The sequence below is a fragment of the Gavia stellata genome, chromosome 2, assembly GCF_030936135.1.
Source record: "Gavia stellata isolate bGavSte3 chromosome 2, bGavSte3.hap2, whole genome shotgun sequence".
Classification (NCBI taxonomy): domain Eukaryota; kingdom Metazoa; phylum Chordata; class Aves; order Gaviiformes; family Gaviidae; genus Gavia; species Gavia stellata.
Genome location: NC_082595.1, coordinates 45860154 through 46141636, shown reverse-complemented (window position 1 = coordinate 46141636; position 281483 = coordinate 45860154). Strand labels below are relative to the sequence as shown.

At 42.2% G+C, this 281483-nt stretch overlaps 1 protein-coding gene across 5 annotated transcripts; it reads left to right on the top strand.

The window, feature by feature from the left end:
* The first annotated feature begins 146572 nt into the window (after window positions 1-146572).
* Window positions 146573-274052, top strand: AIG1 (androgen induced 1). Of its 5 annotated transcripts, XM_059832908.1 has the most exons (7): window positions 146573-146724; window positions 184711-184866; window positions 192776-192877; window positions 260203-260318; window positions 268926-269009; window positions 270008-270171; window positions 273365-274052. In XM_059832908.1, exons 1-7 carry the CDS (start codon window positions 146584-146586, stop codon window positions 273400-273402), a joined length of 801 nt encoding a protein of 266 aa, XP_059688891.1. In that variant the 5' UTR covers window positions 146573-146583; the 3' UTR covers window positions 273403-274052. The 5 variants fall into 5 exon arrangements, with proteins under 5 accessions (XP_059688891.1, XP_059688898.1, XP_059688911.1 ...); XM_059832915.1 differs by lacking the exon at window positions 268926-269009; XM_059832928.1 differs by lacking the exons at window positions 184711-184866; window positions 268926-269009.
* The last annotated feature ends 7431 nt before the right edge of the window (window positions 274053-281483 follow it).

Genomic DNA, 281483 nt, shown 5'->3' with positions numbered 1-281483 from the left:
ACTTTTCTCCTTATTAGGCAATTTTGCAAATGGTGAAGAAGGAATTTCTAGAAGATGGGAGTATCTTTTCTGTTCCATACGCCCTCTACAGAGAGCACCTTTAGAGAAGAAATCTGCCAGTCACAGAAATGTGACAGCAATGGTTTTCTTTGAGCAAAAGATGATGCTAATATACTTCCAACAATTTTCTGTTCTGGACTGAGACCTCTGTTACAGAGTTCAAGCCATTCTGCGGTCCTGCTATTTTCAGAACGTTCTATATAATTTTTCAACCTACACTATGAAACAGGTATAGACTAATTACAGGGATTATTGATGGCTTAAGGTTGGTCAGAGTCACTCTCCTGGGGAAAATAAATCCCTTTCCAGAACCAACATAATAATTTCTGGTTTGGTTTGAGCTGCCATCCATCCTGTGTCAAAGATGGCTTTAATATTATTTCTTTTGGTTTCTTGGGTTTTTTTCTCTCCCTAATGGGAGACTGGCCTAACTGGAGAAACCTAAGACACTGCAAAGCTAGTTTGCATTCTGTCTGTTTTTTCCACTCAAGTTTCTACCTCATCTGCCTGCATCCACAGCCTTGCTTAAGCCAACAACAGACTTCCATTTTCAACTGATTAATGTTTCTCCTTTAGAAAACACTGTAAACATACTTTTCAATATTGCTCTTCATCAAACATATACTATTCAATAGACAGAAACTCCCTATATTTCAAGTACTACATATTTCAAAGTAAGGAACTAAGGATGATAAAAATGCACGTTTTCTTTAATACCTTTGGCACGGTTCGTCTCCGCTGGAGTGACTAAGAGGAGCCCACCTACACGGATCAGAAGCCGTACAGGAGTTGCGCTGAGCACGTCGTTTGACAGGAGCTGCAAAGTCCTGCCTGGCCGGGGGCCAAGCCAGGTTTCCCAGCAGGAATGTGGCCCGGGAGCCAGCTCCCCCAGCCACACTAACTGCACTATCTGCCCGTTTCAAACAGGGACATTTTACGTCTGTGAAAACTTTGAACATGAGAAGATTACTGGGACACTGGGAGCTGTATTTATGTCAGATGCACCTACTAAATCAAGACCTTTAAAACTTTCTAGAAAGGAGCATTATCCTGTCACTCCTTTTCCTAAGGTGCCTTTGTGAGCGGCATGCAGGGGACATATATCTGGTTGACTGCAGAGCTCCAAGATTATTCCTTCCTTCCCCTTTTTTTTTTTTCTTTTTCAGACCATTAAAATGGTTACACTCAATGGCTTTAAAATAAAATTTGGCAAAATACAACTTTTACTGCTTCTCAATTTGTAGCTCATATTACGGCTCTTGCAAGTGAACAAATTGGAAGCTTATGTCGTCCAGGCTCAATCCTGAGTGCACCATACAGAATAAATATTGACTCTAGCGTAAGGACTAAGAGTCAGATCCAGCCCTGTTTTAAATCTTTTCTGTCCAGCTCTGCCAGCACAAAGCCGGCCTAAAACCACAGTAACTGGCCCCCGAAGAATTCGTATTCTATAGGGCAAGCGTGAGCACAGACAAGCTGCAGTGGCTCCTATGAAATCCTTACACTCATGCACAGACCGCTGCCAAGACCCTTATTAGGCAAGTCTAGTTTATGTCTGGGATAAGCCCAGCAGCCAAGCAGCCTTACAAGAAACAGAGGCCACCTCTGAGCTCTTCCCCACCTGCAACTCAGAAGAAAATTGCCTTGGCCTTTCGGGAAGAAAGACAGCACACGTTTGGCCTGCTGTCCTACCCCACATTTCCCTCTGCCTGCTAATGATATTCCCCACAGAGCTGTTTGGTGTTGACAACCCAGTGAAAAATAAAGACTGGGAGCCCTAATAAAACATGGATTTACAGCTTCTACCTAGGTTATAGGTGGGCTAAGTCTGAAGAAGAGCTCTCATCCAGCAGTCAGTGTGCATCTCTGAACTGAAGGATTTAGCCGGCATGAAGATAGATAAGCATTTGTTCATCCTTCTTTGCAAGGTTATATATTTATTCATGGGTTGAGGACGTTACGTAGCAACATAACAAAAGGAATGGGGTATGTATTTTTGGCATTTTACACAAATGAAAAAAAAGATGACCAACTGCAAGCTTTTTTATACTACTTGACCCCACACTTGTGGTCTTTGAACTGCGCTTACTAAAAAGATAAGGAAGAAGAAACACTTCTTAAATTTCCCAGTTTTGTGAAAAGGCTTCCCATTCTTGACCAGAGAGATTCTCTTTGCATTTCCAACTGTCCCTGGTTAGGGGTCCCATCTGACTGTGGTTTTGTAGCTGGCCTTCTACCTGTCTATTTGAACACCTCTAGGAATGACTTTAAATTCCTATGTCAACCACTGGCACTTGGCAAAGTCTGGCCTTACTGGGGAACGCAAGGATGCCTGTGCTTTTGCTGCAGTTTGGCAGGAGTTGCAAGACAACCTTTTACACATGCAATTCCAAGAATGCAGCCCTTTTAAAACAGGTTAGGTGTATTTATTTTAATCTACCACTTTCTGTATTGTAATTGCTATTGTAAACTCTTCACATTTGAAGACACTACTCTAATTTGTTCATTCAATTCCACCCCAGATGTTCTGCCTGGCCTCTGGATTTTAGTGCTTTATTGAACATATTGCCATTCTCCAAAACCAGCCAGAGAATCACGGTTTTGAAAATGTCCTGAAACTAACTAGACTAACACACATGTTCTTTAAATTTGGGCAGCTGAACTAATCATTACACTGTGTTTTTTAAAATGTAATTTAAAATTACTAGCAAATACAAAACCAAATACTGCTCAGCAAGTACACATAGTACACTGTGGATTTACTATTAAATGATCAAACAAACTGTACTAAGCTTACGTGAGGGAAGCTACAGGGCAGAATCTGTTCTCCATTGCTATGTTAGGTAAACACTTGTGCTGACACGGATCCCCCAAGAAGCCAGGAACTGAGGGGACTGACTCAGAGGATGCAGTTACAGATGCATCAAAGGTAGACTGCAACCTCGCTGGGACCAAACACCAACTTCAGGCTTTTACTCTCAGGTTCCTACGAACGCACGTTTGTGCCCCTGGTAGTTGCTGGTTTCAAGGGACAGGATCTGTGCACGTAAACCTAGAAGTGGTATAAAACCTGGCATCCTGATTTGTGCAATTATTATTTCGGTGCTTGCACTAAATCTGGCTCATATTTTGAGAACTATTCTAGGATCTCAGCTGTTGAGAGATGGCATATAACAGCACATTTTAGTTAATTGTAGTAGTATTGATTATTTCCTTCATTTCAAGGCTTTACCAAACTCACATTAATCTTGTTAATTCAGATAATTCAAACTATTATCTGAGACCATTATCCCAGTATGTCGAAGAAAATAACTGGAACCTGTCTGCTTAAAAGCACACTGAAGCCAACTAAGAAAACAAATAAATAAATTAATCTGTTGTACTCTAACATCCGTTAACCTTAACTGTAGGAACTTATCCCTGTCTCAGACATTTCATATAAATGCCAATGGGCATATGCTGTGAGGAAGAACAAGACTCTCCTTCCCTCCTCTGAATGTGATCCGACTGAAGCAGAGGTCAGGCACACTCTATCCCTTCTGTGGTGACCTTACAGAAAAATCAGGTATGAAACAAGAGTCTCTCATTTGACTTCCAGGAGCTTTGAACAGATACAAGGTTTGACTCAGACCGTCTAAAAGGAGACAAATTATTCCAAAAGCAAGTAAAAGTAAGAGCCAAATTCTGCTCTACATTATCCTGGTATGAATCTGAAGCAATGAGTTGCAAATCCAAGGACATAATTCCAGATTTATTCCTCATAAAAACAAACAGAATCAGACATCACTTAGGTTTAGGCTCTTACATACCTACTAAATATCTGAGGTTATTTGTTACAAGGTGAAAATAAACTAATCTAACACCTCTAAGATGTCTACAGAGAAATTTGTAACATATATCGCAATAAATGTTCAATTACACGGTAGTAAGAAAACATGGGCGATTAAGAGATGCTGGCTTGCATCATAAATGCTTAGAGCACAGCTGCAGCAAAACAATCAGTTTTTGCTATGTTAAGTATCTCAAATATAATTTTAAATTGCCACTCTCTATAGAAAAATAGCACTCCCCAAAAAACTTAAATTCAAGTTGAGTGTATTTTAAGAAGCCATAGAAGAAGCCTACAGCAGAAATGCTTTAACACTGACCTTTTCACTAGCATGACAAGGATTGCTCACTTAAAGTACATCACTATTTCCTGTTTCAGCATCGTACACAATGTACACATTACTACCGGATGGAAAAAATGTATAAAAAAAGCTTTCACGTTGCCAAAGTCCAACTGAACACAGACTTATTTCCACAGGATGACTATTAAAAAAAAAAAAAAAAAAAAAAAAAAGAGAAAAAGCTACACAGGAGCCAAATTAATCTTAAACACTTCCTTTATAGGTAGAAGTTTGCAAACAAATCACAGTTCTTCTCCTTGAATTGAACAAAAACCTGCTATCAAAGAGATGCCAAAACAGCCAACAGGACAAACAATCTTGTCAGTCAACTAGCAGCTAATTGATCTCTCTGATCCCACTGCTTTTAATGGATCAGGTAAATATTTTTGTTTCTGGTTGCCTGACCTTGCTGTGCACATAAGAGTCTGTCGGAGGTGCTTAAGCATGTCAGAAAATACAAAATCTACCTGTTCTGGCTGACCGTCTTCTGATGTGGACATCCTGAATCTATTTCTATACAAAAGCAAAGGATTGGGATTATTCAGATATGAAGCTAAACAAGAGAACTATATAAACTGCTAATCTTCTCACACTTACTTATTTCCTTGGGGAACAAGTTAAAAAATGAATGAGTAAAATACCCATCACTTCCCATGTGGACCTTAAAATGTGATGGCAGAGCAATGGCAGATCTGACAGACAGCACTTCCAGTGTTATCAAAATTTCAGAAGGCAACAAAAATATCAGAGTCATTTTGCCCCCCCACCTTTTCTTTTGAATCATAGTACACAGTGACTTAGGAGAGTGAGAGCAGCTCCCATGCAGAGAACAGTCAGAAACAGATGCTCACCTCTAAGGTCCTCTTTAAACACTATTTCGATGGCTGAAGTTAGGTTTATATGATGGCTAACCCCATTGGTCCTAACGTGCACAAGAATGAGTTTGTCTCAAGGGTGAGTTAAGTAGTAAGTAAACAGTATTTACTAAATACACATTAACAATGTGCAGTAGTATCCAAAGCGGTGCTGAGATACAAATGGGCTCATTAATTCCTGGGCTGCTCTCTTCATCAGCAGAAACTCAACTCTCTCTCACTTTCTTCTGATCCACAGGTTACCGTGCCAAACTGAAAGAGCGTGAAATAGTTTCTGATCACTATTTGTAGGATTACTTTTTTTTTCACGCCTGCGGTGTAGAAAAGAAATGCAGCTTTGGCCCTGCTGTTGGCCCTAAACTACTATCATGTAAACAAATAGGCATTATGTAGGCCCCAAAAAGCTAAATACCTAAAAATCTGTGAAAAGCAAAGGCTCAGACACTAGCCAATGATGCTGTGTGATGCCATTGGGATTGCAATGGAAGTTTTGCATTTGCAAGAACTGGTGAAAACTACTGAGATTAAAGAACTTGTTATCAATTCAACACAAACAGTTAATCAGAAAGGGAAATTTCGCACCTTATAAAGGACAGATTAACTACACTATGAATTTAGCAGCACTTGTGAAAGGTAAAGTGTATGCAAAGAGCAAGATTCCTGTGTGGACATGGTTTGTAGTCATTTCTAAATTTATAAGACATCATCTATAGTAAGAAGGGTAAGAACAGTATCACTGGAGAGGTCAAACTGCTAAAGTTGTCAGATATAACAATTTTCCTAACTGAAATGACATGTGAAGTCTGACATGCCTTCTTGTTTTCACACAAGAACTGCAACCTTGGGCAGCAGCTGGGGAGAACAGACCTGTGCTGCTAAGTCCCTGCTAAGATACAATAAAGCCTTTCCCCACGTTTTCCCAGGAAAAAAAATAATCAAAATTTGTGTAAATATTGCATCATTTTTAGGTACAAAGCAATTACTATTCTGTTGCCAAATGGAAATATTAGGCAAATAACAGGCCTTTGCCTAACATTTTCATCTTAGAGAGAAAATATCTCTGAATTTTCTGGGAAGTGGGGCTTCTTTAATTTAAAAGTTAAGCAATCCTAATTATACAACCATGGCAGATTTTGTGAACAGCTATGCCTCCTTTCACACCGTGTCAGAAGAAGCCACTTGCATTTCACATGAAAATACCAGTGTCTTTCAAACACTTTCTTGAATGAGCAAATGCACTGCCTCTGACAGATGCCCTCACCCCAGGAAGAATTACACAGGAAGACATTTATAGTATCTGAGCTTGCGTTTGTTTTTCACTCACACCAATTATTATACAAGCTTATTTTAAAACCTGTCATTGTTTACTAAGCCCTGTGGTCACCACATGTCAAAACAAAAACAGATGTATGCTAAACATCAGTAGCGTGTTCTTACCATTTTTTTTCCATTTTTTGCACCCAAAGTAGAACGGGCCTTCGCGGCAGTTTTATTTCAACCCATTCTGAATACTTTGTTAAAGTTTAGCTGAGATCAGCTATTAAGCCCCAAATCCTATATATTGCACAGATGTCACAACAGTCATTACTTTGCAGCTAAAATGTTTCGTTTTGACTAGTGACTCAATAGAGGCATTTTGCTGTAGCAAATCTAGTCACTTAGCATTGCCTAAAGACTCTGACCACTACAGTGGTAATACAAGATACATTAATTAGGCTGCACATTTAAGGATGCTGCTTTCTTTACAGCCCTCAGGATGCCTAGCAGGGGAAAAAAAGAGAAAAAAAGCTCTTTAAAATTACTCTGGTGATATTTTACAGTATTTCCTTCCTTTTATTGCATGAAGAATTGAAAGTCAGTACGTATAATACCCAATTGCATCAGAACACCTCTTTAAAAAAATTGGTAAAATATGCACGCTCTTTCTGCTGCGTTTTGTAGGTATACATGAAATCTCCCTCTTTGCAGTTAGGTTTCTTTCTACAAAACACAAATCAACTGTGTTTATTAACACGAGCGTCACTTTCCTGAGCAAACACTTCTGAAAAGATGAAGGTCTACCAAACTGCCCAAATCCACATATAAAACCTCTGTTATTCCACAGGGTTGTGCTGATATTTGAGGGACAGGCCAAGCTGACAGCTCAGTTACAGATTCTCAACAAGCGCAACACAATAAAACCCAAAACATTTCTTGGGAAAGACACTGCTCGGGCTTCATGATGACTACGTCTCAGACAAGGTTAGACAAGGGTGCAGTAATACAGGGCAGTCCTAGTACAAACAGTACCTTAAAGTTTCATATATGCATCCCACATCAGACCAACTTTTGAAACTACTCCAAGGAAACCTGCAATATGAAACCATTACCCTGTACTTAGTAAGTGGCACAATTGGACGCCAAGTCACTCCCACCCAGGAAAAGCCAAAGTAAGGACAGCAAAAATCTCAATTTCAGTCACCAGGTGAAAGAGCAGCAGACTCTAAGAGGACATTTTCAGGGCTGATGGTATATTGAAAGGGAAAGCAACCACTGCTCAGCTCTAGAAACCCCCAGACAACTTCGCACAGTGTTCTCCTTCTCCTGCATCATGCTTAGCACATTCCACCAAATTTAGCTTTCTCTCCGTTGTCAGAAGTGGAAGTGAAATCAGGTAATGATCTGGCCCAAAAGTCTCTTGGGTGCTTGTGATACACCAATGTCACTTGTACACTGCAAACAAAAGAAAGCATCACCGACATCATACAATCATAGAATGGTTTGGGTTGGAAGGGACCTTTAAAGATCATCAAGTTCAACTCCCAAACATCCCCTAGTCCAGCCCACAACACCCCTTTTACAGACAAACACATAGAGTATACGCACAAGCATATAGGGCTTCATGTTCGCTAAGCTACACTTAAACTAATTAATTACTAAATGTTCCTTGGGATAGCTCCTCACAATCTGAAAAACTGCGTTGCAAACCAAAAGCACGTAGGCTATTTTCCTTGAGACTAAAGTGCACTCAGACCACCTAAGACAATTAATCAACTTGCTTATTCAACTGAACTCTTCCCCCTACTTCTCTCTTCCTACCCCCCTCGCAGGGTTTGAGGACACCCTGTTTGCCTGGAGATGGTGAATCACTACAAGCCAGCAGGCCCACTCGGTTCCTCAAAAGACACAAAAGGTGTAAAAATAGCTCGTACTAATGAAGCAAGTACAGCGTCAGCAGCCAGATGAGCGTGGGTGATCAGATAAGGGTCTGCTGTTGCAAAGGGCAAATTATTAAGAGAATGCTTCTCCCCCTTTCTCTCTTTTTATTAAGCTTTGTCTTCCTTCACTGAAACCAGCCCTCTGCAATGTGTGATAAATGACACCTGACAAGATTGACTCCTCCTGTAATTGCAAGTTTCATCCTGGCGCAGGAAGCGGTGCCTCACTACGAGCTGAAGGTACAGTGGAGGTGTCACTAGAAAAAAATAAATAAAGAGAGGCAAAAATAAACCCTAAAAATAGCCAGGACTACCCACTGAGTATGACTGTGTGGGTATATATAGCTGGTCTAACACCAACTTTTCTTGTTAAAAACACAATCTTACCTTTATGCAAAACAGCTTCCTGTTTCTAAACGTAACTTGAGAAACTTGAGAACATGAGGGGGGAAAATTCAGATTTGAAATTGTCCCTTTTTCACTGACGTTATGAAAAGGTTAAATGTGAAAAGACCAGGTAGATCTTCCACATGGGGTTTCGCATCCTGACATCCTGTAACAAATAGACAGGAGTTTGCTATTAAGGCATCCTAATACAGCCCATCGAACTAGCAAATAGATTCAGAAGCAAAAACAGAGCTGAACCAGCAAACTTCTCCAGGGACCAGCAATGAGACTCTGAGAGCTGAAGGAAGGGGAACATGTCCTATGCCTGGTCCACTGCCTGAGCCAGCACTGCACTCCAGAGAAGCCTGTGCCCCACCATAGGTAGACACAGAGACCTACAGACTGATGAGATGCAGTTGCACTTTTACAGTCCTGTTCTACAAGTGTCATCTACTTTGAGGCCAGTTTATGTCACTTTACCAGCTCAAAGGAGCTTTTAGGAAGGGTGTAAATATAACTTACCTCCATCTAAGGCACTCCTAGGCTGCCTAATAAAGTGGCACGAGTATAAACGACCGTCTGGCCAAGTGATAACAGTTTAGTATCTTACGAGCAGTATCAAGAAGCGCTTCCAATCGCACGTTTGAATTTCTGATTGCCAAATACCTTACTTACAGGAACTAATGAATGTGCCTTTAAAGTGCTGGCGCTGTACCTGTGTCCATCAGCTGGCACGCACACCGCAGTCAGTGCACATCAGTGCTCAGACACTTCACGCCGTATCTGCTCCACTCGGCTGCAGCCAAGGGGTTGCCTCACGCCCAGGAACAGGAGGGCTCGCGCCAAGCCCCAGCCCATATCCGCACTGCTGGCACCTTGCTCATGGTGCCACACTGACCACACTTTGAGCCCACTGCTCACCCCACCTTACTGTGTCAGGAGCCCTCAAGCCTTCACAGGTTTAATTGCAATAGGAATATCGACAACTTAGCGGTGCCTGTGTTCAGCAACCTCTCTTTCCAGGGCGACTTTGCACTTCTGCATGACGTGAGTTTTGCTCCCCCTAACCCAAAGGGAAGGCAAGCCCCATCCCAAGGACTCTCTTAAGAATGTCTGCAACTGTTTAAAGTACATTACTGCCACATTACTACTGGAAGTAATACACGTGCCAACTTCCTAGTGCTCTACATGAGCTGGGCAAGGAAATGGTCTTTTTTACAATTATGGTTTTTCTATTTAATATTGTGACTCCTTTGGCTGACGCTTCCATGAGGGTTTTGTTTCATTATTATGCAGCCTGCCTGTGTGGCTCCAAATACCTCACATCAATTGTTCTGGGGCCAGGGTTGAACAAAAACGCACAGGTTTACACCAGACCTTTTCTCTCATTTACAAGAGGGAAAAAAGCCCGCTGTAAGACATTGCCAACTTCACATGCAAGATTCAATGAAAATTATTATTCTGACATTATAATTTTTATTTTGTTCTGATTTTAAAATAAAAAAAAACTAATTGAACTTAATAAGATTGTATTTTTAACATTATATCCAGTGGGAAATCAAAAGCATGCTCTTTTCTTGATATGCTGTGATTAATTCCCATTGATACAACTATTCTTTGTTCAGCATCATGGTTTTGTCTTTTCATCCTATGCCTTAGCAGTAAATTTAATAGTCACTGATTTTTCTACTAGAATAGGTAAACATTGTGATGCAAGACAAATCAGCTGATGTTTTGTATTCTTCAGACAATTTAATTTTCATCTGAAATGAAGAGTAAATGTTATTATATTAGAGGAAATAGGAACGTAAAAATAATTATTAGTAGGCTTAAATACTGAAGACCATACTCTGGCAGTACATTTACATAAAGTTAATTAGAGACAGGACCACATACCCTAAACCACTTTTAAGTTACAAAGCTAAAAGCTTACTGAACAGAACCTCAGCCTATCCCCCCACTCAGATTTGGAGCAGAAATTCTGTTTAAGTGACAGTTATATATTACCTATCTTTTTAAGACTTTACCTATTTAAAGAAAAATGTACATAGGAGAAGACGAAATTAAAAGAACAGCAGGAAAGCGTATTAGAAAAATGAAAAATTACCTTCGCTTTACACTTAGGAAAATATTTGTTATTACACGGTATTGTCCAAAATCATGTAGAATAGACTGGCGCCTTTTCCCCAAAGCTCTGCACCCTGGGGCTGGCCACACGCGGCAGGCAGAACCCGGCAGCTACCCCCCGGCTCCCCGCAGGCGGGGGGCACCAGCAGTGCTGCTGCGCCGTCCCAGGGGGGCTGCGACGGCGAGGTGCCACATCAGCCCCCCTACACCCACACGGGCCTTTGGCCTCGGGGCTTTCAATGCCCCCACAAGAGACAGGTTTAACCGTGCACAAATGCAGTTTAGAACCAAGAAAGGGGCTGACTAGAAAATAATTTGCGGGAAAGAAATGGTAAATTTTCAGTCAGATCCATCCCTTGGTGGGTTTGCTGTGCAGTGGCACAGCCGGCAGACGGGGCGGGCAGGCGGCAGCCACGCATCATGGTGGAGAAGGGCAAGGGGCTGCCTGACCACATCCAGCCCAGCCCTGTTCAATGCCGCCTCCCTCCTGCCCTGGGGGACTCCAGGGCTGCTGGCTCGCCTTCTCCTTGCCTCCTCTGCTGCCCAAACCATGATGAGGATCTGCTGGACCAGTACAAAGCCCACCCGCGGGGGGTTCAAGGGTATGAAAACTTTCTGTTTTCATTGTCACATACCACAGTCACGACACAGGCAAGATAATGAGCAGAAGCAAAACAAAACAGGGTGGCAGCTCTTCTTTTCGGTAAGTTCCTGCTACGGGCTTTCTCCATTGGCCAATATTTAAACTGTGGGTGTTGGAAAGTTATTTCCCTGAGTGTAAATCAGTCCCTAACTTGTGCCTCCACAAGTAAGTGGCACAGGTGGGGTGAGAGACCAGGCACGGTGGCTGCCTGAACCTCAGGTGGGACAGTTGTTCCACGACGGCACTTTCCACAAGATGAAAGTCTACGCTCGGTGACGGCACCACCGATTTTGCATCCTGGGCAGGGGCACCCCACCGCGGGCAAACGGAGGCAGTGGGCGCCAGCACAGGATAGCAGGGGAGGCTGCAAGGGGAGGCACAGGAGGCAGTAAGAAGATACGGTGTTAAGCAACGAGGGGCTGTGCTATCTCACATCTTCCTACACCCTGCCGCAGGTCGCTTTTCCTGCCGCAGCCTTCTCCCTCCCACCCCTGCGCGGTGTCACTTTCACCGCGCGCGCTCCCCTCCCACTCACCAACATGTAACGCACACCATGATTTATGTCACCTCTCCAATCTGGCCCGGGATCTCTGAGGTGCGAGCAATAGATGCAGTCTACAAAAGGTTAGGATTAATGCTTTATTGGCAATTACAGCAGGCAAGCGGCTCAGCTCATACTGCAATTTTTCCCTGATGAAGACCTGTAGGAGGTGGGAGCAGGTTGCCACGGGCCTGGCGCTTGCTGCGCGCCGTCGTACGTCCTTGCTGCTGGGCGGAAGGGCAGGTCCAGTTAGGTGTCTTCTATTATTGACGTTCCGCTGCTTCATCTGTTGACCACGTATCCTTCTCTCAGCCCCTCTGCGCCCCAGCTTGTGCAACGCACCGACATCTGCAGAGGCACTGCTCTAGCTGGGAAAGCTCGAACACAAATCTGGTGGAGGAGATGGGACACCTTCCTTTTGCAGGCCCAAGCAAGGGGCGGAACGGCCAAGAAGTCGAACAGATCACGGTAACTAGGATCCTCAAGCTAAAAGATGAGAAATATGAGATATCTGCCCCACCGGCAGAAATAATTACAATGTATTATTAACAAAACTCAGGTTTCATCATTAACTTGACTCGGGTTTCAAGTGCCGATCTCACCCTCGTCATCCTCCAAACTACATCCAGCGTCTCCCTCAGAGCTGAACCAGTACCAGCAAGGAAGGCTGCTGGCAACTGTTACGCCAAAGAGAAAGCAGAGGTAAAAATGAGCTATAAATACCACAATCAAACAGGCGCAAAAATTGCAGACAGATTTTAAGTTGCCCAAACCCAGGGCGATCTCGCCACTCAGATCTGATCCTGCCAGAAAGACGGAGCCCGTAACTTCAAAGCAGCTGAGAGGAAGGGGTTCACTGTCAGCACGTGCTGCATACGGTACAGCTGACACAACCCTGTTCTGCAAAGGATTGACTCCACTCCCCTCAACGGTGTCAGTAAAGCCACAGCTCCTCTCTTGGATCTCAAAACATGAGAAAGGCCACCTACACGTTTGCTATAATGAAGTAGCCAACTGTCTCCGTCACGACCCAACTGCTGCAACAGAAGACCCTTGTTTGATTTTGTTCCTCTGCCAAGCTCATCATCAGAGCAACTAAGATCTTCAAAAGCTTCTTCTCAACCTCTAAGTGTGAGATGAAAATACCATTTTAATTGTGATTCAGTGAGGTCTGCTTGAGTAAAATAAGCCCGATCACTCAGATGCAACTGCATAACGAACACCGCTCTTCTAGCAGGGAGCCTAATTGCTCTGCTAGCTCCAGCAAAGAGCTGCCGGTTCACTACAGCAAGGTGGATGAGCTGCTGTTTGCATCTTCACAACCTGGGAGTATTTCACTGAAAAACTGCTACGGATGTTTGATCCAAAGTTCAGCCTCTGATTTCTGATCCGCAAAACTTAAAAGCAAAGCAGCTATCAGTCTGATATTTTTCTTCACAGCTTTTTTCAGGGTAACAATTTATTTTTCTCCTTGATCTGTTCAAGGATGTAAAAGCTAATCTTAAGATAGGATTTGGACTTTATATTCTATGTAAACCTGCTTAGCAAAAAAAGTAGCAAGAACAGAACTGATGTGAACCAAACTGCAGTTTCATGTGACATCTGGATGATGCTGGCAGTTACGTTGCTATCCTGCAGCCTGACTGCACCAGGACCTCGCCAGAAGGTGCAAAGGGCAGAGGAAGGCCAGAAAAAGGCCAGCAGAGGTCAAAGGCAGCCACGCTTCCTGCTGGCTGCTCAGAGCAAGTCTGGGCGGCAGGCGACCAGGCAGATGGCAGAGGAAGCATACTTCCGTCTTGTCCAACAGGGAAACGATTTGCTGAATCACCCTAAAGTGGAACATGACAGCTAGTCCCGACGAGACATCCAGGAGCTCCCTTTGCCTGCTGCAGTGGCCCCGAGGTGCAGTTCCGTACCCCTTCTGGGAGCCCACGCTGCTGTGCTCAGCTTTGTCTGTCCACCCCCTTCTTTCCTCATCATACAGCTCGGATAAACCATTGCCTTGCTTTACGCTTTAAGAACATGTATTTCTGTTTCTTCTTCCTTTGCAACCATCTTTAGACTGAACACTTTCTGAATGGAAAACATAATTTCAGGCAGATACCTGCCTCAGCAAGTCTTATTTTCGCAGCTTATTTTCGCCAACTCAAACTGCAGATGTGAATACGTCCACATACGGGCTCAGACATATCTGCACAAAGAGGTCCATTTGCCTGAGTGTTTGCTAATGAATGCTTGGCAGTCAGAGGGACACCACAAGTGCATCCAGTTGTCTTTCATTTTTTAAAGAAAACGTTACACCTCCAGGAACAAAGCGTTGCTGAGGTCGCTTATAAAATGCACCACTCATGGATTCAAATCCAAATCTTAACACTGACATGAAAATTGCAAGTGCAAAGAAGAGCAACTTTTTTTTTCCCTTTCCATGCAGTTTGAATCGGCTTGTGGGAAAGTTAATAGAAATATTCCACCAGTGAAACGGAAAGTGGATCAAAGCAGTACAGCATAAGCCTTCAGGATAGCGGAAAACTCCACATGGGATGCTCTCAGGAAAATCACTCTAATGCAGTGCTACCCAGTGTGCTGAGGGCTTGGGTAGGTCAGCTCTTTGCATAGCCAGGACCATGCTCTGCTTTTCACCCAAAGTACTCGCCAGGATTGGAAACCAAAACCTTCTTTTCTGACAGGTCATGAACTAAATAACTACAGCTGGTTTCCAGGATTCCAGGTTTCCTTCTGCTAGCAATCACACATAGAAACAATAACAGTACTGACACTGTAAATTGTAGAGGTATCTTTTTAATCACAAAGCTGCTGCAAGATATTTCTTCTCCGGTAGCAGTAACAGTGAGTTCAGGAAGCACAGAGCACCTGCCATCACTAAAAGAAGAGCACATCTAAAACCACAGGTCCCAGTTGTTAAAATGCTTCTTGTTACAGGCATTTCATCTATGCTAACACTCGGCTAGAGCAGTCCAGGTAATAACAGCAATAACAAACAACAAGGAAAAAGTTAAAGGAGCGCTAATATAAATGGGACAGCATTGTTCACGGACATTTTTAAGTCCCAGTAGTGTTGATCCACCCATGAGCAGGTCTGGATTTAGCAAGGAACATGTAAGTGCATGACTATCCCAAAGGAAGTTTCTATTTCAAAAAGTGTCTGCATTCCCTGAAAATCAAGATCACGCCACTGAAATTCCCACCCGTCCAATACTTTCTGTTTCTTCCTTGGTTTTCTTTTTCTCTCTATGGTGACCTGAGCTGCTCTAAGATTATTTTTCTGTGATTTTCAGCAAAAGTAGATACAGAAGGAACTGTGGACAAGCACTGAGGGCATCGAGCCCACAAGAGACTTAGCCTTTTGTCCCCCTTGAGAAATGGATACAATGCCAGGTTGAGTGGACTCTGAATCCTAGTTTTAATTAGAGAGAAGGTGAAATCAGGCGAACCTACCTCTTGCTTAAATACTATTCTTCCCTCAGTATCCCTCTGTTCTCGAGAAAAATGGTCTTCTCCCTGTTTGGTGAACATTTATGCAGGCACAGGATCCAAACTCTTTCCCACTGTGTCCTCACCATCTGCATGTTGTCTACCTCTCTATTGACAGCTTCCAATAAAAGCTTCCCTTAATAGAGTTGTCCTGACTCACAGGTGTGGGGGGAGGGAAGATGACCTTGCTGCAGCATCAAGAGTCTCTGACGCATTTTGGGAGGCTGTGGTTTCGGGTCTGAAAGAATTCAGCCTTGTTTTCAACTAAGTTTTACACGTTTAACTTCCAAAATATCACCCTATAGCTCCACGTCCATTTGCGACTCGATGTTGTTTAGTGGTTCCACTCAGCACTATTCAGGGCTTTAGCCATACGCTTGGCAAATTAGCAGTACTCACCAGCAGAAGAGAGTTTCTCAGAAACACAGCCACCCAGGCTTCTGGCTGGCTCCACCTCTTGTCCGCCCACTCCCAGTTTCAGACATTTCGCATTCCAAAACTGGAAGCGTCTATGCAACATAAGGTCACGTTATTGCACAATGCACTCCGCTCCTTCTACGAGCCACTGCATCCTCAAAAGTACATCAACTCTAACAGCAAGAGAGCTGTTTACAGTGAATTTCTATCTGAGTGGGAGTATTTCCTCCAAGAGTCTTATAACAAGGACATGAAGTGTATGACTCTTCCCTGCATTTGGTAAAATTGTTACCAAGATGGCATTTATTTAATACTTCCACATCAGCATTCCTTCCCCTTTAGGCTGCCTTTTGAAAAACTAAGAATTAATTTTTACACTTCACCAAAGTATTTCTGTGCTGGATAATTTTAGGACACGCTAAACAGAATGATTTCTGCCTATCTTAAATTTAGAACTGAGGCCATTCGTAGCTTTTGCAATGCAACTGTGAAATACAACTGATTGTCACCAATGTAGGTTTTGCCAATCTTTTCTTGCCAAATGGTCTGAATAATTCCTGTGATCCCTCCTTCACTTAGTCTTTAAATTCTAACAGATGAATGAAAACTCCAGTTTCAATTATAACTGAAGAACACCTTCTCCTTTAGTATAGGGGATTGTAAGTGAGGTGGGCTTTATTTTCTTCCCCACAGGACAGGACACAGGTGGAAATGGTGGTGTCACATTGTGTTATCTTTGAAACCCTGTTCAGCTTTTCAGGTACTATTAAGTCTTTGCTGCTCGCATGGAAAGCCTATTTGGTGTCCCCTTGAGTGCCAGTGAACTATGTTGGTATCTCCTAAAGGCAATTTTGGACATATTTAAATAAAGAATAAATGACCAGTCCTTACGTGCCACCTCTTCTTTCGATTCAGATCCGTCACTTTTGTCCTCAGCAACACTGGGGCAGCTGAGCAGTGGGGATGCAGAAGGGTTTGGGGCCGGGAGGGCTACCAGCACCCTCTGGTGAGAATGGGGATGCTGGCGGGGCTAATGGCTAAGGCAGCTCTCAAAAAGCCCTCCTGATTTCACAGTCAAGTGGCTTCTTCATAAGCTGTCGCTCCTGTCCTCTCAGAAGCAAGAAGGTTCGGATCCAGCAGTCAGCAATCAGAAACCTGATTCAGGCTACCCAGTGAAAATTATGATGGCCAAAACAAACCAGTGACAGAGTAAGACGGAGCGGGACATAGAGAGAATCCTATGAGAGGGGCAGAATGAGGGACAGAGGAGGACTTTTGCACTTATCTGTTTCATTAGATGCACTGGCACCGTGCTCTGCTGAAGGTAAGGGTAGCCCAGGATTTTCACTCTGAGTCATTCATTTGGAAGATAAACATGACTGAGAGTCAAGTGCCCTTCGTCCCATGGAAGAAATACTTAAAAGGGAGCTAATGGTTTAAAGTTACTTAGCTCCTGTTCGGTCTCTGAGCAAGTAAAAGGTTAGACTGTAATATTTAACCACAACTCCCATGCCTTTCTGAGAAGCACAGAGGAGGCTGCCTGAAGGAAAGTCAGACATCTGCCATGCTGCTTCCTGTGTGCACAAGGTGAAGAAATCTGCGCCAGCCTTCAGCCTCGTGTAGATAGTGAGCTTCCTCCGGTGCAGTGTCACGCACCACGCTTTCTGGTACAGCCCACTTCCTTCTGAGGGACACATTTCCCTCGGGGACAGCAGAGGCTGCTGCTCTGTGCATGCCACCAAGCCACAATCATCAAATCTGCCAGCTGGTCACCATGCAATATAGCCAAAGGTTTGGTGCTTTAAGTAGAACCGGCTGCATGTCTACATGAGAACAGGATGAAGAACCGACGACGGATAGCAAGAAAAAGATTCATAAAAGTCTGGAGACACAGTACTGTAAGGAGAACACAGCATCTACTACAAATCTTGGGGAACCATACAAACGGTTACTTCAAAAAGTAAAAGTGGTATGTGCATTCATTCTTTTTTAACGTTCATCCATAAGAGGTCACTGTGTGATCCACTGAACACCCTGGTGTCAGCAGCATTCCTCTCTCCCTTCCCACATGCTCGGCTCCAGGTGTCCAGTCACCTACAGCAACGTCCCAGCCATTACCCAGCTGACTTTTGTAGGGACAGTTAGGGCAGGCAATAAAGCAAGACATGTGGGAGTCCTTCACTTTGGTTGTGTGACCTTAGCCAATTTTACAATCACTTAAATGTACTTTTTATTCCCCATTAATCTCAAACGGAATTCAAGAGTTTTACAACCCCCACAGATGTTTTAAATAACCAGTAAAAACTACACAAAAATTTGGGAAACTGAGTTTGACCAGCAAAGGTATAAGCTCACAAATAGCAAAGGCTCCTCTGGTTTCCCAGGGTTTGCGGCCTCTATTTTAGAATCTGTTTCACTATGACATTGTTTTTTCAGTAGTTAGTAGACTTTTTCACAAGGGTGACTACAATACAGTGTGGGACATGGAGGACCGTCAAGGTGACCTGCCCACAGGAACTTCTTAAGCATAAAGTTTTTGTACTGCCATTCACCATGAGACAAGAGGGAATAATCGACAGATGCAACTTAATGGCAACTGAAACCGTTTTAGCTCAGTCCAGCTAACTGAAGATCTTCTTCATGGAGTAAGGTGACTTAAATGGAAGTATTTCATTCACAGATTTCCATGGGAAAACAAAACCAAAAAAATAAAAATAGTAATATGGAGATTTTCCAGTGGAAAACTTGTTCTTGTGGAAATTCCACTTTCAATTGACAAATTGTTTTTATGGGAAATTCCTAAGCAGCTGTAGGCACAGCCCTCATGCTGAGAAGTTTAAAAGCAGCTCATGTCTGACCCAAGCGCCCTCAGATTTCCCACATCAGAAAAACTGCAAGAGCAGAGCCCTCATCTCTCCCTTACTCCCATGCATACCCTGAAGCACGCAAGCGGTCCCACCATATTCACGACAGTGTATTGACTGCAGCGGCAGTACGCACGTGGTTACAGATGGGATGCTTGAAGAAGTAATCTTTTAATGTCCCAAATCAAGATTAATTACAGGCTTTTATATATAAGCTGTCCCTAATGCTCTGATACTGGTAAAGCTGTCATTGACTTCAGCAACATGTTTACCTGCACTAGGGACTGCAGGCTTGGGAGAGTCTTAAACAAAGCTCCTCATAGTAGTCTGCACCAGGAAGAGAAAACTTGGGGCTGACTTGTATGTGATTATGTGAATGGTCACAAATCATGGATGTAACTCCATTGTTATTAATTGTTTTACACTGGCTTAAACCCGTCAATAAGAACTACACATTCTGCAGCTAACATTACAGAGAGTAAGATAAACATTTTTAGTGAGCTTGGAAGGGTCTTCTAAATTTGCAGGAGGAGCACTGACTAAGCGTCTCCTTTATGGAGTGAAATTAGACAAGCATAAACCATTCGTTATAACGCATCTTCTTTCTATCAACCACTTCAGCATGAATCCTCATACTGTGTAAGCAGGCTAGAACTCATATTTATGGCAGGGCTCAAAGTATCTCAGAAAGTCAGAGGAAGAGCAGGCAGGCTTGTATAACCCCTCACAGTCCAGAAAGGTAGTGAGCACCTAAACAGTTCGCCTAAACATTTGCAGTGATTTACAGTATTTCTGTACCTGCCCTGTATTTTCACACTAATGCATTTTTAACACAAAATAAAATGTAGAACCCTGTGAGTAAAAAGTTAATTCTACTAACAGCACGGGACTGGTCTTCACAACTCACTCTCAAGAGTAGACCTTGCCTCTTTCCCAACTACCTTCTGTCCCATGTAGCCTATCCAACAGTAGAGCGGATCCCACATTCCCCAAACCTTGCTGAGCTGGAGCTCAAGCACAGTGGAGCTGTGGCCGAGGCGGGAGCCCCAAGGTGCCATTGAGGAGGCTGTCAGCAGCTGGCCGCCTGCCAGGCGCTGCGGGCTACGCGGTGAAGGAGTGGACAAAGGCCACTGCTCAGCTGCTACAGTGACCTTCAGCTATGCTGATCTGCGATGGGAATGTACCCCTGGCCACACCAGTGCTTCTAAACCACATGCTTTCTTGGCTATCTGCAACACCACATACACACGTATGATACCGAGTTTGCACACATGTATGGCCCATGTCCGTACCACACACAAGGCTGATGAGTTCCTCTCTACCCCTCACCACAAAGTGGCTACCCAGTTACAGCAAGGCCACTGCTGCTCTGCACCCAGGGAGCACAGCAACCACACGTGCTCACCAAGGCATGCTGCATGGCTGTGAAAATCATACACGCCGAGATCGAATTGCAAGCAACATGAATTTCAGATACCAGTTAAAAAAATCCTGCGTCTCTCCACCCAAAGGAGTTATTCCTGGGACATCACAGTAATAAAATGCAATCGCAATGAAAATCCTACTGACACAAACTTTGTTATTGAAGTGACAAGAAGGGCATTTATTTTCAGAGTCAGACACTCGAAGGAATAACCCCACGTGCTAGATAGAGTAAGTTGTCTTTTCCAGTATATAACAGAGATAGCTCTACTATACTGAAACACATGTGGTAAGAGAAGAGGGCCCAGGCTGTTCTCCATATTCTCTGCATACCTGTTAGTATCGCACAGCTGCTCTCAAGTCTACAGTTTCCTGTGCAGTACAAACTGCATACCACTTCCCCTACAGAAAAAAAAAAGCCTTGCTTGTTCTTAATTGACGATGGAAATACTGTCATATTTTCCACTAGCCAAGCTTGAAACCATTACTGAACGAACCTTCATTAATTTTTCCACAACATTTTGCAGAAATGTAAGGAAACAGCTGCACCAGACATTATTAACTGTTCTTATCACCAGAGCTTCATTGGCCAACTTCAAATTATATAGGTCGTCTTCTTTTAAAACTCTACATTCAATGATGGTTTTTGTTATTCTTTAGTTGACTGCCTCAATACACTACTTTCTCTTCAAAAGTATCCGATTGCACAGGTTCGGTGGCGCACAGACATTTTACGACCAATGGAAGAATTTGTACAGTTTGGAGCTGCATACTTCTAGGAAAAGATTGCTTCCTGCAGATTGCTCAGCTGTGTCTTTCTTGGATCAAATTCAATGGAATTCACAACTTGCAGTCAAATTGTATTTGCCAGTCAGACTGAATTCATTACACTGACATAAACTCTTCTTGCCACATTTTCTTACTCCTTTCCTCTCCTGTCCTACTCTTTTCCTTTCCCCTTTTTCTCTCCCCGCACTCTCTCTCTCACCTCTTCTTTGAGCTATACCATGTGTCAAAGCTTATCATACAATGTGCTGTACATTTTCTGGCAAAAACAAGTGGAGCGGTATACATCATCATTCCAAACGTGCAACCACCGAGATGCTAGAAGGCTTGGTACAAAATAAGAGTGCAGCCATCTGGAGATAACTGCTAGCGTGGATCTGAGACTCCCAGCTGGCTGAAACTTTGCAGTCTCAGAACTTTTTAGCGAAGTGTCGATGAGCAAGAGACTCCGCTCACGTGGATTTGCACAGGGCACTGGATATTATGTAATTTTTCAAAAATGTAAATTCTTCAAATTTCTGATAAGAACCCAGCAACAAAAAGCAAGGTTCACAGGCTTACTTTTAAAGACCGACACATGCTATTTTTAAATATTTAATTTAGCATGGCATGTTACAATAATTCTGCATATATGTCACTGGCAGATTTTAAATTGCAGTTGTTTACCCTATGTATGCATTGAAGCTGCAAGCCTTGAATGTGTAGCCTTAGGATATTTTTAGACAGAGGGAAACATGGATGCAAATCAGTATATACATGTATTGGAAGTTACATAAAATGAATCCTGTCAAGTGTGGTTCAGTGTTGATACTGTCATCACATCCTATCCCTAACAAAAGGCAGGTTACTTGCAGAAATGATACAGCCACATAAATGGAGGTTTATCTAGGTAATAGAGAGAAAGAATCCTTCCTGCTGCCTGTAATTCAAAACAATTTGCATTTCTTGCTGTTTAAATGGGTCCCTTCCACAGCAGCATGCATTGCAGCACAGAATCCACGTGCAGCTCTACGCAGAAGGAGCCGGCCACTGATGACCTCACCCTGTGCTCGGTCAACTCCTGAGCGTCTTCGTGGCTTTCAGCAGGTATGCATGCATACAGCTGGCAGATCCTGGCCCAGAATGCCTGACACAGGCCAGCATTGCTATTTAATCGGCGCAGTGCTGGCTACAAAAAAAAGATCTATTTTTAAATTACTCTACCAAGATATTTGCTTAGAGAGCAGAAATTGCAGTACACTATATTCTACTTTAAATACATATGGGTTCTATTTACGAGACATGAAATACTGCCAAAAGTATCCAGTTTTTTTCAGGATTCGATTTTATAATATGCAATGCCGAATTTCTCCTCCACAATATCTTTATCTGTCTCTGTTCTAGTTTGAAAGCAATCGCTTCTGGTGCCAGACGATTTCAAGGACCATGTCCTTCCAATACACGGCACGCTAATGCGCTGCCTGCTACCCTATAGCCGTCTGTGGCTGCACGGGAGACGCACGAAGCACATCTTCGCGTGGGGAAAACACGAAGCCAAGTTGTTAGATTTCACTAAACAAGTCCCGACTTTCGCTGTTTGGGGAGCTCTGAAACAGAAGGTAAATACTGCACCGCAAGCGCACCTCCTCGCCAGCAGAAGGGTGTCGCAGCTTCCCGAGGGGACAGGGGCTGGCAGGCGGCAGCCGCGGGCCTTCTTCGCCCACATCTCGTCCGGCACCGGCCCGCGGCGAGCGCCGCCCCCCCGCGCCCGCCGCCCCGCGGCAGCGCGGGGAGCGCCGGAGCCGCCGCCGCCGCCGCGCCCCCCCCGCCCCGCAGGCGCGCCCCCGCGACGGCGCGCAGCGCTCGCCCGGGCACAGCGGCGGCGGTGGCCGCGGGCCGCAGTTCAGCCTCGGCGGCGTTTCGTGCCGGGGGACTGGGAGGCTTCGCAGCGCCCGTTTCTGCCTCCTCCGGATGTCCTCGAGTCTCTCTCTCCCCACCCCAGGCCGTCAGAGAGGTAGCAAAAGGATTTGTTGTCCCGCCACCCTGCTCGGGCACCTCCTGGGCGTGGAAGAAGAAACATGTTTTTCCTCTTTTCCTCTCTCTGACTAATAGTGAGTGGGACAAGAAATGAGCGTTCTTGCTTCCCCCTGAGTTCGCACACCTCGAGCTCAAACCGCCGTGAAGACACAGCCCCCTCCTGTTCGTGCCGTCAGCACGGAGCGGCAGGATCTAGGGGCAATGCCATAACAAAAAGAGAGACCTTGAACTTGCTTCACCCCTTGCATAGTCATTTATATTTGGGCAAAGTGGATAACAGCTCCTTTAGCACTCGGGTGGTGGCATCTGATGCTCGCTCGGCATTCACTTTACCCAGGTATAAATAGCAAAAGGTTTCAGGCAGTGGAGAATCAGGACCAGCATCTTCAAAGGATTCTCAGCCAAAATAAAGCAGCTAGTCCACACCACAGCTTGTGCAATCGCTCTGCTGCAGCCCCTGCAGGGCGCCTGGGACTGCTGGTTTGGCAGCGTTGCATGCTCTGGTCTTCAGAGAAAATGTGCCTTCCTATCGCCCCATATCTAGCAGTGAATCACAGCAGCATCACTAAGGTTGGAAAAGACCTGCAAGGTCATCAGTCCAACCACCAACCCAACCCCACCATGCCCACTAAACCATGTCCCGAATTGCCACGTCCACATGTTCCTTGAATCCCTCCAGGGATGGTGACTCCACCACCTCCCTGGGCAGCCTGTTCCAGTGCTTCACCGCTCTCTCCGGAAAGACATTTTTCCTAATATCCAGCCTGAACCTCCCCTAGTGCAACTTGAGGCCATTTCCTCTTGTCCTGTCACTTGTCACTTGGGAGAAGAGACCAACACCCACCTCCCCACAACCCCCTTTCAGGCAGTTGTAGAGAGCGATGAGGTCTCCCCTCAGCCTCCTCTTCTCCAGACTGAACTCCCCCAGCTCCCTCAGCCGCTCCTCATAAGACTTGTGCTCCAGACCCCTCACCAGCTCCGTCGCCCTTCTCTGGACACGTTCCAGCACCTCAATGTCCTTCTTGGAGTGAGGGGCCCAAAACTGAACACAGGTTTTGTTTGTTTGGTTGGTTTTAGGTAAGCAGGCTAAGAAGGGACTAATGACAAAATAGCATCGTGGTAATCTAAAGGGAATCAGAAGTTCTCTGTATAATGAGGTGGAATCAGACTGCAAGCTTTCACCTGTGAAGTAGGCAGTAATAGGGTTCAATTTCTTAATGGGAGCCTGTTACTAGCTCACACAGCGTATTTACTACCCTACCAGTATTAAGTGCTTGCCTTAATATTCTTAGCACACAAGGCAGTGGTACATATTGTCATAGTTACCATAACATTGGTCTGAACTACATTAATTGACAGCATCTATTCTAAAATTCAATTGTTCCAAACAAAAAAGTAAAGCGTGCCATTACTTGGCTGACACATTATCGGGGAGAGTTCTCAGCATACAAGAGAGCCACAGCAATATGGGCCCAATGCACAGAAGTACCATTAAGTTACATGCTAATGAAACCTGAAAAATTTATGCTAAAACCCCATTTCAGAGGATGGCTGCCACACTCTTGTGTACCAAAGTTCTCAGTTTTCCACTTAAATCCTGCCTGGTGAGTCAGGACGTGGCTGCGTTTCTGTACTGCAGGAGTATTCCATTACTCCTGCTTATAAATTTCACACGCTGTTAATGCTTCCCGAACTGGCAATAGAGCTCAGGAGTGCGTGAGGACAGTTTTTTTTCCCGATGAACTTTCAACATAAATTCCACAGGACCTCTGGCAGGAATGATGCCTTGTTTTTGCCGACATGTTCGCTGGTAACATCTCTGCTGACAGCCATCAGTTTGCACCCCTCTCACCCACCCAGCTCTGATCCCAGGCTGCACGGAAAGATCTTGATTAGCTCTCAGAGACTGCAGAGGGGAAAGAGAGCCATGCAGATAGACACAACTTCCATTGCAGGGACTTGGAGAGGGATCCATAAGAAGAGATATTCCATATAGCACCGCCTTGGACTGCAGAATATTTGGATAGTTCCAGGTTTGAGCAAAGGTTCAAGGGATAGCCCACCTCAGTTTAACCCCCTCCATTCCTTCCTTCAATTCATATATAGAATGAAACATAGGTCCAGCACCATTTACATAGTTCTGAAAAACCTGGGGGTTTTATCTCAAAATATGTTCGGCGTTTTCTTTGAACACCTTCTCCTGTAGTCATGATATCACATGAGAGTCTCTGGTGTCTTCCTTATATACCTAGTTCCTATGGCTGCAGATAAATACTGGATAATTAAAGAAAAATAGAAGGTCAATGAGAAGGATCAAATTCTTTCTGAACTTTTCAATTTTTCAAGCCAGTCTCATTAAATTCTGAGGGCTTACATAATTCTCTGACCATCAAGGATGTGCCCCTACAGAGAAAGTAAAGAAGAGGAGCTTCTCAGTGCCTTAGGTCTCCTACAGCAACAACAGTAACTGTCTGTATTGCACACAGGTGCAGTTTTTGAGACAAAGTCAACGTGAAACTTGTCTAACCCGTGACTACCAACCCAAATAAACATGGACCTGCAATGAGTACCTGAAAACAGACCTCTTCTTGACAAGATAAACTGCCTTCTGAACTATCTGATGCCATAGTAAGACTGCTGTTGGGGATCGACTAACTTTAAGCTAGCTTGGGTGTCATTATACTACAGTGTCATCACTTTGTAACAGCAGTTTATATGTGCTCGGGTGTTCAAGACCCAGAGGAAAGAATAAACCTTGAGCAGTATCACCAGTGGTGCACTTGAAATGGCAAGACGGTCAAGCAGAAATCACCAACTCATACTTTAGGACAACTTAAAAATTAAAAAAAGCCAACCCTGTTTCAGATATCAAAACCCCACCCACCATTTCTTCTTGTATTTTTACAAGTACATTTTTCTGTTTATTTGGTTCAAAAAGTATGCTCCCTGGATGCTTGATGCAAGAACTGCAGAGAGAAGGGAAAGCGGCAAACCAAATATCTGGACAAAGCAAAGACAGCACTTCCAAATGAACAAAAACATAACCTGCCCCAAAAGAGAAATGCCTCTGATTTCAGCAAGAGCTGACTTCCGTTGTAACAGAAGGACGCGTAATCAGTATTTAAATGTGAGTGACATCCACATGAAGCCTCCTGAGAATGCTCAAATATTCACCCAGGCCCGCTCCCTCACTTCACTCAAACCCATCCTTTCTTTCCTCTCCTACCTGGCTGCTGCCATCAAAGGTGCAAGTGAGTAATGGTTCCAGTCAAGGCAATTTGGTTCACTGCTCCAGCGAATATGGCTGTTGACTCTCTCCTCCACCTATTTGGAAAACAAATATGAAAGATTTTTAAGGATTGTGGTCGATTCAGCCTGCTGTTGGATTTTATAACCTAATTGACATTACAGCATTGGCTACATCAATACGTGTAAGAACTTCAGAGATTCAGTCACAGTCCTTGCTGCTCAGGTCTTTTTACCTCAGAGCAATGTGGCACCAGCAATCGTAGCTGTCCTGCGGTTTCCAACTTGCTGTGGGCTAGAATACATGTCAACTAATATATTCTGAGGTGAAAACAATAGACATACAAGACCAAAAGGTGCATACAATGATGTATTTGCAAACATGATGTGTACAGCAAGCAGTGTAAACACACAAAGCACGGAAGTGCCTTTGTAGTCTTTTTACCTTTAGGGCTTGCAGTTCCACGTTTTCTGCCTAATTTTGAAAAGATCATGCCCGAATCAGAATTTAAGAGCACATATTTTTTAATTAAATGCAAATACTTTCCTGTTATTAAATCAGAGCAGCACAATTGTCTTTAATTCTTCAAAGTGAGATAACCTTGAAAAATTCCCTTTCCGTATCATGCTAGTCTGTTTTAGAAAATAAGTTATTCATGTACACTGTGAAAATTACTCTGGTACTCTGGGAAAGACCACAAAAAGGCACCTTCTGTATACAAAAGACCTGCTGTACGGGTGTATGCAGGAGGGTATGTACGTGTGTGTGTCCAAGGCACAGAGCACCAGGAGGCATGTTCGCTAATGTGTTAGACAGCTACAGGTTGCCCTGTTTACACCTGCAGGGAGGGGGTTATTGAATACATGGAGGTTACCCTTAATGAGGGCATATGGGCGATGCATCAGGAACTGGAGACTCATATCTAATTTGCACATGATAGAGCTGACTGAAATGCCCGCCTCAATACTGAGACAACAAACTTTCAGTGAACTTCTAGTGACCATATACTCCAACAGGCCTGGCTATTCTGATTTTGTTGAAGACCGGCGCGAACACACAGACAACCACAGTGCATAAGGTGCTTTCTTCCAGGCTTCCCTCTGTCCTCAAATGCCTATACATGAGATGCCACCCCAGGTGACGTGATAGGGATGGGCGATGAGTGTGGGCAACCCAGGGTGATGTTCCTGGACAGGATAGCACCCCAGGGGAGCACAGGGTCCCAGCAAGAAGTGCAGCTCATGTCGCCACTTCTCCTGCTCTTTGCCCTGGCCGTGATGCTGGCCACCATCTCGGGGCAGTCGGGTCGCCACAGCAGGAGGAGGTACCTGCTCCTCAAGGGTTTACAAATGCTACAGCAGAGGACCATGCCAGAGGACTTGGACAGGAAAGTATCAAACACAGCATGTTGAACTTGCAGATTTGTGCCCATGGCCCAACCTTACTGGCACTGAAGCCAACAGCAAACCTCCCTCTGCTTCCAGCGAGTGCGACAGCTGCCCACGCTGCCCCATACACAGGGCAAAGCCTGTTCACCGTGGGGGGGTGGGTGACACATGGCACTTCCACGGCTAGCCGAGTGCAGATGTGAGCTGGTGGAAACGAGGTGCCAAAAGCAGACGGATAAAGCAGGCCTGGAACCGGTTAGCAATAAAAGGCGTAAGCTTATGCTTTTTTTTCTTGTAATGTTTGCTATCAGCAAGAAAAACAAATAGCAAATGATAATGTGTTACTGACCAGCAATGTCAACAGTGGTCTATACAGGCATCTCAGTATATAAAATAACATATGCTCTGGCTCCAGACCCTGACGCTTTATCACATCAATATACAGCTTTCTAGGAAATGATCTGGATGTGGAGCCAGGAACCACTTTTGAACCTTTGAACAGACAGGGCCCAATACGGTTTTAATCTGTGGGTGAAACCTTGGCACAGCTGGACTCAAGGGCAAAACTCTGGTTTTAGCAGGGCCAGTATTTCACTCGCTACTTTTACAACTGGCCTGAGAAAAGTTCCAGTTGAAAAACAAAGCAAAGCAATAAAGAAGTCATGAGTCCTTATTCTCCCATCCTTCAGTAGGACCTAGGGGTGTTCTGGACTGTAGCATCCTCTCCCTGGTGTGGCATGGATACCTTCCAGCCCCCAAGCAGGTCACCCTGTGCTTTCAGAGGCCTTACTGGCTTTAGTGATGCTGGCCTCACTTGCACGCAGTTATTTTTAATTAACGTGCATTGTGAATCGGTTTATCTAATCCACAAGCCAAAGACCAGGGTCTTTCGTTATTCTCATTTACACTAAATCTTCTCTATAGCACCCTGGCAGGAGCAGAAGGGACTTTCATGAAAGGCAAGTGAAACCGTAAGTGAAAGATGTCATTTATGAAACAAAACCACACTGCTGCTGCTCCAGCTTCATAAAGAGTATTTAAACTGAAATCCATGAGGAACGCTATATTCTGTTTTCCCTAATTTCTTTTTTAGCTCTTAACTGACGGGAGCCAGCGTCTTCCCTCTCGCTGTGGTAACCTCACTGTCTTCAACGGTGTTCCTCAAAGGATACCTTAGCATCCAATCCAAGTGTGAAAGACTCCCCCTGCTTTCAGTGAAGGCTGGATCAGTTTCTGAGTCTTTAGGAAGCTTAATCATTACTTACAATTGGGCAAAATATTATCCAGAGCAAGATCTGGTTAAGGACAGTAAGATTTTGTCTAAGCAGTACTACTGCATCTCCTTACTACCCTACCATCTTACAGCAGCACTGGCGCTAGCAAAGAGGACGTGGTCTGAGGGAACAGCCAACCTGCAGAGTCTCTAACAACCCCAGATAATGCATGTGTCATCAAACAGGATTTTACTGCCCAATTAAAGCTCCCAGAGGCATCGTTGGGATACTAAACCCAGGAACTTTTAATTTGTTTTTATCACCGCATTAGTAAAAATTTGTGCAATCCTTGGTTCTTTGGCAGCATAAGTAAACGAGCATGCCTTCCAATGACTGCCCACCAAAGACAGACAGCAATGCAACCCCCTCTGCTGAGCAGTCGCTAGTATTCAGTCATATCTGGTCACGACTCTCCTGATCTGCTGCAGTTGTTTGCCAGCCATGGAGACTAAGATTAAACAAGCACATCACAAGGAAAATGACAGTATGAGAAGCGTGACATGTCATACTGCTTGGAAGAGTTTTTTTCAATTTGAACTTTGTATCTTGGACACTCAGGGATTAGCCTTTTACGCGGGACCTGGAAACACACAGGCAGAAGTGCTTTGCGAATGACTCTTCTACCATCTGCCTTTGAAAGACTGCTAGACTGTCCCTTGGCAACTCCCGTGATCATTTTGTAATTGTAGAACTACACCCTCAGTGGTGAAACAAATATGTAGCAGTAGGCATTGGCATCATCTGACCATACAGATTAATTCATTTCATGGATCAACAAGGACAAGGACTTTGTTTTATATTATTTCTTATCTATCTGTTACACCGACACTGTAAGGCCAGTTGGGGGTAGGGGGCTGACAGGAGGATGCCTGTGCACTTTACAAGGTAAAAAATACCAGAAATCTTGTGTGCATTTTAATCAGAAACTAAAGTTTAAGGAAAGCAATTGGATAATATTTATTTTACTGCTAATTATTCGAAGGTTCTGAAATAGCACAATAAATGGGTGGAATTGCCTCAAGAGTACAAAGGGCAAATAAAGCCATGCCCATGTTACTCCTTAACTGGCTTGCAGCAGATGATAGCGTTCCAGCACAGACTTCCCATAGTTTGGGAATTTACCTAAAGCCTCAGTTTGACGTGACCTAAGAAAGCCAGGTGCCATTTCAGTTGCGGCCAGGCTCCAGGATTGTATAGGATAGTTTGTAGCAAAGGAGAGCCAGGCAGCACAGGTAGAAAAATGTACACGCTTCTGTAGCATGCCACTCAAGGGCTTGAATTCACGGCTGGTAACTCAAAGGAGTGAGGCTATATGCAAATCTCACACTTCTCCATGGGATCAAATCCCCCTTTATAGATGTTTTCTTACTAAACGCAATGAATTGACCATGCAAGCTTCTGTACTGTAGTATGTAGAGACTGTGAACCCAGACTGTGTGGATTTTCTAATGCTTTCTTTGCCCCCTTTCTCCTTTACAAACACAAGAAAGTCCGGAGAACTCTGTGAATTACAGTCTGTAACGGGAGAAGTCTAAAATTTGCTCGATTGCAGCTATGATGCATTAAGCTCCAGGCATCAATCTCAATCTCAGTACTTTTTCTCTGAATGGGAAATATTTTACAGTTATCGCTTTCTAAACAAAGCACAATTTATTATACACACAATTTGATAGCTACAGCAGCTAAGACTAGAAGCAAAAATGTCTTCCTACTTGAGGAAGGTAAAAGCAATGTCATACTTTAAATTGACTTCATATGATCAATGGTAGAACACAATCATCTGAGACATGACGTTCATGTCCTGATCAAATGCAATCATACCGTAAGCAATTGAATTTGGAAAAAGTGGAAGAAAATTATTCCTATTACTTTACTGGTGTTCTTAATGTGTTCACACAAATCATCTGTGAATAGATGAATTAAAATATTTGCAGTGTCTCTACCTTCGCCTTCTTAATTCCAGGTCATTTTGGCAGCTCTTGATACTGCAAAAATATGTTTTCCTACAAGCAGTTTGATGAAATTAATGGATCAAATCTTGAACTACTTCCAAAGTTAAAGGGATATAATTTATTTTTTGAATCAAATGTGTCTATGCTGTAAACATTTTTGTCTTCATTACCAAAGCAGAAAGACATTTGAATCCTAATTTATTTTTTTGTATTTATGCTCTTTTTGTTTTCCACATTTTTCTCAATAGGAGTGTAATAGCCCATTTAAATTTTGTTTATTCACAGCTTTTCTTCATTTTGGTATTTTGGTTCCTGCACGCTAGCACCATGTTGCAGATCTGGATGCAAAGAGCACCAAGAAATCTTTGTAAACATTTTATTTGTTGAAATTTCTACATGCATGAATTCATATGCATACATAGATATGTGTATATACATAAATATATGTATGTATATATGTATAGGTATGTATGCATATGTGCATATGCATATGTGTGTATGTATACATATTATATAAATAAAATTAGCCATATTTATGAACACGTGTGTATGTTAGCAGAGCTGGTTTTATTGTCTCTCAGGCTCTCAGAAAGTTAGCAATCAGAACAAAATTTACCTAAAAGATGTATCGTGCCAAATGACTTTTGAAACATCACCTAAGAACTTACTTTGTTTACTTTACACATAGGTGATTCACTTTATTAAAATCAAGCACATCATTTCTTCTTTCGATCCTCCCCACATTATCTCCTCTATCCCCAGAGCCCACTCTGCACAGGATCTTATTTTGCTGCCACTGCTGGAGCTATGATTTTGGGTTACTTTTTTTTCACTTCAGCCAGGAGCTAAATTAGCAAGAGCACACCCCCTAAGTATAGGTCCATAACCTCACTGCAAATAACAGTTTAGACACTGCCAGCTGAGATCAGTGCCCTCACTAACCAGGCTTGATGCTTTTAGACAATGGTCAGGCTGACAATTGACACAGTGTCCATATACACACGTTGCTCAACCCATTTGCCTAGCCTGCTGTTGCCAAGAGAAAAGGGCTGTTTGTGCAGGCAGCTGGCAGCAAGATGCAAGTACATCTGGCAATCCTCTGAGAGTGGGCAGAGAAGGCAAAAACATCAGGTCTCAGACAAGCCCAAGATAGGATTCCAGGTAAAGCTTATGTTCTACGTGATCCAAATAGGCTTCAGCAAAATCACCACAAGGAGCCTCCTACACCGAGTGTCTTGGCTTTCCTTCCCTCTTTGAATGACTACCCTGCTATGACACCCATGCATTGAGAAAAACCAATACAGCCACACGCACAATGACGAAACTGAGGCAGAGCTGCTCGTAGCTGCCAAGCAGGCAGGCTGCAATGCGGCAGGTGTCCTACAAGCCCATGACAATCACTTGAGCTGTCAAAATTATCTCTATCTCCATGGAAAGACCATTGCAAGTTCAAGCCCACAGCAGAGTGATGGGCAGCACTGGACAATCTCAGCAGTACATGAAAGCTAACTCGCCCCTGAGAAGCTGGCAACTAGTCGGACGTACAGGACACCAGGAGGGAAGTGTGATGCCTGGGAGCAACAGAAATTTGTCAGCAGGAAAAATATTCTAAGGACTTGGGGTCTGTTTACAGAGTTTTAGTTGTTGTTACTTGGATATTAGGAAAAATGTCTTTACTGACAGAGTGGTGAAACACTGGAACAGGCTGCCCAGGGAAGTGGTGGAGTCACCATCACTGGAGGTGTTCAAGGAACGTGTGGACATGGCATTGTGGGACATGGTTTAATGGGCATGGTGGTGTTGGGTTGATGGTTGGACTTGATGATCTTACAGGTCTTTTCCAACCTTAGTGATGCTGTGATTCTGTGAAAATCTAAGCCAATGTTCTCTATAAAATAAAATGAAGACCTCAGTGAGACTGTTGTTAAGTCAAATCATAGACTTCATTCAGGGTTCTCTGGAATTACACCACATAAGCAGAGATCAGCCTCTGACACGATGCTCCTGGTTGCAAAGACAGCTTGTACAGCACAGGATACCCTACTGTCATTTCAGGTTGGCAGCCACAGCCATCACTGGTAGCATCACTGGCAGCTGATCGTTTGTCTTAAAAATCTGAATGGGCCACCAAAACACCTCTGACCACACACGTTGTTAGCACTTCTGCTGGACGCTGTGTGACTTGTTTACAAGAAGATGAGCGCTCTAGCTCACTATCCCTTGTTATTGCCACATCTAGAAAGGGACTGTTTAAAGTGCCCTCCTTCCCAGTACCTCCACACTGGTCCTCCAGGTGTAAAGACAGACAAGAGAAAGGCAGCAGGGGTCCTTTGGTCCTCCATAGTGAGGCAAGATCCCTCTGCACTGATGTCACTCTGCTCTTGGTGTGTGCTCAGTAAGTCAGTAATTTGTCATGAGCGTGGGCCCTATCCATACATGGCAGGCTGGAGGAGGAATGACCTCAAACTCCGCTTCTAATCCAGGGGGCGTTGCCAAAGCACAGTGTTTGAGTTTGATGCATGAAGCGCAGAGATATTTTCAGCTCCTGAATCACACTTTTGGCTCCACAGCTAACTTCAAGTTCTCCTTAGTTTTGTTTGCAGTTTTTCACCTCCTGCAATCACCATTGACTCTCAGAAAAAGAAAACAAGCTGGTACATTAAAGAAAAAAAACCAAAGGCCGTATATACAGAGATTTTTTAAGAATCGCTTTTATTTTAATAACTTCTGGTTTATTCTCTTGCACGTGTGGAGGAGTGGAGTTAAACAAATTATTAGTAGATTAGTGGTGCATCACAAATGTCTGGTTTCTTTATTTCACGTTCTAAATATATGCTATTAAATGCTGCCAGTGAATGTTTTCTAATGATTTTGGTGTCCAACATAAGAATGAAACAGTCTGAAAAATGAGGCAGTGCAGCAGCAAGCAGTTAGCCTGGACACAGGTATAGGAGAGCTTTTAGCTTTGTATTGCTATAAATGAAGCAAAAATGTTTTGCTATACTTGTCCCATGAAACTGTATTGACTTGCCCACAATTCATAACCATAATTTGAAGCTGGCAGTAATGAGAAAGCAAAACCTCATTTTACAATACAAAGGGAATAAGTTTTAATTGGCATATCCTGCCAATTACAACTGGTTCACCTTTCGGTCACTGTGGCCTGAGTCTATTCTCACTGAATTCAACAGGAAAGCTCTAGCAGACAAATTATGCAACCTCAGTCACAGCTAAGCAAGTCATTTAAGCCTATGCTTAATTTCATCTCTAATCAGTAAAACCACTTCAGTAAAGCAAAGCATGTGCTCAAGTCAAAAGTGAATAGGTAGCATGCATCTTTCTGAATATGGGTTTTTCACAGACTGAGGACGTTGCACAAAACTTGCCTTGATTTCCTTTAGAGCTCATCATCCTGGAAGAAGTAGAATTCAGCTGTTAATCAAACTGTCACTTATGCATGTAAAGTCCTCGTATTTTTAACTCATCCAGAGATTGGTTAAGCAAAAACAAATATTTAAAAAAAGCCATGGGACATAGCCTTGGGCTGGACACAGACATGCATACATAGTCCCCACAAACTGCAGGGGACCACAAAGGCAGAAGGAGGTAACACAGAAAAGATGAGGTAAGAAGCTACCATAGGAAATCCTCACCAGCACCAGAATTGCTGATGAGCCTCTCTTAGCCTTTTCACAGAATGAATTGGGACCTTTCTTACCCACTGGAAGAAGAGTGGAATATCATGGGCGTTTCAACCCCTCTGTTTCCATTTCCCTCCCGTGGGAATGAGGAAAGAGTAGGGATAATGAACACACTGCTTTGATAAGGAATGTGGCTTTCCTTGATATACTGAAGTAACTGGGCAGCCTCTAAAGTCCTCTGAAACCTCTTCTTTTCCTTTAAATTTCCTTTAGTCTTAGCAAGCAACATTAATCTAGCAGAGACAACTTCCAGGCAAGCATGGATCCCCAGGAGCATTCCTCGACTGCAGACAAGTGGGAAGGGAAAAGCCTGTTGCAAACAGCAGGGCTGTAACTGGTCACGGGGAATTTACTCTCAGCAGCAGGCTGCACTGCTCGCCTACCTCTGCCCTTCTCCCCCGATGAAGGGGCCTTATCTACCTTTGCGTTTCATCTCAGAGATCACGAACCAATTACAAAAGCCGCAGGGCTGCTCTAAATTATGCTCAGCTGCCCAAGGCCGCGTCCTCCCAAGCGGGTCCCCCCCGGGCAAAGGCTGGGGGAGCCGTGGGGAGGGGAGCACTGAGAGCCAGGCTCTACCTGTTCTCCAGCTCCTTCAGGCTGACGGAGACAGCCAGCGTGGGGTCAACCCTCTGATTTGTTCTCTGTTTGAGATTAGAATCTGTCCCTGCCCCAGAGGCACTGAGCTGTAGAGTATAAATGATTGCAGAAATCAAACAACTCCAGCAAAACACACATTATGCAAACATCTCCTCTCTTCCCAGATGACACAACACGGAGCACCAAGCACAAACAAAAACCGACCGAACAAAGCGCAGAGGCATTGTGGAAAAAAAATCATTTAGCAAAGAGCTTCTCTGCTCTCCTTACAGCCATTAGGACAGCGATAATGCTGAAATGGCTGGCCAGCCCTGAAAATTGGATAAACTGAGACACAGAGGAGACAATTGAAAGCAAGGAGACAGACAGCAAAAATAAGTGAGACAACAGATGGAAAGCAGAAATGCAATGTCTAAACTGCAGCTGTAATTCTGCTAGTAACAAGCACGTTACTACGTTTAAGCGTAGTTCAGCTTGCTTTGCTGTTTTGGAGAGGGGAAGAGTTTTCTTTTAAAAAAACCCAACTTGTAAGCCAAACTGTGGTGGGTTCTCCACAGATAGTTATTGGGACAGGAAAATTATTTCTCTCCGCACCCAGGAGTGAAACAACACTTCTAAGAAAGGGCAAAATTCTGACACCTTCTGGTGTCCTAGTTGTCCTAGTACTGTTGGGGGTGGAGCGGGGGGTCACATCATTAAAATCTATATCCACAAGTGCAAGAGCTGTGTTTTAGTTGCTGCTGGCCAGGGGTCAGGTACAGGAATTGTGAAGAGCTCTCCCGTGGCAGAGCAGCTTCCTTAGCCTTTCTCCTTTACTAGCATGACTGTTACAATTAGGCAGGAAAAAGGTAGTTAATGTTCTAGCAACATTTTACAGACGAATTTGGTAGGTTTTCTAGAAGGGTTTTAGTATAGTAGTGATTACACGGTAGTATGGGAAAGAAGGATTTCCACATTGGCCAAAGAAACAGTTGTGGCAAGACTACCTATTTTTAACAGGGTTTATTCCTAGCACTATTTCAGACACAGCATTTTCTCTCCCATCTGTTGACACAGTTGTTTTGTTTCTTTAAAGACACAGTTGTCTGTCACTTGGGGAAAAAAAAAAAAACCCAAAACTTCAATAGTTGCAGAGAAAAACATGAGACTGAAACCCAGTCAGTGATCTGGTCAAAAGGTAACGCTGGCAAAGCTTTACGACTGAAATATAGAGCAATTCTTCAGATGCCTCTTAAAATTTACATCAGGTTTTGGCCTCTGTGGTATTATAAGTGCGACTGTGGATTTTTAGAATTCAAATCTGATATACTCAACACCTAACTAAGGTGGTTTATTGATCTAAGGAGTCTGACTGCAAACCTGCCATCAGAGTGACATACCAGTCTGTTCAGGAGGAATGCTGTCACAAAAGCACAGAGCAAGATGCAAACACTTTCTTTAATAAAGGAAGGAAAATGTAATGAGAGCACCAAGGGGAAAAAAAACAAACCCCAAAGTCTGATAAAAATTAAACTGGTATAACAGGACAAAACATTAAGCAATCCTTCTGACACTTGGGTTGCCAGGCTGTTTTCTCTTGATTTTTGATGATAATTTTTTTTCCTCATTGGACTGCTGGAGTTCATGGTTATGATCTCCCAGGCAATCTGAAAACCTTATCTCCTCTCAAAGGCATTTCAGGCAGCTTGAGAGTTTGTAGGTGGAAGCAAATAAAACTGAAGCATGGCTGAGGTGGGACCTCTGCAGATCACTAAAGCAACCTCAATTCTTGTAGGACAGTCTATTTGCTAGGAAAGTTGCAATATGAAAACCTGATATATTAAAGGTCAAGACTCCAATACAGAGCAGACTCATCTGTATTGTGTTTTAATTTCTTTTTACGCTGAGAGATGCCTAGGGACCTGAAGAGGTGACAGAAAGATAAATCATGCATGACAAACTGGAACAGAAGACAAGGCTGTATCCAGAAAAGGATAGCTCTGCTGGTGCAGCTGTCCTAGCAAACTGTACTGACAGTGTGTTCCCAGCACAGCCTTCGTTCATACCAGAAAAATCATGTTATTTGCTGGCACAGCTTTTTCCTGAGGTCCCTCTTCCCTCATCCAGCAAGTGAAAAGCATTTCGGTAAAAGTAAAGGTTTGTCCTAAGTGTATCCATAGTGAGAGCTTTTGTGTCAGTCAGGGATCAAGTCAAGGATCAAGCCTCTTTACGCCTTTGGCCATGACAGCAAAAATCTGTAAAACAGGCATGTTCTTCCTTTTACTGGAGTGAGAAGTCCTTTGTAAAGACTTTGGTACTGGCCTCTGCCACTAACACAAATCTTACATTCTCAATAGCTTTTGCAGAAATGCAGAGATAAAATAGCTCACCACACGTGCCCTGATTGGAATAGTTATTGTATTTCCACAAGCAAAAGAGGTCTCCAGCATGCCTATGACTGACCCCAGCTGCTGCTCCACCACCGTTGTGGAGCAGAAGGCTTACTCTCCTGGCCCTGCCCATGTCAGCGAGGCTCAGCCTGGGCTGAGTGCCCTTTCCCAAAGCACGGGAAGGAGGAAGCGGACACGGGCTTGGTGCCACTGCCTTCCGCAGGCACAGCCTTCTCCATGGATGGAGAAGGGAGGACCATGATGTACAGTGACATGGGAAAAATTATGCCAAACCAAGTGCCTGGGGATAGGTGTGCAGCTTTAAGAAAACAACCTAATTCACTAAGATGATGAAGAACACAGCTGATTTAAGATGTATTTTAAAGGAATTTGTGGATCTGCTTTCAGGAGCTGTGTGAAAAGATATCTTCCAGGTGTGCTATATGGTATGACCTACTGGTCACAATCACCCAAGTGATTTAAGATTTTAACACTGTCATCTATGATTTTCATAAGAGAACAGGCAGTGACTTTAACATGCCCTTGAGGAAATTAAGATCAGCGAGGGATCTGGCAGCATAATCATACACTGCTTTCAGCCTGTTAAAAGGGCTTACCTGCTTACCTGCCTTTGGTTTGGCAATGTCTAGAGCTGTGGTCCTCAGCCACCCAGTATTATCTAATTTCTTTACAAGGCATGCGGTACGTATTTCTGGAAGGTTGGACCTAATCCAGGCTACTATGGTTTCCATGGACAGGAAGCTTGAAGGTTTGGAATTAAAACGGCAGGAGGCTGAAAAGAAAATTGAGGACCTGGAAATAACAACTGATGGTCCTGACGTAATCATCACTGAGAACACTGCAGCTCTGAAAAATGTAATCAACAGCCTGGAGAATAATCTCAGACAAAAGGCTAGGTTTTAGAGGACAGTGGAAGGCACCTGCAAGCACAGGTACCAGACAGGTTCTGGTACACTTTTCCATATGAATTTCAACCAGTTCTCCACAGTGTCATGTAGGAAAACACACAATACAAAAAAGCTTGTAGCTATCTGATCTACCCCAGCATGTCTCATTTAAAGGAAAACAGCTCTGGCTAAGGCCTATGACAGAAGCCTTCTTCTTCCTCTAGCTGTGGAAACTGAAGGTGCTCCTGTCCCCACTTGTTCCTGTCTGGATGGAGGCTCACGTTTCCTACCTCAGTCAATGTGAGCCCTCCACTGACCTTCAACCAAAGGTAACCCAGGTGGCTTTGTCTGGAGTAAGAAACAGAGCACTTCCACAGCTCTTTCAACAAGTAGAGTGGTGGAGTAGTAATTTCCAGCTAGTAAGTAATGATGATCCATGGGCAGATTATCATCTTCAACCTTTGTGGCCCCTTGCAAAGGCAAGACCTGTCCACTGTCTGAGATGAAGAGTTATAAAAAAGGCAAGAGGAAAAGTTTCAATTTCTGTACCACTACAGTACTAGCTAAAGAAATAAGCTTACCACCAACCCTACTGAACTTAAAAGCCCTAAGTAACAATTACCCATGATGCAGTACTTGACAGAAGACTCATTACTTTAGGGTAGACACACAGGTTTTATCCTGCATTTTCAAGACTCATGAATGTTGTTGTGGGCAAAGTACTACCCTGATATCCTTTTGTGATGGCCAAGACAACAGAGTCAGAATAAAATAAAGACTCAGAATCAGTCTACTAAACCGATCTGTCTCTGAACTACCTTTATTTACTATCCCTGGACAGGTCACTAAAAAGCAATATATTTTAAAGAAGAAAATTACTGACCTTTGGAACACAAATGGCAATGCAGGTGAGCACAGCCTCCACTGAATTTATTCATATCTGTGTCCAAAAGTCAGGTGCCAGCCCACATGGGTACCCTACCGCTAAATGACAGAAAGAGACCTTACAGCTGATTTAAAGAGACTGGCAGGGATTAGCTAAACCTGTTTTCTGAGGGTGTTTCCTATTAACATGGAGTATCTTCAAGGCCTGGTTGGTTGCCCCAAGAACCAGACAAAAGGAAAAACTGGTTTTAAGCTGCTTTTGCTCTCTCTGCTGTGTTCAGCAGAGCTTTAGTGCAGTTGCAGGCAAAAGACCAAGGACTGCAAAGCAGCGATTTCACCGAGACTTGTCCCCTTAAAACATCAAGTTTTGATTCTACATTAGGGCTTCTGCTCAAAAATTAATAAAAAACGAAAATGGTGAGAGGCCACAACGACTGTAGGAAGTCCAACTGAGGAAAAACTGCCCTAGGAAAGGAGCCAAGAAAGTGCATGGGACCTAAAAACGCTTTCAGATAACAGAGTCAACACGCTAGACAGCAAAAATGTTTCTGCCAGGAAAACATAATGCCACTGCTACGAAATATAAGAAATCAAGTTAAAGGCTTATCATGAGGAATAAAAGGCACAACAAACAATAGTGATCATTCAGAAACTCAGACACAATAAAAGACTAAGAAAGGTGATAAGTTAGAGAAAAAAAGACAAAAAAGACCCCTACTGAATTCTACATCTCCAAAGAGTTATTAAAATTCCCATTTGAGTGTTTCCAGAGATTAATACCCCCCATTCTGATTCAGGAAGTTACAACAGATATATTAAAATTCAGTCAATTATATCCCAAACCATTATCGTGCTGTTCCAGAATCTTTGTGACCAGCAGAAACCACTTAAATGATAAACGAGCAAGCACTCAAAGAAAACAAGCTATTTTGCTATCAGGACTACTTCACAGGAGACAAGCAGAATTAGGAGACCCCAGGAAGAGGCTCCAGGCAAGCTCACTGTACCTGATCTACCTAGTGTGCCCTTAGGATTACAGTAGAGCACTTCTCACCACTTCTCTAAGGATTGCTTACTAATATGCCAATCCTAAAGTAGTTTCAAATGGGATTTAAAGGGGGTAAGTAAATGGAGTCAGAATTACCTTTGCTGGGGCTACTTCTTTTCTTTCATTCTGACATGCCAAAGAAATCCTTAACTTGGACTGCAGATCTAGGTTTCGGCACCTACGTTCCAGTGTTTTTCATATCACTTCATTACAACTAGCCCTGGCGATGAGCAGTAAAGTCCCCAGTGGGTTTGCAGATCATCACAGCAACATGATTAGGAAGCTTGATCCAAGTATCGTAAAAGTCAATGGAACTTGGATTGATCCCAAAGAAAAATTATTTTCCCTGCTATGGGTGGTTAGCTATACATTATGCGTCATCTATTGATAAAAGTGAATCTTTCCCCATGCACCGACTTTAATTACTTAACAATAGAGCCGCTTTTGAACTCTATATTGTCATGAAAGAAATCATAACTTGGATTAGAAAATACATGTCTTCTGTGCCCTGGGATCAAGTAAAAATTCCACTGACTACAGTAACGGTTGAGTAAGACTATCACACTATTACACAAAGGTATGCACGTATGTATGTACACACACATGCATTGGCTTACTGATCTGTAGGTCCTCTAAACCCTTCCCTGGGAACCAGCACTACGATGAACACTTGTAGGAGGACAGATGTAGTTTGTGTGGTCATGGGAACACAGTCTATCTCACCTCCTGTATAATATTATTTTCTAAAATTTTATGCATTTCCCATCTTTAAATTATGGAGACATTTCTGTGAGAAGTTTTATTCTAAGGAAGAAAACAAAACGTTTCAAGAATAGTCTAAATATTTATATTTTAATTTTAACACAGATTTCAAGAGATTATTCATAAACACAAACATGCTATTGAGTTTATGTAATAATTATTTGGGATTTTACATCTGCTATAGCATGCAAAGTAGCATCAGTAATATCTCTAGCTTACATGCTGTTCTTAATGTAGAGGGCTTTTTTGTCGATAGCGCTGTAATAATTCGCATGCTAACTGGAAGAACCAGTCAATCTGACAAGAGTTGTACCTGAAGAGAACAAAAATCACAGAAACATTTGGGTTGGAAGCCACTTCTAAATGGGTCATCCTAGATCATCTATAATAGTCACTTATCTAGTCTAGCCATGACTCCACACCCTCCCACAGCAGTTTGCTCCACTGACCTAAATGTTGCATGGTAGTAACCCCTTTCCAATATCGAACGGTCTAGCCAAGTATTCACTGCTGTAGCTTGGCCACAGTATTTTTCCCCCTTTTCTCTTCAGTAACATGTGAAAATACCTTGCCATGTTCTTTCCAGCCCTTTTGCATATATATGTGCTATTAAAGCTCTGACTTACACTTTCTCCATACTCAATGTACCTAGGTTTCTTGTCTCAAATACTCTTTTATCTTGACTTTGAGCTTTTCCTTCTTCCTGAAGAGTCCTGTGAATTGAGGTTACCTTCTGGCTCTTGATTTTGTGGGCTGAAGGGGACTTGAAATGTTTGCACCAGGTCTAGTTAGGAATTTATTTTATGAGGCTTGAAGTTACAAATATGTCATTGCACATCTCCCTGCTTTATAGTGGCATTTGTTCTTTCAAATTTAGTATTGTTCTCCCAAGAAGCACCTTGAGAAAATCACACATAGAAGATCAATACGCACATTAATGAGATAGTTCGAATGTAATACTGCTGTTCTTCAGGATGTGCTCTGTAATTCCAGGGAAATTCCACCCAAACTTGAACAAGGAGTGTTACCTCCTTATATAAACATATGTCATCTTCATTAGGCATTGCTAGGAGTGAAGCCATGTCAGCACCAAGATTACCTCAGCGTTTAGGCAGAGCATCTGAAGGCTGTCGAGGCCACACTAAGTTGCAGTAGCAGGAGCTTACAAGCTGCTTCTGTTATGCCTGGTCAGGCTGCAGTCATGGCAAGGGCACCATATACTTTGATTTTTGAGTAACGCCCTTCACCTGATACCTATTAATGACTGTCACACCACTGTGCTCCCACCACAGAGGAGGTCCAGGAGCACAGGAGAAGCTGGTGGACTGCTCACGTTTCCAGAGAGAGTCTTTGGCTGAGCTGCCTGGAGTCACACACCGTGCGTGCAAGGCATGTGCTACCAAAAACCCACCCAACCTAACTCTGCCAGTGCCTAACACAGACCCCTCTGAGTGATTTCTGAGCAACCCATAAAGACAGACGCGGGTGGTCAAGTTCTCCATCCATGACAGAACACCTGCACCAGTTTCAATACCGAAGGATTCGCAAATATTTCCATGGTCGTGGATTTAAAATATAATATTCATTTAGTGTATTGTATCATAATGCACATGCACTGAAGTAGAATCTGGGACTTTAAATGAATTATTTGCCTGTAACATAAAACAAGTCCATTTTCCCAATGAAAATATATGCCTAAAGAAAGAGGTAAAGAAGGTGCTGTCACGCATGAAGAGGAGACTTTTTTTCTCTGTTTTGACAAAAAAACTGACAGAGGGTACCCAAATGGCTCACTCCACAGTTGCTTCAAATAGCTGCAATATAATACTCATCCAACTTGTTTTCCAAATCAATACGAGGAAGGTTTGGGTTTTCTAGTTTTTCACTGTTTCAGTAAAGAGAGGACACTGCTGCCGGGACTGCCTCTGCCTATTGCCAGCGTGAGAAGCTGAAAACACACTTAACAATAGCATGGCACGAGCAATTTCTATGTTAAAGAGATAGCTGTAAAGCCTGATACAAACAGACAAGCGTTACGTTTTCCAATATGCAGCTCAGAAGACAGGCTTATTGACCATAAAATGAATTATATAACCCAAGTGGTATTATGTCATCTGAGACCTTGGTTAGGCCACTACTTTTTTTATATCTACATATACGTAGATATAGTTTTTCCCCCCAGACATCTGTCAAGTTACATTCCTTATGTAATGCTGCTGCAGTGCCAACCTGAAGCATAATGACTGTGCTCATTATAGGGTTATTATGAGTTCTGAAATGAAGAGCTGTCAATAATTTGATTTGCTCCATATAAGGTAAAACATTGTCTTCGTTGTAAAGGGAATCCCAATTACAACTTTTTGAAACAGTAATTACAGTAATAAACAGATTAAGTGTGGTAATCACAGGTCTCCCTCCAGCAAGGCATGCGAGCCCATGTCTCAGTGGGTGCGCAGGACAAGGAGTCAGGGTGCTGCAATCTAAACTGCTGGATCAGCCCTTAGCATAAAGTCTTCTGCATCCTTGAACAAAAGATGGTACAGAATACTGCAGTGCTCATGGCCAAATAGATTCAATGTTTTCTGTATAAATGAAAAACCTGTACACAGTAAATTTTCTTGATTGTTCAGTCTAGCTTTTCCTTTTTGTTGTTTTTGCTGTCAATTCAGTGCAGCCTATTAAAGACTGTGAAAAGAAATGGCCTTCAGCAGGGATTTATATTCCAATCATACAATCTCAATTTCTTCCAGAAAAAGAGCTATTGAACTGGTTCTCCAGCTTTCAGATAAGTCAGGTCCAACTTTTAGATGTTGCCCTTATGTTGTGACTATGTATTGCCAATGAATTCCTATTTAATATACTGCAAGATAAACTGATACCCATGCAGTTAGGTTCCAAATATGTTACATCAATTTGATAATGACAGTACAAGTAGGTAAGTCTCTAACACCTTCCTGTCCATTTATACAGAAGCTTTTTTGGCCTTCTTTTTTTTTAAAGACGTCTGATCTAAAGGTCTTTTAAAGGCCTCACCTCTGGTGAACTGGGAGGGAGGCTTTTGTTGCTCTAAGTTCTTGTAGGAAAAAAGCAAAGGTGTTCCTTTCCCAGGATTTCAGTTTAGCCCTTACCATCAACATCCAACTGAGTTGCAAAGTATACACTGAATTCTGTTCAAGCCCTTATTGGTCTTCATCCTGGTTTATTACAGTTGTTTGCATTCGTATCCCCAAGCACCAGTAAGGCCCTACTCACTGCAGGCTGACAGATCAGTACAAGGTCACAGACCTCTGAAATGCTCCCGAGAGCTGCCTGTGTGCCTGCTCACTTGCCCTCTCCCCTAAAGCCTGTGGGCTACTTCAGCGCAGTCGGGGCTCAAGGCTCGGGCTGCAGGATCAGACCCCTCTGCTATCTGAAAGAGAAGTTTCGATGTCTAATGTTCACGTGTAAAGGCCAGTGAGGCCGAAATGAAAACCCCAGAAACAACACAGAAAGCAGGTAAGTCTGTTTCAGTGTGTTATTAGTGTTTTTAATGTTTTAACAAACTAGAAAAAAAGAAATTCTAAATTTAAGGCTTCTGCTCCATCCTCATCACCTTCTTGTGTTGAGGCAGTTCATCTGATGCAGCAAAATACAAACCAGACACAGTAAGATAGCCCTGTTTCACAAGCTCACTAATATAATGCACTTCCACTTCTTAGGCTCCGTCCCACAACCCACCGCCTTGCAGAGCCTCCTCCCAACCCTGGTCCCTGCGGGGCGAGCCAGCAGCTCGTACCCTCTGATTTCAACCAGCAACACGCGTTTACAGCTAGAGGTGGGAGAAAGGTTGCAAAGCAAGCGCAAAGCTTCTCATGACCACGGTGTCCCTACCCATCCCCGACATTCTTCCAGTGCTGCCCAAAGCCTCCTCTTCTGGGCTCAGCCCCCACCTCCATTGCCCCCTGAGCCCTTTTTCTGGGACCGGCACAGGCTCCACTCCCCGCCTGAGACACTGAGGAGTGATGACCAAGAGTCTGTTCGTGCACAATCCACCCCAAATCATGACTCTAAATGTCTCTTCCAATTCTGCTCGCATATTTATAGGCCCCTGCATGGGGACATATTATTCTTTTAAAAATGTTTCAAGAAAATGCTGCAAATGATTGTCATAAAAAAACCTCCATCATAATTTCATTAAAAATTAACAAAAAGAAAGCATTAGTGTGGTCCGACCAACTGGGGGTGGGGGGGGTGTCTCATATTATTGAATTGAGAAGGGCAGCAATGGAAAGCCTTTTTAGATTGGTGTTTCCACTCTTTCCTCTTTTGCTTGGCTCAAAAGTCCTGCATAATTAATACTGTAGTACTTAATAAATGCTTATGAACCTACTACCTCTCTGCTCTTTCCGTTTAATTAGGTGATTGACTTCAGGCATACTATAAATTATAATGACAATTTAATTACTTTTTTAATGTGCACACTTAAAAGATTTATAAACAGGAATAGAGTAGTACAGTGCACTGAAAACTAGAAATACCGTGAACTGGGGAACAGCACGAAGTAATTCCATCTAAAGTATCTCTCCAGTGTCTAAGCACCAGCAATGACTGGGAGATAAGGCATTTACAGTGTCTGGTACAACCACAGAGAATTGTGTATTTCTATCCAAACACCAGTGTACACCCCTTTTAACTTTTTCTTCTAGCACTTGCGCATCTCACTAGCTTCATGGCAGGAACCTAAAGTGCTTCCAAGGAAAAGTCAGGCTATGGACTTCAGCATCTCTTAGGTAAAATGTTCATAAAAAGTGGAAAACCCTTTCCCTTCTTTTAAACAAATTATAAAACTTCTGCCTCATTTCATCATAACACAGTCATTGTTAAGATTTGCAGGGGGGCAAAATCTCCCACGGTATTCCAGCTGGCACAGGCAAATCGGCAAAGACCACGTATTTCATCATCTCATGAACAGACCCTTCCTAGTCAGGAGACAGAAATGTCTGTCTCGGAGTATTTCATGCAATCAGCACCACATACTGCAACAATCGAAGTTAGCTCTTCTGATATTGTTGTTATGCCATCCAGGACTCATTCCCGTCACTTACAGGAACGTAAATTATAACTACATTCACAAAGCTAAGAGAATTGCATATGTAACAAATCGAATAAGAATCAGACTCTGGTTTTCAGTTCAAACCAGTGCTCAGAAAAATACAATTGATATAAACTAAAAATACTATTTTTAAATTTAAATAGTTAAATACTAGTTAAATAGTAAAATAGTTAAATAATATAAATACTAAGAGAAGAGTTAACCTACCTAAGTGTCCAGGCATTTCCAACCCCTGGCTGGTCATTGAAAACAAAGAAATCATCACTATTTTCTACAAGTTACCTGTCACCAACATAGACAGACGACAGCATTTGTTTTAAATCACACTGTATGCTATATTGGTGAAACTTTCTCATGCAAAAAAGTCATTAAAATTTGGGCTAGAGGAGATGCTTTCCCATCTGGGAGCTGAATCTGGTTTGGTGTGACTATTCCTGTCTGTTAATTTAGCAGTATAAAGTATAACTGTACATTCTTGGCATACTTACTGGGGATGCTGGCATCTCTGTAACCAGAACTGCTTTCAGAGAGGGGAAAAAAAAGACTGGGCAATTCACAGTGCGCTGGAAAAATGATGGGCAATGCAGTGTTTTAAGCATCATCTAGCAACAGTGTTGAATAGTCAAAAGGGAAATAAATTTAAATATATCACCAACGCACAGTTCTGTGATAATTGTCTCTGGTTTTCCTTTTTAATACAGAAGAAAAAATCCCAGATGCTCATCTCATTCATGCCCAATGAAGCTGAGTGGAAAGCAGATCAATCCCACAGCTTCCTCCTGTGTCTGTCCACCTCAGCCGGCACAGAGTGGGGCCAGAAAAGGTATAGGTAAAAGAGAAAACGCCGGGAGGCTGAGCGGCGCGGTGAATCACAGGGAGCCGCTTTGTCTGCAGCTTCCGTTCCCGGAGATGCTGCGTGGGGCTGAAACAATGGCTCTCCTATGGACGTGCGTCTCCTCTACCTCATCTACAGCCCGTGATGGATGGTGGGTCACGAGGGCAGCAGACTTTGGGTGCACAACCCTTAAATACTTTGTCAAAGATGGCAAAAGGCCATGTACTACAATAACAGAGCAAATACTTCCTTTTGCTGTAGAGCAGACAAATTCCTTCCTCTCTGCTGGCTAAATCTGAAGCTTTTGGTTCTCGGCTCAGAGTGCGTGCAAGTTCTATATTCGCAAAACATATGCATAAAAAAGCTGCGTTTTTATTCCTGAGAGTGTTCAGTCATAAACATTCTCACAGAAATGAAAAGTCAGCCCTATCTGTGCTGAAGTCATATGCAGTCATAAATATGTAATTCTAGGGATTTATGGGGTTTATAGACAATAAAAGAAGGCATGTTTCACTCATTTTAAAAATTGAAACTGCATAGTAAGAATTGAAAAAATTTGTAAAACTGTGTAACTAACTCATCCGAACTTTTCATACTGAAAGGGGTTCCTGAAAGAAAAATATACTGATTTGATAGGAGTGAAAAGTTCCGTTAAAAATAGAAATTTTGTCCCTGGTTTAACTGAAGATTAATAAGAGTAATAGGTCTTGTGATAATAACAAGATACGTCAATACTAACAGTTTAGCGGTACTGTTGTGCTACCCAGTGAATTATAATTTAACAAGACATACGAGATGAGTTGGAGTACCTTCAAGCCATCAAAATATCTTTATGCAAAATAAAACTGAAGCAACATTTAAGATATTCTGAAATACGATATCTTACTGTGTAAGAGTTGTCAAGGGTTTGTCCCAGTTTAGAGCAGAGGTAAGGTATCTCAGAACCTTCTGCCTTTTAAATGTCCTTCCAAGCAGTTTTGTCTTCTGTTCCTCCTTAGCTGCTTCTCTCTCTTTATCCCCCTAGATATCTTTAAAACTTGTTCTAACTGTTCTGAATTTGACAATATAACTTAATGCTCTAACAGGACAGAAAGCCGTGGCCTTACGTTTGGTTTCTAAAGGCAGCGGCAGAAAGGAATCTCCAAAGAAACCTCCAAATCAGTTGTGACCATTTCAGCTCCCTTACCAGCTGACTAGAGCATCAGCAACAGAAGACGACCACTTAGCTGCCCACACACACAGCCCCAGAAGCCAAGGAATCATTGATTAATGGCAACACCACCTAATACTGGCTCCTCCCTTTCCAGTTTTGGAGACTTTGAGGAGTCCGTTCACACCAAAGCCTTGAAGCGCCTGGCACGGGTTTTCCGGCAGCGCAGTGCAGGCAGCGAGGCAGCAAGCTGTGCCGTCCCACCACGCGCCTTGCAGCAACGTGGGAAACCTGCACCTTCCGCCTCCGGGTGTGTTAAGGCAGAAGAAACGGGTGGTTTCCCCCTCAAAGATCTTACAGCATTTTACGCTACAGCAACGGATTTGCATAATTTCAATCAAATTATGTCTTACAAATCTCACCATAGATTTTGAACTTAAACGCTTCAGAACTGAGCAAAATAAATGGTGCTTATGTTCAGAAAATGGAAGGTCTCCGGACGGAAGTGTCTCAACTTTCTTATAGCCCTATTGAACAGATTACAAGCAGGCCTGTCATCTCTAATTCAACCGAGTGTAAATTTCAGATTAAAAAATAAGTGATTTTAATTAATAGCCATAATGTGTACTGAAAAGCTTCTAAAGCAGTAAAAGCTTTGGCAGAGCCTCTAACACCCAGAAAGCAAACCTGCACATAGGTAACTCGCCCTCTGAGTATTTTCATTCCTTTTTCAGAGTGTGAAGCTAACATTGGCATTAAACCACATCATATTTTTAATGCGTTTTCCATCTGAACTGAGCAGCGCTTGAACCACAGTGATGTCCCAGAGAGAAACATTTTGAATATAACTTTTCTGCTACACCCACCTTCAGCTCATGGCCCAGCACGCTGCTCCCTTTTATTCATCCAGGTAAGGAGAAGCTGACAGCCGGGGAAGGGAAGAGATGGGGAGCCATATGGAGCTAGAGTCAATTTTTGGTACATATTTGTGAATAGACACAAAAGAGATAAATGCTGGCATGCATAAATTCATATTTTATCGAGATATATTCTGGTACTTACTGTCAGAGTAATTTATTCAAAAAAAGCTTTTAAAGGAAAACATCAGTTTAAAGAGAAAAACAAATCCTTCAAGAGACACATTCCAATCCTGACTTACTCCTTGCCACAGCAAGTCCAGGATCCCTATGGCGTGAAGCAGGAGGCAGAAGCCCACTCGCTGGGTTTATCTCCCAAAGCTAAAAGGGAAACCGGTGCGAATAACCAAGAACCCAAGAGGGATTTTCTCCAGGCTGTTGCCCAAAACAAGTCCCCTGAGAGCTGGGCCGCTTGAGCAGGGGTGGGCAACCAGCCCAGCACGCGGAAGCGCGAAGGGTCCACGTCTGCGCTGCTCACACAGAGGGCAAGCAGAGCTGATGGTTTTGCATGCAGTATCTTGTAATGACAAAGGCTATCAAAATTACAAGGATTCACTACTTTTTGCTGCCTGTATTTGCTGCACCTACAAATGCTCAGTTTCACTTCTCAGAGTTATTCAAATTATCCAGCCCTCATGGGTCTGAGAACCTGAGTTGTCAGTCTCAACACAGAAGGGGATTTATTAAAGGGCTGCTGGTGCATCTGACCGTGTCAAAATGCTAAAATAAAAAAGTAACGAAACACACTGAACATTACTGAACCCCAGATTATGTTTGGCCTGGATCCAGTAGACATGTTTGATTTCCACTGACTCCCCTATCACAGATTGTTATCTCCCCAAACTGTGATCTAAGGCCACCACACAACAAGAGTGGGAGGACAGTGGAGCAAAAGTATCTGTGAGAATCACTTATTCCTTTAGTCAGAAATCGAAAATTAAAAGAGCCGCTTCAGATGCTGACAGAGTGCAAAAACTGATCACGTCCTTCCAGAGGCAAGCAAAAGACCTTATTTGTAGGTATTGATCAGAACATGTGCCATGGTAGAAAACTTCTGGACTCTATTCACGGCTCTTAAAAAGCTCTGTGTCTGGACTCAGGCAAATGGTTTGAATTTTCTATGCTTTTTCAAAATAGTAATAAAAACACATACCCACCTCACAGAATAGAGGCTTCATCAATGTTTCTAACTCACTCTCAGCTTCTTAGGTAGACAGTCCTGCAAAAGTGCAGAGTACCATTATTTAGATTGAATTTCTTTTAAAAAATCTTAATCTTGTCTATTTCTTGGGGGGTTTTTTGCCAGGTAGGAACAATCGTGGGTGCAAAATCAGCGTCTCTGCCTGGAGGCTGGCCTCAGGCTCCTGCCTCACACGTACATGTACATCATATTCCTACATCTTCCACAATACATACCATGAGTCTACGAACAGGTCAGTAGGACACAAGCCAAGCAACGCACATCTAAGTCTGAATGCAGAACAAACAAAAAAATGTCGGTATTTTTAAGATCGAAACTTTTTCCTAAGAACCTCATTTCTTCCCGGTCACACAGTCTGGATGTGACATGTAAGAACGGGCTTTCTGAGGCACTGCGGTGTCTTCTGAATCACTGCCATTACCCGAGAAAACCCCAGGAAGTGGTTTGGATGAGAAGCTGGACCCAACTTGCGTAGGTATCAGCTGATGTCAGAGTACACACAGCACAAAGCCCTAACAATACAGACATTGTGAAACCAGGAATAACCATCTCTTATCTCCTGCAGTTTGGGAAATCATTTCTAACCTGGTGACTACAGAGCTTAGGAACAAGTCAAACAGTTAATTATTCACTGCGCGCTTCATAATTAATCTCCGTTTCAGGCCAAATCTTTGTATGCCCATAATAACATGAAGATCTCCAGTGAGGGAAACAACAGCATGAGCTTTTGGACCTCCTTCTGCAAAGCAATTCCTTTTTCCATAAACAGTTACTATTAAGCAAGGACAAAGCAACAAACCAGACAGCCATCTGTGTAAACCAATTTAAAAGGATAGTGACCTCATAAAATTTTTCGAACTAACGCTCTCCATTTAACTTCTGTCACCCCATCCTGCCCCAGCAGATGCTGGGTTCGAGCAGGTCCTTGGGTGAGCACAGTGCTTCCTCTTTAGGGAAACCTGGTACTTCAAAGCCACAGCAATTTCCAACCTGTGAAAAGAGCATGTCAATGAAAATACGGCAGCATATATGGAAGAAGGTTAACCTAACTGGCAGCCCACGTGCCTCAGAGGGTATTGCCACAAAGGTCTGCGCTACGTTTGCCAGCTGAGCTTCCTAGAGGTATGAGGTCAAGCGAGCACAAAGGTTCAGGCCACCGACAATAACACAATCCCTGCTGAAGTGTCTTCTTTCTTATGACCCGGAGAGAAGCCAGGACAAGTACAGATGGCAACCACATTAGAAAGGAAGACAAACCTGACAGCCTTAGAGCAAAACTCACAAATCCACGTACAGCGCAGCTATCCTGTACACACACGAGATGGCCACAGCATCCACAGAGCCTTCCGCCTCTTTAATCTAATGAAGCTTCAGGCAAAACAGGCAAAATAAAATACCAAGCAGAATACCTACAAATAGGTGCGAGTAATAAACACCCAAGGGTCCTGCAAGTGTCTTGCACCAGGTCACTTGCAGAACTACCCTTTATTCCATTTACTGAAGTCAGTCAGAGCCACACAAGAGCTGAGAGCAGGGTATATCAGGAGGATGTTGGTGATACCAGACGGTTGGTAGCACAACAGAAGGAAGTACGCAAACCCGTTTACAAAGGCACGTGGACTGCAAACATTTCAGTATCAAAGAAGGTTAAGTGAAAGAAATGTATATCCTCCTCCCATTTCCAAGCATCAGAACAACATAACAGTATATTAACTTTATTTAAGTTGTGGAAGGAAGCGTTTTCTTCTCCATTATATAAAGATGATTTTTCTAATCCATGCAGATTTACCATGGTAAAAATCACCTCCCACAACACCAAGGCTTGTTACATTGACTCTTTTTTCTCTTTGGCCTGCATTTTCAAACAGTCATTACTTTACCGTTCCCCTTCCGCAATGCCTGATACTTGTGCTCCTGATAGTTGTGTTTGCTTTAAAATAATGGCTGCGAGGTGAAGGTAACTTGCTCTTATGACCCAGCATGTAATTGTACAAGTGTTTGTGCAGTAATAACCCATTGTACACGTAAAGTGACATTTCTCTAATTGGCATTTGCAGAACGCAAGGGCACCCTCTGCAAACACAGTGGCTTTTTTTATTGGCAACCTCTTTAATTATCTCACTCTTCCTAACACAGAATCTCCTTTCTACCATTAGAGAAGAACAAACCGCTTCTCACCACAGCCACAGTAATACTATGTATTTCATACTACGTATGAGTGAATACTGTTAAAGATGAGTCTTAAAAGACAGAGTAGTATTAACAGCTGTCCTGGGAGTTCGTTACAGAAAAGGCAACAATTCTGACCTTTGAGTCCATGTTTCAGTGCCTTTTTGATACACTTCAGAACAAAAGTTCAAGCTGCGTCTCATTTCAGTTTGTCACATCTTGTTGCGGGTAAAAGGAGAGAAATTCGAGAGAAGCTGGACTGGCACTGCTTTCCCTTGCCTTCAGTTCTGCTGTGTCAACTGATGCTGGCACATGCAGCGTATTTCTCTACTTCCTTTGTTTTTGTCTTTCCTTGGTCACTGCTTTGAGTTCCTACCCAGCCATCTCCAACAGCTCTCCTGTTGGCTGCCACATTACATAAACACTCAAAAATGGCTTAGGAAACATTTAGATCTGTGCTGTCTTGGCAAGCAGTTAATCCTTGAAGCAAATGCTACTTAAACAATGGAGTGCCTGCGTTTCCTAGCCCACCGTGGAGATGTCATGCCTCATCTTGTGAGGCTGGAAGGAATGCACAACGCTTTGTAACATACCTCTGACTTGCCGTTTCTACTATATAAGCATCTTGTTATCAGCTTTTATAGGGAGGGAAAATGGGAAAGGAAATGCCTGGAAGAGATTACCATTGTCAAACAAGCTTTTGATATCTTTTAAACAGCTGAATCATTAATTTTTTGGCGGCGCTGTCAAAAGTCTATGAGGGCTTCCTGGCTGCAGTGGAAGAAATAGTACATTTAGTTCAACTACAAGCTGTACTTTTTAAAAAATCCATATGAAAACAGACTCATTATTCATTTTTCTGTTAATATGTGTTTTTGCCCTGCAGTTTCAATAACATTTTTTGTAAGACCTTGCAGTCTCAAGAAAGAACTGCAACTTAGAGCTAATGCTTTAATAAACTCTTGTTTATATTATAGTCAAACCAGAACAAACAAAATAAAGCTACAAATGACATTTTTATAGGAAGTCAAGAAGAAGATTCATGTGTCTGAATATTTTAGTTACAGTATAGTAGGCATGATTATTTTTTCCTGTAAAGCCAAACTGTAGCTTTAAAGAACTGGAAGAAGGCTACTCTGGGAATAGAGCACGGATATGAATCGGGCCTCTAAAGAGTAGCTAGATATAAGTACCATACAATTTTAATGCAAAACTCCCATCAAGTATTCTGGGAATTTTACAATGAAGCAATGGCAAGATATGGCCATGAAAAATCTGTTTGGAGCCTCCAAAGTACCACCATGTTGAATTTCTGCAAACGCCTCCCTTTGTGGTAAAACGTGCCAAAAACTTTCAGGAAGAAGGTCTGCAGTGAGACAGGCAAGAAAATGACCTTTTTTAAAAGTGATCATAGAATCCCAGAAATTAGATCAAAAAGGAAATGGCCAAAGTCTATTAGATCATCTCATACCCAAGAAAGAAAAATCTAAGTAGTATATTTTACAGTGTTTTGTCCAGGTCACTTTTGAGTTACTCAAACTCATCAGCTCTTCTGGTTTCCATCAGGAGAACAGACCTTCACCGTAATGATTTTTTCCTGGTAGTTAACCTAATACTCCTTTTGCTCATTTGCACCCTTTCACTCCTTTATACCTCTTTGAGACTGCTATTCCCTTCTAGGTGATCTTGGCTTTGATGCTTTTACCACTGTGATATCTAATTTAACAGCAATCAAGGTAGAAAATGCTAAACTAAAAAGAGCAACTGATCTTCTGATTTGCAACCTTGCTCTTTCTGTAACCAGCAGAAAGTTTCTGGTGGAATGAGACCTGAGCTTCTGGTCAAGAGTCAAGAGGGTGAAAAATCACCATCATCAGCATTTAAAGACAGGCTGTATTTCATCAGCACATGGCCCTGAGCTTTACAGAGGATGGAGATCTACTAGCAAAGTAACCTCAAAGGTTCCGATTCTCTTTAATCAACGTGATGCTCTGTGATTTGGTTACACTAAGAAAATTTGGTTACTTTTACTTCTCCCTGCACATTAGTGAAAGAGGGTTTACAGAGTCTTGTGACTCCTAGTTGTCATATCCCCTTTTCTTTCTCATTCCCAAATTACAGACTTCCAAATTAGGATTTCTGACTGGCCTTTGTATATGGAAATGGAATTCCCTGGAGGGTGGGAAGGAGTTTCACACTGCAGATTGTTATCCTACTTCTCAAGCAAGGGACAGCAGATGTCAGGACCTCACTTTGTGTCTCCTCTGTCCCTGAACAATGACGGTCACAAGCAGCATGCAGAGCAATCCCCAAACGTACATTCACTTCACTGCCTAAAGGTATAAATAAGTGTACAAGAAGGAAAGCTGCAGAGAGTCCATCCTTGAGCATGTTGGAGTAAGTTTGTGAAAACAAAATAACTACCTGATATGGAATTTCATTTTTTAACTTAGTTGCTATTATTTCTAATTAGCAGGGTAGCAACTGGTAATTGTGCTTGAGAAAAAGAGAGGCTAGATGAGTTTCTCGAAAACTCCTCAATGCTAAGGACCTGTCTGCAAAGGGACAAAGTCATGACATGAAACTACAGACGCTTGGCAAACTCCTCAGCAATCTTGAATTAGTGCCTCGTACTGCACTCATGTTATTAGCTATTGCAGTATCATGTAAATCCTTCACGACAGCGATATTTTTGAAGTACCGCTGTACTGTCAGCCCTGACATTATCAAGGCTCCTGGGGATGTCAGTGTGTGGCATTTCTTTCTCGCCTCCTTTACACCAAGTTTCCAAGCCAATCTGAACACCGTGCGAAGGGCCAAGATCTGCCTCGGCAAGATTTTAACCTGGGTTGGAAGGGAGCTTCTTCCTTCGCTGTCTCCTTAGGGTACAGGACCTCTTTACCAAGGATAACCCTGTTCCTTACATGCTCCTATCTCAGGATTCATGTATGGCTTTGCATCTGAGAACAGGAGGCTGGTAGAGAGTGCTTGCGGCTGCGAGCAGATGGACAGGGACTCCGCGCTGAGTCACTGGCAGCACACCACTTGTTGAGCGGTTTGAGGTCCTGCAGGAAAAATGCTCATTTTGTGGCACTAAAGAGAAATACTGCCAAGAGCAGAAGTTCCTGCAGGAACTACTGCGCTGTGTATATACAGGAAACAAAAGAGGAGACGAAGAAAAGACTTTGCCACAGTTTACAGGAGTTGGTGCCGGGCTACTGACATAAAAGGAGGTACCTTCCCATCTGCTGCAGTACACAGGCTTCATCTGCAGTATCTTCCTTCTCTCTTCTTCCCCATGTGCAAACAACTGGGTGGATTCCTTTCAAACCAACTCGATGCCGGGGTAACATTTACAAATCTATTAACTTACTGACAGCCTGGTCCTGGATCTCCAACAGTCTTATGGAAGTCACTGGCCGCTTGCAGGAAGGACTGAGCTGATGAGCAAAGGTTTCAGGACCAAGGTCATCAAGACCAGAGCATGCAGGAAGAGCTGAAGTGTTATCGGACTCCAGTCAGTCACAGTATTGTACACAGTAATATCAAAAAGATGGAAGGCTCTTCATTTATCTTATCAATTGGATTAAAAAATGAAATGCCACAAAAATGAAATACCAATACCTTTTTTCCCTTTTCCAACTTTTCTTTAAGCTGTAGTTTCCTTATACTATTTCACTGCATTGCTTTTCTTCCTCTTCGCTCTTTATTACTCCACTCACTACAAACATCAATAATGTTTCTGAGTAACTCCTTGTTTTTCCTTGCAGCAAAATAATGTCTAAATGAGGCAATGGCTAACCCGTATTTCCTCCACGACACCTGAAGAAACAAAACCCAAAACAAACCAATGAAACTATCCAAGCCCTTCCTCACAGAAGCTGACTAAAATTGGAGTTTCCTAGTATCTAGGAACTGCTTCAATGATTTCAATAGGACTTTATGGAAACACAAAGATCATCTTGAGAGATCAAGTATTTATGACTATAATAAGATGATTTTGAACTAACACAATCAAAAGATACTGTGTACCCTGAAGTAGTGAAATCACTACTTTGCCTCATATTTCAGAATACTTTTACAATGTATAGCTGGCTCACAATAGCAACATAACTCTACTTGCGTTAATGATTTCGTTAATGACTGAGCAGCACTGCCTGCTCCATACAGTCACTCTTCAAACAAAATAGTGCTGTCAGGAGGGAGGGCCATGGGCAAGGTGAGCTTTGCATTACCTTTGCTGTTCTTCCCATCCCAGGGTACCTCCTTATTCTCAAGAGTATTTAAGCACTGAGAGTACTTTGTCAAAACGACACAAAACTATTAAATACAAATTCATTGTTATGACCCTCAACAAATATCCAACATTACAGCAGCTGTACAGAGTGTGCAGTCATAGATTTAACAGGTAGGAGGAATTGTATTTAATCTTTAAAAAAATTTCAAAATTAAGCCCCTGATATTCCCGTGTCAGATTCAGTCTCCGTTTTTGCCTCCCAAGTACAGTAATTACCATCCTGTGCCCACTGGGAACTAGTTGCGCACTGAAACACCAACACGCTTCGCTGGAGGAGGGAGAGGTTTGCCGATGGAGTTACTACAAGATGCAGCAGCGGATGCTTTGACTTCCAGTGAATGTGCAGTATCCTCACAACACCTAATTATTTTAACTACCAAGATGAAATATCTGGTTAGCCGTCATCCAGGGCGACTGACAAGATTTTAAAGGTGGCCACTGAATAGGCGAAGGCTCTTCTGGAAAAACAAGGCTTTAGCCGCTGCGGTCATCATTCCTCAATTCAAACTGTGCAAGCAGAACTTGGTACCTGCACTTAGTCACTGAGGTCAACAGGTCATAGGCATATGGGCCCAGGCATCCACCTGGCATGACTTCACTGCCAGGTCAGCACCTAAATTAGTTTATCCCCAACGCGACACCTCTGTCACAGTGCACAGGGAGGTACCTACACACACTGCCACGTCAGTTTGGACTTCATCTCTCCGCCTTGCAGACAGCCCCGGTGCCAAGCATCAGGAAACGGCAGGCAACTTGCTAATGCTTTTTCCTAGCAAATGACGACCCTTTCTGAAATGTTTTGAAGGCCTGCGGAGTCTTTCTGGAAAGCTGGTGGTGCTGAGCTTTCGCACAAACACTGTAAATAAAAGCTACCCTAAAATACTATCACTACCCTAAAACACAAGCCCCCTAAAAATGGGAGAAAAGGAGGTCAATATTAGCCAAAAGATATTAATGTGTAGCCAGGCATAATGATTTCTAGAAAGCTGTGGCAAATAATACACATAGCAGCATCAACCAGTTAGCAAGCTTTACAGTACCCCAGGAAAATTCACTGAATTATAACGCAAATGACTCAAGATTCATAAAGCTTTTTGTGCTTAACCTTTTACAGATTTTGAATTATATAACCAGTTTGTCATGAATCACAAAGTCTTATTGAAGTGACTGCAAAAAAAAAAAAGATACAGAAACAAAGGAAGAGTATACTCGTAAATCACAGTTCAGTGAAAACCTTTGCGTTCCCTCCTCTCCCTCAATCTTCCAAACCTCTTTTTAATTGCCGCTTCTCTTCCTACTACTTCTGTCGAATGCAATTCTTAACCAGCGCTCTACTAGCCAGACAGCAGACGAGGAAACTTCCTTCAGATCCAGTGCGTGTGTTGCACCAGGCACCTGTGTGCAAGGAATGGAAAGGTATACATAACCTGTATCCCTCAGAGCGAGGACATCCACACTACGACAGCACACGCATTGCTACCGAAGGCAGCTTTATGTAAGCACTGTGTCAACAAACGCACAGACGTGGGTTAACTGGCTCCTGCAGGAAGCCTGGTTTCATTCATTAACTACAACCTCTGGGCTAGTCCATGTGGAGGAGGAGACGCACAGGCGAGTTACAACGTACCTCCTGTTCTCCCTCTGAAAGTTTTCAAGTCTCAAAATCCTGCACAAAACCCCATCTGCTGTCACCTGAGTGAAAACAATAGCAGGCACTCAAATAAGTAAGACCCGCGTGAGAGTTCGCAAGCCCAGCCCATGTGGAGGGCCACCTGCCAACAGGAAGAAGTGGTGAGGAGGAATTTGGATCCAGCTGCTGTCCTCCCTCAGCCAAACAATGCCGTGCCATAAACAGCATTAAGGACTTTTTTAAACCATCAATCACACCAAGAGCATCCATGTCTGTCATTTTTACTCCCTGGTTGCCAGGAGAAGGGCTGGAGAGACTTCCGAGCTCAAGTTCACAGAGAGCTGATCTCCTGTTTCCTACCACAGCTGTATCAAAGGGACTGAGCCTGGGAGAGATGGGAAGAACAGGGGGGAAAGAAGAAGAAATGACAAAGTGCCTGCCCGTAGGGCTGACTCAAGCTGCTAAATTCATCACAGGTGACACTCACAAAAATCTCGTAGCTGTCTTGCAGCCCCATTTCGCATGCCAGCTTCTGACAGAAAGGCAGAGTGGAAGGAGAAAGAGGGGATAACTCAGTATCTGCAGTCCTTATTTTCAGAATATGAAGTACTGAACACGAGGAAATGAATGACAACCGCATGCTCAGTGGGTCACTGTGGCAGGTGCAACTTAACCTTAAAACCATGTAGCCTACTGCACCTTCAGCTTTAGCCCAGATAGCACCTGCATTAAGCACTCCAATAGATCTGCTCGCTGCTCACGGGCAGTAACAAAAAGGGTTAAGAAAACAACCAGGCTGCAGCTGAAAATTCCACAGCACTTCCCTTCAGAGAGCTGCAAACTGCGTGTCTCTCTGGGATACCACGGATCGACGAGCTGCCCTAAAGATCAGCCAGTTAAACACATTGAAACGCCACTGCCACCAGCAGACACGTATGGCTGGAGAGCTCGGGAGAGTTAGTCAGAGCATCACGGTTGCTTGGTGGTCCTCCGGCACGGCCGCTTCCCCGGCGTCCAGGGAAGCGTACCTGTCAGCTATGCATCAGAGCTGGATTCACCGCCTTGCAGCCGAGGAACCCCCCCTCTCCTTCCTCCCCGCCTCAGCCCCCGGTGAACACCCAGTATCTGGGTACTACCTGTGTTTATCAGCAGAGCCATCCCGTGTCTTCAGTCATTCAAGGAATTTAACAGCCTGGAAATTCCTGTTGTCCATTATTTGAGGTCACAGATAAAAGCTAAACAGCAGCCGTGACTCCCATCAATCATAAGTCACTCACTGATAGAGTGTATGGTAGGAGACCTACTGATGTAAGCTAGTCACCAGAGAAAATACCCACTGATGACGCATATCCAGGCACAAAAATAGTTACAGGGCCCCCAAAGGGATTATTCAACAGCCTACATTTAGATATTCTTACAAGAGACCCGCAGTCAATTTGCTGCTATTAGATGGCTGGGGAACGTTGAAGTTTAAGTTTCCTCAGCAGACATAACCACAAATAGCTGGTTTAAATAAGCTACTGCAATTACAAGCTGTTTTCTAAATTTTAACACTGCATTATAGGGATTAAGTCTAAACGGAACCACTGGCTATAAAATGCTGTATAGCCTTTACTCTTACTATCTACCAATTCCTCTGTATACCAGCCAGCAATGAAAAGAACAATTTAAAATTAATTCATAAATGCTCAAACTAAGTCCTTTGTGCTACCCAAGAGCAATGTTTGTTCTAAAAAAAAAATCAATATATGTGAAATGGTGTGGGATATTTTGGTGACGCTTCAACGCTATCTGCATGAACTTCTTCATAAAATACTTTTGGCTTAATTTTTACCCCTCTTTGGCATTTGCCTCTCTACTACTCAAAAAAAGACCTGAATACTTAATTCTCGCACAAAACAAACCCATGTAAAGGTAAGTTATCGACGACATGCAAAAACATGCACCATGCACCTGCTTTGAGCAGGGGCTAGAAAGATGCCCCCCAGAGATCCTAGCCTAAATTACTCTATGATTCTGTGCAACTGGATTTTTTTTTTTTTGGTACTAATATCAAGTTAAAATCATAATCCTCTAAATTAACCGATCAACTGGTAATCCCACAATACTCCTGCCCCCCTTCAACAGTTTCAGGATCCTTCTCGTGCCCTCACAGCAACCAGACTTACTAGGATGTAACTGAGCCTACTAACACTGCTGATGGCAAAACACTGACTGTGCATTTCTGGCAAATCTTTATTTTTTTAATTAACTGATTTTAACATCCAAGCCCCCTTTTCAGAAGCAATTTTGGTGCTTAGGAGTCTAAAAGTTAATGACTTTCTATTGCATATTTAAAATCTAAATATGGGAAAGTATTTTATGACTCCAATGCCTACTTCATTGACATACTTTCGGAAAGCATTACCTAGCCAAACAAACACTCAAGGATTTATAGTGTTTACCCTGTAAAGCAGGAGAAAGAAATGTCCCAGGCTACAAACTTCTACCTCACCTTCTTCATCTGCGATAACATTATTAAAAAGAACACTGAAAATGATTTTTAGCACAACTGTTTCGCAAAGCCCTCATGTTTCTCTCATGCATCCATATGCTGGTAGTCCACATGGCCTAATTTAACAGCCCTAAGAAGAAATATTCATTGGTGCCCCCTCTAGCTGATTAACCTAACCAATTTGCTGCAGACACCCAGCGCCAGTCTCTCTTTTCTCCTCCTGTCATTCCCAGGTCTTTCACTGGTGCCCACTCAATGCAATGCCCTGGAATAAAACAATTCGCTTCCTACAGAAGGTGTGGGAGTCAAAACATTCAAATCCCCTAGTGCTCTCAATTGCAGGAGCTCTTAGAATAACACAAGCGTCATGAAACATAGGAGCGGTGTAAATGTGTATGATACCAAGTCACCAAGAACCGGTGAAGTACCTAAATATACTAAATAAATATTTGTAGCAAGTTTGCAAATTCCATGGGAAAAGACAACCTGCAATGTTTCACAAGAAACACACAAAGCTCCTCACCCGTTCAGAAGTGAGTATTATAAACCCCACCTTCGTCAGGAGCCTTTAAACAGCTTATAACCATATATTTTGTTTTGCCACACGTTCTGAAATTCATGTAACCTCAGCCAGTGATGGATCAGACAGTTTCACAACTCCCAGGCCGGGACCTCCCTTTTGCCATCGCGCAAGCCTGAGCGAGCGGAGAGCGCTTGCCTCTTCTTTCACTCTGACATCTGTGGAAGGGACGCACTCCCCGTTCCACCCGTCATGCTCCCCTCCCCTCTCCCTCCAGCCCCTCTCCACAGAGGCTGTATCGGGTACGATTGAGGTACACTGCCCCATCACCACACCGTTGCATGGCTGTGGCAGGGACGTGCCTGGAGCACTGCTGCATCTTCAAAGCTGTAAAAGCCGCGAGGCAGGGATGCTAACACACTCCCTGGACACCATCTCTAGTTTGACAGGTGAGGCAAACGAAACCGTGTCCAAATCCCAAACAGGAGATCCCTCGGCTGGAGGGAAATCCCAGCCAAGGAAGAGCTGCCCCAGGAGACACCGTGCCTGTGGTGTTCCCGGCCCCGGCCCCAAGGGAGGAGCAGCACAAGGTGCGTGCAGAGCGCAGGCTGCCAGGACAGCTCTTTGGCAACTCCACCAGCCGGTGCATCTGCTCTGAGTCGCACCAGCAGCCACCGGCCACTCAAAGGACGCGAGAGGTGGGGCAGCTGTGTGGAAAGCAGGGTTACAGCTCTGTTCTCTTCCTCCTCCCCCAGCTGCAGGAAGCAGAGGCTGGCCAGAGCTGGCCGTCTCGGTGCATTTAGTTAAAGCCATAGAGAAGTCCACAGCACCATATCAATCATTAATCAAAGTAAACGGGGGAGACTAGGATCTGAAGCTCAACATAAATACTGTGAGATTGACTAACTTTTAGTGCTGTGTTCATAATTCTCAAAAGGTCTGTTTATACCTTGATGGAGAAAAAGAAAGCTGCAGCATACACAGCTGTAAAGCAGTAACTACTCAAATGTTTGGGAAGCACCAGGCTGCTTCTGCAACATCCAGCTGCGCTTGGAAAGTTAACTTCACACATGCCATTTGCCTGTTGAAACACAGAACGGGTTAATCACAGTAGCCAGGCATTTTGGATGGGTCCTGGGGCTCTGTTTCTCTAGCACCTTACTACAACATTACAGCTAGCCTTACTTTCACACACACACCCCCAGGAAAAGGACACCACAGACTCGGTCAATACTCATTAAGGGGATGCAATTCAAATCTCTACATCATTAAAAGACCAAGGGGTTATTTGAACAAGGAAGAGTCAAACTCCCTTGTTCACGTAAAACAGGCATTTTGATCCATTTGGAAACTGAACGTTTTGGCATAGTTCACTTTTCTTCTTTCTTCTTTTTTCTTTTACAACCAGCTGTTGGTTCTGTCAGTTCTCATACAGGAGACCCAGCACAAGGCTGGTTTGTGCAACTACTTCTGGAAGCCAACACACTTTTGAAAAGCCTGTTTTCTTGAAACATAAAGGAATCCAGCAAACCCTTGTACAGAATAGGTACAGATGTGGGAATGTGACAGATGGGCGGTGAAGGTGGTATCTTTGGGGTAAAAGGAGATACGGAAAAATGAGGATCTGGTAGGAGCAGCTTTTACTGTTCCCAGTAGTAAAAATGTATTGCTTTTCAATATAGAGAAAAAAAAATGAAAACAGATAAAGGACAGAACAGGAATCATGATGGTCACTAAATGTACCCATCTAAGTAATTATGAAAGAGTGCAGAAATGTCCTGTTGTAACAAAGCTTCATGATAGTTTTAAAAATGCCGTGTTTGAAGTAGGAAGCTGATGAATTATCTCTTACTGACCCGTAAGTACCCAATTAGGAATATACATTGATGTGGTGTAGGAATATTGTTTATGAAAAGTAAAGAGACTATTAGCTTTCCAAACAGACAGTAAGAGAACACCCCAAATCAGCAAATTATTTTTTAAAAGTTTCTACAACTCTTGAAAGAAGAGACAATACTAGAAAAGATGTTTGGCTCACTGAGGATGGAATAGTGTGGAGCATCTAGTCACTGTGTCATACAACATTAGATAAACCAGGACACTGATCTCAGAAACATAAAAATAGTCATGCTATTCTCATTCCGCCTGCACATCAATCTCTTAGGGCTTTTCTCCCAATACTAGCATTGGCAAAACAGGTAATATTGTTTATAATTGAAAAACAAAATTAAAATATTATAGAAACAGAGGCTTCTGAGACTACATAATGATTTTTCTCTATTTGGAAATAGGAATCTGATACTTCCCTTTGCATGCAAACACCCCTGAAGGAATCTAAGACGAGTAACAATGGATGGTGGTGGTGGGAGTTGTGCTTATTTTAGATATTTAACATGAAAATTAACATTTTATTTTTGGAAATAAGTATACTTAAAGTTAAATTTCAAATTATCACTACCTATTATATAGTCTAAACTGGTTACATTTGGTAGCATTCTTAACAGTAAATTACAGGGTTTATGCCAAAGTTTTAAAGCAAATCAAACCACGAAACTAAGGAAAGCTGTTGCCTGAGCACCTGGAACCAGGTTTTGTTGAAACGAGAAACTAGCATTTGATAGCAATAGCCTCTTCTGCAGCTGCAGCAAAAGGATCTGAGGGTTCTTCCTTTCGCTGTACTCAGTTTGGGTCTGTTAAATAACTAGCTCGTTTACAGTTGAGTAACTGTAAGTTGAGGAAAGTGTACTTTCCTATTCCAAGATAGTAATTAAAAATACTTTTGAGATCTGTTCTTTACCAAAATTCTTTAAAAGTATTTTTAGAGTATGGTGATGAAAAATAATACTAGTGTCAGTGGTCTGTTCACATCATACGTATGCCACTTGACTTGCAAATAAAGTTAACCATCAAAACATGATGGGTTTATTATATATATTATTCTACAGTGACTGCATTGGTGGATAGGGGAAGAGAAACTGATGTCATCTATCTTGACTTCCATAAGGTCTTTGACACAGTCTCACACAGCATCTCTGTCTCCCTGCATTGGAGAGATACAGATTTGACGAATGGACTATTCAACGGATAAGGAATTGGCTGGATGGCCGCATCCAGAGTTGCAGTCAACAGCTCAATGTCCAAATGGAGATCAGTATCAAGTGGTGTCCCTCAGAGTTCCATATTGGGACTGATACTGTTCACTACCTTTATTAATGACATAGTGGGATTGAGTGCACCCTCAGCACGTTTGTGGATGATACCAAGCTGAGTGGTGCAGTTGATACACTGGAGGGAAGGGATGCCATCCAGAGGGACCTTGAAAGGCTTGAGAAGTGGGCCAATATGAACCTCATGAAATTCAACACGGCCAAGTGCAAGGTCCTGCACCCGGGTTGGGGCAACCCCCAGTATCAGTACAGACTGGGGGATGAATGGATTGGGAGCAGCCCTGCCGAGAAGGACTGGGGGATACTGGTAGATGAAAAATTGGATATGAGCTGGCAATGTGCACTTGCAGCCCAGAAAGCCAACCGTATCCTGGGCTGCATCAAAAGAAGTGTGGCCAGCATGTCGAGGGAGGTGATTCTCCCTGCCTACTGTGCTCCTGTGAGACCCCACCTGGATACTGCATCCAATTCTGGGGTCCCCAGCACAAGACAAACATGGACCTGTTGGAGCGGGTCCAGAGGAGGGCCACAAAAATGATCAGAGGGATTGAACACCTCTCCTATGGAGAAAAGCTGAGAGAGCTGGCGTTGTTCAGCCTGGAGAAGAGAAGGCTCCAGGAAGACCTTATTGTGGCCTTTCAATATATAAAGGGGGCTTTATAAGAAAGATGGGGACAGACTTTTTGCCAAGATCTGTAGTGACAGAACAAGGGGCAACAGTTTTGAACTGAAAGAGGGTAGGTTTAGATTGGACATAAGGAAGAATTTTTTTTACAATGAAGGTGGTGAGACACTGGAACAGGTTGCCCAGAGAAGCTGTGGATGCCCCACCACTGGAAGTGTTTGAGGTCAGGCTGGAAAGGGCTTTGAGCAACCTGATCTAGTGAAAGATGTCCCTGCCCACAGCAGGGGGTTTGGACTAGATGATCTTTAAAGGTCCCTTCCAACCCAAACCATTCTGTTATTCCATGATTCCAGTGCACAGTAAATAGGAGTACCTAGGAGATACTGTAAAGCCTTTTATTTCTTTGCAAAAAATAAAAACAATGACTGCAAACAAACTATTCTGAAATCACATTAATTTCAGTTTGAAGTATGATTGCAAATCTGCACAAACAATCTTTGATTGTTCACAGGTGCTGCCAATAAAAAAACAATTCTGAATGTATACCCATTTCTAACTCCATCTGGAAAGGGAAACAGAGGGAGTGACTTGAGTCACCAAAAGTGGAGAGTGGAAAAGGGCAGCATAGGAAACACCACTGTCCTTCACCATCATCATCTCAGTATCCATTCCTGACTACCGTGATAATGTAACATAGTACTCAAGTGTGAATGACCTTGCACGTACAAGATCTGATCTGCACGTTGAGGATGCAGTCTGATGCTCTGGCGAGGTCAGTCCAATGGCGAGCTGCCACCCAAGAGGAGGAGGTGCCGCTTTGCTTCTTCCCCCCACCGCCAGCCATGTGCTTCTGCCAGCTCTAGAGTTTGCCTGCGCCCATGGGTAGCCAATCCAAGGTGCTAACCCATTGGAAACCCCTGGCCGCCCAACAGCTCGCTGCCCATCCAGCCGCCCAAACCAGCCCAGCGTGGGCTCAAGCAGGCGGCTGCAGAGGACAGGTAGCACGAGCAGCCCCTCCGGGATGTAAAACCACAGCCAGGACAGTGGGAAACCCTTCCTCAAACCCCAACCACCTGCTTGCTCCAAGTTCTGGCAGCGCTGGAGAGCCCAGGCTGCAGAGAGAAAAGCTGGCCTCTCAAAGTTGAGGGGTGTTTCAGACGTTGCTGCCAACAGCTTCAGCGAGGACCATCAGGCAGCCAGCAGGACCAGGGAGGAGGCACAGGGGGAGGAGAGGGAAAGGTCCAAACCACCCCATGCAAAGAAGAGAGTCCCACCTCAGCTGCTAGCAGCCTTCCTGCTGGCCCCCGCCGCCAGCGCCCACTGAAAGGGGAACTTACCCCCGGAAGGTGAATTTAACTCTGTGTTGATTTGCTTATTAGGCCCATCCAAAACTAAGTATGTCCGATGTTTCAAAACTGTCCATTTCTGATATTTTTCAAAATGTATGTCCATTTTTTTTCCTTCATGACAAACGACGCAGCTTAAATCCATGAGTGGTTTCCTCTAAAAGAGGTGGCTTCTTTTCCTTTTGCAAGATTTTTTCTTATTACTCAACAATCAGGGAAAGAAAGCAAGGATCAAACTCAGAATGTGTTCTTCAAAAATCAAATTTATTGATAAAAGCACAATTACCAAATCACATTGCTTCACTTTTTTTTTTAAAAAAAAAAAAGCAACACAGATTAACAATATGAAATCTTGTAGAGACTCTCCAGGGACTTCTCCTCAAACAACAGTTTCTCTCGTTAGTTATATTCAAATTCCTCTCTTCCTGTGACTCCCTGAAACCATCAGCTATAAATGTTATCTCTGGAATATGTTAAACTAAGAAGAAAGCATTACCTTGCCTATTTGATGTAAGAAGAGGGGGATTTCTCTCTTTGCTCTTATGGGAATGCCTACTGAAATGAAAGGTTTTGGGTTGTTCATGCTTATGCACTCATAAATTTGACTCTTCTTTTACTGACGTCTCATTTTCTTATGAAAAGTTCAAAAGTTCAGTTAGCAACAATCTGATGTCTTAGCTTGCTGCACAAGCCTCTGGGTTAGTTAATCAAGAAATCAGAGGACTACAACGCATGGCAGTACATACACTGCATTCAGTATTATGAACTGTTGTTAATAAGCTTAAACAAAAATACCAACATACACTTATTTACGATTCTAATTATTTATAGCATACCTAAGCAGCCTATCTGTAAGAAGTTAGACTTAATCTCTAACAGACTTCCTGCTGCTGTGCTGCCAGTCTCTTGGTGCAACTGTGGCCGTTCTTAATTAAATAAATAATTTACCCGGGAAGATTTCATCGAGTGCCAGCCACAAGCACCGGGGCTGGGTGAAAATAAATCACTGCTGGCAGCGTGCCAGCACTCCTTCCTAGAATCTACGGAAAATGGTGATTTCCCCACAGCGAACATTTTGCATAACCATTCTGCACAGTTTAATTGACCTCTACCATGGCATGGTAAGTAAAAACCCCTCCATTTCTATGTATTTTAAGAGAGTACTTCCATGTTCTGTTGATTTCATTCTCTCTATATTTGGCTGACTTTTTGCATCAGTTGTGCAGCTTCTTGTATAGAATCATCTGCCTTTTTTGTTTTTTTTTTAAATTTAGGGTTAAAGTCCTCCTCATCATTATCACTTCTTGTTATGTCACTGACCCAAACCCATCCTTCAAAGATGGCATGTTACTGCTTTGAGTCTACAATCATCCCCCGCTTTGCTTTCCACCATACTCCCATCAGCTTTACCAACCAAACTCAAACTCAAGTTACTTCCTCCTCTACCAATCTACTCTTATCAGTACACACAAAACCAGCTTTTAACGTTTAACATTTACTGCACTATACTGCTATTTAGGCATTTTCGTAACTGCAGAAAAAATGAGGAAAATTCCCACTTTGTGCTGTGTATCGATCTAATTTTAAAATCCATTGCAAGATCCCACAATAAATATTATGGTGTGACCTCAGTACCTGACAGCAGTGTAAACATCAGCAAATTTTCATGGGCAATCACAGGCATCTCAATTATCCGAATACTGTCTCAGTTATCAAAAGGGCAGTCTGACCTACTCTATGGTCAATGTCTTTCTATGCACTAGTGATTTTAGAAAACCTACACAGAGAAAAGAAAGTCCTTGGGTGCTCCTTCATAGAAAGTTTCTCCTTACATTTTTGCATTCAAAATGAAAGACGTGAAGTGATCGCCCCCGTGCAGAAGAGCTCAGATGGTTTGGGGGTCTGGGGTCACCACTGCCTGCCCCGTGCCCCAGAGACGAAAGGTGAGCTCCTGGACTCCCCGCCAGGTCAGGTTCAGTCGCTGTTCCCCAGTCTTCAAAAAAATTTGGTTTTTCTTGCAAAGTTTGGCAATCGGCATGTAACACTTCTGGTGTAAAAACACGCCAACATTTCAAGAAAAAGCCAACCACCTTGATGGGGCTGCCCCACTGAAGAAATAACGAAAGAAACGTATTATTTTCTGCACACAAATTATCCTAAGGCACATAACCTCCCAGGTGCTACCAGTATTCCACAGCTCTCAGAACTCTGCTTGACTACCTACCACTTTTTGGCCAACTGGCTGACCCAGAAAAGCAGAAGAGAAACGATGGCCACTGCAGGGAGGAAGCGGCGAGCACAGCTTGCGAACTGGCACGCCTCCGTGCAAGAAGAAGTTGCTTGCTGGGCACAAAGAGCATCGGCTACAGCTTGCCCTGGAATGAGCAAAGCGACGGGGGCCAGACCACAGAGGTCATGAGAAGAAAAGAAAGGGAAGAAAGAGCACACCAAGGGAAAGAGCTTTCTACTTCTACTGCAGTTAACTCCCCTAAATTTCATCCCTCCTCCTGGTTCCCCAGTTTCCAAAAATATCCTATACAAAGGCAAGAACTGCAGAGGCAGGGAGCCTTAAAAGAGCTGCAGTTGGAAAATACAAAAAGGTGGCAAGGGAAATGAAAAAAAAAAAAAAAGACACGTTCTTTTTGGAAAAGAACAGTGACATCTTTTAGCGTGGAGGCATATTGGCAGGGATGTAGGTCGGCAGCTGGAACCAGCATCCGGGGGGTCTCAGGTCCTGGGGGCTGGTGCAGGCGGCTGCAGCAGCAGAGCAGCCAGAGGGGATGGGGAGGCTGTTCGGCCTCTCCCAGGGAGGCCGGCGAAGGCTTGGGCTGGCCTTGGCCGTTCCTGCCCTCACGTGCTGCAGCTCAGCGAATGGCTTCTGTTTAGGCAACCGCACATTTCGTACGTCTGGTATCAGAAGACACTTGACATTTTCCCTTAAAAGTAAAGGCGCTTTAATGTGAAAAACATCTCTTAATGACTAAGAAGAGAGTCAGCAGCGAACATTTGCACCCAAAGAATTCAGTTCCTCCCACATCAAAGCAACCCCTTCGAAAACTGATTATAAACAAATTAACAAACAACTAGTGTGCCTATCAAAAATAATTGTTTTGCTGCTGGAAAAGAATTAAAGACTCACAGGGCCTGAAACAAACACTGAGGGTTAAACCCGATTCCTAATTGCTGGACTGGACACCAGGGTGAGGGAAGGGAGAAAAACCTCTTCCTGTCATTGCAGAAATGTCTGCCCTGCTCACATGGCGTCGGCGGAAAGGGTGGTTTTTCTCTAACATCTGAGAAGTAAATTCAGGTACAGGTTGAGAGACTTGAGGTTACACAAACATCAGCCGTCCTATTTCCACCTCGAACTGGCTTTGATGTCAGGTGATTCAGCCTTGTATTACAGCACCCCAAAGCCACATACAGTTTTTTGCTTCTGTTTTTCAGCACTGATCAAAATAAGCAAGTATCAGCACATCTCTGCGTATCTACAGTGAGATACAGGAACATCCCTACTCACTCCACCAAAGGCAGCGAGACTATGCTCACTGTCACAAGGTCTTTTTTCACCAACATTTCCCTCTTGTGCCTCTTCACCGCTTGCTTGGAATTAGTAGGAAAAATAATTAAGGGAAGCTCAGGTCCCCATGCTTTTACCAGAAAAGCATTTATCTTTATCATAAATACTACCACATACTGGAGAGCATTTCAGACACAACTGCCCAGTGAGAACCATTCCCCTTCTTGTACAACAAACCCGCTATCCGAATGCACGTTTCTCCTCCTCTGCAAACATTCGTATCTTCTCTCCTAGACAACAAATTTCACTAAATTTCCATAATTACACTCTCACAAGCCTCGAGAAGATTGGTGGCTAGCTCTGAGGAGGAAAGCCAGACCGATGCCCTGAGCTCAGCCCTCGGGTGTTGCACAGCCACCCTGGTAGTGAGCAGGGGTGCACAGCTGCAGCCCGGCTGGGCAGCCTGCAGCCTCCCGCCTGCTGCCGGCAACATAAGGGAGGTAGGTGAGAAGTCCTGGGGAGGAAAGGGCCACGGGAGAACACATACTGGTACAGCTGCCCACAAAACAGTCTATTTCAGAGAAAGGGTATTTCTCACCTTTGTGGCTTTGGAGGAAAGTTGAAAAACATCATGCAAGCACAGTCCAAGTGTTTAGAAAACAGAAAAGGCAAAAATGATTTGGAGATTTGGGTGTTTGTGCAGGGTTTAAATCTCATAATTCCCGATCCTTTTCCTCTCTTTCGTGCTTAAGTAATGACTTTCAAATGGCACAGCTAGCGGTGCCCATGACCTATTCCACAGCAATCTTCTTCAGCTTCTTATCATGATGAAAGTCACCACAATCTGAGAAAGCATCCCCTGGCAAACGATGGCACTAAGAAGTGGGCAAGCCACGCCTCCTTCAGAGAAGCAGCAAAGCTGTTGAAGGAGAAGCATTTTTAGGAGCGAAGTTTAGGGGAGTGGGAAGGAGACAGCTTCACGCAGCCTTAGCTGCTTCTCCCAGTGGAGCAGAGATCGAGAAGGAGAAACACCACAAGCCTCTCATCTTCTCTGGCTTGCCACAAAAAGGGGTGTATTTTTCAGCAGGATCTGGTGAGTCTGACACCGAACTTAGCTCAAGTGACATGAAATGTTAATGTTTAGGAACAAGGTAGGTGGAGAGGAGGAGGAAAGAAGACATTCGTTATTTGATTTAGAATTCATTCAAAAGCTGCTTTTCACGGCCAGAACTAAAATTTCCATTCAGCTGTTTATTTCTGGTAGCCTAGATAGCTTAAACAAGTGGAAGAAGAGGAATCTAGGGGGAGTCCTTATCCCTGCCTGTGTGGCAACAGCCCTTCCTCAGATACCTTCAGAGAGAACCGGACACGTTTTTCTGACTGCCAGTCTTCAAATGCAGGATGGGCATCCTCGGGGATATTCGTACTGGCTTTAGGCTTCCAGCCAAGGTGCACAGAACAGATCTGCCTCCAACCACTCACTCTGGTGCCTGCAACACCCTCCCAATGTGGCCCCGCTGCTCCCCACCAGCCCCCAAAACAAGCTCTTGATGCTACAAATTTAGCAGCTACTATTTAAAATAGGCTGGACCACCGTACGAAATTAATCCGTGTGTTTTCTGTATTTTTTCTGTTCATGTCAATCTGCATTCTCCTGCCTCATCACTCTGATATCCTCTCCCACTTCATGTATTTTAATTTTCTTGCTCTTTTGTTGTTTTTTTTTGTCTACATTACATCTGAAAAACAGCTTTTCCCTCATAGGCACCAGAGCATCATCTCTTCCTGTGTTGTGCTCTTCCCAGCCCCGTGTTGTTTCTCTGCTCTCCCTTCTGCCTTTGCTCTGTTTCCTCACTCTTCCTGCCCTTGATTTCTCTCCTCCTTTTCTTCTTCCTTTGATGTTCCTCTTGGTGCTTTCTCTTCATCCTTCCTGCCAAGCTGAATGAGGTGCAAACAGCAGCTAGCCTGTTTGGAGGGTCATGCCAGGTCGGGACACCTACACAGGAACCCTTCACCTCCCTTACTACGCTGTTGCCTGGAGTGATTCCTCCTCTCATTCAGGGTTGTATGCACAGTCCCTTTGTCAAAAGTCCAGAAAATGAAGGTGCCACATAATTTGGGAAGCTATGCTAGTATTTCATGAGCTACGTCTGTTTTTTTGTTTTGGGGGGGCTGTGCAGAAACTAGAAACCACAACAACAACAAATTTGGGAGAGTGTCAAATGCAGCACCAGCAAGTGGCTCAGGCTTCCCAGGGCTGCTCTCCCTCAAAAAGTGGCTGTTTGAAAACAACACCACCTTACTTTGCAGTTCTGCTGCCTCGAGGGTGAAATCCACCCCTTTGTAGAACTCCAAGACAGGGTCATTTAATAATTTCAATTCTATTTATTCCCTTAGAAAAGATTTACCCATGTTGCACTGGTCTCCTCAACAGGGACAAATTTCCTCCAAGTAAAATCTCAAAGACAGGGTTCCCACTTCAATGAAAGCAAGCCTTGTTTTTAAGAAAAAAAAATATTCCTGTTGCTAGTTGGAAAAAAAAAAAGAAAAAAGAAAAGGATACAGATAAGAGACTAATTTTATTCCTCCTGGCACAGCAACAGGAGAGTGGTTGACCAACTTCCAACTGCAGAGCTATATTCTCTCCCCAGTTACACAGAGAAACCTCGCTGAAATCTATAGGCCAGATCCACTGATATGTTCTGGCTGCTTTGTCTGTTCTAGCAATGCAAAGCAGCTGTAAATCCAGTTTAACTTGCCAGTTTCTGTTAGCTTTACCGTGCCAGATTAGCACTGCTGTTAGCCTCAGAAATACCAACATCTGGAGGTTCCCTCACTGCCCAGTCTGACTTTAAACCTTGGAAGTCTGCAATTCGTCTACCCGCTGGCTGTCAGCGCAAGGGGCAGGACCAGCCTTAGGTAGTTCTTCACCATGAGCAAAATGCATTTGTCACAAGCCCCCATCCTACATTCACGCAACCAACCAAGCAGATCCAGCAAAATTCACCTAATGATCAGCTCTTGGTTATTCCCTGGCCGATTGCCCAGTTGCTCCGGAGGGTGACTCCTGACCCTGTCTGGGAGCAGGTGCCTCCCTAGTGCAGGTCTGTGAATCTGAGTCGTCTGGCAAAACAAAATATGCCGTTTCCTCATACTTTTATATTTATTCGGATGTCAGGAAACAGAGCTCAGTCTTGTTTCCTGCTCCTCAGCCAGGGGAGGCATAAACTGGAGGTGGATGTAGAGAAAGGCAGAATGAGGGCAGATCAAAAAGATCAAGGAAAATAAAAATAAAAAATCAACCCAAACACTGCTTCACTCTGCTCTGTAAAGCAGTACATCTTGGAAAAAATACCCCCCCGCAAGTCTTTCTCTCCAGGGATATACAGCAGCCTCAGGAATTAATAGTATTTTCTTGCAACATTTAAGTGCTGCTGCACTTACAGTCTTATAAAAAACCCAAAAAACAAAAAAAACCCAAACAACAAAATAGCCTTTTCATTTGCTTTTTGCCTGAGAAAAACACATTTAAACAAGAATTGAAGAGAATGGGGGGGGGGGTGTATTCATGTCAGTTATGATTTTCTAAGAACAAAGGCTTTACTTTATGTATAAATAAATGGGAAACATTCAGCATGTTTTATTTTTCCCCAGCTCGCTCCCAAACCCTCACTCTGAATGCATTAATACATACACCTTAAGCACAATCGGGTTCTTCATGTTGCCATGGAACTGAAACCTTTGCAGTTTAGATGGTGATGTACGCCAGGAAGCATACTGTTCTTACACTTCCTATAACAGAAGCAAAATCACTGCATAGCATTAACTCCCTTAGTATTTAAGGCATTCGGTGTCTTTCTTGTCTGCTCATCTTCACACAGAGTTTGCTTTTTCTATCTTGCCACATGCAAATGAAACACATTTGACAGCTATTCTCGTCTTCATGAAGTCAATAGCTCACATGCTGAGCACATTATAGAAGGTCCACAAGACTATGGACTTTCCCTTTTTAATAAGAGGCTGTTTGCAGGCATGCAGCAGCTGAGATGAGGGCTGAAGAAAGCATACATATATGAAATATATGTGGATACAGCAAAGTATTATATATCAAGGTAGCATGTAAGCAGGTTTTTGAAACCTATTTAACGTATTTATTGCTAACACTCTTGATGCTCCTTCTGAATATTCTTTTGTACCCATTTGTCCGGACAACCGAATTACAGTATGAAGCTCCTGCAGCAGGCACCAGATCTTTCCACACCTTTTTTTCATAACCTTGGCTGGTGGGCTTTCAATGGTGAGCACAGCTTTGGGCACTTCAGTTAGAGAAAAAAAAAAATCAGCCAGCACAAGTCTGTGTCATCTAAAGATTCAGCCTACAGTGATTATCTTCAGCAGATCCAAGTTTTTTTGCCAAAGCTTCTGAAAATGGCTGTACACATATTGCAAATACATAGATTTTTATGTTCAAAGTAAAAACAGGGTACACAAATATCCAAGTTCATTACAAAGAGATTACCATAATAAATAAACAAACAAATAACCATTTGTGTACGTAAACATTGGATCTGTACCTGCAGAAACAGCTGGAAGCCAGTCCCTGGTCTCAAGCTAGCGTGCGGCTTTTTTGTCCAAAGTTAAATATTTGCATAGTATTAAGACTAAAATGAAAGCATTTGCTAAGAAACTTGCTGACTTGCGTATACAGAAAAACAAGAGGGAATTTAGCTTCCCTGCACACAGGGGCAGATTCTTGGGATGCCTTCTCCATCCCATGAATTCCTGGACAGCAGAGAAACAGACAGACTACCGACTGGGGAATTCCCCTCTCGCTTTCCGGAGGATTTGGTACACGGGCTGGGCAGAAAGGCAATAACCCAGGTAGTTATTCTATGAAGAAGGCGTTTGTTACTTAGGTGCCTGCCCCTCGACCACCTGGTAACACTCCTTCCTTTTAGCATTGTCCCCAGCACAGAAAAGATCCATTCACCCAGCGCCTCCGTCCGAGCAGGTTTGCCTGGTCCCTGTGCTGCAAGCAACCTCCTCCTGGCCAGCAGCTCCCGGCGGCTGGGTCAGCCTGCCGGCCACCAGCGAGCTCCAGCAGCTCACTGGCCCGGGGAACGTGGGCTGGGGACTGCTCATAGAGGGGCTTTCCGAGGCAGGCTGTGGCCCCCAGCGACCCCCGCTTGCCAGCGGAGGACACAAAAGCACCGCTGTCTGTCTGTCTGGGCCAGAGCGAAGCGGCTGGTCCCCCGTTTCTGGGTGCTAGCAGGTGCAAGCTAGACCCCGCGAGTGCCTGCGCCTTCAGGTCCCCTCTCCTTCCCTCTGCCGAGGGAAGAGCCATGCTGGCAGATTAAGCTCCCACTCCGCCTTTCACCAGCAGCAAGCGTCTGACAGTCGCACGTCCCTATCACTGCGTCCACTACCTCGGGTTTACGTAAGTCTCTCACCATCAGTTTTCTAGTTACAGGAAAACGTATATTGTGCTATGATGAAAGGCCAGTGCAATGTCAAGAGCATTAAAAGGACTCCAGGGACTGATTAGAGTCAAAAGGGAAAGGATTTATGATGGTTAATAAAGTTAAATCTGCCAGAGTCCTGCTTATTCTTTCCAGTTGCAGGTAACCAGATCTTATAGGAAAAAATACTAAAATGTTGAAGTTACTACTGTCCCCTTTGAAAGAAACCCTATGTTTTGCCGTGAAGCGCCTGGCCAGGAGAAAGCCCAGCTCACCATGGCACCTATGCCGACCCCCAGGACAGGTAGAGGGGACATGTCACCTGCCTGTGCCTTGGGCGAGCAGCAAGGACCTCTGTACCAACAGATCTCTTCAGCACATGCGTAACCCCAATAGTCCCCAGCGGATCTGCACCCTGACCGCACCTGCGACACCAGCCTCCGGTCGGCGACTGCGGCGAGGCTGGGACTTCCACGCACCATCAAGCACCACGCTGCGCTTCGGCGAGGGGCATGGGCAGACAGGGAAGGAAAGCTTCCCCCTCTGTCAGCACTGCACGTCCACATGGGAGAAGGATGAAGCAAAGAAGGAAGCTCTTGCCTCTCATTCCCAGTCTGGTGTCATGTATGCATCTTCTGCTGAAGAATGCAACCTAACTGGACTCCATAGAACTGCTCTGAAGCTTGTTTTAAATGCTTTATAATCTAACATGCCCAAAAGCTGACATAATTTTACAAGACGTTAATGATCTTCCACATTGAGATAACAACACCGAGAGAGGGCAAAGGAAAATGGAGGGCCAAATTTTTAAAAAACTATTGGGGAATTTTGTATCCATATCTAAATCACATACACTTTATCAGATCTCAAGTTTTCATTTTTCTACCACTTAATAATCACGAATACGTTATATATGCCCTTTCCATTTTGTCATTCTTTTACTATATTACATCAAATTTAATTTCCTGTGGATGTGTGTAATCTTTTCAGCTGTGACTGTCTCAGAAGCTTTTCTGTAATAAGCAGAGCCTCGTACTCTGGCAGGCCTATCTTTTATGAGCTGTGCTCCTGCAGATTACCTTCCTGAAATGTTTGCAATGCTATATGAGAACTGGCAAAAGAGGAAAACCAAAATAACACCCAAAAGGAAAAACAAACACGAAAACCTTCCCTTCCTTATGACTCCTGCATTCACCGGTCAAAGGAAATTTCATTTCGATTTGGGTAGATGGCAAATCCGTGAAGGTTATTACCGTGTATCAGAAGAAGCCTCACAAGTTGCGAGACACAGCATCCCTTGCTCTACAGCTCATTAAAAGCACGGCAGCAAGACGGCTGCTTGCTCTTTGTGCCCAGGGAACAGAGAGATCTGCAAGCAGTCACCACTCCGACAACCGCCTCTTCCCACCACCCGCCCTTGGCTCTCTGAGAGGTCCCCTCCATTGGTGAAAAGCAGCATTCTGCCAAAAAAGTGAAAATGTCAACCAAGACACATTCATGCTTTTCATAACAAGATACCTGTGACGGCAGGAAAGCAGACCAGCTGGCCTGCTGGGTCCTTTCCAGACCTCTGCCCCTGCAGACCATAAAGCTCATTTTCTTCAAACCAGCTTTCCATTACCAATGCTCCCATACACACCAAAACAACTTATTTACAAAAACATATATCAACAAATGATCCTGAATGTTTAAAAATGAATCAACTCAGAAGAAACAAGAGCAACAGAGATTGCTATTCCTATATCCCTCCTGAAAAGGTCCTTAGATATAGATGACAGAGGAGACATCTGAACAAATGCACAGAAAGTCTGCAAAGGGTCCTGTTAATGGCATTTGGCCAGCAAGGATTACTGAGGGTGGCTACACAGGCGTGATAGAAGCCCTGTCAGCGCAAGCAGGATCAACGCGCTCTCACTTCAGTGGGAGATGCCACCTCCGGGAGCTTCTCTTCAAACTGCCCCGGAGTCCAGCCAGAATTGGAAATCTCCTCACCATTCAGCACACAAGTTACCCGAGCTGTCAACTGCTCTCCCAAAACACACTAAATTGATCGATGAAGCACGACCTTTCTCTCCCTGCTCCCTGTAAGACTTTTATCTTGCTTTCCCTCTCTCACATCACTAATGTAGCAGCAAACCATTCACGTTTCCGACAAACGTTATCTTCAAAATTATATACAAAAATACAGTGCATTAAACCCAGATATATACTTTTGGAGCAAACAGTCATCTCTCTTCATCACTGCAGAACTTTTGAAGCTAGATAAGCATTTTCAATAATTGAGTCCGCTTTTAGGTTATTTTGGCAATCTATTTCCTTGTAACTCTGTTTTATGCTTCTATCTTTTAATACTTAATCTCTGAAAAGTGGCTAATCAGTAAAAAATTTCCATACCCGGAACATTACTTAAACAAAAGTCTCAGGTGTTAGGTGCAGTGCAGTTCAACCCCCATCAGCATGAAGAAACGTTTTTCCACCAGCTTCAGCAGGAGTTGCATCGGGGCCATAAATCAGATGAAGATGTTCCATGCTAACAGTTATGTGGTGTGCTACGAACTGCTTCAGAACATAAAACGATGATGTAACCACTCTTATAAAACCAGTTTGCTCATGGTTTTACAGGACCTGAGTGTGTGTTAACAATTTCAAGCCAGAACAGTAGAAAAGAAAAACATGACAGCTATCAGTGACCTTACATTTTTGGCCTCGTAGGCCATAAATTAAATAGCCTCCCTTCACTAGATATGGGTCTCAGTCTCTAATTCCTTATACAGGGTGAGTTAAAAAGTCTGAATATATGGATATATGAATATATCAAAATCTTGGTCAAAGACGGAGGGTGATGTTAAGCTAAATATCAAGGGAATAACTGCCATCATCTGGCTGAGTTTGGTAAAATGGAGTTAATTTACACTTCTTTAGGGATTCACTGGTGTGTGAAATTAATCTAATTTAGATTGACCAGAAACTGAAAATGGAATGAAGGAGGAAAGCAATTAAAGACCTTTCCTAAATGCAAAAATAGTACTGCTTTAAGTGCAGCGATACAGTTAAAGTACAGAACCCTTCACACTACTGCTACCACCCCCTCCTGCTTGAGGAAGAGAATAATAGTCTGTGTATCTACATATCATCACTGTACCAGTATAACTTCGTCCAAAGGCAACATTGGTAGAACATTTCTACTGATATCTGTAAATAAATACACTTCCAAGTTAAAACAGTTCACTACTCTGCATACAGACAAGGCCTAGCAGATAAACATCTGCTGGAAGGGCTCGGTGTAATTGATTGTACATGTGGCTTAACATTTACTTCAATGACTTTTAGCACCTTCGTGTTATTGTTACCGCATTGTTCCAACAAGCAATGGTTAATGTAAGATGCAGACGTTCACATACCGTATACTTATGAATAACTGGTTCCCAGAGATGTGGCAGTGATAACATTGTCATCGTACGATTCAAAGTAGCTCTCTGTAGATTACATATCAGAAGAGGGTCCCACCTGAAAACATAACAAATCCAGATAGTAAGTTCATCATATTCAGAGGTTTCCATTCAGCTCTGCTAATAGATTTTTGTGTTTTCACATATTCCTCCTCTGCATTAACAGGGTCTGTGCTCTACCCAGGCTTACAGAAAACATTTTGCTGTTCACAATGGCAAGTAAAAGTTTCCTCCTGTAGACAAACTGTTTTGGCCCACTGCTCCAGACCAGATTTCAGGCATGCTATCAAAGCAATGAAAACTAGTTTTCAATGTTAATGCAGAAGCTGTAACAGTCTGGAGGACAGATACAGACTTTCAGATTTCCCATTTGCGGGGTCCTTGACAAGCACGTAATTCCTTCCACCAGTGCGTTATCAGTTTGGCTCTACCTTTCTTTTTTTCTTTTTTTTCTAACATTGAAAATCACTGGTTTAGAAGACGACATGACATTGGAGCTCCCTCATGAACTATTGAGATCAAGGGGTCTTAAGAAAGCATTTCTTTCCTATTGGTGACCACAATCACCTTATTCGTGATCATTCGATCACTTCAAATCACTTGATAGGTGAGTCTGTTTTGAAATATGTTGATATATATTGCAGGTAACCAATGCAGATATGGACAATGAGCTTGTACTAGCAGCGTTGTCTCCAATGACAAGACACATGGCAGCAAACAAACAAACTTTCCAATTTAAGAGCTAAAAAAGTTTTTTCTTACTAAAATTAATGGTAAAATCACAACTGATTGAAAAAAAGTTGGTTCAAGCAACCTAAAAAACTCTGCAGCATTAAATAAAGAAAACTCACTTGGACTGTGTATCCCCATAAATAAGTGTTTGAAACAAGAATTAAGAAACCCTTGCTTGCTAATTGTATTGACTCATCCTGCGATGCATGAGGATGTGGATAAAGCTATAAAACACAGTTATTGATGCAAAAGGCAGATTAATTGGGTTCTCTTTATTTTGAAAATATGAATAATATGACTTACAGGATACTCAGAAATATACCCAGACACACACACATACAGACACACCCACAGCGATGAGAAATCACATCAGAGATAAAGCTGGGGTGGTATCTTTTTAAATCAAGCCTCCCCAAACAGAAGCTGATCTTCCTCCTGCTCTACAAGCTGCATCTCATCCTAGGGTAAGAGGTTTTCAGGAGGGAAGTCTGGTAAGTAACAAAGAATTTTAAAGAAATTATGTTTTTAGATTTTAGCCACAGTTTACATTTTTTAAATTACTCTAATGCTTCTTTGACTCTTCATACCTCCGAAGTGGCTTGGCTCTTGCCTTTATTATGCTTCACTGGCCAGCCACAACGTCACACAGTTCACTAGCACCATGTACGTCTTCATCGGCTGCCGCCTAAGCAAGTCAGTGTCTCCTATACTCTCTATTTGGTCTTCAATAACAAGCGTAAAACTTTGTAAAGATTAAGTTAGGAAGAACATACTCTGTGGTCCAAAGCAAGAGAAAAACCAGAATCGGCACAGAGTAGAGGACATGTATTTAAGTATACGCATACTTCAATGCCAGATGCTGAGGTGAGCTGCTGAGCCACAGCACGGGACCCAGCAGCCGTGAGCGAGGTGGCGGAGCAGTGACTGCTAACAGCGCCCAGAGGCAGCCCCGGCTGGCGGAAGGCACGGTGCTCTGCCGCGCCCCATCGCTGGCATTTCAGCAGCGCTCCCCTTCATCGCGGAGAGGCCCGTCGCTCCAGGCAGGCAGGCAGCTCCTCTAGCTCTGTGCTGGGGCCAGCGGAGCTCCTACACTGCCCAACTGCGACCCGCTGCCTGAGGCTGAGGCACCATCGCACTCATTCACCTGTCTCCACTCTGTAACCCCAGCAGCGGCTCCTTCCCTTTCACTCACAGCCACCTCTGACTGCTCAAGCAACAGAAGGCTCATCGGGAAACTTGTGGAGGTCTGACATATGTGAATCCAGCTCGGGGCTACCGGTAAGTAAGCGCGCGCGTTGGCCAACACAGGGAGGACCAAGCAAACGCACGCTGGCAGGGCTGCTCCGAGAGACAGGCTGGGGACGCGGCGCGAGCCAAACCGGCTGGCTACGGGCACTCGCAGCATGGCTGAAACACTGCAAAACTCACAGCACTTTTGACCTAACAAACAGAGCACGAACGTGTGAAAACCACTCACTTGCCTGGGGAGTTCTGCCAGAAAGCACATGCAGAGGGCTCACCAGTCCCTCGTTTTCAGAAATGCTGAAAGATGACCAGGTATCTACATTTCCAGACACACATAGGTACAAAAGAATAAGCAGGCATTATCCAGATTTGGTGGACAGCTTTAACTTACGCTTAGAACTTTTAAGGAACATACACCCCTAACTCTTCACATCCAGGCTTGATGTTATAAAGGAGTTTCCCTAAAACAGACATTTTTCTGAGTGTTATATAGATCCATTCTATTGAACTGCTTAAATTTTGCTTCCTAATAATTCTGGTTTACCGACAAAAGCAGTTCTTTCTCAACCCACTGAAGGCTTAAAGAGAATCTTCCCTCCCAGAGAAATCATTTGTAGCATCCTCCCCACAAAAGGATGCTGCTAAACATGGCCAGCTATCTTCAACAGGAAAATACAGTAAGACATGCAACTCATTCTTTTTCTGCTTGCAGATTTATCTGGAGTCATTCAACCAATCTGTCCCTAATGACTGCACCTAATCATTTACCTTGCATCACTTCACTTACCTTTTAAAAAACTATCAGAACTTTTCAGGTGAATAATTTATTTAAACATTTTTCCTTTCTTTTTTCTTGCTGCCTGTTAGTGGTACTCTTGGAAAATGAATACTCTAATACAAAAGTCCTAAATCACCATATGAATCGAAAAGAATAACCACAAAGTAGTTTCATCATGAACAGAAATACATCGCAACACGTGGAACCAAGTGAAATGCAGTCTTCCATCTCTAGTGATTCACTTCAAACCTAATTCAGGTTGGTAGCCATCACCAGCTACCATTGGCTTCCTGCTGTTCAGTGTCCTGTAGGAAATGAGTTTGTAATTCTCCATTTCATTCCCTTTTGCTCAGATTCCTTCACTGAGTTTTTATCCTCTTCTCTGACTAGGTCAAAGCCATGGTCCAGATTTTCAAGGCCGTAAGTCATGCCCCATTTTCAGCGCTTACTGCCTCTGTGCTCACAGTTGAGATGGAGGGATCTCAGAAACCATGTAGGAGAAAGCCAAAACTGCTCAAAACAAACCACTTCTGCCAGAGCAGGAGGGTCTAAGGAGCAGCTGCTAAGAGTCAACTGAACTACTCGTGAACCTGACAACTTTCAAGATCTTTCACAAAGATCCTTCTGACAGAGACTTCCTATTGCCTTTCCTCCGGTGAGAAAGAAATGCCGAAGTCCCAAAAATACACTTCGAAACTGCAAGTCCTGGAAGAGCCTCTTTAAGGCAAAGGCAAAGCCTTTCTAGGTGAAGCAGAAGCATGGAAGCTGTTGTGAAATCTGAAAATAGAAATTATATGGGAAATATTTAAGTATGTGGTTCTGGCAATTATGGAAATAGCTAGTGCTGATAGGAATACACCGGGGACCCAGCACTTAAAATCTTGGTGGGAGAAAGATTGGGAACTAAACGTACAAATCAATATAGTCTCTACAGAAAGAGAGAATTGTAAGAAAATACACACAGTTCTTGTCCAAACTGTTTATCTTCTATGGCTAGACAGTGGTAATCTCCAGTGCCATCAAGATCTTCATTTTCACAAGCAATGTTTTAAGGAAATGCAAACATTAGGCACAGTTAGAAAAATTAATGGAAGCTGAAATGTAATTTTTGCTGCCAACATACTTGTGCATAAGTGTGCCATCACTTCTCAAAACTGAGTCTATCAGTCTTAACAACAGACAATCCTAAAACCGTATCTATACATGCTAAACTACAGATAAGTTCCTCTCTCACCCCGAAGAACTCCTTTCTTACAACAAAGTACAGCACTGAAGAAGCAAATATGCAATCTTCTGCATTATAAATATTCATATTACTGCACACAGCATATTCACACCAACAGAGCTGAAAAGGCCTTACAAACATGGGCATTTAGAAAGTGTCTATAAAACCACTGCTGTGCTCTAGGACTTAGCAGGATTAGGCAATTCTTTCTCCACCTTCAATAAATACTATTTGCTCATTTGAAAAATGAACAAGGACTTGCAAAATGGACAACGTATCTATTGAATCGCTTACTAAAATCAGGTCTAAGTATTAAGCTTAAAAAACTCCCCAGATACATATATTTTATTATGAATTTTTTAAAAAACTTATCGTTTCTAATTTCAAAAAGATACACCTGTGAATAACCTTTCAGAAAAATATATTTTAAGATGAAAGAAAAAATGTAATTAATGATCTGAAAAAACTTTCCTCTCAATAAATTTAAGGAATTAAGAAAGAAATTACAGTCTCAAGTCTTACTTTCCTGGCATCTGTCTTTCTCTTTCAGAATTTCAGCTTTATTTCAATAAAGGTGAGAAAGCTGGTATTTAGTTCTCTCTGACATCAGAAGCTGCATTACAGACACAACAGCACTTGTATATTTTACTATGCAATGCAAAAAATGGATGGATGAATCAACTGCCTGTAAAATATGTCAGACTAACATCCATGCAGACTGAAGCCTTCTTCTCCGTACAAAACAAGCACGGTGCACAACGACGATGAAGCTTCTTCTCAAACCACGTCTCCCCATACACTCCAGCTATACTCCAGAAGGAACAAGAGCAGTATTTTCTCAGTAACTGGGAATTACGTTGCTGATAACGGCAAATCAGTTCTGCGCTTGTGATATCCAAACACAAATAAGAGGCATCAACAAGTGGGAGGGGAAGCGGTAAGAGAATGAGAGAAAGAAAATGCAGCTGCAAACAGGGGGTAAACTGCAGCTGGAGGTTCCACGGTGATGCACACAGACCTGCCGTCCAACAGCATCAGGGGATTTAGAAACAGCAGATCAGAGTCATTCCCTGGCACAAAACTGCACAAAAGGAGTGATGGACATGCAGAGCTGTACGAAAAATAATGCATTAAAATCCCCAGCGAACAATATTATTTCTTTTACTTTCTTTGATAACCTGCACAGAGGGCATTTAAAATCAAAAAATACTCGTTGGATTGTCTCTGGCATGATACACTCCACCAGCACTACTTAATTAATCAAGTGTATTGTTCTTTTCTACACCATATGGCTTGCTTTGACCTTCCTCTTTTTTTGACTAATTTTTTTTTAATTCTGCCCCTCATTTTCATGAATGTTAGTGATCACAAAATATATTGAGAGTGACAGAGAGTAAACATTACTGGAGGCTGTTGCACATGGACTGCTATGTGGATGATCACCCGGAGGCTGGTATACGAGCTCAGAGTTAGAAGGTCACTCAAATACCCATCCCTCCAAAGATCAACACTTTTGAAAAACAACCTCTGAAATCAAAATCTAACACCAAGAGTATTTCACAATAGTTTCTATTTCTATTCCAGCAGCAGTAATGAAAATTTCATTCCAGAGAACAAAAGTCATTAAACAGACAATGTCGTCAAATGTGACAGTAGATGCTGGGGCTACGAAAGCCTGGGAAAAAACACCCCGTTCCCTAACATCACAAGTACAGGTGAGAGACACGCAGAAAAAGACAGACGGAGAGTCAGTCTAAAAAAGCACAAAGAGATTTGATCACTAATCAGAGACAGAAACCCATCTGAGAGTCACAACTGTCTCTGCAGGCTCTGAAAGACAGAATTAAATTGGCTTAGTACTATATTCAAAAACGAATTTAATTAGCTGAGATTAAGCAGAGTAAGTTTGCAGTACCATGTTGCTCTGACAAGCTGTCTCCAGAAGGGTAAGTGGAAGGTAAAATTTTACTTTTCAGGATGAGATTACGGCCGCGCACTGAGACAGAAGGTAACAGCACATCTGCTGTGGGCAACTCTAAAGTCAGTGCTGGACATTTCATCTCACACTATAAAAGGATGGTATGTGATAGATGAGCCAGAAGTGTGAGTTTCAGATTCTGCACATTTATTCATACGGATGTGCAGCTTCATCTCTTTCTGGTGTTGCCACTTCTGTGGAGAAGGGAGTCTCAGTATAACCTCTGCCAGGAGTTTTTTTCCTCCATCTTCTCTCAGTCAGAGCTGTTCCCTGGAAAGACTGGTGCAATTTATTTATTTTTGTCTGTATGAGAGCATGTTGGTCCTTAGTTGGAAAAATGAGGTCTGTGCAGGAGGCAGTTTCTGTGCTAACCTGGCAGGCTGCCAGATGTGCCAGCTGCTGCGCACCTATTGTCTGTTTTATGGGGTCACCCACAGCACCCCTGCTCTGCTTCCAGCATCTACCAAGACTTCTGCTGCCTTCTCTACAGGGCATACAACCTACACATCACAGTGCAGCCTGCAAGCAGAGTGGCAGTTGGTTGACAGAGAATAAAGAAGACGGAAACTATGGCCATAAACTACAGGCAGATAGTGACAACTGAAGAATCAGTGGTAAAATGCATAGGAAATCCAAATTAAGTGTTTCCCTGAGGAAGACTTGGAGGAAATGGAATAACACATTTCAAAGCAAGAGTCCCATGTATACGAGACTTAACAAGCCTCACCTTCTCATGCCTCCTTCTACTATTTAATGATAAATTCATTCTGGGGAAAGGCATCTCACTGTCAGTGCTAGAAATTCTGCTTATTTGCAAAGCAGGCGCATGCGTCCCAGGCTGTGACCAGGGAAGCTATTGCTCACATCACTTATACTAATGTCTCAGTTCTGTCACACCAGAGCCAAGTCAGATTTACCAGGCAAGGTGTTCCTCCATCACATGACACAACTGCACAGCAATATAAGCTCTCAATTTAGGCTGGCAGTGCCCTTCTTCCTCCCCTGACTCCTCTCCCCAGGACCGTATGTGGTCTGTGTGACCTTGCGTAGCAGTTCACAGATTTTAAGAGCAAGCACAACACGCCGCATGCCCTTCTCTGGCACAACATTAATCACCCTATTTTAATGACGACTTCTTCTGCTAAACCACCCCGTGTACCTAACCGTCCTCCCCAGCGGCTGCATCTAGAGCAATAAATTAAACATGCCCTTTCCCATACCCTGCCACTGTGCAATCCACTAGCAGAAACAAAGCCACTGAGAACATCTGCTGGAGTTAGGGGTGAAAACCGGCACTGACCAAGAGACCCCAGTTTTACTAGCCATTTGATGGGTGACCTTGAATCTCTCAGTCTATGTTTTCTCATATTTATAGAGAATAATTGTACTTCTTTTCGGCTACACTGAGAACCACTGATACAAGATACTACTTACTATTGGTGTATCTACACCACCTATTACTATACATAATTACAGATAAGAACTGCCTTCAACTAAACAAACGTAGCTACAGAAGACATATGATTTTGTAGTATTAATTCCTAATTATTTCACTCTCTTCCAGGAAACTCAAGTCCAGAGCTGAGCACGAATAAAGACACAAGATCTTTATGATAAGAAAAGCAAAACAATGGCCTGACATGACCTAACGAAAGCACAGGATACAATCCCCCCAGGGCAGAAATCTCCTATTCCAAAACTTCCTTTCAAGTGCTCTGACTACATTACTAGAAAAAGAAACAAGAAATTCACTTTTGCAAGGCAGTAACATTTTTAAAAATAGTGGAATCTAACTTTATTCCATAAATCTTCCCCAAAATCAATGTGCTTTATGTCTGATGGGACCTTTAAACTTCACAATAAAACAAATTTAGGTCTAAATCGCAACACAAAGATACATGTAATAAACTGTAAATATGTCAAAAGCTTCACTGGAAAAAGGTCTGCTGAAGGTTTAACGTGGAGCTAAAGGCTCACATAGTATCGCAAGATTGACCTCTGTGTTGCTAAGCGATGTATGGTGCTGGGAGTGCTACCAGCTCATAGGACTTGAGAAACAGACTGAGCTCTTCGCTGCCACAGATTTCGTATCTGACCATGGATGGCATCTCACAATCTGCCTCTGTCTTTGATCCCTGTGATAACATTTCCTTCCTCTTTTTATCTTCATCTATCAGATACTTACACTGTAAATTCAGTGTGTCTGAAGACATAAAGGCAAGGAAGCCTACATCTTCATAGAAGCCTTTCGACGTTACTACAGGGAAAATAATAGTCACCATAATAAAAAAATCACGTGTATCACACAATTCCCACATTTTACCATTTTCACACAGCTTCCTATCCAGAAAGTATTCTCAAAGGAATATATTCTGCCTTCCTCCCAAGATCTCTTTTGTAGCCTTGTTTCCTATGTAAAAAAAAAACCTGCAATCACACACTGTGTGTAATGTCACGCCTATGTCTGTCTGTCTTCCCCTAATAATTTCTCTAAAGACATTTAACAAAGAGGTAGCAATCTCAGAATTACTCAGTGGCCAGAAGCTCCTTCCAATTCCAACCTGTGCTCAAAGAGACAAGCAGAGACGATCAAGGTCCGTATTAAGGGAAAAACCTTCCATGTTGACTCGTAAGACAGCGCAGAATCTGCAGATAAAATAGATGTACAGAGATGCAAAACTGCGCTGAAAGCTGAAGTTCACAACTACAGGTGCACCCATATGGCTAAATAAAAGTGGGAAAGGAAGCAAGTTTGAGCACTGCAGCACAGTGCTCGATAGCTTGATTTCTGCGTGTTTTTGGACCGCTCCAGCCGCCTCCTCACAAGACAAGTCTGCTGTCAGGAGGGCTGCCTTAGCAGCGCAGATGTGACCTAGCCAGTGCAACCTGGCCGTCAGTTCAAGGGACAGTCCTTTGCCTTCTTTTACACAGCAGCCCAAACACAGCCAGGGACTGCATCCAAAAAGACAGGCATTGCAGGAAGCTGGGGTTCATGATTTCTGCTGCACACAGAAAAACTGGAGGCGTTTTCTAGTGCATCTGGTGGGTGCAGTACAGATGGAGCAGAAAACCAGGGAAGTGGGAAGGTTCGCAAATACACACACGTACCATTGCCTCACTGACCTTCTGTCCCCCCACTCTTCCATCTTTGACCTGAATTTGAATGTCGGTGCTGTAAGTCAAGACATATAAAAGCATCGACTGGGCAATATCCCCACTAGAGCTCTTTCAGGAGCTGAGCTTTGCTGCCCGGCACGTGGCTGCTTCAGACCGAGTGCCCAGCCCTCCCCACGGCCCCCCGCCTGCTTCCATGTCCCTCCACACCAGGCACTCCCAAACAATTTCTTGAGTCCTGTATTATTGCCACAAAAATCTACTACTGCAGACATCCGTTTCTTCCCTATACATCCTATACCCAGTACCCATTATACATTTAAAAACTGTAACCTGTGCATACTTCCAAACTTCAGAGCCTTTACATTCAGGGGACAAATCAATAAACAGCACATACAGATTATTTTATAGAAATACATATCACCCAGAAAGAGTTGTGAAAATGCTCACTGCTTTACAGTTCTCAACCCACAAATGTTCAAGACTGAACTTTGGTAACAGAAAGGTCTGTGACATCTCTAGGCTTCTTTGAAAGTATCAGGTAAATACCAGACAACATACTACCATACCAGAACTCCACGGCTGTACTCATTATATCTTCCTTTTGGTGGTCTGCCTTAAGTCCTCTTCATCCACTGTTTCCACCGATGCTTTATTCCGAGACCTTCCTCCCACATTCCAGCAGCATCGCAACAGGGGTCTTACCAACTGCTTGTCTAAAACTGAACTACTCTTATTTAATGTCCTGATAAACAGAGGAAACCAGTGTTGCCCTTTGACCCCAGCATTTAAATTCAGGAGCTAGTTATTCCCTCGCTGAAGTCTGAAATCTGTCAGTCGTTCTGTGTGGGGTTATCCCTAGTCCAAATCTTATCCTCAAAATCTTTCTATATGGGGAGAAGCCTTCCGTATCAGAACTTTCCTGAGTGGTTCACCTCCATTACCTAATCCCAGAAAGTGACCTCTGTAAGGCTGGGAATCTGTGAGCGGCCATCGATGGGATCTTCTTGGGCCATACATTAACCTGTTAAGGAACATCTCACCAGGGACCTTCAGTTTCCAAGGGGATGGTTTCAAGAGAGGTACCCTTCAACTGAATCCTTGGAAATCCTAAATCATTGAAGAGAGACTGGGATAAGAGTCTAGGGTTTAGGCATTGGAAAGAGAAGTCCTGGTAAGATGAGCCTTTAGCAGATAATTAACCACACATGGTGAAGGCTTTTGTGTTCTTCATACTGGGGAACAACTGAACAAGACTGGTCATCTCCCACCACAGACGCTGCTCTAATATTGAGCATGAATCCTTACAGGGGATTGACGAGGAACAGAGACAGGTGTCAGCACTGAATTTCTCATGAACAGAGGTCTATGGCCTACCGATTCAACCATCATGAGATGGACAGTTTGAGTTTGTGATCTGTATCTCACTGGGAAAAGGCTACAAAGCTCCCATCACCTGAGTGTCTCCCATGGAGTTTTCCAGGGAGGACGCAGTGCAGTATTTGAAAAATCCTGAAGCCCTCAATGAGAAGCTTCTGCATGGAAAAAGCCACGAAGCTGTAACAGACGTAAATATACACACACACATGTGCACACCCCTGAGTACTCATTACAGCTGCAAAGAAAACCTTGCAAACCTGAAACGATATGATACTGTCTCTCTAGTTCTGTCACAATTGGCTGTTTTACCAAATTGTAACAACAAAACTAAAATAAACAAGACAGATGAACTTCACTTCTGCCCTGTGGAAAAGCAGTGTATCTGCCAAGAAATATGTTTGTGCTACTGCCACTGCAACACAGAAAAGTGTGATCAGCAGCAGGTGAATTATAATCAGCAGCACTGGAATTATAATCTTATTTTGCTGCAAAAATTAAAAAAACAATGAAAATTTGCTATATTTTGTTACACATCACATATTTGTGTTACAAATTATATTAAAACACATATAGACATTGATGATACTTCAAATATACTATATGTGTAATAAAAAATATGAAGAAACAACTTTTAAAGTAATTTATTACTTATTCACACACTTGATAAGAAAAAACCTATTATATCAATTTATTTACTTTATACTATCTTGTTTTGAAAGTGGTCATTTCTTTCCACTACCTGGAAAGGTAGTGGATGCTTACAAACAGTAAGCACCCTGCTTCCACTTCTGCAGTTTAGGCAACTCAGAGTTTCATCTGTTGGTGAGAGGGAAAAGATTTGAGTGGCTAAAAGTAAGTACGACTACAAGAAATGCCTTGTAGTTGAAAGACAGATGACAGCAGGATGGAACACGTAACCAGAATATTTTAGAAGTCTAGAATTTTTCTTCCTATTGATATAATATGGACAACAGATGGGTTTTTAAATGCAGCTCTTGGTACAACTTTGCATGTGCGAAGGAAAATAATTTGGAGTTCACGGGAATAGGAGCAGATTGTTCTGTGGATCCAGTTGGTGTCATTCTACAGCCTTAAACTCTCTGCAAAATACTGTAAGCAGAACAACAGGAGTCCCAAAATTCCCCATGCTGGCTCCATCTCAATAAGCCATTTCTATTCACAAAGTATATAAGCATATACTTAACTTCAGGAGCATGTGTAGGACCCAGTGATTTCACTACGACTTCGGAATCTGCCCAAAATTAAAGCTGCACTTACGGGTTTTGCTAAGCAAGCACCAGACACATCTGGCAGGTATTTATGGGCTTCTGTCTTCACTAGGTCTGTATGTTACGTTTTCTACCTGCCATAGCATTTTCCTCATTTGCTAAGCAATGAGCGCACCAAACTGGCCAAGATGGGCCTAGCTGCATGTAGGAGGCATGCAAGCAACAAAAGCTGCCGGGCAGAGGACAAGACAAGCAGAAACGACTGCGAACAGGCAGGACATCGTCTCGAGTACACCAGAAGCATCACTGGCAACACAGAGGAAAACAAGACAAGCAGTATTGAAAGCGTAAGTTTAATTATATTAATTACTTAATTTTTTCCTGTTTAAGTCTTAAACTAGCAAACAGGGGGAGAAAAACCCTGGTGGTCTGCCTTCCCTTGCTGGTGAGGTCCAAGCCTGACCACTGCGACCTGGGCAGCTGGGAGCAGTGGGGCACTGTGGTCCCCTGGCATCCACTCTCAGCCATTGGAGTATGGTTGTGAAAGACTACAGGCTCTGTGCATGTAGCAATGATGATTAACATTTTCTCAGAAACATTCCTTAGTGAGAAGTGCATGTTGCTAACGAGTGGACGTGGTAAAGGTTACGTGTACTGTGTAAAACCATCCCCACCCGCAGTTCTCCTGAACACTCCCACCACCACCACAGACATTTACAGAGCTCAGTCACAACATCCTGAATCAGGAGGAAAACCAGAGCAACTATCCTCTCTTCAGATGCAGAGGGAGAGATCATCACCTGCCATAAATCGGGGTGGTGTTCGGGCTGTGTGTGGTGCTGAGCTGATTCATGTCTCCCAAAGGTTTAGTGCAGGCGAGGCTGAGAGCATCCCGGTGGGCACTCTGCTGGTTTAGGAAGTGCTGGTGTGCCCTATAGACCCCAAAACATTTTGTAGTGTTCCCAATAGCTACCTTAAGCAAGACTTTGCTCAGGCAGTTACCCTTTGAATTGCCCAGGTACTTCAACATGCAAATTTCACAAAGTTGTACAAAGCCAGAGTAAAACCAGCACATTCCGCATTGCCCACATACACCCGCCCAACAGCAGAAGTATCTCTTCGCTCCACTCTGCAAAGCTGCTACTCACTCTAACGCTCACCGCAATACCATGCCTTACATTACAATTTCCACCTTGAATTTTACCAATTTGCTTGGGAGGAAAATTTACCCTTTCTTCTTCTCAACACAGTATTTAACATCTGGATCCAGGTCTATGCATGCTGCCCTTCTTTAATGACTTAGCTGCTGACTGTATCTTAGTCAGGCTATTTTCGCTCTTAAGTAAAGGAGACAGGACTGGACTCCAAAGGAGCATGTGGCCTGACTTCTGCGATGACTTGTACAGTCTTTAATAGCATAAATACAATGAGCAGAGGTGCTCATAGTAAATAGCGCAACTATTGATCACTCTGAGAATGGTCACTTAAAAAAAGACACACAAACAAAAAAAAATTAAGGTTCAAATCCTGCAGTCAGTTTTAGCACAAAACCCCTACTGGCTCCCTATGGATCGATAGCAGAACACAGCATCTGTCTACAGGACATCTCCGGAAGATAAGGAAGTGAAACTGACATAAAGAGAACACTGCACAACAATGGTATTTTTGTGCCTAACTCATATTTATGAATCTAATTCACATGAAAATCAGTGTAAGGTGTTGTGAATCTTACCCCAAACTCATGACCTGTGTAGCAGAACCAGGAATTGAACCTATGGGTGTTAAGTCCCGGCCTAGCCTGCTAGTCAATAGACCGTATTTCCTTAGGTAGAGAATTACAGTAAATACACCAAGTCAGCTGTGTACTGTTGAGCTTGTGTGATCACACATCAGACAGTAAAACATGCCACCATAAACTAAAAGGTATATTCCATGCATATGACACTGTCATTTCTAGTTTTGATGCAAACCGTTCAAATTCCAAGTGCAAACGCATGAATTAAAAGCAGTTTTACAGATGAAATAAAATATACATTGAAGCAGGTAGTGTTATTCTCATTTTCAGAGTATCTTTAAAAAATGGTTATAAGAAACTGTCATTACCGTTTTGAATCTACAAGAATGACACATCAGCGGAAATGAAAAATTTCCTTTCTCACTAATGCAACCAGGCACCTTACTGCAGTACACCAGCAAAATGGACATGCTGCAGAAGGAATTGAACTGGCACAAACACAGCAGAAAGGATTTTAATCTACAAGCGCTGCACTGTGGAAAGCAACTGCTCAAGCAAGCATGTTCCATGCAGATAAACCGAATCTTTCATGCTGCACTTACAAATTCCATTCACGAAGGAAAGTCTCGCTACAAGCATCCCCAAAGTTTGGGAAGGTTCAAAGCCAGGGTCAGCTGAGGTAAAGAAAGACAGCACACACATTTTTGGATGGTGAAACTAGTTCTCTACGATACACAAGTGTGTTGTATTGGCGCTTCCAAAGAAACATGTACCACAGCAACACCACTATGATGTTAAATTCACCTTGGTAAGAGTGCATTCAACCCACCCCCATGGCTAGCCTTGTCTACTACTGCACAAAGGCTTTTGCTTCTCATCCCCACAAACAGGGGATCCATCATGACTCATGATCTGTCTCTCCCAAGGCAGCACCATGTTCACAAGGGACAGGCTGTGGGGTAGCAGGAATGCAACAAGCACAGCTAGAGGAACCAGGCAAATGTTCTGAAATCTGTTCCTGTGAGAAGGAGCTAAGACCATGTACCCGCTCAGGTTATGTGTTATACAAAGTTTGGTATTACCTAAGGGCTGATTTCATGTACACAATAGCTTTAGGGAGATAGAAACGTTTGTGTTTTCAGAAAGACAACCTGGAGAAAGTGTGGCCATTGCACGGCTCTGGAGATGATAACAAGGCACATAGTGTAACCAGAGCTAAGAGAAAGTAAACCTGCAATAATGAGAAGATTTTATTAAAACTCTCCCATCTTAATCTATTCAGACTAAAACTTTGTTTTTATCAGCCTAACTGTACATTTGGGCTTTTTCTTGAAAAAATGCTTCAATCTGCTAAGAGAAGTCTTCTTGCAGATGGACTGGTAATGAAATACAAATAGAACATTAAATATGAAAAATGTAATGCACAACGTATTTTTCTCCTTTACTTATTTAATCTTAATTTGCATCAAGTCATTTTCATGCTGAGCATCCCACGTAGTTAAATAATTATTGTAAATTAAATTTCACCTTTTTTTAACCGGTAAAAATGGTGAAACTGAGTTGGTAATTATTTCAAGTTTTGCTGCAATACGGGAACAACTTGGCAACCTGAAGACACTTCAGGGTTTGAGGGGACAAGATACATGGGGTTTTAACAAATGCAAGGAAAATAGAACAACTGCGTACAGCAACTCACAGGGCAAGAAATCCCTCTCTGCAGAGCGTTACGACTGAGACTATTAACCTCTGAAGATCTGTGCAAGGACCTCAGGATGTGAGAGTTTACTCCTGAGCAAGCCACTGCCTGCACACAGACACAGATACACCCCTCCCTGCCCGTGCACCAGTGTCACTCGCGGCAATTACTTTCTGTCATCTGGCAGCCACATGCTCGCCTGACTCTGCTCACTCAGATCACATGGATTTCAACAGAAATTCCACCAGAAATGAAGGGCAGCCCACACCTCTCACGGCAGATGGTGAACAACCCTCACTCCTCCCAGGCACCGAGCCCAGCAGTGCCCATCTGCGGTGCCTGTGCCCGCACAGCCACGGCTCACACGCTGGCAGCCCTCAGCCCACCCCTCTTCACCCCCCAGCAAAGGCACAGGCTCTCACCAGGCAACAGTAACGCAGCAGGCAGCTACAACAACCCCCTTTGCAGCTATGCCCATCCCATAGACTCTACTGAAAGGTGGGGTGAAAACTCCCGTGGGCCCTACGGTGCTCCCTCCTCCCTCCTGGCCTTACAAGTCTCAGCTCGTAACAAAACCATGAGGACTTCTCATCCAAAAGGGTAAGGGAAATTCAAGTAAAGGACACTCAAACCCTCCAAATTAACCACATCGGACAATTGCGCCCATGCTGCCATTGACAGTGTGCTCAAAAACTTCAACAATTTTATATGATGCCCCTACATAATATTCATCTGCGTTAAGAAAATCATGAGTTGCAGAAAGGACATCACTATTAGCCTGCCAACAAACACTACAGAGTCAAAAGTAAAGAATATTGGAGTTGATACAAATAGAAAGCATTTGATGAACTCTATATTTGGTTATAATCATGCAGGTTCTGGAAAAGGTCTTTCTCCACGTACAAGATCTTGGTGTCCTTATATGCCACTACTCTGCTCTAAACTTCTGCCGCTGTTAACACATGACTACACAAAGCTAACTCAACTCACTACGATAAATGAAAATTCTCCTGAAGACTGAAATTTAAGTTTTCATAAAAAGCAAGTTCCTTCTGAAGGATGTTGCACTGACAGTCCAAGAGAAATCCTGCATTTGTTTGGAAAATAAGGACATAACAAGAGCAACACGGTCCACTTCCTTATAGTGCCTTTTCGACATCCCTTGGCCATGACCTCAATGGCCTCCTGTGTGAGAAAATACATGTTTCCGTCCGTGCTTACTCATCTCCTCTTCTCCGTGCTGAGATTGTCAGCAATGGTGCTAGCTACAGAAGCAGCTTACAGATGTAACTGTTTCTCATTATAACATCTCAGCTGTTGTCTGTACTAACGCATAATCAGCCACTGTCTATGTATGCATGGTAGTATATGAGAGAAGACCATAAATATCAGCACTAATTTTTTAATGTTTGTTAATAACAATAAAATCTCAAAATACAGTAGTTAATAACCCTACCCTTACAGCCATTTCATCTGTAGATGAAAGGAAGAAAAAAATACAAAATTATTTGGTGAATGAGAGGGAGTAGGACAGTTTGAAGGGGAATTCAGGAGCAATAAGCCATTCCTTTCCTAATAAGTCATTCCCACTCCTTTCCTAAAGACCTGTTATTCTCATGCCTTTATTTCCTAATATTATTATTTAATATTTGTATCCATGCCACCAAAGCAAAAGGTCATCCCAGGCTTAACAACTCAGCATGACTTCGAAGATCAAAACTGAATAACAGCAGAGAAAATTGTCAAGGAAATATTATTAAAGGATGATTTAACTTAAAATCAATTGCTTTGATTCTAATGCATTCATATAACTACTTGCTTCCCCTTTTCCATAAGGGCTGTAAAGTCTCTTGAGACAGAGGACTATTGTAATGTATACTTTGCCTAATGACACTATAGGGGCATATTTAAAAAAAAAAAAAAAAAGAGATTTATGTAACACTTTATAGGGGCAATCACAGCTCATCAAGTTATTTTATTTTACATGTGTAATCGGTCCCATTTAAGAGACTTTTCCCATTTTTTTATTCTACAGTGCTTTTCCAGAGGAAAAACAACAGCCCGGGGCGGGGGGGCAGTGGAGGGGGATGGAATTTGGCATGCACATATACAAAACTCTCCCAGATTGCACATGCCTAAGCAAATTCACTCTTCTGTCTCTTAAATATTCCCATCCCAAGACTTTGTTTCAAGACATATCCTCATAAGGAATAGCTGGACCTTGTCTGTATGGCTGAGAGTACCAACACACAGTATTTAATTTCAAAACCCAGTCATATCCTATTCCACTAAAGGTTGAGTGCCGTTACTTCTTTGCCTATCTGGCTTTTCCTTGCTTGCAAGCATCTCCTCATGCACGATTCATGTTACGTAACTCCAGCTTGTTAAAAACAACAGTTATTTAGCTAGGTAGTGTGATAGATTAATGAGGTAAATCCAGACCTTGCTTATTGCAGAACCCAGACAAAAGCTGCTCCTCAAATAATACGCCTATGCAACATTAAACAAATGAATAAGCAACTGCACCAGCAGTGTTTATGTTCAAAGTTAATTAAATCTTTCAAACTCAGGATACTGTACTCTAGACTACTCAGTGCCTCTTCTCACGCCACAATATGCAAACACCCTAGTGCATATGCATTTTATTTTTTAGAAGAGTGACCAGCCCCCCCAGTCGTTAGAGAGTAACAGTTGAATATTGAACCAATTAATTTCACTCGCAAGAGCGCTGTATTGCTTTAATGTTTTGGCTGACTTTGATGAGACAAAATCCTCCTCCCTGAGTTAGCCGCAAAACGCTTGTGTTTCTCAATAACCATTCTTACCCATATCCCTGTTTTGGTTACGAAGTGTAAAAGCAGCAGCCAGAGAGGGTTAAACCCTGACAGGTTTCCTGTCAATGCTCCGCAAGAAGCAAGCCTCCGTATTCCAGCAAGGCAAAGAAATCTGTTCAGGCCCTGTATATTCAGCATTATTCAGCACTATTGGGACCATACTGCAGGATCCCTCAATGCCCACCTGACAGTGTGTGCTCTGTATTTCACAAGTGGTATGGTCTCCCCAAGGCAAATCATCACCTGACCATCCCGGTCTTTGCAGCTGAGCTGTATCCAGTGACACACTCTGTGGAGCAAGCCATCGCCACATAACTGTATTCTCTTCTCAGTCACTTCTCCAGGGGGGGGAAAAAAAAATTAGAACGCTCATATTTCTGGCATCGTCACCACAGCAGAGCAATCGGGAGGCGGCTGGCTGCCCCGGCAAGAAGGCAGCAGCAACGGGGGCCCTGGTCGAGCACTGGCTGGCTGCCGAGCCCGGACCCGAAACTAGGTATCAGCCCGGTCGACTGCAGGGGAAGGGAGGGGAAAAAAAAAGGCAGCACTTTCTCAGAGCAGGAAGAAGGGGAGGCCATGAGCGTTTCCTGTTGTGCAGCTGAAACAAGCAAAGACGTCATTACATTTACACTCCCTCAGGGTGTCAGCAGATTGAGGGCCAAAGTTCAGTCATTTCCAATGCACTGCGAGGAGGGAGGTTTTGGAGGAGAAACCAGCAGTGGCTTTATTGCTAACAGCGTTCTCTGCTCTTGCATAGCAAAACAGCTAAGCAGCGTGTTACCAGGCTCAGCTGCAAAGTATCGTATGTGACCAGAAACAATATTTGCTCAGGAGCCGTGCTGCTCTTATTTTCTTGTACAGCTTGTGTAAGAATAGTACTACAATATAGAAATGCACGAAGCTCTCACTACAGCCCATACTTCCGCAAGCATCTGGAAATCAACCCTTACATATTTTCGGATCCCATGGAGTAAAACATGTTTTCTGAATCCATTAGGGGCACAACTAGAGTGTAAAACTACAAGATTCCCTTGTCAGATATGGCTGACAACCCAGCAAAGTGAATACAGATGCTTCTTTTCAATTTTGCCCTTGCCTTTCTGAAGCAGATAAGGGCCCAGGTTAAGGAAAAGGGTAAAGGCACAGGAACTGGGTAGTGGCGTGTGAGAGTTCAGCATTTGGTAACTGGTTGTCTCACAGGCTGTCCATCTGACCCCAAATAAATTATTAGTATACTTACCTGACAAGCATAGGGAGAATGTGGATCGCAGCCCTTCTCACCATTACTACCTTCTTAAGTTAAACATTAGAAAGACTTTTTTAATGGAAAGCATTGTTAAGAATCCAAATGAGACCATCCAGGAGTCTCCACCACTGGAAGTTTTAAAGAGCAGACTGAACAACCACCTGGAGGAAATGGTTTGGTTATAGCTGATACTCCCCTGGGGCAGGGGGATGGACAGGCTTACAGTACACTCTCACTCATGAGACACATTCTAGACCCATTTTCATTAGTCTCTGAACAACATGTCAAAATACAGTGATAAATACAGTCATTCCACAATGAGCATGTCCCAGCAACAACCTCTGGTGTCCAGGACACTAGGCTTTTCCTCTGTACACTAAATGAGATTGGGTAGCAGTGTTCCACTTGCTAGAAGCTGATTTTCAAATAGAGGCATTTAATTCAACAACCCTCAGTGCAAAAAGGTTACAAGGAGTTTGGAAAATGCTTTTCTGGATTCTCATCTCATACTATCGTCACTAGCTGAAGAGGAGTATTTTTGCCATGTTTCTGCAATAACCACCCCGTGGTCACACTGGGAACTGAAGTCAGCCTTTCAGCCCTAGTAATTCGGAGTATTAGAACTGAAACTAGGCAACCACCCATCTGTATCTTGGAGTCATAAGAAATTGTGCCTTTTGCGGGACATATGCAAGGCCACTGCCCTACCAAAACTGCTCGTTTTACTAGAAGAAGGTCAAAGGTAATGTTTTTAATTATTTATGAACTAAACATTTTGGATATACTTTTAAAAACATATTCTTCTACAAAGATATGAGCTGGTTTAATTGTTTTCTACCCTTTGCTTCAGAGGTAAATTTTTCAAAGAACGCTTATCCTGAAGATTCACTGCCCAGTTAGCATGAAGAAACCTTTACTGCTTCTTGTTCTGATGTTAGCTTGAAGACTTAATCCTGAAGGTTGTCAGTCTGGCACTAATCATCAGGCCTTTTTTCAACATAAAAAAAGCAGACAAATGAGTCTTTGGTGTTGGCAATGATTTGCAGTACACAAAAACAATCAGAGTAAAGTGATCAGAATCTGACCCTTAAAAATGTGGATGCTGGATCAGAATCCGGCCCATACCATACACAGCGATGTGTGTAAGCTGTGATGTTCTCCTGAGAGAAGGAAAAAGGGGACAAAACCTTCAAAGTACTGTAAGAATGCTTCCACTGTGTACAGCATCCTAAACAACACATAATAGAGCCATTCGATTTTCTGAAATCTGACCGTAAAGTACCACACTCACTCAGAATAAGCTTGGTCAACTATTTTTAGCCCCATATCCAAGAATGAAAGAAATGCAGCCACAATTTGTCCTTTGACTGTACTGAGACAATTGCTGCACCCCACAACAGCAGCACGCGGCCAGGCTGTGTAGCCATTCAGCACCAGCACAGTGTTGCAATAGGCATTTTTCACTCCTCTATGGTTGACTGTTGCAATAGTGTCTGTTAAAGAGCAGAGAATATAATAAGGAACAGCAGTGTTTTCACACACCCATCCACGTCCTGAGAGTTAATCTTCAGGTAATTACATTTTACTGTTCCATTAGTTGAAGAATGGTATCAAACCATCTCTGCCATGGTTTGAGGTGAGAGAGTGCCGTAAGTTCTCTGCAGTATACTTTGTATCCAAAGATGACCCTAACATTTTAAAAAGAGCTGTATCTGTGGTGCTGGTTTCCTTCTTTTAAAGTTCAAAACGTAAAGCAAAGGGACAGATGCAAACGGTGAACTGGCCTCACTGTCAGTGCCCTTGGTATGCTGATGAAAACACCTGCTTTTCCACTCCAAAACAGAAGTTGGTTGCGGTAAGTACAAAAACATATGGAAAACAACTCTTAAAGTTGGCTACCTACAAAATATTTAACACCTTTACAGATTCCCACCAACTCGGTTATGCTTTTACCCTCTACAACCCATTTGTGTAATACTTGGGACAAAGCCACTATATTGTATCACACAGGAATTTAAACTATGTACAAGGTTTTTATAATTCTTTCACTTCCATTCGAAGGCACGTTTGAGAAGTGCAAGCGGAAAAGCCATTATCTTGAGATTTTTTTGTTGAACTGTCTCATCATTAAGGGAATTCTCTCAAGCAATGCTATGAACAGATAATTAAAATATCCTGTGCCACTTTTATGAGGAAAACAAGGCAAATAAAGATGACAAGGTCCAAGCTGCCAAACACCTGATAGCAGGTAATTATTTCTCTTCAAAATATATGTGGCAGAAAACAGAAGTGGGGGGCTTGGTTTTGACTGTGAACCTGGTACCCAGCCTAAGTATGGCAGCTTGCGGGATGCAGCATGAGAGACTGCCTGCTGCTGAAGGACACAATCCAACCACCAGCGAAGCGGTGGCAATCAGGAATTCCTGAAGTATCCCTTGACATCTGTCTCCTCATCCACAGCACCCGGCTGCCCTGTGCCGTGCTCTCACACCGCAGGAAGACTCCGCCACCAGCGCTGGTCTCTCCCCCCATGTACCTCAGGGGATCTCCAGACAGAAGGACGCACAGCCTCCCATCCTGAGCTACTGGATAAAACACTACATTGCAAAGAGAAAAAACACAACTGCGATTATGTGGTAAGGATCGGATTTAGGATGAAAACATAAACCTTACATTTCAAATGGGATGATCCCATACGTTTCAGGTGTGTGTGAGTGTCCATAGACATACAGTGTGAGAGTGTACATCTGTGTGTGTGTTGTGTGTGTATACATATGCACACACATACACCCGTGTGAGTGTATATACATATAAAATAATATACATGTATGCGTGTATATATAATGATATACACACACACACATATAAAAAAATAGAAGTTAATATATGAAAGTGATTTGGCTAAGTGGAACCAAAACCCTGCGATTGTAACTATCTTTTATAAGTAATGACTTACGGAGATTCTTTGGACAAAACACATTAAGTCCTGGAAACTACTTGGGGGGAAAAGGCAAGCCCTTGTTTTGGGGCTTGCTCAAGTACTTAGGTTTTATTTCAAATGACTAATCAAGACAAAGCAGATCTGAAACCCATGTTTAAGAACCTGCAGTTTTCAACAATAAGTAACCTAATTTTAAGAAACCAAAAGCAATTGCTAAAGTATTTATTGAAATTGCTTTCATGGAAACAATGAGAAAACACTATAAAAATGTTAAAAATATTAAATCAACTTGACTGCTTCTGTATCTCATGCATTCAACAAGATCCTAGGCAACAATAATATTTAGAATAAATATTTTTCTTATGGGAATAGCATTTTCACTCAAATTGACCAGATGATATCAACTGAAAAAACAAAGATTAGATACAGAAAACACATCTACTGACTTAAAAATGAAACTGTACTCCAGGGAGTACAAAGCTTGTTTAAGAAGGTGTTTACTTTTCCTTTCAAAGATCTTCTTTCATAGGCTTTTTTCCCTTAAAGTATTTTGAACTAATTTCAATTCAAATGACAAAACTGTGTTCACTAACACTTCAGAAAGCACACACTACTCAGTGTAAAATACTGCACACATACAGATATATAAAGATTAATATATCAAAGGCAAATCCAGTATCAATTCAAAATTCTGCACTTCCGCAATATGCCCACAAAAAAAAAGGGACAAACAGCGAAATAAATAAATAAAACAAAATCAATGATAAAAAAATACAGTAACTTTCTACGTAATATACCATCTGTTCCACCAGAAAACCCTGCTGCAGCAAGCCACAGGGGCTACAGCTATGAAAAGCCCTTGTAGAAGAGCCAAGCGCTGTAATGAGCAGTTTCAGAAGCTGTGGAAAACCGTACCAGCCGCCACAGTAAGGAGGCAGCCTGCGACGCGCTCAGTGGGAACTCACCGTCCCCCCGTCCCACAGGCTGGGGGGAACCCGGGCTGCCACAACGTCCTCAGAGAGCTCCCTGCATCTTGCAAGCCCAGGGTCAGAGGTTTACAGCATACCAGTAAAGCCGGGCAGTGCTGAGGAGCAAGCACTGGTTGTCTGAGGTTGTGGTGTTTTGCCACGGCTTTTTACGGGAAAGTTTTGTCTCCACAGTTACAGACACAGTAAACTGGATTTCCCCAACTCCTCCACAGACCACACCTCCACTGATGCTGCTCCCTGCTCTTGTACTACAAATCTAGTATCTGCACACAGAAATAGTTTCCGGAACATGGGAATGGGCACCCTAGTACGCCTGCTACCCCTGAGGCTCATTAAAAATAGGAGCTGCTGTTGCATGCCAGATGCTTGCTCACTGTTGTGTGCCTTACAGCAAATGAAGTGCAAGTCTTCCAGCCACTCGGGCAAAGAGGCAGGCAGCAGAGACCGAGATCAAAGAATTACTAAGGGGTGCTCTGTTATGCTCAGGAAGGCCAATTAAGGTGTGCATCCCTCTCCTTCCAGCTGGCAAAGTCTCAGGTACTCAGGATTATGTAGGAAGAATTTACTTCTGCCACTTCTATTATTATTCATTAGGTGTGTGTTAAAAAGGTATCCTACCCTTCCAGCCTTTGGTTGCAATAACACACCACATACAGGCTTTAGGGCAAGGTCTGAGTTCTTTAAACCATCCTTGTAAAGGCTCTGGCTTTGCTCTCCATCACCATCCCCGGAACAAATGATGGAATCACAGAACCCTGGGCAATTAGGAGGCAGTACCTGGACTGGAGGGAATTCATGAGCCAACACATTATCATAGCTCTCATTAATAAAATAATAAACTGTGCAATTACAGTGGGTTGTACACATACCTCAGGGTATGCAGTAAGGCACAAATTTAGAAATGGAATGTTTCCAACAACCAACAACTTAAACAGGTAAGGATCCTTATCAAACAATTAGGTTACTCAAGAAGTACTCCAATAACTGGCCCTTTTTGCCCAAGGTTATACATTCTAAAATCATGTCATAAGCATTGGTTGATCTGGGCTTTCTCCTCTTCCTTTTTTATTTTGTTTGTAGTATTTAAAAAAAGAAAATAGCTCATATCCCCTCTACTCAAACCATCAGGTGCAAGATTCTTTCAAAATTACACCTAAAAATGGGAAACTGCAAAGAGAAACCCTGTTATCAGTGATAAGTCAATTCAGTTCATTGCTACTGGGCTTCAGATGGAGGCCTAGATGCGTAGGACAGGTAGGTTACACTAGAATGAAACATCATACCAGAACCTTGCAAACCTATTGTAACTATTCTTTTCCTATGTCTTTTTTATGCTGAATCGTACCAGAAGCAGGAAAAAAAATAATTTCTAGAATTATGCCACTTGAAACAAGAAGGTATCAGACCTTATTAAAAACAAAACCAAACCAAAATGACATCATGCACAAACTGAAGTGAAATGCAAGTTTCTCACATCTTAACAAGCAGTTCCAAACCCAGGCCCAGATAGCAGGATTTCATTGGGGAAACAAGTGTACAGGACAGAAAGGTACAGTCCAGGCTCCAAGCTCACAAACTCTGCTGGAACTATGACACCCCCAGAAACCCAGCAAGTTCCTTTCTCAGATGGGTTATAACTACAAAAAAAAAAAAAAAAGCTAAAACCACAGCTCTAAGCCACTGTCAGTTCCAACACTTGTACTAAGACTGCATGCATTTTATATTCAAATCGCAATGAAAGCACCTTGGGGTAGATAATGTATCTTTACTCTTTCTTTCCAAATTACCTTATACCATCTGGCGATGTAACAATCATTTCTGTTGAGAGCGCATTTTGTTTTATATCCTCTCTGCCTGAAGTATCCAGAGGCTGTTTCCATGTAGACAGTTTTTCCAATATTCTCACCTGGTGTTACTATACCCAATGAAGAGCAAACCTCGCATGCTGCAGGCTTCCACTGAGGCTGAGACAGTCACGAGGAGCACTATTTCAGCAGTACAAGACCTGTCTACAGCTGATGGCAAAATCCTGGCCTCATGAAAAATCAGGAACAACTTGCCATTCTGCACTTTTATTGAAGTCAGGATTTGATCCAAAATGACAGCGTTTTCATTTTATTCACAAGAGACAAGGCAGTTCACACAGTAACACAAACGGCACCAAGCACAGTTTGGTGTCATCTTCTCAGCTGTGGGGCACTGATTAGAAAACTGTGAGATGAGGGCAAGATGATTTTGCGATTGACACCAGAGAAAGTGAAGGTCAAGCAACAAAGTAACGAGTGTTGGCATGATGCAAGTGGTTTTTGTGATATCTTCCATTTACATAATCTATTTACACAGGTAGTCAGTTCATGGATTGACTTTCTGGTCACATTTCTACAGCCATGAGACCTGGCACCACTAGTTCAGCCATGGTGCTGAAGTGGGTGTCCTACCAGAGGAGTGACGGTTAATGACCATCATGCACAAGTTGACTGTCATGCACCACCAGTGACAGGGCCTCAGAAACAATCCTTTAACCTTCTGACTAGACTAAGAGTGATACGATGATGTCCTTCAGAAACAAGAGGATATAAAAAGGAATTCAAAGAGCTTCAACTTCGAAGGCAAACATCTGCAGGGTCCAACAAGATATGATCTTGGCTCATCAGCCACAGGCAATAAAATGGGCCACCCTTAGTTACTGACTCTGCTGGCATCATTGTATCAGCAATGTACCAGGAACAGTGAATAACACTTTAGAAAGACCACCTGTGCAGATTCTGATACCCACTGCACCAAAGTGAAACCACAGCCATTCATCATAGAGAACCAATATGGCTTTTTACCTGTTTAACAAAATGTGGGTCTGTATATGCATCTATATACACACTTGGGAAATAAATGCTAATACACATAAATAATGCAAATAAGTTTATTTAGAATATTTGCTTTGATATTTAAATAATAGCAGAAGTTGAACCTACATTGAACCTAGGGCAAATCTTCCTCAGTGACAAACAAGCCAGACCTGCAACCACGAGCTCCCATGAAGTTATTCCAGGTATACTGTACTGTGAAGGAGACAGAACGTGACTGGAGGCAAAAGCTATCATCACGTAACTGTACATAAGTGTATATGTATATACTTACACATGCATGTTTAAATGTTTTTTCACGCAATATAGCAAAACCCCTCAATGTTCTGGTGTCATCTGTTTATTTTTATGGGAAAGCATCAAAGCAGGAGCCAAAAAAATGCATTTTTGGCTGAGATAAAAATACAGGTGTAATCCCATCATTTGGATGTGATGCTGTCTGAATTATGTAATGAAACTGGGAAGCATGGCTTTCTGTTTTCTAGTGTGTGAGTCTGTAAATAGCCACAAGATCTGTTTATTACACTCTTGGCTTCCCAGACAACCCACTTGACTGAGAAAGAGTTAGTCAAAATTGGTTTCATTTATTTCCCTGCTTGCTAGTTAAGTGGGTTGAACTATTGACCAGGATCAAATGACATTGCAACTAAATTAAATCAAAACAGTGCATAAGCAACATAAAGAGAAATACCTGCAAGCATTGAGCAAGATAAGAAGGCATTGTATTCTGTGTGTAAATTATCTGCAGAGATGTCAAACAATGGAAGCTAGAGGATGCTACCACTATATCCAAGATGGTGCCTTCTATCCGATCTTAGTTACTCATCAAGACATGCTTGAAGAACTTGCGACTGAACAGGGATTTTAAAGGCTGTAATATTAAAATTCTTCAGGTTGAGGACTTAATGTTAGAGAGAGACTTGATCGGCTAAAAACAACTTCTTGTAGGCAATTATAATCCACTGTCAGTAACATTCAAACCTCCTCTCCCCATCTTATTTATCTTGCCCTCCAGGCCTCATTCCCAACCAGCATATGTCAAAAAATGTGTATTTAGCATCGTTGTTTTCTTCTTCAATTACTAAGGCAGTGAGAGAGAAAGATAAAGAAAATTAAAAAGGTTTCTCTCATAGTCACTCCGAGTGTGGAAAATATGCTGCACTGAAGCTTTGGAGAGGTGTGCGTAAAGGAACTCCATCGTCCCATGTGTCTTTCTCTTTCCTGCCATGCAGAGGGTGATCTGGGGAGCAAGGGAAGGAAAGTCAGGGTACATCTACTGAAAGCTACTTCGCCATTACTATAGAAGAACAAGCAAAGACCCCACACACTCCACTATAAAGTATGACGTAGCAGACACAGACTAAAACTAAAGCACAGGTTCTTCTCCTTGTACACTTAGCTTTTACAAGTGAATGTGTCTGTGCCGACCTGCCATCGTGGAAGGTTCAGGTTTATCAACTCTGGATGCTGAAATCTGTACAACCCAGAAGCAAAACAAGCATTTCCAAGGTGCTTTATAAATGCACCTTGTCCTTGCTCCAAAAGAGAAGTTTTGGAGGTTCTGATATGCTTCCACTTCCTTGTCTACTACTTTCTCACCTCTCTGCCAAGCCTGTTCATAGAGCAACATACAGAGTGATGAATTTTGTCCACAAAGAGATCACTGACTAATTTAATGGAATCATTTAACAGCTATATATTAACAGTTTTCAACTATTAGTGAGCTGACCTAAAAACAAAGCAGAGAAAACGAAGGTACTGTGTGTCATCCTTTTGTCTCCTGATATTTCACAGACCAAAGTCCTGTCAATAACAAATAAAAAGAAAGGTGCTATGGGAACCTTTGTACTACTGTATATCAGTTCCAACTTAGAACCTTACTCCTTTACAAAAACATAGCTGACTCAAAACTGCCTTACTAATTACTCCAAATTATGTAGTAGTTTTACTAATGCATGGCTGATTCTGAAGTTTTTTCACCAATAATTAACATTACCCACTACAACAAATAAGGTCAAAGATGAGTACAATTTGTGTATTTTTTTAATTAGTAATTAAGTAAATCGGAGATTAAAAAACTAAAAAAGATGTGAACAATACATAACAACATGTATCAAATGTGACAGATAACTTAGTAGACCAACTTTACTGTCCTCTCCATCCCAACATTTTGCCCCCATACCAACCTACTGCAGAGGCAGCAACACCATATTTGGCACGACTCTAGCTCTAAAACAAACACCTTCCCATGAGTTTGTATTTCACTAACATCATGCTAACATCAGTAACATCATTTCACTAACATAATTTCCTACTCGAGCATATTATATAAATGACTCCTACCCTTACACTTATCACAAATTTCTTCAGATGTGTTAGTAACATCTTGCTAAGCCTGTATCGAAATTCAACTGTACCTCACAAAATTAAATACATGTAGCTTATCCATTATTTAAGCCTTAAGAAAACAAAGATTCTAGCCAAGCAGCACTGTGAAAATATCCACTAACTTTTAGAGGAATTTTACTAGTATTGTAGGACCAAGCACAAAATAATGGAACAGGCTGCAAGTTGTTTGACACAATTTTACTGAGAACGTTGGAAGAAATTACATTCACGTAGCTTCGCAGAGATTTTAAAGCACAATCTCTTTACTCTAAGAGCCTAGTATCATGACCTCTCCTGGTGATCAAAATAGACATATCACACAGCATCAAGATGTCCAACTTTACAGTCTCAAAGTTCATAGTTAAATCCTACCTTTACCAAAGTGTAGAAACTTTTATTACCTTAAACAGGACAGGGAATTTGGTTGTAGGAGTCTATGAATGTCCAGCCAAAGATAAATACCTTTTTCACTAAAGAACTATTTTATCTCAGACAAATGCAGGGAAAAAAGCTTTCATAAGCAGCTTCAGAAACTGTGTTCATAAACACAACTGATTTTAAATGGGAAAAAGTCAAAATTAGTCTATCCCTATTGTTACAGAAGACCATGAATTGTACTCCATTCTCTCTTCTACAATGTTAACAAAATAGTTTTACAAATTCAACTCTCAAGATGAATCAGTGTTCACAGGTGTCACAGAGGACTCAGTTAAAACCCTGTCAGCGTGCACCAATGTCAGTTAACCAGAGGCCTGCGTTACTCTCTAGAGCATCTCTTTTTCATTGCTAATGCTTGTACAGAAAGAAAGAAAATCACTTTCAAACCCCACATAAACTGACACAATTAGAGCACATAAAGTTATATTTTCCAGGTAACTGAACTATTTTAGCTGTCTTTGAAAGACAAGGAACATGAAACTCCGCATACTTTTAGGACTTTTGTGAACAGATTACACTCGAAATGAGCTACACTGCGCTATGAAGACTGTTAATAGATGCCAGCAACCTCGTCTCTGTTGAATACTGACTTTGGTCTAAACTAAATAGTTTTCGCTCTAACTAAATAGTGTCACGTCTTGTTGTCAAGAAAGGGTAACCCCAGTTATTATTTCATGCTATTCTTTCTTGACACACTACACATGTTTTGTTTTAATGCAAACCACAAATACAAAATACATAAATACAGACATTGGGCCATTTATCTTATTTAAATGAAAAAAACCAATATGCAAGAAAACCCCACTGTCTAATAAAACTAATTCTGATAATCCTGATCCTGCCCTGTTAGATTTTTTCAAACATAAAGCTCCTTTCTGCCTAAGCGCAGATACTACTTTATGGGAAAACTGCTCATTAAATAATATTATTTCAACAAAATTAAGCATTCTGCTCTACTAAATTTTCCGAGATTGTATCACGTCCTATGACGTGTAATTAGACATTTCTTTCAGCTTTTTAAATTGCTTATTAGAAAACATCCAGTATTACTCCATATTCATAAATTACTTGATAAGGAGCGCACCCAAGCTCTGGCAGTCCACCACCAAGCCCAGTAGAAGAAGATTCCAGGCACACCTCTAGGGTTTGGGGAGACAGGAAGGATTAAGTTAGCCCAGTCAGGCCAGCAGCAATACTAACCTCTGTAGCAAAAAAAGTCTAACTTCACTATAAACTACAGAAAATTATCTGATTTTTTTCTGCTTTGTTTCTTCATGAGAGTTTTCTTATGAAGAGGGTCAAACCCCACTTTATTGCATTACCTTTAAAATGTCACCTGACACTGTAATTTCCATTCCCTTTAGCCCCTATAGTTTTCACCTTTCTATTAAACTGAACTATACGTGCAAATTATCTAACTGCTTTCCTTTGTATGGAATTTCCGATAAACCACTGTACAAAAAAGAAACTTTCTGTAGCAATCAAACCTTGAGCTCCTCCTGTATGACACAACAGCAATTGAAGCATGCCTTTCAAAAGGTACTGTACAACCCCTTTTTTCCCCCCTTTGGCAGCTTACATAAAACAAAGATTTTAGCCAGGGCTGCAGCAGTTTACTACAACTTACTTAAGTTGCAATGAAGTGAACTTACATTTTTAAGAACAGAGATATTCTTTACAATTTTTTTTGCGCAGGCTGAAATTTCTTGCCCATTTTCAGACTTTGTAAGCATATTAGGACAGAACTGTCAATCACAAGAAAAAACGAAACGATAAAATAATTTTCTGTTAAACACAAATTGAGGTGTAACAAAACAAGCCCATGTGTGCATGAAGTGGCCAGAAACCCATTACCGACTATATTATTACATTACTTAGGGTTTCTATGTCATTTTTAGAAAGAACTTTTCTGTTGACACCAAGTCTACACTGACAGAGGTAGAGGGTGCATAAACAAACTCAGAAAAATGGATATAATCACTATACAAACTAGTCATGTCAGCATAACCATGTACCGGGGGAATTCATATCAGATAATTACATCCATATTGGTACACTGTATTACTTTAAGAATAATACCATCTAAGTGGTACATTTTTTGGTAGGTATGCCCTGAGACCTCCATCCAGAGAAAGCGGAAGAAAAAAACATGTATAAGTTTTTGCTTACTCATAAATAAATCTATAAAAAAGTAAAAGACAATATTCAGTTTCAAGAAACAGTAAATGAGGCATGCCCAGGTCAGAACAAGGAAATACAGAAACACAAGCAATGTTGTGACCATAAACAGTTGTGGTCCACACTCCACTACCCTGGCATACAGAGAACAGAGAGAGACCGTTTAACAGATGTACAAAATCTGCCTGAAAGACAAATGAAAATAAGGACCCAGAATCCACAAAACTTCCTCAAAGCAAGAAGAAACTCTTATGTCTAGACCATATTAATGATGGTGAGAAATTAATCACAAGACAATAAAAAAAAAAGGCAAGAGACTTTTAATTTGACAGGCAAAGTTGCATATGATACTTGTACGTCTTCTGATTATTTCACACTGGGGATTTGGAAACACCGCATCAGATTCTTTCCCCTACCCATACCCTCTCACCCCTTTTCCATGCTCACAGCTTTGAGCGAGAGATTTCTGGGGACAAATCTTACTGGGGGCAACCTACTACAAATGTCGTTAGGGTAAAGTTAACTGTTTAATTCACGAACAAAAGTTCAGAATGCTAAAATAAGACGTATGTGGTGCCTCCCACTTGCTATTTCAGTAAAAAAACCCTAACATCAGATGTTTCCAGAGATAAACACATTCTTTAAATTCACTGATTATTTCTTAAGGTCCAATTAGAGGCTTGCTAGTTGGTTATCACGGAAAAACTTCTAATACTTCTATTTACAATGGATTTTTGCTCTCAGGCTGTCAGACCAGCACTTTTACAAGTCCTAATTTCACTTGAGAACGAAAAATATGGCCCCAATGAATTGCTTTTTAGTATTTCCTGCTGAAACAGAACAGTTGTTGCAAAGTCTTTTAAAAAATTTTTAAGCCCCAAAAAGAGAAACAAAACTGTACAAAACTGCTATTTCCTATTAAAATGTCACAGCCAGATTGAAATTTTCACTCTTCTGTGATAATTCTGTGCTACTTTAATTGAATGTAGCATCCAAAATTACTGATTGAAACATGTGAAAAATACTATTCTCCATTTTCCATCTAGCTTACGCATCCCCTTGCTGTTTCTTCACTTCTTTAGGAACTGTTAGATAATTCCTTCTACTGAGGGAAAAAAACCCCACAGTTAAATTACAGGAGAAAACCAAATAACTTCAAAAATAGTTATTTTAATCTGTAACGTAGTACTTCAGAGATGCTGTTTAAGAAACCTGTTAAGAAAAAATAACCAGCCTCTTTAAATAAAAGAATTTTTAAAGCAGTTTCCTCATAACTTATCGGACCTTTTTCAAATAACAAAGGTATGCAGTCTCTGCACTCAACACTTACGTGGAGCTCCCAAAAGTATTAGCCATTAACTCTTGCTGAAGACTTTAACCCATCAGATCAAATAATAATTATGTATTCTTCCTGCTAGGAGGACAAATAATTTAAAACCTCGCACTGTCAGGTTCACCTCTTCTCAATGATTGAGGTAAGATGGATAAAACATTTTCCTCTTTTTACCCTGTGTGAAGGCCATTGACATGAAGAACCAACTTTTCGTGGGCCTGATTTATGTTAGGACCTAAGAGAGGCAGAGAAAGTTAGTTCTCAGCTCTGGCAATTTACCTGGAATTCTTACACAGATCAAGTGAGAACTACATGGAAGTAGTACTTGCTGAGCTCTACTTACAGAGCTGGATGGACAGCTATCAATATAACCAGCCACGGCTTATTACAAAGCCCCACCATACTCAAATTTGAAAGACAGCTTGCCATATTTCGTAATACAAGTCACATAACTGTGACTTGTATACTCTACAGTAATACTCTTAAATAGCAAGCATTCTTCTGCTTTGAGGGGTAAGTATGGCAGTATTTCGCTAACTAAACCACTTCTGCCAGACACACAGCTCCTATACTCCCTTTACCTTACCCGATATGGTTAAATTTCAAAAGTAGTAACAGTAACTGCCCCTGCTGATGACTCGAAAAAGATGAGGAGAGGAACATGCAAAATGGTACTCCCTACTTTCACTTTTGTTTAAATCCAATCCACCTTAATTCTTTTAAAAACAAGCCCCTAAATAAATGAATAAACAAAGAAGTTTGGCAAAATGCTCAACAATAGATGTCCTGCTTTAAAAACTTCCAGCTTAGTTACAAACATGCGGACCAGTGTCATAAGTTTACTCATATAACTGAGTCCAGCCAATGGTATTAGAAATAGTTAAAAGTCAAAAAAGAATGGCCTTGTAGGGTGCCACCACATAAACTAAACATGATCTACTGCCAAACACTCAAGCAGACACATGTACCATTATTCAGCAAGGACCACATGAATGCATATGGCTCTCTGTTTTGTCTTCATAGTAACAAGAAGGTTTGTAAACAGATCTCACATATGAGGCAATCTAGCCACTTGAGAATCTAAAAATCTGCCTTTGTAAAGAAGCGCCCTGCACTGTTGCCACACAATTGGACTCAGATACACAATTAAAAGTCCTCTACATTTGTGCTTTGGGACAAGCGCTGCTCAATTTTATTCTTATCCATAGCAGTGATGTTTTAACATGCCACCTCAGCCAGGACGTATAAGCCTGCTATGCCAAATAGCCATTGGAAAATAACGTCAACACAATAGCCTATAAAACGTTAAAAATTTGGATTGTTCTATCAACGAAAGTAATGACACCCTGACTTTGTACCATACCACTGCTGCCTTTGCACAGCTGAAAACCACAGTAACCTAATATGTATTTACAGATGACATTAGTAAGCTTTTAAAACTCACATGGAAAAAACCCTCTCAGCCTAATCTACAACACTAACATTTTTTTAAAAAAAAAAAAAATGAGGCAAAGCAAAAAAATCATGAAGAAAGTTTCAGATAATTCATACCTGAAGTTTCAGAAGTATCTCCTGACTGGAAGGATAAGGAAAGATTTAACATCTAACTGTAAATAAATATAACCCCCAGGTTACAGCGCATCTATCTAAATACGTCCACATGCTGCAAACCTAAATGGCAGAGACTCTCCTATCTTTAAAAACAGATGCACATTTTTAGCATGTCAGCATATAATTTTCACTATCAAAGTACCGAGGATTCTGCACTGCGTCCTCATAACCTAAGGAGCAACTTCCTCTAGTTGTTGTGAATTACCACTGACTACAACACACTCCAAAAACTGCGCCCACTGAATCTGTACCTTCTTAGACCAGTAGGTCTTTCAATTTAGTAATTACTCGGTGTCCCCAGAACTCCTAATGACGCCCGGAGCCCCCTTGTGCTAGGAGCTGCAGAGGCAGGGAACAGAAGGTACCGCCTGCGCGCACAGCTCCGCGGAGCAGAGCAACACAGACCTACCGATTAATGGTTTGCTTTTGCCACCCCGACCACTTGATTTACTTCTTCTTCCGTAATAATTCACAGTATAGATTTTATTGGGGGGAAGGAGGGAAGTAACACCCTTCACTAAGTAGGCATAAAGTGTTTTCTATATTATTTAATAACGTACAAAACCAGACAGGCTTTCTATTAAAGTTGGCTTCATTTTAAAATGAGAGGAGGGAAATCATTTAGCAAAATACTTCTGCTGAAACTCATTAGCATTTCTATTAGTTTAACTTAAAAGGTTATTTAAGAATTATTGTAATAAAAAACCCTTTAATGTTTGAGTAGAAGTTCTATTCCTGCAATTACCATACGAAGGGAAAAAAAAAAAAGAGTCGCCTCAAAACAACGTTTGACCATTACTGCCAACTAATAAGAAAAACGGGGAACTCTTTTTCTGGGAAATTAAGCTGGAGGACTTTTATCGTCGCCCTGGGGCGAGCCCCGGCCGCCTGCCCGCGGAGACAAGGCGGGCTCGCCGGCGGCCGGCCGAGACCCCGGGCCAGGCGGGCTGAAGCGGCGGGGGGACGGACGGACGGACTCCCGCCGCCTTCCCCACCCGCGGGCCGGAGCTCCTCGGGGCAGCACCTGGAGCAGAGACATCACCTCCCTCCCCTCCGCGTCGGGCTCCCTCCCACAGAGGGGAAGGCCGCGCCCGCCCGCCCGGCAGGGAGCTCGGAGCGGGCTGAGGAGGTGCGGGGCATCACCCGCGCTAAACCGGGGCTTTCCCCTCCCCCCGCCGCGTCCCCCCAACGGCGGGGACACGGCGGGGACGCGCCGAGGCAGCCCGCGGCGTCCCTGCCCGCCCCCCGCGGCGCGGTGCCGGCGTGAGGTATCCTGCGCGACAGGCGCGGACGTGCCGCTTACATAATCACCGCCGGCCGCACACGTACCCCGCGTTACATAAGGGACCGGGCCCCCGGCAGCCCCCGCGCCGCCGGCCCCCGCCCGCCGCCGCCCCCGCGGCAGCCCCGCCGGCGGGCGGGAGGAGGAGGGAGGGCCGCGGCGGCCCCGGCCGAGCCCCTCGTTAACCCCCTTCCTGTGGCGTTTACACGTCATGGAACATTCCCGGAACGGGCCAACGTCCCACCCACTTCAGGGAACAGTCACCGCGGCGCAGCGCGCACACACGCACTCACACACGCACGCACGCACCCCCGGCGCAGCAGCGGGTCTCCCCGCGCGCACGCACGCACACCCCCTGTGCCCGCCGACCCCCGGCGCCCCCCCCTCCCCGGGACGCGCTGGCAGCCGGAGCCACCCGGAGCCACCCCACCACCCCCCCCCGCCCCGCCACCACCGGCGCCCTGCCCGCCGCCGCCGCGCCGGGTGGCCCCGGGCGCCTCCCCCCGCAGGGTGCCCCCCCTCGCAGGGCGCCGGAGGCCGCGGAGAGAGCCCCGCCGGGGCAGCCCCCCCGCGGGCGCCTCTCCCCGGCGGTGACCGTGCCCATTCCCCGCCACGGGAGGGGATTACGCAAGGCAGCCTGCTCCTCATCTGCATACACTTACAAGCTGGGTATTCCCCACATTTCCTAACGGCGTGTCACCGACAAAGGCCCGGCCCCGGCCCCGGCCCCGGCCCCCTCCTGCGCCGGCTCGGCGGAGCGGCGGGCCAAGCCGGGCCGGGGGCAGGGCCGCCGGCCGTGGTGCCCCGGGGAGGGAGCCGGTGACCGCCAGCGCCCAGAGCCGCCGCCACAGAGGTGACTTACCGGTCCGGCGGTTTTACAGCCCCGCCGGCTTCCCCCGCCGGCGCCCTCCCCCGCGCCTCCCGCCGCCTGCCCTCCATTTACCCCTGCGGCCCCAGGGCCGGGGGCGCCCGGCGGCGGCCGCGCCGCCAGTTGCTCGGGCGGCACTCGGAGCGCTGGCGTCAGACCCCCCGCTCGCCGAGCGCCCTCTCCGCCGCGGCCCGCAACCCAGCCCCGCGGCGCCCCGCAGCCCAGCCCCGCCGCCGGAGTGCCCCCGGCCGCCCGCAGCCGCCCCCGGCCGGCGGCGCGGCGCGGCTGTCAGCTGGTGCCGGTGACAGGGGACGAGCGGCGGGCGCGGAGGAGGGGGCCGCCCGCAGCAGCGGCTGCTGCTCACCTGGAAAGTCACCGCGGAGGAAGGAGGGAAGCCCTCCCGGTGCCCTTGTTGTTGTTGTTGCTGATCCCGCCGGGCGCTCTTGTTGCTCCTTTGCTAAGGGCTTGCCGGGAGTGAGGTGGCTCGCGGTGCTTCTCTGTGTGTAAAGACAGACAGATATTCCAGCGGCCGCGGGGCGCCCGTTTCACGCGTTTATCTTAAGGCAGGTCATGTCTCTCCCTCTTTTTGGAAAGGACCATCACCCTGACAGTGGCGGAGGGGCTGGTGTTGCACGGGGGAGAGGCGGAGGCCCGGGAGCCGCAGCCCGCCTTGGCCGAGGCGGGAGGGAGCGCTCTGCGCTGCAGGCAGCTCTGCCGGGCTATTCCTGGCACCACTTCCCAGAACACAAGTTACAGGGCGGCGAGCGCGGAGCGAGCGCGGGGAGCGCGCCGCCCGTGACGTCACCGGGTCCCCCCGCGCGCTGGCGGGGAGCGAGCGGGGCGCGACCGGCAGCGCCCGGCCGCGGGGTGATGGGCGCTGCCCGCCCGTGTGTGTGCGCGCGAGGCGGCGGGGAGGGGAGAGGTGCGCCGCGCGGGGGGGGGCAGGAGGCAGGAGGCAGGGCTTCGGAGGGTGAAGCCGCGGCCTCTCCCCGCCGGCGGAGGCCGCCGCTCCCCCGCCCCTCCCCGCCGAGGGAACTCCCAGGAGAGCCGGTCCCGACTTGCCGTGCACCAGTCGTGCGTCCTCCGGCCTGAGAATTTCCTCCCCGGACGCGGGATCCTCCTGCCCCCTCCCCGCCCCCCGCTTCCTTTTTTTTCCCCGGACCCGCCGCCCCCCCTCGCTCTCGCCCGGCCAAGATCACGTTATCTGTCAGGGAGAACAATGCAACCCCGGGGCTCCCCGTGCCGGCCGCCGGCCCCGGCTTCGCAACCTGCCCGCCGGCGGCGCCCGCCCGGCCCCGGCAGGCGCCTCCGAAACGGGGCACGGCTCTGCCCGCTGGGCGGGCGGCCGCCCCGACCCTCGCTCACCACCGAGTACACAGCCCTTTACACGGGGCCGCCCAGCACACCGGCACGGCGGGGCTCGCCGCCGCCCCGGCGGGCAGGGGGCTCGCGCGCGGCAGGCACGCCGCGGGCGCTCCAGCCGCCCCGGGCTCTGCCGCAGCGACACGCATTGATTTTAACAGCCTCTCGCCGCCAGCGCCGCGGCGGAGCGCCTCCCCCGAGAGCGGCCCGTGCCACCGGGAGGACCCCGCCGGCGCTCCCCTCGCTGGGGGCGGCCGCCGCCGCCACCTCACGCCGGCTAAGAGCCGCCCGGGGCTCGCGCCCCCGCCTCCTCTCGCCGCCGCTCACGGGGCCGCCCGCAGCCAATGAGCGCCCGCAACGTCCGGCGGCGGGGCGGGACCGGCCCGGGGCCGGTCTCCCGCAGCAGCCGCCACCCGCCGCCGACCCCGGAGTCGGCCCCGGCCCGCCCCCGGCGCAGGGGCGCTGCAGGGGGAATACCCTCTCGGCGGGGCGAGGCGGTGCTTGCGCTTCCTGGCAGCGTCCCTCCGCGCTCCCGCGGCTGCGAGCCGACCGCCGGCGGTCGGCGCCGTCGCTGAGCCGGGACCCGGCCCGGGAGCCGCACCGACAGCCGCCCTGCGTCCTGCTGCTGGCAGCGGCCTTGAGTTCGCTAAAGCCGGGCGAGGTTGTGGGGAACGGCGTTTGTCTTGGAGTTGCCGCGGCTGCTGGGAGAGCAGAGTTAGCCGGCTGGTTCCCTGGCCTGGCCGCTGCGGCAGCGCGGCGGTCCCTGCGCGGGCTCCGCCTGGCTTGGCTGGGCTGCGGCACAGGGGCGTGCTGGGTCTTTGAAAGCAGGGCTTGGCTGCGTTTTCAGAGCAAGCAGTTTTCTTACGGGGAAGCCATTCAACCGCATTTGAAGGCTACCGTAAGGTGATTCGAGGAGATCCCAGCTCGCAGCGCTGTCACCGTGGCATCGAAGTCACACTAGCACCTGAGATTATTACTTGGATTCACATCAAGAAAAAAATCCAAGCCTCATGGATGAAAAGGAAAGAGTGTACGCATAAATCCTGAAAGCTGTCGTTCTTACAGCTGATGCCAGGGCAAATAAAACCATTTTTTCGTAATTTTAGTAGCTAAGAATTTTAAGTCATTCCTGCAGCTTTTAGGGACTGATGACAATTCAGTGCTTGGGGTTGGCGATACAGGGGCACAGAATCTATTAGCAAATACCCTGCCACCCTAATGTGGTCCTTGGCCCTTGTTGGCTTTGGTGGCCCCTCAGTCAGGTTCACAGGGCTTCCTCGTGCTCAATCCAGGAGGTACAGGAGAGTCTCAGGATCTCTTGTGACTCACCTCGAGGGATACGGGCACGAGCATCTCACGTGATCATAATTCTACGGTAACTGATGACTTCTGTTACATTAAAGGCTTGCTCCTGCCAGCATGCTCAACACCAAGAGGACTGAACCACAGCTAACAAGAGTTGCTTGCTCCTTGTTAAGTCCGTCAGCGTGTCTGTTTTCCTGGTTTTCAGTGTAAGTGATAGTGTCATTCCTGACACTGAGTATTGTTTGACTGGAATTATTCTGTCTGAGTAAACATATTGACCTTGGGCTTGTGATCTTTCTTTGACGTCATGTCAGAATAAGTCAATGGGAGACAGGAGTGCTTAGGATTTATTTTAAATTGAGGTTTTCCCATCCTGCTGCTTTCCACAGCAACTGCGTTTACCCCTGCCCCCAAAGGACGGCTGCCAGTATCTTCCCCTCTGGGAAGCTGCAGACTCCTGACCAGCACATTTGACTTCTTGCTGTATGCCCAGCACTGTCTGCTTCTCTCCTGCCTCTCCCAAGACTTCAGAAATTCATTTTTATTGTCACAGAGACCAGCCCACAAAAGCTAATGCAACAAGGTTCAATGTTCAAAATAATTTTACATAAGGTGTTTATTGACAATTATTCTCAAAGCAAAGTAAAATTGTTCTCTCCGTAATGCTTTTCAAAATAAGGGTCTTTTTCCAATTATGTTGGTTGTCTCAACGAGTTTTACTTTGTGTCTTTTCCCACATTCTCTTAGTATTGCAGCATCTGAGCCACAGCCATTTCCTTTTCTATGGCTCCGCGAGGTACACGCTGGAGTTACGACTCGTGGGCACCTTAGTGGTCCCAGGGAAGAGACTGAAGCTACGCATGTGCTCAGAGACAGAATCACAGAATCACAGAATCACTAAGGTTGGAAAAGACCTGTAAGATCATCAAGTCCAACCTTAAAAAAAAAAAAAAAAAAAAAAAAAAACAACAAAACACAAAAAACAAACCACAACACACCAAAAACTAACCCACCCAACACCACACAGCACCATGCCCATCAAGCCACATCCCACAATGCCACATCCACACGCTCCTTGAATACCTCCAGGGAGGGTGACTCTACCACCTCCCTGGGCAGCCTGTTCCAATGTTTCACTACTCTCTCAGTAAAGAACTTTTTCCTAATATCCAGCCTGAACCTGCCCTGGCGCAACTTGAGGCCATTTCCTCTAGTCCTGTCACTAGTCACTTGGGAGAAGAGACCAACACCCACCTCTCTGCAACCCCCTTTCAGGTAGTTGTAGAGAGCGATAAGGTCTCCCCTCAGCCTCCTCTTCTCCAGGCTGAACAACCCCAGTTCCCTCAGCCGCTCCTCATAAGACTTGTGCTCCAGACCCCTCACCAGCTTCGTCGCCCTTCTCTGGACACGCTCCAGCACCTCAATGTCTTTCTTGTAGTGAGGGGCCCAAAACTGAACACAGACCTCGACTGTCGTGCATAATTTGTTTGGCTCGAGCCCTGGGGCAGGTTTTGACAGGCCGCACAACTTGCAGCTGTTAAGAGTCCCTCGCTCAGAGGAGAATCCCCAGCCAAAGAGGCAGGGAGGTCTTTGCATGGTTCCTTCAGCCCACTCCCGCTTTGTGCACCATTGTAGAGGAATGGGTGTAACAGAGTGCCAACTTACCGGCATCCCCGAGCAATGCCCCTTTCCCCTCCCACAGGGAGCACGAGGCAGGAGCACCGTCCCACAGAGGGACTGCAGCTGGGATGCCCGGGTAGTTTTCTTCACAAACTCCTGCCAGTAGCTACACAGAGAGGCAGCAGACATCTGAATCACTTTCTCTCGCCTACTTGTGACAACAACGTAACTTACTAATCATGTCCTTGCATCATACCATCCTATCATTTCCCTCTAGATTTTTTTTTTTACCTTTACATCCAACATTTAATAAAACTATCACTCTAACTAAACTGAGAAAGGAACTAAGGGAGCTTTCAGGTGTGAGATTTACAGCTGTTATTTAAGTACAGATTTTGCAGATTAATCAGAAAAGCAGTCAATCTTGCTGCTTGCAAAGCACCTTGGCCATGACAGCTGCCGCGAGCAGCAAGCACAATACAGAATGATAATATTCAGCAATGATGTTCACAGTTTATTAAACGCTATAAATTATTCTGAAAACTTGGTTTGATCTCACAACATACAGAATCCATCGGTTTTGTAAACTGTGCTGGTCCCAAAGTAGATAATAGAAAGCATAACACAATTTTTCTATAATAGTACAGTTAAGTTGAAATGTTAAATAACCATTCCAAGATAGCTAACAACTTTAAAGCAATTCATCCTTTCTTACTTTGGGAAAAATTACTTGGTCCCTAAGCCTGTACCCACAAGCTCTTACCTATTTCTTCACAAAGTTGTTACAGATACAGCCACACCAAAAGAGACAATTCCTTTATATGAAGGGGTTGATACTATCTATTGATTTCAGTGTGAGTAGTGTAAAGCAAAATGGACCAAATGTACCCAATTTTCTGAAAGTCTCAGAGGGCAGGAGCGCAAATTAGAATTAGTGTTGGTGGTGTTATTTCACTGTTGAGCATCCTCTTTCTTAAGGTTTGATTAAGTGAGAAAATCTACGGGAAACTGTCTGGGAATGGCCTTCCTCATAAATAAACCAACACTAGTAGTTTCCTATCAATGTTGTTTAAAACACGTCGTGCTTATTTGCGTAGGAGCTTCCTTCCCTTTTTCTTCATGCCTTTTTCTGACTGCCCAGGCTGCAATGTCTCTCGCCATCCTTGCCCCTTCCACGCCCGCCACTGCCTTTTCTGACTCCCTAGTTACACTCAGTGCTCCTTACGCTTACCAGCAAAACAGCTGGCTTCCCGATACTGGAAGGGGGGTATACTCCCTCCTCTGTACGCAGAAAGGACTCTTTGGAGGATCTGATCTTTCTCCCCTCATGAGTGAGAGAAGGGCCCTGAGCTGGGTGCTGGGACAATGAATGGCCAGCGAGGGTGAGGGTCCCTGCCACCGGCCCCTCCTCAGGGACTCCTGGAGAGCCTGAGGGGGCACCCCCAGCGGTTTTGGGGCTGGGAAGGAGGGTGAGAAGGGAGACTGAGCTAAATCAGAAGACATGTTGCGCATTCTGAAGGGGCTGCATTTGTCTCCCGCTTTACTTTGGATGCTGAACGCATCACAAAATCAGCTTGTAGAACAGTATTAATTCGGGTAACTGCGGGGTTTTTTATTTTGAGAGATACCTATCTTCTACTGACCATCTCAAGCTCTTCTTCTCAGAGACAACTAGCATCTATGAGTTGCACATATCAGTCATTTAATACCATAAAATGTTTTTCCAGCCACAGCATTCCACTTTCCCATTTGTATGTGTTGGTTTCATTTTGCTCAAGTGCCGTCTCATAAGAAAAAAGACATTGCCGGGTCACCCTCCCAACACCTCTCCCTATGCGTTCCTTGAATCCAGGCTGCTGTATCTTGTTTATCTTCTGATAAAGCATTTCTTTATCCACAGCAGCTTCAAGCTCATACAGTATCAAATGGTGCGAAGGAGCAAGAAGCCAAGGTGGTTGCTTCAACAGGCCTGTGTGTATGTAACTCCGGCAGAGGGCCCAAAGGAAGGGCAGCACTATTTGCCTGGTAATGAACAAATCGCTCTATTTCCTGAAGGAAAAATATTTTTCTGCTATATTGAGCTTTTCCTCAAAAAAAAAAAAAAAAGAAAAAGAAAGTAAGTGATTTTCTCCACATAAAGTATTTCCAGATGCAGAACTAACATGCTGTTTGTATCAACAGCTTGATAATAACATGTCATCACTTGACCTTGGAAGGAAGGGGGGAAATGAAAAAGGCAGAATTTTCTGAAATTAGGCCCTTTCACGGGAACATTTTTTAAAGCCCATGAATTCTGGGAAAAGATTTTTAAATAAAATTTGATTTTTACTCATTTCCATTTTTTCACAGCTAATTAGCAAGCTGAATAGGAAAATCTACAATGCTGTCCAGAAACTCAGCCAAGTGATTAAGTGCACTTCTCATGTGAGATAAATGAACCCTGTAAGTGCTCTAGCCAGATTCTCTTTGATCATCCTTTTAATATTTATTTATCCTTTTTAATATTTTAACCCAATTAAGTTTTTGAAAGACCCTTACTTTAAGGCATTTTGAGAAAATATTTTGCCTTGCTAACAAGTGGGCCATGTTACCAAGCACTGGTTATTTTTCTCTTTAAATAAAAAGTAATAGCTTCTATGTATTTTGTATACTATACTTGGTTCTCTCCCTCTCCTTGCCCCACTTTTTCTAGGAAGAGCTGAAGGAAGAGCCTACCAAAGACATGGTGTGATTTAGCAACTTTTGAGTTATATATAACCTGAACAATTAAGTGGCTTAATTTTTAAAAGTTTACCTATTTGTATTTCCCATTAGACCTAATAGCATTTCGTTTAGCATCCTCCTCAGATAGGCAACTTACAATTTTGCATCATCTTCCAATTCAAAGAAGCCTTGAGTGCTTCATGTGTAGAGAATTTCATGTACGGGCTGGAGAGAGCCAGAGGGGCAGACCTCTCTTAGTAGTGAGTAGTGACAACTTGAAGACAGAGTAAAGGAGAATATCTTGGCATCTCAAAATGGCAGAGGGCAATTTGGATAAGAAAAATTACATTAACTAAGTTGCAGCTACCTAGAATTTGGCCATACTATCCTATCTATCTCCTTTACTCTTCTGGCACATGCTATGGGAACCTTCCTAACCACATTGGTTGCCCTCCTGGTTTTGCAACTCAGGAATCTTCCCACAGGCCAGCGCCCCAAGCATCCTGCAAATACCTTCCTTCACAACAGATCCAGAGGGAAGTGTGCCACCTACTGAAGGACCTCAGCCACTTTCCATAGGTCTTGGACTTTCTTAAGTTCCTTCCCATCCTTGAACTTTCCAGGCCTTCACACTACTGATTTGAACAAGGAATTAGTGTTTGGTTTATTAAAGTTTATACGCTCAGCAGTTGGAAGGTCATGAAGACGGACATGAGCAAATGCAATCCAGGCTAGTTCCATCTTATTCATGTGTAAGCAGCGTAATTTAAGAGAAAAATAAATTCTCTGTCTGAAAGCAAGTATAAGTGTTACCCCTACATCGCCACTTTTGCCAGGAGTGGGATAAATATCAAGAATTATCTCTGTAACTGTAAGAGAAGATTACATTCGGGGATAATTAGTACAACACATGGATGTGTTGGCAATACTGACATACAGAGTATTTGCAGTTTAGGTATTAGTTAGGCTTTTTTAACAAATGAGTGAACAACTTCCTTTACTGCCAGATAGTAGCTACCTTTGATAGTGCACTTCCTTCAGTTAATTATTTGGTTGAACAAGCTCAAAGGAAACTTTAGACAGTGGTTGTCATAACTTGTATGACACACCTAGAGAGTGTCCTTTGGTTACCTGTGTCTCATGCCATTGAGTTATTCATGCGTAGTATTGCATCATTTTTGCCGTCAAAAAGGTTGAAACAGATGTCAATGTTGTTTCAACTGTTGTAATAGTGGATCATAAATAAATATTTTGACAAGACCAATTGCTTTTGTTAAAATCTGTGGAACTGGCTAACTGAAAAACTTTCAGTTTTGAGGCTCATCAGAGCCTTTCACTTTGGAATCAGTGATTTAAAATTTGCTCATGTACATTACAGTAGATAATCAAGACATCTAAAATTGTGGTTCACTGAAATGAACAGATAATATATGTCTTTAAAGCTTATCACACTCCTGTATCGGACTTATCTCTTCCTAAGAAATACTGCTCTCAAAAGTTCTCATGAAGAATTTCATCAAAACTTCAACTGGAAAGTAAAGAAATAATATGTTTTAGAATAAACATCTTAATGTATTTACAGTTTTAAAATGTGTATAATAAAAGTTTGAAGTGTTTCTGCCAGTTTTGTCACAGTCTTAACCAACCTGTCATATGGTACATTAAAATCTCTGTAATACCTGAAACTGTACCATTCACAGTTTCACACATGTAGGAGATAGATAGAAGGGAAATAAAATTCATTGTCAGAAAGCACAAAACAGGGAGAGATCTAACTCTAGACTCACCATCACCAAGCAAAAAAAGGTCTGGAAGTCATTGTGGGCAGTTCTGCAAAACTATCATCAGCTCAGTGTTCAGCACTGGCCAAGATGACAGAGCAATTATTGGGAGTTATTCAGAAACAAAAGGGATAAAAAGGCTGTAGAGCTGTATAGATCTAGGGTGGCACATACCAAATGCACTTCTGGTCATTTTCTGCCCACCGTGCTCCCAGCGGGACTGCTCCGCTGGCTAAATCCTCGAGCAGGCAGGGCACGAGCCGGCGGTGGCTGCCGTGGTGGCAGCCCTTCGGGAGCTGGTTGTTTTTCCTAGCTGCAAACCACTCCTTGAGCTCCCTGCCATGCAACTCCAGAGGCACGCGTGCCAGCCGCCCGGGCTCTCAGGCGCAGGAAGGGTTTTGTGGATTACAAAGGGTGGCCATCCCTTTGGTAGTATCTACTAAATTATTAATCGTGAGGAGAGGGTGAGCCAGAAGTGAACACTCACTAATATTCTCAAAATCTAAAAACACATGAGGTACCCTTTCTCCTTCCCTCCCTCCAAGAGAACTACCAGATAGCAGATTTAAAACAAGCAAAAAGAACCCCTTCTTGACACAGCACATGGTTAAAGCATGGACCTGGGGCAGAAGAATGCAGTGGGGTACCATAGTATGAACATCTTCAAAACAAGATTTTCCTCATTAGCTGTGAGATAGTCCATTATCGGCTATTAAAGCAACGGCCCATATGCACACAGATGCTCAGAGAGTGAGTCCCTAAAACACTTGCTGACTGGCAGAAGAGGGTGTGTCACAGAAAAGATACAGGAGACAAAAAGAGGAAATTCTTGCCCTAAGCAATGTAACTGGCCACACGTTGAGGACAATAAACTACATGGAGCTTTCATCTGGCTGCAGCAGTGGCAGCTCTTTTCTTCCTACCAATTTATGGGGTGGTTTTTTCAGGCGCAATCAGCCTCTCTTTCTGTAAATGTGTGACTACGTTTGGGCTTTTTCATTATTTTCAGTTTCAAAGATTATATGGAGAAGAAGTCAATGAAAATTTCAGTTCATCCTTGCACTGTTTTTCTTCTTCATAATGAGACATTGCAGAGGATGTTACATTTTCTGCTTTGAAAACAGAAATGCCTTAAAAGATCTCCAGCAGGATACTGATTTGTCATGATGTAACCGACTCTAATAGTTAAAAGATCAACATAAACTCTATTTTCTGAATACCACAAGTTTATAAATGTGAAATATCGAGACAGCAAACTTTGTATTAACTGATTTTTTGAACTGGTAATATTTTTGAGCCATTGTCAGCCCCATTAGGTGTTCAGCATATGTTTTGCATTTCAGAATCCATATACCATTCATCTGTAATAAAGAGATATGAAAGGGATGCGAGTCATCAGTCATATTCAGGAAACATGTTTCTGAAAAATTAATACATGACCAGTTGCCAGTAAGTAGCAATATCTGCCACATATACGAACAAAGTATGTTATAAAGCTACGTATTTCAATGATAGTCTTTAAATGTTAAAATTGTAAACTGTAATGGAAACAACATTTCTCTAATGGAATATTTAATATCACTTAAGACCCACTAAGGACTGCACAATGATTCTTACATCAATGGGAACTGCGTAAAATTGCATAGAGTCAGTATAGTGCAGTGAAGTCCAAAGTCAAGCTGGTTGGTATGTAAAGGTATACTTACTGTTAAGCGCAAGAATAAACTTAGGTATTTCAGTGATGTTCTCTTGGGCTTAAAGTTAAACAAATGCTTAAGTGTCCTAGACTTTACAATCCTGTGCCCTCCATCCTTTCTCATAGGCAGTGACATGTATTACACACCGCTAGGAGGAGAAGTACGATTTGGCCCAAATCAGTGCACTAACACAAACACTTTCCCCTCTCCAGTGACTATTAGTATGCATGTACATGGTTTTCTTACTTTTTGAGAATTATTGGATTTTTCACGTGGGTGGACACTACTGAATTCAAACAGGTTGCATTCATTGGATGTTGTTTGTTAACAATTTTAGTTGTGGTCTCAGTATAATTATGAGGAATCACTGGAGATGGGAAAAGAAAAAAAAAAAAAGGAGTCAGATTGTCTTTTTGGTCAATAAGGACATTGACAACTCTTTAAAAAGCAATTTTACCCTAAATGTAAAAATTGCAATTGCTAGTGTAATAACAATATTTTGTTAAGGAACTAGCAAGAAGCCTGTTCAGCCAGGGAAAGTCAGTTGGTGTAAGTAGAGATTCATTCCTGGGCTTATAGCATGGCCACCCGCGTTCCTGGCTCAAGGTCCCTGGACTGTAGAAATTACTAAAAGGGCAAATTGAAGTCTGTGGCATCTTCATTTAAACTCTAATTATATTTCAACAATCCAGAAATTTCTGAAACTGCAGAAAAGTTGGCAGCAGCTAACCCTGTGTGCTGTGAGCAATGGGCACGGAAGCCTCACTCACAGCCATATAATAAATTAAAGGCCATCTTTTTGTCTTATTTTCTCTGGCCTAGGTAGGTGTAAAGGTCTGTTAAATAGTTTAGGCAAAATGCTTTTCTTTCAAAAAATCAGAATTGCATCTTTGGTTTCAGAGCAAGAAAACTGGCTAAACACAGTTCATGACTGTAGGCAACAGATGTTCCTGAAGTGTAAATTAACATGGATTTTGGTCAAAAGAATAAAATGCAAAAAATATTCTAGCAGCCAGATAGAGACATGGCGGGGGGCGGGGGGGGGGGGGGAATCGCTGAATCCATGAGGTCAGGTATAGCTTCAGAAAAATTAAAGGAAATAAGAGTAGAAAAGTCTATTAGAGGAGATAATACACAGTTCAAAATAGGTGGCTGTGTTGACAGTAAACCAGCCTGACAGATTTGCTAGTCCTCGTCAGTGCTAGTCCTCCAGTATCATCCCAACAGGACTTTGGAGACTGCATAGACATTACCCATTTAGTTGGATATTAATTATTGCCTGCATACTCTGGGCGATTCAAGCTACCACAACTGAAGAAGAACATTTGTGGAAAGCATAAGATCTAACTCCTGAGAAAACAGAAAGTTTCCAGTTTGACTTCAGTGAAGTGCCGTTAGTGCAATCAAGAATAAGACCTTCTTCTGATTAAAGAAATAGTTGGGCCAACAAATCAGGTAGCTGGTGACCTAAACTTGTCTACAGTTTGGGATCTTAAATTACACTGTCTTGGACTGACTAGCTGACTTACAGTGCAGTAGTTACAAGCTTTTTGATTTCCCTTACCTGCTTCTCCAAGGCCACAGGAGACAGTGCAGCAGTTAGAAATGGCACAGAAGTAGATTTTCCCTCTATACCATAAGTTCTGATGCCAGAACAGGCTGATATGGAAATCTGAATCCAAATTAATTTAAAGGTATTTGGACTTTTTAATTTTGTTCTTATTACTTTTCAACTAGACTCGTACAACACAGAAGACAACAAAGCTATAGCTAAGCTAGTCAATGAACCAGGCTAGGGCCCATTCTCTGTCCTTGAGGACGTGCATCTTTAATGCCTTGCATCTTTAATGCCTTCCCAAAATAGAGCAGCATCACACACAGTACCTGGCAGGAACAGCCCTCAGCCCATGCTATTCCCCAGACCGTGCTCAGGTGTATCTGACAGACTGCTTTTTGGCACAAGCCAAAACCCTGCCAGGAAACATGTTCACTGCTGAATGACATACATGATTGCATGCAGAGGGCTAAAACCATGCCCTGGCCCTGTGTTACATGTTAAGACAGAAGTAGTCTAAGAGAATGAAAATAAAAGCAATTGGTAAGTCGAGGGATTGCTGGCAATGTGCAAAGAGGGAAATGAAGTACCTATTGGCAGGTAGTGAAAAAATAAAATTATGCTGGATGGGAAGAGAAGAAATACTGAGAAGGAAATCATCTCAATTCAGGTTAAGTTAAAGCATATGCTTCAATATTTTCTTACCAATAATCTTGTGTGCCTTAAGTTAGGCATATATTTGAGCAGCTTGCTGAGCTGGGGCTCTGCTGTGAAGTTTCACAAGCTGCTTAAAGTGGTATAAATTCATGGTGTCACTGAGAGAGATGAGCTTCCCCATCCCCATGTCCCTAGCCCTGTTGTTCCACCACCGCTCTTCTGCTGCCATTAGTACTTGTGCAAGCTGCACTGTCAGCGGCACCAGCAATGCACTTGCAATGGGGGCTGGAGGATGTGAGCAGGAGAGGCAAGGGCAAAACTGGCTTTTTCAGCATCTGCAACTGAGCTGGACACAAGCTGAAAACACTTGTCAAACTGCACTTTGTGTGTCCTCATCCACCCCACTCCTTCTCCTTTAGCAAAGCTAAACAGAGATTTCAAACTTCTCTTGGATGGGCCACCTGAGCCTTCATAACCGTTTTCTGAAGTAGTTAAATAAGCCCTGCATCTCTGTGCAGGCATGGTGTAAGAAACAAATCCATCTACATGACTGGAAATAAATGAAAAAAAAAAATTAATTTGCATTTTCAGAACAAACATTTCTAAAAATTGTGGATTTTTTTTTTCTGAAGTGCCTGACAGATGGTTTGAGTGAGGAGTGGTGAGGCACTCAAACAGTACCAATTTCCTAGTGTTCTGTCAGCTATTTACAGTTTCTGTCGCACACATTAAACATTGGAGCACTTCTCCTTCATAAACTTCAACTTTACCTTTTAACGCATAAGAAAAAAACCTTTCAGATGTCCCATAGTGATACCACTGTAATGATATTGCTTAAATTATTGGTCTCCATCATTCCATGTACAGTGCATATATATACTAGTTCATTAGTCAGGAAGAGACAATAAAATAGCACTAACCATTTAAAACCTATTAATCTTAAAACCTATTAATCTGGATAGCACCATTAGCATAAGCAATACTTTATTACTACCAAATAAAATCCATTATAAGAATCCTCAGTATCCAATCAGGTTAGTAATAGACTGACTAAAGCTATCTACACGAATGACTGTACTGCTTGATGGAATACATTTTGTAATGTTGTACATTAATCTGACTTTTAGCGTGCTGTACTGTTATTTATAACTCTGATAAACTGACTTTTATAAAATGTAAAACAGCTAAACATTTTATGAAAGAATAGTTAAAATGTTTTCATAGGTTCTGTGACTGATTTTTTTTTCACTCTATAAGGACTACAAGATATTTTCTAACACATCACAGGTCCATCAGTTAGATAATCCTTGACCACTGTGAACCTTAACTACATATTTTTGCCTTCAGATTTTACAGGACTTAGGTTAAAGAAAACAGCAATGAAGACCAAACATAAAATATTTGAAAAAGTAGGATGCTAAATGGATATTCCAGATGACAACACTATCATGTTGTCATTGTTCCCACGGAGTCAGAGCCCTGCTAGTGCTGACTGAACATGGGTGTGCTAGTCTGTTGGGACAGACTGGGATTCAGACTGCTCCTCAAAAAAGACTTCAGATATTTAGAAGGGACAGACTAAAGTCTGAGATTTACTAAGGAGAATTTTAAGAAGAAAGGTAGTTTTTTACCTATTTAACAGAAATGTGTATTTTTGTCTTTCTAAGGACAGAGTTACGTTTTTTGTATCAGTTAACTGACAACTATTTTAAAAGCCTGCTATTTCTCTTAAATGCTACATATGCCAAGTATTGTATATATGTCTATGTAACGCATACTAAAATGTAGGATACAGCTAAAAGTCAACTCCAGGCTCCCCTGAAGATTTTGCCGGTGGAGGCTGTCTTTATTATGGCTACTGTTGCTGTAGTGTGCAACTGCTTCTAAAAAAGATTATTCTCCCAAGCCTTCTGTATAAGCAAGAAAATAGGCCTTTTCTACAGATGGGAGGCTGAAGCTAAAAGATTATGACTTCACTTTGTGCTGGCAGGCAAGAAAATCAGGAGGAGCAGACCTCCCTGGTGCTTTCTGTGACCTTTCTTATAGAGTGGCTGCAATTTCCTTCTTTTTGGTGCATTTCCACCACACATGGATGGGGTTTGTATATAGGACGGCAAGTGAAATCAAGAACTTGACTCTATTTATCAGAAGTCAGATGTCAAAAAATTGCTGTCATTGTCAGCAATTGCCTCCCATGTATATATATATATATATATATAAAAATAAAATTCTTTCCCAGTGTCTTCCTAGGGCATTGCAACTGGGCTTTCAAAGGAACAAAGATGGCATATGTTGCTTGATAACCAAAGAGGGGAGATTTCTATCACTGCCCTGGACTTTCCTCATGAAACTGGGGAAGAATGTGGTAGGAGCAGCATCAAGTTTAACTGGCCCCCAGTCTCAGTCCGGTATCTTACTCCATAGGTGAGGTTACAGGCAAGGAACCAGAACAAACACCCAGGGCCCCAGGACATCAGGAGTCCACTGGGATAAACTAAGATGCAGCACTGCTGGGCTGGTATGGGAAGGAAGGGACTGTGCCGCTCTCATTTGCCAACTGCTCCCATTTTTCTGGTATCAGCCACATCCTGCTACTCAGTGCAAGTTTTTTCTTAAGGCTGTTGTGATTTTCCCCTGAAGTAAGAGGATATATGACTGGGTCCTTTCCAATAAACTGGCAGGGCAGGAACTTATATACACAAATCAGATTAGCTGACAGTAAAGATAGATGGGATGTGTTGTTTGAAGGACATGAATAGTTGTTGCTGTTGTTCAGCCTGAAATAACTTTGCTTTTCTGAATGCAATATGAAAACCTGCCAAGAAAAGTAGACTATCATAGCTGAACGTGTTATAAGACTGACAATAAGATATGCCTAGTGCTTTAAGCTGGCCTTTTACCACTTTTTCCAAGGTTCCGCTGTAACAATCATTCTTCTGAAAGTCAGATTGTTTTGTGTAATTTTCCTATGTAGCACGACTCAGTTGGTTAGAAGTCTTTGAAATTCAAGAAGGAAAGAATCTAATGGAACCAGAAGCAAAATCTACTGAATTTTAAATCTCAGGGCATCTCTCAGGCTTGTTTTTTTCCCCTTACGCATGGGTAAATAAATTTAATTTGAAGATAAGAGATGTAGCTCTCTCCCACAAAATTAACAGATTAAATAAAAGTGAATCCTTTTCTGACAGTCCTTTGAGGAACTAGTTTTTGTTGGTTAAACTCAATGGATTTGTGTTCCAATCTTTTTTGCTACGTTTTCACTACAGTCAAATCAATTTGTGCATCTATAGAGACAGAGACATGCCTACTTCATTTAGTCTTTCACATTTTAGGTCTCTTTTTAAGCAAAAGGACATTCAGTGATCAACTGAATTACATTACTTAAATATACTTTATGTTCTATGCAGAAAAGATAAATACATTCCCTGGTTTCCTCTGGTGAGGTTGCCCTGGGGTTGAGCAGGAACCACGTAAGCTGTGGCTCACAGTGTGGTCCTGCACTTCTTTCCATCCGAATGGGAGGGGGAAAGTTGAAGGGACAGTGGGAGCACTGGTGCTTCTCCAGATTTACTGCAAGCAGGATCTTGACTCCCATGACTTACTCCAAGGCGCACCTCCAGGTCCTAACTCCCTGGGGAGAGGAGCTGCTCTGTTGGGAGTTGGTGCCCATGCCCCAGTGACAGAGCTGCCCCTGGAGCAGCCACGACCGGGGCATGCTCCTGGCCCCATCTGCTTTCTGCCTGCACGACCGCTCCGCAGGCAGCCTGTAGACGGCCGGCCAGCGGCCCGCACAAGCCTGTTTGTCTTTCCCCGGCAGGCAGAGCACCACGCGTTCTCAAGGCCGGCTCCAGCCATGCTTGCAGCCAGGCATGCAGGACCACAAAGTAGGAGTCTAGGCTGGGGCAGACCTGGCCAGCTGGTCAAGGGCCTGACCTGCTGGTGAGGAAACATCTCATGCAGTAGAAGTTTGCTGCAACCTAGATGAAATTCAGTCTCTCTAGGAAGCAACCATTAGTCGAGATACTGGTGGGGCAGAAACCTTCTGGCTTATCCGAACAGGCAGAGATTTTGCTCTTGGTGCTGTCAACAGCCTCAACAGCGCGTTTTTTCCAATTAGTCCAATCTGTATTTTCACGAGAAGGGAAACTGTTTCTCTGGACAAGGAGGTTCTTGTTACCAAGGGAGGAGATAGTGTCAAGTATCAGTTCCACAGGCCATGTCTGGGGACTCCTCTTAACCAGAGAAGAACATTATCATTAATGGGAACCCAAATCTTTGCTTGCATGGCTTAATGCAAGTGACCGGTGTGACTAACATGACCTATATCTTCAACCAAGGCAGCCTTTGTTTTGCATAAAAAAGTAATGTGAAATGTAGGTAGAAAAAGGTAGCTTCCCTGTATCTCTGTGGCATTAGCCAGGTTTTTTATTTCTTACTGAACTTTTTTTTAAGCCCTGCCAGTCAAGCTTTAGCCATACACACTGAGAATTTTCTGGTACTGCTGGTGAATTATGTTCTTCCGTCAAGCAATAATTGTCTAATTTTCAATAACAACATTCATCCCCATGTTTGGTTTAGTTCCAGAGGTACCACTTTGAAATCTTCCTCATGAACTTCAGTTTTAAAATCTAATATTCTTATATTAATAGTTCTGCAAGATGCAAATGCTGGCAAAAAAGAAGAAAGAGTCAGTTTTCTGACTAAAAGCCTTTCAAAAAACTTAATTTTCAATTGTGTCCATAGAAAAGACAAATGGACTTGGGAACAAGATGCAGTAATTCTTCCTGAATAAATACCTTCTAGAAGCAATTTTCCCTCTGAGGAACTGAATCTGGAAGAACTGTCTCAGAGTATGTGGAACTCAAGAGATGTATCAGATTGGATCCCTGTATTTCTGTTATATGTTTACACAAACCTGACTGTTCCACATGCTTAGCTCCTTTGGACTACAGCTATTAAGTGCTGGAACCTCCTGAAACCTCTGGCCATACTGCATTGTTCTTGGCTCTGGCATAATAAGACACAAATGAGCTTTTACTATGTTCTCAATAGAGCTATTTTTTAAAGACTGTTTTCTCTGCTAACAATCTTTCATGTGCTCAGGAAAGTCACATGTGCCCATCCAGGGGGAAAATGAGTTAGCTGTGCCTGTGCAGAATTAAGAAAGTAAAAAAGGAATACTGAATTCATGAAAATGCATTTTTAATAGTTCTGAAATTATTTGCAAATATTTGTTCAAATGCTTGAATATTTTTGACTGCAAGGAGCTTTTGGGAAGTGGGGAGGATTGTATGCACAGAACTGCAACAGGAATAATGGAGGTTTTCCCTGCATCCTTATTCCCCTTTCTCCCTCTTTTTTTCGTAATAACTTAAGGGTCAAAATGCTTACCCAAGATATACGCAACACAAGCTCAGTTCTTTGCCTGAGAGACTAACCTAACTACAAGTCTAAAAAGTCCTGGGTATACATGAATGAGGTAGAGAGTAGATTCAAACTAGCTCTCCCAGTATCTTTACGTGAGAGCCTTAACGGCTAAGCTATAGGGTAGTTGCATTTTCTACTGCTGACACTTTTTCCTTTACGTAAAACAAGCTGTCAGCAGTCAAGGTCACAATAAGCCCTCAGTCCTGCTTCAGAGGTGAAACCTGAATGTTAATCTCCAAAATAAAGTGTATTTTATTATTTATGCAAAATACACAGTCACCAAAAATAATTGAAAGAACCCTTCCCCACCCAAACATATCCTCTAGCATGTTAGAGAGAATAAGAAGTGGGAGCTACAGATTCTAGTCTGTTCTGCTACTGGGAAGAACTGAACAAAACTTTCTCATATGCTTGGTGATTGCTTTAACCCCTGGATTATTCAGGGAAAAGAGTTCATCTCCCAGTTGCTTGTGTCCATCCTTTCCTCTGCCTTCCCTCACCCATCTTTCCTACAATACAATGTTACAGATAGAACAAAAAGGTTTTTCTCATTTAAGTTATTTGTAAGTTATATCTCCTTACAGACCAAGAGTTAGATGGTAATTCACTATCCAGTTGCAGCCACAGACCTCTCAGTTTGAACACTAGGAATTGGGGGAACCATGCAAAACAGAATAGTCATAAAGAGATGAAATGCAATGTGCTATCAAAAGTAAGAAGCATCTTAGGAACACCACCCAAAGGCGCTATGTAAGGAAACAATATATCATTAGTTAGAGTGCTAGAATCTACAATAGAAAAATTTTATGTAACTGAACCATATACAAGTATTTGTAAAAAATCTGTATGTAAACACTGTTGGAGAATCAGTACATAATGAATCACATTACAATCACAAATTTCTACTTACGCATATGCAATCATGCATCTGCCATGGACATTCTTGCCCTGATCTATCACTGTGCCATATCTAACGCATTGTCACGGGTCAAAAATGTCCAAAGCACATAGAACAACAACACTCACATCAGTCAACTACTGTGCATCGACAATGCTGAGGCACTCTGCTGCATCATGCAGAAAACTTGTTCATAGCTATAACATCCACAGACCTTCGCGAGGCTAAAAACTGTGTGTTCCTCATCTCCTGTGTACTTCGTTTCCTGCCCTGGGCCTTTGACTTATTTATTTGTGGGACACACATTTGACTTCTGCAGCGCCTCTAGTCTGCTGATCTATCTTTGCATTGTATGTGTGAAGAAACACACTTTTTTCCATATTTTCCTGTTTTTCACTGAAAACTGTGACAAAGGTGTGCAAGTGGGGTGCCTCCTTTCCCAGGTTAGCCTCAAACGCTGAACAAGAATAAAAGAATAAAAATGGCCCCTTGTTTCAGAGTGGTGGTCCATTTAGCCCAACATTCTCTCTCCAATTGTGTCAGAAGGAGATACAATTTTGGGAGAGGCAACATTTTCCAGAAATTTACTACCTACTTTGTAAATTAGTACTTCTAAAATACATTGTAAACCAATTTTCTAGTTTCATTGACTGTCTCTTAGTTTTACTATTGTGTCCTCTTCATGATTTAGATCATACGTCCCTCAACCCTCTTCTTTCCTAAGTGAAAATTCCCAGGTTTTTTTGGTCTCTTATATGATAGCTGTTCTTCCTCCTTAACCATTTTAGCTGCTTTCTCCGTATCTTTTCCGAGTCCACCATGTCTTCTTGAGCTGTTGTGACTGGAGCAGCACATAGTACCTACAATGTGCTACAACTGTAAATTGCAAATTTTAAATTTACAATTGTGGTACCATTGTAAATTATAAATTTACAATTATAAAATGTCAATGTGTTTCCTGTCTTGTTCTCAATACCCTTCCTGATGATGTACATTTTATTGGCTTTTTTGGCTACCACCTCACATTGAACTGATGACTTCAAGGAAGTGTCAATGGTAACTCCAAGATCTTTTCTCTGAGCTAAAACTTTTCAGATCACATTGTGCAGGCATGGAGTTTAGATCATTTTTCCGTAGAGTCTGCACTGAAGCTAGTATGACACCTGCTTGCCTGCTCACCCAACTTAGCAAGTTGTTTCTGCTGTTCCTTATTATTAGCATTGCATTTCATTGCCCAAAAAGAAGTCTTGGAGAATTCACTGCATACATCCTACTACATGTCACTAATAAAGATGTTGAATAAAACTAGTTAAATCCCTGAACCCCGGTAAGTGACCCCACACTTAGTAGTAATCATGAAACTCTTTTGTTTGCCCAATCCTTTCACCAGTTTGCAGTCCATAAAAGAACATCTCCTCCATCCCCATGGAAAATTACCTTTTGTGATAAGAACTGGCATGGAATTGTGTCAAAGGTATTTTGAAAATCAAAAATATTAAGTCCCCTGAATACCCTTTATCCATGTGCTTGACTACCTTCACAGAACTTCAGCAGGTGATTGAGATAGGCTTTCCTTTTAAAGAAAGAAGCCATGCTGACTTCTTCCCAACCCGTGATGTTTACCCATGTGGTCAAGTATCTTACTCTTTAAGATATACTCTACTATCTAATCAGGAATGGAGTCAGTCATCAGTCTGCAGTTCCTCAGATCTCTTTTACAGCCTTTTTTGTAGATGGAAGTTACACTGGCAGTCTGGCACAGTGGCCGTTTCTATAGCTTTGTGAGACAACTTGGCCAGCAGTTCTGCAATTTCACATTTGAGTTCCTTCAAAATATTGGTTGAATGTCAACCTACCCTGGTGACTTACTGGTATCTAATTTGTCTATTTGGTTTAATTCGTATTTGAATCCCTGTTCCTACAGCTGAAGGAAAGGGGAACAGAGACTTGAAATAACTTGCCTTTGTCCCAGCCACTTGGCCAAAGCAGTAGTAATATGTTACAATGGAAATCTGTGGAAAGAAAATAGGTCTGCTGATTCTATCTCGTTATCCACAAGTAATCGATATTGTGCTAAAAACATTGGCTAGAGTAGTGATAGCAATCATGAAGGTAATAGTGAGGCACCTTCTGATTTGCACATCTGTCATAGTAATGCCAACCTACTTATGTGATAATAAAAATGAGCTAAATTAAGAATGATCAGGGAACCCCATTCGGACTATTGAAGCATCATACAGTAAGTGCAAAAGACAGGAGGCATAAGTGCTAAAACAAGGATGGAGAGTATGTGCTGCAGGGAATCAATCTACTGCATTAATGGCTAATGGCACACTCAGTGTTCATCCATTATTTATCACATAAATGAGTATGTACTGTCTAGACTGCAGAGGTGCTTTCATAACAGAGTGACACTGATTACTGAAAATTAAAAAATGAGAGCTGATCTTAATAAATGAATTGAAAAATAGCAAATGGTAACAAATGCCACATGGTATATCTGCTCAACCTAATAAGACTGGCTTTTGTTTTGGTTTTATGAAAATTATTTGATCCATCGCTATAATTTTAGAGAGAATGCAAATAATTTTAGAGAATAATGCAAAACCTGGAAAAAAGGCAGTGGACTTAGGATGCAATCACTTCCTGCCACTATCACATACGTTCATTTGCATGCACACGTTCATTCTGAGCTGCTTTTTGTTTTGCTTTAATATTCTGCTCAGTTACTTCTTTTCCCTTTCAATTTACTGGCACATTAGTGAAAACTAAGAATATCTGCTCATGCTGAGAGAAGAATGATGTTACTCAAAATGTATTGTGTACCATTTGTGGCATAGAAACTACACTCTGTGTTCAAACTACACTCTATTGTTCAAGGAACATGTGGACAAGGCATTGTGGGACACGGTTTAATGGGCATGGTGGTGTTTGTTGGTTGATGGTTGGACTTGATGATCTTACAGGTCTTTTCCAACCTTAGTGATTCTGTGATTCTATGCATTCGTTTTAATGATGCCAAAACACTGGCCTTGAATAAATATGTTACATGAGCTCAGGCTTGATCATGTATCATTATCAGTGGAAGCTGTATCATTAAATTCAGAAGAAGAAGGGTCAAATTTTAACCTCAGACCCACTGAAGGTGTTAAAACTGGACAGAAATTTAGATGGTTAGTTGAATCAGGAAACTGTTTATAGGCTAATTCCAACAAAAGTAGTACAGGGTTATTTAGGCATGCTAATTTATTCATGAAGGATAGAAGAACTATATCAAACAAGTGGAAATGACATAGTACTTAAGTGTTCCCAGTATATTAAATATCTTAAAAAGATTACTTCTACATTAAGATGATTCCGTTCATAAGGACTTAGGTAGCCATTTAAAATTTATACTAATGCTGAATGTTAGTAGTTTGCATTCACCTGCATTACACCCTATTCTCATCACTGACTAGTGATTCCCAAGAGGAGACATATCATTATATTGCAGTTAATACGGTATTAACTAGGCATGTTGGCCCTGAAAGAAAGTTGTGGATTTCTTCCATCTGAATCCATCATACTCTCTTCAGTTCTATCATAAGCAGCAAGCTGTTATCCCAAAGTGAATCCCTTACCAGCATAAAAGACACACTTGGATATGTTTTAAGTGACAAGGCAAAAAACATGAAATTTCCTCAGCTTCCATCAGGAATGTCTGAACTTTTAAAAATCTCTCTCTCCAATCATTGCTGGAAACATTTATGATGTGATTTATTCTGATAAGAAGGACATCTCTTGTATTAGGATACCACCAACAAACAAACAAAAAGACCCACAAAATAAAAATAACTCTCAAACTTTGGACTGCTAAGGTTCAGAAAACATAAAGAGAGAGGACAGTTTTGTGATTAATCTAAACCAGCCAAAATTAAAGAGAGTCTTCCAAGGATTTAGATTGGGTTCTGAATTCCAGTGTGCCATCTGGGCTGCTCATAAATTATAAAGCTGCTAGGTCAGTGGCTGCATAAGTACATGCAAGACTTGAAGATGCTTGAAAATAGGCTATATTTTTTGCAAAATGATCATAAACAGGATTTCTTGCACCCCCATTCACATGAATACTGAAGTCTTGTGCATTTTCAATTATGCCTAGCAATTGCCAATTACTACATTAACTAGTCATATTTACCAGCTAACATACTCCAAAAAGGCACCTAAAGACTTTCAAAGATATCCTAATTACCATATTTACAGTCTCCCACATTACTTCCAGCAAAGACATCCTAATTCAGTCTCCTCTTCTGGTTTATTCGATTGCACTTCATTAGCTAGTAATCAGACTGCTAAGCCTTGTAATAATGCTGCTTCACATCTGCTTAAACTGCGGTCTCTTCATGATACATCTGTGAATGTATACAATTGTGTTTCTCCTATAAACAGAAAACATTGGCAAAGTGACTTGTGGTTAGTCCATTTAGTTACTGAAACTGAGATTCAGGTGCAAGAGCTGTGGCAGACAAACTTTTCCCAAGGATATTAAGTACTAGTTTTTCTTTGCAAACATCCATTATTCTGATTATTCCAGTGTGTCCTCTGCAATGGTTATGTATATTGTACAACAGTGCTGTCGTTCAGGAAAGCAAGGATTATAGTTATTCCATTCACTTGTAGAGAAATTCCCATGATGTAGCTGATTTTTATTTCTGTTCCAGCAAGTAGGTAGCGATAATCTTAATACAGAAAAAGGTGGTTGTGAGAAAGTTCAAAGTAATTTCAATGTGTTCTTTTATTCACACATGTGTTTGTGGAGATTTATTTAAGAGATCAACTATGCACTACTGTACAGCTTGTTTCTTTCTGAAGGTTGGTCTAGACCTCCTGTTTCTCCCTTACTTTTCTGCTTTAAAGCATATTATCATTCTATCCTCTGCAATTAATCTCAAGTGATCATCAGACTATAAAAATATACAAAGCTGAACAAACAGTAGAGAAAATTATTCATGGTTGTTTCCCTAAACCCAGTTTGCAATTCAGTTTTTGTATCACACCAATATGTGTGTTTGTCTCCCTTTTCACTTACATTTTCAGGGTTTTATTGTGGATATTTTTTTTCAAGCTGATTTTTAAAAGAGGCTTTTAGTTATGGAAGTACAGACACATGGCAGATTAATAAATGAGGAAATTACAGGAATAGTTTTCTGTCTGCTATATCCACAGTGGCTTTGTGTGTCTAAGAACAAGTTTTGAAAGGAGGCTGGAAGAGTGCAAATGAGTGCAGAAGGAAGGGATTTAATCCATCAGCATAGCCATAGACCGCACTAAAATGGGAGAAGGCAGGAAAAACCAGGATACTCTGGAGTCATGAAGGCACCTTACCCGAAGATTTCTTGTTCATGTTCTACTTTTGCAGAATATGAATCAGATTTGACCAAACATTTATGATACATGGAGGAACAAAAAAAGCATCAGTATCCAGGAAAACCATCCTATGGATCCATCTGTAGTGCAATATCATCACAGTATGGTAGAGACCCCCTGCCATTGTTAGCCCAGAGAAATGTGAGCCTTCAGCAGCAGATTGTATCAAAGGGAAAGACACAAACTGAAAATGACACAGTTTCTACAAGTTGTGTAAAAGACATTTTGAGGATGAGCACTAGAATAAAAAATTAGATAGAACAACAGCTTCCAGCTGGTGATGGAGAAAGCCTGGTTACTGATGTATTGTCTGGCAGATAGTAAAAAGCCAGAAGTGTGGCATTCTGCTGAGAGTCACTCCTACCAAGAGAGGAGGAGTTGGCAAGGACAAGCATCTCCTGCAGGGGGGCTAGCAGATGACGGTAGGCACCTCCAGGTTTGCTTCACAGCCCAAACGCAATACAAACTTCTGCAAAGTCATCAAAGCCAAACTAGTTAAAAAAACTGGCTATGCCAAATCTTTGAGATGGGTATTTGGTTATTATCGTCCTTGCTAGCTACTGCTGTCTCTCTGCTACTGAATGAAATGCTCTCTGTATTCTGGCTGTTGTATTAGATATGTATTACCGCTCTCCCTTGATCAGTTAAACCTTACTGCAGCTGAGCCAGAAAATTATTCATCGATTCACAATAGAAGATACTTCACATTTACTCTATTTTCCAGTGCTGCCCATTAGAGTTAGTTGTCACAGAAAAGAATCTGTTGTTTAAGAAAATACTGTATTTTTTTATATCTCAGGTTTCCTCAGAAGTCCAAGAAGTAACTGGGTGAAGTATAATTACATATTTATAGCTTTAAAATAAATGAAGAAATAGTTCTTGCTGAGATAAACTTTCAGTCAGGACACAAGACAGGAAGTTTTACTAGTCCAGTTTTATGGCTGAGAATTTGGGGTAGAGATGGGGTGTAGATAAATAATTCTACAACTTTTGATCGGTGATTTAGGGGTAGAGATTTGTTCCAATTCAATTTATAATCTACACATACTAAGTTTCCAGTATAAATTAACAACAATATAGCTCTTTTATGCAGGCAATGATACAGAAGTGGTGTGGGGCACCTGTATCATTCCTATTCCTTGTTTCTCATCCCACCTCTAACCCCTTTGCCCAGGTGTTCAGAGGAGGTAGCATGGTGATGCACTTAGGGAATTTAAGCCACTAGAGAGCTGATTTTAACAAGATAATCTAGAAAGTTGAGGCAAACTTGGTGAGTTATACACTAGTCAAATATGTACCTCCACTTACACTACAGCATCACAGAATTGTTGAGGTTGGAAGGGACTTCCTGACATCATCTAGTTGATCCCCACTGTTCAAGCAGGTTGCCCAGGACCGTGTCCCAGTTGGGTTTTGAGCATCTCCACAGATGTAGAGTCCACAGCCTCTCTGGGCAACCCATTCCCATGTTCAACCATCCTGACAGTAAATAGTGTTTTCTTATGTTCAGATGGAATTTCATGTGTTTCTAATGTACCTGGCAACAATTGCTGTATCAGGACTGCCTTCTATCAAGAGGCTCTAAGAGAAGGCAGACACTCAGTACACAGTTACATGCAGGGTTAAATTTTCTGGCTTTACAATTATCTGTGGAAATTTTATTCATCTTCTTTTGCACATTTTTAATGCATAAGAAGCTGACTCATATTTCCCCATGGCAAGCAGTTCTGCTTTTTTACTGTTCACTGATATTCCTTACCAATACTGCATATCCAGCCTGTTCAAGAATTTGATGATAGGTAGATGTAGCATAAAGGGTAAGCTCTTAAACAAGGACAGCAGGTAATTTAAAACTGTGCACTGTGTGTACCTAAACTATGTCCCACAGGCTACATCCCTCTGTGAGATTGCATGCTACAGCAGAATGTTTGTTCTAGTTTACAGGGGGCCATATAATCTGTGCGCAGGTAGAATACTCCCGATCAGCATTGCACCTCAGAGGCCTGTTACCTGCCTTCCCTTCCTGCACTAACACTGATCGATGTAATCAGCAGAAAGCATATGAAATTAAGATATAAAATCCTTACCATGAAACAGCTTTGTTGCACACAATATATCTGATCCAAATGTGAAGAAAAGTTAATCTGCTTACGCAGTCCACGCTTCACTTACTTACATATTCAAAACTCCTGATTTGTACAGTAAGTCTTTTTCTTTATAAAATCATCACTTTGGGAAATTCTAACTTAACAGGGAAGATGGACGCAGCAAGTTTTATCTGCTCATTTCTCCTTTATAGCAAGAAAGTTCATGGTCTTTCAGGATAAAGCAAAGTTTAACTTGCAGAGAGGATGAATGCTGCCCCAAACTTTGTTCCACTTATCTCCCGGTCATCTCTGCTCCAGCTCTATTTCCCATTGTTAAATACATACAGATATATATATCGTAGAATACTCAGTACAAAATATGCCAAATTAGTAACTTCACTGTAATTCTTAAACCTAAACTTGAAACTAAATTGGCAATAACCAGTCATTATACAAACACGTAGCTCCAGAAGTCTTATTAAATACATTGCTCTTTCTAACTGGTGTAAATGTGGTCTTTTCATTTTTATTATCTTTTTTCCTCCATCCTTCAATTTTTATCATTTATATCTCTTCAAAGTAAATGAAGAAATAAAAACTTGCCTAAACTTTATCAGTAGTATTAACAATGAGCCCAGTTAGAGCAGATAACTGTCTTTACTGAAGATTTTGAGTTGAATCCTCCTCTGATATGTGGGGCTGTTTACTACCCAAGTGATAGTTCATCCGACTGAAGAGCTATATATTAAATATATACATATCAGCTGAGAACATTCCTAAAAGCTCTTCTCTTAGGCACAGGCAAGCTTTTTTCCAATAATTTCCTGTTGATTTTTAACTTGCAATGTTTTAATAACTTCACTTATGTCCGTTGCAAGAAAGCTTAATTTTTGCATGTCTGCTTATGTGGGAGTCAGACTCCCACACATCCAAGTACGCTTACCTTGGCACAGTTTGTACATACTGCCTCAGATGTTAGAAATTGCAGTATCAGGTGCACCACCATGAACACATTGTGATGAGGCAGTATTACCAATTTTCTATGAGTTCAAGCATGCATTATTATGCTTATTATTATTGCTTTGGAGGCAACTGCTTGTGGCATAATTCTTTCTAAACAACTCATTTGCATTTAAAGCAATTGCTTAAGAAAAGGCACCTCATGGGTCTCAAAACACCTCTCAAAGATCATTCGCCAATATTCACCAATATCTTTGATATTCACAAAATACAATGCTGTTCAGACATTCAAATGTTATTCCTTTAAAAAAGAAAAAAAGCAACAAAAACACGACCACCAAAAAACTCATGAGCATTCTGATCTGTTAGCCTTCACAGAAAAGATTAAAACTTGGATTCCAAGATGTTACACTTTATTCTGCCAAGGTGCCAAGTAGCAAAAACATTACACTACTCATTTTATATTAACAATTGTACGCAAAACCCACCTTTTTAGTTCTTTTTTCCACTCAGTTCTCTGACAGATCTTTAGGCATCTTGCTTCCCCGCCTCGTAGTAGACATTTATTAACATCTCCCATCCGAGACATAACCATGCTTTGGACTCTCTCGCCTTTCTAAAGCCGTTTCTGATCTCTACTGAATGACAAGTATGACCCATGTCAAACTCCCACTTTCAAATAAACTTACAGTATGTGACTTATGAAAACTCAGTTGAGGCTTTTCACAATATACATACAAACAAATATTTAACATCAAGACCTGAGAAATCACAAGCTAGCACTGAATATGTTTTACATGTTTATAGTCTACCTTACCATGATTCATGCATTTAATCAAAAACCTGAAATGTAAACATTTTACAAAGTAAGAAAAAGTTGCATTCATATAAAAAGTTGCATTCATATAAAAGGCAAAGTAGTAAACTTCTCATTTTTACTTTGCTGAAAAAAATTAAGACCAAATCCAAAGGAAAATAAAATCCACTGCAAACCCATTTCAACCACAGTCACAAAAAGACTTTGCTGCTTGTCTCTCAATAGACAGGGAGTATAAAGTCCACAGTAGCACATAAAGGCTAATGGCAGCCTACAATCTAATTAGCCCTTATTATAATACTGTCCAGAGATTCAACAGATACTTCTTTAGAAAGGAAACAGGCACAAAGAACCCACCTACAAAAGGAGTTACGTTTCCTTTCAAAGGTCTAGAAATGCGTAATAAGGAAGAGCCTTTGACCAGGAAGAAGCTTGGCTCAGCCTGGCATGTTAGTTCGCCTGCCTTGAGATTTTCTTGACTGAAAGAAAAAAAATGGGGAACAAGAGTGTTTAAACATTCTGCTTCATTTAGACTTTCACCTTGGCTGAGTGAAAGTTTTTCTTTGTATGAAGTTAAGATTTTCAGTGAGCTTTGCTGAGGTTTCTATGGAAGAGTGGAAAGTAGAACTGAAGAGCGTTCAAATGTGGGTCCAAAAAGCCAAGGTAGTTTTTCTGTAAGTTTTGAGGATGGTGTAACCCTGGAGGATGTTTAAATGGACGTGACTAAAAGGCAAACCGAGAATGGCAGTTATCCAGTTATGGCCAGTGAGTATTAATGTCTGTGATGTTGTATTAGTGACATAGAGGTGACCCAAGGCGTGAGTTCCTGTACATCATAGGAGGAGGTGCAGTTAGAAAAGTAGGGGACAGACTGCCTAAGGCTTAGGCAGCCTCAAACTCTTCCTGTCAGAGGCTGATCACAAGACACAAGGGTGTGCATGGGAGTGTAATCAGTCATGCTGTGGAGCTCTGCACAAAGTAACTTGCTTTTGAGAGCTTCCAAATCTCAAGTGCAGCAAGACTTGCACACTACAGGTGCCTCTATGGTAGCACCACAGTTCAAATGAAGAGTAAACCTCTTGATCATCTGGACTTATACTGAGCTTTGGTTTCTAACTTGACACAGTTTCAGAAAGCAAGCTGGATTCCTTTTGAATAAAACCAAACCAGAAGATGTGCTCCAGGGGTTCACTTAATGCACTCCAGCCACTAAATGAATATTCAATCCACAGCTCCAGATAAGAACTAGTCTGAAGTGAAACCTCCTTCAATACATACAGTACAGACATCAGGTACTCAGCAGCAACTGTGCTGCTCTACAGATCCACTTGTATTGGGGCACACTGCTAACATGAATAGTCTGGTCTCCCATTGTATTGCAAACCATTGCATTTCACCCAGATCTCTCTTACACTGAACCTTGAGCCTTCAGTAAGACCAAATCCTTTTAGTCTAAAATACATGCCATAAACAACAGAAGGGTCTGATGGCCCAATGTACTTGCTGGGGCTGTGAACTGATGGGTAAAATAACCTAAAGGATCCGGTGGGAAATTCATGCTCCATGCTCTAGAGGATTCTTTGTCCATGCCTGACATACAATTCCTCTGCATAAGCAGAGATCTTAAGCTGTGCTAATTTCATCTAGGATAGCTGCTAGCATGTGTTCTCCTAAGAGCCCTTCATTTTTGCAGAACCTGAACACAGTGGATACCAGATGAAGAGGCTTTGACTCCATGCAATGGAATAAAAGCAGGGAACGCATTGCACAGTCATTGATTCCTTTTGCCTTCCAGTAGCTTGACTATGGTGAACCACCTTATTGTTGAAGTATTTGTTTCAGAAGACAGATGTATGGAGATGGTGTTTATAGAAGTGGTTTGTCTATCCAAGCCCAGACATCACTGCTGGTGGTTTTTTTTTTTCCTTAAAATAACCTTTCCAGATGGTGGAGCAATTTAATATTTACCCGGCAATCAAGCACTTTAAGACCCTTTCCTTTTCAGGGTGTAGAAGTACAAGCACAAGACCCCCTCAATTGCTCCCAGCGTCAAGGATGCCTTTGGTGATCAAACCCTGCTGACAGAAATGGTCATTCCTTATAAAGCTGGTACTCCACCCAACGTTTTAATCCAGGGATAATGAGGTCCCCGTCTTACAGAAAGTGCACTTCGAGCGATCCTGTGTGCGCGACGAATGGAAACACTGAGGACTTGACTGTGCCTCAGAAACACACGTGAAAGGTCTAACGCTCTCCCCGGCGGGGCAGCTCTACGGACAGCGTACGGTAACCGTGGAGCGGCAGCACGGCCCAGGGCGTACAGCCAGAGCCCCCGTTTAACCCGGCGGCCTCTCTTGGGCGTCCGCGTAACACCCTCCCGCCGCGCTCGGCCCCACACGGCCCCGCCGCCGCCGCCGCCGCCGCCCCCCCGGCGGGCCGCGGGGCGGTGACACCTGCTCCAACGGCCGCCGCGCGCGCTCAGCCCGTAGCCCATTGGCTGCGGCGCGGTCAGCTGGGGGCGCGGGGGGCTGCCAGCCGGGCCGGGCCGGGCCCTGCGCCCCGCAGCCCCCCGGGACGCGCGACAGCGTTTCACGACATACCGATTAAAAACCGTGATTGCTGCTGCATTGTATTTTTTGCTTGAAAATGCGGGCAACCAGGTTCTGCAAATAACTTGCTGCCCGTGCTGACACTCGTGCCCTCCCGGGGGCAGCGCGCCTGAGGCAGGCGGGTCCTTCGGAGCAGGCCGCGCCGCACCGCCGCAGCCCCGGCCCCGCACCTGCTAGCCCCCGGCCACCTACCGCCGCCGGAGTGGCGCGGCGGCGCCGGCCTGCGCGGCGGAGGGTGATGGGACGGGGAGGGCATGCCCCTCCGCTCCCTCGGGAACGGCACGGCCTCTTCCCGCCCGGCCCCGCCGCGGAGCTGCGGCTCGGGAGCGCGCCGAGCCCGCCAGCCAGGCTGCTGCCAGCAGCGCCGGCACCGCCGCCGCCAACCACCTCTCCAACCCCGCCTGCCCCGCGCCGCTGCCACCCGCCGCCGCGCAGCGCAGCGCGGCCCCTCCGCTCCGCCCCGGCCCGGCCCGGGGGCGCTGGGAGTCCCGCCCGCACGGGCGCGCACACAGAGGCGCACAGACAGGCACACACACACGCGCGCACACACACGGAAGTGCACCCCGCGCTGGCTCGCAGCCCGCCGCCGCCGCGGAGGCCGACCGGGCGCAGCGTGCAACATGGCGCTGGTGCCCTGCCAGGTGCTGCGCGCCGCCATCCTCCTGTCCTATTGCTCCATCCTGTGCAATTACAAGGCCATTGACATGCCCGCGCATCAGACCTATGGAGGCAGCTGGAAATTTCTGACCTTCATAGACCTGGTAAGTGTCCCCGGCGCCCGTGGCCCTGCCCCCTCCCTCAGGCTGCCCGTTGAACGGCCGCGGCCCCGCGCGGGAGCCCCCGGAGACGGCGGCCCTGCTCGACGGCAGCGCCATGAGGTGACCTTAAAGCGGGGACGGCGACATGTTGTGACACCAGGGCCGGCCGTGAGAGGAGCCAGCCGGACACGGCGGCAGCGGAGCCGGGTGGTTGGAACGGAGAGAGACACGGACAAAGCCGAGGGGCTGCTGCCTGTAAGCGGCCGTAGGGACGGTGCGCCTGACGTCCTGTCACCGCAGAGCTTAGGCTGTGTTTCGCCTTTTTTAATGGCTGACAGTAAACACCAGAACCTGCTGGTCCCAGCATTTGGCTCCCGTGTGCTGTCAAAATAGAAAACATCTTGCTCCATTTGGCCCATCTGAGGAATCCATCCCCGACTGGTGCAAGCGTGTGAGAGTGACACAAAAATGCTGGGCAACTCCACTTGCCGGATCCAGTTAGTTTTGGTTGCAAATCCATAAACGAGCCTACGAAACAAAAGAGGTTTCATTTCACTTTTCTTCATAAGGGTCCAGATCTGCAACAGTCACTAGAATGCTGGCCTGCTAGAAGACACCAGGTGCTGGCCAGGGGCTAATTTTGCCCTGAGCTTCCTAGCCTTGCTGCCTCCACAACACTGTTCCCCTAGTGCAGGTGGGAGGAGAGGGGGTGGGAGGAAGAGAGGAGATGGGAGGAGAAACTCGGGTTCTGGTTCAGAAATATGGTAGCCGACTTACACCTAGTACCTAGATCAAAATAGGGTTTTTTTCTTTGAATCCACAGTGTAAATAGGCGAGAAATTTTGCAGTTCCTACTGAGTTACAGAAAAGCCCCAAAATGGAAGTATTTCAGTGCTTCCCAGTGATAAAACCTCTCTCAGAACCTCATTGTAGAGTCACAAGTATTGCTACTATTGCCTATGCGCTTCATATCCAGTCAGTAGGTTGAGTTTGTGAGTTTGGAGACTAAGCTCAAATACTATTAACCTGGTAGGTCAAGTGTGCAAATTTCTGTATCAGGATTAAGCTAAGGTTCACTGAGGTCCATATTTCATTTGGAGAGAAGAAGCACCTACTGTATTTTCATTTAGCTGGGATAATTTTTGTGTTGGGTGCCAAAAATTTGCTGGGTCTGTGAGGATCCACAGCCGTAACTAGTGCTTTTACTGCGATTGTAAAAGGGCATCTTAACTCTGGAAGGCAAACTAGACTCTAATTTTTTTTTTTCTTTTGGGCTGCTGAATAATACTGTCAGTAATGTTAAGTGATAGAAGTTAGCGTCAAGTCCCACTAAGTTAGGGGGGAGCTGTTGACTTCAGTGGCAGTTGAATTGGAAGTGAGCCAACTAGAGCTAAAAGCCAATGATCCTGCCTTTGAGTCTCCTTCACCTTTTTCTCTGTTCTCCTAGCCCTGACAGTTGCTTGAGGATTAAGTGAACTAAGGCTGTCATACAGTGAAAATAACATTTGACAGTACACGATAGTCATCATTTCCCAAAAATTACAGCCTGCTGTCTGTGGCAAGTTCATGTGGACTTTCCCATCAAAGCATGCAGATGGTTCAGGCTACTTCTGTCATGGCCCAAAAGGTCAAGGTAAATATGTAGTGCTTTCTAAAATGTCTAGAACAGTTATCAACTGCAGCTAGTCGTTCCTGTCCTTTAGCTAATAGTTGTCATGGGTTTCTCATAGTGAAGTCTAATAGTTGAGAAAAGGTTAGCAATTCCTTATAGTCTTCAATCCTTCCAAATAACACACAGTTCAATGACTTGAATGCCTTTCTCAGTGACTAGCCAGCACATAAACCTCTCCACTCGTTGACAATATTTACTTATGTCCAAATGGCCCTGGTAGCATCTTATGTAAGCAAATCTATCTTTCTGTCTCCTGGGGCAACTGGGAGACTTGAAGAAACAAAAACGGTTAGATTCCTGAGGAGGATACCAAGAGGCATGGTTGGAGGATGTTAGGCACATTTCCAAAATACTGTATGTTGAATAAGTCTTGAAAAGCTCTTCCATGAGTTTCAGTTTCCTCAGCCATGTGCGGTGTTCCCGTGTCAGTCACATTCAAAGGCTGTCTAGACAAAATATCATCAATGCCAGAGTCTTGGCAGACATGTGTTCTTGCTACAGATTGTACCTCCACAAGCAGAGATTTCATCTTTGACATCACAGAAGCGCAGAGAAGTTCTTTTTGTTTCCAAAAACTGCTACCAGTTTTTGAGAAAAATGAATTTATGACTTGAATCTGAAAAGTAATTTGGATTTTTTTTTCACCTGTCCATTTGTAAAGGGACATTCCTTTCCAGTCTCAGCATCAATAAATGTCTTGGAGATTTAAGTAGCTGGCTTTGCAGAGGTGCTGTGTGAAATGATTTACAGTTATCTGCAGGTAATATAATTTCGAATTGGATTATGAAAAACTAGTAGCTTGGACCCTAAAACACAAGAGACAGTACAGTATTCTAAATGTCTGCATTAATCTGAACAGTAGACTTTCAGCTCTCACACTCTTAACCAAAGTTGAGCATTAAGAGGAAGTTGTTTAATACAAACCTAAAGACTGTAATATCCCTGTCATCTGTAATATTCTGGAAGTTCGTACCTAAGTAAGATTTTCTTGGATGCCAATATTCATGCTTAATCTCTCCTGCTTTTGAATTAAGAAAGAAAATAAGCACAACTGATTACTTTTTTAACCGCTGTCATTCTGATGACTGACTGAGGTTTTTTGCAGTTGTAACTGTGGTGGCAACATTCCCTAAAACACTCATGTCAATGAAACATTTTTCTGGTTTATGATGCAATGTACTAGCAGTATGTTTTGCCATTACACTGGTGATGCTCCTCACTGTCGCTACTAACAATCATTTCTCCACTTCAGACTTTCTCCCTGGTATGTAGAGGTGGTAGATACTTATCCTGCTTACTCAAAAGATGGTAAAGATACCTGCCTAGTACTTGTGGATGCCAAAACACTTCAGAAAAATGAGCAGTATCCTTTTTGTCATTTGTAGAGTGGGAGACTGTGAGGTACGAAGAGGTAAAGAGTTGCTGCCGAGGTCACTTGGTGGGCCCAGCAGATCAAGTCATTGAACTGAACATTCAGGCTAGTTCAAAACTTTAACATACTGCTTTCATTTAGCCTCACAATACAAACCAAGCCCCAAAGTTAGTTCCTGTGAAAACGGCAAAGAACTGGATTCAGACCAGATATTTCAAGAGATGTGCCTAAAATTTCTTGTATAGCTGCCTTTACTAGACTCAGATTAACCATTTGGTGCTTTAGTAGTGGATTGCTGCACTGTCCTGCACCACAACCCATGCATTCATTGTTGAGCGTCATAGTTGAAAGTTAAGTCAGGGTGAAAATAGTGCCAGTACAAAATGATTCTTTGCAACACGTTTGTCGGCTGTGTAAGTCGCTCAGAAATTTTCCCTACTTTGCTGCTGTTTGTTCAGTTCTGTAAGTACTTGAAGTAGCTGAATTAAAGGTAATAGTACTTGAATTAAAGATGACTTGGTCATCCTGCATACACTGCAACCACACACCTGTTGTTGAGGGATCTTTTGCACCAACTTGTCTAAAATGGCAGGATCCTTGCTGTTGCAGGGGTTAAGTCTTGTTCTTCAGTTTCTCTTGGCTCTCTTGCTGTTGTTGTGAGAGCAGGCAAAAATAAATAGAGTTTGTATTCTGGAATAAAGTGGAGCCTGTGGTTGCTGAAGGAAGACCAGTTCTAGTTTTTGTGTTTGGGAGTGTGTGATAATTAGCAGACAAGTAGCTTGGAGTTAAAATAAGTATGTATCTTCTTAGTAAGGGGTGTGCTGGTCTAAATAGTCTCTGATTTTCATTGTGCAATTTCTGTGAAAACCTTATGCCTCAAACAAGCTAGAGTAAACCAAGATACTATTGCACATACATACGCATATATTAACAAAATACTGTTTGGGGTTTTTTTTTTTTTTAATCTTAAGGTCTTTCTGATAGGCTGAACAGGGTAGTTATAGAGACAGAAAGTAAGGCTAGATTTTTGGAAGCAATCTCAAGTGTTATGTTTTATGATTATGATTAATAGTCCTATTTTGAATAACAGAATGTTAATGTGGGTATTCATATGACTTGATTCTGGGCAGCCAAAGCTAGAGAGGAATTTATTTTGCTCATATATAAATTTGTCTGGCCTTATACTTTTATTATTCCTTCGAAAGAAATAGCAGGATGTCGTATATGAACTTTTATATGTTGTCTGACAGATTGAGTTGTACAAAAAAAAAGGTATAAGCTCTGTTCCCAGCACATTTTTTGCTAGTACGTGTTGTATTTGTTTTGCAGAAAATGCCTTTAGGTTTACTTTGATTAAGTTTAAATAAGTCATTAGAACTTAGTTTGTTTCTTGTCTTTGGAAAATTTCAGAGGAGCATGTTAACAGTATGACTAGAAACTAGAGTTGGTGGATTTGTCATTTACTTATTTAGTGTATTTAATTAGTTATTAAATTATATGACATACAGTTACTAGACAACAAAAAATAGATAGCAGCTTAACAAATTATGGCTAAAAGTTATAGGTGATTTGTGCTCAATTTGGATTTAGTCATGCTGATAGGAAATAAGATGACCAGAAAATGTCAGAGGCCAGAAGATTCAGAATTAAGGAATAATAATAAACTGTGCCATTGGCATGGTATCTGAAGTTGAGCAAGTTTCATTGCTAACTTACGGCAAAAGTGAAAACATGTTCCACACTCTATGGAATATAGCTATGATGGTTTTCCAGGGTTTCCTTTAGTAAAATGAATTTCACCTTCTGCTTTCCTCTTTTATCATCAGTGAAGTTACCCTGATATTCACCCACCTTTGTCAAGTATTTTATGGCTTTTAGGTGAAAAGATTTCAGAAGTGTAAAATATTATTATGTATTACTCCCAGAGGTAATTCATCACCATATCTAAATATCTCAGTGTTCTTACAGTCAACGGGGTGTTTATCAGTTTACAGAGGAAGAAAGTAAGGGATTGCTTTTTATGAATAACAAGGTGAGGTTTCTTAATGGTGCTTAATGTATTTGAGAGAAAAGGCAACAATATACGTAAGGGAGCCTTTTAATAAGAGTGTGTTTTAGAGCTTTCTTTTTCCCTCTCAGGCTGTAAACATGTCAGAGAAACAGTTATGTATAGTGCCGTCAATGCAGTAATAAAAATGTAATAGTATCACCATTTCTTATTCATAGACCCTTGTTTTCCTTTTGCTTTTGGTAGCGCTGTTACAAGTTGAGTGGACTTTGAGCACTACGTTGAAGAGTGCCATTTTCACATTGCATTAGCATGTCTTTATTTTACAATTGGACTTAAATATGTTGAACATTTAATTTGGGAATTCTTAGGAAGGTTATGGCTGTCTTGAAATATTTGTGTTGGCAGCAGGGTTGGCAGGGGAAAGGAGGAGAGTGGAATAGAGGACAAATTGGGATCACTTAATATGATGATAGATTTAACTAATGTCAGCAATATTATTTTATAACATGGAGTATGTAAGTGATAGGTAACAGTGCTATGTTTTAAACCAGTGTAAAGTCTGTGGAGTTTTGCCAGAACAATTTCAAATGATGACAACTTCAAGAAGTTGGTTTAGTAGTCTTTCTGTTCCCATTTGAAAAAAAATCCTATTTACACTGCATTACAGTTGAATGATTTTCTTTACAATTTCATTATAGTGGTAAGGATAACTCAGATAATCTTATATGCCTTCGTATGGTGAAATTGTTAAATATTTTAATCAATTAGTTTAAACAAGGACAACACATCTAGTGTTTTATTTTAGTGTTCTATGCTAGTGTTCTATGCTGAAGTCAAAGTTGGGGTTCTGAGTTGTCCTAGTTTGTTGTGAATATAAGTATATAACAAAATACTTAATTGATGTATTTTTGACATTACATTTGTGTTATCTTAATGAGGCCATATAAGCTTATACCAAGAAATAAATTTTGTGAAATCGACCTTCTTAAGTTGTAGTAAAGACCTATATAACCTATCAAATAATATTCTTAACTAATATAGAAAATTGCAAACTTAGTGTTTTAAATTAAAAACATTTTTAATAAAAATCAAATTCCCCTTGAATCTTTGCAGTTACATCAACCTGAGGATCTACAAAGACTTGTAGGATAGAAGTCCATGTGGGTTGTTACTTGTTTTGTCCTTAGGCTGAAAAAAAAAAAGAAACTTGATCACTCTATCTGAAAATGGGAAAACATTCACATGATAAAAATCGATTATCGGAAGATTCAAATGTGCCAGTATGTCACCATACAACAAAATATGAAGTTGTTTAAACCTATAAATAGCAAAAAGAAACCTTTATGAAATTACAAACCCCTGACATTCCACAGAAGTAAGTTTGCAGATTTGAAGCAAGTAAAACCACAGTAAAATGTAATAAAGTTGAAAAAATAAGCAATTCTGCAGTGTGTTAAACATGATATAATTAGATTCATTACAGTGGATTATGCCAAGTGTGTATTTACCTGAACAAAACAGTAAAAGAAAAGTATCTCAGATTCCTTCCATTACATGCAGTCTTTTCTGTGCTGCAACTTTCCATATTTAATAATTGGAGTTGTCAGTGCCTGCCTATCCTAACACGATATTTAGAAAACATTTTTCTAATTGCACTAATTTAGTATAGACTCTGATGTTGGGAGGAGTTCAGCATGGGTGGAGAATTCATTGGCATTTGGAGTTTTAATTGCTAATGCAACTCCAGTGAGTAAATATTAAAAAGATCAATGCCAGGTTTGTATGCTTTCTGCAGAATTCAAGAGTGAAACAAATATTGGTGTGTAGTAAGTTCACACTGGTCATTTCTATATTTGAAACAGGAGTGATGTTACCGCTCGCAATACACACATGAAAAACATAAAATTCCTGTCAATGTACGTTTTTTTCTTTTAAGTACCTGAATCTGAGGCTTGGTCCTCTTACCTTGCATGTCCAGGCATATATATGCCATATGAGGTAGAAACAAAATTGACAATGCCTTAGCTTATTTTGAAGATCCAAGTGAAGCACAAACTCCTTGTTAGCTCTTTGAGTGGGTGAATATGAAAAGCTTTCCTCCTTCTAATGAAAGCTTTTGCAAATTTTGCCTTATTTACTTGCATTTATTTGAATAAATACATTTTCTCCATACCATATTTTCCAAAGCTCTGAATTTGTTATTAGTCTTCAAAGCCTTACAGCCTTTGTTCTGTTACTCTTACTATGTATGATGCAAGATTTTTTCAACTCAACATAGTTAAATTTGGTGCCACTGAAAAAGCTGTGTTTAACTTTAGCGGACGGAAAAGTTAACCTAAGTCTGAAGAAAAAACAAAATCATTTGGAAGCTGAAGTAAAACTTCTAGCCTTCTCAGAGAGGAAGAAACTAAAGAAAATTAAAATTTATAAACATGTTTTGATAAGACTTAAAAACAAGTCCCTCTCCCAATTAGAACTGTGATTAAGCATTTAGAGGATTTTCATCAGCATTTTGCCAGTTACCTCAGGACATTTTACACTGTCTTGGCATATAGTTGCCATTGCTGCTTGGGGTTTTTTTCAGTATACTGCAAAATTCAGAGATTCTGTTGGTTGCAAACAGGTTAAGCTCATGTGAAATGCTAGAAGAAAATAAGAACCTGATTGTCATTTGTATGAAGGCTCCTTCTGGCAACTTAGGTGAATCCCTGTGATTTTCCCTAGAGAGTTTGGAAGCAACATTTGAATGCCTCTAGTTGCATACCCTGAATGTCTTGTCTTGACACTGCCCTTGCAAGCATCCTGTTTACAGTAAGATTTCCAAATAAATGCTTGCCAAAGGGTGCAGTTGTATAAAAATTTCCACTTAAATCTGTGTGCAGCTGACATAGCTCAGATATTTTTGCTGCAGTTGTCTGTCAGGTTAGTTGGTTCAAAGTGCTTGAGGACCCTCTACAGTATAGCTTAAAACAAAACTAGTACCACTGGATTTTCACTAGCTGAATATTAGGCGTCCCGGTAAAGATAAACTAGAGTAGAATGTGCAGAACAGCAGAATGTCAAATCCTTTGCTAATTCCTTGCAAACTTGTAAAGCAAAGCACAAGGGGTGGTTGGTTTTTGCAATGAATTAGTTTAAGTGAAACAATGTAAGAGGACTGAAGCTTACCTCTACAAATTCTGCTAGACACTTCAGACTGAGTTGGTTGTGCAGGGACTTCACAGAGAATTTCAATTTTACTCTGTTAGGAATTGGTTGGCTCATTTTTGGTTTTGGGCAGTGCTGCCTGTATCTGTATATTTTTTTAAACCTAGTTCCTTGGGTACCTGAGGGTAAATTTACTTTTTTTTCCCCCCCTCTATTGACATATATTTTATCAGGTGTCTTGAAGCCTTCTGGTCCTGGCAGCACATAAGTAATAAATCGTTATTTTTTATTATTGCTAGTATTATTAGAATTCAGTAGGAGTGGAAGTTCCACATGCAGAGCACAGGTGGCATATGTTCTTGAATGTACTTGATCAGATGCAAAAGGAAGAAAAAGAAGCTGCTGACTTTAAATGCTGCTATATAAATTGATAAAATGCATGAATGCAAAAGGGATGTTTTCTCTGTGAGATGCCTAACAAGCTTGTGTTTGAAGTGGTGGAAACATTTCATATAGCTAATGTTCAGGCTAGCGTATCTGTGTGATCCTGAGGCACTGCAATAGGACCCTTGACCCTAGAGAAGATGCAAGTTGTTTATGGCCAGTGCTTGCGCAGGCTCCACTCTGGAAAGGAGGCAAGTAGAGAAGGTGGGAGAGAAAAGGAAGATCCAGTAGAGGACAGCACTTTCTACCTGGAGTGAGTAGGAGAGAGTGCACCATGCTGATCAGCCTAGTGTTGTAACAAACTGGTATTTAGATGCTTGACTGCCGGGTATGAGGACAAAGTGAGGGAAGACAAGGGGTGGAGATACAAAGTGGCTGGTGTTTCTAGACTAAAACAGCGTGTGTTAACTCCCTCAGACCTCCTCCCCTTCCTTGTCCTCACCCCCAATTCTTCCTCCCACACACCCACCCAATCTCCCCACACATAACCCCCACACACACTGGTGGCACAGCACCACTTCCCTGCACGTAACTTGTTTGGCTTCGCACACTTCTGCTCAGCCGAGGGAAGCATAACTTTGTCCTTAGAAGCCGTATGCACTGACTGATGCAGAGGTCCTCATTTGCCGTTCACTTAAGCTTACAAACAAATGGAAACTCCACGCTGTGAAAACTTTCTTGACCTGAGTTTACACGTTATAGCTGTGTTCCAAGAACTGCGAATTTGCGTGTGCATTAGGCACAATTACCTGCATTCCTGTAGGTCCCAGGAAGTGAGTCCTAAGAATGTGTGAGTCATGAAGGAAACATCTACTGTGTGGACCTGCTGCTCAGCACTGTACTGTTAAACTGGAGGTTCAGGAGGCTGAAAGGGATTTGGGGTGTTTGGAGATGGATGTGCATCCTAGTGTACATGTTTGACATAATAGTTATTTACTTATGCTGCACATAATTTGAAAATATCAAACTGTTCATAAAATCTACTCTGTTCTATAGTCTTTCCATACGCTGTGCACATCTAAGAGTAAATTGGCATGCTACTACTGAAGTCAGTTTAGGTGACCAATTAATGAACCATGGATAGAAAATTACAGTGGTTTGAGGTACCAGACGCTGTTAAGTTTTTGAGTGTCAAAGAACTCTAGCTAACAAGAGAGAGCAGACAGCTTTCAGGTCAGCTGTCTCATGACCTACCATGGCTAGAAAGGGATATTCCCCTATTTATTAGGAAGCTAATGATCGTTTCTAATTCTAACATATGATTATAGAAGATTAGTATTCAAATCTCCTTGACTCAATGCCAGTATAATTCCAGAAGCTAAACACCTCTGAATTTCCAGAGATTATAGTGTATGCTATTAAGTCATATGGCATTTGAAGCTAAGTTTTATTTTCTTTTTCTCATGGTTTGGGGCAGAAACTACTAAAATGATATTCCCAAATTAATTCAAAACTGTTTTATTCCCCATTAATTATAAGGCTGAGTTAAGAATAAGAGATGTATTTTATGGGGATGTATTTTAGAAAAGGGTGGGTGGAGGGACCTTTTGTTACTTTGGGGATTTGAGCCTGTGGGATCTGAACTTCCTGATTTTAAAATTCAACGTACAACATATAAGCAAAACATGAATGTCTTTGAGGGTGTGCAAGGGATGATTCTGTTCATCCACTGCTGGCTCCCACTTTGCCCTGATCCGTTCATGCCCCTTATCACCCAGTCAGGCTCCTCAGTTACAGGTTGCTGTTAGCTATTGCTATATTTTCTGCCCTTTTTTCCTTATAGGAACCCACCTGTGCAACATCCCTTTCCCCATTCCTCCTGATCTTTTCTTACCCAGCACAGTTTCCATCATCTTTCAGTTCTGTATCTCAGTTCCAACTGCACACCCAGTCCTCTTCCAGAAGCCTGTGCTTTCCTGTCTAGGGCTGCTTTTCTTATCCCCACAGTACTCCTTATGCTATCTTCCCACCATTCACACATCCTGTCTTTTCTCCCAGTGCATTCACTGTCTTATGTTGTCTTCTGTATCTTTACCTTGTCCTTCCCAAATACTTGACCAGGAGAATACAGTGTCATTCTCTTGTCTTTTTAAAGCACCCTGTGTAGACTCAAAGCAATGAAGAATCAGTCATCTTCCATCAGAAAAGCTTGATTTTCATGTGGTGATAGCCTTAAAGAAACCACTTTTGGAATGATGTCATTACATAAGACTCTTAGCTTTGCTTTCTGTTTTTGAACAAGTTTTTAAGCATCCTGGTTACAGGAAAAAATTCCCATAAGTGTTAAGCATAATGAATCAAGATCGTAATATTTATTATGGTGTTAAAATCTTGTCACTTTTTGGTAGTCTGCCATTCACCTTTTTAGGATAAATTTTCCAATTCAGAAGCAGGTCCTTGATAGAAATTGATGTTTAAGTTGAAAAATCAAAATAATGTATGGAATCAGCAATCAGTATTCAGACATTTTCTATCTTTTCTTTTTTTGTAATTTATATATTTTAAATGAGATGCTGAAATGATTTAAATTGTATTTCCTATTTCCTAATAAGAAAACTTATAGTAGTCATTGTGAGGTTAGAAATCTGCTTTATTCAGTGAGATTAACAAAAATATTTTTAAACATTGCTTAGCTTGTCAGCAATTACTGTGGTTAATAGAAGAAGCTTTCTTTTTTTTCATGTGAACATTTATAAGTACTTATTCCTTGTTTGTGTGGGTGGATTGGGAGTGCATGTAGACACACCTGTTGCAATTTAGAAGTAGGGGAAGAGAGAAATCTGCATTTTAGTGGTAACTTTCTACTCAAACCTACATGGAAGCACATTCATTCTTGTTAGGGGTTGCCAAATACGGTAGCCTGATAGAGACGAGCCTGCCATGGCTCCGTGCCCCCACATGCAACCAGTAGCAGGGCTGAACACATGCCCAGTAGGCATATACAAAACCAGAAGTGTAAAATCAGGTCGCTAAACTGTAAGTTGATACAAATAAAATTCTGACTGGACTAGGTAGTTTAGATTCAAGAATGTCTTTTAAGATACGTCAGCCAAATAATCAAGTGATGGCCGGAACAAGGAGTGCTCAACATATGACCCACCTAGGATCTGTAGCCTGTCTGGTTAGCCTTTCTGTGCCCAGCACAGGGGTGGGCTGCGGGCTGGGCGTGGTGGTTTGGTGGGAGCACTTTGGTCTCAGTACCACTTTTTGCAGGGAGTCTGGCCCTACCACGGGGTTTGATCTGCGTGGCATGTCATTGGAACCAATGCTCACAACTGCCTTGTGATAAAATGTCACATAAGGTCTGTGGATCTTGCAAGGGTCTTGATCTACAGAGGTGTTTTGGCATTACTTCTGGCAGCTAATGGGAAGGTATTCTCTCTGTATTATCCACATTCGTTGGGCTTAGTTTGCACAGGAGTTGAGGTCGGACTTCCAGTTCTGGGTGATACCGAGTATCCACACCACACTACACGTGAGTTAGAAATATGAGAGTTTTCAGCACATTGCAAGGTAAGACCCTAAAGTATTGAAGGTTTTTTTTGTGTTTTTTTTTTCTTTAATGTCTCTTCTGGTGTGACTGTAAATTTAGAAATTATGAATTTGTTCCAGATGGGAAGAAAAAGTCAATCTTGCAATTTCTTTTGGGGGAAAAAAAGATTTAGAAGAAGTTTTTCAAATTCATGGTTTCAGTGCAGTTGGACTGACGAAGTGAAAACAAAACATTGGATGGTCTTATTTAAGATACTTGAACAAAATTACATTACAAAGGAATCAGCCATTGCAGTGAGAAATTGTTATTCAGAAATATTTTGCCAGCTGTATTAATTGAAAGCTTGTTTTATTTTCCTTTAGCAAGGGCAAGACCAATGTCATGATAGCAACATAATACTGAAAGTTGCGACTTATTCATAAATGTTACCTCTACTATATAGGAATTGTACCTGTGCTGTGAGAGCTAGTGAAAGCAAACTGAAATGTAAAAGTGAAAGTTGGGAGGGTGATAACAAGTCAAATCCAGAAAACAACTGTTTAATCTCTTCTTTTTTTTTTTTTATTAGGTACATCCTGATTGCAGGGATTAATAAGTATTTTGAAGAAGTAAATAAAAAATAATAATATGGTACAAGCAAAGTCCATTTTTGGCCAATCTTTCCCTCTTAGACCTGCTATTTTGCCTGTGTTGGGGCTTGTGCTCAATGAATGTGACTGAACAGTGTTTGCCAGACAAAGCAGTGCAGTGATGGAGGTAAACCTGTTTTATGAGATGCTTATTTGCGTGGTGTGCCCATATCTTGGTGTATTTTCAGACAGGGTGTTCTTGGCTAGGTTGTGGTGCAGACAGCCATGAGCCCTCGTTCTGAATCACTCCAGTGTCTTCTGTACCTTTCAGGGTGCTGGCCTCGAGGGTATATATCTTGTGTGACAGAAGACATGTCCTTGATATTCAGAATTCCATAGAGTAAACTGACCTTTCTAAAGGACTCTTTTTAAGCCAGGTAGATGGGGATTCAGCATTATGAATCAGACCTGGAACAGCACCATCTTTTATTAATATAATGTCTCCTGATTTACTGCAGGAAGCCACTGAAATGATTAAGTGTACCAGCAGTCTGCATAAAATGCCTGGGTGACCTCCAAAGCACTATGACAAATATCAAAGAAAAATTTTAAAACCTGTATGATCAGCTTAAGGAAAATTAAGGCCATATCTCAGTTTGTTGGAAATGCTGTTAAAGTAGGAAGACAGGTAGTAGCTGCAAAGTGGCAGAAGATCTAGGTCACATCTCTTTCCATATAACCTAAAATGAATGAATACTCTGTGTGGAAAGTATGTTTCCCCTGGTGTTTGCTTTGCAGTTTTCCTCCTTGGTGGTCTTCCCAAAAGAACACATAAGTAAATAGTATAAACAGCTGAAGAGTGCCTATTCCAAATAGCCAACTTTGTCTGTTCTCTTCATGGATACTTATTTTTGTACCATCTCCTTCGTTCTCCATCTTCCAAGAAAGAAGCAATGCACACGTAGATGGAGATCTTCTGATTTCTCTTTAGGACAAAATTAATAAATCCTGGTAGCAATTATCTTACTAAGAGTAAAATTGTTTGTAGTGCCATTGCACCTTTTATTACAAGATCTCAAAGCACTTAGGAAATACTAGCTAACTAAGTCTCACAACATCTCTCTGCAGAGAGGTATGGTTTAAACCAAATGCAAGCCCAGCATGCAAGACACGGAAATTGGCTGGACATTGAAGTCATTAAAATCCTTAAGGAATTATCTTAGTTGTTTAATCTGTATGTTAAAACTTTGTTAATCTCAGGTGGTCCAGGAGGTGATTTGTGGGACAGAGGCTGCTCACTGATTACTCCTATTCAGCCTTTGGGGGTTTTTGCAGGGTGGGGTGGGGCTGGAGTTGAGACTGGCTATTACAGGGGACTGTCCAGATAATCAAACATCACCTCCAGTCTGCCCTGTCTCACCCCGTGACTCACTTGCTGCTAGTGCTATCCACAAAGAGATGGGAAGTGTGTGGACGTTGCCATCAGGTGTGAATGAAGGCTTGTGCTACCCCTTGGTGGAGCAGGAGCAAACTGACTCCATGATGGCTCCTGTTTTGGCCCCACCTTCTTCTGCTCTCCAAGATAAGAGCCATATCCTATCTTGGCCTCAGCCCTTCCCAGTGTTGCAACAGACACTGTCCTCAACCCATGCCTGCCCAGCTGCTGCAGAGCAAGAGACGGGGAGAGGCAGGGTGCTTGTTTGCATGGTGGATGTAGGAAGGTGCATTTGATGGTATAGGAAGGGTGAGCTGAGTCCAGGCTGCTGATGAGGGAGAACGGAAGAGACACAGCTATTTAAATGGTAGAATGTAAGCTGCTGCCACGGTTGCAGGGGGTGGTTGCTGCAGCAGGGAGAGAGAGCATTAAGAGGGATAGCTGCAGCAGGGAGAGTTGACCTTCAGGAGAAAAAGAGGAGGCTCCAGACCGGAGATCTGGCCCCTGTGGGTGCTGAGTTCAGGGCATCCTCAGTCTGCAACAGCCGTGGGGATTATTGCCATATTTCTGGGCAGAAGGAGGTGTACCTGCACTGTGTAGCACATGGGGCACAAATGAAGAACCTCTGGGAAATGTTGAACCTGCTGGCTGTATACTGTGAAGTTAATCCTGCGTATGGTGTTTATCCATAAGAACCAGGCATTCAGCAGCTTGGACATGTACCATGAATCCTCACATGCTGCCTGGAGATAGTTTCTAGCTGGAAAGAGGGAAAAATAAATGTAGGGTAGCTCTAACCTACATGGTGAACATGTAGGTTATCATGGGGGCTTCCACCCACATGACCTACTTGTGGAACAGCTTCTTTTCTGAAATAAACAGCGTAATACCATCCATGCCTGTTTGAGTAGGACGTGTATTTCTGTTGGCTGGAAGGAAGGAAGGTACAGTTGTCAAGCCCAGATGGAGGCTTTGAAATATGCATGATAGTGGCAGCTGTGTGTGGGAAGAATGACTTGAAGTGTGTTGAGGAGGAGGAGACTTGTTTACTGTGCTGCTGTCTTCATGTAGCTGTGGAGTTGAATGGGGAGAGAAATGAGAAATGTGTTTCATGTCCGTGGATTATTGCTTCACTGTGCTGGACAGTTTTTTCTCCGATATGCATTATTTGTTGGAAAATTCATGAAGGATCAGTGAGTTGCAGTGAAGGAGATTGCAAAGAAGTACCGTCAGTATTTTGCCAGTCCCGGATCCTCATGGATCAAGGCCCTGTTTTCCTGAGCTTGGCCTTTCTGCCTGAAGGGCCCTTCTCAAAAGCTGGGCTGAGGTGGCTGTGTGCACGCTGTGGAGAGGCACACGTTCTGGCAGCCTTCCTGATCCTGAATTTTTTCTGTGCCCTTATTTATTAGCATATTTTGTAGTCTGTGGTTATGTAAACACTTACGCCTAGGTACCACTGGCGTTTGTGTGTCGGGGCCCTGTTTCGTTGCTGCTGGTTGGCAGCAGTGCTCGAGTGGTGGCCCACAGGCGCGACTCGGCCAAGGGGCAGTCTTGTGCAGCTCACCCTCTTCTTCCTGGGGGGAGACGGGGCAGTCGTGGGCAGATCCGTGAGGCCTCACAGCCAAGCCCTGCCTACAGGCAGCCTGCCGCTTGGTTCCAGGGCTCCTGCCTTCATGCAGGAGAGTGGGGTCGGGCTGCATGCCTTCCTCTCCCTCCTTGTAAACACAGCCTGCGGTCGTACAGCTGGGGCAGCCCATGAGGATGTCCAGCTTTCATAGTTGCGGAGCGCATCACCTTCTTTCAGGAAAAAAGGCAATGGCAACCCTAGCCCAAAGGTTTTGAGATACATAAGAGAGAATATGTGTATATGTACTTACGATTATATATAAAAGAAAGGAGGACATGGGATATACAACAAAAAGTAGCAAGTTTGCAGACGACACCAAGTTGGGAGGGAGTGTTGATCTGCTTGAGGGTAGGAAGGCTCTGCAGAGGGATCTGGACAGGCTGGATCGATGGGCTGAGGCCAACCGGATGAAGTTCAATAAGGCCAAGTGCCGGGTTCTACACTTTGGCCACAACAACCCCAGGCAACGCTACAGGCTTGGGGATGAGTGGCTGGAAAGCTGCCCTGCAGAAAAGGACCTGGGGGTGTTGATTGACAGCCGGCTGAATATGAGCCAGCAGTGTGCCCAGGTAGCCAAGAAGGCCAATGGCATCCTGGCCTGTATCAGAAATAGTGTGGCCAGCAGGAGCAGGGAGGTGATGATGCCTCTGTACTCGGCTCTGGTGAGGCCGCACCTCGAATACTGTGTTCAGTTTTGGGCCCCTCACTACAAGAAAGACATTGAGGTGCTGGAGCGTGTCCAGAGAAGGGCGACGAAGCTGGTGAGGGGTCTGGAACACAAGTCTTATGAGGAGTGGCTGAGGGAACTGGGGTTGTTCAGCCTGGAGAAGAGGAGGCTGAGGGGTGACCTTATTGCTCTCTACAACTACCTGAAAGGGGGTTGCAGAGAGGTGGGTGTTGGTCTCTTCTCCCAAGTGACGAGTGACAGGACAAGAGGAAATGGCCTCAAGTTGCGCCAGGGGAGGTTCAGGCTGGATATTAGGAAAAAGTTCTTTACTGAGAGAGTGGTGAAACATTGGAATAGGCTGCCCAGGGAGGTGGTAGAGTCACCCTCCCTGGAGGTATTCAAGGAGCGTGTGGATGTGGCATTGTGGGATGTGGCTTGATGGGCATGGTGCTGTGTGGTGTTGGGTGGGTTGGTTTTTTGGTGTGTTGTGGTTTGGGTTTTGTGGTGTTTTTTTTTTTTTTTTTTAAAAAGGTTGGACTTGATGATCTTACAGGTCTTTTCCAACCTTAGTGATTCTGTGATTCTGTGATTCTGTATTCATGTGGTGAAGTGGAACATGGGTCAAGTTAATTCACAAACTCTTTTGGGTTTTATATTTCTTTAGATTTATGTTTTATGTTTACAGTTTTCAGTCATCTCATTAATTAACACTTTTCTGTGGGTAGAATAAGGGTTTATGGTTTTACTCTTTTTCTCACAAGAATGTTTCCCAAGCATGTTTTATAGTAAGTACATTTTTCACATTCCCATCCCAGAGCATGAAATTAGTCTTTTCTGAATAATTCCCTACTATCTCTTTCAGCTATGTGGCCTAAAAAGGTCTTTGACTTAATTAAAGAAAACTGGTCTGAAAAGAAAGTCTGAAGAGGTAAAGTTGTCTGTTAGAGGAATATCAAAAAGGCATGAGTGAACCCTAATAACAAACTTCTAGAGTCAGAGAGTCAGTTTTAGTGTCAGCTGTTTTACTCTGCGCTACTGCTTGGTTCGTCCTGCGGTGGACCCAGCACTGGAAGACTACCTTTGCTTTTTACACTCAGATAAGGTTGTGTATCTGCTTCTGTAGAATGCCAGTTAGAGGTAGTAGATAGCTTCCAGGTACACCTAATTTTGAGAGTAGGTGCCATTTTACTCTGTAATCAAATGACAATGACTTTCAAATTTTTATCATTTAAAAATCTACATCCTAAGTCATTTATCTGATTTGAGCTTTAAGCTTAGAGCAATCAGACCTACTTCCATCATAAACATCCTTCCTTCCCTCTTCATTTTCTGGCAGGTCTGTGAACAAACCATGCTTTGGACCTTTTCCATTCACCAAGTGCGTCCAAGTATTTTATGAAGAACCACAGCAACAAAAGGAAGCAATATTGATACTCATGCTTAGTCTGACTTTTCCACAGCTTTATTTTTATCTTGCCTCAACTCTGACATGGACAACAATGTGAAGAGCCCAAGTTAGTGGTTATTGAATGTTTCATATGACCAGTTCTCAGGAAATTGAATAAATCTCTAAAAGCCAGATTTCCTGAAGTTGTGAAAGGAACTGAATTGATCAAAGTGTAGAACCATCAAAAAAGGAAATTTACAAGTGTTTGTTTCTGTGTTGGACAAACACAACATCTTTACAACACTTCAAACAGAAGATGTTGCTGCAAATGGAGTGTGAAAAAATTATCTATCTGCTTAATTAGTAGTAAACAATCATGGCAGCAAAAGAATTTTAGGTGTTTATATTCTTGATTAATCATAGTCCAAATTTGCTTCTGACAATTTTACTTTGAAAATTATGCTAGTTTTATTGTTGTTCTACTCTCTTCCAAATGAGGATTTAGCTTCGTTAGTGCTTGAACTTCTGTGCATTCTTCATCCGGTTTTAAGGCTTCTAGCTTGCACCCTGTGTTGCCATTTACATCTTAGTCATATGAATGCATATCATTGTCATTTGATATTGCTGGCATCTTGTCTTTGTTTTGTATGTAGATGTAGATGAGACTGAAGGTTCAAGGTATAAAAAATTAAACCTAGGTTGGATGAAGGCTTTCTTCCATGAAGCAGATGCCAATTAGAAATACATGTTTAATCTGATAAATAGACAAACTGAAGCACGGAGAAGATTCTTCTAAATTTGTAGTGCAACTTTTCCACTCATTGCCAGGGTCCGTAACTGAATATTTTTTTCCATGATAGACTTATCATATGGGCATAGCTTTATCAGCAAGAGGAAGATGCAAGTGGTGTTTATTTAGAAGTGTGTACATCTATATTTAAGTATGACCTTTCAAAGATTTCTATAAGGGAGGGAGGTATTCAAATCTTGAAGAATTTCTGCCAACTGTCTTCTCAAGGGCAAAAGGATTCTTTAGTGAGTCTTGTTCAGTCAGGAGTTTTGACCGTGTTCTTGTTCCAGAACGTCCTCAGCTTTAACATGTCATCACAGGAGAGTTAGTAAATTCTGTGGGCTTCAGTTTATCTATAAAATGTGACAATAAAATTAGCTATTGTTGCTTCACTGGATCATGTCATGAGGTATAATAAAATATGATTTTCCAGTGCTTTGTACCTTGTGCTTCTTTTCAGTTTCTTTTGAAGTCCTAGCTGTAAATGTTAAAAGGTTGTATAGACTGCTGTAATACTAGCTGTAATTTTTCTTCACAGTTTCTTCATATAAGCCAGTAGTACAATATTGTTTTACTGCACTAGAGAATATTTCTCATCTTAATATGTAGGATATGAAGCTAGCATCCACATATTTTATCAAATGTTCTGAACATCAAGGAAAAATTAAAAAAACAACACAACAGCAATCTAATTTCTCCTGACAGTGCATATAAGACTCAGTTATACACCCTCAGTGTGACTTATGTGAAAGTCCTTCATACAAGCTTTGCGTATTCATTTCACGCCACATATGATGAGAAAAAGTGAGATTTTTCAAAAACTGCTGCAGTTAAAGTTAGGTAGCTGCCAGCATCAGTAGAGTGGAGAGCTCAAAGAACATTGCATACTTGTGAGATCCAATCCAGAATGTACTACAGGCCCAAACAAAGGAGGGAAAAGTAATGGGATATATAATGAGAATGGCTGAATCTTGTTTGTGAGGTGGAGTACGTGTAGGATATGCAGGGTGGGATTTATTGTAAGAGGAGAGGTAGCAACAGTCCCTCCTACCACAGTCTCCTTGTTCTTGTTCTCTCTTCTACTGAGTATATCTCCTCAGACCACTGTAGATGTGATTATGGTACCATTAACAAGCATTAAGATACAGGGTTCTTCCTCTAGTTTTAGGGACCAGTGGTGAGGAATGGTAACTCCTTTTGAGGCTAGCCAGTTTTTGAAGTGTACATGTCTAAGGTGTTAAACTGGAAGACTCCAATATTCCAAGACAAATTGAAGCTTTGATTTCAGCCTTTACCAGCAACAGAGAAAATAATTGTGTGACTACATCCATATCTTGCCTCTTAACATTTTAATGGACAGAAGACTCCACAAAGTGAAAATAAAACATTTCCATCCTAGTTTGTTAGCGTCTTGTCTACGTTGCACACAGATGCCAATATAACCTATGGAAATACAAGTCCTTAAAACACTCCCCCAGTTCATAAGCCCTTTAATAATATACCGTTAGCTGTTGGAAAGACTACCTCCGTGACTTTAATAAGCCTTTTCAAGAAAATATATTAGTTCTGCATTTCACATGCAACTTGCCTTACAGATACTGAAGTGACAATTTTTTATCAGCATTGTGCATGTTGGTTAAGAGCTGAATTGGCGTTAGTTTGCTGCTGACACCAAGACTTGGAAAGATCCAGGAAAAAATACCATGATGAGGACCTCATCAAGAATGCATAGCATCAGTTTAATGTGAACCAAAAGTTGGACACAGGATGTGAGTAAGAATTCTTTGAATGACTGGGAAACAGTGGACTGTAAAATTACATGTAAAAGACAAAACTATATTTTTCAGTGTCTTTTGTTTTCATGGAGATAGAAGCAGATTTTGAACAGTCACCAGAGAGGTGAGAGATCAATCTGTGATGACATTTGAAAAATCAAACAGCAGCTTTAAAAGTCAGTACTGGTATGTAAGTGTGTATGTAAGAACTTCCTGACCTGTTTAGATAGCAAATGGCAATGAAATAACCAGCTACTTGTCTTTGCTCTTTCTGACTGTCAGTAACAGATACATGCCTAAACATGCACAAATAGCTTGTCTTTATTCTAATGGGTGAGTTGAGCCTAGCTAGTCTTTGCAGACGCTGCAATCACAGAATGATCTCCAGTTTTAGATGGATGACACAATTTGGATAGGGTTTTTTTTTTCTTTTTTCTATATGAACATACAAAATAGCAATTGGATGCTACCGAGTACATATTAGTTAGTGATAGTCTATTATACAAATTTAAGCTCAAATCTTCAGTTGGTCTGTGTGCCCTGACTCCTTTTTTTCCCCCCAAATTGAGTAATGCGTTTGAAGTCTTACTAGCAGGGAGACACTTGTGCAAGACAAAGTACTATTGCTACAGTGTCTGTGCGCCAGTATCCTCATGTGAAGCTTAAACCTGTAATGACTATAGGAAAAGTCCTTCAGTAAATTGTGAAGACATTTCAGAAGTGTTTTAAGATTTTGTGATCAGCTGGAGTCATTCTAGCGATACCTGTGTTTTGCAAACAAGGAAGAGATTTCACAGTCCTTGACAAGACTGAACACTTTCCCTTACATGAAGCCCCAGACTTGATGTAATCATAGGATCACTCAGGTTGGAGGGTGAGCCAGGAGGTCATCTAGTCCAACACCTTGCTCAGATCGTGCTCATCACTGACCCATGTTTTCTAGGACTTTGTCCACCTGAGTCCTGACTAATAGGTTGAAAACCTCCACTCTTCAGCATGTTAATACTCTTCTACAGTTACACATCCGTCTCCTTCTGTTGTATTGTAGAACTGCTCAATCGCATTGTCTGCTAAGGTTCTCACTGGGGATAATCCTGTTTGCTGGATGTGTGATGATGTAACACACTCATAATCTGTCATATATTCTGATACAACATATTTTTGGATACTTTTATCAGCATGGACTACACATCCAGGTTTTTCAGTAGTTCCTGTTGTTACATCTAGCTGGAGCATGTGTTACTGAAGTTTTTAAGAGGGGCCACACCACAGAACTTCTGAAGGTAATGCTTAAGCACCAGAGTTAGAGTTTGCTTCGGTATTAATTGTATTTTTGAGAACACTAGTCTTCTCTGCAGATGCAGAGAAAGTATTTCTTCCTGTTATTCATTAGTTCAGTTCGATAACTATTTCATTCACACAGAATGAGGATAAATCAATTCACTGAGAAACCAACTGGGAGTTAAAAAGTAGGAGAGCTGGTTTTCCTCCTCCTCACCTGTGAATAACAATGAGGCGTGGGAGGATGATATCTACTACCTCTAAAATCTTTTAGGGCATGGTGAAAAGAAACAATAAATTTGGTTTTACTTACTACAGAAAACATTTCATTTGTTCAGTATGTCAGATTTAAATGCATAATGTGTTGTTTTAAGCTTTTCTTTACATGTGCTACACATTTAAAGTAAGTTCATTTATTTAGTTAAAACAGTTGAAAATTCTGCTTGGAGAAATTTTAGCATATTCCAGCCTGTCACCAGTCATGATAATTATCTATCAGAAATAAAGTAAGTGCATGCTTTTATTTCTTTAGGGGAACTGTTTGCCATTCTGTTACTCAGCTTTGGCCCTTACAAGTCTGGATAACATTCCAGAATGCTACAGAGTCCTTTTTTCTGCCTGTGGTTGACTAGGCGGTTGCATTTAGTGTGACGTTTTTGCGATGCTCATGTGGCAGCAATGCCTTAAGCCTTATTTCTCTGCAGTTTTCTTCAGCAGGGGCTTCATCCAAAAATGGGAAGTTGTGCAGAATGCAGCAGTCTGCTTACTAAGTATATCTTGCCACAAAGAAGTTAATTTTGTTTTTGTTTTGTCCAGTTACAGTAGCATTTCCTGTATTTTTTTTCAAGCTGAATTTAAAGCACTGGTTTGAGTTACAACGCTGTAAATTGCTGTGGATTTGCCTGCTTTGCTCTTGGTTGCTCCTCCTGTGCTGTTATGCAATGATGAAGTTAACATGGACTATTCTCCCTTCTTATGAAATGGCCACTGATAGTGAACATCTCAGTTGTGAATCTTACTCCTCTCTTTGATCTATGTTGACCTATAAGGAAAATCTCTTTTATTAGTGCTTTAAAAAAGATTACTGTTAAGAAGAATGAAGAAATTAAAAACAGGGAAGCACAATATACTGTTTTTGAGGACTGAGCTGGATTTTATTAAATATAGCCATCAATCAATTGCTCTCTGCTTTACAATTTTCTGTTGGTTTTAAAAAAATTTATAGCTTGTTAGAAATATTACAGTATACAATCAATTTATACCGCCAAGTCATGTACAATGATACCATTAAATAGGCTGGTTTATGACAGTTCCATGTAAAACTCCCTTTCTGTGTGACATTTAGAATCATACAAATAAGAGATGGATAGAAACAAGTAGATCATCTCTTTGATCCCTTACCAGTTTTAAGTTTCTCTAAAAGCTGGTAAAGGTCTGATAACATCAAAGAGAAAGTCCCCATCTGAAGCTGTCTGTCTTTGCATCTAGCAGCAAAATACATGCAAATTGTCTTAAGTGCTATAAAGTGAAGGCAAACCTAGAATGAAGTATGCGAGAACCTTTAAGATTCCTTCTCTTGCTTTCTTTAGTAGTTGTTCAGAGAGGCAAGAGTCCCTCTAGTACTCTCTCCATCTTCAGTCTGAAAACCTGGGAAGTAGGAACAGCAGAAAAAAAAAAGGGGGTGGGAAAATGTCTGTAGGGAGACAATTATAATGCTGTAGAAATACTGTGATACGCAGATTGATTAATTTTTCTGAGCTGAAGACACAATATGGAAGTCATGATACAATGGTTTACCTTTTAGCATACAAGGTTGATAAAAGCTTGGTTAAAATATGACCATTTCTGCTGTAGATTCTTTGCACTTGCTTTTCAAGTCAGCTATATATTGATGTGCTGACCTTATCTTGGCATTGATACAAATGTTGTAACCATAGACATGAAATTCCCGAAGTTATAGTTTTATATTAATGATAATACTACTGTATTGTGATACTATATCATATTTTGCTTTTAAATGAAATATAGGTTTTGACTACATCCATAGCTGGATAAACCCTGCCTCTTTAAAAGAAATCCCTTCCTAGGGCAACAGAATGTGCTTGCACTTTATTCAGTGCATGTGTGCAGGTTAATGATTGGATGTCAAGCATTTTATAAATCAAAGCAGTATTTGATTTTTATTTTCGTCCAAAAGATTAGCTAATACAATTTCATTTTGTATACAATGTGCATTTTCTGGGTTATTGTTTTGTTTCAGTGTTCTCTCAAAAGAGGATGTTTTCCTACCCGTACTAGATTTGCCATACTTGTTGTACGGTTTATTACAGTTTTTTTATGGGTTTATTAACCAATATTAACCCACTTAAATGCCATTAGTTTTCTAACTTGGATATTTTGGAAGCAGATACAAGCAATGCCTTCACTGAGTCAAATAAAATTTCATGGCCCTCATAAAAACAGTCACTGTGTTGTAACTGTTACTGCACTAAGTACTAGGGTCTTTGAAATGTAGTACTGGTTTTGATTGCACTGTGGATGCACCTGCATAAGGAAACAAGTTATCAGAGAACTAGTTCCAGTAGAGTAAGTTAACACCCTTACTTCTCCGAGCGCACATCCATGTGGATACCGCAAGAGATCGCTGCTGAGTGGTATCTCGTTAGAATGAAGGTCATCAGCCACATTTTCCAGTAACTATTACTCTTCCTAAGTTGGCATCAGATCTAGTAACTAAGTGTAGTTAACCAATAGAAGGATTAACAAATATAATTTGTATGATCTGTATAGTCATTTCCCAGTTGTCTGTTTTTCAAAACTTTTTTGAAGTAGAAGACATTGCTGGAGCTATGATGGAATGGACCTTTGCAGTCAAAAGGCTAGGCACCCAGCCAGTTCGTAATTCAGTGAGACACAATACATTATCTGTTTTGACAGTCTTCATGGTTAAATAGTCTGGCTCTTGTAATACCTAACTGTGTTTATAAATAGAAATGAAGAAGTCAAATGGTCCAGTCTTGACAGCAGAGTAATATAGAGCTTTGGATGTGCCCAGAGCTCACATGTGCCTCTTCCCTTCAGTGGAGTGGGAAGAACAAGGTAAACTGATAGAGCTAAGTGGAAGTTGAAAAAACCTCTGGCATGTGTTTTCCTTGAGGTTTCAGTAATACGTGAAATGTGATATACCTGAGCTCTGCAGTGAGGTCTGTAAAATATATTGGTCTTCTGACCAAGAAAAACAATTCTTTTAAAAGCAAAATGGGAGACTGAACATTCACAAAGAGCTGTACTTAAAAGAGTGGCTGTCCAGTTTGCATGTTATGTGGAGAAGGAGGATGGGATAGAAGGAGGTATTCCTGGTTTCTGGTTCCTATTTCTTGCTCCAGATAAAGTATTTTAGCAAATAGTTTTCCCTGTGAAATCTAGGCAAAGGGCTGGAACCTCAGTATAAGCCTCCAAAGACATCTGTGGGCTCTCTCCTACACTAGCACAACATAACAGGAAGGGTGGACATCCGACCCTTTAGCATTGTCAGTAATATATGTCTTCTTGAAGACAGGCATTATTCTTTAAGCTCGTTTTGGGTTTAAATGGGTGTAGAAGGTGCATCCTTCAGCAAGTACTATACTTACTTTGATGTCGTATGAAAGTCGATACCAAGAATTTGTCTTTTCCTTCCACCATGTGTTACAGTAAGCAATCCCAAGAGGTAAGGGCTGACTCCTTAAACGCCTAGACCCTCTTCGGGCTTCAAGCTGTGAGCACCAGTCTCACAGAAGGAACTGACTGAAGTGACTTCAGTGCTGCATGTACATGCCTTGCAGGAGAGGGGTGAGATTCCAGACATAAACCTTTCCTTACTATACCCAGTTATTTTTTGCTTAAATACCACCCCACTTTATGGTCTGCTCCTTGGAAATTGAGTGTTGTGTGGGAGCTGTGATTTCCACTTTGGGAGCCAGGTGTCTAAAAACTATGTGCAGCATGACACCTGAACCTCCTGGTGGATACAGGCCTAATCCAAACCAAGCTTTCCTGGATGTACACAGAGCAGCCATGTGTGGTGGTCCTCAGGCAGCATACAGGTTGGACTCATCTCAGCTCTGCATCGAGTACTTCGCCGTGCTCTCATGACAGGGGGGTGGAGGGGTCCAGACCCCTGCTCAGGCTGCGTTGTGTGAAATTTGTAACATGTCTCTGAGCCAGGATTCCTGGCTGATCCAAAGCTGGAAGCTGAACATGACCTGGTCTCACTGTTAGTCAGAACTGAATGTCTCAGGACAGGCATGCTGACAGAGCTGGTCAGCAGCTCTGCTCCAGAACTCTGGTGTGAAGTTTCATGTTGCATGGTTACAGATGGTCTGGACAGGAGAGGCCCTTGTTCTGTTGCAGTGGTGTCTGTGCGTAGTGCTGCAATGGACTACAGCCAGATTATAAATAAATGGTCATGGCCCAGAAACCACCAACATTTATGAACATTATCTGTGTAACCAGCATTTTTGTGTTGTGAGGAACAGGGCAGAATACTGGAATGTACTTATTTACTAAGTATGTTGGGAAAAGAGTATGTATTCTGCAAGTCAGAATCAGAGGTACCTTACATAAAATCTGACAGTGGCATCAGATACATTTACTTGGACCTGTGCCCTTATACTCTGCGGTAATGTTTTAAATCTGTGTGTGATTTCACTGTGGCCAGCTTACGTGGTGGTAGGCTCTTGTTTTCTTAGAGATCATTCTTGTCCATGTTACACACACACTGGTTCAAGTGTTAGCTAAAGAAACTGATTTATTTGGATGTTCTGCATGAGGTAACACTCTTGTGTTACTGTTGTCACTGTTGTGATAGTACGAGCAGTTCCTGTCCAGGTGGTGATAGGACTCTCCATTGCAAGTGTCCTGGTAACAGCATTTTCAGCTGATGTGGATCAGACTCCCCAAACTGTGGTTTGGTGAATTCTTGTCATGCAGCTGCTCTGCGGTCCCACGTCAAAACTCCAGTGCATGCATGACGAGCTTCTAGTTAAAAACATGTGCAAAAAATTGCCCTATCCAAGGATAAACATACCTAAATAGATAAATAGTGTCTATCAGTTCACCATTTACTTCATGTGTGCAACACAGGACCTGCCTGGCTTGTTCCCAGGGCCGCCGGGAGCTCCCTGCCTCCACAGTCCCCATCACACAGTCGATTATCTTGTTAACACGGACTGGGACTGCCTTGGGAGTTCTTCTATCGATCCCTCCATCCTCTGGTGGAGCCGGGACTGCCCGGGGCGGGTTCCTGTAGCTATCAGTCAATTATCTCATCTCGACAGAAACTAGCTGGGGAGTTCCCGGGACTGCCCTGGGAGTTCCTACGGGTGACTCAGCACGCGGAGCATGTGCATGGGCACAGCCCTTGTCCCCAGCTGCATTACAATTACAGCTATAGTATTAATTTGGACTGCACGTGCGTGATACTTGGGCATTTCTGATGTGATCTGACCAGCTGACCAGGTGGCTATGTCCCTTGATAGTCATGGATAATTTTTTTTATTTTTTTTTGTACTGGGCTGCCGCATCTACAAGCTAGTACTTGTAAAGTGCTTTTCCTGCCATGGAGAATCCAAAACACCATGCTCACTGTCAATAGTAGTGGTCACCACTACCACGCTTCAGTAAAGGTCTCTTTTCTGGAGTCATCTGCTGCTTTCTTAACTTCTACAAAAGGTGTTTTCTGAGCCTCCTGTCTCTTGAGAAGAAAGGACAGCTTGTTATTGAACTTGTGGTGTTTACTGATAAAAAAAAATATATATATTTACTGTTTGTCAGTGAGTATGCAGTGGCCTGATAGAAAGCATCTAAATCTAATGAGTCTGGAACCTGGTATGATGCCAGGTAGCTGTCATAAAGTGGCTTCCCATAACATGTAGGGGGATGTACATTTAAACTTCCCTCCAGTTAATGTCTTTTTTCCTTTTGCAAGTGAAATGAAAAGCAGTGAGCAAAACAGAAATACAGTAAACAGCAATGTCTGAAAGACTGGTTTGGAAATTCAAGAAACAGTTAAATGTTTGTTAGAGTAAGAAAGAGTGACAGAGGTTTGAGCTGTGTCTGCCTTCATGAGCACGTAAGCCAAGATAGGGTTCCATGCCCTTTCTTTTTCAGGACACTCTCTCCAAAGACAGTCTCCAGGTAGCAGATAGGGTGGTTGTGCTTCTTCCACCCAGTGCCCTGTCCTGTGGGGGTGCTGGGAAGCCAAGTGTGCACCACACTGAAATTGCAGCTCATCGAATGTATTCATACAGAGCAGAACAAGTGATGGAAAAATCAAAAAGAATTATTCAGTGCCAGTGTTGCTCGAAATCAATTTTTGCTGTTATGAACTAAGGTGTAAAGAACAGTGAAGGTGGGGATGGTATAAGGGACAAGGTCTCCAAAGCTATTGTATTTGAGACCTTGGTAACTCTAGTTGGTTGGCACAAATAGATCAGCTAGTCAGAATTAGAGTATCTAACCACTGGAAAATTTTGAAAGACTCGTTAAAGCAAACAAGGTCTTTTAAAACTATGATTAGTATGAGCTGCATAAGAGGAAAAGTATTTGGATTTATGCTGACTAGTGTGGCTGGGTTTGGAGGGAACGAAAAGGTCGGTGCTGTTTCTCTGAGGAAGCCAGGAGTGCTTCTCTAGTAAGCAGTGAAAAAGGCTATCACTGTAAGAGCGAGTGCAGATGCATGGAAACCAGCCTAGTCTAATGCCTAGAGAACTGCCTAGGGATCAGGGCACCTGAGTTCATCCCCTGGGTCCCCTGCTGCCTTGCTGCCTGACCTTGGCCAGCTCACTTCTCCCTGCCTTGCATTCACTAACAGACGATCAGGAAACAAATCCTTAATTTCCTTATTTATGAGAAAGACAATGAAAGCAGGAAAGTGTTATCATTTGGGGTTGAAATGCCACACACCTAGTGAATGCTCAGCCCCCCTTGTATTATTTAATTGAAATGCAGGTAGCTTAAATCAGAATTTTCCCCATGTTTTCTTCAGAGATGTAAGATAATGAGAACTTTTTTTTTCTCTCCTGAAATGCAACCCTTTATAACACACAGTACCTTGCTTGAAATGTTATGTGAAGAATAATTTTGTTTATGAGGACAGTACCACATGTTAGATAACCTTCCATTGAACCACATGCTTTATAATTAATATACAAAATTATGTCCTCTCTGTTTTCTCAAGTGGAGCTTGAACAGCAGCATCCTTTGCTGTGGTCTAATTACAGAACATCCTTATTTTAGTAATAACTTTATGAATATACTTTACTTGCCCCTCATAATTTATCCTTCAGCTGCTGCAGCAGTGAGCCAAGGAAGAAAAGTTGCTTTAAGCAAAAGCTGAAGATGATCCTGATTGGAGACTTGAGCTATTTTTCACAGTGTGGGTTTGCAACTGACTTGGTTTGCCTGTTGTTCATAGGTTGGATGGGTGAAGAGGTGGGATAAAGCTTTCGGTGTTTCCTTCCCTTACCTTCCCTGGAGAGAGGGAGAATTGCTCAACTGAGACAATATCACTAATAGCCTACCTTGCTGGACTGGTGTGAAGACTCATTCATTACTGTTCTCACAGTGCTCAGGAAGGAGCTGGATTAAAACGTTTTATTTCCCACAGCCATGGTAGAGCAGCACTGAGACTGCTGTGTCTCAGAAGATTGTAGTGCCTTTCTCATTTGCATTTCCAGCTCTGTCACCATGTTGCTGAGATACGTCAGTCATGGCCTTTTCTAAACTCAGCAATTTAGAAGGCAGCTGTTATCTTATTCATTAAAAAGGGAAGAAATAAAAAGCAAAAACAGTCACTCTGACTTTGAAAAACTTCTATGTAGTTTTATTTTCAAATTTGATTTGTCAAAATTGCTTCCCTCTAGTGGTTTTCAAACTGTGTTTCTAAACATGAAAAAGTTGGTGCAATGCAGAAGTTTCTGAAGTTCTAAGAAAGCCATTTCTTTGGGAAAGTTCTGTACTTAATGAAATGTAATTTCTTTTTGGGGTAATTAACTTACAAAGTGCTAGGGACTTTCCAGCCATCGGAAACCCTATCCTAAAGCTCAGTTTAGCACAGACAGCTGCAGAACAAATCTTAGCTAGCTATCCCAGATATTGTGTAGAGAGCTGCCATTCCTGCCTGGTTGACTGCAAGGCCACTGCTGCAGAGAGCATACCAATCATCCTGAAATGTGTAAAATTAGTGTTTAAGCCAAAATAATGACATAACCTTCTGTGCAGTGTATAATCCTAATAAGATTAAGCTTTAGCAAAGAAAAACATAAAATATATAACCTAATAAAATCATAATCTATTCTGAATAAACTGTATTATACATGTTTGCTGAATGGATTATATAAGTTTAATGAAATTACACTGTCTTAATAAGCAGGATACAAAAAGTAGTAATGGCAGCTTTTCTATACACAACGCAAGAGAGTAAGGAAGAAGATGGGGATTATTAGAAAATTACTTTAGTCAAAACAATTTAAAATCAAAAAGATAAAGATAAAAATAGAATAATAATTTATTAAATACTGCAACAGGGAGTTTAGCGCTTCTTTGAGTGTGTTAGCTAAGGTCAAAGTAAGATACCCAGACATCTATAACTCAAAAGTATCCAGAAAATACCTGTAGTTTTCAGAGGAATAAGGAAGACTGCATTGACATGGTGTTGGAGAGGAATGACCCAGCTAAAAAGAATGCGAAAGATTTGAGAAAATTTAACACTTTCTCAGCATCTGGTCAAATTTTTGTTCATATTGCTTTAGTATATTCTGTATTTGTCCATTCTGTCTCTTCATCCGATACGTGGTAGTGGATTCCACACTGTTCGCACTTCTGAGCCAGATGGCATACACTCTGTCATGCTGAGATCATGTTGGAAATGTCATCTGTGCAACATAGCTGAGATACAGTAGCACTTTAAAATTAATTTCTCAATTGTTGTCCACTACAGCAGTTTTTTTGTTGGGGGTATTTTACCCATGTAAAAAGACTACATAAATATGCTTTTTTTGCCTTTAAAAATTAAAGCATTTCCAATAATTTATTATAGTTTACTAAATTTCAGCTTAGCTTGTTGCAGTAAGGAATAATATATTTGTCCTTATAGAAGTACTAAAAATATTAAGAAAACTACTTTTAAAACTTATGTTAGCACAACCACATGACCTCTCCAAGAACTGTGCTGCGTATTTTTGAAAACCGTTATGAGACAGTCAAGAATCATGTTAAGACAGAACGGTCTGAGACTTAAACTCTCCAGTAAGTGTAACAGAGTAAGGGTTTTTCCTGGGTTAAATGAAGGGAAGATGGAGGAGAAATGAAGAGGTGCAAGCAGTATGGTTACATGATTTATCAGATTTTTTTATTTCATGTGCTGAAAATTGTGAATTGTAATAGATGCTGAAAGGCAGTGCTATAAAGATTACATTTTAGGGCCCCACATCTGTTTTGGTTTTCTGATTTCTTACTTAAGTTGCTTAGTTTGCACAAAAAGTTGCTTTTCCATCTGTCCAGATAAAAACACACCTTGTGTTCCAACAGCCAGAATTTTAAAATGCATCTCTCCTCTCAGAAATACAAGGTCTCATTGGCTTACACAGCCTTGTCCCCTTTCCACAGCTCCATAGTAGGTGCTTAAGCACTTGGACTTAAACAGTGTAGTACCTATAAAAACTAGACCCAAGAGTCAAACGGGTTTCTTTTCCGTGCATAATAATTCCATAGTAAACTTCGTTCTTTTGTTATTTGATATTTAAAGGAGTCCCTGAACTTACATCATATGGTAAGGGATTAGGCAGTGTAAGGATTTACGCATGTTTTATAAACTGATTCATGTCGTATAACTAAATCATGAAAATGAAGTTAAATTTCCTAGTAAGGACTAGTCTTCATGTGGGACATCCTGGTTAGAGGAGCCTTCTCCCCACCGAAGGCTGTAAAGGGAGACATGAGTCATTGTTTTGGATGAGGGCAGTGCTAGATATTTATAAGGCTGTCCATCTATGCACTTACTGAATTTCTAATGGCTCTTCTGATAGAAATAAGTGTCATGTTTTTCTAGTGGAGTTTAAGTTCTAATTTACATAAGTGAAAGAGAAAGGAGGAATAGGAGAAATACACATTTCGAGATTCCTAACCAACAAACAATTCAAAGTAAAATAGTATTTTTTAGCATTAAGTATTCCTTTGGCTTATTCTGTTTTCGTTCCCTTGTCCCTTACTTTTCTCCTGTATGTTGTGTATTTGGTTTCTCAGGCTACTGGTTTTTGGTAGGCAGGGGCTGTGTTCCCTTTCTGTGTTGAAGTGGCCTATGACGTTGTTGAAACCTGCTTCAACAAACAAAACAAACTAAAATGGCCATGGCACTGCAGCCAGTGTGGAAGCAGATGTGATACGAGGTCTGACTGCATGCCCCGACTTAACGTCAGTCAATGAATCTCCTAGGGTGATGCTGCTTTTTTACCTCTGGCCTTTAAAATACGAGTCTTCTTCCCTATTCCTTGCACAGAAGTAATGATTCTGAGTAGCATGCAGTACTTTTTCATGGTGTTTGCACTTCAACTTTAATTACTTGTTGATTTAGTTATTAGACATATTACACTGGCTTGTATTTTAGTACGTAAAATACTGTTTCTTCTTGCTTTTATTTTTTTATGTCTCTCTCTCATTTGTTTGTAGACACAAAGATTTGCCTTTTCCTTATCTGAAGCCAGTAGCTTCTCTGATACAAAGAATTAACACTTGATTACATGTTGTCCAGCTTCTGCTTGCTATTATAACTAACAAAGATACAGCGAGGGGAGGAGAAGCAACAGGAATAAAAGCAATGTGCCTGTGAGTAACACTGGAATGGCGATGGACAGGAAGAATCAGTAGCTTCATGCAATCAAGAGCAGTAACAGATTTAATAAACAGCTACAGGCCATGGCTTCATTCTGTAAACACAGTGCATTTTCTATCAAAAATACCTTGTTATTCTCAGCTTAACCTGGACTTGCTCTGTATATTGCAATTATAGATAACTGAGCTGTTGCGACAGGATACAGGCTGTCCACGTGCGCCTGTGTACAGCCCAATACACTACAATGCAAACCAAGCACGGTCCCAAAACAGAGTCCAATCAGTCGGGTTTACAGAGAGCAGAGAGATAAAAACCTGACTTAAATTACTTCAGAGTTTTTTAAAATACAGTCATCTTAATTGCTGAAGGATAGTACATTTGTACGTCAAATAATAATGTCTAGAGGCTGGAGGAATGAAAGCTAAAGTGACACAAGGTGGCAAGGAGTAGTAACAGATACTCTGAGGTTATAAATCATATTCCTGTTGTTCGAAAAGGAAAATCAGACCACGTTCTGTATATGGCAGGTTGTAAAATCGGAAATACATGAGAAACGACAACTTTTAGCAATTTGATTTTGCATGCTGGTAGAGCTGAACTTTCATCTTCCTGTGGAAAGCCACGGGTTGTCTTAAGCGTGAGTGTTGCTTTCATGAGTCATGTTATGCCTGCCCCTCACCCGTGGGCTGGTGGCCCGTCCCCAGGGAGGTGCCCGATGCCTGGTGCTGGGGCTGCCTTGGTGCCCCTGGCTGCCCTGCTCCTGGCTGGGGGTGAGATGGACCCTGGCTGCCCCCCTGCTGTTCCAAGCACCCAGGAATAAGCCAGGCCTCCCTGACACCCTAGTGTGAATTAGTCCTCCTGTAATATAGGTTATATCTGCAGACTCTTAAGTCTCTTTCTTAAATGCAGTCTTACCTTTAAACGGTGGAAGCTTACGTGGTAAGTGAGGTACAGGTACCTAATACATGCGCATACACACACATGTGCCTGCACTTCGTGCACAAACATGGCATTTTGGAATGTTTAAAAGTTACTTAATTTTCCATGCTCTTTTGTTATTTCTTGCTGATTTCGTGACTATTCAGATGCCTTATTTCATGGAGGGGTACATGAAATAATTTGTAAGTGCTGTTAATCTCAAAAATGATAACTTGAGGACCATGAATTCTCCATTTTCAAAGGTAGATAGAGGAAAAAATACCCATGAATAATAGTTGTGCTTGCACAGACTTTTCCAGTTCTTCTGCCCTGAGCTCTAAGGAATGCTTCTGATTACGAGAGTGAGCTTGAAAGAGGATGAGTCCACAGGCAATGAAATCCTAGATTCAGTGAATTTAATCAGAGTTTTCTGCCTTGGTAAGAGTAGTGACAGAATTTCCATTGACCTCAGTTGTGCAGAGATTTTGTCTGCACTGTGGAGCCCCACGGCACAGGGGAGAAGGGAGTCTCCAGATCCTGAAGAAAGGTTTGCAAGGAAATATAATTCCTGTCTGACTTTAAGAAGTCAAATTAGGGGGAGTATGGAGAGGTCATTATCTGCTCTCCTGCAGTGAGCACCTTGTGGAAAAACTGTCCTGCTGAAGCAAGTCTTTATTTTGTTGTAGGAGACAGACATGTACAATTAGTTTACTTCATTCTAATCATTCGTAAGGAACAATCTTTTCTGATACATGATCTGACTAGATCTCGCTGTTTGAGAAGGTTTCTGGGCTGCTTGGTTTCATCATCTGTTCATAGCTGTTTTCTCCTGCAACAACTTAACAAGTATTTTCTCTCCTCAGAGTTTTGTATTACTAAAATACGTGTAGATGGCCATTTCCATTGCTTGTCGTTATGTTATCACAGCTTAAGGGTACTGTAGTATCAACTATAGTATCAGTGGCCCCTGTAGGCTTCAATGGAGAAAATGTGGTCAGCAGTAAGTTACTATTTTATACCTGTTTAAATGATTTTCTTGGTTTTGCATACTCTGTTACAAGTTTCTGCCTCTATCACTGTTACATGGTATAAGGAAGGTATGGCTGTTTTCTGTCAAATTTGTATTTGTCATTTTCTAAATCACTGTTTTCCTTCAAACTCATAACTAGAGGCAAAATTGGAAGATATTTCCTCTTAAGTGCTGTTATTGCTTACATTTCCAAGCATAAATAAAAAAAAATAAGTCAACTGTTTGTTTAACGTCTCGGGGATGTTTTATGTATAGATTCACCACCTACAGATTTTCAAAAGAAGGTCCTTGTTTTGAAAATGTGATCCTAAATCTGAGGTAGCACCAGGGCACTTTGGAGAATATTGTTTAGACAGAGTTTCTACTCCCTTGCTGTGAACTTTTCACATCTGTTAGGCAGCATTCACACCAAGGAGCATGGACTTCAGAAATTTGTTTCATACCATAAACCACCAGTAGCTGCATGCTACGCTTTTCCTATGCCAGACCCACAAAGGACATAAATCGTTGCTGACTCTGGCTGTTCAGTTTACGCTGCTGAGATTCATGCAGCTCTGGAGGCCGTCAGTCTAATCCTAAATATTGATAAGTGTCAGAAGAGTTTTCTTGCATGTTCTAGAAGGGAAAGGAAGTATTAGAGCAAATATATGTACATTATTTTTATGAATAAGCTGGAACTGTTCCTCTCTGAACACTATATGATTTTTTCATTGGTTCTGAATGTTTTCAATAAATACGTAGTTTTCTCTTTCCTATATTGATTTTTATTTGTTAATCTTTTTGTAGAATCGTTTACTTCATACCTACTCTCTGAAATCTTTGGGTACTTTATTTCCCTTTAGGAGTTTTAGTTATTCCCGATGATATCATTATATTTTCCCTTGAAGCAGTGTGTTCATTACAGGATAATGGGGAGAGAAGCTGTTCGGTTTGTGATTGATTAGCGGATGTACAATCTCAATTCCCTTGGAAAGTGGGTGTGTGATTGTTTGAGTCTGTGTTTCTTTGGAGAGAGACTGTTTCAGGGAATCGTAGTTAGAGCTGCAAACAATCCATTAGTCACTCGTCCAAGCCCTGCCAGCATAATACTGTTCTCTGTAGTACGTTATTGAGTGTTTTGTCCAATATTGGTTTGAGTGACTCAAACCATGAGGCTTCCACCACTTCCTCTGAGAAACTATTTCATGGTCTGACAGAGCTCACTGTTAGGAAATATCTCCTGGTACTCAGCCTAAACTTTTTAACACCCAGATTGATCTCATTACTGTTAGGTATACTTTTTTTTCCAGTCCTGTCTTAAATCTTTTTCCTTCTTTGGCATTCACACTTTTGAGTGAATAGTCGATAGTATCCTACCTCCTCTTAAGTCAAGCAAATGCATAATTAGTTTTTCTATTCCTCTCTCCAAATAGGCCATCTGTTTGGTGGAAAACAGGGCTGAGTATGGGAAGATTTTTTTCTACTAAGTGCTTGTTTCAAACAAATAACATGAAAAAGTGCATTAGGAGTTCATGTGATTGTGTAGCTCCAAGGAGCCCTAACTTTTATAAAAAATGTTTTTCAGAAATTATGTAGAAGATGGTAACTTTTCCAGGCAGTCATTTGAAGTGGTAATACCTTTAGCACAATATACAGCTCTAGCACTAGTAGTCTGTCACGTTTCATGGCTTCAGGGAATGTTTTGTAATGTTGCTTCATCTATTTATCAAACAAATTATATGTAGCTACAGCCCGGAGAGGGGAAAGCAATAGCAGCAAAATTGCAAGCAGATCCAGGGGCCATTTGAACGTCTATCATTCACAGCTTTACAGCCAGAATTTACAAGTATTTGGGTCATAGGAGGATTGTTGAGGAAGGGAATGTACTTTAATCCACCCAACTATTACACATCTCTGGATTTCCTTCTAGTGGCCAACATCTGTTTGGTATTCCCTCCCTCCCTCCCTCCCTCCCTTCCTTCCTTCCTTCCTTCCTTCCTTCCTTCCTGCCTTCCTATCTTCCTTCCTTCCTATCTTCCTTCCTTCCTATCTTCCCCCTTCCCTTCCCTTCCCTTCCCTTCCCTTCCCTTCCCTTCCCTTCCCTTCCCTTCCCTTCCCTTCCCTTCCCTTCCCTTCCCTTCCCTTCCCTTCCCTTCCCTTCCCTTCCCTTCCCTTCCCTTCCCTTCCCTTCCCTTCCCTTCCCTTCCCTTCCCTTCCCTTCCCTTCCTCCCACCCCCACCCTGCTTCCCTACTATAGTCCAGATCACTGTCCCCTAGCCTAAGGTTTTTTACATTACTTATTATAGTCTCAATTCTGCAAAGATGTGTGCACACAATAAATGATATTTTGCAAAATCTGGGTATGTGCTATTCTTATTTCTTATGGGTGGTCTGCTGCTTAGTTAGAGACTCCTAGTCAGAGGAACACTTAGATTTACAAATAAGACTTCTAAACTAGTACTCCATGCTTGCTTTGAAAAACATGTAGTATGTATTTTAAGCATATGTTTATGTTTTTTGATGAATCACTGTGCAATTTGGGAACCAAGCCCATGTTTTGTTAATTTTTTACCTGAGATTACCTGATGCATGTGGGTTTGTGACCTGGGCTTCTAGCTTGGGGAGTAAACAAGCTGCGTGCACTTCCTCTGAACTGTACTGGAAAGGATGCTTGGGTCCTCAGGCAAGAGCATTCCTGAGCTACCTTACTACAATTTTACTAAGCTAATTAAGGAAGAAAAATGCAGTGATCAAACTAAGACCAAGTCAAGTTTGAAACAAATCAGTGGGTTTCGGTGATCAAACTACCAATTTAATATAACAGATGAACTTAGGATACTGCACACAAATATTTAAATGCAAAAAAGGAAAAGGCAGGTAAATGACAGTCCGCCATTGTGAAAAGAAAGCTTGAATAACTCCTGCAGCTTGCTCGTTCTGTTGTTCACTATGTGAGATGAAGCAGTGGTAGATTTGCTGGAGCCTGGGCCATGTGCTGCATCTCTCGGGAAGTCTCAGGCACCTTCTTTGCCTTTGGGCGGGGTGTCTGGGGCAGGCAGGGTCTCCAAGGGAGGCCTCCTGGTGCCAGAGAAAGAGCCGCTTGTCTTTTTTCTTTCCTTTCTTTTTACAGGCAGCGTTCCTCACTTTTTCTGCCTCAGAGGCGAATGCTATGGCTTTGGGGCCAACTTGTATGGAGTGAAGCAGGAAGAGGTGGCTGTGGTTCAGCCCCTGGGGGGTGGCACATGTCTGAGGTGAGGGTGGGAAGTCCCATCTCTGGAATCATCCTTCCACTCGCATCGAATCCCCCCATACATGAGGAGCAAGGTGCATGCAGGGCTTTCAGTCTAGAAGCACAAGTGGCTTTTATGTGATCAAACTCTACTCATATTTAAGGGACTGATATTTTCCCACTCCCCGTGTCAACTCCATGGCAATATTCCTCACACGCACGTGTGTCTGACCTGCTCTCTGCCAAAGGTCTGGTCTTCTCTGTGTTCAAGAGTGTGTTCCCCTTCCGTGCAGGTTATCCAGGCTGTCTTCTTCGGGATCTGCGTCTTGACTGACCTGTCCAGTCTTCTCACTAAAGGAAACGACAGTCAAGAGCAAGAGAGGCAGCTGAAAAAACTCATTTCCCTCCGTGACTGGGTGATGGCTGTTCTAGCTTTCCCTGTTGGAGTGGTAAGTACAGTGTTAATCTGCACATGTCTTTACAAACTGGGTGAGCGGTATTATTTACTGATTGTTTTCTGACTGAAAGGCTTTCCCACCTCTACGCAAAAGGCTATGCGGAAAGGGAAAATGGTAGAGATTATTTTAATACTCTCTTGTTTTTCACAGGTGTAAGGGAGCACTGGTGTTTCTGAAATTATTTTTGGTTCATTAAAAAAAATGTGCTTTACAATAGGAGCTTGATTGTACAAGTCATTTCAAAAGTGAATTGTACCAGCAACATCTTGAGAGTCAATTTGGACTTCGGTGCACTGTGTGTCATTGTCAGGAGTAGTGAAAGTGCTAATTGTGGCATGTTTCACACCGCAATGACCTGACTGGAGTTCAGGCTGTAAGCCATTTTGTCACAGGCAGGAAGGGAAGCGAAAGTCCAGGTTGCTCCCTGTTAATCCCATGGGGGATTCAGAGGTGACAGAAGAAATGGGGTAGGAAAAAAGGGGTTTGTGAGTAATGTAAAAAAGCGCACAGAAGGTATGGAAAAATGTGGGGTTTATATGTCTTTTTCAAAAGGAAACCATTCTTTGGATCAGGTCCTGCTCCACTGGGACACTGCACATTGCTTTCAATGGCAAAAGGTGCTGAGTGTCTTTACATGTCTCATACCACACACTGAAAGCAGCTCTAAATCGAGAATGTAATGGTTTTTTACATGGAAGTGTGATATGTGTCAGTCTAATTCAAAGTTTAGGTTACATTAAAAAAATGTGTGAACCTTTCATCAAAGTATTGCTTTTATTGTAATTCAGGATCAACCTTTAATTCTAATTTTATATTTCAGTGTACAGTAGTTCAAAAGAATTCACTAGAAGCAAATTTTTTTTCATGGTAGGACTACTAGAAATCTGTATGAGGTCTCTAAAGTTGCACTGTTTTACAAAAGGTGATCACTTACTGTCAATTAACAGCAGTTAACATATCAAAGATGCTTCATTAAAATGTGATTTCACCATTTATGTGGGATTTCGCAATATTTGAAGAAATACAGAATGCTTTTGCAAAGTTAGAAAATGCAAAGCATATGTGAAACACTGTGCAGGTATTTCTTTCATAAAAACGCAGCTTGTAGCCTTCCCTTACTGTACTGTACAATTCATATTGGGGTAACAGACTGCAGTTCTCCAGTCATGGTAAAAGAAACTGTATCAACTAATACAGTTTTTAAAAAATCTGTGCATAAACAGGCTTGCAAATATGTATTTTATGGGTGCAGAGATTTATATGTTACATTTGTATTTTAAGGGAGGTTGGGACTTAGAAGTAGTTGTGATGGGCAACAGATCCTTTTCCTACCGTGTTGACAGTAGAATTGAAGAAGGAAAACAACATCACATTATTTGTCTATTTAAAGATTTTAAGTGCCTTTTTCAATCTAAAAGTACAAGCCTTTACGTGCATCAAAGCACACCCTCCTTAGCTCTCTCACGCCGCTCAGGATTCAGGCATTCTCTCCTGCCGCTGTTTTAGCTCCGTACTGTTGTCTGTGTGCTCCTCCACCCCTGCAGTGTTCCTCACCTTGAAACTTTTGAAGATGTTGGAGAACTTCAGCTTCATTTTGTCTTGACAATTCTGCGCATTTCTTTCAGGCGTTGTTTCTCTTGCCACTGGTACGCGAGGAATCCCAGCTAGCCATTGCCTGCACTAGAAGTACTGTTGCAACATTTACAAGTTAGCAGTTCCCGAGAGACGTGTTGCATACCTGGAGCTAGCTACTTACCCAAGGGTTTCATACAGAAACAACTTCTGTCTTAAACAAAGAAAAATAATCCAGAAAATAGTTAAGACATGGCCATGCTCATTGGACAGATGCTCTCCATTTCCAAAGGTGACCTTTCTGTGGTGATGGGGAGCAATTGATTACCACATATTATTTCACTTTACTTCTTACAAAGAAGGGCTAAAAGGGTTGTTTTTATTGTTGTTTCTTCTCCTGGCTGCTGGAAGACAAACAGCAGCACTTCATAACTTAACACTGGTCTCAGCTCCTTCCTGAAACCTGATTCTCTCCAGCAGTGCTCACCACACCGCAGCTACCACTTGCCAAAGCCTTGGCCAGTGCCTGAGGGACTACCAGCCACTGGGGACTCTTCGGTGGGATTACGGGTAGGAAGAGTTCAGGGCCCGAAAGTAGCAAACATCTAGCACTGGCTTTGTTTTCTAAAGAGCTATTTATGTGTAAGAAAATACCCAGTGAAATTTTGGTATGCTGGAGGTGCCTGTTAGAACAAAGTTATTAAACACCAGAGTGTCTGCAGAAAAAAAGTTAAAGTTCCCTCGTTTCCCATGTTCTTTCAACAGCTTCCTTACTCAAAAAAAAAAAAAAAAGAACAAAATAAGTTGAAATGCACACTTTCTTTCTTTGAGACTCACCCACCTAGCTCTCAATGGAGCTTCTCAGTCGTTTCCAGTAGCGACACAAGGGAACCTTCACACATAAAAATTGGACAGATGAGAATAAAATCCTTGTTGGATTTCTAATGTAACAGCGGCGGTCATGCTTAAGTACTTGTCAGTTAACTTAACATCTAAATTATTTTTATTGCTCAGTGTTTTACACAGGGTGTGTTTAGGGAATAATGCAAACACTAGGGAAACATTTTAAAGCCACTAACTGTAGTTTTTCTAGAGCAATTCAACACAATTTTTCCTGTATTTCCTGCTTACTGAAGCCCTTGAGATGACTTGTTCTGAAAAACAGATGAGAAAAGGGGTTTCCACTCCCAAGTCAAACAATGATGTGTGAAAAAAAAGTAACAAAATAAAATACTTCATTTTTAGTACTTCCTAAAATAGTATTACATATAAACCACCTGGGAAGTCTGACCACCAACCTCCTCCCACCTTCCAAAGGAGGGGAAAGAACCAGCCCAAGGGCAAACCATCTCCTTGGGTGGCTTTGCAACAAATCAAATCTTGCAAAATCTTTGCAGCAAACCACATCTCTCCAGTGTTGTGTTACGTATTTTGTATCTTTGAGGGCTCAGATAAAACTGAATTGCCAACCTACCATTTTGTTCAGGAGCATCAAGAAATAAACATGAACCTCTTTGAAGGACATAATGACTACTGTTTACCTATTGTTGCTCTTTTTAATATGACTCTTAAGAGAATGAAATCAGAAATCAACAGATCAATTTTCTATGCAGTAAAGTCTTATTCCACAAAAAGTCTGTGGGCAACACTTCCTAGCCCTTTTTTAGTTTGTTGTAAGCCTGGGATATTATTCAAATGCCTAAGAGATCAGGAAGCATCCACTGAAGAAAAATGTTTGCATAGACATTTTAGAAGTTCATTACCAATTGTTGCTGATACTGGCTGTACTTACCCCCCCCCCCCCCCCCTTTATCACTGTAAAGGAGATTTATATTGGGAATAATTTACACTGCTAGAGAAGTGTGAGACATGCTTAAAAGTCAGAGACTACACCAGTGGTTTAGACTATCCCAACTTTTTTCTATTTGTTTGACACAGATCATGAAGTTGCCGAGTTTCTGTGGTTAATTAGTGTTTTGTGTAAACTGTGTATGGTTTTATCAATATGTTTCTTGTAATTTGTACCAAACAAGGGGAAGAAGAGATAAAACAAGCATTTCTAATTGTTTAAGACTGTGTTTAAAAGAAATAGGAAGAAGAAAGAAAACTGATATTGTTACATATTAGAAGAGAGATTGCTGCCTAGAAAAACACAAACTCTACCATTGATATTTTTTATCATGTAGCTTTAATAGCTCCATTTGGGTCTGAGTCTAAACTAGGTAGAATGATCTCATATTCTTTATATTATTCTTTTATGTTTTTAAAAACCTGTGATATGAAAGAGAGAAAGCCAGGCATTCTTTCTTATCTCTTGTTTCGCTATGTTGATACAGTCAAAAGGAAAGCTGATCACCCTTCTTCTGTAGATCATCAGTAATGCTGATCTGGGATCTTATCCCAAGAAAAGATGTGTAGGCATTTGCTGCAGTCTTCTACTTACCTCGTTATTTGACCAGACTACAAAATACTTTTATTTCCATAACTGACTCGACCATGCCAAAATCGCTCTATTTTAGATTTTGTCCTCATCTGTGTTGACATGGTGGCTTGTGATGGGAACATGAGTGAGCAGTGGTGCAATTGCATCCTGAACTCTATTCTCCGACGGGAGTCTTCCCTGATTTTGAGTTCCCGCTCCTTGTGTTTTCCTTCATTGGCCCTTTTCAAATTCATTTGGTGTGATGCTGTGCTAGCGCTAGATCCCACTGAGAGCCAGTACCATGCCGATTTGTGCTTACTGTGGTCTGCCTTTAATAACACTTTTCTTCTGTATGTAATGCCTTTAACCCTCGAAGAGGCTCACAAACAATATATTTATACTCACAGTTAATCGCAAATGTCTTGGGAGATAGCCAGAAAGCTTACCTTTAACTGTACTTAGAAGAAATTTTGTCAAGGTCAAAGGGTTGGATTTTTTTTCTTTGTTGTGAAGCCATCCAGGAAATCAGTGAACTGAACTGTGCAGCCCAGCCAAAAACAAAAACACAGAAACACAGAAGATGCAGGAAAGTAAAGTTATAAAGTTCCACTGGGTTCATTCTTCATTTGCATAACATTTCTTGGTTGGGCTCATGTGAAACAGCAAATTATGCAATTCTTTTCACTAGCTTTCCTCTCTTAGTTTCTCTTCGCTTCCATTTGCGGTGATTTGATAAAGCCACTTGTTTTCTCTTTTGAATCACCAACCATTTACCAGCTTGTCCTTTAAAACTTTTCCTTTGGCAGTGCCACATGCTCTTCTCATGTCCTCTGAAGCTTCAGAGACAAAGGACAAAAACTCAAGGAGTATCTCCTTAAGTGGGAAAACAGAGTTTAGTTTTCAGACTTATTTTTTTCCTGCTGCTGTGTATTTGTTTAGCAATACTTCAGATGCCTGCGGCTACTCCATATTTTCAAACAGTTTCCAAGGTCTACTTGCAAATTTGAGGTTCCCTTTGGTCTGTAATGACCCTAGATAGGGTAAGTAGCAAATGAGGGACTCCTCTGTTCTTTTATATGTTGCTTTACCTTATGCTTAACCAAGTAATCACTGTCTTTGGAAAGCTGGCAATCTTAGGAGGCTCCTGTGCAAAGAAGTGTAACAGCAATTGCTGGAGCCTGTTTTCTTCCTTGAATTCCAGGCCTCGAGTTTGTCTGAAGAGGAAGTGGAAGGGTGCCGTTTGTGCCATTTTGCCTTGGGAACAACAGAATATAAAAGTATTGGGCTCCCCAAAAGACGTCACGTGAGCAATCTGTTCAGCCTGGCGTGTGAGGGTAGTACCATGACTGTCTCCACAATAGTAATGAACTGTGCTGCAAAGAAGGTGACAGGCGCATAAGAGCTGCAATTCTGACTGAGCCTTACATAGGCAGTGTGAAGAAGCAGCTCAGTCATATCATGGTCTGGAACTGCATGACCATGTGTGAACTTGGCAAAGCCCAGCCCAAATAAAAGTCTACCAGTACCAAAGTGTGAGCATAGTAGAGGTGATTTAAAAATACCAGACCAACAGTTGCTCATTAATCAAAGTAAACAAATTCAGAAGCAGCCAAGGTAGCTAAGTAACAAGTCCTTTTTATAGTTAATTTTATCCAAATAGTTCATTTTTATAGATTGTTTTTATAGTTCATTTTAGTTCATAGTGCAATAGTTCATTTTTATAGTTTATTTTATCCAAATGAACTAATTGTAAGGAAAGGTAAGATGAACTATTCAGACACTGGAAGGGATCTTCACCAGAGGGTTGTGTTAGTCTCGTGTTGGGTTGTCCTCCGGGATAGTTTAGTTCTGTAACACCCTGGGTTTTGCACACTTCCTTTACCTTATGTCTGCCTTGTGATAGTGCTTTGCTAAGCAGCATTTGCCGTCTGTAGCTCCAGATGGTTACAACCAGCCAGGCTGATCCCGTTCCATCCATTGGCTGACTTTGGTTAAGGGACAGATGGCACGTCCCCTCTTTTCTTATCTTTACCTCCTTGGCAAAGTCTATTGTTTTATTCTGCTCCACACAAAAATCACAGGCCAAAACATCCAGCTTTGTTGTATTCAGTGTACTAAGGTTCAACTTAATCCTGGGTGATTTTTCTTGCTGTAAGACTTCCTTGGAAAGAAGCATTATCAGTCTTGGTCTTCATGCGCCTGAGAATACGTTTTTATGTCCCAGTTGGTCTTAGCAGGTTCTCAGAGACCCACTGTGATAATACGTGACTTCTAGGAAGCCTATAGAGAAGAGGATACTTTGCTTCCATTTTCCCTGCTGTTCAGCTATTCATATCTTGGCACTTACGTGTCAGCAGGTGCGTAAAGAGCTAGGTTGTGCCAATGCCAAGACTGGCCCAGAAGAGACACTTCTTGTGGGGTACTTTACACTTGCAATATTTTTCGGGCTGTCCATCATAACCTATTTTTTATTCCTGGCCTCTGTGCGCTAGTCAAACAGTCCAAGATTATTCTGAGCAGGCACCGATAGCTATCACAACAGATGGACAAGTGTGTTGGAAACCAAGAAACTATGTACTGTATGCACACTGAGGGAACAGTGTACTGGTTCAGGTCATTCACATAACTGGCTGGCCAAAGTCTGCGTGTCTGTGGTTAGAACAAGGTGCCACTGATAAACTGCAACCTCAGTTTTAACTTTCCAAAGTCACAAGCATATGAAACGACTTATGCCTACACTATCTCACACACTAGTAATTTGTTGATCTTGCTGTGCTCACCCCATATTTCTTGCACTTTCTTTTACTGACCCCCCAAATTAGCCATAAGATCATGGGCCACATCAGTTCGAATTTAACTGAATACTTCCCTGCTGATGTCAGTGAAAGTCCTATTTGTTGCCTGTCAAACTTTAAACTTGGACTTCTCGCTACTGTGTAGACATCCCTGCTACTGTGTAGACATCCCTGGAAAATAGTCACTGAAAAGCTCCTGGCCAGGTTTTACTGCTGTAAACAAAAAGCCTTTTATTACTAGAAAACTATGACTCAAATTCAAGGTAAGAAAGCAATTGTGTTTTAATTAGAAGATTACTTACTTCGTTCTTTCCCCAGCTATGGTAAGCTAGAACTATTACTTCTGTAAGTTCTTGCGGTTTTATATTGTCTTTGCTTTTCAGACATCAGGGTATCTTTGAAGAATTTATGCACACTTTGGCAAGAATTTAGCCTAGTGCAAACTTTATCTGAGCCATCTGTCCTGTCCTCAGTCTAGAGGAAATAATAGTCTTTCTCTGGGCTCCTGGTAAATAGTCTCTGACAGGAACCAAGCCAAATTTCGTATTGACAAATGAGCAGGATACTAGACCTCTTTTCTGTGGATCCCAGTCCATGAATCGTGTGCTGAGCAGTTAAAGGTTAAATATTTTTTTTTAAAACAATAGTGTTTTGATGGCGGACATGAAAAAGTGCAAAGATGAGTTTAAGGGCTTCTGTTCAGGGGTGAATGTTTCATAATTATACATTCTATGAATTCCAAGTGATATTTTACCTGATTTTCCATTTGTTTTTTATCCTGTTAGTGGTGAAACATTATTTATGTGCCACATCTGCTACTAAAGTATAATACTCAGTTGTAATTTGGCCACAGGCATGCAAGTTAAAAAATGAGGTTTTTTCCAGGCTAAAAGTATAAAAAAAAGAAGAAAAGTTAAAACTGCTGTGAATGCAAGAATAATCCAAATTCACACTGTTGATTAAAGCAGGATTTGGTGAAAGAACAATGATGTCTGTGTCTGTCCATAGATCATTTGCTAAATGCCCCATTTTGCTATCTGAAATGTGTAGCTAATTCCTCAGAAGCATATATTTTAAGATGTCTTGTCTTTTCTTTTTTTTTTCTTCTTAGTTTGTTGTGACAATGTTTTGGAGCATCTATATCTACGACAGGGAACTGGTTTACCCAAAGCTGCTTGATAATTTTATACCAGCGTGGCTAAATCATGGAATGGTGAGTAAAGTAATGCAAACACTTCCTTGCATAAACAAAAGTGTAAGACACTGATTTCCTTGTGCATGACTCCGCATACACTTAGAGCTAATCCCCTGAGAAGTGATTAAGGAACATTGTCTGCAAGCAAGAATAACATCTTTCCTTCCTTGACTCTTTGAGTCATATTTGAATCCCTATTAGGTTGAAACAGTGGTGATTTGAATTTGTGTGTCCTACATCCCAGGCTAGTTGTGGGGATCTGCTGTTTTCTCTGATAAGGTACCTTTCCCAGAGCAGTGTCACCGTGGTCATGAGAAAATTTAATCAAAAGAGACTCTTCCACAAAACAGAAGTTCTGACTTTGACAAATCTTGCTCTAGAATGACAGAAACACTTAATTGAATGATTCTTTACCATTCTACCAAAGTATAATTTGTGATGAGAACGTTTTGGTTAAAATGCTTGTTCAAAAAAACTCACTATGCTTTTTGGACTTGTATGTTTTTAGGAAAAAATGAAAAATTACTCATTTCTCAAGTACACCAAACTCGTGTAGCAGAACCTGTATCTGAGTATTTTTAATAATGTGGAATTATGTGCATCAATGCAAAGTTTCAAAATTGCTGCATCGGTAATCATAAAAGTAGTTTCTTGAGAAGAAATCTGACCTTTTCATCCCTCTCTGGTATGTCAAGTCAGGCATTCTTTCTCTCAACTATATGTTTAAATGCTAAAAGAAAGATAAGGCCACACTTTGCTGTCAGGTACTTAATACTGTTTATGCAGCATTTGGAGCTGAAAAACATCATGTTTGCTTCTCTAGTTGTATCTGTGCAAAATGTTTCATTATTACTTTGTTTTCCATATCAAGGTGTGGCAAACCATTTGGCACTGCTGTTCATCAGCAGATGACAGCAATGCTCATCCTTCAGGGTGTGAGTACTGTATCACCACAGCAGATCAAGATTTGTCCACTCTGCTGGGCTTGATAGATTGGTCCTTCGTGGGGTGGGGCAGATGGCACTGCTGTTTATTTATTCCCTAAATTGTGTGTTAAAGGAGCAGTATGAGAGTTACTGCTGACAAGAGGAGCATCAGCTTCTGCTAGATACTGTTTTACGATGTTTTGAAAGGAACAGCGTGATATTATGTGTGTGTAGAGCTGAGGAAAGAGTCTGATGACTCCTGCTGTGTTTGTTCAGACTGTCCTCCCTTGAGTTTTGAGGTTACAAACTGAACACTTGCAAATGCTGCCAAGTCATACATACATTGATTTTTTCCCCACACCACATCAGTGCCAGCTCTGATGACATTTCTTCCAGGTGACATTCCACATACTGAAAGTGCCTATGCTGCAACATTTTTCATGAATTTGCATTGTGAAGCAGTTGACAACAAACGGCCCTGTGTATCCAGGAAGTCTCCTCTGTGCCATAACTAAAAGGCAATTCAAGCTCAGGTTGCTCTGTAGAAATGTATACTTACTGAAATATTTGAAGAGGGCTTTTGTTTGAGATTTTTGGACATAATAGAGTTTGCTGAAATGAATTGCATGCAAGCATCTTAGACTTTTTTTTTAACTTGAAATATTGTAGAAGGCATTTTTTAAAATCTTTTGTAAAGGAATTGTTTTCTGTCAGTCTCCATTTATCTAAGTGTTCCTTTAGCTCGGTCACAAAGAAAGCTTATGGCCGTTGGGCTTCTCATCACCTTTCAGTCTAATTCTTTCTGATGTTTTAGCCATCATTTTCTCCTCACTAGCTTTCATACTAATTAATTCTGATGTATTGCCCATCATAATATGAAGGGATTCTTAAACTACCTTGAGAATGCTAGCACCTCACTTATTAATAGTTACAATTTTGACATGGCAGATTTTAGAGAATATGATAGAGGTCCCCTTGGTGAAAGGGTAGGACCTCTGGGAATACAGTTTTAGAAAAGTCGGGATCCCTGGCTGGTTTTTTTTACTGAAATAAACATTTATTCCCATCTTTTCCTGCATGTTTTGACAGCAGCTGTGCACATTCAGTGATAATTTTTCTGAATGCAAGGGTGGCTGTGCTAGAGCCTAACCTTGTACAACAAAACTCACACAAGGGATTCATCACCCTTGGCAGAGTGAAATCTGTCAGTGAGAGGTGGGTTCTTCTGCTACTGCAGCATTGCTGATGAATCCCTCTCCTCTGTCACCTTCCCCCACAGTGCCTGGTGCAGCTCCTAAGGATCTAACCTCAAATGTTACTTCACCTGTGAACACTCGGTCCAGGTTTTTTCACAGCAGTTTCCCTAAACACTTATTTATCACAAAAAAAGCCGCAAAAAGTGGAAAAAGTAAAACCATACATTTTCCACAGTAAAAAGATTCCCTTCTTTAACTGAAAAGTCATATTTTCAAAAGTTTCTGACAGATGTATTATGACCAGCTGTAACAACTTGGTCAACTGTCAACATCAGCCAGCAAAATCCAAACATAGAAAAGGAATGAAAAGTCATGAAATCTGGCTGTAATAGTAGCAATTATATTTCTTTTAGTAATATGGGCATGTATCAAAATATTTGCGAGTATTCATACTTTAGAAGCACTTTAAGGTGACTGTCTTGAAGGCTGTGTGAGGAAATTGTTTGAAGGGCTGGTCCAACTCAGTGCATTAGCCCAAGAGAAGTGGTTTGGGCAGCAGTGTCTGCTGATTTGTTAAGTTATAGTAATTAGTTCTCATCCCCCTTATTCTTCTCCCCGTTTTCTATCTCTTCTCTGCAGTTACAATGTTGTCTATAATTAAAAAAACCTGTTTTCTTGAATACATAGTAATGTCTTGCTAATACTCAGAGATACAACTCTTCCATGGCAACACTTTTTCAACACCTAAAAAATTCCTAATTATAAAAGAATTCCTCTCTAGAAATGGAAAACATAAGGGAAATGAACCTCAGAGCTATGCAATCCCATTACCAATTCAGTCTTAATATTGTTTATAAAGTTTTGTAGAGAGAGGCTCATCATTGTGCGCAATGATAAAAGCCACAAGCTGTTTACCATAAAATTGCATATAGAGTCAAGAACTGTATTTCTATTATATATATATACGCACCATAATAGTTAAAAATATAATTCCTGTCTACAGAAAAATCTGTGTAGTAAGTGGTGCCTTGTGGTACCAGATGGTACCTCATACATACAGATTCATACACCTGTGAAAGGCATCACTAATAGAGTTGTACTGTGCCATAAAACTGATATATTTCATCATGTCAGTCAGTCAATTAATCTATAACCAATGGTATCACTATGACTTGAGAAATGACTAGGGGAAACGAATGACAGGGTTGCTGTCCATTTCAGCAGGACAAGGATTTCATCTCTGTTTATTATGTGAAGGAGCACATCTGAGTAGCTGAGGTTAAGCTTCTGTCAGTAGAAATAACTACCTGTCTAAAGAGAGCTGTTGGAGGATAGGGCTATGTCTCAGCCTTGATCTGTTTCTGAAGTGTCAAGTTAATTTCCTGCATTTATTAGTTATGCAGATGAATTCATCTTTGCTGGCTACAATTTTAGTTGCCAAATTACTGAACTCTTTATCAAAGATGTCGTTCGTGTTCTTGAGACTGTCCTGCAATTTGGATCCCTATCAACCCTTAATTCCACAGGCATATTTTCTATGGGAAATATTCTTTCCCATTTTCTGATGGCTGTCTATCTGATCTCTATCAGTATTAGGAATTTTTAATTAAAGGCTAACCTTTACGGTTTAAAACTAGTTTGTCGTAGTAATAGGATTTTTATCAACTCCTTTGTTGCACCTTTTTATGTTGGGACTGGACAGGATGATGCATGGATAACGTTTGTTTCCAGAAGTTATATTCTTTTCAATATTAGCACAGACTATAAAAATACAGGTTGCCCCTATTCTAACCTCTTGCTCACATAAACAGGTCTGTAGACTGAATTAATTTAAGCTCGAGCATTGATGATTTTGAGCCAGGTTACATGGCATGACTGCATGCAGTATCTGTCCAAGTTAGCATACCATTTCAGCAAGAGTCCTTCTTTGTTTTTCACAGACACTGTCCCAAATTCTTTTTAAAAATGTGGATAATCTTTTGTTTGTGGCAAGGAAGGTAAAATACAGAGATAGAAATTACTTACTGAGGAGTTTAATGGCTTTGGAGGTCAGAAACAAAGAATTGTCTTCATATGAATACTCTAGAGGGAGGTCAGGGAAGGAGGAAGGGGAATATGCTCTGCCTCTGTGTAGTTGGAAAATTGATTATTGTATGGGTTCTGTGCTACTGCGATCTATATGAGCTCTTCCAGTTTTGTACTCTATTCTTTTTTGTGCTGCTTTTGGGAAGCAAAGGCATTCCTAGAAAGACATACCCTCTCTCCTTATATTCAAGAGAATGCACAAAAACTGGGACAAATTGCAGACAAAGACAAGTTATGGAGAGGAAGGAGCCTGTCCGAGTGATACATCTCTACTTATTTCACAAGCTGGCTCTCTTTTCTTATTGCTGGCTGCTCAGCTGAAAAGCTCAGCCCACCAGAGAGTGAGACAGAGTCCCTCCAGCCATCTCTCCAATTGTTGTTCTTCCTGGCAGCCTTGTCTTAGGTCCAGTGGCTTTGGCTTGTTTGTTCCTTTGGTTTTACTGGTGGAAAGCTTTTTCCTTGATGATTCGACAAGTAGAAAAATAGAAAAGCCATGCAAAGATCAAAATTCATAGTAACCTGACATACAAAGATTGGAAGGTCCAAAACTGGTGCCGTTTTTGACAAACCCGTCTCTCCATCATTAGTTGGGTCATTTGCTGCACAGTGCTCTCTCTGATGAACAAACAAGGAGATGTCCTTTCTTTCAGGAAAGCATTTCCATCTAGCATGTTGCCCTAAAAATCCTTTTCAGAAATGACTCATTTGAAACAGTGCATTATACTTCTTGAGGATGCTTTCCTAATACAGCAACATCCCAGCTATGGGCTATTTTTGTACAATGTACTGCACCTTGGTAATGCCTCATGCTTATGTCTAGAAGATACTTACCCTTTTCTGAGATTTGTTTCTAAATCCAGTTTAAGGCTTTCAAGGATATTCCCACTCAAGTGCTCTTCTTAATTTATCTATACTGTTTTCGTATGTTAGGGGTGAATAAAATCTTCAGTGCTTGAGGAAGGAGTTCCCACTTGTTAAATAACTTGCAAAGTTTTCTGATAAAAATCAGGGAAAATTTGTAATTTAATTTCCAACAGAATACCCACTGCTAGATGGCTCTTATTTAAACATCTATCTGATGGAAAGAATAGCAATTAAAGCTGGTTGCCTGGGGACTCAGAATATTTGCAAAACCCGTGAAAGTAATGTTGTTGGATTTGTACACTACTTGCATGTTCATGCTGCAGTTATGTGGCTCTGCCTGGTATCCCTCCTCATTATCTGCCAGTTCCACCACTGGAGCGTGAATACAGTAGTATCAATTATCCCCCCGCTCTGGGGAGAAAAACAGCAGTGGTTTAAAAGATTTTTTTGATTTTCTGTTACTTATGTGAAGGGCTTGGAAATTGGTAGCGTGTCTAAAACCTGTGATAGCATAGCACCTGAAAATTGAGAGAGGCTGCTAGGTAAAAAAGACCAAATTATCTGAGTGGCATCCTCTAGGAGCATTAGGAAAACCCCTTTACCTAATACAGTAACAGCACAGCAGCTTTTGTGAAGTAGGAAGCTGGCCTTAACCATGTTACATATCTGCCAGAGGAGACTCATCAGGGTAAGGTGAAGACAGCTTTCTAACTGAACACAGGTGCTGAATGTTTCTGATTATTTGCTGTTTCCAGTAATGTAGAGAAAACATGCACACAGGCTCGTCCTGGTACAAATGAGCCCAATGTGTAGTAATGAGGGACCTTTTCTAAAATACCTTTGAGTACTTAGTAACAGCTAAACATATAAGCCCTATTCTAGATGTGAGCAGTGCAAATGAAAAGTCTGAGAGCTGAAATCCCCAGATGAGATATTTTCTGAAGTTTTGCCTTCTTCTGTTGACAAGGTCACGTAACTTGGTCTGTTAGCACAGAGGATAAGAGCATGTAGTGTCAACACCAAGTCAAGGGAGTGACTACCAAAGGAGGGGAGAAGGGGAGAGAGTCAGAGAGAGAGCACAAAAAAGGAGGTTAGGGAGAGGTAGTTGGATGAGAGGAAAAGATAGGCGGGAGGAAAGAGACGAATCAAAAAATCAGCTGATGCTGTTCCAACTCCTACCTAAAAAAAAGAAAAGAAAAAAACCAAAACAGATGAGGCAAGTGAATAAAAAAGGAGCCACAGAATAATGTAGACAAGCTGGAAGAGACTCAAAATGCTAAAGAGGACCCGGGGGAGGAGAAGGATGAGGAGAGCGGAAGCAAGGAAATAAGAAAAAGTAAGAAAGAGGAAATGAAGAGTATGTTTTCTTACCATATCTTTCCATCGCTTCCCTGGGAAGATTTCCCTGAGATCTATTAGTTAGAGGAGTCAAGAGCAAGGAGATGGCTTATTGATGCTTCTGTGAGAGGAGGAGAATTGCTTCTGTTATTGTTGGACATAGGTTTACAGGGTAGGTGAAGTAATATTTGCACAGTGACATGGCAGGAGCTTCAAATCCTTGTAAAATGTTTAGGATTAAAACCACCTGCAACGATGCAAAAGTACGAGGTCTGTGTTCATATAAATGGTATCTGCGTGAAATGGTATCTTTGCATCTCTGTCTATATTTTTATCTGACAATACCGTATGTTATCTAGACTGTCTGTTTGACAGTCAAAACATCAGTCCTTCTGTTGAAAACAAGCCTGTTCAGAGTGTGCCTTATTTTTTCATATCAGCTGTGAGGTGTGAGTTGCATTGCATATTAAAACAGATGCGCTGTTCACTAAGGGTTGCAGGTGTGCTGGAAGATCACATATTTGAAGCGCCAGAGGTAAGGAGGTGTACTGTCTGTATTTCAAACCACCCTGCTTTAACAGACAAAGCTAGTGTAACTCTGGAAGTAATAATTATGGTAATAGTAATAATACTGATAATAAAAGCTGAAAGCCAGATTTTCAGCTGAAGTGGCTCATACAAACATTTGGTAAAGCGATTACTATGGGCACAAAACAAATGACCAAAGAAAAGCCCCAAAAGGACATACAAAGGCAGCCTTAGACTTTCTGCCTTTCTCTGGGTGTGGAGTACATACTGAGCTGTGTTTTCCTAGAAGCAGGGTTTGGCACTGGACTGCTAGGTCTGTTTGTTAAACCAGTAGCAGCGTGGGATGGAAACTCATTTGGTTCATTCCCATAATTCTGACAATATTAGGAGCACCGGTTTTGTTTTAACGTTCACTTCCAGTGCAGCTTACATTGCTCACTGTAGTCACTGCTGGAGCCATGCACAGCTCTTTTGTAGTGCTTGAGATGGTACATTTCTCTGGTGCTACTACACGATTTATCAGATACATGGTTTGCTGCTTATAAATGTAAACAAAAGCTCAACTTTGAAATTGGTGCAAAATGCATTAATAACTGGTACACATTTTTGATAAAAATCCATGTGCCCTCCTCTCTTCTCTCTCAGTTAAAATCAGATACTTTTTTCATCTTTTGACATAATAGTTTTCTGGTTTATTTCTTGAGTATTTTTTCCAGAGAACATAGGCAGATAGTAGAATCAAACAGTAAGTCATGTATTATTATGATTAATGATAAGTATATTCAAACAATGTCTTTTATCAAGAAAAGAGAACATTTCACTGGAAAAAATTAATGCACTGGGCAGAGGATTGCTTGTTTTGAAGAAGGTTTAATATGTCAGCTGCCAGCTACAGGTTGTATACTTTAAAGCACCCCATACGCAAGCCATCCTAGAGGCGATCACTACAAAAAGCTTTGTCTTTTTAGCAGGCCATGCAAACACAGGGAAGGATGCAAATATTCATTTGAAGGTATAGTAGATTAATATGCATTTCTTGTCTATCTTTATGTATTTAAGAGACTATGCTTTGCTTTATGATTACAGTCAAACACAGTGTTATGTATCCTCGGACACGCTGGTTACCGTTCATTAGCACTCATTCAGATAAGAATTAGAATGTACCTATCATAAAAGTGGGATTGTTCTATATTGTACCCACTTTACTGAATTGTGCCGTTAATATTCACACATATGGCAAATATGACTTAATCAGACCACAAATATTTTGCAGCATTCCATGGTATCTCATTTATTTGTTTAATTTGCTGCTATAGCAACTGGATTCCATCCTTTTAGATTTCTTTTTTTCACAGACCTATGATCTACTTGGTTGAAGCTTGGCAGTCAGCTTTTCCTTCAATTGAAGACATATGCAGTAACTCAGTGACCAGATTTTTACCTATTTATCATTGCTGGAAAGTGGGTTATTTCATATGGACACAATACCAGAAGAATCAGCAGACCTGGTGAAGGGAGTCTGAGCCCAAAAGCTTATATGCTTTTTCCAGCCCTTGAAGTTGGTGGAATAAAAAATATTACTTCTCCCTGTATCCCAAGATCATTATCGCTACAGGAACGCTAATACGAGGAAATATTTTGACATTGGTTTTGTAACAAATTACCACTTTTTAAAAGTAACTTTTTTCTTTGTTAATTGCTGTCTTTTTAAATGTCTTTGTATTTGGAAACAGACATCATTTCTGCAGAAATCATTTCATATTCAGATGATTAACATGTTGAAGTAGTGCCACAGCAGTAATGTATAATACATGCTGATCGGCAGAAATTATGGATTTTGGGACGACCTTGGGAATTACTTTTGCTCGTGGTGGGCTGTGAGCTTTGACATAACCTGATGTCTGCCCTGCTGTTCAGTTCAATTCCCATATTTTTACTTATCCACATAGATACAAATAAGTAAAGGCAGTGTACATTTTTAGTAACTCCTCAAATACAAGAGACTCGAATTCAGGATGTAGGATGTAGGATGTTATTGACAGATGTGTAAGCCATTGCCATTAGTCATGCAGGTCTACAGTTATCCCTTTTACCTTTGGACATTTACCTAAAGCACCAAAGTCCCAGCCTGGTGCCCTACTTGGGGAAAGCCATCACCTTTCAGAGGTGTCTCTTTCTCTCAGAGAGACCATAAGGATGACTAAGATGGTGCTATTCCTCCCTCTGACACCACAGTTACCTGAGCAGGAAAAAGCTCAGCCCAGGATGTGGAGGTGTTTCAAAATGGCAAAAGGCAGACCAATGGCCAATATATCCTCTAACATCTTCGCAGCAACATTAACTGGTATCCTTTCGCTCTTCACAGCTTGCTTTCTCATCAAAACAAGTAACACTGCATATTTGAAGTGCTTTTTAAACTCTGTTTTTAAATTTCTGTTTTATTCCTAGTTCTGCCACTGTTTTACTGAATAAACTGAGAGAAATTATGTAGTGTTTGATCAAAAGCAGTTTTTATAAGTCTTAATTAGCTAATGTCTGCATTTTGTGGGGCTTTTTAATGACAGTTAAGAAAACAGTTCTGGCTGTTACAGGGTTTATAGCACTGTGGCTGATTCTGGTTATGAACCGTCCCAAGCAGGGCAGCTACAGTGCCAAACCAGGCTGCGTGCGCCTGTGCTCTGCTCTTCACTGTGCTGGGGGCTTGCCAGGTGCTCAGAGGTATTTCTCTTACATGTGCCTCAGCATCCTGTTCGCTCAGTTGCAATGAAGAGACGACTTGCCTTTTGCAAATTACTTTGAGGTTCATGGATGCAAATGCAACTAAGAGGTAGAGCTGGTATTTGTTATTGTCCATTCTTCTGCAGAACAGAAGTGATCTCCGCTTCAAATAATAACATTACCTATAGTTATATACCAAATTTAGTGCTACCAGTATCTCACAAAATAGGCTGACATGGTGCATGCTATAGAAAGTTCAAATATACATAGAAAGGAAATTCTTCATTGTCAAAAAATGTCTGTAATATTCAAATCACATCCTTAAGTTTTGTTTCCCACAGGAAGCAATTTTATGTGCATCGTGGGGCTTTTAGCTTTTTATTCTGTTATTTTGAGCTTTACCAGCTTCCTATAAACCCTATATGCAGAGTTCCAACTTGCTGAGTCACTGCCATGCACATTTTTGTGGCTTCTTTTGCAAATACAGTATGTAATGTAGACATTTTTTATGAACTATTTATGGGAAAGATGAAATATGTATGTCAGTCTACTGAACTTTGCATTTTAAGGCACTTTTTTAAACAAAGAAATGGGAAATTATATAATTTTCTATAAAGGAAACATCCATTAAATATAACTTTTTATTAATACATAGATTTACTGACGTTTCCATTAACAAACAAATTTTTGTTGGCTGCAAGTTGTTTAAAAATGCATACAGCTGCAAATAATTTTAGGAAATGAATATATGTATTCTTAGATCAGGGACTAAGGTGGATGGCATTTTGGTCATTGCTGCCGAAGCAGAGGAATGAAAGATGAAAAATAAGAGGGAATTTGAAGCAGAAAGAAATGCATGTGTCAGAAGTTAAGAGAAAAAGTGATAGCCTTAGAGGTTGTTAAGGAGGAGAAGACAGCGAGCAAAGTAGAGGAAACCAAATACTGAAATAAAGAGGTGATAATAGTATTCAGCTGGAGAGAGCCATAGAACATGGAGGTGATAATTGTGTGTACTGTACATCACTGAGAAAAAGCTTGAAAGGGAAGTTTAAAGTACCCAGTGTATATTGAAAACGTGACCCTTCATTTATCCTAGACCGACATGCAGAAATTCGGCTTCATTTGGTTTCCTGTGACCACTGTGCAGGATCACTGCAGAACGATTTTCTTTTTCCAACTTTTTAGTGTGTGCAGAAGTCAAAGGAGTGCCCTGTTTTGTACACTCATTCCCTTTAATATCCTTGGACCTTGTGGGTCTTTAGATCTCACAGTGGTTTGCCCAAGCACTGTGCTACTGTGCCTTCCACAGTTATACTCTCCATCATTTTGGTAGGATAGTAGGATATTAATATAGTAGGTTGGTTATTTGTATATTAATAACAATATTGGTACCTAGGACCATTTTAAAAAACATCTCCTGTAATTTTGTTTAAGCTAAGCATTGTTGATACAGGTAAGAAATGTTTAGTCCTCAAATTTCTTTCAGCCTAAATGAACAGGACGGGTAAAGACTGGCAGAAAAGAGTTGCTATTTTCCCTGTGTTACAGAGGAGAAACCAAAACATGGAATTTGTGGTGTGCCTGAGGCTACAGGCAGTTTATTAAAAGATTGAACTGCGAAGTGAATCTGTTTGCTTCATTAGGCAGTGCTTTTATTAAGAAATGATCCTCTCTCTCCAAACCAGGCAAAGAAGGCAAATTCATAGCAACTGAACGAGCACTCACTTGAGTTTCAAACTCATGCTCTATTGGAAGGAAGAAGTGACTCAATTTTTGAATAGAAAGATGTTGCTTAAAGTCCTGCTTCACTTAGTTACAATAGGCGTTTCATTATTTTCGTTTTGTTTATATTAGAGGCAGCACAGGTTCATCTCACTAACTGCTTTTGTGTTTGTTTTCTTTTAGTATAGCAACTACTGTCAACTCACTCCAAATGATTTGATTTTGGGCGTACCTTTTCTCCATAAGGAGAAAAATCCCTTAGGTTTCCATTCCTTCCCTGATGATGATTGATTTGAGAAGAGAGACTCTGACATGTAAACAGAAGGATGATTTAAGAAGGATGAACTTGGAAATAGAAAAGATGTCAAAGGAGAAAAGGTCCCTCTGATCTGCCCCGTCATTTGGAGTTGTTTTTTCTTTTGTTGTCCAGGAATGCTGTTGGGACCAAAGAAGGGGAGGTAACCATTAGTGAAAACCAAGAAAAGCTGAGAATTTTGCAAATTTTGCAAATTTTTTTAAGATCTTTCAAAAGTCTCTTTTATGGACCCAAAGCTATTTCAAAAGCCTTTCTAGAGGTGCAATTGCAGGTGTATGGCAAGAGGAATTAACAGTATCCTTAAGACAGAAAATAGCTTGTGCAAAAGTGCGTCACTGACAATAAAGTATAAGTAGTGGCCATGAAGAGTTGCGCTTTAATTATTTTGACTGAGGTAATAAGGAGATGTGTGTTTACTAGAAAAAAAATCACACCAGAATGCGCAGTGGCACAATGGAGAGGCCTGCATCCACTTTGGGAAGTACCTTTCTTCAGGAAAGAATTCAGTGTTTACCAGCCCTGTCTCAAATCTGAACTTGACAGTTTAACTGGCAATAATACAAATATTCACAGCTGTATGAAAAATGTTATTTAGTTCACAACAGTAGCCATGGTTACCTGCATAGTTTCATTGCCTTATTCATGTGTAGTTCTCTTTTTTCTCTGGAAATACCATTACCATGTAATATAATACTGTACAGCCTCTTGGTAAGTTTTACAGTGTAAGGAAGAACATTTTGCAGTGAACCTGAAAGCAAATTACATCAAATTGGCTTGTACATGGAAGATCCCACCTATACACTGCTAGGCAGACAAAGGCGAGTCTGAACACTCTGTGACTGCAATTTCAAAATATAAATAGGAATATGTAAAATTCCTTGGCATTAAAAAGTCTCTGACAGTGTTTTAACTGCACAACATTTAAATAGAACTAGTCCCTGCTTGGTTTTCTCACAGGTGACACAGACCAGACAGTTCCTGTCAGTACATGTTAGAATAGCAAATTATTGTCATTTACTCTTGCAGGAAATGTGAGCCCCAGCAACCCCACAGTGTCAGAAGGGTAGAAAAGTGCTATGATTTTACTCCTCTCTCTCCTTACTCTTGTCTGTATAACTCGGTGCACTCAATGCAGGTGTGATGTACTTGAGAATCTAGTGTTTTCATTATGTTCATGGAAACATAACTGATGTGTGGATGAGGCACTTAGGGACATGGTTTAGTGGTGGACTTAGCAATGTTACGTTAACAGATGGGCTTGATGATCTTAAAGGTCTTTTCCAACCTAAACGATTCTATGATTGTATGATTCTATGAAACCAGTCTCTTCAACATTACCGCAGAAGAATTCCCAATCATATTCTAACCTTTGCTAAGAAAATAGTACTTAATCTTTCCAGATATCTCAGGTCACTTTGCAAACAAATTAAACTTTATAGGAGTATTAAAGACAGTTTACTTAGGCTTATATTTTCTTTTTTTAATTGAGAGGTGTGACATTCATTCTGAAGGAATAAAATCACGTATCTCAGTTTAAATGAACAACAGCAGCAAAAGGAATAAAGGGTATTTGCTTCTTTCATCTGGCTAATTTGTCTGAACTCTTTCAGTATAAGGTTCCTTACTACTGTTGTAGAGAAAACTTACTGGACTAAATATAAAAACTGTATTTAAAGATCACGTTCCTTTGCATTTTCATGTAAACAGTGAAATCTAGGAATTTTATAGGTATTGCATAGAGATTGAACTGAATTTCTAAAATGATATTTAAAAATTACTGATGTAACCTTATGAAGCCTTGTTGAAAGCATGATAGAGTTTTAATATACTATCCAGACCTGTTTTCACTGCGTCACCCACAGCAAGAAGGAAGATGGCAGTAAGATGAAAATTTCTATAGCGAAGCCGGCTGTTACCATAGTCCGGCTTCTGTTACTGCTGTAGCGCTGCCAGCTTGGAGCTATTTATAGGCATTAGCCTGTATCTATCCATGCACGTGGATCTACTACTTACTCTCTTCAGAACTAGTTGTGTTCCTGAAGAAGTTGGTCTGAGGTTTCAAGCTTTTTTTTTTCCTTTCAGAGACCAATTTCTTCAGCTGTCCTTATTACCAATTAGGAGGAATTGGGCAGGCATTCTCTCCCTGACAGAGCTTTTGCATCAGCTTTCCTGTACTCGCCTAGAAGCTGGAAGGCTCAGCTGTGATGGTTTCAAAATCTTCAAAAACAGTTTCTTAAAGTACAGGACTCTCTCCATCATCTTACGATTTTCACGTCTTTTCCTCCTTTTCTTAAGTGAGAATGATATACAAAACTCTTCAAAAAGGGTATTCAGTTCCATTATCTCAAAGCTATAACTTGTCTCAGTTAAAAAAAAAAGTGCCTCTTTGTCAGAGATCACAGGCAAACCTTTGGTTTTCTTCTGGCCGCAATGGAGTGTTTGGTGCTGTGCATGATTTGTAGCAGAAATAAAACCTGTTCTCTTTCATATTCCTGAGTACCTGATGATGAATGCTGGGCAATAAACCCTTTCCCCAAGAGCCAGTGCTTGCTTGGGGCAGAGGTATTGTTTAAGTTTGCTGCACCACAGCACGGCTGGAGCCTCGTGTGGTCTGCAGCATTCTCTTAACACTTCATGCCTACGTACACTCATCCATAAATTCGATAAAAGCCAGCCAATCGCAGCCTTTCTGCATCCTGCACTACACCACCTTTATCCATGACATAAATCCCGAAATGAGGTATACTTACTGGCAGAGTCTGAGTGAGAGCATGCTCCCCTGACATAGTAGCAGCAGCAGCAGCAAGCTTCAGGCTGCAGCCTTGGGGTGCGTTATGTCTTCTGCCACCTCGTGCAACACAATGATGTAGCACTGTGGGCAGAAAAAAGTTCTGGTAGCTGGTAAATTTGCAGCAATGGGCTCAAAGCTAAATTAAACCGACAAAGTAAGATAATGGAACAAGTATTTGAGTGATATAAACCATCATCTCTTTCATTCTCACATTCTCAGTTCTAAAGATTATTTCTCTGCCACATGGTTTAGGCACTTTGATGATCTCATGGGGGAGGGTTTTTCCTGCTTGAATAGAGTGGAGGACATTCTGCAACTATTAAATTGGTTCTTTTCCCTGCTGGTGGTGATTTTTTAATAAGTATCTTTATAATATCTTGGTTTCTTTAGTTACTTGTGTTAGTTTGCTTTTGAAGAGCATTTAACTTACCCTTCTCGCTTTCACCTAAGAGTAGCTTGAATGTTAAATAAAGATATTTCTGCAGAAGCGTTTATGCAGCAAATAATGCTTTGATAAATTCATGACTGGCTGCCTTCTGGAAGGGTAGTAAATTTTACTATCCAAGACTTCGGTAATTTTTCCTCCATGTTAGCAACTTAAAACCTTTTTCCCAGCTCCACTCAGCGCTCCCACCTGCTTTATTTATCTGGTTTCTTCTTTTACACAGTTGCAAAAAATACATACACATACATGTATCTTCTTCCCTCCTGCAGTGTTTTGTCCCTTGAAGATTTGAAGCAGTGCATTCAGTTTCTGCTAATACAGTTCTTTCCATGGCAGCAAATTTTGACTTTGCAAAAACAGAGGTTGCTGTAAGCTGTTGGTATCCAAGGGGAAGTTGCAGCCTCACAGCATCAAGTTTGAGTTTTAGCTGGGACTTCCGCCACTCATATGTACTTAAGCTCTCCTAAACAGTGGAGATGTCATGCTTAAATTATTTTCAGCTTTTGACATTTTCAGTTCCGAACTTCCAACCACTGAAACATGAGGTTTCCCTATTATTTATTTCAGGGGACAGGTTGAGGTGAAATGTCAATGTGAAGAGGAAGGGAGAATAAAGTCCCCCATACAGTATTATTTTGGTATCCAGTGTCCAGTTAATACAAATAAATCAGTTTTACTAGAATTTGTTGGAGCGTTTTTGCTGCTAAAACTCAGACCACATGGGAAACCGTTAACAATCTCCAGATGTGAAATGGAAAGGACCATCAGCAGCACAAAAAAATTATATTTTTCTCAGTGAGGAGGGCTGCTGCAGCTGGGATTCACAGAGATGCAAAGAGAAGGCAGCTGTTCTAAGAGCATGAGAGAGTCAACAGTCGTCTTCCTTTTGCTGTGTTCATAGCAGGGCTTTTGTCAAACCTGTTGTCCTACCAGACCTGCAGGGAAGGAGCTGGTGAGCTACCCAGGGAGAACTGAGCTGAGCTGTGTAGCACACACCTCGAGCCAGGGATCAATGTTTACCTGTTGTTAGTGCTTGGGGAAATGGCACCTGGGGTGGCATTAGTTGTATGTTGAGTGAAGCCTCGTGGGACTGAAACGAACCCAGAATCTTCTTTCCTTTCTTTTGCAAGTCTGTCCACAGGGAAGCCTTGGATGGCATTTGGCACTGTCTCACTTTTCATGTCTTTATCAAACTCTGGTCACATAGAGGCTCTGTAAGGAAACTAGATGCTGGGACAAGGAGTGGGTTGGAATCTCTCCTCTCGCCAGATACTCTGTGACTAAGTGCATTTCTTTCATCATAACCTTTTCCACCGTGCTGATTGAGAAACTGGATAATGATGATACACAGATCCTTTTTCAGAAAATTTTATGGCCCTGTTGACTTGTTAGGAGCATCTGTGTGGCTAAGTGAGATGTCCTGCTTTTAAAAGGCTGATGTTTATTTGCACTGGTTCCTACAAAAGTTCAGGGAAAATGAATGGGCGTAAAAATATGTCCACCACCAAATAGCCTAAGGTTCAGTACAGAAAGTTGTACTTAGAACATGCTATTATAGACATGTTGTCAGGGAGTATTCCTGTTGCACGATATTCTGAAAACATCTCTGTTTGCCTCAAGGGAATGCCCGTCTGCCCTTCTTATGATCCATGGGAAAAAATCCCCTTGTGTAAAGGCAAATGGAGAGTTTCCAATGTCTAATATCCATCCTGTTTTTGTTCCTAGTACAACAACTGAAGTGGTGTGTTCATGAGAATCATACTAGTGCACAACAGAGAGGGAAGAAGGAGAGTTTTCAACTTTTAAGGTCCTATGATGACAGAAAAACTTAACTTTAAAGGCATTGTTATCATCCTACTTGTTTCTGTTTTGCAATTAACATGCCTTTTTGAAATGTTTACCATGTTATATAGTTTATATGCAGTAGCTGCAACACTGCTTAAATCCCACTCCCCCTGTGCCTCTTTCTGAATACTCTGCCCAGTCAGCTGGGCATTCTTCTTTCAAGGAACTGTCCACCCACAGAAACTAATGACACAGGATGCTTTCAGGAGCTATCCTGTGGAGTAAGTTGTATGTGCTAGTATTGCTCATGCACCAGTCCTTCTTACTGAGTATTTCTTTACATAATCTCAGTGAAATATGGCATGCTGGTGCCAGTATTTTTGGGCTCTTCACCAGGTGTCAGTGGTCTTGAGGGTAAGCCTGCAAGCGTTAATATATGAACAGTTAGGATTAAAAAGAGCAGAGGCTCAGAAATATGCAAGTTTTGGAATTCTGCCTTGGTAGTTTAGTCCTTAGGGCCTCAGTTTTAAGCTCTTCTTCACATCATGAAGGATTGGAAAAACTTTTTTATTGAATAAAAGCTGACATTATCTACTAATCATGTAAATTGAGGATCTGATGCCTTAAAAAAAGGGGGGGTCAACCATTCCCCGAAGAGACTATGTCTCAGTAAGTACAGCCTGTTGTAAAAGAAGTTTTGTTTGAAAGGTTAACTTGTATTTATTGGTTTTACCTTTGTCTTCCTTATTTTTATTGAATTCTCTGTATAATATAAACTTCTCTTCTGCTGCTTCTTACAAATCTTAAAATACTTTCAAAAGTGTTCTTCTGTATTTATGTTTCTGGAGAAGTGGTTAATCCTTTCTGCCATATTAATTCCTTCCCAGCACCTACCATGTTGGGTCAGATTGTTGCAAGTGGAGTAAACGTCTGAATTTCGCTTTTACTTTACTTTTACTTTGCACTTTTACTTCAGTACTTCTTCACAGCATTAATTCAGTCCTGTGGCATAAGCCCTTTTGGAAAACATTCTTCCCTCAGACCACGTTCTGTCTTCTTTGCTCAAGCTGTGCTTTTCTTGTCAGTGTAGAGCTCTGTGCTGACAAACAGGTTTTCAGTGTTTTGCTCACTCTACTTTCTGTAAAGGCAAACCATGTGGTTGCAATGATATTAGCACCATGCACTTTATTTGCCCTTCTTTGCACGTCCGATGCACATTCTTACCACCTTTTTCATTATTCTACTCCTTAGATGCCGAGCAGAGAAAACAGTGTGACCACATCACTCCTTTTGCAGTTGGAATTGCTTTGGTTTGGTTCATGCCACCGAGCAGGTGCTGAGAGTTTGATGGAAGGGAATGCAGGTTGTCCTTTCGGAGCATTTAAGCTCCAGCCATGTCCAGTGAGCATGTCTTGAGCCCTCCTTCTTGCTCCAGAAGAAGAGAATCCATGATACAGTTTGCCTCAGAGTACCACATGCAGCAAGAGGACCTTATGCCCATCTACGCTGCAGTAGTAGTCACCGTGGCCGGCTGTGTCCTGGTACTGTGTGGTACAGCTCTTGTGCCCACATGCTGACTCAGTCCTGAAGGCAGCACAGCTAGGTCCCAGGGGACAGCCCTTGCCCCTCGGCCAGGCTTTTTCAATGGGACTGAGGTGGCTGTACTGCCGCTGGCTCCAGTGTGAGCACTGTGGGTGCTATCTTGGAAATCCTTGCACCACGTTCCAGGACGTGGCACAGACGTGCCTCCTGTCTCCTTATCTGCAGAAGTGGGCTAGAGTGGCTGGCTTCCTGGGTAGGGGTAGGTGTGTCGGTATGGTATTTTGCAGACAGATGCAACTTTATTTTGTATTGTGAGCTGGCCGGGCATCAGCCAGCTCCAAGCCAGGAAGAAGTTATTAGGTTGTGTATCATGCTAACCACAGCTACACAGCTCCTGGTTCGTTGTTGGCATGGATTCACCCAGACTCAGAGTGAGTTCTCAGCTACCGACAGAATACCACGCAGACAAACCCAAACATTCATGGCATTTAAGGTCTGCAAAGAATATTAGATCATTTTGTCTGACCTCCTGTTTAACACAGGCCATAACATTTCGCTTGCACCTGTAGTGAGCCCAGTAATTTTTGTTTCACTGAAGTTTATCTTCCAGAAAGGCATTTGGTCATGATCTGAAGAGATAAACAATCTTCTGTTTTCCTTAGCAGCTTGCTGCTGTCATTATTCATTGTCACTGCTAATTCTTTTCCAAATTTCTAACTTGTCTGACTTCAGCTTGTTACGCTTTCCACTGCTACGTTAAAGAGCCCTTTATTCTTTGTTTTGTATCGCTGTTTTCCATACGGGGAGATCTTGTGAGTGTCTCCTTTTGGATAAACTGATCAGGTTAAGACCCCTGAGAGTCTCATCTCAGGAGATGCTCTGCAGTCTCCCAGTAGCACTAGTGGCACTTCTTGCCCCTGTTCCAGTAATGGGGGGCACCTAAGCTGTCAGCGTGCTGTGATCTACACATATCCATGGGTCTGGCGTCCCCTCGCAGTTAATTATGATCATCCCTAAAAAATCAGCACACATACAAGGCAAGACAGTCACCACCTACCTTTCATGGAGCACAGTGCTGTTTATTTTAGGAGCAAAGCCTGAACAGAGACAATACGCTGTATACGATAAATAATTTACACGTGGTTGACCTAGCTGACTAGCTGTAACACTTCACCCACTTATGGAGCTATTATAGACAGATGTGAGCTCGTCGCTTGTTAATGCCACTTTATGTCTGTGTACAGTTCCCTGGCCTTGGACTAATTTTAAAGCCCTCCCAATCCCGTATTCTTCTTGCAATCAAAAAAGTTCTCCCCCAGGAAGGGCAGCAAATTCTGCAGCTTAGCTTACCTGACTGGAAGTTTGCATTAATTATTCTTTTTTTTTCCTGTGCAGCCTCAAATAAGCAAGTCTCTGTTTCTCTCTTATTTGGATAGAAGGATAGAGCTTACCACAGATATATTGTATATACTCATAAATGCAGTACAGGTAGGGCTTTCCAAGGTCTCACATCTGACAGACCCAAACACACCACTACTATATAGACATGCAGCAGTCTGCATAGCCATTATTCACAGGTTTTCATATATCCATAGATTGTATTTACTCTTTATATAATTAATGGAGGCAAAAAAAAATGTAATGTTTCGTTCTGGGTTTTTTTTTTCATTATTTTGTACCAATATATCTTATTTTTATATATATTTCAAATTTTAAATCTGGAAGTCACAAAACAATTCATTCTGAGTTAGTTAAAACCTGAACTGCATCTTCCTATGGGTACTTCACGGTTGCACTTGTGTTTCTCCAAACTGGTCAGTCTGAGAGGAGGAAAAACTGTTATGAGAGTTGTGGTCTTACCTTACGGTTTCAAGGTAGTTTCTGAAGATGATGGGGAAGTGCAGAAAGGTTGATGCTAAATATGCCAGGCACAGTAAATTGCTTACCAGGTGTGACTTGGAATTTTGGATGGAGTTTGTTTATTAAATCCCAAATTGGGGAAAGAAGGTTGGGAAATCATTTCAGAAATGAAGGAGTCTGAAATGTTGCTTGAATTTAAGCTGCACTGGGAATTTAATTTAGCTGCTTGCAGGCTTTTCAGGAGCTAGCATGAGAGAACCCTGTTATTAAGATGGGTTGGGAAATGGGTAAGTCTTCCACCTGCATGATGGTCTGTAGTTCAGCCTTATCACATTGGGCTCAGCGATGCACACATATTTGAAAAGAATTGTTTCCTTCAATTGCAGAGTAAAATTGTGTAACTTATGCACCGTAGGGGGTCAAATGGCAATCGACAGGAGCTCTCCTGGCTTAAAGTCAGTCAGTCTGCAAGGTATTAGTGTTGCAGCCTAGCAGGGGACGTGCATAGGTACACTTGTACGGGGCTTAGAGCTTGCATATGTTCCCATGTGTTGCATTGCACACTGCTTTGTGGTATCTGATTCTCATCATCACTCTTGAGGATGTACCCAGACCTGGGGTGCACCTATGCCATTATATTTGGATGATGGGGTGGGTGGCTAGCTGAGGGCATTCATTAACCTAATTAATTCCATCACTGACTCTGCATTAACCTTTGAATCCATTACCTCTCTGTTTGCTTTTTATGCGTGTCACAGGCCAATCTTCCCTGCAGGCTTTGCGTATCAAGTTATTTTACAAACAATACACCTTCTCCCTGTAGAGAGATTTCTCCCCAGAGCTCTAGTGGTGAAGTCTAAACAAACAAACAACTAAAAACACTTTTAGTAAGTTAAAAAAAAAAAAAAAAAAAAAGGCCTGCTCACAGAGTTCAAAACTATCCCAGGTGTTGCTGTGGTTAAGTTACTGGCTGCCTCCTCGGCTTTGTCATTGAAAGCTAAACGAGGTTTTTTCCCTGCTTACAGGAGAGATGAGCATCATCTCTAGTTTCTTTCAGACTTTCCTAAGTTGTTAGAAAGGAGACTGCTTCTACCTTGCACTCCTTCCAAATATGCCTTTCTATGGAAGTCTGCAAATCCCAGCAGATCCTAGGATTACGTTTTCCAGGATTCCTTCTAGATGAGATCGAGCGAAGCCCTGCCCTGCCCATGCCATGGTCACTGCTCTCGGGCACTGCAGGCACTCAGCAGCCTGGATTCCTTCCCAAACCATGGGCTGCCACCCGAGACTGCTTCCTCTCACCTTTGTCCCACGGCTCTTCTTTGTTTAAGACAACCTACGCAAAGGCGTTTTCTGGCCTCTGGTACATCCCTGTTACGTCTTAAAACACTGCTGCACACTTGCACAGCCTCTGAACTGGAACAAGGAAGACTGACAGCCTCTCTACTTCCCTCTAGAAGGAGGATGAGAAATGTCAGAGGTTTCTGTCTTTTTTTCAGCAACCTTTTCAGAGCAATGCAGCCAGAGGGGATAGAGCTGGAATATGCTGAGTTTTCATAGCTCTTTTTTTCTGGTTTGCTCTTAACCAAAAATTTCCTGGTTATCTAAAATCCCACCAGAACCACCAAAATTATTACATTGTTTGCATGCATTTCCTTGTGTTGCTTTTGGATTGCAGTATGAACTGCAGCGTAACAGATGTGTGTTCTGTGCATTCATGTTTTTTTCTTTATTTGAAAGTTCCTGGTCTGACCTTGTAAAATCTAGGGCCTTTCAGAAAAGATGAATTAGAGCCTTTAGTTTCCAAAATCTCTCTCACACATAGACATCTGGGTACACACACCCATACTGATGATGTTTTGTTTATAAAGAATTTGTTTTTTACAAAATGTTTCTTAATGCATTTTAAAGAGATAATTAAATATAGTATATGGTGTCATACGAGTTATTAAATGTCTTCTTTAGTAGAAGTTGGTGATTACTGGAAGTGTGACTGGCAAATATAAAATGTGTTTGAACTTGAGAACATGGGCCTCTGGCAGACAAGAACATTGGCTATTTGGGCCTCAGCTTCCACATAACATGAGTCAAGTGAAACTTGGCACTAGTTGTACTGTTTAGTCTTTAAACATTTTTTATAAGCCTCCCTTTCTCTCAGTGAGATTAGATCAGGCAGTGAGATGATATTCTGAGCAGCATGGACTTGTGTTTGTTGTTGCAATAGTCTGTGGAAGATAATTTTGGAAACAATAACAAATTATACTCTGAAAGGAAAAAAAAGATTAAAAATTTGTCAAGTTTGCCTCCATAGACTTGTAGTCCATTACAGTTCTCAATATTAAGGGCAGAGAATAGCCATGTAAGTAAATTTTTTAAAAAGTTCACCCCACTGTTAACTTAATTTTGGTTTCTCATCCCTCCCAAATGCAATCTTCTAGCAAAATCAATAGCACATCTAGATGAAAATGGAAGATGTAGCCAAAGTTCAAATCACTAAACTCCAGTCCTTCCAGTCCTTCCAGATTACTAGGAGAAGGAGACCTGAACAGGTCTTTGGGTGGAAGATGGGATGGCAATATGAAAAAGATAACTGTAATTTAAATATGAAGAAATACATAGTTCACAGGTGTTGGAGCTGTGGGCAAGTTTCTACACTGAGCTTCTGGAAGGGTCAACTCGTGTCCCAGAGAACGGAGGAGCAGTGGAGGTGTCAGGCTCTCAAAGCCCTCCTGTATCTTTTCTGCACCATATGCTAAAAAGACTTGTGCAGTGATTTGTGTTCTCCACATCAGTGATTTACACAGGCTACCTACTGGGCTGTGTGTGGAGTGAAGTTCCATCGTGGTGTGAGATACACCTCTACTTCGGTATACATTATGCTTAAGGAGAGCCATACAGTTGTCCTCATGGAGCTTATGCTAGAGGGATCTTTTCTCCAGTTGCTTCTAGCATCCCTTTTTAATGCTTCATTCCTGTTCACATAGTATAAAAGCACAAAAATAGAAGTAAAGACGTCTTCTGTATTGTCTTCCTTTTGGTCAAGTTAAGAAAGCTTCATTAGTTCTCTTGGATTGTTCTTGAAATGAAGTTCAAGTTAGTTTTTTTCCTCAGAGGGGCCAAATATATGTCATTCAAAATGCTAGATAATGCACATAACGAGGAAAAGCTTATAAAATCTGCACAAATTTAGTTCTTGTCTCTGAAAAATATTTCATTAATATTACGTCTTTAACCTTCCCATGCTGTGAACATACTCTGCCAACCCTGCAAAACATATTACTATTTAATTTTACCATTTGATATAGCTTCTTTTTTTGATATATGCAATGAAATCTTACCCCTTTGACATCAGTACAAGTTAGGCCATTCCTTTCAGTGCAGTGAGGAATTGCCCAATGGTTTGCTTTTTAAGAAGCACGTTCATAAATTTAAAAATACATAGAATTAAGCTTTTCTGAACAAAATTTTAAAACATTTTTCTCAAATTGTGTTGAATTGCTCTTTGATATTTGCCTGCCTTATTAAGTTCTTTCCTTATCATATGTCATCTTATGTGCTGTCAAGATGCAGTGTGAATTTCTTCGCGGCAGTAAACAAAATTGCAGAAACTTGCTTTCAGTCACTGGGCTTAAAAAAGTAAGTACTGCAGTCTGAATTGCCAGATCCCTCAAAAAAGGTGTATTTCTTCTAAGCAAGTGACTTGAACATGCACGTGCCGAAAAAATGGATGTCTGTGATACATTTTCAGAAATGTGGCAGAACTGAAGCGATAGGCAGTGCATGTACACAGCTGAAACTGGAAGTAGGTAGTGAGCATACATGTGCTGTGCATTCCTCTAGGCCAGGTGCCAAACAGAGTAGATCAGAGGACTGGAGCTGTATAGTTAATCCTGCGTTGACTTATACCTAATTTCCTAATTCTGTTACCTGCTGTATCCTCACCTAGTCACTGACGCTATCCCTTCATTCACTTAACCTCAGTCAAGTTGTACAGTTGGTAAACACATGGAACACCAAATGGAGACAGACTACTGAGGAAAGCAATACCTTTTATTTTTTGTTGAAATAATGACTTTTATTTGGGCTGTACTTAGTTTTTAAGGATAGTTACTGGCTTTATCTGAAAATAAATACACTTAAGTGGGCTGTAATTTTTAACATATATTAGTAAATTCTTATGACTTCATTCCTTGATCCAGCAGAAAGATGAAAAGTTAAACCATGACAGAGAAAACTTGTGTTCTTATACTAATGTAATTTCTAATTTTGGATGACAGACTGAAAGAAAATAATTAGAAACATGCATAAATGGCTTAGGAGCTCAGTGATGTTTCTTCTTGATATTACAGTTTTGACACAGAAGGAAAGGACTTCGGCTATTGAAATGCTGAGAAGATTTTGCAACTGTAATCTCACCGAAATACTGTCTGCGTACCAGAAAGAGGCAACAGCAGTTTTTTGTCATGTCCCTTCCTCTCTGATGATATATAAGCTGATATGGTTCCTCAAGACTAACAAATCATTAAAATTTCAGAAGTAGTTGCAAAATTGCCACAGCTCTTGTTATCAGTTGTGGCACCAGTAGAGTTTTCCAGTGAGTACAACGTCTGAACAGTGGTTCAAACAGCTGGATAGACACAATATTACATGGGTCGGCAGAAGGCCGCTAGGGATGTTACAGGGTATGAAAGACTTTCTGATACGGAAGTCAGTGGAAATGAGATCCTTACCCATTTTCTCCCCAGGCAAACCCTCTTTGTGTTCAGGAACCAACATTGACATTTGCCTGAGAGAGCACTGAGTGAAAATAACAGACAATAAAGGCCGTCTGGATTTGGTCAATTGTGTATGTAAAATAACGTGTCCTGTTGTGTGGTAGTCCCGAATTCCACCAGCTGAGAGAAGGTAAATGGCCCCATGGGAGGCTCTGGACCTCCCTAAGTGGGCAAGGTTAGGTTGGCAGTAGATGTAAATATGGGTTGAAAATGGGACCAGACCTTGAAAGGAGACTGCAGATTTAATGCCTTGCCCCATCTCTGTTGTGGTGTTTGCTTATATGAGGAAATGCTCATCTTAAAAGAGCTTCTTTTCACACCTGCTTCAGCAGCCCTCAAAAGAACAGCTAGAAATCCTTGTGCCACCTCATACCTTTTCTTCAACATGCAGGAATTAATTGGGTTAACATTTTCCAAAATGTGTCTGTCCCTCTTTTTTGCACTATTCTATCCAGTAACACAGGGGATTCAGCGAGTGTCCCGAGCTGAAGCACTGTGAAGCTTGGGTGGATCTTCCAGTCAGTATAGACTTTCTGGTCTCTGGTTGGTCTGAGCCAGAAAAGGACGGGAGGAAAAAAGGGCATGTCTGTTCAGAATCTTGCTATTTTTATTGTCATCTGTAGTTTTGACTGCTTTTGAAGGCTGACTAAAGAGCCATTCTAAAACCAGAAACCAGCATATGTCATGAGGCACACAACTGCTCTTCTCTAGACTTGCCCCAGAAGTTTTATATTCCTCCAGCAGTTTTTTTGACCAGTACTTAGAGACCTGTATGTCATGCGTCTCCATGCCTGACCGGTGGCTCTGAATTGTTCTGCTCAGCTGGTTGCACTTCAGCCATACTGGAGAGCCCCAGTCACAGGCAGGCAGTGATGCACTAGATGCAGCAGAAATGCAGGACACAACCACATGCCTTGCCTATGGCTTCTTCAGCCGGTTGTGTCACTTTGCTTCGCTTCTGATGAATCAGAAAAGACTGATAGATGAGCAGTTCTCTGGAGGGAAAGAAAAAAAACAAGAGTGGGGGAGAAGACCATGGGAAGTCACAGGCAAGGGGAAGGAGGAGGAGCGGGCTGAGGAATGGCAGGCAAGGGGCAGCCAGAGCTCAGGGTGTAGCAGGGAAGAGCTGAGTGGAGGGCATGTGTCCAACCCAGCAGATGGGAAGAAGGAGAATGGTGGTATGGAGGAGCCATTGGCCTAAGAGCATGGCAGGAAGGTCCTGAAATCAGATGGGATGGGAGGAAGGCACATAAAGGACTTCCGGGGTAAACCAGTACATATGACATGTTGGTCTGGAGAAGAAGCCGCCTGTGCTTATGTTTGCCTGACATGATGTCACCGAAGCTGAAGGGAGAGCAAGATGGTAAGCTTATGAATGTGCTAAAGAAACAAAACTGGTCATGTTTTTCACAGTGCATATTGTGAATTTTGTCAAGAATTAACTCTTCTTACAAATTGAAATTTCGAGATTTTATCAATTTATGCCTCACTTTATTGCCCGATGATTCAGTGAGACATTTTGGATGCTGTTGCCAATAGCAAAGTGTAGCTGCAACAAAAATTAAATCCTCCTGGCCTTCTAGGAGCTTTTCGGTATGGCCTTCCCTCAAGGACTGGCTTTCTTTGCTTTGAGCGTGCCAGAAGTAGCAGAGGTCAGTCAAGGACTAGAACCATTAGCCAGGCTTGATTGTAAATGCTGTCCAAATATTTTCCTTGTTGAGAAAGTGGTACTCTCTTCTCTGCTAGAAAAAGCCTACTAATATCTCCCATGTAAAGTGTGTAGCTCAAAAAAAAGCATCAAAAATTGAGAGGGAGAAGTAGAGGAAGGAGGGGAGATCAAGAGAAAAAGGAGGAAGAGGGATGGAGAGGAGGGAATGAAGGAAGAATGGCTGGATGAATGGATGGAAGGAAGGAAGTGAAACTGCTTGCCATTTTTATTACTGTTGCATAGCTGGGGTAGTGACAGAAATTTCCTCAGGTATACCTTCCACTGGAGGAAGCAACATTACTTTTTCAGTTTCTGTCTTCTCGCTCTGTCTCTGCTTTCCTGGTGGCCCTTTTCATCCTTTGCATTCTTTTCAGCAATTTAGGATTTTTGTACCTTGCCATGCAGACTGTAAAAATTATTTTTCCGGCCCAATCATAACAGTGAAAGGGAGACAGACTCTCTCTGGCATACTAACCTCAAGATACTGATTATTTTAATACAGCTTCTGGCAAAATTGTATGAAGAAGGACTATTTTATTGAAAAGGAAGGTGCTTTTTTATTTTATTTCTTCATTGGTCCCAACAACAGCACCACGTATATGGGTCTATCATGTTTCTTGTTTCCACAGATTATTACTGTAGAGATTTTATGTTAGACATAACATAAAAAGTACAAACAAGTGGTTACCATGACATTATTATAGATGTATGCTGAGCCACATGGTTGTGTTCACTTTTCATTCTCTCTATTTAGTAATTTATAAGCTGAATGTTTTTCTAGCTTAAGTAGTGGAATTCAGTTTTAGTGATCATCACTTCTAGTAATTGCCTGGCTGCAGCAGAGATCAAATAATTATGTTCCTGAAACAAGTCTTTGTTTAGTCTTCATTTATGCCTCCTTCTCTATAGCTCCACCACGGAGGCAGGATGGAGAGCAGCCTCTGTTCGCATTTTCTTCGCTTACCCCTCACCAGTGAGTCGTGTGGATGTGTCTCTGACATGGGTGGTTTGGTGTCACAGCCTTGCATTAGCACTGGCCCTTTTGCCTCATCCCAGTGTGGTTTTTCTTTCTGGTGCAGCACAGATACAGCTCTTTGTTGGGGAACGTGCTGCACCGTGGAGCAGTCAGGAAGTAAATTTCCCCCTTTGTCACCCAGCCCTTTCTGCTAGCATTAATGATTTTTTATTTTTTTTTCAGCTGTGGGGAAAAACATTTTCACTGCTCTGAAAAGGGTTCATTCAGCCTTTCTGTAATGGTTCAAGTGGTTGGTTTTCTGCTGGCTTCTGAAATACATTACAAATCACAATCTGGAAAAAGTTCTAACACAGTTCCAAGTCTTGCTGCTGGATTTGGATACATTGCTGGGTCTTACTCTGTAGCTCATCCTTAACAACTGACAAAATATTTACTCGGCACAGTGCAGAAAAGGAGAACTTTCTCCAAAATATTATACAGAGTTGGAGTCAGAACACAGACAATGAGGCAAAAAATTGGACCTGTCCACCAAGCCATTAGTTGAATCATTTTCCAGAATGTCATGTGAAAGAGCTTCATCAAATCGCTGTGCTGCATAGCTGCTTCTTACGATACAGGAGTGGAGAGGGAAGCCAGGTCCCCAGTAGTGAGGGCAGCATATTGCAGATACTGAGGTCTTAAGCGTATATTTGCACAGACAGTTCCAGCAGGGAATGTTCTTTGCTGTTTATTAAACAGCTACTTCATGAAAAGGTGGTTTCCCTAAACTGATCCCCTATGTTCAAAATGAACAGCAAAATCTTTAACCCGAGCTGGATCGGAGCGTTGTTCCCTTTTTAGTACTTTTTCCGCGTTAGTTTCCCCCTCGGGAAAGGATTATTAAACTATTAGAACCAGACTGGAGTTAATGAAGTGTGGTGTGCTCTGCTGTTCATCTCTTAATCTAGAAAACATGGGTTCAGTAGTATTTCACCCCTCTTTGAGAAATCATGGAGGGAAAAAAATTGTAGTAAATTGTCTTCAGCATAGAAAAGCCCACAGTGACAAAACTGTAAGCCTAATAGTAGTTTTCTTCTGCTTTTATATTGTCTTCATGTGATCCTTTGCAAAAGAGCCTCCTCGGTCATTACATTCCTGTCTTTTTGACAGTGGTACATTGTTGGTTTTAAACCAAATAGTACAGCATATCTCCAGGAATAAGATCACACCTCACCTCATACTTAAATGCAGTACAGAGCAGTCAATATTTCTGGCAGATTCCTTGTTTTCAGTGTATTTCTCCCCCACCAAAATATATCAGGAATATGAGGCATAATAATTCAACCCTTCTGAAACTGAGCAGAACTGTTTTCATAAGGCAAGAGGTTTTTGACAATTTTCGTTGCAACAGCATTTATATCCATTGATGTCATGTCACTGTTTTTCCCATCTCATTAAAATCATAAGAAATACACTGTCCCAACTCTCTAAGAAACAGCATGGCACAGCTACTATAGCTACAGAATTTTGGAGGGAGAGGATGTGAGTGAGGAGGTTTTTCTTTTTAATTAATAGATGAGACATTTGTCTTTGCTAATAGCAGTCACATGAATTGGCATTTTGGATGACTGCTGCCTGCAAAGCAATGCATACTTGTCTGTTGTCATCTTTTGTGAGCCCCGAAGAAAGCAGATTCTTTGATGGGTTCTCACCCATCCAGATCAAAGGTGTTTGTGAGGCTGGGAATAACCCGCCACTTTCATAGGCAGTGAAAAAGCAAAGAGCACTGTCATATACTTGTTTAGAAAACCTGTGAAGAGTGCTCACTTTTCATTCACGCTGAGCCTCTGAAAAACAGACGTGGATGTCCTGCAGCTGACTTTCCCTCAGAACTCAAAACATTAAAATCAATTGTGTAGTGGTTTTCAGCTGCCTGCTTTTTTTGAGATGTTGTGTAACCTAAAGAAAATAGGGCTTTTCAGGGTTGTTATTTTAAATGTTCTATTTATGTTACAGAAAACATGACAGTCCAAGTTAATTATTGATTCAGTTGCTGACAAACTGGAAGCATGAACAAAAAAAGGAAGATAAAGTAACCCTTGGAAGGATTTTATCAATTATAAATCCTGCAGCAATACGGCTGGATTGTTATTATTTTTATGTAAAACAATGGAAAAAAGTCTTTGCTGTGTTCGAATATAGTGTTTCATTGGTAAATAAGAACAACATACCCACAAATCAACTAACATTTCCTCAAAAACCCAGTCGAGATTAAATAATGAAATAACAATCCAAATTGCTATTATCCCAGAAACCAAACTATCCATATTCAGGAAGCATGGAATCAGATAAAGCTTAGACAACTGAACCGTTCAAGTTAATGTCAACCACGTTATTACTACTTTTGTTTTGGCATTCTGTTTTATCAAAGGTTGAGATTTTCAGAGAATTGCACAAAAAGGTTTGCCCACATCTTTTTTTCTTACTATTAACAGAAGATGTGTGGCCAAGCCTCTGTCAGCTCTTTAAAAGTAACAGCAAATACAGGGGTTTTTTAAGAAAAATACATGGAATTTTGCCAAGGGGTGGGGGGGAAGGTATTTAAACATTTGGTCACTCTCTTTTTATCCAAGCTTCAAAAATACTTTCTGATGTGATAGAGAAATGCTGGCCAGTTATAGAAACACATGATTTCCTTCCCATTGTGTTTAAAAACACAAACACACAGAGAAACAACCAAAACCCAACAAGAACAGAAAACCTTTCTGTAACTCAGTTTCTCTTGGTAATTGATTAAAAGGTCACATTTCAAGTTCTTCCTCAAACAAACTGCATTAGTGGATTTTGAAAATGTGTAAGAATCTAGAAAAGAGAAATAAATCAGTATTTAGCGTTCTACAAGGAAAGATCATAATATGCCAGTTCTGTATCTTCTGAAAAAAAAGTATGACTTACATGCCTATACAGTTCTTTCAAGCAATTGCCTTTATAATGTCCTATACCACTAGCGCTAGTTAAGGACTTCATGTTACCTCCCCGGGCCCAGTGCAGTTCAACAAGGTGCAGGACTTTGAGGTGGGTAAGTACCAGACCGTGTGGCAGGTGGAGGGAAACCGTAGCTCACTATTTCTGTTGCTCTGCTGTGTCCTGTATTTGAGGATGGGGTGTGTGGAAAAGGAACATGAAGAAGAGTGTAAAATCAGTGGTTTTCTTCTTTGCCTTTTCTCCTGAAGAGTTTTAAGAAAATGCTACGGCTACTATTGTGTATTTTATAGTTCCGTTATTTCCCTTGGTCTTTCCCCGCCACTCCAAGCTAATGCTTGTTCAGAAAAAAGAGGGAAGAGAGTGTAAGTTGTGTTCTCCAGTTTGATCTCATGTTTTCAGCTGTAGTGGCCAAATAGTGGGAGAAGCTGAACATGGGCAGGGCTGTTGGAGCATTCCTGCTCCAGCAAGGAAGCATCTCGTGGCAGAGGGTAACAAAGGCCTTTTCTCCTGCTACAGCCACCATTTGCCAGCCCCTGGCATCAGTTTATGTCTGAGGCTGATTAAGAAGATATGTGGCAGAATCTGTGGCAGCTAGCATATGTGAAAGCTGGCTATCTTTGAAACTTGCTGCTGTGGCAGTGTTGGTTTAGGTTGCCCAGTGTTGCTTCCTTTCTATACTGAAGTGGATGTGGTTATACTTATAAAAATATTTTTGTCATTGTAGCGTATTTTGGTCAAGGAACCTTCTGCCAACATAAACTGCCTGTGCAGAGTTAGGGTTTAGTAGAGTATCTGTGTAGATACAGCTCTTAGTTTACATTATATTTTGGGATGCTGATGCAGGAGGCTCTAGTTAGGACCAGGCAGTGCAAAAGGTGAAGGGTTTGTATGCTTGCACGCTAGCTCTTGCTCTGCGTTTGTGCTGACTAGAGGTTCAGCGTGATGGAGAGTTAAGCCCTTAGTGTCGTCTTTAAATTCAGTACAGCAGTCTTCCTCTCACCTTCAGTATAGCTGCTTGGTCATGACATGGGCAGCCTTGAAACAAGTCTCTCATCCTGATGAGAGAAGGCCGGGCATTGTAATGTTTCAATCCAGTGTTTCTGTTTTTCTCTCCTGCCATAGGTCTTGCCCTCCCCTTATATTCCTACTTTGTAAGGAGGGTGGTGGTACAGTAGTTGCATTTATCAGTGGAAAGCTGTGATCTGAAAGAAATTAATACCCATACTCCAAGATAGAAATTATTACCTAATACCCATTTTTAGTGCTTGATGTGCTTAAAGACCACTTTGTCCTGCTTATGGAGTGAATTCTCTACTTCATATTGTGGAAGTGAGACTGTTTCTGGTGTACATATTTAATTTACAATGTTATTTGACAATCATATTATTGTATGTCTATTGCTGGAACAATCTAATAAATTCCACTTAAAGACTCAGATATAAATACAATTGTCCATAATGAAAGCATGTGTCTTTTGATTAACAAGTATAGTGCTTTAATTCAGAAGTGTACCTCAGACATTAAAATCTTACAGACATTAAAATCTTACTTACTTACCTCAGACATTAAAATCTTACTGCTAGCTGTTTTCATGTATAGCATTTTGGTGGACAGAGAGACACTATAAATGTATCTATTGCAATTAGAAATTTTCTGGAATCTTGAAAAGCAGTATGGAATATAATCTTAGCGAAAAAGCAACAGTGAACAGTGAAAGAGCATGAAGTCAGAAACTGCTGCTATTTGGACTGAGAAGCTTGCGAGTTGTGCTTTACTTCAATTATGCCCATGTATCAGTTGCATTTTTCAGAATTTTTAAAAGTGGTAGAAATGTGGGGTAACTTTCTCTATTTACGTTTATTCTGTCATAGTATCTGTCATCAGTTCTGTGCATATATGTAGAGATAAATTGCTTTGTTTGGTGGGATAAAATTCATGCAAGACACTACATTCTCTTTCTACCATAGTCTTAACTGGCTGATTATGTCCTTCCAGTAAGAAAGTCATCAGAAACCATCTTAAGCAAGTTTTTTCTGACTTTCTTTCCCTCTTCCATCTGAAAGCTGTACTTGAACATCCTTTAACTATCCTGTTAGTTTACATGAGCTAAATTTGACGTGGCATGTAGCACTGTCATCCTTAACTTCATGTCATCATCTGTTGTTCCAGTCAGCATCAAGGTCCTTTAAATGTAGTAGTCTTTGTCTGCCCTAATCTTTTCATGTTGAGTTATTTTATACATATTAATAGACAATAATTTTGTGGTACAGACAAGGCTGACTTCAGCTGACTTTTTTTTATTTCAATATAAAATTTCAGGGAAAAGAATCCTGTCTTGGCCCAGATGTCTCTAAACTTTGCAGACAATAACCTAGTACATCTATTACACTTTGTACTTACTTTGGAAGCTGTCTTATTTTTGCAGTGCTGGATAGCTGATCTGACACATCCACTTCTCAGTTTTGCCAAAGAAAAACCCGTAATTCCCTCCCTGGCCATGGACTATCTTATAGCATTACCTTAATTACTGCTAGGATGTTGATTATGTTCATGTCAGCCCATCATTTTTGATGCTTGTTCCATAATTAGGTATTTTTTAGGGTACAGAGTATACTGGCAGCACAGGTGATACAACTTCAACCGAACAACCCTACCTATGTCGAGGTGACATCAGTTGGTTCTTCAGCAATGGTCCTGTATGTATCTGGGAGTTTTGCTTCCAAACTTCAGAGGATTTCTTTCCCACCTTTTTGGTTTGTTTTGGTTTGGTTTTAACCTGAAACATAACTGGGGCCAATAATGGGTAGCTAAGTATTGTAAAATGGAGCAATAAGTCCCTGAAGTTACACTGTTGATGAAGAAAATGCTAGCTATGGTGTGGAAGATTCCTCATCCAATCCTGATACTAGCAAGAATGCTGAAAAAATAATCTTAGAGGAGAAGGGTGGAGATGTGATGGACAAGCTGGTGAAAAATCCCAGTGGCCTTGGTGGCTGGCTGCAAGGCTGCCTCCGGTGGGTAATTCCCATTTGAGAGCCCTGTTTCCTTTTGTGATATACAGAGGATAGATGCTGTATGATGTTCTTAGACTGAACTTTAGGTACCAAGGGATGGGTAAAGTAAAAGCATTGTTTTCGTCTTGCTCATGAACCACAGAGACAGATGGCATCATCAGTATCCTATATAAATCTTCTTCCAGCCTTGAACTTCATCAGCACTGGTAACAGGAAACTGGTGAAGAGGGAGAAAAAGGTGACTGCTGTGAGATAGGCTCTCTTTAAGGTTGACTCCGTGATGTTTGTGTAATTTCTGCTGGCTGTGAGCTTGAATATAGCTGCAATAATAAACATCCCTTTTCAGTGTTAGGAACCTATGCTGTAAATTCTTTCTTAAAAAACTTAAGAGTCATGTAAGGATGGCAGGGAACCCACCCTTCCTGCTCATACTTTGCTTGCAGGAAGTTTCCCCCAAACATGTAGGCAACTTCTCAGGTTCCTTGGAGAGGAGAGGAAAAAATATTTGGATGGTATACTGAGCTAAGGTCACATAAGAAAAACCTTTTTTACTGTAGAGGTGACTGCACACTAGATCAGGTTGCCTGGAGAGGCTGTGGAGTCTCCATCCTTACTGATATTCAGAATGCAACTGGACACCGCCCTGTGCAACCTGCTCTAGTTGACCCTTGTCTGAGCAGCGAGTTTAGACTAGATGATCTCCAGAGGTCCTTTCCCATCTCAGTGATGCTCTGATTGTCTGATTTCAAAGTCACCTTTTCAAACATGGGTGGGTCTTAGGCTCATAAGTACCACCCTTAAGTGGAGGTGGAATGTGGGCTCTGGGTGCAGAGATAGCTTTGGAAAAGGCTCTCCTATACTTAGTGACTTTGCAAATGAATCTGTCAGGAGACCATAGAACAAAGCAATAGCTAACATCAGTCTGGATTCAAGGTGACCTTTGCTTGACTGCATGCAACCTAAAATGCTGTCATTTGCCTTTTTGCTCTTTTCCAATATGGAGAAGTAGAAAAGTGCTGAGTATCAGTCATTGTTGCAAGCCCAGGAAAGCAAGAAGCCAAAGTGTGCATTTGCTAAGCTAAGGTTATTTGAGCAGAGGTTCTGCAGCATAGCCGGGTAGGTTGCAGAGGTACGTCTGGCAGAGGTGTCGGGAGAAGTCCATTTTAAGCACGTGGGAAAATTACTAATAATGTGTGAGTGGGCAGTGCAAAAGCTTTAGCAGATGTAGTAGCAGCATGCGTTGCGGGCCCTGTGTGCCCTTGGAAAACTGTAAAATACTTCTCCATTGATTCAGCATCTCTAGTAGGCAGATGATGAAATGTCACTATTCTTCAAGCACAGCATGCAGAGCCATCATTGTAATGGCCACTCTGGAGAGATTTACAGCCTTCAGAGGCTACTGCAACACAGATAGGGGAAGGTTATCTTCATATGTCCTCTTTTGTGTCTGCTGACAGGGAATTGCTTCTTACTGGCTACACAAGAGAGATTTATGGTCTTCAGTCTTCAAGAGTGTACGATGTAACCCATCTACCTCATGTGGTGAATGTTTAGCAGGTGTTTGCAGGTGGAGTTCAAGCTGTCACTGACCGAACTTCACCAGTGAGAGATTACTTGCACAAAAAGGAAGAGATGACATTGCTTTTAGAAGTTGCAAGAGTTTAATTTGGAAGGCTTTCACCGGCTTTAGCTGGGGGGTTGGAAGAAGGCATTTGAAACGGCTCATAACTATGTAATTAGTTGAGGTTGATACTGTGCCTGTAACTGCTGTAGATTACAAGATTTAATTTTGTGGTGTACTTGAAAAGGTGTCTCTGTCTTTCTCAAAGCCTTCTAAATGATTAGGAAGGGTTTGATCGTGGGTCTTGGGTGGAAGAGAAAGGAAATAGTGGAGGCCAAAGAGAGGTGTGATTTTTCCACAAATATTTTTTCCTAAGCGTAGTTAAAGGACAATGCCAGGAAGGGAGGAAAAGAAAAGCATGCACTGAAGGGATAGGAATTAGAAGGGAATCCTGTCTTGGTATGAAGGAGTTGTTCAGTGAAATCAGGCAGGTTATTGAAAGAAAATGTTTTAAAACTTAGACTTGCAGAGGTAGGTAGAGAGTTTGTTACCATTTAGGTAGGAGAGGGAAGCATGAAGACTGTTTTTAAAAATCTTTTTTTATACATATATATTTTTACTTTTTCCTCACCAATTTGTTCTTTCCACTGAAAAGAACAGTACTCTGAGATTAAGGAAGCTGCTATCAGCACAATCATCAGCTCTTGGGAGTAAGAGCTGCAGGGGGACATGCTGGATAACGACATGGTTAAACTCTAGCCTAAAAAAGTAATACCTGAAAAGACCATGGCCCTGAACAAGCTGACAGTTACTGAATTCTGATCCAGTACAGGTAAAAGCACAATACCTAAACCCAGATAAAGAGAGGACAGGTAGAATTAGGTAGTGGGTTGATCAAGCTGTGACAAGGGCTTATAAAGAAACAGAAGAAGTGGCATGGGTCATTGTAAAAACAAATGATAGATGAGTATGGCTGGAGTAACAAAGCATTGCTTTTTTTCCAAATGTCCCAGACATTTGGAGTTCCAGACAGAGTGAGAGTCTGGATCTTGAAGAGAATGTAGACAAGATGGATTAATAGGGACAAGCCTTTATTAAAATGAACAAATATCTGCTTCCCCAAAATTGCTGCACCAGCAAGTGAGGGAAGGACATGTTTTAGAGTGGAGCGAGGTCACTGGGACCTGTTTCCTGTGCGTGCCCCTGCGTGCTCCAGTCCGTTGCAGGGGTGAGAAGAAGTAGCGCAATATGGAGCATATGTTTCACCCAAAACATAACTCTCACCTGAGCTACAGATAAGCTGCTCTTGGCTGCAGATACAGAGCCTGGATTTCCACGCTTCCTCATCACCTCAAGAGCAGCTTAGGCAAACTTGGGTTCATTGGCATGAAGAAGAGGGGCTGTGCTGTGTTCTGCCTCAAACCCATCCTCTCAGGAGGCAGGTGTGTTGGGGTTTTTTTCACCAATATAAACAGCTTGAGGAAATAAGGTTTCTGACAGCCCACGGAAGCTATTACAGACCTCAAGTGAATCAAGCCAGGTAATCAAACTAATAGTGAGGCATCAGAAAGATGAATCGCTATTATTTATATTGTGTGGCAGCTAGAGTCCTCCACCCCCTCGTGCTTGGCACTGTACAAAGTACATAGTAGAGGATGATCCTTGCCCCGAATTCTTGCTGTCTAATGAGAGTTTGGATTGCCACAACTTGTAGAAGTGGGAGCAGGGCTGAATTTTACTAGCTGAGATCAGTAGTGCACATTCACTTCTGGAATTACTTTGCTGTTTTGCAGGTACACAGAATGTTATGGTAATTGGTTACATGGCCAAGCTGTTGCATGTGGTCTTTTGACAAGCGTGGCACAAGAGCTTCTATTCACGCTTTCACGTATTAGAGATGAAATTCTTGTTGACAGGATCTGCTTGTCCTGTTGTATGTTCCTGCAGAATCTAATTATCCTGCCCATTTGGGTGACTTAATTTGTCCTCCTTTTTTGTTCTTAAAGACTAATCAAAATTTTAGTTCTGACGCAAAATACCTGGGTATTATGATGCTTGTGACCTGGTACTTCACAAAGAAAGTGATGTTATAAATAATGAATCATGAGGCTGCAGGTTAATACCACTGAGAAGACCACAGTGCAACCAAATGTTCTACTTACCGTACATACGGAGCTGCAAATCTATATTTGGATTTTTATAAATGCTCTTTCTAAAAAAATTCTAATAAAAACAAATCATCCCAAACATGGCTTGCTGATACTTATAAGTTAGGTTTTTCCTTACTTGTTTTCAATTGTGCTGAAACACACTCAAATGATCAGTGATCTCTTCCAACTTTTAAAACCAAAAATTAATTAGCTGTCTGTTTCAGTGACAGACAGTGATTCAGATTCAGGATGTTTCTTCTTCCTTACTACTCTGATCGTACACACCTCTAAAGCTGCTAATAGTATTTTGTGTAGCTCTGTTTCATGTAGGGTGTCATGTCAACAATTTTCTGTTCTGCTTTCCTGGTAAGGACAAGTTTCCTGTGTATCTCCATTTCTCCATCCTGCTGTTGGCTCTTGTGGCGTCCTTCCCTTCTGTTCTCATTTCTTCCTTCCCACACACCTCCCTTCTCCCAAGTTCACAGCATGATTTCAACCTAAAACCTAGCCCAGAGCTCATGTGCAAGAGGACGTCTGTAGGCTCTTTGGATGCAGTTTGCAACCATGGGAAGTTGCAATGACCGTGGTCCAGGTTGAAAGAAAGAGTAAAGCTTCCCACTCAGTATTTCTCCCTAGGAGCCAGCAAAGATTGCAAAGCAACTTCATGGCTACCATGGAAGGAAGGTGTCTGACATATGGTCATAGCCCTAAAGGAGGCTAAAGGCATAGACACAACATCAAGAGTGCATCCTGCAGTATATTCAGATGCCAAACAGGATTCTTTCCCAGCCCATCCAGGAAATTTAATGGGCAGTCCTAACCTTGCCCACCCTTCCCTTTAATTCAGATTTAAATAGCAACTTATTAAAAATGGAATTCCTCTTGCAATTCGTTTTTTCCTTTCTACCATGAGCTCCATGGTGCCTGTGCATACACCTGTGTGCTGCTCTGTGCCTCTGCCCCAAGCCATGAGGCCACAGCCTCTGCTCTGCATTAGCAGACTTGCTTGGGCTTGGCATATGCTGTACCTAATGCTTGGTGGTATTTATTAATGTTCCCTTTACGATCAGTCTGTGTGAGAGCCCAGCAAAGAGGAAGGTAGCCACCCGCTTATGTTGATAGTTCTCCCATGGCAAGCTTTCTCACCCTGTCGTCCCAGCTCTTCTCAGCCAGTTGCACCATATTTAGGGCAAATTTGAAGCTCAGCCAAGCTGACAGTCAAAGTTCCCCTCGATACAGCCTCCAACAACAGGAGGCTCCCGATGGTGTTGTTATTCTTGTGCCTACTGCTCAGGTTTTTATTTTTTGCCCTAACACATGGGATATGCTAAACACGAGAGAAGGGAATGGGTGGTTCTTAGATATGCGTCATGAAATATGATACACATCTGAGTGGTGCAGATTTTGATTTTCCTTTACCAAATCATAGCAGCTGAAGCAGTGATCCCTACAGTGAAGTTGTGTCATGGTTTCCAGTCCACTTTCCTGTTTCAAACTGCTTGTGAATTCCTGAAACTTTTGCTATCTGAAGTACTCCAGGTTTTGTCTCTGCTTGACTGTAATCAAAATCAACCACATTTTTTTTTTCACTGTTCTTTGAAAAATCATTGAAGAGGGGAAGAATAAGAGTCCCTCAAAAGCAAATCAGGCAAGTTACGAAGTTCGTTAGCTGTGCACACAAAATGGCTTCATTTTGGAAACTGAAACACAGCATGGAAACAAGCTTTGGTCGGATGTCATGCATTTCATTGCCACTGGCTCTGGCATCATTAGTCTCCCTGGCAAATGGTGAATGTGTGGACTTGCTGATTGTACTGGTGAAGTTAGAAGAAAGGATTTACTGTTCTTCTGTAGACAGGTGAATATAGTCACTGTAGGAAAACTTTGCACGGTAGTCAAAAGCGTGGTTAAGGGTTGCGCAGGTTAGACTTAACTTTCTTAATCTTCAGTGGTTGTGTTTGGATATGTCTGTGAGCTCCATCTGCTGTAGCTATACTCAGTATTAACTCATGTGTTGAGATCGGTGCAGGAATTACTCCTCAGTCCTCAAGCTGCCACTGAAGTTGTTGTTCGCGTAGCTGCATCTCAGTCCTCAGCTACCTGGAGCTGAGTATGGAGAGGGGCAGGGGCCTGGCTGATTCCCTCAGCAGATGAGGCTGGCTTGCAGCAGCTTGAGTCTCCCACAAGGGCACTCTGATACCACTGAGCAGCCTCTAATCCTGTCCTAGACAGGGACAGAGCGGGGACTGCCAGGCTCTGTGCAGAGCAGCTTTACACCGGCAGTCCTTCTCATGGAGGGATCTCCTGCAGCCCGTGCCTTATTGCCAGAGTGGAAGGACACAAAGGCAGCCCGGTAGCTCTGAGGATCTGGCTCCCAGACTTCAGTGGGTGTGGGGGAAGTCTGGGGGTCAAAGGCCCGGACCCAGGCATGCCTATTTGCTCTTCCTCTAGCCCATATCGGACTCTCATCTCCTTCCCACTTCCACAACAACTCCTGGATGTTTGGTGAATCAACTGCACGTTGCCTGCCTGGCTGTCCGCCACGAGGGCATGGGAGATGAGGTCATGTGGGAAAACGGGTCCAGTGGAGACAAGAGGAATGTGGAATTTGGGCAGCAGCCAAATTAAGATTACTTTTATATGGCCATCTGCACCTGTGTTTGTGGAGGCGGGGATATCTGAGGCTGTTGAACTGACTCAGCAGTTGCACACACAAAGGCTGGCAAGATTTCTCCCCTCTCCTCTTGTCTGCTCAGTGTCTCTGCCAACACCCTATCATTCCCATCCAGGTGCAAGTAATCTGTGTTGAGAAATCAGAAAAACTCATCCCAGGAGATGACATGAGACTGATAGCAGAGGAACAACTGCTGAGGTACTCTGTCCAGAAAATACCGGCTATTTGTGAAAAACATGCCTGTCCTTAAAACTCCGTGTCCTGGAACTGAGATCTGGGGGGAACGGTGGACGCAGTTTTCCAAAAGCCCCGTCCGGCTTTCAACACCGGCCCATAAAAGGAGGGGTCTGCAGTAGCGAGGGAGATCTGCTTTCTCCACAGTGCCTGTACTGACTTGTCTGTACTGCAGCCATCTCGGAAGGTCTTCCTTGAGTCTCAGTTGCAGCTTGGGCCTGTAGTGCAAATAGAAGAGGTAATTGTTGGGGTTTTTATGCACCACCATAAGTGTGCTTGGACCTCTGAAGACAGGAAGGCTGGGTACACGTTCCAAGCAGCCTGTGTTCTTAAAAGGAACAAGAAAAATAATGCACAGACGGATGTAGAAGAAAATAGGGTATGGGCAAAATTAAAACAAGAAGAATGCAGTTTAGTGCATGTTTTTTATAAAGATAGATTTTATGTGGAAAATGCTTATAGTTAAATTTGCTTAACAATTTCCATTACTTCTAACTTCATCAAGATAAAAAGTGTAGCTTGAAATTTTCTGTGTGAGGAGTTACCTTCCTACTTGGATTTTTCAGGAGGGAACTTCAAAAACCACAGATCAGCCATGTGTAAAAAATGGATCCTCAGAAATAATATCTTTTGACATCAGGAGTATTCCAGCACCTTCATCCTTAGAACAAGGGGCTGAATTTTAGCAAAGAGACAGTGTTGTGTAGGGATATGTCTTTTGCTGGTCTTTCTTTTTCAGTCTACCGAGATTTGGCTAACCTGCAAGCTCCTGAAGTCCTCGGTTGCCCCAGACTCCAGGCAGGCTTGTTAGAAGTGGGCAACTGGTCCCATCAGTCCCACAGAGGTAACTACCCCAGCCTCGTAGTGAGGACCGAGTTGCACATGTACCCTGTCCTCAGAAGGTCTGAACATGTTTCTGCCTGGAGCAGGAAGGGCAACCATGACTTTTGAAGACATTGCTCTTCAGATTGCTGGGAATTTCTGTGGTCGTAAAGGAACTGCAAGTAGTGAATGTGTCTGTACAGGCATGCCTTTCAGTGCTTTAGCTCAGGGTCTTGTATTAAGCAACATGGATTTGTCGTCTTTTCTTCTTTGCGAGGTGACCAATGGTATTCTTAACGGTCCATTTTCCCTCCCGTTTTATCTCCACAGTTTTCCTGGTAGCATCTCAGAGTAGCAGAGCTCGAATAAATCTACAGAATTTAAAAATAACATGCTTTTCTAAAAAAATTATTTGCATGTTTGTTGCAATATGCAGATTCAGCTGATGCGACGTGTGTGCAGGCAGTCAGGTTCATTGCCTATGACAAATGAAATAGCAACATTGAAGCTATTGGCTCAGATGATTTCCTTGCGAACCTTGTGCAAAAGACACCCCTTCCCAGGCAAGACTTAAATCATTTCATGCCTTTATGGCACTGAGACATGCCAGAGTGTTGGTCCCATATTCCTTGGGAAAGCCAGGCTTAAGCATAGGACCCAAAATCTAAGACTTAGAGGTGGACATGTGGCCATCTGTGGCTTTTGAGTTGTTACAAATCTGGCTCTTCTGTGTCCTTACCTTTTCCTTGGTGGTGCCCAGTGAGTGTGGAGGACAGGAAAGAAACAACCGCATGGAAGCAGGTGAACGAGGATGCAGCACAGAGAGATCGTTAAGGGATGGATCTAGAGTCCCATGTGAGTTGTCTGGGGAGGTAAAGGCTAGCCAGGGGATCTGGGAACACAGCAAGGAAGAAAAGGGCAGCAGAGAGGGAAGTCTGTGACAGAGAGCCAAAAAGGAGGTGAGGATTGAAGCCTGTGAACAGAATAATGACAAGATGAAAGGCAGAAGGGGTCAGGCTTAGGGTTTCTGGGCCTGTGGGTATTCCTGTGAATGCCAGGATTCAGCATTTCCTTCTTCAGCCTCAGCAATAGCAAATAACTGTATATCGCAGTAGTAAAGTGTGTTTCTTCAGCTCTTCCTACTAACTGGCCTTCTTCGCCTCTTAAAATAAAGGCTCTGCTTTAGATTGTGTGTGCACAACTGATACAGGGATTTTTAGGCTCCATGTGCCAACAGTGGGAAGCTGAGAGGTGGCTTTCATGCCTTCAGGGTACAGTGGACTAATAGGAGTTTGTTCAGCTGAAATAAAATCAGGAACTCAATTTTCTTCTAGACAGCTTTAGGGAGAGGGTCACTCTGAACTCAGACCAGCACTCCAAGCTACTGGTGCCATTTCTCTTCATATCAAGTGCACTAAATTTTTTAAAAGCTGTAATTATTTTCTAATTCCCTGGCCAGCTTTTGGGGAACAGCACAAGACTTTCAAGCTTATCCTCCCCAACCCTCCAAAAAAAAAATTACGTAGTGATTGAGATGAATGTAGGCGGCAATATTGCTTGTGCCTCTTGGTTTGCAACATGGGAAGATTTTCCATATGTATGGAATAGGCATCGCTAGCTCCTACACCCTTCTCTGCATTACAGTCGACTAAGAAGGTAAATCAGGGACAGGCAGAAATTCAGAGAGCTACAACCAGCTCCCTAATGGCTCTGCTGTCTTTTGTGTGGACACCAACCAGACATAGAAGCCAGTGAGCCATGTGTTGCTCTCACACTTCAGCTCTCTTCATTATGAGGTACTTGAAATAGTGCTAGTAAACATACTTTTCTGGCCCCAAAATTACCAACTTCATGTTATCTGCCATGGGAATTCCACTACCTCCAGCAAGGTAGTTGTGTTACCCAGAGATGAACTGCCAAAGAGAAAATATCCAAGTAAACAAGCGTATGCTTAGTGAACTAATTAAGCAGAATGTTTATATTCCATTCAAGTATGAGACCATTTCAGTTTATTTCCTGCTCGGCATTTTAATTTTGCTGACGGAAGTATAAACAACTGGCTGTGGAGTTTTTGTCTCTCAACAGCTGACCCCATCAGATGTCAAAAATACAAGTAAGATGTGAGGTGTCAAGAAGTATCAGCAAACGTTGCACTTCAGAGAAGAGTGCAAATGAGAATTATTCCACTGATCTCGTCTTAGTTCCCTGTATTATTTTTCCACATCATCTAGTAACTCAGCTAAGCAGCCTATACGCTTAGGAAAAGTGAAGTGTTTTTAATGGAGTTCATTAGTCAGTTCATTGCAATGTATAATAAAATAGTCACAATATAATGCTTTATCATAATTTGTTGGGTAATATCAGAACAATGGGGCATAATGTTAATAGCAATGCAAAACTGTTTATAGAGCAAAATTGTTTGAGGGCAGTTCCTGCCAGGATGCAGGGTTGTCCTGCCAAACTCAGCACGGTCTCAGAAAAAAGGCTTCCCACATCTCTGCCAGTGGATGTGCAGAAGTGTGGGCATAAATAGGCACACACAGTAGGTCTGTCCACCGCTTAACTCAGGCTTGTATGTCCGTGAACTTAAATTCTTCCAAAATTATTCTTCTGCAAAAGCAAGTGTCAAACGTAAAGAGAGAAGAGCAGTGTGAAATTGATGGGAAAAGGCAGAATTTGCCAGTTAGGAGGACAAAGGTGGAGACGTTTGATGCGGTGGGTGTATTATTAGTTCAGTGTGACAAAGAAGAGGCATTTGCAGGACATGTTGTGTCGGTTCCTTTTCTAGATAACATGTTGGTTACACGTGGCAGCAGAGTGTAGTAAAATGGCATCTATTTATACGTAAGTAATTAAGGAAGCATGCAGCTTTCAGGAAAGAACATGCATTTGGTTTAATACTGTTGTTGTGGGCCTGCCACTAAAAACTGACTGCTGTTTGAACTACTCCTCAGCTGGAATAGTCAGTTCTGCAGGAGTGGCGCAGGCTGTAGGGCTTCACTGGCTACATTCCCATTAGGTCTGAAGCTTGTTAAATCAGCACTAGAAATTTCCATCAATTATGAAGTTCAGCCATAAGTCAGTGATGTTACACACTTTGGGGACAGAGAGCGTATGTATGTACCTGTGCACAAATTCATATATATAAAATAGTTTTCTTTATTTTGTCTATTGAATTTGCTATAAATCACTTAAATAGGATAGTAGGAAAGTGTGTCCTGTGCTGTAAATAACAGCGGAATATATTTGCAATCATCATAAAAAAACAGTGTCAATGAGATAAATCAGTTCAGTGAGTCCATCAGTTAACCAGTTAAACATACATGAAGCCCTGTGAGTGGTTTATGGTCACTTTGAAATACGTTAGTATGCTTGTTAATATTAATAGAAATACAGTAGCTTTTTAATAATATACAGGAATACAAATTTTTATAGATATATTTGTGTTTATATACATGTTTATACATTTATAGTTTAGTAAATAAACCAGGTATGCAACCGCCCCTTGTGTTCAGCCCTGTATTTCCAGCCTTTCAATATGAGTAGGACCATCTGAGCCAAATGTGAGGAAGACTCTTCCTCTCAGCCCCTGCTGCTTACACAGAAGAAAGCTCCAGGGATGGGGGGGAAGTCTTTGAAATTAATTCTTCAGGCTTCTCCCAGCCTAGATCTTTCCTCTTTTGATGTCCTCAGATGCTCCCAAGGACTTTGGGGGCTGTTTGAGCTGAGCTTGGAGCCGCCTGCCAGTCCCATTGGGTGCCATTTCCTCTTCAAAGAGCTATTCCTGCAGCTGCTCCCTTCTGCACAGGGAGCGGAAGCCTTTGAATTGCTGCAGCTTTGCTGCACAGTCTGTTGGAACAGCTCGCATCAAAAAGGAGAGGAGGAGAAGTGCTTGTATCTGTTTAAATTAATTATAGAGGCTCTGGCAGAAATGTGAAGGCAAACAGAGAGAGGAGACCTGATTTGTGGGGTACTTCGTAGAAAATCAATTGCTAATCTGTGCATCAACTTTCTGCTCTCGGTGCAGAATGAAGCAGCCATGCCAAAAATTCTTTTAACAGGAAATGTTCTCCGATGGGACAGACAGACAACACACAAGCAGCTCAATAGCTGCAGTGCTGCTAGGGAGCACCACGGCGAGGTTAAATCTCCAAGTGCTTTAAAAACGGGAAGGTCCAAACCTGTAAACAACATGAGAAATTAGCTTTAAAAATTATTGCTGAGACAGCATAGCTTTACTTTCAGGCTGAAGCTCCCCTGACCTACCTGAGGGACCTGTTTGGGCCTGCAGCAGCCCAGAAACTAGGCACCATAGAAGGTCCTCTTCTCTCTCGGGGTATTTGTTCCACCACGCAGGAGGTGCCTCACAGAGCAGTGGTCGCACTCAGCAGTAGTTGGAGATGAGCTATAGGGAAGAGGGTATCTTACCAGGGGAGCATGAGATGAGCTCCTCAGTGCCATGATGGAGACTGTGGGAATTGTCCTGCAACATGCTGAAAACCAGAACGATTGAAATGGATTGGGGATTTTTTTGGCCTGCAAGTCAGCTTTGTTGCTTCCAGGTGTGATGGAGGGAAGAGAAATCTTTCCCTACGTGAGGCAGTGGTCAGACTGAAAGAGCATTAAACTGTTCTGACCAGCAGATCTGGAGAAGGCCCTAAATACAGCAGAATATTTGCAGCCTCCCCAGCAGCCCTGTAAGGCTGATGCTCATGGCAAGTGCCTGCAGTTCTGTATGTCAAATGAGAGAGAAATTATGCAGCATCCACCTCGAGAAGAGTTTGAGCTACAGTGTCCTTGACTGTGTGGTGCCAGCATCCTTCATATGAAGTCACCAGAAGCAATGAGTTTAGGTCCACATGTCATGCTAAAAAGTGGGTCCACCCTTGGCTGTAAGATTTATCAGATGTTTTGCCTGAAAGGAACTGACTTACAGGAAGCTGCCTGGTCTGCATGTCTGATTAGCGGAAAGAGGCAATATTTCCCCCTCTTTTTTTTATTCCTGTGGCTTAGTTTTAGCCTGTGTACATAGAATATCCTGTGGAAATTAGCTTAGCAATAGTGGTGCTGGTGCTTTTTTACATCTGCTGTCAGTAATACAGGCAGACTTTGAAAAGAGATCGTTTGCATTTAGTTGCTTCATGCATTCCTCAGCTGTGGTTCAAATCTGCTGTTGCTTTGGTTTAGGGTGCTTTGTGGACCTGGTGCCAACAGCAGAAACTGGTCTCAAATGTCAGATGCAGGACGGATCTTGTGGCATGAACTTCTCAGCCACTTGAAAGGATGAAACAGTCTTTTAGCCACAGGGTCTCTAGTCCCTTTGTTCCAGCTTTGGGGCTTGAATTGCTGCTGGGTTTAGATTCAGGGCAGAGTAGGATATGAGGAAATGCTGGAATAATGCTGTCTTGACATCTGAGGATCAGGAGAGAGAGGTTCAGTGAACCACTATGGTATGTATGCCACTTCAGGAAGAAGGACCCTACAGGTGTCAATAAGTAGTTGATATTTAAGAGACCAAAGAGGTGTTCTGAGCTCGTCTCATGAGAAGGAGGCAGTGTTCAAGATGCTGGGCTTGGATGCTTCTGGAGTTGCTGGCCATGGATAAATTGCTCATTACAGGAGCAAAATTCAGCCTTGCAGAATTCTCCTGTGCTTTTGCTGAGCCGAGGGGTGTACTGGGTTTGCATGGCAAGGTTTTGGTAGCGGGGGGTCTACAGGGATGGCTTCTGGAGAAGCTGCTAGAAGCTTCCCCTATGTCCAGTAGAGCCAATGCCAGCCGTCTCCAAGACGGACCTGCTGCTGGCCAAGGCCGAGCCCATCAGCGACGGTGGTAGCACCTCTGGGATAACATATTTAAGAAGGGGGAAAAAAACAACTGCACAACAGCAGCCGGAGAAGAGAGGAGTGCGAATATGTGAGAGAAACAACTCTGCAGACACCAAGGTCAGTGAAGAAGGAGGGGGAGGAGGTGCTCCAGGCGCCGGAGCAGAGATTCCCCTGCAGCCCCTGGTGAAGACCATGGTGAGGCAGGCTGTCCCACTGCAGCCCATGGAGGTCCACGGTGGAGCAGATATCCACCTGCAGCCCGTGGAGGACCCCACGCTGGAGCAGGTAGATGCCTGAAGGAGGCTGTGACACCGTGGGAAGCCCACACTGGAGCAGGCTCCTGGCAGGACCTGTGGAGCCATGGAGAGAGGAGCCCACGCTGGACAGGTTTGCTGGCAGGACTTGTGATCCCACGGGGGACCCACGCTGGAGCAGTCTGTTCCTGAAGGACTGCACCCCGTGGAAAGGACCCACGCTGGAGCATTTTGTGAAGAACTGTAGCCCGTGGAAAGGACCCATGCTGGAGCAGTTCATGAAGAACTGTAGCCCCTGGGAAGGACTCACGTTGGAGAAGTTCATGGAGAACTGTCTCCCATGGGAGGGACCCCACACTGAAGCAGGGGAAGAGTGTGAGGAGGAAGGAGCGGCAGGAACAACGTGTGATGAACTGACCGCAACCCCCATTCCCTGTCCCCCTGTGCCGTGTGGGGGGAGGAGGTAGAAAAAAATCAGGAGTGAAGTTGAGCCCGGGAAAAAGGGAGGGGTGGGGGGAAGGTGTTTTTAAGATTTGTTTCTATTTTCTCATTATCCTACTCTGATTTTGATTGGTAATAAATTAAACTAATTTCCCCAAGTGGAGTCTGTTTTGCCCATGATGGTAACGGTGAGTGATCCCCCTGTCCTTCTCTCAGCCCATGAGCCTTTTGTTATATATTCTTTCCCCTGTCCAGCTGAGGAAGGGAAGTGATAGAGCAGCTTTGGTGGGCACCTGCTGTCCAGCCAGGGTCAACCCACCACAGAGGGAACAGGTTAGTTTTTAGGCAATGATGGAGGTGGCTTTTCTCATGATTTACCAGTCTTAATAGCATATTCTGTCTGCAGTGTTTTTCTCTGCCTGGTACATTTGGCTGCACTAAATCAGAGTGAATTTTATAATCCTTTACTTTTGGAGGGAGTGGTGGGAAGGCAGATGACTACAGTACTTCTTATAGAATATTATTATAAAAGAAGTGTGAATTACCTCCTAGCCTTTCATGCTGTTGAAAAATTGATTTGAATGACATTTTCAAGGTGTTATTTCTAAGACATTCAGCAATTGCGATTCATCCATGAATGGTTAGTGAGATGAATAACAAAAAGTGGTTTAGGATTCATAGGAGGAAGTGTTAAAAAATAACACTTGGCAAAAAACAGTGGTTATGCTAAATTCTCTTGTATATCTAAACTGCACCAAGGTTATCTAAGTGGTTTTAGGTAATCCAGTCTTTGTGGAAAAGATTGAGACACAGATGTGGCAACATCATTTCCATTTGTATGTGGACTGTAAGAGTCATCTGACTATATCAAATGCAATATGATATTATGATAACAGGGCTTTGACGGAAATAAAACAGGCTCTCCTTGCTGGCCATTCTTTAGGCAGGTAAAATACAGCAACATTGCCTCTGAGTTAACTCATCCTTTCAGCAAGCAAACAACAGAATTCAAACATGATGAGGAGAGACGAGGGAAAGGAGAGTGAATCTTTAGATGGCTTCATATTTGAGTGGAAACCTTGAAAATAATTGACCTGCCAGGAGACACATATATTTACTGGGTGGTTGCATGTAGGCTTTAATAAAAACTTAGAGCAGATTTCTTTCTGAAAGTATTATAAAGAGGTGGTGTCCCTCTAGAAACTAAAATTCCTTATCAGGATCTTAAGACGATCCATGTAACTCTCGCACACACATGCTTATGGTGAAATCAACAATGTATGTTATTTTGCAGGTGCATGACATTTTAAGATTGCTGATATCTTAGGTTTAAAATGTTAAGAGTTTTATATATACAAGTTATACTAAGGTACCTATGTATGGACATTATTAAAGTACATTAATAAGGTACATAATTAAAATGCATTATGTAACTTGTGATGAATTTTAAAATTTTTGTACTGATTAGCACTTTGCAGCTGGAAGATATCAAAAGCTGAATAGTATAATTAAAAGCCATTTCCAACAAAAAAATAAACCTTTGTCTTTAGCTAGAACCTTCTTTTTCATAATTGTTGGTTAAATCTGTTTTTTCATCAAAACTTAAACTTCACTGGTTTGGGTTTTTACCATTATAGGTTTTCTTCCTCCCATTTTATCCTTCTCCCCATGATTTTCCCTTTTTTATGTCAGCAAATGCAAAAACAAAAGTGATATCCAGAGACTTTCCTCATCTCTCATTCTTTCTTAAAAAGACATTAAGAAAGAATGAAGAACTGAAATGGAAATGAGAAAAGCTGGAAAGCTGTGTATCTTCTCTTTGAAATATACAGCTTGTATGTTACGTATCCAGCCTGTGTCAGCCTCCAGGCTAAGATACATACATCCTACGCAAATATCATTATCAGTGCTGAGCTTTCATCTTCTAGTTCGGATTCCCAAAACTTACATCTCTACCAAAGCAATCAGTAAAACAAATGTTTTTCAGTTCCTTACAAGAAGGACTGTTTCCTTATGCTAAAGGAATAGGCTCCTAAGGAAATGCTGAGAGCACTTAAAAAATAGTCATCTTCTACCTATGTTGCTCATCTCTCACTGAGAAGTAAGCAGGGAGCATAGTTAGTTTGTGCCATATTAATAGCAAGAACTGGCACTTGTAATGTGCGATGCATTGTCTCTAGTGGCTGCTGCATTTTGCCTCCCGCCTTTATGTTTCCTGACCTTTGGGTGCTCAGTTGGTTTGGGGTTTGCCACTGCTTCCCTTTTTTTTATTTCCCTGTTCTTGCAAGACTGGGAAGATACTGCCTTTCACAGTGTTAAAAATACCAATGATGTGGTTCATTTACTTTTCTCCCACTCCACATTTTAAACTTAAGCATCCTTAACCAAGGGTGCTTTTTCTCCAACTTCCATGAGCTATCCTCCTTGGAAGATTTCATAGCTGCTCTGTCTTTAGAAAGCCTGCCCCTTGCTGTGGCTATGAATGAAGCGGTAACTTCTCTTGTGTCTGGTACTGGAATAGAGCATAAAGAAGAAAGACGGGACAGGACAGGGAATTTCTTCCCTACCAAACACCAGACAGGACATCCACTGATGAAGCTCTTGTTAATACCCATCTTCACACCACGCAGCACAATTGGAGAGGGAATGGAGGAGCAGAGCAGCATCCAGGTAATGTGAAGCTGGAAGTAGAAAGGGAAAGAGGGATTTTATAGAGAAAAGACAAGTGAAAGGTGGAAAGACAACACTTCAGGTGGTGATGGCTCATACCTAATGAAGTCAGGGCTGGAGGTTTCCCTGCTCTCAGTACAACCAAAGCACCAAAATGGTAGTTGAAGTGATTTAGGAGTCCTTAAGAGGGCAGAACGCATGGTATAGTGTACTGAAGACTGTTGCCATATTACAATTAATCTAATTTTTGTTTTCCCACTTTCAGTTTGAAAGACTATTTAATACATCTGGAATTGATAAATGAATGAATAGACTGCCATTTGCAAATCCTCACCCAAAATGAAAGAATGTGGCTTCCTATTAAATGGGAGATTATTACTGTCCCAACATAGGCAGCAGCATTAGCAATGAGTCCAGCAGAATTAAGGAGGATTCTGAATGCTTTGACAAATAGCGTGCTAATGTCCTCGACGAAAAATGACTGTTAGCAAGATCTCCCAAATATTTTCTCCTATTGCAACTATATTTCAGTCCCACTAGATGCATCTGTTCTTCACAAAGGAATTCTAGTAGGCATTGGGACATTTTTTCAACATCATTGGTCAATTACTTTACCACCAGAGCTGGTCACATATTAAATTCAGACTACTTTTTAATGAAAAATGGCTTTTCAGATTGAATCAAATAAATACTTCAATTATATTTTATTTTTCAGGGGAAAAACTATAATTGTTTTTTTCTTTCAAGGTAAAAAAAAGAAAGCCAATATCCACATTGCTTTAATTTCTCAAAAATAAAAGATTTCTGTATTAACCCTCCCCCCACAAAAGCAGCTGTAAACAATTGATTTAATACCATATCTGCAATTCTCAACTTTCAGACAAGGGTTTACTGGTTAGAGAAGCTGTTGACCTCTCCCAGATGCAGAGTGAGAAGGCCTCTCTACTTTTTGGCGAAAAGGGTCCATCATCTATAAAGTACACTGGGGGAAGTACAGTAGAGAGCTCCTTAAGCCCTGCTTGGGAGAAGGAAGCACTTGCAGCATTATGCCCCCCAGTCACCAGCACCCGGCCATGCAGTGGGGCTCAGCTGAGGGAGCGCTTATGCCCCACCGCTGGCTCATTCTCCCCGGCACGAAGGGAGAACGTCCTGCCTGGGGGAAGGACCTTGTGTCTCAGCTACCAGTAGAGAAGGATCAGAGGTTTTCTGAAGGATCAAGGCGCAATTCTTAGTGCTGCCACTTAACATACTGTGTGCAAATAATTTACAGTGTCAGTAACTCAGTTCTCCTTTTAAAACACAGACAGTGCTTCCGTGCTTTACAGGAGTACTAGAGGCTGGTTGGTATTTGCCAGGTTCTCAGCTGTTGTGTGGGAGAGATGGATATGTGCGGTTGTGGCATAGAGGTTTGTAGTATGTCCATTGCCACCATAAGGACATCCACTAATGTTGCTAGAGTCATTTCAGCCCCTTGATCCCATCTGAAGGCAGACTGGAAGAGGAGACCAAAGTGCAGTTTCTATTAGCTTCTTTAGACTTACAGTTATTCCTAAATGTGTTGTGACTTTTCCTGGGAAGGGGAGATTGGAAACAGTACAGGAACTTCTTCCCAAATATTATTGTGATGTTTCTGGCTCCCTAACCTGCTACTGCATCGTTTCTGCTTCCCAAGATATGCCTAGCTGAAGGCATGCCATGAATCCTTGAATCTCGACCGTATGAGTCACTGGGATGCATGCTGCTAAGCCTGGGCTCACATTCATGGACACTGCCTAAAGTTGCCCTGAAGCTGAAGTCCATTAGTTTTAAGCTCCCAGTTGCTCTCTGCTTTCACCAGCAGAGAGGGGTCAGAAGAAGAATAAATTTCCCAGGCAACAGCCCAAGTATTCCTCTGGCCTTTTTGTGTTTCCTCAAGCTGTCTACCTTGACATTTAGAGAGGCAGATGGGCTCACATTTAATAAAAAGTTTTGAAATAACCTGCTTTGATTGGGTGCCTAAACTATTGGATTTTATCCATGTGATTTTCTTCTCCCATTGCCATGAATGTTTGAGGTCAGTACATTCAAGCCCTTAAGTAGCTGTGGACTTCCCACCAGGACTCTTCTGACTTTGACCTCCTGACAGGGGAGCGGTGTGGTGACGTGGGCTGAGCCCAGTCGAACACCCGCATTCCAGTACAAAATCCATCACTGATTGCCTATCGCCATAGTTTAGACAAGATGCTTTTTCTTTCTTTGTGTGCGTTTCTTCACTGATAAAGTGCTTTTATTTTTTTTTCCCCGTCTCACAGAAATGTTATAAGGGTTAACTGGAGTTTTTATAAAGCATACTGACAGAAGTTATTTTAATTATTAATAAGACTAATGATATACCACCATCACAAGGAATTATACTGTGGTAATCCCTGCTGATCCCATAGTGACTGTGGGTTTTGTTGGTTCTCTTAATGTACTCTTCATCCCAGTTTGCTAAAAAGTCTGGGGTTTTGGTTTTGTTTTGCTCTTTTTTTTTGCAATGGAATGTCAAAATAGTAACTGATATTCCTGAGATGCAAAAGCAGTGTCATGCGCTGGAGAATGTACTCGAGATCATCTGTTTAAAGTTTAGGATTTATCTAAGGACCATAATATAGTTTCAAGTCTTTTTATAGTAGTTCTGCTGCTCTTAGACATTTCATCAGTGCAGCAAGCTTTTCTGTCTGTTTTACTTCTGTACAATAGCGCAGAGCATTAAGAAGTCAATTACAGGGCTAAAGAAGACACCTAAACAAGGTAAGCCAATAGGTCAAGTACTTAAAATACTAATACCAGTCTGCTGCCGGGTACCTTCTGCAGAATGCCAATACAAAGTTTGGTAACCCACTAAGAATGCACTAACAGCAGCAGCAGCAGAAGAGAAAGGAGTCCGAGCGCGCAGTCTGGAATGGGCGTACATTATGTACCCTCTCTACCCAGTGCTGCTGCCAGTCAAACGGGCTGGGTTCGATCACTTAGGTGTTCTTGCTGAAAATAACACTGGCACAAGACCCTGCCTAGAAACTTGCAGAAGTGAATTACACACACATGGGTGCCCCTAAGCAGCAGTGCTTAACTGCTTGCTAGCAGTGGCTCCAAGGGCTTAAAGCAAAGACAACCTTATTGGTGGGGAAAAAAATACCATGGGGAAGCCCGTGATGAATAAACCGACAGCATTTGGTGAGTCTCTTCTCCTTCTGGCATGCTTTTGCAATGCTCTTAACTCAGTCCTCCTTCTGAGGCCTGGGAGGGTAGCCACTGTGCTTGCTGTCCCCGCCATGGGCTCCTCATATCTTGTCCTGACTTGGCACAGACCCAAATCTGAGCAAGTCTGTCTTTCAGACAGTGCAGCTGAGGTGGCTGCAGCTCTGGTTCTGGAGATGGAGGCCCTAACCAGCCATTCTCAGCTAACCTGCTGTTTTCAAGAGGTCTCCTTCTCTCGCTTGGCTTCCTGTGCCCACCTAGCCTGCCATGCTGGCTCCCACACCTGCACTCCAGCCGGGTGGGCTTGAGGCAGTTCCCTGGTCTTTTCCTTAGCAATGAGGTTATCCTTATTGCCCCCTCCCAGCAGAAAATACCACTGCTGGGGAGTTGGAGCGCTCTTAAATGTGCATTTCCCCCTTCCCAACAGATGCCATTCTCCAGTATCAGGCCTCTCTGTCAATCAGATAGTCTCAGGCAGCTCGGAATCACTGTTACCCATCTTCAGTGACACATTTGTAGCAATCATCTTCCTTGTTTGTAAGAGTTTACTCTGCAATTCTTGCACTTGTAGTCCCTCTGAGTATTTTAGTTGCAACAGAATAATGTTATAGCTAACATTATGACATGTGTCTAGTGTCTGGCCAGTCTGTTCCCACCTGAAAGGCATTTCCATAGTCTTCCACCAGAAACACCATGTTCACCCACAATGGGATCATTAACAATGAGGAAACCACATGCAGAACTGGGGCCTTCCTGTCATCTCTCTGTTCCTCAGCTACAAAACGGTGACAGTTACAGGGCTATTTAGAAAATACTCCAAGAGTCTGAACAAGAGAGATTTCCGAAGTGCACAGGGTGGAAGTCCTGCAGGTCAGGGTGGTTCAGCTCTCCTTCTCTGTTCTCACCCCAGAGAACCAAGGGGATGGTACCAAAGACCATGTACAAAATGCAGCAACTTTTTACAGACCAAGCCTTGGCCAGGGAGGAGAGATGGAAGAAGAGGTACTGAGGACTGAGAAGTCTGGATATAAAGGCCAGTGACCATAACAGCCAGGCAATTAGGGACATTGAGTCACTGAATCACAGAGTTGCTGAGGTGGGAAGGCACCCATGGAGATTGTCTTGTCCAACACCCCTGCTCAGGCAGGGTCAGCTAGAGCTAGTGGCCTAGGACAGTGTCCAGTCAGGTTTTGAATATCGCCAAGGATGGAGACTCCAGAGCCTCTCTGGGCAACCACTTTCAGTGTTTGATCACCCTCACAGTTAAAAAAGATATTTCTTATATTTAAAGAAAAAGTGTCATGAACCACTTGCATGTGTGGGTGACCTCAGTCCCAATACTAGCATCCATTCCCCAGCACAAAAGAGATCAGACCAGCTGAAGGATACATCGCAAAATTTTACAGATGACTGATTGTACAGCTTTATGAGCAGGTGCTGCAAAGGAAGATCTGTCTTCAAGCCCTGTGGCAATAGGGGAATACAGATAAATTTTCTAGTACCAGAAAAATTCATTATGATTCTGTAAGTATCACCAAACTGATGAACTTAGACCACATTTAGCAGGGTCCTTGGAAGGAGGCCAAGGGGTACCTCACATTAACTACTTTGGACCTCAGTTGATTTCTGTTGCTGGGAGGCTGGAGCAGAAGTCATTGAGGACTTAATTCTGTGACAAGAGCTGCGACACCTGGCAGAGTAAGAAGCCCTCCTTCCTCCAGGGTTCTCCAGAGTATGAGACATGAGACCACTCATCTCACTGCAGCCTTCCCACTCACCTACTGCTCTCCCAGGAACCGCTGACCTTACACATGCAACAGTCCTGCTCCCCTCCTTGCTAGGAAAATGCTACCACGTGGTAGGAAGAATCACATCTAATCTCCAGCTCTTCCTCCTTTTTCACATCTGAAGTAGAAAAGCCACGCAGGTCACCGATAGCTCAGTGAGATCAGCCTGTCTAGGGGCAGAGCTGTTAGTGAGGGAAGCAGAGACAGGCATGTCAAGGTTGAGGTGGCCGGAAAAAATCAGGTGTCGTGGTTTAAGCCCAGCCGGACTAATCACCACACAGCTGCTCACTCACTCCCCTTCCTCAGCTGGACAGGAGAGAGAAAATATGAGGAAAAGCCTCATAAGCCATAAGGACATAGGGAGATCACTCACCAATTACCATCATGGGCAAAATAGACTTGACTTGGGGAAATTAGTTTAATTTATTACCAATCAAAATCAGAGTAGGATAATGAGAAGTAAAACCAAATCTTAAAAAAACAACACCTTCCCCCCACCCCTCCCTTCTTCCCGGGCTCAACTTCACTCCTGATTTTTCCTACTTCCTCCCCCCCGAGCGGCGCAGGGGGACGGGGAATGGGGGTTGCAGTCAGTTCATCACACATTGTTCTGCCGCTCCTTCCTCCTCACACTCTTCCCCCGCTCCAGCGTGGGGTCCCTCCCATGGGAGACAGTTCTCCATGAACTTCTCCAACGTGGGTTCTTCCCACGGGCTGCAGTTCTTCACGAACTGCTCCAGCATGGGTCCGTTCCACGGGGTGCAGTACTTCAGGAACAGACTGCTCCAGCGTGGGTCCCCCGTGGGATTGCAAGTCCTGCCAGCAAACCTGCTCCAGCGTGGGCTCCTCTCTCCACAGCTCCACAGGTCCTGCCAGGAGCCTGCTCCAGCATGGGCTTCCCACAGGATGACAGCCTCCTTTGGGCATCTACCTGCTCCAGCGTGGGGTCCTCCACGGGCTGCAGGTGGATATCTGCTCCACCGTGGACCTCCATGGGCTGCAGGAGGACAGCCTGCCTCACCATGGTCTTCACCAGGGGCTGCAGGGGAATCTCTGCTCCGGCGCCTGGAGCCTCTCCTCCCCCTCCTTCTTCACTGACCTTGGTGTCTGCAGAGTTGTTTCTCTCACATATTCGCACTCCTCTCTTCTCCGGCTGCCACTTCCCGGTTTTTTCCCCCTTCTTAAATATGTTATCACAGAGGCGCTACCACTGTTGCTGATTAGCTTGGCCTTAGCCAGTGGCAGATCTGTCTTGAAGTTGGCTGGCATTGGCTCTATCAGACATAGGAGAAGCTTCTAGCAGCTTCTCACAGAAGCCACCCCTGTAGCCCCCCCGCTACCAAAGCGCTGCCACGCAAACCCAATACATCAGGCCAGACTCTTCAAGAACACCCAGAGAAGCTTTAATATTATAGGTATCACAGCTCCACTGCAACCTGATCATCTTGGAGCCCTTTGATATCACATATGTTCAGTATCACTGTCCTCTAGTGATGCTCAAGTAATCAATGATATTGGCCATCACTGCAATCCTCAAACTGGTATTTGACAGCAGGAAATAGCAGGCCATTTCCCATTAAAAGATTTATCAAGCTCTGCATTATCTGCATTAAAGCAAGATTACTTACATTTGCAGAGTTCAAAGTCTAAAAAAGTAAGGAAATGTGAAAGATAAATTCTGTAGACCAGTGTTAACATCAGTTTTATTTACATCCTCTATTTTACAGTATTCAGTAAATAGGTACAGAAGTACATTTACAGATTACGATATCAATGACCACATTTATTGAGAAAAACAGGTAAATAGAAATGTGTTCTATGTAAGGAATGTGGTTGAATTTTGCTCTAAAAGAAAACATCATTTCTTATTTGCTGACGTTTGACACTATAACAGTATAATCTTGAGTTACATGATGTATAGTTTGTCTTCACCTCTCATCACTTGGCAGGGATGGTTCACAGAAGACATGAATGCCTTAGTTCAAGCACGGATGAAAGGCAAAACACCTGCCAGTCTCCGAATACGTTCCTCTTCCCCCACCCTTCTCCCCAAATGTGTACCTTTTCGTGCTTGTCTAAACTACACTTTAGCCATGCAGCATATTTGGATTTTAGAAAGATGTGATGTTATCAGGATTCATATGTATTTAAGAACAAGGGCAAACACTTTCTTGCATATTATACTGGTTAACACTGAGATCTCTCTCAGTCTAAGCATGTATACACATGATTTAATGTGATTCCATTTATAAAAAGTATGCCACCCTCTTGAGACCCTTGTATTTGTCTGCTTTCAATTACATTTGAAGTATTCAGAAAGTCTCATATACTAATCCCATCCAAGTTGGAAGCCACATAGCTCATGCATGAGACTGTCAAACATGAGTAGTTGCAGATGTCAGTGCACCAGTGGCAGGGATCCAGGAAGACAGATCAAGGCTTAGTCACTGAAAAATACACGCCAGCACATCTCAGATACATAGCATTGTAGCACCTCATGAGGAAAACATGTCATGACAGGAAATCAATAACCTCTTGGAGGCGATCTGTTTTTGAAATATTCTTGATTAATTATGCCAGGGTGTGTTTGGCAACTTTGCCTGATCCAGCATTAACCTAATGCTTTTTGCATGAAGCACTATTGTAACTAGTCTCATAATTCAAATCTGATGGTTCAAGTCAGGTTTTAAAGGGTCAGGTTATAGATTTTGTAATGTTTCTGTGTCCAACTGCTGCCTTTACTGTGATGTGTAGGTTTTTACTATCAATCAAAATAACAGTTGTTTTAATATGAACAATAGCATTTAGAAATAATTGCATTTGAAGCAGAATGATTCTCCTAAATAAAGTATGTCATGTAGTGGGTAAAACAAGTAGGGAATGTCAGTGTGTTTTTGTGACAGAAGACCTTAGTTTAGGATGTTCCCCAGGCTTGTTTGCTTATGTGCCTTCTTCGCAGAGGAGAAGCAGCTCTAGGAGACACACAAGCAGGGCTGCACTTCCGTCTTTCTTCCCCTGCCTTCCTGCACAAACTCATTTTCCCCCTCAACAAGTTTTCCAACCATACCTCCTGCCCCATCTACCCCTTAACAAATGCAGGACCCCAGCCCATGCCTCCTGCCTTCCCTACACCACCCCCACATACCCTCTTCCCGGCACCCCAGCACATGCCAGTGCCTTACTCACCGACTGAAAGCACATCACTCCTGGTCTTACTAACCTTGTGGTACCTCTAGACCCTGCCTTGGCCTGGCTTCTGCATCCTCAGCACAGGGCATTTTTTTCCAGCAGCAGGTGCTGTCAGCAAAGCCAAGTGCAGAGCTGAGAGCTGCCTTGGTGCCTGGCCACGGCTTATCACCGGTCATCAGGTCACTCAGCAGCAGCTGCCAGTGTCCAGCTGCCGCCACACAGCTTAGCCCTGTGCCATTGCACAGGCTGGAGGAATGTGGAGCTGATGCTAGTGCAGTGCTTTGGCCCGGGGCACGTGCACCGCTGCTTGGGAAACTCTTCCCTCGTGCACCTCTGCCTCGCAATGGAGTACGCACTATTTGGAAGATGCAGGGCAATGCACGTTGCACAAAACTGGTTACAGACAGATCGCTGGGTGCAGTAATGAGACCACACTCACGTTAGCATGCTACTGCTTTCTGTAATATGAGAACAAAAAAGCTTAGGAGGTTACATCCTCTAGAGTTATTTATTAAACGAGTTTGCATGTAAAATAGACATAAATAATTAAATATAATGACAATGTCTTGTGAGATAAATTGTTTGAACCAAGTTGCAGATAGTTGCAGTCGCCACCTGATAAACCAAAGTTTGACCTTTGGCTACCTCACCTGCACGACACCCAATAAATCCACCTCCTCAGTAACCACTTCCAAGATTTTAAATTTCTGAATATCATCAAAGAGCCACCATTTGAAAAAGAAACTGCCAAATAATGGTTTCTTGGTTTTCCCAAATGTGGAATTTTTTTCCCCAAATTACACTGGCCCAAAGCCCAGGACAAGCAATATTCAGTCCTGGACCAGTGACAGATTCAGAGTCCAATGCCTTCAGGTTAGAAAGAGGATACTTCGGCTATCATGAAGCCAAAAATACGCTTTTGGGAGAGCCTTGTTGCTAGCCCTGGGAGATTGCCAGGTATTAGAATTTAACGTGGCACATTTTATGTACAGATAAACTTTTCAAGTCAGTTAAAGAGATTTAGAAAACATATTGATACAAATTACTTTCTCCTTTTGAGGCCTGTGCAATTAGACTGACGATATGGAAGGAGTTGGCTTTTCAAGGAGAGGAATGCTGTTTTCCATATGAGTAAGATTGTTTTAAACAATTGCTAAAATACATCTGCCAGCTTTCTTTAGTGATTTTTGTGCTAGGAATACATGAAGCTCAATGACTTAACTAACACTTTTTCAGCATGACCTGCATAAACAGTCAACATTCATTCATGCAAATTAAATCTCAGTGATACATGTGTGTGTGTGTATAAACATTGATTTTAAGGATAATTGTAAGACAAGAATATATTTCTTTGCCTAGATAAACCTTTTCGTGGATAGTAGTTTAAGAAATTCTAGAGCAAGTGGTTTAACTAGTAAGAGGCAAATAAGCTGAACAAAACATGTAAAAAAATTACTTCGCATAACATTATGATTAATGAGTGATCCTTGCACAGGATGTATGTGTGTATGTTCCACATTGTTAGTGGCGTGTTTTTTCTAAGCATTTTGTGGCAAAAATACGGACTTGAAGTTGAAAGTAAATTGGGGTTCACAGGGTTTGCTCAACTGTGGCTGAGTGCGCAGAACCTGGGCTTTGTTGATTCTCTTGTATTTTAAAAGTCTCCTAACTGCAGAGCAGTGCATGCTGTCAGGAGCTGACTGGGAAATTTGAGCACGGCACAGAAGGAACAGAAAGCCTAGGTAAAGGATCCCAGCAAAAAGAGAGAGGTGACTTTTGTGACATTGCACTTTACATGTGTTTAATGAGATCTGGATACATGAGATGCATTAAAAGTAGTTATATTGAATTATACAAAGTTAAGGAACATTAAACATGTAGCAGTGATGTTCCATTTGGCAACGTGGCACTGGTTTTGCACAATTTTGTTGTACCAGACGTGCCATGTACTGTCCCGTCCCGTCCCTGCCATCATCTTGTTACAGGTCCCAGTGACCAAGACTTTGATGTGTCAAGTTAAGACATTACCTGTGCCTGCCAAACGTACTGATGGATGTGAAGGGAAAACCTGTGGTGACTGAAAGAGGCCAAGACAGAAGCGAGGATGTGTCACCCTGGGAGCTGCTGAATCAGGGCCAGGAGGGCACAGGGGGTTGCTTGGGCTGGTAGGGTGGGAGCTGCAAGGAAGCAGCTTGAAGCAGCAGGAGCTGAGATGGGAGAGAGAGAGACAGCTCAGAGGGAGGCGGTTGAAGAAGCCTCCAAAAGCAGAGGTGAACCAGGACAGAGGGTCAATCAAGGTAACAACTGAGAGATCCTGAAAGGGCCAAGATGTCTCAGAGCTATAAACTTGAATGAGTAGATTGGCTTTCATACCAAATTTTTGTTACTTCTCTAGAGGTGCTTGCTCATCTTAGGCTGACATCCAGGAATGGAACTGAGGAATACGATGAGGTTCTCTGTTCCTCCATAGCTACCCTATGTAACCTCGAGTGAGGTATGCCATGTCCATCTTACCCTCCTGCAAAATAGGGATAGGGTATCTTGCCCCTACAGATCAGGGCTGCTGTGAGGGTATGTTTAGTAATGCTTTTGAGATGTTCGAGTGCTTCAGTGATGGGCACTGTGGAAATTCTGTAGATAAACTCCTATATATAACCTCCCTGACATTAGTACAGTCATAGGGGTGAGATCAGATTGACACTGCTATTTCAATATATAGTATGTACTGCATGTGTCAGAAACAAGAACAAACCTGTCAACATTAAGTATGTGTGGAGAAAGTGATACAATTCCTGTTTTCAGATATGCCATGTCCACTGCATTTATCTACAGAAAAGAGGAAAAGATGGGGTAACGTTAAAGAGGAAGTGTTAATTTTCTTTCCAAAGAACTCTACTCTCTTACATTGATTGAAAATGGTTATCTCTGGCTCTTGTGTGTTTTGTGGTATAGGGTATTGGTCTTTGTTTAGATCATACAATACTTCTTCCTCCCTCCACCCTACAATAACAATTAACGAGCTGTCTGTGGCTGGCTTGGAGTGCATCCTGTGCATCAGCGTGTCTCAGTTAATAGTCGTGATTTCTCATTTGTAAGAGGAAAAGTGCTACTAGCACTTTCAGTCTCAGAAGGGCTCAGACTCACTCAAGGATTCCAATTTATTATGTATCCAGCTCTGAGATCCTGCTGCTCTCTTTATGGATTACGCTGCCTTGGTGGAAGGTATCGTAAATACTGTCTTGCCAGCTGTTCCTTTCTCAGAAGTTTCTCAGCTGCGGAAGATGCAGCTTTATTACTGCTATTACTCTACAAATGGCACTGACTACAACTGTAGGGATTTTTAGGCTTATTAGTATTGGTTTCTAAGGCGAATACACCGGTAGTGATTTTAAATTAAGAGGAGTGGGCATAGGTCATTTTGCTGGTCGTTTATGTTAAACCTTTAATCTCAAGGTGCTGCACAAACCCGTGAGAGGTAAGAAGGAGATGCAGATGGATTGCTTCACTCATTCTGACATGCAGCAGCTGTTTAACAACACAGAATCTGGTTGTGAGCTCAGGAAAAAAAATGAAGGGTAACATTGTACTGATGAAAACTAGATTTTAGAGAGGAATTTAGAAAGACAGAAAGCAGAGGCAGCCAGCAGACGCAGCAGTTGGCACAGCAGCTCATGCAGCAGGGTGCAAGGAAGGCGGCCTCCGTCAAATTTGTACCAGTGTAAGTCTCGGGCACGGTGGCAGTGTGCCGCAGGGCAGTTTCTCCAGCAGATGTTGGAGCAGCTGCCCCTGCCACGGCAGAGACTTCAACGTGGATGCAGCTTCGGCTGGCAGACGCAGCCCTCCAGGTCCTGGGCTGCGTAAGTTCTGTGGGTGGGTGAAGACCCACCTGCAGCCTCCGTGTTCCAGGGAGCACCAGCACTTCCAGGAGGCTCCCAGTCCATCAGTTACAATGTTGGTGACATCAAAGCTGCAAGGCCTCCTGTCTTGTCACTGGGCTTTCACTGACTCTTAAGAGCATGGCCTGAATGTCACACTGAAGCCCGCTCAATAAAGGTCCACGGTACTTCCATTGAACTAAAATGTCCTATACCCTGTAGTTTTTAGTCTGGTCAAATTGAGTAACAAGTCGCAGTCTTCTTTCTGTTGGTTGAAGTGAATTATAATCACAATTCATGTGATCCCCAAATGGTTTCACCATCCCTGCAGAACTTCAGCGTATTGACTGGGCACCTGAGAAAGCAGATGCTGTTTTAGACTGAGCTCCTTGTCGTGAAGGTAGTTCCGGACAGTCTCTGCAGATCAGGACTGGGTTACTTGGGAAGATAGCACCGCCATGTTTGTGCTAAGGACAGAAGATACCAATACACAAAACTGTCAATTTAGCACCTTTTGAAAAGCTTTAACATTCCCTTTAAAACACGGTTAAGGGAGGAGAAAAGGCCAAGCAAGGTATTGATGAAAACAGTGATAAAAAAAGCAGCACTTACTGGTTGGAAGATAAAATATATAATCAGGCTTTCAAGAATGAGCACTTAATTTGCCTAAAGACTATTATAGAACTCATTCTTAATGTATTTGATTTGCATAAAATCTTCTTTTCCAACTACCTGTTGCAGCACACACCTAAAATGGCGAAGTACAGTCTTCTATCAAATCTCAACTTGTCAAGCCAATATTACAGATGTGCTGCCTATTTGTAATGTGATTTTCCAGTCTCAAATGTCATTAGGCACATATATACCATACAGGAGGTGGTTCTTGTTTTAAAAGTATCTTTTAAAGAGTCATTAATGAATGGAGTTTCTCTCAGGAAGCAATGGCAGTGGTTCTAGGAATTAATGCACTTGCAGGTCTCAGGGTGGCTTTTTTGCAGTGTGTGCTAATTCAGCTTCACTCAGAGGTTGCTTCTTTGGAGTCAGTCTCCTGAGTGTTTTCTGGATCAAATTCTCCGTATGATAACCTTCTTGCGAATTCCACCTAAGCTCCGCATGTCGGGCTGGTTTCTCTTTGTTGTCATGCATCATTACCAGCAGTTGAAGATTCGGCAAGCCAGATTTCTTTCCCACTCGTAGATGATGGGACCTCGGGAAGCAGTGGTTTCTGGTGGACACAAAATGGGGAGGAAATTGCAGCTTGCTGCTCTGCAGAGACCAGCACTTGCTGGCAGACCTAGCAAGCATAAAGATCTGTCAAAGCTCCCTTCCCCGCTGCAGGGACAGACAGTGATGGGGCACAAGGGGTCCGAGCAGGGCAATGCTGCGGCCAGAGATCCTTCAGAGAGGGGTTAAAAATGGGTCCGAGGGTCACTGCCGTGGCACTCTGGAGAAAAAAGGGGTTTGTGACTGGGAGGACACCTTGGCAGGCAGCACCGCAGTTGCGTCGGGAGAAGCTGACAGTACATTTTCTTGCAAGTAGATACAGTTACTGAGCCCAAGCTAAGAACTCCTGCTAATGATAGGGTTCATTAGCTCCCTCACTGCTGCCCCAGCAGGGCTGGGGGCTACCCCCTACCCCGAGCCTGCGGTCACCGCAGGGCACACGTACAGCAAGTGTCGCCTTCCCGGATGATGGCGAGGGTGCTCCCTGACGTACCCACAGCATTGCTCAGCTCAAGGCTCTAGTGTCAGCACAGTCATGCAGGCAAAACTGTCTCACAACAGTGAGCAGCTGGTCTCAGTGGGAGCAGAATAGCTGTCCAGGTAAAAATGCAGTTTTGCTTGTAAATACTTAGTCCATAATAAAAGTGCATTATCAATATATCCTTGATTACCAGTACTAGCATAGCTTACTACTATTATAATACTATACTAGTCATTATACTCTAATTATAAATTTGCCCTTTTCTTAAAGACTTTAAATTACTGGAAAGCTGTTACAGCAGCTAATCATCATCACCATTTAAACCTCCTTGTTATTTGAACTTCCTCATTCCTTAGTCTTCTCTCAAGTAAGCCCTGGAGATACTTTGACAAACAAGGGGAGAAATGTTATGTTGTCCTCCAGCTTGCCAGTAAGTAAAAGGGATCAGTCGCAGAGATAACCAGTTGGGCATCTTTGATCGGCACGGTGTGATCTTTAACAAACAGGTCAAGGAAGCATCAATGTTATTTTCTCTCTAAGCCTCAGATTCCCATTGGCCTAAGTTTATTCAGAAATCAGGTGGCAAAAACATTAGAGGCTATGAAACTTCTGGCCTCCTACAGCTTTCCTAGCCCTTATGGATCCCACTCCAAGCACATTTGACCCCTGCTCACCTTCACTAGACTTCAGTCCAGGTGCCAGTCTGATTCAAATTTGGTATTAATATCTCCAGAGTTTTAATTGGCATTGTTTGACAGAAGGTATCCCTGCCTACAAAATTTCCTGTTTTTTAAATGAAGGTTTTTGGAGGGGCTGAAATGTAGGAAAGGGAAATTTTGTCTTGGTTGTAGCTTGGGTAAAGCATCTAAAACAGCTTTTTAGAGTGGCAGTTTCACTAGAACATTTTAAACCAAAGTTCATACTCTGGATTTGTAAAACTGCAGTGTTTGCAGTTAGCATCAACATTTGCTGTAACAGACGAAGATTAAAGAAAGATATACGTCTCTGATTTTCTCCTTACACTTTTAATTGCACTGTATTTTTGACAGGATTTTGTACATAAACTCTTTAGTGATACAGCTCATTATCCTCTTTTTTCACCCCCTTACCTTTATAAAAGAGCAGAAGGGAGAATTTAGGAAAATAATGACCTATTTTATTATATAACCACAGGAATTGGGAGGAGGGAAAGGTGAAAAGGACTCTAGATTAAGGGTTGATTGCTGAAATTATTTTAACTACTTTTTAATTGGCAAGCTGTTGAGCTGTTATCATCAATGAAGAGCGCATCAACAAGCTGTATCTAAAGCAGTAAACATTTCAATTGAGAAACAGAGCTCATAAGCGCTGTAACCATCATCTGTATCGTGAAGAGTTAAGACTAAGTGACTGGATCACAAGAATACATTGTTCAAGAAATATCAAGGGTGGGGTTTGGAGTTGAAAGTCTTTGTTGTCTTCTGTTTTTTTCTCTGAAGAGGTTATGGAGGCAGGGCAGGAGACATTTGCACAGCTTCCAGCTACCTTGCTTTGGGGGCTAAGCAGAGTGAGGTACTGATCTCTGAAGACCTTTTCCGTACAAATGTAAGACATAGGGGTGAATTGCCAGGGCTTGCTTTGCTGTCAGTCCCTGTTAATGGGCTCTGAAGGTCCTGCGCAGTTGACAGACGTCTCATCTACTAGTGGGCACCTCTGTTGCAGACCACATGTTAAATGTCTTTGCATTCCCTTGATGCTGATTTATATTGTTCAAAGGGGTGGGGGCGGAACAAGTTGTTAAAAGATGAAGAAACTGAAAGCTGCCCTAACTGCTGTGTTATCCACCTGACATTCTCCAAATGCTAGTCATTAATTACTAATGCCTTGAAAATCAGAGCAGTTACCCGATTCAAATTACGTTACATCTCTGAGCCAGAGCATTTCCATTACCTTGTCATTTCCCATTCAAACAATTCTTCCTTCTCCACAGTTGTTAAAGGCTCAGACCCTGCTCTGTTTCCTCTCACTTGGACCTCTTATCCATGCAAGGATATTTCTACTCCATGTCAGTCCTGCCTTCACATTGGTGAAAATCGGTGTGGGTTTTTACATTTTTTATTACATGACATTATATTACATTATTACAAACTTACAAATCTGGCCCTCCAGCTCCCGCCCAGAACGACATGTGCGCATCTGATGGCAGAGCGTGGCCAATGTAAGCCATAACCTTCTTTTCCAGTTGGTGATCAAGTGCTGGGGGAAGCATTGAACCTGATTTAGGGCTTAGGCTGCCCTTGCAATCCTTGCACCTGCAGACGTCCCTAGGTTGGACTGGGCAGGAGAGTTCACAGTTGCAGTCACACCAAGCCCCAGCACCAAGCTCTCAACCAAAGTAATTCCCTTTAGACCCAGCAATAACTTGTCCCCATGGTGGCAAGGCAGGGTATGTTTCTGGAGTCACCAGTAACACTGGTTCTAGGTGAGCTGTGCGTTAAGAAATGATGGGGCTTATTTCCTGGCACGTTTGTGCTTCGCTTATGTATATTTTCATGCCTGCCAGCACTCTGAAATCTAGACATCAAGTGTTGGGGGCAGGCTAGATGCAATTTTTCATGCTGCTGACATTAATTGGATGAACAGACCTTCTCAGAGGGGCAGTGTAGGAAATGCGTATGGAAAAATGACAAAATAAGGACTTTCACAGATAAATAAAGCCAAGTGGCTGAAAATGGTTTTTACAGCTTTGGCTTTCGTATGTTTCATTCGGGAATCTAAAACCATTTTGCAAAACAACTAACAAATTTAAGAATCACAACACCTTTCTGAAGAAGATAATTGCTCCTGTCTTACAGATGGAGCAACAGAGGTATTGAGGCTATCATTTGAAAATATGTCGCCTGTTTTCAAGTCCCCAGATTGAGATATGTTTAAACCTAATTCTCAGAAGCATTAAATACCTCCATTTGTATTCATTCATTTGGCATTGTTTGTGCCTAGAGTCTCTGAAAATCAGATGCATTGCCTCCTAACTTGAATGGTCAAAATAACTTTGTGATGTGACAAAGACTGCAAGACCAAACTGAGGCTGGGACCCATGCCCCTCATGCCACATCCCCTTTTTCCTCACTCAGTATCCGCCTTGCATTCCTGGACAAAAGAAAAAGCATGTTCTGCTCACTCAGTTTTCCTCTGCTCTCTTGAACAATTGGAAATTACAACAACAATATTGTGTGGGTTTTTGATCGACTTTATAGAGTCACTTTACCTTGTCTTTCTAGACCATCAAGAAATTGGCTTCAGGTTTTTGTAATTAAGTTTCTTACTGTAGAACTAGCATGGAAATGCAGTGAGAATCATTTGTATCACCTGTTTTTCCCCTGTTGTGTTTGTTTTTTTTTTAGCATACAACAGTTTTGCCCTTTGTATTAATCGAGATGAGAACAACACATCATCAGTATCCCAGCAGGAGCTGTGGACTGGCTGCAGTGTGCACCTTCGCTGTTGGCTATATTTTATGGTAAGGGCTGTACATGCTGTGTTTTCATATTGTATTCGGGGTTTTGTACTGCTAAATTTGGGCACATATTTCATTATGGATATAATCGCTAACAGATTCACGCTGCATGCCTCGTTTGGTCCAAGACCTGGGCTTTGTCTGGTTTCCCCAGATGCTTGTATTTTTAGAAAGTATATGCCAAACCTCACACAACAGGAATTTGTTGAACAATCCCATGTAAGCAGTGGTCTTTCCAAGGGTACATTTTTCAACCTTTTTTCAAGCTAAATGTTTTTCTTGGACCTTAGTTTTATTGCTTAGGGTTTTTGTTCTATCAAATAAAATTGAGAATAGGCAAATGATTTCCTGCATCAGTATTTAAGCGGCAACAGAAAAGATAGAATACTGTCTTTTTTCTTTGCTAGTTCATAAATTCTTTCTATAAAATTGATTACAGAATAAGCCAGTAATCCAAACACTCTGAAGTTTGTTTTAAAAAATGCAAATGTTTGTGAAAAATCAAACTAAAGCGGAAATAACCTTTCTTACACAACATTAAATTAAGTCTTTGGTCAGTTTCTATTCAAGCACCTGACTTACATGACAGAGTTAATTTACTTTGGTCATTCTAGCATTTTATTTTTCACTAAACCTTTGTTGTATTTACAGTGCTCCTTTGATACCGTATATCCTTTATCCTTTCTGCAAACATTTCAGGATGTTTATTTCTCATATTCTTTCTTCTAACCTCACAACACCCTTCCCTCAGCTAAGAGGATATTTTCCAAATTGTGGATAATACTGCTTTTTCCACCAGTCAAGTGAGATAGATAAAACTAATGAGAGAGGAACACAGACTCAAGGCAGCACTGTCATGCTGCTTCAACTATGCAACTTGCCCCTTCGGTCCAATGAAAGAGCAGCCATTATTCATACACATCCACGCAGACTGAGTGATTATAAAATGCTAGTAATCTAGCTGAAGTGGGATGTTGTGTCCCAGGACAACAGTCACATTCTGCCATTTGCTTTTATAAACATACATAGCCTTCTTAAAAAAGAATAGTATTTGCAACTGTAAGATAAGGACAGCCTCATGCAAAAAGGCACATGATGATTCCTTCAGGAGAAACGAATTATTTTTTTTAACCATATATAATAATGCGTGATTTTTCTCGACCTTTCTCTGAAGGGTACCTAGAGACAGGTTGGCAGAGTCACTGTACCTGTGATCTGGCCTCCTATGGCAACTCCTGTTTTCTCAAAATCATCTGAGTCGGCGCATGCAATGGTATTCAATAGGAATAGAAAATTGAAATAATCCACTTCTGCAAGTGAACTAAAACCAGAGGTGTCTTAAAATCTTTTAAGAAGCTGTTACAGTATCAGTGTGATACTTATATGGCTTGATCCTGCCCACTACAGTGCATCTAGATCCTACAGCTACAAGGTAAAAGGAAATTATAGGACAAGTAAAGCAGAGGAAGAAGATTCTGCATTAAGAAATTAACTACTAAGCAGATACCCAGTTACAGCCTATGATCAGCTCCCTTTGCTTTTGCTGTTTACTGGTTTTGCCTACACGTACATTATTTCCAAAACGGATAGGGCTACTCTCAAGTGACTAACCTTCTTCCAAGTTGTGATTTCTCTGAAGATGGTCTGAGACTATTGCTTATGCAGCCTAAAGGTCATCCTGCTAAATTCTGTATTTACTGCCCATTTCTCCTTCTACTTTTATGAAAGAAGGTCTTTGGGGAAGACTGAAGGCAGACAGGCTACACTGTGCCATCATCTGCAAGTTCTGCATGTCTTCAGCCTACATGTGTTACTGAAGCCTCTATCGAAGATTTGGTTTAGGATGCAGGCCAAATCTTGTCTCGATGATGTCAATACAATGTATCTGACATTCACAGATTGGGAAAATCTACCAGAAAGTATGAGAAGTGGGGTTTTTTTCATCCCTCTCACTCAGGCTGTGCCTACCTTTCACAGCTGAAGTCCACTATCTTCCTGCTGCTAGCTAAGTGACCACATTAAAGTAGAGACCTGAATCACTTAGATAGTTTGGAATTACTTAATTTGGATTTGCTGCCTTTGTCGGTGTACCTTTTAAACCCCTCAAGGTTAGCACAGTGCATTAAAATGAGACTACACCTGCAAATGACCTAATTACGTACAGCCTGGTGGAACTCCCTTCCTTTGTCCCCTGCTGGGGCTTAGTTCTTGGTTTATGCTTTTTACCTAGAAGTTAGGGATCTGCCGCTTGAGAATTTGACCTTCTCCCTACATCATTTTTCCCTCAGCAGAAGTGTTTTCACTGCAACTTTCTCAGAATAAAGTGGAAACAGTTGCTAATCAGTTGTTTTCCATGTTTTGCCCTTGAATTTTGAACTCTCTCCCCACCTCAGCTGAAACCTTCTTACCGTGCTACATGATACAAGTATCGTGTCACACTTTGTACTGTAAAGGAGCATACAGGAGGATATTGTTTAGGTTGGATTCTGTTAATGCTTTTTTTTCAACTCCAAGTAGAGGAGAGCTGCTGTTTCATTTCGTATGTGACCGAATCTTTCACATATGGAAGAGATGGCGGAGTAGCAAGCTTTTGTTATATATATATATTTGATAAATGAGAAAACAGGCAAACAATTCTGAATAGAATCACTGAAGTTGGAAGAACATAGCTAAATAACTTGATATCCCTTGAGCATTATTCAGAGACATGTTATGAGCGAAAAATCCTTTCTTGAAGGGTAAAACCTTTTTCTATTTTTCTTTCTTTTTTTTGCATTCTCTCCCTTCAGTCAGAGAGCATTTGAGTAGGCACACTTAGCTCATGCGCTCTCTGTGAGGGAGAGCTCTGCCTTGCTCTTAAGGAACTGTGCCCAGGCAGAGCATTCACAGACTTGCATTGCTGGTCGCAGACCATACATGGACTTTCAGGATCAAGGCCATAGGATTAGACAGGAAAGGCCAATTGGCTTTATTTAGCATGGCTTGAAAAGGTCACAATTTGTATTGAATCGTTAAATCTAGACAGTGCTAAGAAAACCCGAGAGCTTGCTAGCACTACCAGAAAATATTGCCAATGGGTGTATGGAGTTGGTTGTCAAGGAACAGAAAAGAGCCAGAAATGTGTTGCTTCTTGTAATAAGAATGACCTCATGGTAACTAATATCAGAGCCTAATATGTCCCTAAAATAAACTGAGACAAATACGTTTATTTAAAATGGTTTTCTTGTTCCCTCTGCTTTTGAGCACTTGAGGATGCCAAAAAAAGGGACCCTAAGAACCTGACTCCACTGCTCTAGTCATGCTGAGCTACGTGTTTGGGAGCAAAAGGCTTGATCTGCTCTTTTGTTGCTATCTCAAATCCACTAGAAGCTGCCTCCACATGTGCCAAGTTTGGACTTGATTCATTCTTTCATTCTTTGATAAATCTATTTAAAGAGCTCAGGTATCTTTAAACTTTCATTTGAAAATAAAGTTTCTGTTGAAGTGACTTTAGGAGAGTTCTGTACATTTGCCAAGGGAGAGCGTTTAGATGGGGTAATTTGCTGAATTCTTCTTGAGTGAATTTAAGAAAGGAATGTACACTGAGAATTTGGAATGAATTTGAGATCGATGCTGTCAGCCTTGCTGTAGGATTTCCACTAGCGATTCTCCATAGAAGGAGAGGAAGATCAGAAAGAGCAGATGCTGGCAAAGGGATAAGGGTGCAGACTGCTAGGACAAACCTTGACATTCAGAAGAGAGGGGTGGAGGGTTAGAGCATGAAGCTTGGTGGGAATTGACAGCCATATCGATGAAGAAGGGCAGGATTGAGAAACTAGAAGGATTCCTGAGGTGGCTGGTGCCAATGGAGCAGGAGAGACACAGCATGGCTGTGCTGGGGTGTGCTAAGGGTCTGTATGTAGGGAGGGGGTCATGAATGCTTTTGGAAGTGAGCACTGGGGACAGAAGTTCAATAGTGATCAGAGGAATCAGTGGTTGGGGAAAAAAACAAGTGAAAAGTCCTTGAGGCAAGTAAAAGATGAACTAGAACCATGGGTTAAAAGAGAAATGGGTAAGGAAATATGCAGCTCACAGGTCAGCAGCTTGAAAGCTGAAATCATGCAAGTAAGTGGGAAAAGCTGGGAGGGGGAGAGAGAGACAGGCTTTGAAATCAGAGTGGAAGGCTGATGGAGAGGTGGGTGATAGATGAGACAATGCAGAGGAGGAGAAAAGAGTTGGAGCCAGAGCTACTCAGAACAGGAGGAGTAGGAAGAAGTAGAAGCAGCAGAAATAGGCCGGAGAAGATTAGTGTCCCCTGTACCTGACCCAGAAGGAGGGTGGGAGACCAGAAGTGCTTTCAGTGAGAGAGGGCTGCATGGATCCTCAACCTGTTAGGTCTGATGTAGCCATTATGGACTGTTGCATTCTGGCTCCCCTCCGCTTCGACATCCTCAAATGTTTCAGTCAAAGCAACAGTACAAGCACAGATGACATGCATGGATAATATATTCTCACTTGCTTGTGCAGCTCCTCAAAATATAGCTCAAAAAGGCATAGCAACCATTACTATATTTAAAATGAAGTATTATTTATCAAAATAGATTACTTCCAAAGATGACAACACCTTGCAGCGAATCTGCGGAGTTTCTGTCGTTCTAGCTACCTGTACATACACACAAATTTCTGCTAAGCTTTGTTCAGCCCAGAGGATGCCAGCAGCATGTCATGCTGAGTATGTTTTGCATGTGACATTATTTGCAGCTGCAGTTTTCCAGGACTTGTTGTCTTCTGACTGCATAAGCCACTCCATACCAGTAGCATAGTCCTGTAACCCACATATTGTTCAGCACTGCTCAGATCAATGGAGAAGAATCCAGTGTAAGAAACTGGAACAAGATGGGATGATTGCTGTTATTTCCTAACTGATGACTGTTTATTGAACTTACTTTTTAGTCCTTAAAATTTCTAAACAATGTACATTCCTGATGTAGGTGACTTAGGCCTGGCTAGGTGGTGTTATAAGAAGCCTCGCATCTTAATGTGGCTGAGATCTTAACAATTGTGATTAGATGCAGGATGCAGAACAAGTTGTCCTATGTTTTTTGGGGAGGGAAAAAGGAAAAAAAAACCATAAGGATTTATGAAAATGTGCCTCACATCAGTCGGTGTTAGAAACCAAAAGTAGAACAGATTTAGTGTGGGTCATTGTGCTTCTGCCTCTGAAAGCACAAGGTTGGTCCCTACTCTATAACCACAAATGATTTGTTCGTTCAAGTTTTGAATGACTCAGCTGCTGTAAGCCTATCGCCTCCTTTGGGAGACATTCCACAATTTAATAGTTCTGGGTAAAGTTCTCACTTTCTGTGGAAAAGGAAGAGAGTGATACTAGGAAAGATCATGAAGTGAAAACGTAGAAAGTGTCCATTTTCTGTTGTTCGGTAAAGAGTAACCGCAACAGAAACTTGCCCAGGATTTGTTTGGGACCAAAGATTCAGCCTTCCTTTCTGCCTGTTGCTGGAAACGTGAACAGCACAGAAGATGTGGGAGAGGATTTGCTGCTGCAAAAAATAACCAGAAAGGAACTGCCATAGTAGATCGGAGTAGTCATGTATCCAGGCTTTAGCTGTAGCTAATGCCAGATGCTTCAGGAGATGATTTAGCAGGCCATTTTGGAATAACCAGCCTGTAGGGGAAGTTTTCTTCCAAAACCTATGTCAAAAAGTAGATGCTTGGATCCTTCAGTCTTGATGGTTTATATATAACCTTGTACTCTTCAAACTTAAGCATAACTGTACACATTCTTATTGCTCGTACAGTCTCCTGACTTCAGAAGCTTGCTAGAGTTGCGTGATACGGCCCAGAGAAGAGGAGTGGACTAAGCAGACTTCCAAACTTGTATACTTCAAAACTTTTTTGAATATCTTTATTTCAGTGACGTATCACTGAAGGATAGGGTGGAGCATTCCAGAGATTAATTAGGTATCACGCAGAAAGATATTTCCATTATTAGATTTGAATTTCTTGTCTCTGAGTTCTGTTGAAGTGCTTCTCCTGTTATGAGGAAGAGCACTGGGAGCTCTTCAGCCATGCTTTATTATTCTGTGCTCTTTCTTACTCATTCACTGCTCTTGAAAAGTTACACAGCCCCTCATCTAGTAGTTCCTGTTTCCAGAATGCATAGTACTGATTGTTGTTTGGCTGCAGATTTTGCTGAAGGACTCAACTTGGGCAGAAATGGCTGGAGGCTCTCAGAGTTCAGACCACAGTGTGCCGCCAAGCTGTGACGCCTGTGCAAGTATATTCAAACTCCTGTAGCTAAGAGCAGCCATCATGAAGAAGCAATCATTTTCCGCAGCATGTCTCTCATTGCAAAATCTTTTGGATGTCATGGTTATCTGCCATTATATCCACATGTTGAGCTTGCTTCTACCAGGACTAAGTTTTACACATGTTGCTGTAACAGCTGCATTACTCAAAGTGACAGGCAGAGCACGCATAAACCACAAGGCTCCGACAGTTTTTTTGTAGTTACTTTTCCTCAGTAACAAAAGATCTATAGCCAAAGATTAAGTGTATATTTATCTTCTCTGCATAGTTTTCATTTCCTCCTGATTACTTTGTTAGGAGAGATAGACAACATCTACTGTATACTAGAAGTGCAAAACAGCTACAAAGTAAAATTTTTGACAGATTTGTTAAAAAGAAGCAATATTGTGTGTTTTCAAATAGCTTTTTCTGATTTCTACACCAGCTGGTTGAAAATTTACAAAAATCACCGCCTCTTTTAACAAACATTTTAATTTGAATACAATGTGTGAATATTTCCATTCCTTCTTGTCTTACCAGTTCTAACAAATGGCTAAATGAGCTCATCTTTGAAAACACACGGTTATGTCTACATGGGCTGCCACGGAACCAAAACACATGGAGGTTCAAGTTAATTTTATCTTCTCAATAGTAGTCAGTCCAGTTTTAGCTTGAACTTTTTCTCCTCTTTATTTTTATCTAAACAACCCATTTTTATACCCGTTCAATAACAGGGTCTTAAATTGGATCTAGATTTGCACTCCTAAGTAAATCTTAATGCATGCTCCCCTGTGCTTATCTAATAATGAGGTTGGACAGGAATAATGACTACTAGAATTGCAACGTTGAAGGCATTCATTAACATTAGTAATCAGCAGTCTTGTGTGGAAGCTTTATGCCTATAGTTGATCAGCCCTTTATTGTGCGCCATCGAGATAGCATGTATTCAAGCAGGAATGAACCCGCTAAGAAAGGCCATCAGGTGAGGTTTCCATGGTAGCAGTCGTCCCTTTGCTGCTCCCGTTTGTGGTACAGACGATGCAGGAATAGTCAGTGTGTCACTGCTCAGTGGAGAGAAGGCTAATATTACTCCATCCCAATGTAGCGAGCGGGGTGGTACAGCTCATTTTAATGAAGATCAGGGTGGCTGATCAGGTGGGCTTGTGACCATTGTCTCCCAAGTGGTGCTCTGTACCTCTTGTGCTAAAAGCATAAGTTCCTACGGTGTGGCTGCACCAGGAACAGGCGTAAAACAGCTACGCTGAACGCACAAGCAGTATCACCAAACAATGAATGGGTTCCCATGGTGGGCAGCGAAGAGCAGAGTGCATGAGCTGTGCTCAAAGACTCTGAACTAATCAGAGATCACTGACATTTGGGAGCTCATCAGTGAGTCATTGGTTGGATTTAGAAAAATATTTGCTCTTTCCAGCATAAATGCATTGTAGTAAATGCCACTTCTGCTTGGTTCATGAAGTTACCTACATAGGTGCAGTTTAGAAGGTCCCTTGAAAAGTCCCTCTGTAAAGGTGCTTTATAGTGCTGGGCAGTTTCATCACACCAGAGAAAATAAGTGAAAAAGAAGCACTGGCTTTTTTCCAAGCTTTTTCCTTGGAGCTTGTTTTTCACAGAATGATCATATAATGAAAGCAAATGAAACTGAAAAACATTAGGCAATAATTGACACTCCCTGCTAAGCCAACCTGAGAGTAGAGGACATCCCATTACCTTCTACCCAACCATCCCATGTTTTTCTTTGATCAAGAGGAACGTGGCATCCCCTGTTACCATGGGTTACACAGGAACCCTTTATTTTTTCACAGATACCTTTATCTTGTCAGGTTAATTCTGGCACAGAAGAATGTTGTGGAAAATAACTGTAAAGTACAGAGATAATTTTCCATATGTGAACTCACTTGGAGAAAGGGTTTTTAATCTGCATTTAGATCGTGCAGATTAATTTACTGACACATGTAAATTCCTACATGAAGGGTCCAACTGTTAAGGGTTTGGCTGTAATAAAAGCTTTTCTGAGGAGGGAAGCCATGTACATTTCCAGGGTGATGGAGAATCGTTAAACAGGGATTCTGTACTCTCTGTGTGACAGGCATTTATGGTAACAGTTTTGGGTGGACTTCTGTGTCTCTGCCCTTCAGGAGCCTATGACTGTTGATCTAGTGATCAAAAGTCTTCCTTAAACAAATAAAAGTATAAGTAAGTGAAGCAAATCATATGGACATGGAAATCCCTATCAATAATAGTTTGTGCAGCTGCTGAGTCTTTTCTAGCTGGGCTTCACTGTGAGCTTCTCTCTCAAATTGCCAGGTCAGAAGGGAAGAGATTTACATTCTTGAAGAGAGCCCAGCAGCTCACAGGCCCCAGCCTGTCTCCACTGAGCACTTTTCCCAGGTATCCTCCGTGATGTTTGCTCAGTTGTTTGGCAGCATTTGCCTTTCTTAGCTTCCACTTAACTGGAACATATGGACTCACTCTGCTCCGACTTCACCACTCACCATGTCAGATCTCAATGCGCAAGCTATCCCTTCGGAGGGTACAGGTGTCCATTGCAGTCACACACAGCAAAACCACGTACCTGGAGTGCTTCTTCAGGCTGCACTGCAGTAAAGCTAACACGCTGTCTCTTGGGTTAGCGTATGTGTCACCAGCAAACCACCACCATTCCTTTTCCTTTACTGTGTATTGAGTGTGGAGCTGGGCAGAATTTCTCTGATGAGGTGGTTTCGGGTTTTTTTTTTTTTTTTTTTTTTTAGATGTTTATCCTACCTAGAGAAAAATTACTAGATCCCAAATGATACCAGGTAACTGAAAGAAAAGGAGGAGCAACCTAAAATGTAGGTGCTCAAGAAATTATTCTTTCAAAGAGAAGGTGGACCGTATGTTTCTGGTAAACCCAAAACTGATGCACTTGCCAGGTGTAGCAAGGAGAAGCAGCAGAAACACACAAACGTGTACAAAATGAAAGAAGGACACTGCAGAAAGCAGAGAGTTGGGCTGAGTAGGAGAGCCTGGAGAACCCTGAATGCTCTTTGGATAAAGAACCTGCTTGCAACAGAGGGATGCTGCAGTTTCCGCACTGCCACACGAGGGGTGTGTATTCCTCGTAAATACAAATACAGCAAGGAAATACCTGCCTACATCAGAATGTGAAAATTGGCCAACTGCTTATATAAAATTTAAAGCAGTAAGAATGTGGGAAATCAGTCATAGTTTCATAATTTGTGATGTCTGTTCTGGGTGGATGCCATCCAGGTGCTCCAGTTCAGTTGCAACTTGCAGCCGTTTCAAATAATTGCTTTTCAGGTTACAGTAGCTAAGCCTATAGACCACGCTACTTTTGAAAAACAAGGCTGTAAGAGTCAGTACTTGTTATTTTTGTTTTGTTTCAGGGTGTGCTGGATTCACCACGTTACAGGAGTGTGGGTGTACCCACTTCTTGAGCACCTCAGCCCAGGTGTCAAAATAATCTTTTTTACAGCTGTTACCATAATAATTAACATATTCTACTTGGTGGGAGAGGTCCTGAACAACTACATCTGGGATACCCAAAAATGTGAGTATTGTTTTAGGAATATTAACTCATGATATACACCGTCAGGACTTGAGTATGCTCCCCTGAAAGTTGAGAAGGTTTTAAGCTGGCTAAAACAAAGGAGAGTGACAGAAGTTCCACTGAAACATCTTGCTTGCTTGCTTGCTTGCTCTTAAAAGCAGCCGTATGAACGGAATGGCTGCTGAAGAGCATGATGAGCTACGAATATGTATACTTATTTATAACTTTCAATACTAATTTAAGAGCTGTTGGCAATTACCTGAGAGGTTTACAACCCACTTGGTTTACAACCCACTTATTAGCTGATGAACACATTAAATGCAGCTAGAATAAAGTAGCACTCTGTGGGAATGCTGTTAATGGTAAGCTTAGACTTAGAAATAAAAATATATTCTTTTAGCATTTTCAGATATAAGGTGTTTTCTGCTCATAAGTTTACTCAAAGAAAATGAATATGTTCATGTCAGTAAAATAATAGGAATGAAAGATCACCTTAGTGCAGGGTAAACGTAACTGTGCAGACCCTACATCATCTACCCTGCCTAAGCCACCCATTGCTGAGTAGAGGAAAAGGGAAAATAAGACGCACACAAGATTAGAAGTAGGTTCCTTTAATCTATGAAAGATGTTTTCATTTATCAAATTGCCTGAAATAAGCAAACAACATTCATAATCACCGCAGTGGCAAATCACAACTGGAGTGAAATCCATCCTCCGTGGGAATTCTGTCATTCCATTCGTAGGGCCCATAACACGTTGGGACCGTATGAACAGCCTGTATCTCCTTTTGGGAAACTTAGTGTGTACTGGTTAATACACCATAAATTCACATGGTAGTTTATTGCACACAAATATCTTTTAACAAGTCCTCCAGTACTAGGTAGAACCTAATGCCAGAAGCTCAAAGCAGTTTTACTTGCCGTTTGCTCATATTAGCACCCAGGTATAAAGTGTCTTTTTGTTTTTGCTCTAGAACCGGCGATCATTGGTCATAGTGTTCAAGTCTGGTTTTCAGTCCTCAGTTTGATGTCACATTCACATCTATTTAACTTATTTAAGTTAATTCAGGAAAGAAGTTTCTAAAAAAGGCAGCCACAAGGAATAATTTCACTTGACCTAAGTCCTGTATGAAGAATGATAATGTGGTGAAGAATTACATGTTCTTACCAAGTCCATGAATAAGTAAATGGTGGAAAATCTCCCTCACTGCTCCACAGTATGCATAGCAAAATCCCTGGTTCTTGTGGCCCTCCACCCTAGAGGAGCTAACATCAGTTGGGTCATTCTTCCAACCTCTTCCAAGGTTCACCATGGCCTTATTATCCTCTCCATCATTTCCTTGATTTGGTTAAAGAATATTGATCCAAAGTCCTTTGTGGCTCAAGCACGAGCAAACCAGAAAATGCCATGAGTCACCTGCTGGTTTGCTGTACTTGAAACACTTTGCATAAACCTAACCTGAAGCGTATGGCAGGCACACCACAAACAGCAGAGATATAAAATAATGCCAGTCTGTCACCATGCAAGACTTGGGAAAATATTATTTGAAAACTGTACATTTAAAAGGGGCTTTTGAGCAGTAAGCTTGCAAATTAAAGCAGTCTGCCATGAGAAGATTTCTGGGGTGAGAGGGGGTTGTTTGGGTTTGGAGTTTTTTTCCTTTGCCTCTGGAGATGCATTAAATAAAACCTCACTACTGACAAAATGATTTGCAGCTAGTTTTTCCAAGTTAAACCACAAACATGGTAGGCAAGGAAAAATTTGCCCTTTGTACAAGCCAGTGTCTGTCCACAGTTTTGAGGGTATCTGCATTCCTGTCAAACTATTTGATGCATCTGCAGTAGAGTGCTTCAGAAGAAAGGAAAGAAGCTCTTTTAAAAAGGCAAATAAAACAGCTCATTTAAAACTATTGGAAAAGTTCCTTCCAGCAGAAAGCAGAAGACTCAAGACTGGCTCTGGAGCAGCCTTGTAAACCCACTGTAATCTTTTTGGACCCGGCCTCTTGTTTTGGTTGTTAAACCTTTAACTGTGGCTCTTCCATTACATTGGTTTGCCAGCAACACCCAGGGCCATTGTACTTGGGCTGCTGGCAATGCACAGACCCATTTGTTTCCGTGTTGCTTCTTTCAGCAAGGCAGCTCTGCAGTTGTGCTTTCTAACTGCAGATGGGTCTTGTTTTTTCCCATATTGGAATTAATGAACTATGTTTTTAAAGGGACTTTTGGTGTACATACCATCTATGCATATATTGCATTAGCAGGTGATCTTACTTGTGACTGGATTTTCCTCTCAGTGTTCTCAAACATTGCTTCTCTTTTGCCTTCAGTCCTCAGAAGTCTTTCTTTTCCAGTATGCAGCAGGGCTGAAAACCTCCAAAAGAAATATTTGTATTTGAGATGTCTGGCAGAGAGGGCTTAGTCAGAAGAACAATACTTTTGTCAGATACCAGTAGTAATTCATTGTCCAGGAACAGGCATATGAAATAGCTGAATGTTTTTATTGCCAGAAAAAACACAATCTGCTGCCCAGCCCAGACTTTGCTCAGCATAGAAAATAGACAAGTCCTGCAGCAAGGATAAGTTCTTTAAAGAGCCCTACACTCAACTCAGCCCTCCTGATAATACTGAAAGACATGGCCATTACAAGAAGAGAGAGGCACCCTATCAACAGTGATTGATTCTTCATTCTTGTACTCTCAAAAAAGGGAGGTGTATTTGCAAATATTTAAAACTCCAGTGTTGACATGGGGAGAGGAGGTTGATAGTTATTGAATTCTGAAACACAATTTTAAAAACTTGCTTTCAAATAAAGCCAGCTGCTTGCTTCAGCTATAATAACATCTGCTTTAATTTGCTTGTAGGTAAGCAGAGGAGGTGAGGGAACTAACTGTTCCCAGACCCCTGCAGCAGTCAAAGGCTGACCGTGCGGCAGGGGGTTAGGCTGATTTGAAAATGGTCTGGAGGGAGGGAGGCTTGTGCAGTTCACTACTGGACAACCACTGCCATCAGGTGTGCAGATGCTCTTTCCGTTCACAGGAGGTAAGGTAACACTTGCAAGAGCATGTGAGCAAGTAGGGGAGAAACACCAGCAATAGAGGGAAAAGAAAGGTTAACGTATTAGAAGAACCTCTAAGTAAACTCTTCATTTTTATTCATTGAGAGGTTTTTAAAAGCTGTTCTCCATATGTTTTCAGGTATTGAAGAAGGAAAAGAAAAGCCAAAATTGGACTGAATGATAGAGGCAATATGGAGGATTGTTTATGGCTCCATGGAAGATTTCTCATCCCCGACAGAGGCTGGCATGGAGAGGAATCTTTTGGAAAGAAGGAAGTTTAATGGGCCCTCTGCTCAGTGCAAGGATATTTTTGGGGTTTATATGGAGGGAAAATTATTTTAGCTGAGAATAATAATAATAATAATGTTTCAACCTCCGTTCCTATTTCTCCATGCTTGCATGTGACATACACATAGAAGATGTATATTTATCTCCACGGCATTCTCAACATGTGTTTCTTGCATCAAGTAAGTCATTACATCATTAATTAATTAAATCTTTTCACTTCCATCAAGAAGAACAATGAGTCCATTCTCTGTATTGTTTGAGAAAAACTTAACCAGATAGGTCTAATATGGGGAAACAAAATCATCTTATATATTTTGAAGTGCAGTGTAAAAACACAGTGGAAGTTAATTGCATGAATGTATTCGAAGAAGGATTCCATCTGACTGAAATACTAATGTAACACTATGTAACAGCTGCCTTAAATCGGTGATGTTAATAATTTTATCAGTCCAGTAAAATCTTATTTGCGGTGTTAGACTATCTGAATATGATGCAACTTTTCTTAAATAGGCCTAAATAAAGATCAAATTATCCCTGCATTTCTGTTTCTTCATGCTGATTCTTGAAATTCTAGATGGATTGATGGCATTTGAATGATACATTTTCAGGTTTTCCAGTGTCAGCTATAGGTGATATTATTTCTACATGAGGATTTTTCTTATTTTCCTAGTACAAGACTAGATCCTGCATTTTCAGGTTGGAAGTGCTCAATAGATGGGCTGAGCTGTTAGTGTTGTACCAGAGAGAGCATTTAAGCCTTACTTCAGGAAGGCACGTAAGCAAATGTTTAAAGTTAAACATATGCCTCTTTCTATTAGGAATTCAGTTGCAAAATACTAGCAATCGTTTAAACTTGACAGGATTCTGTTTAATTATCAGACAATCAAGAAGGAACTCTAGTAGGCAGAATAATTTTCTAAAATTAAAGTGAATGGAATAATTTTCAACAAGAAATTATTTATCAAAAAGTAACTTTAAGATCCAAATGTCTTGGTATTCACGTCACATATTTATTCATTAGTGTATTTAGATGTATTTATCTTAACACATGCAGAGCACTTCAAAGATGTTTAATGTTAATGTGTGATTTTTATTAAAGGGATTTCTGCAGAGTTTTAATATGACTTAACCCTGTTTCTGCTCTGGAACAGTTCTGGGGGAAACTGATCTCATGCAACTCATTACATGCTTCCACAGTATTTTTTTAAAAGTACTTCTATTTATGTTTACACTATTATAGGAAACAGTGCACAAGTTCAACAATGTGGGTTTTAGTTGATTTCCTTTCAAAAATAAGGCTTCTGTGATAAATCACAAGTAAGTCTTTGTGACTGACTGTCCTCTCAATTTTTAACTTGATCAGAGTTGCAAAGATCTCGAAACTAGGCAATTTACTAGAAGGTTCATGGAAATAAGTGGCCAGATAAAGAAGAAGGAGCTCCTCTGATGGTCCCACAGAGGGAGAGGGCAGGACACACAAAACCAGCAGAATCTGGAAACAAATTAGCTGTAGTCAGGTGGCCTTGCGTTAGGGATATTATGTTCCACTCGACCTGAGCTGTGCATACATATGCAAAGTAATACTGCAATGTTGTTACTCTATCCACAGATAACTAGGGCTTGACTGTAATAGATGGTTGTTATTGGAGGTGGTAAGATGTCTGTTGTTTGCAACAGGCTTTCAAAACTTGGGAAGGAAAGAAAACATGGATTCAGTCATGTTTAGTGATCTAGGAACTGTTTAAAGTCACTGCTTCTGAAAGCTGTGGTAGCACATGAAAGTACTGGTGGACAGTGAATGTGCTAAGGAATTTGGCTGTACTTTCCAACAGCAGCAGCAGCAGTGACAGACATCACATTGTGAGAGATTATCAACTGTGGCTTAGGGTGGGAAGCCCAAAGCACAAACCGTGTTGACTTGTTTGTCATTTGAAGAACTTGCATAACTCATGCTCTGTTGTTAAGTCTAGGACATTTTTGCAGTTTTTTTATTTCACAGGGATTGTTTCCTTCACTGAATTCAAGAATTCATTCCGATGGAAAGAATGTGTTAAAAATAAGAAATGCCAAAATGCCACACAGCTGTATATGTTCTGCTAGAGCACACTCTGAACATCTCTGCTCTATTTGTTGCACGACTGAATGGCTGAGACCTCAAAAACTGGCTGTTGCTGGAAAGATTCCTTTTTCTCAGTAAGTTTTGCACCTGCCCAAGATAAGTTTTTCTTCTAATACCATATCATTTTAGGTGATATTGGAAATGTAGGAAGACTATAAAGAGAACAGAAACATCAGAGATCAGAATTGCATAGCTGAATCCATAGGTATGTGTCCAAGTGAAAGAAGACTCCCTTTCAGCGGTACAGCATAGGGACACTTAAAAATGTCATCCCTCGTATTTGAATTTGTGAATATTCAGCACCTCAAAAAAATAGACTACTGAACTTAGATCTCAGTTAAGCCCCTGAGGTTGGCAATGTTAGCCAAAGGCAATATATGTGACACAAAATGTGGTGGGTTTCATTTGGTTTGAGGAAATTTATAGTATTCCAAGAAGGTTTGAACTCAATTTGTCTGCTCAGTTCTCAAAAACTTCTCCACCTCCTATGAGCTTTGAATCATCGTATTTGAAGTCAAAAACATTTTAGAGCATTAAATCCAGCCTATGATGTATGAACCATGATACAAATAACTTAGGGGCCTGTGTACCCAGAGAGTGCTCTTCTAGACTGTGTTCATTCCCTTTAGAATTACACAATCCATCATTCTTAAGAAAGATGATGGATGAATGATGACTAAAGTAAAAGTCACTTGTAAGCTTGCCAAATTTCAACCATCTTGGCTGAAATTGTCCCTGAAAGGTATTTCTCTTGGGGGAACTATTTTTTTGGTGGAAAACTTTTTGTCAGAACAAGTCATCTATTTCCAAGTGCAAGTCTATGAAAAAAAAAAATCATGTCTGGAAAACTTTACTTTTCTTTTGCTGTGGAACTGGGTCTTTGGAAGAAGGATAGTGTTTATGTTGGTAACACTTCCGAATTTATGGGGAAAATCTCTTCGTCTTTGTCCAAGGTTTAGAAAAAATATGCCTGCACTTCCCTGTAGTGCACAGGTAATTCTCCAAAGTGTTTATCAACTTTGGGAGTGATCCATCTTGTGGCTGAACAGGATTTTCCCTGCTGTCCCTGATCTGTTGACCTTCTCCAGGCCTGACTACCCAAGACACACACCAGAATGGGGACCCTGACTTTGGTTCCCCTGTATTGTCAGTACCTCCCCAAAGCTGGTGCAAATAAAGCTGCCTAGACCAAATACGAAGGAAGCAAAGCTTTGATAAAAACCTGAGCAATGAGAATAGGTTCTAGATGAATAAACTAAGTGAAAAAACTTTAGCTTTTCCCTTGAGGACAGCAGTAAAATTAAATTAGTAATGTTTGTTGAGTATGTCAGGGCTATAATCATAAACCACATAGAAAACTCTGTGAAGGCATCATTAGTTTTGTTGTCAGAGAAGAATATAGCGTGGAGTAAATAAAGCAGGCTACCACACCTTGAACCACAAGGAAAAAACAAAATACAGTCTCATCATTCAGTGAGCACCATCCATCATGTGTTATGAATGAGGCATAGGAAAAAATACTGTGCGATCATCTAATTAAAGGCAATATCATAATTCATACTCACAAGGGGCCAAATTAAGTTTGAACAGACGGCCTTAATTCTGACATTACCTCACTTTTGAATGCCTGACTTACCAATCTTAATAATACTCTCTTGACTTAGTATAGAACACAAAGGGGAGATTTTTTTTTAAGGCTGATTAAAAAGTCTAGCCACAGAGTTGACATGAATTTCAGCATGACTGTATCCCCTATTTGGCTTTAGACAGCTCATCCTCACATTCTGCATGCATTTCACAGAATCACGGAATGATAGGGGTTGGAAGGGACCTCTGGAGATCCTCTAATCCAACCCCCCCGCCAGAGCAGGTTCACCTAAAGCAGGTTGCACAGGAATTTGCCCAGGCGAGTTTTGAATATCTCCAGAGAAGGAGACTCCACAACCTTGCTGGGCAGCTTGTTCCAGTGCTCTACCACCCTCAAAGTAAAGAAGTTCCTCCTCATGTTTAGATGGAACTTCCTATGACCAAGCTTGTGCCCGTTACCTCTTGTCCTGTCACTGGGCACTACTGAAAAAAGACCGGCCCCACCCTCCTGGCACCCACCCCTTCAGTATTTATAAGCGTTGATAAGATCCCCCCTCAGTCTTCTCTTCTCCAGACTAAAAAGACCCAAGTCCCTCAGCCTTTCCTCATAGGAAAGCTGTTCCAGTCCCCTAATCATCTCTGTAGCCCTTTGCTGTACCCTCTCCAGCAGCTCCCTGTCCTTCTTGAACCGGGGAGCCCAGAACTGAATCACAGAATCCCTAAGGTTGGAAAAGACCTGTAAGATCATCGAGTCCAACCATCAACCCCCCGTACTGGACACAGTACTCCGGATGCGGCCTCACCAGGGCAGAGTAGAGGGGGAGGATAACCTCCTACCTCAAAATTTAGCTACCCCAAAACATATACACAGTTCCCATACCACTGTTACAAAAAGGTTGCCATAGTTTGCAAACTTTTGCCACAATTTCAAAATTAAATTATTTTAGTCTTTGGTTCAGCTTGCGTGTGATAAAACCATAGTTTGCTGTCTCTCTATAGCAACCGTTGCCTCATTTTAAAGGAAAATGACAAATATTTTCCCTAATTTTAAGCTGATCCTTTGCTTCTCTGCCCACATGAGTAATATTAGCTAAATTACAACCAGTGCATGTCAAAGCCACTTGGACACTGTGAGCAGACTGAAAAATGGCTAACTGTTCTGCAGGTCCCCACGTGGCAGTTTGTAATGACAGTGTATAAGGCATACACTTCTTTCTTAGTTAATTTTTCCTATTGAATTTGCTAATCAAAGACTATTTCAAGTCCTAACAATTTCTTCTTTGCCTTTTATTTTCGATGAGGATTGGTCAGTCTGATGGGCTCTGATATGCACTTTGGTAGCCTTTGAAGACTCGGATACCATTAGACTGAACATTGAAAGGATTTATAATCTAAAACTTGCGTTAAAGTATAGGCCTGAGGAGACCGTCAACCTGAGGTTAGCATCACTGATGTAGGTTTGGTGTTCCTGCCCTGGGAGTAAAGGAGCAAGCAGTAGGAGATGTGTAGGTGAGGTTGCCTCTGAATGTAGCCTTGGAGAAGTTATGCTACTAATCCTGTCTTTTAATGCTCCCGTGTTTCATGTGAACAGGGGCAAATGTTGGTGACAGGTATTTTCCACCTGCAGCAGCAAAAGGAAGCTCCTAATCAAAGTGTAATGCATACTAGTAGAAGAGGTCATCTCCGCTCGAGTATCCCAGCTGCACTCCTCCTGTGATTCAAAGCTTCACGTGCCGCTGTAGCCAGCTGCTTAAACTGGGGTCACAGGTGTTGCAGGGAAGGAAAGAAACCTGGAAGTTTTATTATATATTTGGGCCATTATGTTTGGCCCAACGTGTTCGTATGTGTTGTAAAAGCGCAGGTGTCTTCAATGTGTCTGACTGCAGTATTAAACCTGGGGTTTAACCATTGCAGAAGTCCCAGGAAAAAAAGCGCTTGCAGGTTTGACTGGTCAACTTTCTACAGTGGCAATGATCTCTCCTCACTTTGAGACAAGAGGAGCAAAGGGGAAAGGAAATTAGCCTGGAAAGTAAAAAGATCTAGCTGTTGACAATCTGTTTTAGAAAAGTACTTAGGCGCATACTGAACTCAAAGCACATGCACAGGTGCTTTTCAGCGCAGGGGCTTTGCTGAATGAGGGGGCAAGTGGACTTGCAGGTGGGATGCTTTCTGTAGTGCTTCTAATGACGTAATGAAATGAAAAAGCTTTTTGTGCTTAGAGTGAAAAAAGGTCTTTTGTGCATAGTGACTTCCTCTTACTTGTATTATTAAGTACCTCTAAGAAGAACAGAACTGTCCAATTTACAGACCATAACCACCAAATATATTTAATGTATATTCTCCAAAATAAGCAATTTTATTTTTATCAAAAATGCACTCTGTTTTGTTCAACCAACAGATGGAAATCAATGGATTTTAATGTAACGCAGAAGAGCAAGTCGTAGTCTTATTCCCTTAAGTGCTCTTTTCTTGTTCAAACCACAGCTGTAAAGGGATTTGAACCTCAACACAATAAATGACAGTACAGAAATTTGAAAGGTAGGCCACAGACTTTGTGGCCCACTGCAGGAGGTAGCTGCTGTTCCTTAGAGCTGTATAAAATGAGACAGAAGTAAAATAGCATCTTTTTCATATTATTCGTATTGTAGCTAGTCATGGTGTCCAAGTTCAGCATTTTATATATAGCTTGTGTATTAAAAAGTAAACATCTACCATTAGGCTGGAGAAATATCTCCACAGTGTGCATTCTAAATATAGAGATTGCTGTGGTACAGTCCTTTCTAGGACATAATATCTCTTTGCTTTTTTAATATGCAGATGATAGTCCCGACTGTATGTATATTGTGTACATAAAAGTTAAACACACACATGAATACAGAGATATATACACACACATACATGTATACATATAGACACGCATGATCTTCTGCAGAAAAAAATAATGACAGTCAGATGTTAAATGGCAGTTGCTTGCTAAACATGGAAAGAAATCAGGCACTATGAAAGGTATCATTCTTGACATAGGCGGTAATTCCACCATAAGTCCAAACTGGCAGCTCCTTGTGCTCCTACTTTTCCCCTGGGAGTAAGGCTGGTGAGCTGCCGGCCATCCTGCCCGTAGCAATAGGGACGATCTGTGGCTGCAGTACTTAGCAGTGCTGCATTTCTGGATGTTGAATTTTGCAAGCAGAGCAGTGCCTGGCTAGCTTTCTACATATAATCATCTTAGCTTATTTACTATGTAAAATAAAATAAATTGTTCTTGTTTAATAATGGATCTCAATTTGGCTTCTAAGTTTACACCTGACAGATATAATGGGATAAAAGAGGGGGAGGTCACCCCTCTTCTGCTACTGGTATTAAGCTGCAAAACATTTTCTCTAGAGGTGCCTTAACAAAACAGGAATGTCATTAGTCACAGAATCACAGAATCACAGAATCACAGAATCACTAAGGTTGGAAAAGACCTGTAAGATCATCAAGTCCAACCATCAACCAACACCACCATGCCCATTAAACCATGTCCCACAATGCCATGTCTACACGTTCCCTGAATGCCTCCAGTGAGGGTGACTCCACCACCTCCCTGGGCAGCCTGTTCCAATGCTTGACCACTCTCTCAGTAAAGAAATTTTTCCTAATATCCAGTCTGAACCTCCCCTGGCACAACTTGAGGCCATTTCCTCTTGTCCTGTCACTCGTCACTTGGGAGAAGAGACCAACACCCACCTCTCTGCAACCCCCTTTCAGGCAGTTGTAGAGAGCGATGAGGTCTCCCCTCAGCCTCCTCTTCTCCAGACTAAACAACCCCAGCTCCCTCAGCCGCTCCTCATAAGACTTGTGCTCCAGACCCCTCACCAGCTTCGTCGCCCTTCTCTGGACACGCTCCAGCACCTCAATGTCCTTCTTGTAGTGAGGGGCCCAAAACCGAACACAGGATTCGAGGTGCGGCCTCACCAGCACCGAGTACAGGGGCACGATCACCTCCCTGCTCCTGCTGGCCACACCATTTCTGATACAGGCCAGGATGCCGTTGGCCTTCTTGGCCACCTGGGCACACTGCTGGCTCATATTCAGCCGGCTGTCAATCAACACCCCCATGGCCTTTTCTGTGGGGGAGCTTTCCAGCCACTCGTCCCCAAGCCTGTAGCATTGCATGGGGTTCTTGTGACCAAAGTGCAGGACCCGGCACTTGGCCTTGCTGATCCTCACACAATTGACCTCGGCCCATCCATCCAGCCTGTCCAGATCTCTCTGAAGAAAC

What these genes read in the sequence shown, in the direction of transcription:
- AIG1 (XM_059832908.1), top strand. Translation starts at nt 146,584, where the DNA reads ATGGCGCTGGTGCCCTGCCAGGTGCTGCGCGCCGCCATCCTCCTGTCC. An exon ending in TTCTGACCTTCATAGACCTG is followed by an intron (nt 146,725 to 184,710) that starts GTAAGTGTCCCC and finishes CCTTCCGTGCAG; the next exon opens with GTTATCCAGGCTGTCTTCTT. An exon ending in CATCTGGGATACCCAAAAAT is followed by an intron (nt 270,172 to 273,364) that starts GTGAGTATTGTT and finishes ATATGTTTTCAG; the next exon opens with GTATTGAAGAAGGAAAAGAA.